This window comes from Anabrus simplex, chromosome 10 (genome assembly GCF_040414725.1).
Source record: "Anabrus simplex isolate iqAnaSimp1 chromosome 10, ASM4041472v1, whole genome shotgun sequence".
NCBI classification, from domain to species: Eukaryota; Metazoa; Arthropoda; class Insecta; order Orthoptera; family Tettigoniidae; genus Anabrus; species Anabrus simplex.
In genome coordinates this window covers 2,625,001-2,845,000 of record NC_090274.1, presented here as the reverse complement: position 1 = coordinate 2,845,000, position 220,000 = coordinate 2,625,001, and the positions used below count along the sequence as shown (strand labels likewise).

At 40.3% G+C, this 220,000-nt stretch overlaps 2 protein-coding genes across 3 annotated transcripts; one reads left to right on the top strand and one right to left on the bottom strand.

Annotated features, from left to right (window-relative positions):
- Positions 1–14,694: 14,694 nt before the first annotated feature.
- On the bottom strand, positions 14,695–183,491 carry Eip63F-1 (Ecdysone-induced protein 63F 1). Its single transcript, XM_067154637.2, has 7 exons — positions 183,337–183,491; positions 145,738–145,777; positions 130,165–130,210; positions 41,845–41,988; positions 31,230–31,390; positions 28,280–28,391; positions 14,695–14,860 (listed from the first exon to the last, which is right to left on the bottom strand). Exons 2-7 carry the CDS (start codon positions 145,765–145,767, stop codon positions 14,838–14,840), a joined length of 516 nt encoding a protein of 171 aa, XP_067010738.1. The 5' UTR covers positions 145,768–145,777; positions 183,337–183,491; the 3' UTR covers positions 14,695–14,837.
- A 9,175-nt stretch (positions 183,492–192,666) lies between these two features.
- On the top strand, positions 192,667–218,958 carry Lst8 (MTOR associated protein, LST8). 2 transcript variants are annotated; one of them, XM_067155084.2, is made up of 8 exons: positions 192,667–192,847; positions 193,416–193,552; positions 202,531–202,582; positions 202,762–202,924; positions 208,367–208,517; positions 208,598–208,800; positions 216,247–216,389; positions 218,503–218,958. In XM_067155084.2, exons 2-8 carry the CDS (start codon positions 193,421–193,423, stop codon positions 218,622–218,624), a joined length of 966 nt encoding a protein of 321 aa, XP_067011185.1. In that variant the 5' UTR covers positions 192,667–192,847; positions 193,416–193,420; the 3' UTR covers positions 218,625–218,958. The 2 variants fall into 2 exon arrangements, with proteins under 2 accessions (XP_067011185.1, XP_067011187.1); XM_067155086.2 differs by lacking the exon at positions 192,667–192,847 and adding an exon at positions 192,926–193,316.
- The last annotated feature ends 1,042 nt before the right edge of the window (positions 218,959–220,000 follow it).

Below are 220,000 nucleotides of genomic sequence, written 5' to 3'. Positions count from 1 at the left end.
TCCATTTTCATATTTTATGAAACCAGTATTAAAATTCAGAAATGCACACAACATATGTAGAACATTATACAAATATTTATACTCCATGAGATAACCAACATAATCCACAGACAGCTTAATGTTGCTGTTTTGCTACAAGAAGGAAAGAGATTGTGAATTTTCATTGGTTCAACATTGTTTGTAATACAATTTGGGCGAAGTGAAGACTGTTACATCTATTTTAGGGACTAAAAGTAATTTACTCCTAAATATAATTTCATCAAGGGAGGCCTGCACAGATGCTGGGTCCTGTTCATGTAGGCTTACGCAAGTTAATTGAAATACTGATAAATAAAATGGTCTGTGTCATGTGTAATTCTTCACTAAGCAAAATTGCTCAGCGAGAAAATATATAATTATATAAACATGATATTGCTCTAATAAGCTCAGTTGTGAACTTGCAGAATATTAGGGAGCTAACCACTCCCATAAAAAGTATTTTGAGTATTCAGCCAACTTCCTTTATGAAACTACAGATTATGTCCTGGTGATGAATTTTTAAACCATAAATCTCATGGATTTGAGGATATTACCTGGAAAGGGTCTCACCATATGTCAGTTTTGTACATGTTGTGAAATTTTAGGATTTTGAAATTGTGCTGCAGTCAAGGATAAGAAAAGTGAATGAAAATGGTTGCATCATACGACTAGAACAGGGCCTCTCAGGTGCATGCACTGTGCACGGTCCAAAAGACGACTTCACTTGGTTGCCCAGAGTGCAGACCCCCACTCCTCGATTTGGAGTAATAGCGCTCTCTCTCTCTTTCCCCAAGCCTGTTTTGCTCGCTCCCCCTGTCTCCCTCTTCCTCACTTGCTCCGTAGCGCTCCAAATCTGAGCCGAGCTTAGCCAAGTAGCCCAGAGACGAAGCGTTGGTCCGAGCCGAGTGGAACTGATGCACAGTGCACGGAGCTCTTGCACCTCGATTTGCACGCTTGAGATTTTGGGCGTTAGAGAGGCCCTGGGCTTGAAGCTCTTGCAATGCAACGTTAATGTGGTTTAGCAAGGTCCTTCCGGTGTGATTGTCTCTTCGTGAGCAAAGAGTAGTTGAGATATTTTTGACATTTCAGATTGGTTTTTCATTGTTCAGTGAATGCACCTGTAATATTTTAACATCTTCAAATAACTTCCACATATCATAAGCTTGATGTAATTGGCTTATTTTTGGTGGACCCATTCTTATTTTCTCATGGTCTCTTGCTGTGGATAGATTGTGGTTTTTATGAAATATTCTGTTCACTCAGTCATAATTTTTCTTTCATATATCCTGTGTGGAGTTTGCCTCATCTTGAACTTCAAAACTAGGCCTACTACTTACCTTTGCTGTCCTGTGTTGGGTGAGATGGTGTCTTGTTCCTTATTAGCTTGTATATTGACAAGCCAATAAATGTGAGCACTTACACAGAAGCTGATCTTTGACGGTCTTGGTATAATGCACAATATGGTTAACATTTATGAATCGATCAATCGATCAATACTGATCTACATTTAGGGCAGTCGCCCAGGTGGCAGGTTCCCTATCTGTTGTTTTCCTAAATGATTTCGAAGAAATTGGAAATTTATTGAACATCTCCCTTGGTAAGTTATTCCAGTCCCTAACTCCCCTTCCTATAAATGAATATTTGCCCCAGTTTGTCCTCTTGAATTCCAACTTTATCTTCATATTGTGATCTTTCCTACTTTTATAAACACCACTCAAACTTATTCGTCTACTAATGTCATTCCGCGCCATCTCTCCACTGACAGCTCGGAACATACCACTTACATGTTATGATTCTCATATTTTGGTCCATATTGAAATGTACAATAAAGTCAAATAAATATGGAACAAATAAACTTTCATATTTATTTGACTTTACATACCACTTAGTCGAGTAGCTCTTCTTCAACTTGTGAAAATTTAGATTTTATAATTCCACCTTTGCAATACTGTAATTGTCTTTATTAAAAAAACTACATTAAATTACACTCGTGAAACATGTTTCGTCCTCTTATAGGACATCTTCAGTCACAAATACAAAAACATAACATTAAAAATAAGGCGAGGACACATTAAAATATGTAAATGCAAAGTCTTTGTATCCTGTGATGCGGCGTGATAGCATCTTGTCAATCTTCAATGGTAAAATGGTGCGGTGTGAACATGATATGAAGCATGAAGTCCAATTAAAATCATATGTTAAAACTGTTGTTCAAAACAACGAATTGTCAATTATAAAACACCGCAAGTGGCTATGCGAATAAAATTATGTGCATATTGTACATAAAACAGTGTTGTGATGATGCCACATTATAATGGCTTTCTTGATTAGGAGGTGGAGTTATACTGATGCAAGTTGAACCTGATTGTGTGTTGACAATAGGGGCCTAAAAAGAAAAAGAAAATATGAATGAACTGAAGAATAAAATGTGAAATCAGGTGTTTACAAATTAAAGTGCCAGCAGTGTCCCGCCAGTTATATTGGACAGACAGGCCGCAATTTTATCATAAGGTATAATGAACATGTTAATGCGTCAAAGTACGGCAGATTCTTAGCATTTGGTTCTCATATGGACGATACCAGTCATACATTCACGGGCATACGAGACCTTCAAATTCTCCATTTATGTAAGAAAGGAAATCTATTGAATATTTTAGAAAACATCTTTATAAACATTGATCAAAAATGTAACCCGGTTTATAATCTTAATGAGATATCGGAGGATATCAATATACTTTTCGAGGAGTTAATAAATTCTTTTCACGAAGGCGCGTGAGTAATACGTCACCTCACGCCTCTCCCCTTACGTCAAACTCCTCTCAACCTCCCCTCACAGTTTTTGTTTTGAACAACAATTTTAACATATGATTTTAAATGGACTTCATGCTTCATATCATGTTCACGCTGCACCATTTTAACATTGAAGATTGACAAGACGCTATCACGCCGCATCACAGGATACAAAGACTTTGCATTCACTTATTTTAATGTGTCCTCGCCTTATTTTTAATGTTATGTATTTGTATTGGTGACTGAAGATGTCCTATAAGAGGACCAAACATGTTTCATGAGTGTAATTGAATGTAGTCTTTTTAATAAAGACAATTACAGTATTGTAAAGGTGGAATTATAAAATCTAAATTTTCACAAGTTGATACTTTGACAATACGGGCTCTAATATGAAATTTATAATGTGGAGCTCTTCTTCTTTCTCTCAATTCTTCCCAACCCAAACTTTGAAACGCTAAGAATAAACATGATCTTTAGGGAGGGTCCTGAGACTCTTATTGCTGCCTCAGTAATCGTTGATAGGGAACTCTTCTTTAATTGAAATTTCGTCCAAATATATCAGCCGTAAATGTTGGTTATTTTTCTCGCACCCACTAATGGTATAATGGTGATGTGTTTCATTCAGAAGGATTCTCTAGTTGTTCAGTAATCAGAAATGAAGCCAGTCAACTCTCAATGTTTATCATAAAGAACACTTGTTCGGTTTGGAATGTTACATTGTTCCTAGCAACCTTATCACTGCAGACTTGCCCAACATTGATATTGGAGTAAACCATGGGTAATTGTTTGTAAACAAGATAATACAACATAGTTTTATGGTCATGGTTTTCTGTGCCAACGTAAAGAAATACTGTTAATCTTCCTACTACAAAACAGAAAAAGTAACTCGGTTGTTTGGAGATCGGGAATGTTGAGATGCTACAGGTAATGAAGTCTTATTTTCCTTGAAAGAATGAAGAAGGCTATTAAAGCACACCACAACGTTTCAAGAACTTTTGTCGTTGGAATTGATGGTAAGCTTAGATTAGGAAAATAAACATTGCCAATAGGATGTTGTTTAAAAATGACCAAAATTTGCTTAGTTTGACAGAAATCCAATCTATACACATGGCCTGCACAACTGGTTGACATCACGCTGCCCAGGTCTATTTCATTCTTGCCATGCGGTTACGTCACTGCCTTCCTCATAGCAGTAGCAGCCCTCCGTCTGTGCAGACTGACAGACTGGCTGCTGAAACCTGCAGTAAGTTCGTCAGTGCATATCTGAGTGAACAGCTATTTTCTAGAATGAAATTAGGCGAAAGCCAGGTCTGCTCTTCCACGTCAGAAGTTCAGCCAGTATGCAGGACCTGATTGCAAACATGGCATAAAATTCACCTGACAAAAATATGTCTGACAACTCAAAGCCATGCCAGATAAGTGAAAAATTCATCAATATTGAATTTACATGTCGTTTGGCATTTTATTTATTCCTTTGGGTTGTTACAGATCCGTTACAAAATACTTTGTTATTTAAGGTAACGATTGTTACAGATCCATCAAATGTATATTTAAACATATGTTAATAATTTTTCATAATGTTCAGTGTATTGCTTAAATATTAATTACGTTTGTATTCGCATGAGTTCTACGCTGAGTTTAACAGGAATAAATTGTCATGGTCTTACAAGCCAGTATTGTAATTCATGGCTAATGTACCTCCTGGGAACAGCAAGGAGACGTTTGCTCGTGGCAGTTGGCGATCTCCTTTGTTTCTTCCGTGCCAGCTCTCATAGTGTGGTTCAGTTGTGCAGGCCTGACATACATAGTGTGGAGAGAGGGCGAGGAATGGCTCGAAAACCAAAAATGAGATTTTGATGCTAGAAGATGCTCCAAACCTTGGGGCAGATTATGCAACCATCTTCGAAGGACCTGGAGATACGTTACTTGTGGTTTTGAACATTTTCAGTGTTATGATACTCTTAAGCATAGGCCTATTATCTAGTAAAGTGCAACCACTGTAGGATGGAAAATGTTCGTTTAGGTATTGAGAAGTGATGAGACGATGCACTTAACTTCAGGGCCTTCTTTCAGTGTAAATTACTCATCTGGATTCTTTAGGTTGACAATATTGCATCTGTGTACAGGATGACCAAATTTTGAAGAAAGAAAACCAACATAACCAAACTAGTTCAGATACGCAATGTGTATTATATCATCATCCCACTCGATCCTCAAGTTTCAAATTGAATTTATACATTTCTTTTAGCATTATTAATGAAAATGTCTTTATAATCCTTTGAATATGTTCAGAATATTTGCGCGTCCCGAGGAAGCTTTTTGGGACACAAGGATTGTCCTGTTAAAATTACTCTGGTCATTCAATCTGTGTATGATACGTAACTTTATCAGTAGGTCAAAATTTCCAGGGTTCTTTGTTTTGTCAAACTAAGGGTTCCTGAAATATAACTAGTAGAGCTCGTATAAATTGGAACATGCACAGTTTTTCATTTAAAATAAACAGTACACTGCAGACTAAGTTGGTAGTGTTATGTAGGGAGCAGTAGTACCCAATCAAAATCTGTAGTGGAGTGCTGTATGTTTGTAGTTATGATTATTTTCACATTGCTGTTTACTGTCATTTCTGTGTGAGAAAATCTTGATATGCTCCAGGTATTGGAGACTGCTTTTAGACATGCAAATGATTTTTATGAAAAGGCCATTTTTATGCTCTCCTTTTAACATCCTTTGGAAATAATTTTTGGACTGGAGTACAGCGGAAAAGTAAGCTAGGGAATATCACAGTTGAGAAGTCTGCTTGTAAGATGTCTGAAGGCAAACAGTAGCTGTAAAATGGTGCAGATAGATGCAGTGCAAGTTAGAATAATTGAAGAATTGATTCCAGAATTCAGACAAGGCCAAAACTAGATTTGTAGTGGCTGTTGTAGTTTCTTCAATTAAGCAGACAGCTTGTGAGATATGTAGCAGTGAAATTGGGTGGTTTCTAAGCAATCAAGTCCTGTGCTTTTGCTCTAAGAACCAGAAAGCAAGGAAGTATTCTTTCCCATTTGACCTGAAGATAATCGCCCACAGTGATTTCTTTGGCATTGCAAATGTTGTGGAACCTTTGTTTCATAAACTCATAACTTCCTTTAAAACTGTGACAAGTAGATACACGAAATACTACAATTTAAACATGTGAAATAGTGACAGAGGAGAGTATGAAGACTGGATAGCCCGATTCGTGAAGACGAAGCGGAAATGGCAGGGGAGCGTATTTGGCTACAGCATCCAATAATTTGTCACGGAACATAATAAAATGCAATCTCTAGTGCAAGATAGTGAGGCTTTATTACTTTAAAAAAATATTTTAATTCTAACAAAGTTTGATTTACAGTAGGTACTAACTTCCCATATATACCTTGCACCCCAATTTTTAAGGTAGAATTTTCAGAAAAATATGGTATTTCTATGCTTGACACTAGAAGCTACGCTTCTTTCTGCAGTTCTAGAAAATTTACAGTTTTGTACTGCCTTGTTTTTGAAATCAGTCCTTCAATTCTTGCAAGAGATAGTCGTGAAAATATCAAGCATCTGCAGTTGCTGTCTTGGAAAGTTAAAAATTGCTCTGTCCATGAAGATTTGGATCAGTTTTTGAATAGCACTTCTCAGTTTAGTTTGAAATAATTGCACTAGACATATTTGTTCAATGCATGCAGTGGAAAATGTGTCATTGTTTTGTGAATTCCAGTGCAAATGTCTTTGTAAAAGGCACGTGTGAAGATCACAGAAGTGCATGTGCATGGTACTGACTACAATCTGTTTGTGAATTTTCACGTGCAGGTGCCCTTAAAAATCTATAATTTAAAATACTCCACATTTTTGGAAAAAAACGTGATTTCCTAGTGTGAAGTAGATTTACTGGAGGGCACCTGGATGTGGTTCATATCCAGACTTCACTCACGTTTTAACATCAATTGGGCAAAATATGTGGATAATATCATAGCAATGAATCACATGAAAAATTTACATTTCTGTTACATCGTAATGTACAATATTGCTTTATGAGTCTTAACTTTATTGTGTGCATTTAGTAATACTAGTACCTGCAGTAAAGACTTAAAGTAAATGGGCTGTCAGAAAGAAGATATTTTTCCCCTCGAATATTTGGAGGTGGTTTGTGCCATATTACTTATATTGTTTGGGGAAAATGTACTTTTTGTAAGTCTTCCGTGTAGCTTTTAGGCAATTAAAAAATGTACTAAGCTGTTATGGCTCCTGAGAAAAGTGTACTGAAGTGTAATGTTAGTTGACACGTTTGTGCAGTTTGAATTGAGAAAAATTTACTCTGTTTGTGACTTTTCACATACAGGTGCCCTTAAAAAACTATTATTAAAATACTCCACATTTTTGGAAAAAAACGTGATTTCCTAGTGTGAAGTAGATTTACTTTTGAAACATACTGTACTTGTTTCTTTCACAGAAAACTGAAGTGACGTCCCTTTGTTGGGAAGTATTAGCTTCATGTTATCTGTACGTCCTTACCTACCTTACTTGAAGATACGAGGGTCTTTTCATAACTCTGTGATATCTTCTAATGAAGCAGCAGTCTACTTTTCAGTGCTAACACCAAGTTGGGTCTGGATACAGGAGCTGGTGGCGAGGGGTAAATAGAAAGCATTGTTTTATTATGGACAGAACAAACTCAAGGCTTGTTGTCAAATTCAGTAACTGTCAACATAGAAATACGCGGCTGCCCTGTCCAGCTCCTGTCTTCTGTTGCGGTCAGTGGCTCTTATTCGAGTGGATCCGAGATGTCCACTCTGCCACAGTTTGACGGTTGCTACACGTCGGCAGTTTGATCGCCCAGCAATTCTCGTAGTTACGCTGCCAAAGAGTGCTGCAGTTTTGACACGTGTCCACTGTTCAGTCCTGGAGCACACCTGGTACCACAAGAACTGTTTCGTGCGTTGTTGTCGAGCCACCAAAACACGTCCGTTGGTGGCATCGAGTGGAGTTACACATATTTTCAAATATGTATACTGGATTTACTGTGTGCTAATTTGTTCAGAAGCTACAGTATAAATGGCTTATGAAGTGACCACTGTATTTGTTTAAAATGAAAATAAACCATTTATATGCTGTCTTAATAGTTTGGGCTCTCTAGTTTGGTATTTTCAAATGATGCTATTCGCGTTAAAATGTGGTTGTATGTCTCCCATTCGTAGATGTTGATTGTTCTGTAAAGCTGATCATCTCCTTAGGTGCAAACTTTTCCCCTACAACATTAATACCGGTACTAATCAACGTTGTACATTTCATTGATTGTACCTTTCATCATTCTATGCTTTTGTATTCACTCTCCACTTGACACCATGTGATGGTAGATGGTTATAAATTGACAGCTAGGCAGGTTCTTCAGCAGTGTGCTATAATGTTTCTTTTTAAAGTTGCATTAAAAGGACTATTTTATGAATACATCATCTGGTTAGATTGACACTTCATAAAAATTCTGTTATTGGCTGCATTGAATTCATAACATAAATGTAACTTCTTATAAAAAATTATTTTATTTCATGAACTTGGAAAAGGTAGTGATAATTTTTTTTCTTCCTGTAACAGTCATTCACCTTGAGCAAATCTATTTTATGTTATGATATATTTAATTAAAAACCAGTTTAAATCAATGGGTTTTTGATGCAGATTGTGTGCAAGTGCACTGCTAGTTAAATTAAGCACAGTCAACCGTTCTGTTTGTTGTTGAGCCTTGTGACGTTATTTCTTCTCTCTTTTAATATCCCATCCCTGACGAGGTGTGAGATAGAGACGTAGGCTGGTGATCTCCTTGCTCAAAATATGCGCAGGGAATTGAAGGTAGCTTTCAGTCACACGGGAAGATAGCCGTTAGTTATTTTCCCTGTCCATGCTACTTGTAATATCCTCCACCAATACCACATCTACAGCCTCGGTGATCAGAGCCTCACAGCCGTACTCAAGCCGGAATTACTCGGCCTAGTAGCGAGTGAGTGATTAGAGCGAGACAGCGGATAGAAACGCGCCCCAACTGCCCACTCACCTTCGTGCTTCACTCGGTCAATGTTATCAGTCAAGTCAGTTGTGTAGGACTGTTCTTGTGTTGTCGGCGCCCTTTGATTCCGTTTCTTCAGTAACCTGAAATTACTTTTGCTTAAATAGCAGCTCGCAAAACAGTGTCTGGTTTTTGAATTTTTGGAGTTATTGTTTCAAGCAAAAAATACACTCGTGTAACCCTAATCTCATAAAAGATCTTATTTATTCTTTGAGATCTTCAGTTTAAGATTCCCTTAAAACAGTGTTGCAGTTCCTCCTTTATTATCTTTTCTTAATAGCCAGGGTCTTGTCCATAATCGTTTTCTATTATTACTGATTTTATCTTCGATTTCCTCTATTGTGCCAGGCTGAGTGGCTCAGACAGTTAAGGCACTGGCCTTCCGACCCCAACTTGGCAGGTTCTATCCTGGTTCAGTCCAGTGGTATTGGACGTGCTCAAATACCTCAGCCTTGTGTCTGTAGATTTATTGGCAATTAAAGAAGTCCTGCAGGACAAAATTCCAGCACCTCGGCGTCTCTGAAAACAGTCAAAGTAGTTAGTGAGGTGTAGAAAAATAAAATGATTATCCTCTATTATGGCAGGTATGATCAAGTGCAGTAGTGTTTTAAAACTCTAACTTTTCTCATTTTCCTCCTTCACAGAATCTTGTTACTGTACCCTTAAAACATTTCAATTCACTGATTCGTCCACCATCTCTTCCTCATGTGATCACATCTGTTCCTCAGTAAATTACTCGGTCCATTACCGGTAGGTGTAATTTCGGGTTCAAAGATGGAATAGACTGGAGATTCCATCAGTTGATTCTTCATAGTTCTTGACAGATCTTAGCGAGTTTAACCTTGGCCACTCGATCCAGAACAATACGTCTGTTAATCTCCTTTCCACAGTCTCCTGTGTTGCTGATAATTAAACTCAAGTATACATTCTGTAAGTTGGATTTGTACTCATCGATCAGTTACCATTAGTTTCCTAATTGTGCAATTGATAGTAGTTGGAAAATGGTGAGATATGTCCGTTCGCACTACACACAGACTCTTGGAATCACTGAGATTGTTTGTTGACATTTAATTGCTGCTGTACTTTTCTGACTTGCCTCATTTCAATCAGTTTTCATGAACAACCTCACATTCCATATTCTGACAGGTAAATTACAAAAATATGATAATCCTAAAGGAGTATTAAAGAGAATTTGCATAATTTCCATTGTGCCAGAATTCAGATTCTTAATGAGAATAATAATTACCCGCTTTCTTTTAAGACATCACTGTATGCTGTAAGGAATGACGCCTGCAAAACAAAGAATGTTCAAGGGAAACTGTCATGTTCTCTCGTTACCAGAGATCAGTGTAAACACATCAGTGGCACCATCTTCTCCATGTGTGAAAACAAAACACAATCTTTATCCTTATATGAATTTATGATTTTAATGACTCCTGGAAGAGTATGTTTTAAAATGCAATTTTAATATGGTACCTCAGCAACGTTGAAAATTCCTGCATGCATAAAAAACTAGAGCATGTCCAGGAAAACCCAGACATCTGGTAACCGTACGGTAGATGGTATATTTAATTGACAATATTTTGTCTTAACTTTACTGCACAGTAGCTACTGAAAATGTTCACTATTCATGTCACAGCTCAGGAAGTTCTGGAAAACTCGCTGCCGTTCGTCTTGTCACATTGTGGATTACACTTGTGATTACTTGTGAGAGTGCGAGGATTGTTCTTGTACACTTTGTGTCTAAAGGTGCCCCAAGGATGATAACTGCAAGGCTGGAGCCTTTTTTGGACATGATTTCTTCATATGAGAAACAGATCCTATTTTTCACTACCTACTTCATAAACAACCACACCCAGATAGCCTTCAATTGGCGGGCAGTGACTTAAGTTCCTCTCGTTATCTCTCAGGATTAGATTATCAGATTATCTCTCTTGGCCTGGAGATCCCCAGCCACTGGCGAGTTCGTAGAAGGGGTAGTATTAAACACATCATGACTTACCAGTGGGCGCTGCAGCATTTTCTTGGCATTTAAAGAATCACTCTTAAGAAATCAACTTGGTCTTCACAAATATGTAAACTTTTTCGGGAACAATAACCCCATTGAAGAAGATTCCATCATCCTCTGTGTAAAGGACTCTCTTTCTGTTTTAAATCTGTTATGTTGACTTCTTTTAAGTCATCATTAATGTGTTTCTTTTGGTTTGAAATTACAAACCTACCTCTGTGATCAGTCCACAAATTGTATTTCTTTATTACAAATTCAGAAAGTTATTGCAAAAGAAAGAACAAAGAACTTACATGTTATTGTAGCAACCTACTTGGGATGTCTTGAATGTTATAGTTTGTAATAAATTCTATTTTATCATGTTTAGCTTTAAATTTTTTTTAAGGGGTGGGACCTAACTGAATTTTCTATCTTAATTAATTTTAGCCCAATTTGGTGAGACAATTAACCCTTTGAGTGTCAGTTGATCTTGCAGAGTCCCCAACATAAATTACCAAACTATTTTAACTTTGAATTATTAATTTTCACTGAATTGAAAAATGTACTTGCCCTTTTTTTTTTTAAGTTCAAGGTACAGGTTTATTTTACGAAAAGAGAGCACCCTTCAGAACATTTTAAAAGTAGCAGATTCAGTATTTTACTTCTAACTCATATTTGCCTACCAGGGAAAGCCATTGCATATTTGTTTGCTATGGATTGTGCTTCAGAGAATATTCACTTGTTTAATTCCATGGTCTACAAAACAACTCAAGAAAAGGTAGTCATGACACATTTACATCATCTGATTTGTAACAAGAAAATTAATGATCGATCAAATTGAATTTGACACTCTAAGGGTTAATATAGTCAAAATAAAGTAACATTCAAAGTTTAGTTTAATTGAGCAGTTAACTTCGGGATTGTGGCCCCTTTTAAAAACACTTTTCTTTGAATTGCTCCAGGTGCACCTTTTTCTTTGTTTTCTGGAATGATTTGTAGTATTTTATTTCTTGTACATGTATTTTTAACAACATTTTTGTTAATTAGTGGCTTCACTTCTTTAAAATAGTGGATATTTCTAAAAGATTTTTAGCAATTTTTAAGAAGTCCTACAAGATATGTAGTGCACGTATCTGTAGGTAGAAGCTAATCAGATTAAAATGGTTTCTCTGGAGCATTTTGAATATGAGAGAAAGCAAAGCTGGAATGAGCGTGTCCAGTGAAAGGATGCACAAATATGATTTAAATGACTGCAGGACCTGTAAAAATGGCTGCACATGAAGAAAATAGGAGGGTAGAATCAGGTGCCCTAAATGTGAAAACAAAATCACAAAATTTGATGTTATTTTGAATACAAAAGGAGTAACTGAGAAATTTCCTGAGAAATGAACACTCATAGCAGGGAATAGAGTTACTTTGTAACTTGTGCGCGTCAATCATCCTGTCCGTTGAGTGAGCTAGTTTTACCCATTTTAATTTATATATTGTGATTTGAACCATAATTCAATAGACTTCTTTGAACTGTCTTTAAGGAGAGTAACTCTGGCATTAAAAAAGTCGCAGAAATGATTATATTGTCCTATAATACTTTATATTATCATTACATTATTTAGAAGTGTCTTATGACAGTCGTAAACATATAAGAAAAGCACTAAAAATTGTAACATCTATACATAAAATTACACAATATAGAAATTACTTTTTCATTGAGTTGCTATTTACAGTGGTACGCCGTGAAACATGGAGGGGAAGTACAGTAGATTACCTCACAGCATTGCACATCAAATGTGGAAACTACCAACATCTTTAAACCATTCATCAAACTCCTTTCAGCAATAAAATGGGATTTGTTTAGCTTCAGAGAACATTGCAGTGTATGAATCAGCTCGTCATTACCTGAATAAGTAACGGCTATTTAGAGATGAGTAACCTCGTCACGCCCAGTTGAGAGGTTAAAAGACAGTACTGGTATTTAGGTAAGATAAGCTACTTACCAACTGGATTAGACTTCATTCATCACAGTAATACATTTAGCCTATACAAAAATCAAAATGATGCATCTTATTTTGGACTGAAAATCCTAACAATGATACATATAGGATTTCCATGTAAATAGGCTACTACAGGTAGCAACCTGAGGTCTTAAAAATGAGACAGAGAAGGAAAAGAACTTATACACTTTTAAAACAGACTTATTTTTGGGGCATTTATGACATTTAACATTTGTTACAATCACAGAAGATAATACCTTATTTTTCACCTCCTCTTTTTTAACATAAAAAGTCATATAAATGCTCCAATTTTTTTTTTAAAGTTTGCTAGTAAGATGAATCATCATTTACTAGGCTATAAAACAAGCAATAATTTGGATGAACCTTATTTACTTGTGATAAACTGGGCTGTATCTGCTTCTGGAAAGTTTTGACTGTCTCATATTTATGACCCTTTGCCCTCAATGTTTGGAGTGTCTCGTACCAAAATCTCTGTATGGTCCACCCTTAAACTGATTTCCTTTGTTTGTGTTCAGATCCTGTCAGTAATTTCTTGCATTTAGTTTTTTGTTTGAATGGAGGAGTTTTGAGCAATAACATGCTATATAGCATCTCTTTTATTCTCATGAAGCAATCTGCTTAACAGATGCACAGAAGATGTGCAGTTCTTTGTCTTATGCACTTAAGGGAACTTATGAATGATATTTTGGGAAATATGCCCAAAAATGTAGATTTTAGACTAAAGTAATAGCCTACTGTGATTTATTTCTGCTTTCAAATTTGTTGTGATTTCCTCCACAGTTCCATTTTGAAAGCTTCACCAGTAATTTAGAAAGGATTGTGTGATGTTAATTATACTTATTTATAGTGGTTTTTCTAATATAATGGAGAAGAATGTTTTTAGTACCTATAAGAGAAAATTGTAAGAAATGATAAAAAGTTCAAAAAGAAATATGTGGGTTGTGCATATTTTGCTTCAACTTTATCTGCTGTTATCTCATAATGTGTTTTTCAGTGATACACTACATGATTCAAAATGTTACAAGTTTTATTTAGTCCAAATGTGGTATGCAGCTCTATATATGATGAGAAATATAACTTACTCTGCATTTTACTGTCAGTGAAAACTGAAGGATCACTAGGTTCAAAAGTGTATGATCCTTATTTGTTCAGGCAGAATAATACTGTACCACTTCAGTTACTCTGTGGGAGAAAACCTAGGGTCATTTCTATTCATACATGTTTTTAGTTGCTGTTGATACATTTTAAATTTAATTATGTGCAAACTTCATTGTGGGAAGCATTTTTCATGACTTTACATTTCAAAGTATTTGAATAATTTAAATTCAAGAACTGTTACCTTTATTATATTGCAATTGTAAATATGCTGTAATTGTGCCTGAATCTATATACATGTAAAATTTGAAAATGATTCAAGGTTAAAAATTCACTCTAAGTCCCCTTAAAGTGCCAAAGTAATATTTGTTCAGATGTTTCAAAAAAACAAAGAAGGGAAAGTTATATTTTTATATTTATAAATGTACTTTTTTGATAGACAAATGAATAAATAATATATTCTTTATAGCATGTTATTGCCCCAAGTCTTCCTTTTTCTATCCCATGTATAGATCTGTTTAATAAAGTGTTATCAAAGTGAATATGTATAATAATGTGCTTCCTTAGGGACAAAGCGCAGGTGTTGTGTTGTATTGTTGTTAAATAAAGGTTCTTCTTCATTAAGAGCTTCTTTTATTTCTTACTGTACATTAAACTACCAATTCATTTTGTACAAAAGTCAATTATATAACAAAAGGTAAGGCTTGTTATTAACTGGGCTCGGATCGTACTCGCAACAACGTAGGAAAATATATTTACAATCGTGCAATAAAAATATACAAGTCTAATAAGAAATGAACCTTTGAACACAGGATATTGTTTAACATCTGTGATAACTATGATCATGGGCTGTGCATGTTCGCTGCCTCTACAACAGCAGTCTGGCAAACTCTGAAATCAGAACAGAAGGAATTATGTAGCTAGTGGTAGACCAGACACGTATGACAGAGGGAATATTTGATAGACAAGACACTTGTGGAACCACTTCTGAACATCCTTTTCAGAGTTACACAAGTTGTGTTAGTTTGAATAAAAAAGAATATATTTCTTAGTATTTTAACCCATTAGTGCATAAAGTTAATTTTTTGTGTTTTATTTCAATTTATCTACATATTTCTACTCTTAATAATAGCAGAAACATGTTCCAAAAATCAAAATGTTCATACACATGATAGTTTTATTTACACAGGCCGTCTGATATATCGGACGCTGTGCGCTGGGGTGAATACTACAACACTAGTTGCTCAGCATTATATTGGATCACCTTATCCAATTTACACTTTAAAGTAGATCTACAATTTCCACTAAAGACTTATAACAATACTGTGTACACTATTTGCTGTTATGTGTTTACTGATTATGGTATCAACAAAAGCATTTCAGGTGAAGTCCATACTGCTCAAGCTGATCCATTCTTCGGATGCCACTATAGGACTTGAACAGCTTTCATTGTGGTACAGACACTTTGCATATTTTTTTACGCTGGACCACCTTGATTCACTGCTTATCTCTACCTGCTTGTAGTTTGTACCAGCAGTGACAATACTGTTGTCATTCCAGTGCACCAGCAACGCACCACCAAAACTCCTGCACTCGTATGATCTCCTTTTTTTTCTGTCTGCCTTTCTTTGAAGGCACTTATCTGTCTGGTTTTCTTGAAATGTCCTTGTTGTGCCTATTCCATTTGAAGCCAGATGTCTTACCAATTTCAGGAATGTAAAGTAGTTGTCAAAGAATATTGTATGCCCCCTGTTTGATTCAGTTCCACCTGCATCAATAAGAGGCAGGGCTATTCTTTCAGCCCTATATTACTATCCACATTTGGAAAGGTGGAAAGGTATAGCCATTGGCAGAGAAAGAAGTCTAGCGGAATTTCACAATTTTGCGCATCATCTGATGGTGAGGAGTAGGAGACAGGAACACAACCAGTCACTAAATGAGTTGTAGATTGTGATCTTCTCCACTTTGGGATTACTTCTTTTGTGTTACAATTTAACTACTAATGCTTTTGAATTTTCTATCAGGGATATCAGAAACAGGGGTACTGGCCCAATCTTATGTATGACAGCTTCGTTTAGCACAATTTTCTGGTTTTTCAGCTCCATCTGTAGAATTTTCAGTAATATTTTAAGTGCCACAGGGCCTAGGCTTTCCTTTTTCATATCCTCTTGAAGCAGTTTGCCCTTCACATGTACTCAGAAATAGGTTTCTACCAAGGTAATTTAGATTACCCTCATACTCATATCATTATCATCAACTGTTTCACATCTGTCATCTGTCTCTCCAAATGTTGATTCTTCCACCAGAACTTCAAATATTTCACTCACTATTAAACTTGTAAGGGAATACAAATGTTTGAGGCAGTAGGACCTCCCTGTGCATAGCATTCGATTTTCAGAACAGCTACATATTTACAAACCTCTGCCACGTCAATAATAAGACAAAATTGACATCTTTGTGTGTTGGTAGATTCATAGGAGTGTCAACAATGTGGTTCATACCAAAGTTTACAATTATTGGAAATATTTGTTAATTCATAGATAAATATCTTGACTGTTGCACAAAACTTTGTACTGTCTTGCTGCCATGCTCGCAATAAATGTGATTCTACAATGAATGGTAAGAATGAAGATTGAAGAATGATGTATTCTTGATACTTGTTAGCTAAAGCCTTTAGTCTTTGTTGAATTCCTTCAGGCAGATAGTCTTTTTATGCTTTTCTAATGTATCACGGGCTTAAAACCATGTATAAATATCACACAGTTTTATTTTTTATGATGTCCGATTTTTCGAACGCTATGCACTAATGGGTTAAAGCTGGGAAAAATTACAACTTCTTTAATCTATAGCTTTGTAAAGTTAATTGAACCCCAGGAGCCAATATGTTTTTCTTTTCTTTCTATTACTTAGAAGGTAGTTTTAACATTACAAGTGAAATATTTGCACACACACCTGAAGAGAGGTGTCATTAATGTGTGTATTTTTAATACAGCATATTTGAGGAGCAACAAAATTGAGTTTGATGCAGTTTCAGGCAATATTTTTTGTGCTCTGTACGTTCCTGCATTCAGATTTTATCTATCTGTATTATAACATTAAAATAATATCTTGAAAATGAATGGCTGAAAGTCCACGCGGATGACTGAATCAGAACGTATTATGTCCACCTATGACATTTATTCATTTTATTTTCCTTTCATAAAATGCGTAAATAGTATATTATGCAACAAGCCTATAATGGCTTCGCTCGTGTTATAAACATACTTGTGTCTTTATTACGACTGTTTATGCTTGGCGATAATTATAACTTTATTTTTTAAATATTCATAAATTTCTCTCAAGATGTTGCTTGACAGTTAAGTTCACTGAACAGAGTGCATGTGCTGGGTTATTGATGACCTTGACAATGTCATATGATAGAAGGTTACAAATACAAATTGTTTATTGTACAGTTAGTGAAGTGTGGTTGTGGAATATTGGAAGTAGACATGTTTGATTTTGGAAACAAGTGCGAATCTAGTGTGTTGAGCTATCCTTACCTAATTGGTCTGAACTATAATGAGCCTCATTAAGATTCAGTTTCCTGGCATATAATATTTATATTTTGGCATCGTTGAGCATAAATGTAACAAATGTAGCTTATTATCCTGTCTATAACAAATTATTGTACTGAACCAGTTTTTACAAAGTAATTTTAGTCTCTGTTGAATTCCTTCAGGCAGATAGTCTTTTCTAAGTAGGTTCTGTAAATTTGAAGTGATTGAAAGTCTAATTTTGTAACTTATAATTTTAAGATATGAAAATTAATGTGAACGAATGATGCCAAGTCACCAAACATGTAATGTCTTATAACATAGATGGAAACGTATATTGTCTAAATGTAAATGAACTTTCTAACAGCTCGATCTTATGCAACATTGACATCTAATTCAGTATCCCAATAACTGTGAAAATTGCATTATATTTTATTGAATACTTTAGGAGTTACCAGTTTTTAGCTTCTCCTGAAAATAATGGACATTACACATTTTGATTGGTTGTTCTTCATACTGATGCTGTGTAATAAGTAGATCCCGGATTTCCATGCACTATCATATGGCAAAACATGCACAGTAAACTGGAAAATATGCACTATCAAAATTCAGTTCACCATTGTTATATTTTCACTTCCTTTTGAAACATTGTACAGCAACTAATTTCTCCACATTTTCTTCATTTAAGTTCATTCGTTTGTCTGACTGAACATTCTTGAACACAGAAAATGATCTTTCTACGTCACAAGAAGTGACAGGTTCATACTTAAATGAAGACGTTAAGGGCGAAGTATATTTGAAGTTATCTCTTTTCAAAAATTAACTTATAAATTCCTTTCCTCAGTCCATTTAGAATGAGGTTTTTTGTAGACTTTTAACAGGTGGCATGACACCAAAACTCCACAGCACAGTCCAACACTAAATTACAATTTGAAGCGTGTAAGCGTGCTGCTTTCGAACTCTCTTCTTTTCTCAATTATTTTGGCCTCAAGACGTGTGAACATTGAGAGTTTGGAGTTCGGGGTAAGAAATTCTAGCAAAACAAAACAGGATTCAGTGCAAAACCAAGGTTTGTAAGCTGCTATCTCAGTAACGTGGCGTCACAGTAGTGTGATTCAAGTTTTGATTTCTTCGTCTAACATAGATGGGAGGGGGAAAGGAATAGCATTTAACTTAGTAATGCAAAATTTAGGGTTCAGTTTTTACTGGGACACCTTATTTCTAAGGATTAGAGCGGTCGACATGGGGTCTTCCCGCTTATGTCAATGTTTACTCAAGTACCAGACAAGAAAGTGCTTGGCTAACTGGATTATAGCACCTCTATGCATGTAACTTTGGTTGTCAAGGAGTATGCTAGGAATACATTTTCTTTCTCTCTCAATAATAAACAAATAACGTGGATATAGGGTCCTGAATTCTGCAAACCCATGTTCAGAAAAGGAAATATCATGAAAGTTAACATAATGTATGCATCAAAGTCAGAAGAAAAGTCATATAATCCAATATAAATGTCCAATTATTCGCTATTAAATCCAAAATGTTCAAAATATGCATTATGCATGAATTTTCTCCCAAAAAGGCCAAAACATGCAAACATGCACAGATAAAGTTCGGTTATTTGGAACCGGTTAGTAATAAAACGAATATTTGCAAATTTTCAGAAGTGTAACTAGTTTATTTAGGAACATGCATTTGCATGGAAATCCGGGCTCTAGTAATAAGAATGTCCTTAAGTAATGAGTATTATAGCACTAGTGGCTCTAAACAAAGTGGGCACTGAGGACAATAATGAATCAAATCAGTTCGTAGCACAATTTACATCACTTTGCCAATTGTATTTACTTTTCATTTAGCTGAAAGGTGGTTTCATGACTTTGGTTTTATTGCTGGCATTATTGATGAAGAAAGGAGATGTAGAACAGTAGGCACACTGGTGCATTTACAACTGCAGATGCTGAATAACTGGTCCTCATGATCACTATCGCTAAATCTACCAGAGGCAAGGTCAGCTGCCTGGTGGCCTTGGTGCTGTGCCTGCCACCGGAGGAGTGAACAAGCCTTGGAAATTTTTGCATCACTGCTAGAAGATTGTGAATGTTGTCTTCACCTATCTAAGACAGGGTCGTTTGGAGTTTGAAGGATCAGAAGAATTATTATTGCTACTTTAATGTATTTTGACACCACGTTTGAAAGCAACAGGTCACGAACCTCAATCTGACTGCCATTACAGGAGAACAATGCCCAACCACCATGCTGACCAGTCGAATCGTAGGCAATGACAGCCAATGAGTTAACTATAAAATGAAAGTACTCTCACCAGAATGATGCTGCAGGAGACATCACTTTTAATGACTGGAGTATTCAAGTTCAGTCTTGTATCAACGTGTAGTCATCCATTTTAAAATTTCCTACCATCTAGTTTGACAGCACGGTGCTGCTACAAGGACTGGGGGAAAAATAGTGGCAACACACCTCTCCGGACCTTCAGTGTTGCACTCGTTGCCAGGTGTCTGGATAGCAGCAGCAGTGCCGCTTGAAGTTTGGAAACTCTTCCCTCAGAGTGGTTCCTTTAGTCTCAGACTCAAGTCCGATGAGTAGGGCACATCCATCGTGCCAACAATTTTTGCACAGGAGCACCACAGACAGCGAGCCATTCACTGTGCATTGCACAGGAAACCACCCACTCACCATTTTCCTGACAGATGTCTACAGAATTCCAACCTTAATTTTCTCATTGTGTTGTTTCAATGTAGAGGTCCTCATTTTTCCTTTCCTTTTTCTCTTGTTCTTGCAGCTGTCCTCTCGTATTCAGTATGAAAGACTTAGCTTGTTTTAGCACTATAGTATATTATCTGATTTTGGTCTTGTGAGATATTGCCCTGCGTTAGTCTGTAGATCGTTTCCAGTTTCCTTGTTGGTATCTTTATCCACTCATTTGGTTGGATCCATTCTCCAGTAATTTGACCTTCTCTGTTTGTTATTTTTCCATGCTTTGTCTCCATGTACCTCTCTGTCATGTATTTTGTCTTTCCTTAGTTGATTTTGTTCAGCAATTTCATATTGTTCTCTAGCATCTTCTGAGCAAGATTGTCAGTGAAAACTAAACAGGTCTTGGCCTTTCCTCAAAGGTGCCCACAATCAGGAGACGGTCAGTTTGGTTGCTTCCTTCCCAATCCTATCTCTGTCCTTCCTCTTCATCACCATAAGACATGCCGGGGTCAGGACGCCCTGTTCTGTTTACTCTACTACTCCAACCTTAATTTTCTCAATGTGTTTTTTCAATGTTTGAGTTGCAATTAATTTTGCGAATTAAACACCAAATGTGTTACCAGAGATCTTTTACATGCCGGCCGATATTGTACGACGTGGATTTTATCTAACTACCTGCAGCCTTGGGATCTGGAGGCTAGCAGAGGGAGGAATATTTAATAGCCTACTAAATGCCTATAATAATAATTTCGAGTGGCTATTTCTAGCCGCGTGCAGCCCTTCTAAGGCAGACCCTCTGATGAGCGTGGGCGGCATCTGCCATGTGTAGGTAACTGCGTGTTATTGTGGTGGAGGATAGTGTTGTGTGTGGTGTGCGAGTTGCAGGGATGTTGGGGACGGCACAAAGACCCAGCCCTCAAGCCACTGGAATTAACCAATGAAGATTAAAATCCCTGACCCGGCCAGGAATCGAACCCGGGCCCTCTGAACCGAAGGCCAGTATGCTGACCGTTCAGCCAACGAGTCGGACACTAAATGCCTATTGCATACATACTCTTGATTGTTGAGCGTTATTTTTGCCAACCAATTTTGCAAACAAAGAACTCGAGGCAGTGGAGCACTTGAAGTAGCTTGGGAGTGAACTAAAGGAAAATGCAAGACTGGACATGGAAATCAGAATACAACTCGGGTGTGTCTTTTATCACCAGGTATGGAAATGTACCAACGAATGTCTAATGAATGACGTATGCGACTTTGGTACAGAAGACAAGGAGCCATAGAGTGAGAAATAAATCGCATGGAGAGAAGTAAAGGAGCAATCGATAAATGAAAAACTGGAGCAAAGCAGACTGAAATTGTTTGGACATATCGAGTGGATGGATGAATGAGAAAAGAAGATTAAAATGGGCACTGGAAGGACAGTTGGCAGGGAAGATAGGGTGAAGTTCCTTCTACATCCTTCGCCATAAGACCTATCTCTGTCGGTGTGACGTAAAGCCCTAGCCTTCTACATCCAGTAAAGGCTGGCCTTTTAAAAACAGCCAGCTTCAAAATGAATTGTTTAACTCTCCTGCTTCTGGTGGGTGAATATTCAGTCACATCTGCACTGGTTGTCACATGATCTACCCACACTCTCACAACTTTACACATTGCATCTCCAATAAACAAGTCACTCCTTCACCCAGCAAATATGGGAGATTGAAACATGTTGTGGTACCTGTAGCTCCAGACACCCCTCTACAAGTCTTACGAATTAGTAACGAGAATTTCCAAGCACGTTCTATTATAAATATGTAAAAATAATTTTGATTCCCTCTTTCGCTAAATTAACAGTGGGAGAATGTAATGTTGCTGAATTGGCTGCAGTGAAACAGTGGTTATATGTGTTAACACAGAGTTATCAGCTGTGTTTATTATCTCCATGGAACATCAGTAAGATAACGTTTGGTGAACAAATCAATGCACCTCAGAGAATTGCTGAGTTATGTCCCTCAAGAAATAAATTCAGTTTCTCAAGGAGAACTACAAAGGTTAAGCGTATTCCGTATAGGATTTCATAATTGATCTACATGAATGTTTATTAGCATTCACAGTTACAATTAGAAAAGGAAATGACAAACCAGTGTTATTAAAAAGCGCTCCGAGAGGGAAGGCAATGATGATATTCGTCCTCAGCGTTGACAAGGAGAGAAGGTGCAGGAGAGTTGTAAGGGGGCGTGCACGAAGGAAAATTCAGATGTTTCGCACGGGATAGAAAGGGGGTCACAATTTGGTCAGTGGTTTAGCTGCTCGGTTGATCCGGGGTTGAGATTTTCATCTCCAGAATCATGTGGCGTCGAGAAGTGCATTTGGCCTTAAAACCCCGGCCTGGCTGCAGTGACTCCAGATAAAACTGAAGAAATTTAGCGCTTCTAATGCAAGTGCATCAAAGTGTGATGAAAATCTGTTAAACAAGTCTAAACCCGACCGTGAAATTGAATTTTTAAAATCTTTTAGTTGATTAAGCTACCAAGGAAGAAAAAGGAACTAATTTCTAATGGGTGACCTACACCATGGTTGCCCAATCTTGTTCATTTTTGTAAAACAGGCAGCAAAACAGTAAAACTTAGAAGAATAAACTGTTGTGTTGGCTGTAACTGACAACATATTTTGAACAATGAAGGTATGGAGAATTTAAATAATACAGGAAATGTTCTGCGTAAGCCTCATCAACAAAGGAACACATTTCTGCTTCAACTTCACTCCAAGAGTTTGAAGTCATATATTCATTTCAGTTTTTGGTTTACATCACAGGCCTATCCTATAGCAGGAGCCGCCACTGACAGGTGACAATGAAGTGTGGCAGTGCATGGTGTAAGTGAGTTCCAACTGCCTCTGTGTTGTACTGGTTACTGTGATTAGCTGCCACCCCTGGAGGACTGGCTTCGATTCCCAGCTCTTCCACGAAATTTGAAAAGTGGTACGAGAGCTGGAACGGGAGGTTAACTGAGTTAACTCGGCCATCCTCAAAGTGGTTTTCCGTGGTTTCCCCGCTTCTCCTCCAGGCAAATGCCGGGCCCTGGCTGCTTCCTTCTCTCTTCTTTATCTATACCTTCCAATCTTCCCATCCCCCTCACAAGGCCAAGGGGCCTTGGGCGAGATCCCCTGACTCAAAGTCTCACACTGCCCTTGAGGTAGTAGAGGTGGGATCCCTCGCTGCGTCTGAGGGAAAAACCAAACCTGGAAGATAAATGGATAAAGAAAGAAAGAAAGAAAGAAAGAAAGAAAGAAAGAGACAGACATTTAAAAAGTAACCTGCAGCAGTATATAATACAGAGGTGTGCAAATTATTAGACTCACCATTGTATTTTCACATTTTTTCTGTTTATCACGATTGATATCTTAATAAATAAGGAAGGAATGAGTGATTTCATTTCATTGAGCTCTGTTTATGTGTTGCTCATAGTATTGGGCCATGGTAAGTTTCTTTTTCTGGAGGTGGCAGCAATGGTTGATGTGTAATTTGCTATATCATTCTTGCTTTGTTGAGGAGTATGTGGTAATGTATGGTCAGAAGGGTTGTTTCTAGTAATTTACAAGGCTTCATTGTTTCAAAAAAGGCAGTATCTTTCTTGTATTTGATACTTCAGTACTGATTCTTATGTGAAGTTTCTGTGGTTGTGGGGAAGACAGCAGACTTACCACCAAGGAAAAAAGCCTTGGTTGCATGCCTCTTGAAAGAAAAGGTATATTCTCAACGCGATATTTCAAGAAAACTGGATGTTTCACAGAAATCAGTGAGCTGAATCAATGTGGCAATCAAGGCTTGTTACAAAACGAAAAGGCAACTGTGGTCGAAAGCTAAAAATGACTAGAAAACTTATACAGTTAGCTAAAGTGAACAGAAGGGCATCCAGTAAGGACATTTCAGACAATCTGAAATCGTATGGTGTGGAGATATCGCAGTCTGTTGTTTGGAGACGACTTTGTGCACACAGACCCCGTAAGAAGGCAAGAATCACGCCTGCAATGGCCACAAAAAGGCTGATTTGGGCCAAGGAAGTTCAGGAGAAATTTGGAAGCAACTGAAGTAGGGTAAGTAATATTATTTTTTTAAACCAGTAGCAGAAAAGAAGTTGCAGTTCATGAAGTGAATATATAACTCACAACAGGATACATATTTGTCTTGTTTTTAAAAGTTACTGTAGCATGATATTTATGGTTCCTTTAAATTCTTTCTTTAGGTCATCTTCTCTGATGAATCAATATTCTCTATAATCCAAGAAAGCGCTCAGTAAAAGGATGAGAAGTTTCATCCCCAGTGCATCGCAGAGGCAGGAAGCATCCAACATCTGTGATGGTATGGAGCTGGCAGGTTGTGTCTATGAGACAAGAACAGTACAAGAAACTTGACTATTTCCACAATTGAAAGAATGGTTTCCGGATGGAGATTTCATCTTCATGCAGGATGGAGCATCCTGTCATCAAGCCAAATCAGTGCTCAAATTCCTAGAAGAAAACAATGTAAATGTCCTTCCCTGGCCAGGTAACAGCCCGGACGCAAACCCTATCGAGAACTTGTGGGCAGTAGTTTTAAAAAAAAGCTGAAGAAGAAGACGATTAGAACAAGATTCAGCTTTTGGAGGAGATTGTGAAGATATGGCACAGGGACCAAGATATCAAGGCAAATTGTAAAACACTTATGAACAGATGCCAAACCGTATAAAAATTATTAGAGATAACAGGGGTTACCATTAAACATTATGTAGAGTGATTTAATAAACGTGTTTTGCAAAAGAAACTGGGTTGTATGTGGATTTTTTTGTTTGAGCCTAATAATTTGCACACCTCTGTAAATATTACTCTTTTTGATCAGCTCTGCTGTCATGAGTAGGAAGCACTGGGGGTCCAGCACTCAAGATAGTCTTCACACACTTTGAAATAGGACTGAAAACACATCATTACTGAATTCTGTAACAGATTTATTTACTTTGATTTTTAATGTTGCCAGTTCTTTAGGCACTCATTCAACCACTCTTTTGTGTAGTCCGATAGCCTCCATAGTCTCCCGTGCTTACCCTATCATATCACTTATTAGTGTATTGTAATGATACTTTAATATTTATTCTGTCCTGCAATAGTAATGTGTTACTCAGACTTCTATCTAGATGTCATTGGCCATATTGAAATATAGATTTGCGCTCTTCGTGTCGTACAGTGTAATGAGGGAAGCTTTACACACTCTCCTGACAACTGATGTTATTATAATATAAAGTCCTCAGTAAACATTTTTGTGTTGTAGTTTGCAGTAAAACTTCAACCTTAAAATTAGAAACTATATTTCGAGACTGATTCTTCTTCCGTTCCCCTTATCCAGGGAGCTCCTCGGTCAGGCTGTCTCCGTGGAGGGTGCTCTTTAGCTCCTTGTTCCGACGATGCGCTCGCCACAGTTAACTCGCAGGTTTCAGTGAGGCTGCTCCCAGCCTGGAGAACAGATGCTGCCTGCTGGGTTTCAGTGGCATTTTCCCCACTCAACTGAAGGAGCTTCTCTGCCAAAAGCCGCTAGCCCAATACTCGGCGTGGAGTCGCTGGCGGTACGATCTACTCCATCCACCTCAACAATCTTGTCCAAATAAAATACCTTTATGTTGTTTCAGTGAAATAGCAGGAATGGGGAGAACAGGCAGGCAGTGAGCTACATACATCACGAGGCAAGCATCTAATAACTGTTTTTTGAGTCATCATTCCATAGACTGGTTTGATGCAGCCCTTCATGCCACCCTCTCCTGTGCTAACCTTTTCATTTTTGTGGAACTACCACATCCTACACCTGCTCTAATCTGTTTGTCACATTCATACCTTAGTTTACCCCTCCCATTTTTTACTGTCTACACTTCCCTCAAAAACTAATGGAACAAGTCCTGAGTGTCCTATCTCTTCTTGTGGTCAAATTTAACCAAATCGATCTCCTCTCACCAATTTGTGATATCTCTACCCATCTCATCTTCAGTCTTTCTGAGCTAGTTATTTTCCATGTTTCACTTTCATACAATGATAAGAAACAAAGCCTGATAGAAAACCAACAAAATTAGATCTGTTTCCTTATCTTTTAATTTCATCAGGTAACGTTCTGAATACTGTTTCCAACTTTTCTGTGTACATTAATAATAATCATCGTATGGCCTCAGCTACCGTGTGCAGACATTTATAGGCATACAGAGATGTTGTTCTCTCTTCAACCTTATCTCCGTTTTATTCTTTCTTTTTTGCTTTACGTCGCACTGACACAGATAGGTCTTATGGCGACGATGGGATAGGAAAGGCCTAGGAGTTGGAAGGAAGCGGCTGTGGCCTTAATTAAGGTACAGCCCCAGCATTTGCCTGGTGTGAAAATGGGAAACCACAGAAACCCATCTTCAGGGCTGCCAACAGTGGGATTCGAACCCACATCCCCTGGATGCAAGCTCACAGCCGCGCGCCTCTAACCGCATGGCCAACTCGCCCGGCCTTTTTTTTAACCTGTCTTTTGTACCTCCATATTTTTAATTTGCATGATTTCTGAACTCATCATTTACTAGACCTCGTTTTTATTGCCAAGAAAACATGAGACTTCCATGTAAATATGGCGGCCCTTAATCACTGACGTATGGCCAAACTTGGTGTCGGCTATCAAGAGCACGATACATGGGCTGAGCAGAAACATTTGTCCCGATTGCCCTCCAAGACGTAAAAACATTTCTGTGGTATAAATGTAAGAGAGTTCTATGTTTGGAGTGTCCTATAAAGTGGCAAACAGCCCTGTCTGTATCCATTATATGTTAGAGTCTTTATCTTTTAAATTTATTTTAGAGCCAAATGTAATAAGGGTGCCAACCCTATGTAGCCTGGACTCCTGCTGTGCTGGGGATCTCCCACGCAGCATCTTCTTCCGTGTAGGTTTCAACAGCTGGTGATCTGCTTCTGTCCTTCTCTGATGTCCTCTTCTTTCCTGGCCAGGTTTCTGTTGGCATCCTTGATTGTTTTGATGGTTTTGACTGCATTCCTTTTATTTTTTACCAGTTTGGGCAACAGTTTCATATTGCCTCTCCCATCTTGCTCCACTTTTTGAGTACAGTTCTCCCAGTACTTCATCTTCTCCTTTTCTACAAATCTTTGAATTCTCAGTTTCTTCACATATTATAAGCATTTTTGTTGCTGTAGTTTGCAGTTAAACATCAACCGTAAAATTAGAAACTACATTTCGAGATTGATTCTTCTTCTTCTTCTATCACCCTTATGCAGAGAGCTGTCTCCGTTTGCTTCGAGGTCTCTGACCGTCCCTTACCTTCTATGGCTTGGATTTCTCTCTAGCTCATTTTTTTGTGCTATGTTCCCTTCGTGCATTGACCATCTTACTCTCTCATTCTTTTTCCTTTACTCTCGCACTTGTCTTCCTGCAAACCTCAATTCCTTCTTTCATCCAGGTGTTTTTAAATCTTGTCGAATTGTCTTGCCCCATCCCGTAGTTCTGGATCTCCTGAAACTGGGGAGTGAGCATGCTACTGCAGTTTAATCTGTTTGTTACTACATCCGAATGTATGGTAATAAATGTTTACACCCATTCTCCAAATTGTCACTAATTTTCTTTCCTATTTTTTTGCTAGATGTTAAAACAGTGTTATACATTCTAGGTAGAACAACACATATCCTAGCCTTCAATAGTGCTTACATCATATTCCCTTATTTTCTTTTGCCACATTTTAAAAATATACCATTTTATTAATTTTAATTAGTTACCTATGTACAATTTTTAGTAGGGTTAGGAACTTTAGAGTGAAGGCAGGAACATTTTGATTGCTCTCTAGAGACACTGTAAAAAATGAGCTGGCAACACTGCTTAGTTTTCGAATGTCTGCTTTGTTCAAGATTTAAGGAATAAACATGTTAAATTTTAAAAAAGTTGTTATTTCATTAACCGCTCCTTGAACTAGAGCTATTTGGGACCAATCATCAGTAAGAATCATCTGTGATGAACTTCAAGGTATTGTTAAATGCACACTACCAAACCAACCTAAGAAGGGAGTTGCTCATGCAAGGGGATGAGGTTTACCTTCGTAATTTATTCTGCCATCGCGGTCGATGTCTGCCATGGAAAGCATCTCGTTCAGATCACTCTCCGTCACTGGCTCGCCGATCATGTCCATGGCTGTCTTTAACTCATCCTACAAAGATGGAACAGACAGACATTTTTAAAGCAGCATTAAACAGATATAGTGACATTCACTACATTTCTTAAACAGATCCACAACAGACTGGCCAACTCAATCTGCCTCTGTTGTTCTCAATGAAAATTTTCAAAAGGATTCTCGACAAACGATTGCGTGACATTGTACGATTCCACCAAAGTTGGTGTTGCTTCATCAATGGATCTGGAACCACTGATGTGATCTTTGCAGCCCATTGACATTGCCCTCCTTGATGCTGAGAAAGCTTTAGATCGCATACCATACCGTCTTATCAGAATGCATTGCAAGATCATGGAGTTACAGAAAAATTAATTAATTGGGTTCAAATGCCAAACCAGTAGTAGAATACAATCCACTGCTAATATACGAGACAACTTTGCTATTAAAGTTGGTGTCTATCAGAATACCACTTCTCTTTGTTTTTTAATTTTGATATCTTCTTAATAATGCCTATATATTTGCTTGTATTTTCGATGTGTAACTTTGACCTCTTTGTAGTTTCATTACTACTAGTAGTACTGTGCCTTCACAAGGCTGAATGCTGATTGAATGTAATTACAGTTTTGTGTTCTTTGAAGCTCCTTGACTAGTTTTCTAAATCAATCTCTGGCTCTGTCTTGCTCTCCTAGAAGAATTCTAAGATTCTTTTCGTCAGTCTGTTTGTTCAACCACTCCTCCTGTTCGATCTGAGTCGCCACTGCCATCTTTTATCTTTGGGCCCAGCATTTTTCTGAGCTTCTTTCTTTCTGATGTCTACAAAGCCATCTTTCCCAATCATAACCAACATTCGTGCATGGGATCACCTCCAACAGCTAAATTTACCCACATAATTCGCATGGGATAGTACTAGCACCTCTTGTATTCTGTCAGCCATGTAGTATACGAGACTTGTAATCCAGTCTTCTTTGCTGTCATCTGCAGTTTTCTTCACAGTTGCAATATTGGTTGCAGTGAACGCCCATCATCATCTATATATTAAAAGAGTTTACTAAAAACAAGCTTTGGCAAATCCGTCCGTTCTACTTCTTTTCTCTTGTATTCTCTCCAGAATTAGCTGCTGGTGAATCATGAGACACAGCCAACTTTGAGTAATCATAAAATCAAATCATTAAATGATCACTCCAGTAATTGCAGGCGAAGGCTTACCCGCATTCTGTACTTGGCAGGTTGCTAATGCTCTGATTATGTGATGTTCATGATTAGTAATGTCATTGCATGCAGCCATGTTTGATTACTACCTGTGAAGTCCTCTAATGGGGGAAGAATACTATTCTCTGCTACATACTCTTTGATTCACTGACCTTCCCCAGCTTCTAAATATACTCAACAGATGGCAGAACGATCCTAATATGCTACTAAGAGAAAACAGACGGGAAGGTATCAAGTCGACTAGCCTTCTGTGTGACCATTAATAAAGCGCAGGGACAGACTCTTGAAAAAGTGGGTGTCTACAGACCCGAACACGTATTCAGCCACTGCCAATTGTATGTTACACTATCTCGAGCAAGATCCGGGTACGGCCGAGTGGTCAAAGCAAAGAGAAATATTGTATGGAAAAAAGTGTTATACACTACACTACCAGGAATGCTACGGAGCAGCACGGGTCCACGAGTTGTTATTATTATTACTATTATATAAAGAAGAAGAAGAAAGATCACATCATCGAACAAAGTAAACAAGATTAAGGCCACGGCCGTTTCTTTCCAACTCCTAGGCCTTTCCTATCCCATCGTCGCCATAAGACCTATCTGTGTCGGCGCGATGTAAAGCAACTTGCAACAAAAAAAAAGGAACTCTTTTTCAAATCTAATTTCCACCCCTTGTAGTTTGACCTGTTTTCTCTCCGTAATTGCTTACTATATCGAGGTTCTTCTTCTTTACCCTAAAAGCTACAATATAGCCTGTGAAGTTTTCAAGCAGGTCATCGCGACTCTCCTCGAGCTGTTTTACTAGCTCTTCAAGGGCTTCAACGAATCCTTGCTCATCCTCCGGTAAAGAATAGGATGTTGTGGGCTCAACACTGGCCTTAGACTGGCACACGATATCCAAGTTTTGATCGAGTTCATCAGTAGTATGTAACATATTTCGGCGTAGTGTTTCATAATCTTCCGGAGAACAGATGGAATTTCTTATCGCCTTGGAAGCATTGAGGCTAAGAAGCAATGATCTCGAAGCTGAGAAAGATAGCTTTCGATAATGTCTTGATTACTTCTGTCACCATTTATTTAGATCAGTGGCTTTAGGGAATACATGAAAGTGTATGTTTCGTTCCTTCGCGTGCCTGTTATGATCTGTGCAGCCTGCAATGGCATGACAAAGCATACTGAAAAGTGTACACTATTACTCCTTTTTACGTTTTATCACATAAAATAAACACACACGGTTTCTTATACACCACAGATATGTCACTATCGTGTATTATTAGCACCTAGCTTCTGCGTGCACAGCGATTCTTATTCGAACTACCTCATTCAACGCGAGGGTCCTGCGTGTCGTCACAGCTCTGCTTTGCTACTGCGCACTTCTCTCGTGTTCCCTACCTTGTATTCTACGTACCTTGAGTGGAACGTAAAACCATAATCATCATCACGTACACAGAATGGAGAGTTAGGTCTATAGCGTTTGTGCGGTAGAGGTGACTGAAGAAACGAATCCTAGTGATGGCTTAGCTGGAGAGTAACCTCAGAGCTCATGTCCAGACTCAGTCCGGTGGTATTCCAAGGTGTCCTGATCCCGTCCTACCGATACTCATTACGCTTTTAGAATATGGGCAGGGGTAACACAGCTCGTACATATTAAGGAAAGTGTTTTTACCTTAGTGATGAAGCCGTTGCAGTCTCGGTCAAAGACTCTGAAAGCTGCTATGAGATCCTTGGTGACATCGTCCTTGTCATCTGAAGATTCCGTCTCCTGGCAGAGCGCCTGGATGCGGGCTACCCATTGCAGGAATTCTGCTTCGTTGATCAGGCCGTCCTCTGAAATACGACAGTTAAAACAATTATAACTTAATTTAAATGCTGCTGTTTCATTTTAGGGAATCTGTCATCTTTAGATTGATGGTCTATTAACCTGTGTTTGTGTAGTGTCAGTACCAATACTTTCACGACAGAGAATGTAACGTTAAGCGACGGGGCAAAAACTTTAAAGCGCCTCCCTCCCGGATCATAACATTTCTTCTTACGCTGCCTTATTCGCACTAATTAGTGCGGCCAGTGGCGGCTCGTATAGGAGGGTCAACCATTCTTCTTTCTTTAGCGTGACAAATTTCTCGATTACTGACATTTTCTATGAAGAGCACAGCCAGTGAATTGCCATTGCATTTATCAGGAATCTATTTGTTCTTAATGCAGACAAATACCTTCCTCTTTCCATCATAGTAAATGGTAATGTTGTAATTATTGTCAACTACGAGACACATTCGGAATATACAGGTGTAGTTTTATTTGTTGTGTAATAGAGGGATGGGAAGGAAATGGAGGAATTGTAGAAGACAGGTGCTCTATGTTTTAAGGGGAAGGAGATTGCAGGCTAAGGGCTCTATTCAGGATCAGAAATCAGGACAGGTGTCGGTGAGAAATCGGTACGAGTCACTGCAGGTAGAACAACCGAGGGAAGATGAGGAACAGGGAACTGTTGCCGAGAAGTGTGGAAGTAAGAGAAAGGGAAGAGGTAGGAAAGGAAAATGTGGAGTAGTGGATAGGAAAAGACAGGTGGAACAGGGTCATGGGATGGAGGAAAGGGAGGAGGAAGTACCTTCTGCAGCTGTCAGGAAAGATAGGACTGACCAGGAGGGGAGGGGATCAAATGAGGTGGGTAGGGTTGAGGCTCTGGTCATGGGGGATTCTATCGTTAGACATATGGGGAATGTGTGTGGAGGAAAAGGTACCAGGGTAGAGTGCTATCCAGGAATTAGGTTAAGGCAGATGTTGAGGGAAGTAGAAGAGAAGGAGGAGGGAAAGGAGAAGGTGATAGTGTTTCACGTTGGTACTAATAACGCAAGACAAGCAGGTATAAGTACCAATATACATTAGTTGGGGATGTGTGGGTTATGGTAAATGCAGCACGGGTGACGTTTAAGGAAGCGGAGATTGTTATCAGTGGAATACTGTGTAGGAGGGATACTGACTGGAAGGTGATTGGGGATTTAAATGTGAGTATGGAGTGGGTATGTGGGAACTGGGAGTGAGATTTCTAGATCCTAATGGGTGGGTAGGAGACAGGGATCTGGGCTCAGATGGCCTTCACTTAAACCGCAGTGGTACGTATAAGTTAGGAAATTTGTTTAGAAGGGTTATAGGGAGGTACATTCAGGGAAACAGGGCGGCCTAGGGAGCGGTGATAAGGGTACAGGGAACTGGAAATCAAGTAGGGATGACATAAAAATGTTAGTGCTCAACTGTAGAGGTATTGTAAAGAAAGGAATATAATTAAGTAATTTAATAGATACATACTTACCAGATTTGTAATAGGAGTTAAATCATGGCTGAGAAATGATATAATAGATGCAGAAATTTTCTCACGGAACTCGAGGGTGTATCGTAGAGATATGATAGGAATGGTAGGAGGGGGAGTATTCAATCTCGTGAAAGAAGAATTTGTAAGCTACAAAAAAAGTTAAAGATGACAAACACGAAATTCTAGGGGTAAGGCTCATCTCTAAAGATAATACGCAACATGATGTCTTTGAAGTGTACAGACCAGGAAAGGGTAGCGCAGATGCTGATTCAGAATTATTTGATAAGATAATCAGCTATATGAGAAACGATAAGGAAAGGAACGTGATTGTAGCAGGTGATCTCAATTTACCATATGTCAATTGGGAAGGTAATGCGAACGACAGGAAGAATGACCAACAAATGGCAAATAAGTTAATATGGGAAGGGAACCTGATTCAGAAAGTGATGGAACTATAACTAGAGGGAAGAATATTCTGGATGTGGTGCTGGTAAAACCAGATGAGCTCTATAGAGAAACCGAAGTAATAGATGGTATTAGTAATCACGAAGCTGTTTTTGTGGTAATTAAAAACAAATGTGAAAGAAAGGAAGAGATTAAAATTAGGACTATTAGGCAGTACCATATGAATAATAAAACAGGCATGAGGGTGTTTTTAATAAGTAACTATGATCGGTGGAAAACGGTAAATAAAAATGTAAAAAGACTCTGGGATGGGTTTAAAGCAATTGTTGAGGAATGTGAAAATAGGTTTGTACTTTTAAAGGTGGCAAGAAATTGTAAAAATCCACTATATTATAATAGGGAAGTTATGAGACTAAGAAGGAGGTGCAGGTCGGAAAGAAGTGGAGTTAGACATAGGCGTGGAAGAAAGGAGAAATTGAAGGAACTTACTAGGAAATTGAATATAGCAAGTAAATCAGCTAAGGATAACATGGTGACAAGCATAATTGGTGGCCATACAAATTTTAGTGGAAAATGGAAGGGTATGTATAGGTACTTTAAGGCAGAAACAGGTTCCATGAAGGACATTCCAGGAATCAGTAATGAACAAGGGGAGTGTGTATGCGAGGATCTTCAAAAGGCAGAAGTATTCAGCCAGCAGTATGTAAAGATTGTTGGTTACAAGGATAATGTCCAGATAGAGGAGGTGACTAATAACAAAGAAGTATTAAAATTTACCTATGCCAGCAATGACATTTACAGTAAGATACCAAAGTAGAAAACTAGAAAAGCAGCTGGAATTGATAAGGTTTCGGGGGATATACTAAAGGCAATGGGTGGGGATATAGTACCATTTCTGAAGTACTTGTTTGATTATTGTTTGGTTGAAGGAGCTATACCAAATGAATGGAGAGTTGCTATAGTAGCCCCTGTGTATAAAGGAAAGGTGATAGACATAAAGCCGAAAATTACAGGCCAGTCAGTTTGACATGCATTGCATATAAGCTTTGGGAAGACATTCTTTCTGAATATATTAGACATGTTTGCGAAATTAATAACTGGTTTGATAGAAGGCAGTTGGGTTTAGGAAAGGTTATTCCGCAGAAGCCCAACTTGTAGGATTCCAGCAAGATATAGCAGATATCATGGATTCAGGAGGTCAATTGGGTTGTATCGCGATTGACCTGTCTAAGGCATTTGATAGGGTGGATCATGGAGACTACTGGCAAAAATGAGTGCAATTTGACTAGACAAAAGAGTGACTGAATGGGTTGCTATATTTCTAGAACATAGATCTCAGAGAATTAGAGTAGGTGATACCCTGTAATAATTAAGAGTAGAATTCCTCAAGGCATGTCCGCCTCTGTGGTGTAGTGGTTAGCGTGATTAGCTGCCTACCCCGGAGGCCCGGGTTCGATTCCCGGCTCTGCCACGAAATTTGAAAAGTGGTACGAGGGATGGAACGGGGTCCACTCAGCCTCGGGAGGTCAACTGAGTAGAGGTGGGTTCGATTCCCACCTCAGCCATCCTGGAAGTGGTTTTCCGTGGTTTCCCCACTTCTCCTCCAGGCGAATGCCGGGATGGTACCTAACTTAAGGCCAAGGCCGCTTCCTTCCCTCTTCCTTGCCTATCCTTTCCAATATTCCCATCCCTCCACAAGGCCCCTGTTCAGCATAGCAGGTGAGGCCGCCTGGGCGAGGTACTGGTCATACTCCCGAGTTGTATCCCCCGACCAAGAGTCTGAAGCTCCAGGACACTGCCCTTGAGCGGTGGAGGTGGGATCCCTCGCTAAGTCCGAGGGAAAAGCCGAACCTGGAGGGTAAACAGATGATGATGATGATGATGATGATTCCTCAAGGCAGTATGATTGGATCTTTATGTTTTCTTATATATATCAATGATATGTGTAAAGAAATGGAATCAGAGATTAGGTTTTTCGCAGATGATGTTATTCTGTACAGAGTAATAAATAACTTACAAGATTGTGAGGAACTGCAAAATGACCTCGATAATGTTGTGAGATGGACAGCAGACAATGGTATGATGATAAACGGGGTTAAAAGCCAGGTTGTGAGTTTCACAAATAGGAAAAGTCCTCTCAGTTTAAATTACTGCGTTGGTGGGGTGAAAGTTCTCTTTGGGGATCATTGTAAATACTTAGGTATTAATATAAGGAAATATCTTCATTGGGTAATCACATAAATGGAATTGTAAATAAAGGGTACATATCTCTGAACATGGTTATGATCGTGTTTTGGGATTGTTGTAAGGATGTAAAGAAGAGAGCATATATGTCTCTGGTGAGATCCCAACTAGGTATGGTTCCAGTGTATGGGACCCTCGCCAGGATTATTTGATTCAAGAGGTGGAAAATATCCAAAGAAATGCAACTCGATTTGTTCTGGGCGATTTCCGACAAAAGAGTGGCGTTACAAAAATGTTGCAAAATTTGGGCTGGAAAGACTTGGGAGAAAGGAGACAAGCTGCTCGACTAAGTGGTATGTTCCGAGCAGTCAGTAGAGAGATGACGTGGGAGGACATCAGTAGACGAATAAGTTTGGGTGGTGTCTTTAAAAGTGGGAAAGATCACAATATGAAGATAAAGTTGGAATTCAAGAGGACAAATTGGGGCAAATATTCGTTTATAGGAAGGGGAAATAGGGATTGGAATTGTCAAGGGAGATGTTCAATAAATTTCCAATTTCTTTGCAATCATTTAAGAAAAGGCTAGGAAAAGAACAGATAGGGAATCTGCCACGTGGGCGACTGCCCTACATGCAGATCAGTAGTGATTGATTGATTGATTGATTGATTGATTGATTGATTGATTGATTGATTGATTGATTGATTGATTCTGCATCTTATTTGTTTCTTTCTTAATCTGCTTGCCCTCCGGGGTTGGCTTTTCCCCCGGACTCAGCGAGGGATCCCACCATAACCGTCTCAAACGCAGTGTCATGGAGTGTGAGACTTTGGGATGGCGGGATACAGCAGGGGAGGAGGACCAGTACGCCCCAAGCGGCCTCGCCTGCTATGCTGAACAGTGGCCTGGTGGGTGGGGGGGATGAAAAGATTGGAAGTGATAGGCAAGGAAGAGGGAAGGAATCAGCCGTTAGGTACCATCCCAGCATTTGCCTGGAGAAGTGGGAAACCACGGAAAACAACTTCCAGGATGGCTGAGGGGGGGGGGGAATCGAACCCGCCTCTACTCACTTGACCTCCCGAGACTGAGTGGACCCCGTTCCACGCTTGTACCACTTTTCAAATTTCGTGGCAGAGCCGGAAATCGAAACCGGGGCTCCGAGGTGGCAGTACACCACAGATGCGGACAATAAATGAAATTCACGGTGCCTATACTTGAGTGCATGGCCTTTCTTAGCTCCGTTCTCTTTAGAACTTCATTACCCAGTTTCTCAATGGTACCGTCCGACAGCGATGTGTGGTCTAAGGGTAACGCGCGGTAGTGAGAATGGTGAGCGCTGGTGTTGGAATCCAGTACGGCCGACATTTTTTCTGTGTTGTAAATAACTGATACAGTACTTAAGTCAATACATTCATTACGTACATATTTTTACTACATTGCGCCTATTAAATCAAATTCGTGGCACTTAGGCTTGAGTAAATGGATCATTTTAGCTTTATTCTCTTTAAAACTTCATTACGCGGTATCTCAGTCACAACGTCCGACATTCATATAAGGTCTTGGGGTAGCGCACTGGAGAGTTGATGATGAGCAGTGGAATTCGAATCCCAGTAAGGCGGAGAATTTTTACTGAATACTAAATGAATATAACTTTCAGTGATAGGAATAGCAAGGAAGTGAGAGGTGCAGAGCAGACGATAGAAACAGCTGTGTAGAATGTGTCATGGCGGCGACATGGATGGCTGGAAGGAAATATCTGAAATATGGCGGATGATAAAATATGAACTAAGGAATTCTGAAAAACAACAATGTCCACGAAATAGTTCACAAGAAATTCGATATGAGTAAGGGAAGTTGTTCAAGGTTTGGATTGAAAATGGGGATAGCGCCTGTGAGGTAGGTAACCCGCACATCAGGGGCCAACGACCTACTTTTGAACAAACCGACATAAAGATCCCCTGTATTTAAGACAGCTGGGGTAATGGCTCCGGTTCCCCTCTGGGGTCGGCCGACCGCTGCCTTCGACGTGTTTCCAACCACTAGCCCACCCTTATACCTACATCAAACAACAGACCAAAAATCCCAAATTTGGTTCTGTTTACCGATTGGTTGTAAGCGATCACATGCTCACGCATGAGTACCAGAGTATATTGGGACTTGCTATTGTTCTTTAGAACCATCACAGTAATTTCCATTTTCAGTGATACCAACCCAGATGTACGTATTTTTTTCTCCCGTGGACAACTTCATTACATTCCTTGTTTGAGTTCCTGTATGTTAGTAGGGAAAAAAGGCCGGAGATGGCACAGGGGCTAATGTGCAAGATGGCGGCTATATACGGGCTTTTATCGCACTGACTCTGGGAAGCAGGCGCAAGGGCTACTGTGCAAGATTGCGGCTATACATAAGCTCTTATCGAGAAAGCTGACCCAGGGGAGACATAGGACTTAAGGAGACGGCCTAGGGACGATGTAGCAAGATGGCGGATATACATAGGCTCTTATGGAGAAAGCTGACTCAGGGTAGATATAGGACTTAAGGAGACGGCCTAGGGACGATGTCGCAAGATGGCGGCTATACATAGGCTCTTATGGAGAAAGCTGACCCAGGGGAGACATAGGACTTAAGGAGACGGCCTAGGGACGATGTCGCAAGATGGCGGATATACATAAGCTCTTATGGAGAAAGCTGACCCAGGAGAGACATATGACTTAAGCAGACGGCCTAGGGGCTATTGCGCAAGATGGCGACCATGTGCAACTTTCTATTGCTAGGGTCTCCGAGGCAAGATTGCGGCTATACGTAGGCTCTTATGGAGAAAGCTGACTCAGGGGAGATATAGGACTTAAGGAGACGGCCTAGGGAAGATTAATAATAATAATAATAATCATAATAATAATAATAATAATGTTAATTTCTTTACGTCCGTTCAGCCAACGAGTCGGACGTTGTCATTGAGATACTGCGTAATGAAGTTCTAAAGAGAAGGGGACTAAAAATATCCATTCACACAAGTGTTTGTACCTCCAATTTGATTTAGTAGACGCAATGTAGTAAAGATATATACGTAGTGGATGCATTGACTTAAAAGGAATGAGTTATTTACTTTTCAGAAAAATGTTCCGCCGCGCTGGGATTCGAACGCCAGCGTTCAGAATTCATAACTCAGTGCATTACCCCCAGACCACACATCACTGTCGACATTGGGTAAAGAAGTTCAGAAGAGAAGGGAACTAAAGAAATCCATTCGCGCTGATAAGTGGAAGTATAAGGGCGGGCTAGTTGTCGTCCGACCCCACGGGGAGGACTCGACGCCGTCGTTGAGTCCTACTGTGCGGGTTGCCTTCCTCACAGGCGCATGCTTCACTTTCAACCCAACCCTTGAACGCAGTCCTTTACTCACATCATATTTCATCTTAACCACTTCCAGGACTTCCCTTCTTTAGATTTGTTTCTTCGTGTTCTTGCATGCGACATATTTCAAACATGCGTTTCCAAGTTTCTCCAGTCCTGCATTTCGATGGTATGACATAATCTAGCTTCCTATTGACTGCTCTGCTCCACTCACTTCCTTGACACTCTCTTACTAAAGGCTATATCCACTTACTATTCAGTAAAAATTTTCCGCTCCGCTGCGATTCGTACTCCAGCATTTAGTACCCCGGCCCCTCCAGTGCGTTATCCCGAGACTATACATTTCTGCAGCGCAGCGGCATTGAGGCAAACGAGAATGGACCTAGTAAGAACCATTCACTGTTTTAATATGTTGAACTGAATAAGATCGAATTATTTCCAATATAGCAAAAATACTAGATTTTGCAAAAAAGTTCCAAAAGTAAATACCATAACAAAAAATTCCCGGTGTAATAGGCAGTCCATTAGATGCTAATTAAGAACTCTTGTATAGTCTACAACATAATTGTAATGCAAGGATAATAATAATAATAATAATAATAATAATAATAATAATAATAATAATAATAATAATAATAATAATAATAATAATAATAATAAGGGGACACTAGAAATAGAATACCTAGAAATAAAATACAGGGTGTAAGGCGTGGTGTGGCGGAAGATCAATGGACTGGCTAGCCAGCCGGACTCGCACCAATGACAGAGCAACATCTCGCATTCTACGCTAGAGTGGAGATAAAAGAGGACTTCATTAAGATATGTTCTAGATTTCAAGTTCCTAAGTATTTAAACAGAAATAAACAGCAATGTTTGAGTGTGATTTGATAGAATTTGATGATGTTCTTTCAAGACTGAAACATGTCATTGTGTGCATCCTAGTAACTTTGTGTGATGAAGGTGACTGATATCTTCCTGTCACACGGACAGGATTTCGTGAATTCTGTATGTGCTCTTAGTGTGAATAATGCGCCGTGACTGATATACCTCTCAATGCGAGTGAATGCACGTGTGTGCGTATCCATCTATTCCTTAGGTTTTGAATACATTTGTATTGGTATATAGGGTATAATCCTGAAGCACAAACTGTGTAAGTTACTGTTCCGGTCCCATTAAAGTTATAGGTTCGTGGTTGGCAGAATTGTTCATGCAAGTAATGTGTGGTCCGTCTCTGTGGTGTAGTGGTTAGTGTGACTACTTGCCACCCCCGGAGGCCCGGGTTCGATTCCCGGCTCTGTCACGACATTTTAAAAGTGGTACGAAGGCTGGAACGAGGTCTACTCAGCCTCGGGAGGTCAACTGAGTAGAGGTGGGTTCGATTCCCACCTCAGCCATCCTGGAAGTGGTTTTCCGTGGTCTCCCACTTCTCCTCCAGGCAAATGCCAGGATGGTACCTAACTTAAGGCCACGGCCGCTTCCTTCCCTCTTCCTTGTCTTTCCCTTCCAATCTTCCCACTTCCCCGCAAGGCCTCTGTTCAGCATAGCAGGTGAGGCCGCCTGGGCGAGGTACTGGTCATCCTCCCCAGTTGTATCCCCCGACCCAATGTCTCATGCTCCAAGACACTGCCCTTGAGGCGGTAGAGGTGGGATCCCTCACTGAGTTCGAGAGAAAAACAAAGTCTGGAGGGAAAGCAGATTAAGAAGAAGAAGAAGAAGAAGAAGAAGTTAAGTGTGACAATCTTGGTACATATAGGCAATTTAATCGTTATGAATTAATTACCAGGTAAAGTTTTTAGTAATTTGTATTCCACAACGCGGTTCAGAGCTTATATTCTACAGTCAGGTAGTGACATAGTGACATTTAATTGTTGTTCTATTTAATACACAGTTGTTTTCTAAGAATATTATACTATTTTATTGAAGACTAAGGGCTATGTGCATTATGAATTTGTTACGTCTATGATGAGTCAGCTATACAGTAGGTGTGTGTCATCTCAGAAATATTCAGTTGCTGCTTAAGCTTAGTTTCTTAAATATTCATTTTCAATGTTATCATTTAGTATGTGTTAAGGATCTATTAATTGATGCCCATAAATGTTCAATCCCTTTCGGATGTATCTGTAGAACAATGAGAGACTTTTGTATATTTGACCATGTAGATGTGCAACAACTGCTGATTTTTCATGCTTATGTAAATAAAAAAACATTTCAATATTCGTAAGACAATAAGTGAATGATGTACAAATATAATTCATGGAATGAACATACACTATGTGAGCACACGATTTTTAAAAAAAGCTTACTTTGGCATGTAGGGTAAGCGATTTATCTTGTACTGTAAGCCTGGGATCACCGGGCGAGTTGGCCGTGCGGTTAAGGGCGCGCAGCTGTGAGCTTGAATCCGGCAGATAGTGGCTTCGAACCCCATTGTCGACAGCCCTGAAGATGGTTTTCCATTTACTCCAGGCAAATGCTGGGGCTGTACCTTAATTAAGGCCACGGCCGCTTCCTGTCCACTCCTAGGCCTCTCCTATCCTATCATCGCGATAAGGCCTACATGTGTCGGTGCGACGTAAAACGAATTCTAAAAAAATGTCTGGGATCTCATCTCGCCTACCAGATGTTCCAAATGTGGTAAAATCTTTAGACATCATACAACTCTCATAATCCTTTCTAATTTGGATTTGTTCTGCTTTAAGTAGAAGACAAACTGTTCGCAACAGTGAGAGCCTGCGGTATTATGGAAGACAACAGCCGGTTTGTTCGATATTAGACTAATAACTAATACCTGTCAAATAAGAGGTATTCTATTGTGTAATTGACTGATTTATTTATATTTGGTTCCAGCAACCTTTTACGCAAAATTTAATCAGGTAGGGCCTAACTTCGTATTTCACTCCGGGTCGTGCGTTATAGTTTCTCTGAAACTTTCTCGAATTGACAGTACAAGATCATGCTAGTATATATTGCTAGTTGTCTTTATCAAAAGTGTTAATGCATGCTAGGGGAACATGGGGTCGTGACGTATCTTACCTGTCCGACTGGCCGCATGTAATAACTGTTGAACCAGTTCGTCCTTGACGTGGATACCCAAGTTCTGAAGCATAAACTGGAGCTCACTCGCTGTAACACGCCCATCACGGTTCCTGTCCAGTAGACCGAACGCTGTTCGCAGATCTGGGACCACAGACAAACATATTTATATTACAACCACAACAAATAGCAGAATGCCACTCTGCACTGGAAAGATTACAGCTCGAAATTTTAGATACTAATAGGTTGGAACACAAACTTTCTTATACTAGCCTGCACAACGATTATGCTATGAGATTTGCGTACACATTAGGGGTATGGTCCATCAGAACCCCTAGAATTTATGTTACTCTCGCTACATTACGGAAGAGCGAGTGGTGGTGCTGATGGTGATTATTGTTTTAAGGCCATCCTCTAATAACACTAATCAGAGAGTAAAATGGAAAGGATCCGGCACTTCGAAAAATGAAGGTTTCGGCCAAAGAAATATAAGGTCCACGAACGGCGTAAAAATGAAAGACTTCCCAGTCCTCGGAACCTAATACCGTCGGGGTCGGAAAGGAGCAAGAGTTGACCAAGTGAGGTGGATGACAGTGAGGACTCGGCTAAGAGCTCCATGGTCGCCAACCCACGCTCCCAAGTTAAGAGACCCTGGGACTCCGACGTCACTCACAGGAGAAGAACCGGCTAGACGACGCACGGCCTTACTTCTAAACGACCACGGTAAACAGCCCTTGTACCGTACTCACAAAAACTAATGAATATGGATTGAAAACAAATTCTCAAAATCTACACTTACTAACAACACCTGACACTAATAAGAGACTTTTATTAAGAATAAAAGAGAGTGTGGAAATAACACATCAGTCACCGCTACTGGCCACTGATCTCAGTCCCTGGTACCCTCCAACAATGAATCACTGTCAATATCACCAGCTCCCAAAGATATTATGAAACTTCCCATGGAGTTCTCCACCACATCTCAATTCTCCCACGCCTCACGTATTAATCGTTGTGTACTGTGCACAACTTTCCTCCAGTCATAGGCACTAACAGCTTCGGCTAACAGGTTTTTCCACCTTGGGTGCAGTAAGCAGCTTCACCCTTAATCTGAGCCCAAATTTTCTATTGCACTGAAATGGCAATCATAAAGTGCAAGTCGAATATCTTTATGTCCATGACGTCTTGCAATTTCGTCCACGACACACACTGGAAACTGTGGCTGGTTTTCTTTCACAAGTTCACCTTCTTCATGTCGTCCCGCACAGGAATGTTGTGCCTCCTTAACCACTCGGAGCTTTGTCCTGAATTACAGAATGGTAGGGGGCGTTGTCCATTATTATCGTTCAATTTTCAGACAGGTTATTCATTAAGGCGTATTCAAACCAGTTCTGAAAATTAACACTATCCAGTCTTCTTAGACCTCAGTACATTTAAACAAGTCCGTTTGCGGTACCGGCATGTAGCCCCCCTTACCTGTGGGCACTGCCATTGTACCTTCCACAGAGCCTTTTCCTACGGTATGGTTTGCATTGATCCAGGTTTCGTCTAACCACACAATCGAATCAAAATTGTCCTTCATAACGTCCCTTGAAAACTGGCAGCGCCACATCGCATTATCACTTCTCTCCGTTAATACTCGTCGGCCGTTTAATTTCTTGTAACTTTACCACAACATTCAGTGAAGTCTTGCTTCCCTTAAACAGTTCGCTTTCCCTCAGAGACTAGAGCGTAGTTTCGCAAGAGTAGGGTGGTCTTTTCTGCGGCAGTAGTCATAAATATGTCCACGAATGGCATCTTTATGGAAACTGTGTAAATTCGTCACTGGTTTGGTCCGATTCCTTTTCTTACCCGGCGTTTCAAGCTTAGAGGATCCAGGAGAGTGTTTCTCAGCGTGGTATTTCTCCTTTCCAACTGCCACTCCTGTGTATTTACTTACTTCGGTAGCGTCGGCAGTTCTCTGTACGGCCTGTGCTAAAGGAAGCAATGTAGCACCGTTCTCCTTTTCTTTCTCAAAGTACTCGCGCACGTTGGACACAATTTCACGGGCCTGGCTTCCCAAGGGCGTGCCTTGTCTCACACCTCTCAATTTCTTGCCACTTGTTTTTCCCGAACTAGACTGAGACATGGTAAACACGACGAACTAAGTACACTGATACACGGACGTAAATAAAACTACAGCTATTTTATACTCTGAATAAGTAAACCTACATTGTACTAACTTATGCTATGCTAAACTGTACTATACTAGAAAGATAAAGACTAATTTAAAAAAAAACACACTAATTACTGAAGGAAAATGCAAAAGATCGCAAACCGTAGTGAATGCCACCCACGCTGAACGAGATAGGTTAACCACGTGCTGAATGTAAACATTAGTGTTGGCAACTAGGTTTCGAGATATAGGTTTCTGCCGATATAGGCCTAAATCGGTATGAATGACAGCTTGGGATTGGTTGGATGTATATGCTTCAGACAGAGCCAAAATCTGCCAAAACGTCCACTGAGAAGTAGAGCCGTGCATTCTAGCCTACCACTGCATACAAATCTGGTAACTGATCATGACGCTCTTGTAGAATGGGTCGAAAAAGATTGTTTTTACAAGTTCGTAAGTAGAGTAATTGTCATTTGGTTGCAGCTATTGTTATCGTCGTCTCTCGTAACACGAGAGACACGCACTCTCAGAACGACCTGTGCCAACTTATTATATGAAAACTAATGAAAATTGGTGCCAAAATATACAGCGTGATTCAGTCGCCCTTTCCAATGTAGTTTTATGCAACCCACAATATCCATTCCGTCCTGAAAACACCCACCCTGCCGATACGATCAGACAACACAACCTTAAATTCCTGTCTGTTATCTAACGTAGCACTGCTGGGGCCCCGTAGAGAGCCGCTGCTGTCTACGTGTTGGCGTATCCTGTATTAAGTTCTGGTGACTCGTACGCGATACTGTTGGGTGTAGCGTCGGTGTATACACTTATCACCTGAGAGGGGTGTCCAATACTACGCACCGGAGCCAACGTTACTTGGTTGAAAACCATTCGAGACCAGTAGGCTTCTCTGGTAAGGATTTGGCGAACAGGGAAAAGGGGCCATGCCATGACGTAACATGGCCAAGACACATACCCTGCGATTTGTGGGAGATCGTCTGGTTATCTGGGTATCACATTCACATACTGAAGTATTCTGCGTTATACTTCATCCGTCAACTGCACTGTTTGAGGATTAGTGTCTATAATGGCTCCTAGAAACACAATACGAGTAGTAGGCACTAGCACTGACTTGCGCACGTTCACTGTTATCCCGAGTACCAGGTCCGGGTAGAGAAAAATGTCTTACACTGGAAGGTCTTGTCCGTAGATGAGCCAGTCGTCGAGGTAGCAAATAGCTGAAACGTTAAATTGCTCCTTGAGGATATCATTCACTACTAGACCCGTTGCAATCTGGCTTCTGGAAGGGCCACAGTACGACGACAGCACTTCTTCGGGTAACAGATGATATGAGGCTTGCTATGGATAAACGACAGGCGACGGTACTCACGCTCCTTGATTTTAGCAGCGCATTTGATACAAACAACATACAACTCCTCCTTTCAAAATTGCGCTCCCTTGGCGTCGACCGGTATGCGCTCACTTTCTTTATATCCTGCCTCACAAATCGTCGTCAGTGTGTCTCAGTAAACAATGTTACGTCCAAATGGGCTATCAGATTATCTGGCGTGCCTCAAGGATCTGTGCTGGGACCTTTATTATTCAGCCTGCATATGAATTATATTTCATCCCCACTTGTCCACTGTAAATACCACCTGTATGCTAATGACTTACAGGTATATTACCATACCAGTGTAGATAGTATATGCGAAGCGATCCAACATATGAATACAGGCCTACAACGACTCACAACGTACGCCAGAAACAATGCCTTACTCATCAACCCAAGAAAGACCCAAAGCACAATAATTGGACATAAAAAAATACTATGTGCTCTAAATAGTAAACACAATCCTCCTCCAATTACCATTGATGATACCGAAGTGCCATACTCCAAGATTGTTACAAACGTTGGGGTCACCGTAAATGAGACTCTGACCTGGAATGAGCACATAACTAATGTGTGCAGAAAAATACATGCATCCATTTATCCTTTTAAGCGTCATAAACATGTTCTCCCACTGGACCTTAAATTAAAACTCATACAAACACTTCTGTTTCCAATCTTTGACTACTGTGACGGTTTATTGACTGACCTAACCTGTGAACAAGCACCAACTCTACAAAGTGTACAGAACTCTTGCATTCGATATGCCGTCCAGCTCCGACATGATGCTCATATAAGACCATACTACAAAAAGTTGGGATGGCTACGTTTAAATGACCGTAGAAAAATCCACCAAATGACCCTCGTCTGTCAGTTGCTTTCTTCAAACAGCCCCACCTATCTATCGTCCAATTTTAGGCTTCTTTCTTCATTCCACAAAATTAACACTCGTTCCGGATCACTACTTGAAATAGCACCGCATCGAACAAATACCTACAGCCATTCATTCCTGGTATCTGCTTCGAGGTTATGGAATACGATCCCGGAAGATATTAACAAGTCTTGCTCGTCTAGGACATTTAAAACAGCCTACCATAAATTCTTCCAGAGTACATACTGTTGACTCGAGTGAATGTAAGAGTGAATGACGTGTGAATGAAACCAAAAATTACGCATTAGATTTAAGTTCTTAGGCTATCCCATTTACGTTCTTACTACTGTCATTTAAGGCTACAGACTGTTCCTAGAAATAGACTACATAGTAACATCGATTTTAGCATACTCAGATTGTAACATACTAATATTCAGTTAATTTATTTTAGCCTTATATTTGAATAAGTTTTCCTTTAAGCTAGTTGTAGATATATTCTTTAGGTTATAAGTTGATATATTTCTTTTTGTTATTATCCACTCTCTATTTATCCTATAATATTTCATCAGTAGTAATCTTAATTAATTGTATTATTGTAATTCCTTATCTGACTTACATGTTCCAATAACAGTAACAGATTACAATGATATTTTAGATGAATACTGTAAAAATAAAAATAAAAAATAAAAAAATTGTATGTGGTTAAGTGCAAGAGAGGGCCAAGAGCCCTAACTTCGCCACTTAATAAATAAATAAATAAATAAATAAATAAATAAATAAATAAATAAATAAATAAATAAATAAATAAATAAATAAATAAATAAATAAATAAATAAATAAATAAATAAATAAATAAATAAATAAATAAATCTGGTGAGGGCATATTGGCCCCCGTATAGTAGATTCCGTAAAACCTCTGGTGAGGTGTTTTAATTGGGAGTTGGTAGAAGCCAGACTTGAGATCAATCTTGATCATAGTGGAGCAAGGGGGAATTTTGGCTACTGCCCGTGCAGGGCCTGCCAGGGAAAACTTTGGTATAGTATAATATTGAGTCCATAGACTAAGGTCGTGGTTAAGTCTCGCCGAGTGTGCATGTGACACGGGTTGTTGGCGTATAATCGCTGATGATCGCAGATCTTGAAACACTTTCCATCAGCGGTAAGGCCGGTGTGGCTGCCGAGGGGTTTGGTAGATGAACACTGTCCTTGGCATACCGACCCAGTGGAGTGTCCTGCTATGGCACAGGGGCAATACGTGGTACTGCGATGGATCGGTCGCTTGTTGGACTGCTGGAATTCTGGCAAGTTATCAATAGCCGGGAACTGTGGGTCCGGTGGCAAGAGTGGTTGACGAAGCGGTCGATGAAAGCTATCGGCGTCGTCGACTGCATATGCGCTGGAGGGCTCAGTGGAGTCGTCGTCCTGTGATGGTGAGCCTGAAGTATGATCGGGCTGGAGTCCCGTGAGATATTCCCAGTCGTCTCGGATGATCGGTGATTCTCTGCTGAAGAGTTGTATTAATAGATTGATCGGGACAGCCGACGACCGTACCTCCCAGGTTGTGGGGCCGCCACCACTGTCCTTCTTCGCCGATGAGTTGTGACTGCAGGTCCCCTCCTTTCAAACCAAACTGACGCTTCTCTCCAGGGCGAGCTAGCTTTTATAGGTTCAACCGGCCCAATCGCGAATCGAACACGGTGCTCCATGAATCGAAGAACACGACGCTAGTCAAGGACTATAAATTTAATATCACTGCAATCATTAAAATGTAAAAGCCCCTATTTTAAAAAGTGTAAAGCTTCGTGTAATTACTACTCAACCAAACTTCTTTCTGTGAAGATATTAGACATTTTTATGGATTCCTTCACTATTAGGTGACGCGTATGATACGCAACCATTAAATGTACGGCAGTTTACTGAATTCCTCGTAGAATATCAACATTAACAGAACTCTGCCAAACACTACAAGACTTCACTGGCACCATTGCAACAAACTAAAAGAGATGTTTTACGTGTTTATGACTCTTGGGTCGTGCACACACAAACATATTGTACACATCAGTGGTGAAGTGCACAATTCAAGTATGTCGATTTCTATCCAAATTATAACATTATGATTAATTGAATATCATTTTAATAATGTAATTATAATATCATTATTAATTTCATATATTTATCTTCTTTCTTTCTTAATAATTTTACCCTCCAGGGTTGTTTTTTCCCTCGGACTCAGTAAGGGATCCCATCTCTACCACCTCAAGGGCAGTGTCCTGGAGAGTGAGACTTTGGGTCTGGGATACAACTGGAGATGAGGACTAGTACCTCGCCCAGGCGGCCTCACCTGATATGCTGAACAGGGTGCTGTTGGTGGATGAGAAGATCGGGAGGGATAGCCAAGGAAGAGGGAAGGAAGCGGCCGTAGCCTTAAGTTAGGCACCATCCCGGCATTAGCCTGGAGAAGAAGTGGGAAACCACGGAAAACCACTTCGAGGATGGCTGAGGAGGGAATGGAAGACCCTCTACTCAGTTGACCTCTCGAGGATGAGAGGACCCTGTTCCAATTCTCGTACCACTGTTCAAATTTCGTGGCAGAGAGGGGAATCGAATCAGGGCCTCCGGTGTTGGCAGCTAATCACACTAACTACTACATCACAGAGGCGGATATATATTTACCTAATATATAATTATTAATACAATTAAATAAGTACATTTAAAAAATTTTAAGGCATAATGCTCAAACTTATCAAAATGATTTATACGTGAAATTCAGCCACCACTCCGTTTTTCAGGGATTCTTCAATTACGGCACTAAAAAGGTTGCTGTCATCCATTATCGTAATACTACATAAAACTACTAAACGAACTGTCACACTTGACCCAGTAACCAACAAGGGCACTGCACCGCAAGGTTGTGAACAAGGTCTTGTGACAAGTGCGTGTTTCCCTACTTCCCTGACATGGTTTGTTCCTGATACTTATAATTAGCAAGGTGCCCAACGCTTTGAGACGAACTTCCGTGGCCAACTGTATGCAGCCCAAGTTACTCGACTTATGTATGCTTGCTTGAAGCCTAACCCGAAATTTATGGATAAAGTGAAGTAAAAAAAATATGTTAATCACAGAGGGTACGCTGAATGTTTCGCCACCAGGTCCAATCATTCTCAGGGGGGAACGTATTTCTAGATTCCAAGACGATTTATTTGAACAGCAAGGGTGAAACGGTCGTGCTTCTTTTCATTCATGCAATTTTTAGTACAAACTGAAATGCCCTCAGTCTGAGATGGCCATTTTTTGCTAGAAGCTTCCAGGAACAGTCAATGGAGAGCAAAATATTATTTTAGAGGGCCCTGACCAGGAGATATCTATTTGTTAACCTGGTGACGCGTGTGCAGTACTTCGGTAACAGCAACTAACATTGTGTTTGTTAAAATTTTCTATGGCTATCTCATCTTCTTTCGACGAAGATATTGTAGAAATGGTCAACATTGTAGAACGACTATATTATCGTCGGTCTGATGTTCTAATGAAGTATAGTGAAAATGAATTCAAAGGCAGATTGAGACTGAACAAATATACTGGCATAGGTTTGGTAGAGGTTACAGGCGACAATTTGCGTCCTGTGACAAATAATTTTCCATTGTACCCTGTTGATCGAGTATTAATTACGATACCCTTTAAGACTCATATTTATATCTGTGACTGCATTCGTGTCCATAAAAGCCCTGTTTCCAGTAACTGAGTATAACAGATAATTACACATTTATCCTAGTAGGCCTACTGCAGGCCTACTTGCATTGACAGTGAGTATATACCGGTACTTTTATCGTGGGATTGTTTTTAATTAACGATATTACAGTACAAGGTACTAACAGGTTATATAATTATGTTAATCACCCGATATATATCGTTAAACTGTGGTCAAACAATGTTCATATTTTGGAATAACAGCGAAGAGATACCGGTACGGTATACTTATAAGGCTCAGTGCAAACAGGATCGCGCGTGACACGTTCTACTGGTGTGCATATTTCATTAGATATCCTCAAACAATGTCAAATTCTTCTGACAGTCCTTAAACACTACGAAACTGTCACCAACGTCTGGAAGAACTAGTCGAATACCAATTTCTCGCTGCATGGCAAAGAGGGGATAGTTGGAGCTGCACAGAAGGCTCAAATACGATGCATTACTTGTGCGCATGCGCCTGGCAATCTAGGGAACAAATGCACAAAAACAAACAAGGTCTGTCTAGGGAGGTCTGGTCACGCTACCACAATCCTTTGCGGTGGCGGCCATATTGGGTCTCAAATATAGTTGTTACGTGGGCGTGCCCGATGTAATAATGTGAGTTATTACTTGTGTTTTGAAGGAAAACGGGATACTGCGCCGCACCAAATTGTCAAAATAAGACAACTGACGGAATTCGAGTGTTTCGCTTCCCGAGAGATAAGCAAAGGAGAGCTCAGTGGGTGCAAAACTGTAGGCGTGACAAATGGCAACCTACAGATATTTGCTTCTTGTGCGAGGTTAGTGAAATTATACATTCGTATTATTCCTGAATAACAGTATGTTTATATGAAAACGATGTTTTATATTTATAGGTCTTATTATGTGTATATACTTCTTTTTTTTTTTTTTTTTTTTTGCTAGTGGCTTTACGTCGCACCGACACAGATAGGTCTTATGGCGACGATGGGAAAGGAAAGGCCTAAGAGTTGGAAGGAAGCGGTCGTGGCCTTAATTAAAGTACAGCCCCAACATTTGCCTGGTGTGAAAATGGGAAACCACGGAAAACCATCTTCAGGGCTGCCGACAGTGGGGTTCGAACCCACTATCTCCCGGATGCAAGCTCACAGCCGCGTGCCTCTAACCGCATGGCCATCTCGCCCGGTGTATTTTCTTCTAGCATCATTTTGAGGAATCGCAATTTGAACTAAAGAGGGTAGATGGACGGAAACTACTCAAGTTGAATTCCATCCCAACAATTTTCAAAGTCCCTAATCCAGCGAAGTCTTTGACATATAATAGGAAACCTCCCAAAGAAAGGGAATTGTCTTTCAAAACAAGCAAGAAAAGTAACAGGAAATGTGTAATACTAGTATTGATGTTTATGAAAATTTCCTTTTCATGTGTCTGGCTCCATGGCCAAATGGTTAGTGGCCTTTAGTCACAGGGGCCCCAGGTTCGATTCTCGGGAGGTTCAGGAATTTTAACCATAATTGGTCAATTTCGCTGGCACGGGAGCTGGGTGTATGTGTGGTCTTCATCTTCATTTCATCCTCATCACGACGCGCAGGTCGCCTACGGGAGTCAGATCAAAAGACCTGCACCTGGCGAGCCGAACTTGTCCTCAGACGCTCCTGGCACTAAAAGCCAAACGCTATTTCATTCCATTCCTTTTCATGTAAACTAGAGACAGTATCATTCTAACCCTACGTGCAACGTAGAAATGTTTCACAGATATTTGAAATGCTTTTTCCTGTTCAGTTACCAATTATAATCACAACAAACAATAGGCCTATCACTTCAAACTAACAATTTATGTCCAGCTGGCCATCATTACAACGATTGTATTGATAATAAAAGACAAAGACACCTCCGTACAGGCCATGAACGCCCTTGGAGGAGTGGAAGGTAAAGGCTTCCACCATTGTTAACCGCGGCACGTGATGGGGTAGAGTGGTTAACTCTACGCCCGGCCGCCTTTGCCCCCAGGAATTAACCTGGTTCTCATTTTTGGTGTAGGCTGAGTGAACCTCAGGACCATATGCACCTCCGGAAGTGGAAATCTCGTTTCTTAAATTGTCGATTTCCTGACGGCGATTCGAACCCACGTCCTTCCGGGCGAACCGAGCACGCCTTTACTGCCTCGGCCAGGCAGCCCCTGTTGTATTGATAATAGCAGTCTTACTGTACTGCAGTTATTATTTACAGCTAAATTTCATTCATCTTGAATGCTCTATAGAGTACATTATATGGCTGGACAAATACTTAAAGATCACAACACTCGCTTCACTCGCACTAACCAACTACTGTAATTTAATGTATCGTAGCCTAACATAATATCCTAATGTAATCCCTAAAATAGCCTAACCTAGGTTAACGCAACTTAATAGTGATTGAATTCCTATTTCTTATGAAATCGTGTCTACCAATGGCTTTAAATTTCTTAACCATTATTATTATTATTATTATTATTATTATTATTATTATTATTATTATTATTATTATTATTATTATTATTATATGCACGAATATTAGGACTCAGCTAAGAGCCCCGTGGTGGCCAACTCACGCTCCCTGGTTAGGAGAGCCTGACGCCCCTTTCAGTCGCCTCTTATGACAGGCAGGGGATACCGTGGTTGTTGTTCTATTGCCCCCACCCACGGGGGAAATCTATTTTGGGTTGTGACTACGAGGCCCTTAGCTGAGTCTTGATATTTCTTTCACTATTCTAGCCCATCCGACCTCCCCTGGTCAACACTTGTTCTTTTCCGACCTCGACGGCATTAGCGCATTCAAGATCTAGGAAGTTTTTCATTTTCACGCACTTTGTGGCCTTTATCTTTCTTTTGCCGATACCTTCAATTTTCGAAGTTTTGGTCCCCTTCCATTTGTTTTATTCTGATTAGTGATTATAGAGGATGGTTGTCCAGTTGTACTTTCTCTTAAAACAATAATCACCATCACCACTTTGTACTATATAGCTGCATGTGTTATCAATAAACTAGTTAAGAGTAGCTAAGAACATCACTCCTGTTGTATACGTGCAGAATATTCTTGCCTTAGAACCGAAAGAAATACCACACGAATGGATAACAACAGTTACCATACATAATTTAATGCACTCAACTCAAGAGGCATTCAGTGTTTGTCAACATACTGGGGTAACCTTTTAGAAACGCAGTATCGGTAATTACTCTCTTAATAAAGAAAATGCTGAAGGTAATTTATTACAACCGTCGTTTAGTACTATACAGTACTTCAAGTTCAGTATTTCATGTACCGGTAATCATAATAACACAGGTACTGTATCTACAGATTTCTATGTTTCTGTCAGTAAGATTACGTATTTGACAGATGTTATTAATTAAAAAACACAGTAAGACAAAGTTGTAAGGAAGTAAAAGGGAAGAACATGAGCTTTTCTGTTGATTCTTGTTTCTCAAAAAAGAAAAAAAAATAGAATTTCAGGCTCTGTTAATTATCTTCCTATTGAAATAGCTGTGGATGTATTCATATCATTTAAGTGTTATACAGTCATATATACATGGCCAGGAGATGCCCAATTAAATTCTTTATCAAAATTGGTTGGTATTTTGTTTTTATTTCATTGTACGGTACCGAAATCCTCTAAATTCGAATACACTTACCTTTGGTTACGCTCGCTTAAAGACCCAATATGGCGGCTCCATAAGTAGCATTCGTGACTTGACCTCCCTAGACAGACCTTGAAACAAAGCAGTACGGGGGGTGGCATCTAGTGTGTATTTATGGAACTTGATCAATGGGCCAATAGTTGACAGTTCGATAAGTTAGCTCTTATTCCGATGTGCAACGCAGCGAAGATCTATCGAGTCGACAGCTGTAACAAAGCAATAGCTATCTGAAAGATATCTCACCATTCCAGAAACCGGGCATAAGACTAACATATTAAGTACATAAAGGGTGCAATGGTTCCTGGATCAGAGTTAAAGAGAACATTGGAAGTTTATGGTAATGTAAAATTAATGAAATCATACGTCCAAAAAATATCTCGCTCAGCTGAATAAATAACAGATAACGAATTGAAAGTCCCGGTGAAGTCGCAAGCTCAGAACCCCGTGGTATCTTATTAAGTTTCGGTCGGTAACTGAACGATGAAATAATATTGAGTAAATATTGTATTGTCTTCGGTGGAAGATCAACAAATATCAAGAGATGGTATGAAATATCAACGACGAAAATGTGTAGGGGAGGCCATGGAATGGGTTGGATCAAACGGGCTAAGTTCTGTTCACATACGGTGGCCATACATTGTCTATCTATTACGATATAATTCGAGAGTCGAGACCCATTATGCGATAGTCGATTGGTACGTCGAGCTATGAAGGTTGTTAAATGAGTTCCTTTGCCAAGATCAGTGATTTCGGGAGCGTTCTGTATCAAAGAGATTATGCGTTAAACGTCAAAATCATCTGGAAGGGAGATTACAGGCTACACAATTCGGAAGATTTATGAAATGCAAACCGTTATTGTATTTTAGAACTCGATTTTGTTTTGAGAGAACAATGTGGATGATAATTAAAAAATTCTGAAGACATTAGAAGCATCGCACACGGCTAGGAAAGAGCTGATTTCAACTGTATGAATATTGTACGAATAGTACGGGTAATTATTGTAAAGGGATAAAGATATATCTTATTCTCTCAAGCAATAAGGCGAGTGTTAACTCACTATTTATGTATATGACATTGTGCTAATTTCATATTACAAGATTCATCGTCGTCATAAGACATATCTGTGACCACTAGCAAAAAAATACAACTTTCACGTATTACGATGTCGCCACACATGAAGAAAATTTGTTATGAGATAATTAACAACCAGGTTATGATGAACTAAAATGGAAGATGGTCCTGAAGAACCTGGACACTATTGAGATGGATGCCAAATGATAAAATTAAGACCCGAGGGATGGGAGATGTCATCTTTCCGAAGCCATCAGTTCGATAAGTACCAAAAATAAATGTCTTTCGTCTATTCTGCTATGTAGTTGCTTAAGGTAGTGTAGAATTAATTTGTGGTGTCAGAATGTGACATGTATAGGTAAACAACTTGAATGATACCGTATGGTCGTCGATAATTATTTCATAATGGACAGGGAATTTTGTGATTTTCATCATGAATAATCCAGGAGAAATTATAATCTGTCGTGTGCAATATTTTGAATTTAAGCGATCAATAGTACATATTACGCAGGAGATTTTTAGACATGGTCGCTGCATTTTACTAAGATAATATCAGCGTAAATGAACTTCAGTGTGTGATTTATTGCACAGGTATATTTTATTTGAAGGTGACCATGAGATGATTAACATAAGTGTAAATTAGAGTAATCTAAGATAGTATTTTCACGTCATGTGTAGCTTTCGCGAATATAATGATAATATTATACGCGAGGATGAGGTGTTGTTGTTGGAGTCATCAGTCCATAGACTGGTTTGATGCAGCTCTCCATGCCACCCTATCCTGTGCTAACCTTTTCATTTCTACGTAACTATTGCATCCTACATCTGCTCTAATCTGTTTGTCATATTCATACCTTGGTCTACCCCTACCGTTCTTGCCACCTACACTTCCTTCAAAAACCAACTGAACAAGTCCTCGGTGTCTTAAGATGTGTCCTATCATTCTATCTCTTCTTCTCGTCAAATTTAGCCAAATCGATCTCCTCTCACCAATTCGATTCAGTATCTCTTCATTCGTGATTCGATCTATCCATCTCACCTTCAGCATTCTTCTGTAACACCACATTTCAAAAGCTTCTATTCTCTTTCTTTCTGAGCTAGTTATTGTCCATGTTTCACTTCCATACAATGCCACGCTCCACACAAAAGTCTTCAAAAACATCTTTCTAATTCCGATATCAATGTTTGAAGTGAGCAAATTTCTTTTCTTAAGAAAGCTCTTCCTTGCTTGTGCTAGTCTGCATTTTATGTCCTCCTTACTTCTGCCATCGTTGGTTATTTTACTACCCAAGTAACAATATTCATCTACTTCCTTTAAGACTTCGTTTCCTAATCTAATATTTCCTACATCACCTGCCTTCGTTCGACTGCACTCCATTACTTTTGTTTTGGACTTATTTATTTTCATCTTGTACTCCTTACCTAAGACTTCATCCATACCATTCAGCAACTTCTCGAGATCTTCTGCAGTCTCAGATAAAATAACAATATCATCCGCAAATCTCAAGGTTTTGATTTCCTCTCCTTGGACTGTGATTCCATTTCCAAATTTCTCTTTGATTTCCTTTACTGCCTGTTCTATGTAAACATTGAAAAGGAGAGGGGACAAACTGCAGCCTTGCCTCACTCCTTTCTGGATTGCTGCTTCTTTTTCAAAGCCCTCGATTCTTATCACTGCAGACTGATTTTTATACAGACTGTAGATAATTCTTCGTTCCCGGTATCTGATCCCTATCATCTTCAGAATCATAAATAGCCTGGTCCAATTAACATTATCGAATGCCTTTTCTAGATCTACAAATGCCATGTACGTGGGCTTGTCCTTCTTGATTCGATCCTCTAAGATCAGACGTAAAGTCAGGATTGCTTCACGTGTTCCTACATTTCTTCTGAAGCCAAATTGATCTTCCCCCAACTCAGCTTCAACTTGTTTTTCCATTCTTCTGTAAATAATACGTGTTAAAATTTTGCAGGCATGAGATACTAAACTAATAGTGCGGTAGTTTTCACACCTGTCAGCACCGGCTTTCTTGGGAATAGGTATAACAACATTCTGCCGAAAGGATGAGGTAGTCTTCGAGAAATAACGTGCTTGCGTATTTGTAAGATGAATTGAGAACTGATTGAGCATGACGCGCATGTGAAATGAGAGAGGTTTGGATTAGGATCGTCGAATAACGTGAATGATTAATGTTGTGTTGTTTGATGGAGAATAATTCATTGGGGTTATGAATTAAATGAGATGATGCAGTCTTCGAAAGTCCTGGTGATATGTTATTGAGGTAAGGATTGATGTTCGTCATGCGTATGAATTTAATGGTGGTAATGAGTGATGAGTACTTAGGCATGAATGTATTTTTTTGTGGTGATGTTTTCGAAGTTGCTTATGTGATAGTCGTCAAAGATGCCATAACCTAACATTAATTACGCGCAGATGTGAAGGGATGAAATAGAATCCTCGATAATAAATGACACCATGTAGATGTGATCCATGTCGCAGATGCGATGTGCAGATATTATTTGAGCAATGTGTAGCTTGATTTCCTGCTAAATGATATTCTTCTGGTAGATCACATAATTTAAAATTAGCATTGAATGCAGATTTTCAGGATTTTTCATGGAGAATACCAGACGTTGCAGAGTAATCGGAAGTTTTGAATTACTGTTATTGGTGATGACCTTATTTTCAGGAACTTGTTATTTAGATGCAGCTGTTGCAGAATTTCAAGGGAGGCTGATTTCCAATTTATTACGCAACCTTAGTAAGGATCATAACGTAGTCCTATGTTGGTATAAGCGACAACCTTGCGAACATGTCATTGGTACATCCAAGTTGTTTTATAGATTTTACTAAATTAAGTGATGATTTTAAAAGATAACGGAATACTGAAAGACATGAATTTTTGGGGTCAACGATTACGAGTGCCAAAGAACAAGATTTCTTTAATTTTACTTTATTGACCAGAAAATAAATGATGCGAATAATGGATTTGTAACGTAAATTAAGCTTTCATAAACTCGTATGTTGGTTTCTTTTATTTGTCGGAATTTGAGATTAATAGCGGAGCCAACATGTTTTAATTACACTATGAAAGTTTGCTGTTGTGATATTTTATAACCAACGAAGGTTAGGGACTTTGGGCATTTTCAATTAATCATTATAATAAATTTCAACTAGACATCCATTTATGTTGCTGCTCAATTAATTTGTAATGTATACGAGGGTCGAGTCATGAGTCATTGCAACTTTTTTTTTCGCGAACAGGAGACAACACGGAAAATCCGTGGTTTCCCGTTTTCACACCAGGCAAATGTTGGGGCTGTACCTTAATTAAGGCCACGGTCGCTTCCTTCCCAGTCCAGTCCTTGCCCTTTTCTGTCCCATCCATCGTCGCCACAAGACCTATCTGTGTCGGTGCGACGAAAAGCCAATAGCAATATATATATATATTAATGTTTATTGGGAGGGCACGTAGAGCAGTTCCGCTGTGCTCTTGTTGAGTAAACAGGAACAGAAGGAAGGGATGGTCACTTCCGCAGATTATGTGGAGGTGAGGTGTGGAAAGTTTCCCAACTATTGATCGCAGCGGAGCACTGCAAGAAGAAATCTCTGTTGGTAAGTCACGCGACCTTTCGAGGTTATCCAAGGTCACTACAGCATCACCTATCGTGTTCCCTAGCATAGCCGTAAAATAAATGAAATTCTTCAAAGTTTATGTTATAATGCAATAGAATTTCGAGCCAATCGGAGCAACAAACATCGGACTTTTATTAACACCACGCTCTTGGAAAGAGGTTTAGTAAAGAGAAATAAATTTACACCAATTTACATAGCATTTTCATGGTCGTTGGCACACTGCTGCTAAGTGCGGCGTATTAGCCGATGCCTAATCATTATTTACAACTAACATTTTGCAAGAGGAGAGGAGCTTCACTTTTGAACGAGTCATTAACCCTTCAATAATTAATCTTACTGTTCACCAACATGACCAGAAGCAATTACATTCATCCTATCATTCAATTCTGTTATTTTTGAAATCAGAAAATGACAATATGAATAATTAGAACCTTCCAATTCCAAAATAACGTCTGCAATAAACGTACAATTTCCGAAAACAAATGCTGCTTGGGATTTTACCAGGTTGCAAAATGTGGCATCTTCCATTTCTGCCAACCATTTTACCACGCAAACAGATTTTAGTTACAACTGTTTGAAAAATGACTGGATAATTATCTAAATTTGTACGTATGTAAGAGGCGGCTTTAAACCAGTTTCCCCATCTACTCAACATAGGCTCGGGATACAACGAAAGTGACATATCTGGGAAGTTCTCGTCGAGGTATGAACGGAAGTGTGCATGATTTTCCTTGACATTTGAAAACAGTTCCTTGTTTTCGATCCAATGGCATTAATTTCTTTCATATTATTTTGCAAAATATCACCGAACAAGCTTACTTTATGAGCCCAACAAGTAATGTGAATTAAATGTTCTCCCGTAATTCCCTTGAGCAGTTCGCAAATTGTAACTACGTTTTTCTCCCACTCGATACGAACATTAGGAAACTTAAGACAGTAAACGTATAAACATTGACTCGCAAACTCTTTAGCTCTGCTGTGCGCTGTGTGGCCTGCGCGCCGTGAAGACGACACATACCGTGCCAGGGGAATTAACCAATATCGTTAAAATTCCCAACCCTGCCGGGACCCCTGTGACCAAAGGCCAGCGCGCTAACCACTTAGCCATCAAGCCGGACGCTGTGCACCGTAACACTTGTCCATCGAGCCATCTTCACTACTGATTGACTTGTGGTCTCCATGCTTGGAGTCAAGTCGACAATATTCATATCTTAAGAGCAGGGGCGAACGTAGAAATTATTTTTGGGGAGGGGATATTAAATATTAAAATTTGAGGACTTCTATAAAATAATGGTGGTGGATATTGTGGAATTAAATTAAAATGTTCAAAATAACACAATTATTTAATTAAGACACAACACATCGGCAACAACTACGTCTTTCCGCAGAAACCGGCATCACTTCACAAGGCTGGTATCAAGTTCGGAATTCGTCACATGGCGGGTGCTCTTATGAGACGGCTTAAGAATGCTTCCGCAAGATGGCGGCTATACACGGCTCCTTATGAGACGCCTTAAGGGTGCTTGCGCAAGATGGCTGAGGCTCTTATCAAGAAAGCTAGCTTAGAGGTTAACGTGCCGTACTGGTTCTATTCATTTAATTTGGGGCTTAAATGAAACATTTTAAATATCTTGAAAACGGTGCGTCGTAGAGCAAAACGGCCATTTTTCCGCCTAATACGTAGGTTCGCATTATCAGGAACATGATAGCATAAGAAAAAAATAGTCTAATGATGAGATCAATGGTTCGGTTCCTATTTAGGCCCTTTGTCATTTGGTCTGTTTTAGCTTGTATTGAGCAAGTTTTTGTAACTTGATCAGGTAGTGCTATGGTAGAGAGTATAACGTACCGTGCTGGTTCGATTTATTAAATTTGGGTCTGAAATTCAAAATGTTAAATATCTCGAAAACGGTGTGTCGTAGAACAAAACGGACAACATTTTTCCGCCTAATACGTAGGTTTGCAGTATTAGGAACATGATAGCATAAGAAAAAGTAGTCTAATGATGAGATCAACGGTTCGGTTCCTACTTAGGCCTTTCGACATTGACAGCTATCTAATTTTACAAGATGGCGGCTATACATAGCTTCTTATGAAACTGCTTAAGGGTGCTTATGGCTGCTGCTTTCATGAGACTCCCTAAGGATGCTTGCGCAAGATGGCGGCTACAAGATGGCGGCTATACATAGGCTCTTATGAGACACCCTAGGGATGCTTGCGCAAGATGGCAGCGGCAAGATGGCGGCTATACACAGCTCCTTATGAGACGGCGTAGGGGTGCTCGCACAAGATGGTGGCTGCTCTTATGAAGAAAGCTAGCCTAGAGGCTACTGCACAAGATGGCAGCTGCTGTTATGCATGCGGTGGAGGGCAATTTGAAATTTCACGTGCTCTTGTTTGTAAAACTCCACGTGCTTTTTTGACAGCTCTCATCTTTAATCAACAGAGCATCGTACTGCTATCTTTACAGCACTAAACCTCATACCTTTGAAATGTGGTGGTGGGTAATTTGAAAAATTCTACGTGCTTTTTTGACAGCGGCCATCTTTAAACAATAGCGGCTATACATAGGCCTCCTCCGCCTCCTCCTCTGTCAAGGCATAGCTCTATCGAACCGGCATCACGAAGGCAAGAGTGTGCAGCGATAACATCATTATGCATGTTTAGACTTGCAGATGACGAACGAAGTGATTGAAACATAACAGGACTAGAATCAAACGCTGTATTCGATATAACATGCGTTCAGAATATTGTTTGATGTGTTCAGATCACTAAATAAGTGATCAAAACTAGAATCGAACACTGTACTCGACACAACATGTGTTCATAACATGTCAGTGGATACCTTTGTTCTAAGATCAGATTACAAAAGAAGTGATTGAAACATAACAAGGATAGAATCGAACACTGTACTCGATGTCGTTAACTTCAACATGTGATCAGAACATTGATTGATGTGTTCAGAATACTAAATAAGTAATCAAGACTAGAATAGAACACTGTACCCAATCAATCAATCAATCAATCAATCAATCAATCAATCAATCAATCAATCAATCAATCAATCAATCAATCAATCAATCAATCAATCAATCAATCAATCAATCAATCAATCAATCAATCAATCAATCAATCAATCAATACTGATCTGCATTTAGGGTAGTCGCCCAGGTGGCAGATTCCCTATCTGTTGCTTTCCTAGCCCTTTCCGAAATGATTTCAAAGAAATTGGAAATTTATTGAACATCACCCTTGGTAAGTTATTCCAATCCCTAACTCCCCTTCCTATAAATGAATATTTGCCCCAGTTTGTCCTCTTGAATTCCAACTTTATCTTCATATTGTGATCTTTCCTACTTTTATAAACGCCATTCAAACCTATTCGTCTACTAATGTCATTCCACGCCATCTCTCCGCTGACAGCTCGGAACATACCACTTAGTCGAGCAGCTCTTCTTCTTTCTCTCAATTCTTCCCAACCCAAACATTGCAACGTTTTTGTAACGCTACTCTTTTGTCGGAAATCACCCAGAATAAATCGAGCTGCTTTTCTTTGGATTTTTTCCAGTTCTTGAATCAGGTAATCCTGGTGAGGGTCCCATACACTGGAACCATACTCTAGTTGGGGTCTTACCAGAGACTTATATGCACTCTCCTTTACATCCTTACTACAACCCCTGAACACCCTCATAACCATGTGCAGAGATCGGTACCCTTTATTTACAATCCCATTTATGTGATTACCCCAGTGAAGATCTTTCCTTATATTAACACCTAGATACTTACAATGATCCCCAAAAGGAACTTTCACCCCATCAATGCAGTAATTAAAACTGATACAACCGATACAACATGTGTTTAGAACATGTCAGGGGATGCCTTTGTTCTAAGAAGATTAGATTACAAAATAAGTAATTAAGACTAGAATCGAACACTGTACTCGATGTCGTTAACTTCAACATGTGATTAGAACATTGATTGATGTGTTCAGAACACTAAATAAGTAATCAAGACTAGAATAGAAAACGATACACGATACAACATGTGTTCAGAATATGTTAGGGGATACCTTTGTTCTAAGAAGATGGATTCGAACAGAGAATCTATGTTTCTGAACAGCTTGTGCGAGATAGCGGCTGTTATAACGTCCTCCTCCTCTTCCCGCTCGGTTAAGGCATACCTCTATCGAACATACAACGCGATGTTATGCACAAGGCACTGCACATACTGCGTAGCCAACTCGCTCGGTAAACGATAGTATGAATACAACAAAAGTACAACTTACAGATGATTTTCCTTCTGTCATTTGTCTTGTGCGAAAATCAAAACCGACAAAAAACTATAGTGCGCACCCAACTCGCTCGGTAAACGATAATCTGATTTATTTACAATAGAAAAAACATAGATTCAAACCCTGTTCTATTATCGCAAACACGGAAAGTCAAATTAAACAGAACGATTGGTGCTATAAGAAATACATTGGTTACATTTAAGCCCCTAGCAGTCGAACAAGTTTTCGCATAAACATGTAACATGAAATATCAGTCAATCTGTTGGCATGGGTTACAAGCATGTAGCTCATGCGGAAAGCAAAATTAAACAGAACGCTAGTGCTATAAGAAATACACTGCTTACATTTAAGTCCCTAGCTGTTGAACATGTTATCGCATAAACACGTAACATGAAATATCGGTTCGGAAATATATTGTTACAATCTGTTGGCATGGGTTACAAGGATGTAGCTTGTGCAGGCGAGGGCTATTATGCAAAATGCTGAACCAAAAAAATAATCGTGCTACACACATGATAGGGAATGGAACCCAGGTGTTACGTCTTATCAGAAGGGCAAAAGGATGAAAGGACTTTTCCTCCTTACCGCATATTCCTGGTAGGGCTAAGGGGATAATAGGCTAAAGGGCTAATGGGTTAAAGGGCTAATGGGCTAAAGGGAAAAAGGGCTCCTCCACCGCCTCACCACGCCCTCCTCCTCCTCCTCCTTCTAGAAGGAGTTATCTGAAGTGGGTACATTTCTAACAGCAGCAACACCCTCATCGATTGTTATTAGCCATAACGCATCTACTTTGTCAAGTGTAGCAAATTAATCTTTATTGGTAAATGGTTTTGTGTTCAGAACCGAAGACATTCATGCCACACACAACAGGGAAAGGAACCCAGGGGTCACGCCTTATCAGAATTACCTAATAAAATCCCCAACCTATTAGTAGTGCAATGAGTTGCGTTTTTCTAACAGAAATCAGTATCAGCTTGATAGTTTTTAGTGTTTGGAACACTGAACTTTTCAAGAAGGCAGCAGTGAGGTTAGCAATGTTCTATTGTTGGATTTTAAATTCCGCGCTACGACATGCATAAGGTGGTAGCCTTGAGGCTTAGCGCCGTGAAGATGGCAATAGTGAGATTAGCGATGCTCTATTGTCTTTAAAAGTGAGGTTAGGGTCCGTCAAGGTGAAAGCTGTCAAAAACGCACGTGGCTTTGTTTACAAACAAGAGCACGTGGTCGTGACGTCACGGTCATGTCGTATGTTACGTCAGCATGCGAACTGCCTTCTATCGAACCAGTTATGAATTTTACAAATATGTTTAATATAATCCATAAAGAATGCCTTCCCAAAGCTTACGTACAACGCATGCCAATAAACAATAATCAAATAAGTACTTCAGATATGGTACTATATCCCAACCCATTGTCTTTAATATATCCCCAGAAATCTTATCAATTCCAACCGCTTTTTTAGTTTTCAACTTTTGTATCTTATTCTAAATGTCCTGTTATCATATGTAAATTTTAATAGCCTTAGTCTTCTCCTCTATCTGGACATTATGCTTGTAACCAACAATCATTACATACTGCTGACTGAATACTTCTGCCTTTTGAAAATCTTCACATACACACTCCCCTTGTTCGTTCATTATTCCTGGAATGTTCTTCTTGGAACCTGTTTCTGCCTTAAAATACCTATATATACCCTTCCATTTTTCACTAAAATTTGTATGGCCACCAATTATGCTTGCCATCATGTTATCCTTAGCTGCCTTCTTTGCTAGATTCAATTTTCTAGTAAGTTCCTTCAATTTCTCCTTACTTCCACAGCCATTTCTAACTCTATTTCTTTCCAGTCTGCACCTCCTTCTTATTCTCTTTATTTCTCTATTATAATAAGGTGGGTCTTTACCATTCCTTACCTCCCTTAAAGGTACAAACCTGTTTTCACATACGTCAACAATTTCTTTAAACCCATCCCAGAGTCTGTTTACATTTTTATTTACCGTTTTCCACCGAACATAGTTACTTTTTAGAAACTGCCTCATACCTGCTTTATCAGGCAGCGGTACTGCCTAATAGTTCTACTTTTAAGACTTTCCTTTCTATCACATTTATTTTTAACTACGACAAAAACAGCTTCGTGATCACTAATACCATCTATTACTTCAGTTTCTCTATAGAGTTCATCTGGTTTTATCAGCACCACATCCAGGATATTTTTCCCTCTGGTTGGTTCCATCACTTTCTGAATCAGGTGTCCTTCCCATATTAACTTATTTGCCATTTGTTCGTTATGCTTCCTACCGTTCGCACTTCCTTCCCAACTGACATCTGGTAAATTCAGATCTCCCGCTACAATCACATTCCTTTCAATGTCGTTTCCTACATAGCTGTTTATCTCATCAAATAATTCTGAATCCGTGCCAGTGCTACCCTTTCCCGATCTGTACACTCCAAATATATCAAGTTGCCTATTATCTTTAGAAATGAGCCATACACCTAGAATTTCATGTGTCTCAACTTTTTCGTAGCTTACAAATTCTTCTTCCACCAGATAGAATACTCCCCCTCCCACCTTTCCTATCCTATCTCTACGATACACACTCCAGTTCCGTGAGAACATTTCTGCATCCATTATATCATTTCTCAGCCATGATTCAACTCCTATTACAATATCTGGTAAATATATATATCTATTAAATTACTCAATTCTATTCCTTTCTTTACAATACTTCTACAGTTCAGCACTAACAATTTTATGTCATCCCTACTTGATTTCCAGCTCCCTGTTCCCTTATCACCGCTCCCTAGGCCATCCCGTTTCCCTGAATGTTCCTCCCTATTACCCTTCTAAATCTAGAAATCTAGAAATTTCACTCCCAGTTTCCCATATACCGACTCCATAGTCTCATTTAAATCCCCAACCACCCTCCAGTCAGTATCCCTCCTACACAGTATTGCACTAATAACAATCTCCGCTTTCTTAAACTTCACCCGTGCTGCATTTACCAGATCCCACACGTCTCCAACTATGTTTGTACTTATATCAGCTTGCCTTACGTTGTTTGTACCAACGTGAAACACTACCACCTTCTCCTTCCCTTCCTCCCTCTCTTCTACTTTCCTCAATATCTGTCCTAACCTAATTCCTGGATAACATTCTACCCTGGTTCCCTTTCCTCCACACACTTTCTCCACGTGTCTAACGATGGAATCATCCATGACCATAGCCTCAACCCTACCCACCTCATTTGATGCCCTCCCCTCCTCGTCAGCCCTATCTTTCCTGATAGTTGCAGAAGCTACTTCTTTATCCCTTTTCTCCTTCCCATGACCCTGTTCCACCTGTCTTTTCCTATCCTCTACTGTACATTTCCCTTTCCTACCTTTTCCCTTCCTCCTACTTCCACACATCTCAGCAACAGTTCCCTGTCCCTCATCTTCCCTCTGTTGTTCTACCTGGAGTGACTCGTACCGATTTCGCACAGACACCTGTCCTGAATTCTGATCCTGAATAGAGCCCTTAGCCTGCAATCTCCTTCCCCTTAGAACATTAGACCATCTGTCTTCTACAACTCCCCCCTTTCCTTCCCCTCCCTCTTGTACACCTACTGTAACCTGTACATTGTTTGAGAGAGTCCTATCTTCCTTCCTGTCTTCTGTGAGAATCCTAATTATCTCGCTCAAACTCTCCAACTCCTCCCTCATACCCCTCAGTGCCTCGCCACACCCACAGTACGTACACTCGCGCTCCTTAGCCATTCTTTACGGAAATAATGAAAATAAAATAACTAATTTGCAAAAAATAAATGAACGGAGGGATATATTGTCTGGGATAGTACTCAATAATCACACAACAATAAGGTAATTTATATACGACTACACTACAATACTATTTAGTCGTACTCTATTTTTATCCTACAACCCCGAACAGGATAAAAACTGCTGTTAATTACTGAATATCAAAAGGAATATACATTAATTACACAATTCCAAACTGCAATTAAGCCTATCCTAAGTACAAAAACAGAATATTAGTAAGGATTTCTACGGATACCTCTACTACACCAGTACTACACAAATATTTTGCAATAATAAAATAAGCACACTAAGTTCTTATAGGATATTACTCGTATACTACTGTACAGTACACTACAGTAATTTTTAAACTACTTTCAGACGTATCCTAATTACAAAACCGGTAACGTATATCACTACTAAGCACAAACAGAAATGAAATTTCAAGAACTACTGTACTCAAAGAATACCAACAAAGCTAAATGTTTAGACAAATTATTATTAGTACTACGCTCAAATAGATACACACGAAAGATGAATATAGCAGGCAAGATACGGCACTTTCTAAATATACTGTATCTACACTACAATTTTCAGCTGAAGTGTGGTTATATGAACTTTTACCGCTGGTGGATTAGTAATTTTTTTCCCTACTACGCGAGACGGAGAATAAAAGTGTCCTGAACCCTTTATAGGTTGCTGGTAAATATATTTACCACTTGGGTTTCCATAGAAACTGTTCAGATGGTAATACCCTAAGTGACCGTAACTGTCTGCTTTCTAGTCTAGTAACACACTCTGGTAAGAATATTTACCAGTTTTTCCGAAACTCGCGCTTCACGGCTATTTGAATCGTTCCGCTTCGGGAAGTGGTACATATGTTTACCAGAGAGCGTTACTTGAACTTCACTCGTGTAAGCATTGTGTTGACCGTAAAATACAGCTCATTTTAAGCAAGATACTAGGTTTCCCTGATTTAAATAAGACAACAATGTATATTTTTGAATATTTTGATTATTTTGTGAACATAGATTGCATATTTTGTGGTTAACTTTGAAAGATTTCGTCCAAATTATCATTGGTCTACACATAAAGTACCTACCAAGAAAGGCGAAATAGTGTGCTCGTTTTGCATATTAATAACTTACTCATTTTCAATGCAATTGGTAATATAAATATCGGAAAATAGACTTCAGAGCTTCTAGTTACATGTTTTACATATGCCCTTTCCTACACTATTCTGGCCAACATGTTATATTCATTAATATGAAAACATGCAGCAAGAATGTAAGGTAATTGACGTACGTTTTATCCGTCACAAGATATATTAGCTTCCCAAATTATTAAAACAAACAACACTTCAAGTGTATTTCGGAAAAACATAAATTTAGTCCATCTGTATTGTATTCAGTTCCTCTGAGTTCAGGGGCGTATATAGAAAATAATAATAATATACTTCAGGGTAATTATGGATGTAAAATAGACTGACATCAGGGCTTTACACAGGGGATGGGTTGACAAATCAGACATGTACTGGGGGGATATACCCCAAAATTCCACTCGCTCCCCTAGGTACTTGCCTGCCTCAATGAATATTTATGTTACTTTGTAAGATATTCTTATACGATCTTAGAAATTAATTTTAGACGATGGCTTGTTTTGAATCGTATAGTTTGTAAGGAGAACTATGTGCCTTAGTTCTATGTCTGTGATATTGTTCCAGCAATGTCTTTTACGAACAAAGGCTCTCATCAATTTCATCAAATACCCCATGACCCCATGTTTCTAGTGCAATTTTCAGAGCCAGTGTGACATTTAAAATTATATGTACTTCTTGTTCCATGCTTTCCATCTGCATTTTGCACCTATTATTTGCAAAACACAGTGGAAAGTAGTCATGTAAGCAAAGTGGTAAATATATTTACCAGTGCACACTCAGTGGGGGAAAAAAAACTAAATGCTCTCTGGTAAAAATACTTACCTCCCCATATCGCATAATCAAACAATGTATTGACTGAGATTTTGGTCAAAACCTAAACAGTAGACCCCAATGACATGGCGTTTGATCAAATAAGTAATATATTTTGTTCCCCAGGGTTTTGCCATATAAAGGGTTAAATGCTGAGAATAAGAGGTTGTCTACTATAATTTCTGTCAAAACCACGCCGGTGGCTTGAAGTACAATATTATTGGGATATAGGAATTTGATTATTAACTTTTACTCGATGAATAAACGAAGGTGGAAAGTACAAAGTACGCAGGGAACTAAGACTACAAATTATTGGAATAATGAATCAGCTGACTTTGTATTTATTTACACAACTATCGTGTGCTTGTAGCAACAATCGTCAACAATCCAAAAAACTGTTAAGTACCGTAATTATCCAGTAAAATTACTGTGAATTCTCTTTAAATCGACGTTTACAGGCTTATCGTGTTATTTAATGTAATAAATTATTACCTTCATGATAGTTTGAACGGATATCTGTACGAAATATCGGAAAAGTAGCGGTGGAAATTACGAGTTACAACTCCTTGTGATAATCTGCCTTTGTACGTATTATACCAACGAACCTACAGATATTTAAAAATAATGTTTTAAAAGTTAATATTATTACCTAAAGTATTTCCTAAACCTAAATTCGAAACGAAGTACACCTAGCTAGCCTACTTAACCTAGAAAACGTAATCTACTGAACACCAAATGAATTACTTGTTATAAAATTCAAATAAGTAACACTACTCCCAATTTCTACCAACAAGCACTAAACACCAACATATAAATAGCACTAAATGGAACACACACACAAAAAATTTCAATTATTTCAATAGGTTTTAACTACTTTTTCACTACAATAATGCAAGAACTCTCTCAACAGCCAACCGTTCACAAGTGCATCCAACAATGGACTCTCAACAAAGGTCAAAGGTACAAAGAACAAAGGTATCCCCTGACATGTTCTGAACACACGTTGTATCGAGTACAGTGTTCGATTCTAGTTTTGATCACTTATTTAGTGATCTGAACACACCAAACAATGTTCTGAACGCATGTTGTATCGAGTACAGCGTTTGATTCTAGTCTTGTTATGTTTCAATCACTTCTTTCGTCATCTGCAAGTCTAAACATGCATAATGATATTATCGCTGCACACTCTTGCCTTCGTGATGCCGGTTCGATAGAGCTATGCCTTGACATAGGAGGAGGCGGAGGAGGCGGAGGAGGCCTATGTATAGCCGCTATTGTTTAAAGATGGCCGCTGTCAAAAAAGCACGTAGAATTTTTCAAATTACCCACCACCACATTTCAAAGGTATGAGGTTTAGTGCTGTAAAGATAGCAGTACGATGCTCTGTTGATTAAAGGTGAGAGCTGTCAAGAAAGCACGTGGAATTTTACAAACAAGAGCACATGAAATTTCAAATTGCCCTCCACCGCATGCATAACAGCAGCCGCCATCTTGCGCAGTAGTCTCTAGGTTAGCTTTCTTCATAAGAGCAGCCACTATCTTGTGCGAGCACCCCTATGCCGTTCCATAAGGAGCTGTGTAAAGCCGCCATCTTGTCGCTGCCATCTTGCGCAAGCATCCCTAGGGGGTATCATAAGAGCCTATGTATAGCAGTCATATTGTGCAAGGCCCTTAAGCAGTCTCATAAGAAGCTATGTATAGCCGCCAACTTGTAGAGTTAGATAGCTGTCAATGCCAAAAGGCCTAAGTAGGAACCGAACCGTTGATCTCATCATTAGACTACTTTTGCTTATGTTATCATGTTCCTAAAACTGCCAACCTACGTATTAGGCAGAACAGTTTTGTCCGTTTTGCTCTACGACGCACCGTTTTCGAGATATTTAACATTTTGCATTTAAGCCCCAAATTTAATGAATCGAACCAACACGGCACGTTAACCTCTAAGCTAGCTCTCTTGATAAGAGCAGCAGCCATATTGCGCAAGCACCCTTAAGGCGTCTTATAAGGAGCCATGTATAGCCGCCATCTTGCGCAAGCATCCCAAGGGAGTCTCATAAGAGCCTATGTATAGCAGCCACCTTGCGGCCAGCATCTTGCGCAAGCACCCTTAAGGTGTCTCATAAGGAGTCATGTATAGCAACCATCTTGTGCAATTGGCGTCGAGAAGGGCATCCGGCCCTTAAGCCGTCTCATAAGGAGTCATGTATATACACCATCTTGTGCAATTGACACCGGGAAGGGCATCCGGCCGTAAAACTGAGGTTAGGCCCTTCCGTGAGGTTACGCATAAAAAGTTAGGTTAAGCCCCTCCAAGATGGCGGATGTGAGTTTAGGTTCGCTCTCTTAGGTGTCAGGAAGGGCAACCGGCTTTAAAACTGAGGTTAGGCCCTTCCATGAGGCTAGGCTAGCTCTCTTACGCATAAAAAGTTAGGTTAAGCCCATTCAAGATGGCGGATGTGAGGTTAGGGTCGCGCTCTTAGCTAGCGTGAGGAGGAGGCCTCTCTCGTGGGCGTGTGTAGGAGGTGGTGGAGGAGGCCTCTACGGAGGACCGATGGAGGTGGAGGCCGCCTAACCCGTGACTTATACTACTTATGTTTTATTCAATTTTACCGTACCGACTATGATAAGAGTGGTATTTCAGAGTCGGAATAAAACTAAATGTGAAGGCTCATAACATTGATCAACAATAACATTACATTGACCATTGTTTGTGGTGATGTTCATTGTCTCTTATGCTGCCGCTCAACTCCGATAGGTGGGATTACTGCTGTGTACCGAGTATAACAGCCTGACTGAATATTGGTGGGAAATAGCTGGGGAGTTAGAAAACTTTCTTCTTTAGCATGTCATTCCTCTGGTTCATACATTTTCTGATACCGGACTGCTGTTACGTAACTCAGTGGTTCATCATAGTATTCCAGCTATTCGATCCCTACTCTGACGCGCTGTTTTGAATGAACAGTGTGCACACTTAAGGCAGAGGCTCACTTAGTAGTAGTAGTAGTAGTAGTTGTATGACCTGGTATAGAATTACAATTTAGGCGTATTCCAAATTATAGCACCACAATTCACTAAATAACTCAAAATCAATCAATCGCTACTGATCTGCATTTTGGGCAGTCGCCCAGGTGGCAGATTCCCTATCTGTTTTTTCCTAGTCTTTTCTAAAATGATTGCAAAGAAGTTGGAAATGTATTGAACATCTCCCTTGGTAAGTTATTCCAAACCCTAACTCCCCTTCCTATAAACGAATATTTGCCCCACTTTGTCCTCTTGAATTCCAACTTTATCTTCATACTGTGATCTTTCCTACTTTTAAAACACCACTCAAACGTATTCGTCTACTGATGTCCTCCCACGTCATATCTCCACTGACAGCTCGGAACATACCACTTAGTCGAGCAGTTCGTCTCCTTGCTCCCAAGTCATCCCAGCCGAAACTTTGCAACATTTTTGTAACGCTACACTTTTGTCGGAAATCGCCCAGAACAAATCGAGCTGCTTTTCTTTGGATTTTTTTCCAGTTTTTGAATCAAGTAATCCTGGTGAGGGTCGCATACATTGGAACCATATTCTAGCTGGGGTCTTACCAGAGACTTATATGCCCTCTCCTTTACATCCTTACTACAACCCCTAAATACCCTCATAACCATGTGCAGAGATCTGTACCCTTTATTTACAATCATATTTATGTGATTACCCCAATGAAGATCTTTCCTTATATTAAGACCTAGGTATTGATCCCCAAAGGAAACTTTCACCCCATCAACACAGTAATTAAAACTGAGAGGATTTTTCCTATTTTGAAACTCACGACCTGACTTTTAACCTCGTTTACCATCATACCATTGCCTACTGTCCATCTCACAACATTATCAAGGTCATTTTGCAGTTGCTCAGTCTTGTAACTTATTTATTACTCTGTACAGAATAACATCATATGCAAAAAGCCTTATCTCTGATTCCACTTCTTTACACATATCATTGATATATATAAGAAAACATAAAGATCCAATAATACTGCCTTGAGGAATTCCCCTCTTAGTTATTACAGGAACAGATAAAGCTTCGCCTACTCTAATTCTCTGAGTTCTGTTTTCTAGAAACAGAGCCATCCATTCAGCCACTCTTTTGTCAAGTCCAACTGCACTCATTTTTGCCAGTAGTCTTCCATGATCTACCCTATCAAATGCTCTAGACAGGTCAATCGCGATACAGTCCAATTGACCTCCTGAATCCACGATATCTGCTATATCTTGCTGGAATCCTACAAGTTGAGCTTCAGTGGAATAACCTTTCCTAAACCCAAACCGGCTTCTGTCAAACCAGTTATTAATTTCGCAAAGATGTCTTATATAATCAGAAAGAATTCTTTCCCAAAGCTTACATGCAATGCATGTCAAACTGACTGGCCTGTAATTTTCAGCTTTATGTCTATCACTCTTTCCTTTATACACAGGGGCTACTATAGCAACTCTCCATTCATTTGGTATAGGTCCTTTATGGAAACAATAACCAAATAAGTAGTTCAGATACTCTATCCCAACCCATTGTCTTTAGTATGTCCCCCGAAGCCTAAAAAGAGCCGTTTCTTAAAAAGAGCCTCTTCATCTTCACTTTTATTGAATTCTACATTCATTTTATTCAAAATTAGCAGTGAAGAGGGGGATTCTCTTCTGGCTTTGAGAAAAAAATTGCCTCCAACTCAGATAGATTTTTCCGCCGCCAGTGTAGTGAATTGAGATTTTCCGACTCATCGGGTACTCCTAGGACACAGATTAGTAAATGGGCATATTTTTTGCCCTGGGACTCTCCACTATTCGACCCCCCCCCCGAAAAGGACTAAAATTGTTCCCGGATCATGGCTGTCTGGGGCCTGGTCTTTCCAGCTCTGGAACTTTCGACTCTTAGATCGGCAGCGTAGTACTGTTCGTTAAAAGTGAGAAAATGTGTGGTTTTTCATTTGATGAAGTATTTCACGTGAAATCATTGTTTGTACTCGCGCCATTCCTACTGACGTCATTGTAATGACCTATGTTCATTTCAGTTGGGAAACCCACTAAGACAGTCTTTCTGAGAATGTGAACAGGCAGGTGGAGAGTGAGTATCTGCCATTATAATGCAATTCCCCGACCTGTTTGTGACTGATGGTAGGCAAGCGGGCCTACCATTACAATGAAAATTTCCTAACGCAGTCTTCATATGAGAAAAGACGTTTGGTGACTTCTCTGTCGCGTTTCTAGGGTAACTTTAAGGGCTATGCAATTTAATACAGTCTTGCTCACAACGTGTGCACTACCTAACCTAGAATTCTGTATACAATGTAGAAGCACGGGTACATCAGCTAGCCTGGTGCGCGTCATACGCGCTCACTGCTTATGAGCATTGCGGAGAGGTTGCTTTTCGAACGCAATCTAGTGATTAGAAATTGTACACCACCACCTCTCTTACTCAACATTCTGATTATGAACCTGTTAATGACAGTGTCAGACGGTCACCACGTGTCGAACATTTTGGGGGCTTTGAAGTTTTTTTTTTTAAGGAGTCGAGCAAGTGGCTGCGCAGTTGTGAGCTTACATGGGTTCGAACCCCCACTGGCCTTCGTACTCCTAGCCCTTTCCTATGTCATCGTTGCCACGAGACCTATCCTTGTCGGTAAAGCCAATTGTAAAAATACTATTTTGTAGAAGTTCACTATTTGAAGAAGAAGAAGTTTCTGATGAGGCAGGGAGCCTACTCCTGTCGAACAACACCAAGGGGTCCCCATCTGACGGACGAATCTCCATCATCAGCATCATGGACACGGTTTAGGCACGCAACCCGCCGGCCAACGCTCTAATGGTGAAACCATTTTCAGCGGGACTCGGACCAGCTAACCAGGGTGTCTTACCAAAAAAAAAAAAAAAAAAACTTGACTCCTTAAAAGATCATAGCCACCAGGCGAGTTGTTCATTTTCTGAACTCAGGAAATGTACAGTATTTTAGAAATCCAGAAGTTTATAAATCTAATGATAAATCACTATCACATAGGGAGGAACTGTCGAATACATTGGCACCTCAGGCGTATTTAAGCGCTGAAAGAAAAGGGAGCTGGTGCGGATTTATGAACATACAAGACACTAAGAAAGGATGTGCGAGGATGAAAAATACTCGTATGAAGGAAAGCTTCTTAATACATTTTTCATTTTCAATTCTAGGTACTGTGCTTCCACAAGGGAAAGAGAGCGTGCATGCTGCTGTATGTTCAATTTCCTTTCAACCGATATCGGATTTCAGAGACGACAGAATTTTATCATGAAGAAGGCTCTCTGACATGTCTGTGCCATTTTAGCTCAGTTATCCTCATCATTCCTGTTTCTTCTTCCATGCGCTGTATATCGGTTGGTAAGATCTAACGATTACAAATTTTATTTCATGAAGTAAATTACGAATAAAATTCAGGTTTTATAAACACTTAAGATTACGGCTAAAAAGCAATCTTTACAAGTAGGCTAACTGGATTAATTTTACTCAATTCCCAACGCTGAACACATCAATATGAAATGAAATGAAATGGCATATGGCTTTTAGTGCCGGGAGTGTCCGAGGACAAGTTCGGCTCGCCAGGTGCAGGTCTTTTGATTTGACGCGGTAGGCGACCTGCGCGTCGTGATGAGGATGAAATGGTGATGAAGACGACACGTACATCCAGCCCCCGTGTCAGAGAAATTAACCAATTATGGTTAAAATTCCCGACTCCGCTGGGAATGGAACCCGGGACCCCTGTGACCAAAGGCCAGCACGATAACCATTTAGCCATGGAGCCATGTGGTGTACTGAAAGTTCATCTAGTCTACAGAAACGAGTTACGCCATGCATGTTCAGCCGCAGCTTTCTGTTAGTCACAGACAAGTTAAACAGCCATCGGGCTAACGGTTGAGAGTTGGAAAAATAATTATTTAAATACTTTTTCCGATGCAGACATCCATTACATGGTACTGATAACATTTACAGTCTGATGTTCGTAAAAAATGAACATGACAGATTTAGTGGGCATGGCCGCTCGCTTCGTTCCTACTGGCTACACTACCGCTTGTCTGTGGGATGATCGGGTCCGCTAAATAAGTATACATAGAGTATATATGCAAATTGCTTTACGTCGCACCAACGGAGATAGGATGGCTAGAAGTAGCAAGGAAGCGACGGTGGCCTTAATTAAGGTACAGATCCAGCATTTGCATGGTGAGAAAATCGAAAACCACGGAAAACCGTCTTTAGGGCTGCCGACAGTGGCGCAAGCTCACAGCTGCGCTCCCCCAACCACACGGCCAACTCGCACGGTATTTAAATAAATAAAAAAAACAAATCCCATGGCACTACAGCCCTTGAAGGGCCTTTGCCTACCAAGCAACCGCTGCTCAGCCCGAAGGATCTGCAGATTACGAGGTGTCATGTGGTCAGCACGACGAATCCTCTCGGCCGTTATTCTTGGCTTTGTAGATCGGGGCCGCCATCTCACCGTCAGATAGCTCCTGAATTCTAATCACGTAGGCGGAGTGGACCTCGAACCAACCCTCAGGTCCAGGTAAAATTCCCTGACCTGGCCGGGAATCGAACCCGGAACCACCGGGTAAGAGGCAGGCACGCTATCCCTACACCACGGGACCGGCACAAATAAATAAATAAATAAATAAATAAATAAATAAATAAATAAATAAATAAATAAATAAATAAATAAATAAATAAATAAATAAATAAATAAATAAATAAATAAATAAATAAATAAATATTATTGTGTGTGTTTAACATTCTCTCAGCTCCTATAGATTTTAAAAGAAACTGGAGTGTCGAAATTTTGCCGAGGTTCTTTAACACGCCAGTAAATCCAGTGGTAGGTCTACGGCTTTCTAGGATTTACAGACTACTTGCTCGAGATTTGATCCCGCAAACTTCATTCGCCCCCAGTGACAACCGCTCCCAGTCCATTAGCTGTTTACAACTCCCGGGAAATTCCCTTTCAGTCTAAAAATTGCACTTGCCTGCTAGCCTCGCTCCGAGTGACATAGTGTTCTGCTCATATTTATTTAGTGCATTCTAGTTGCGCTTGGTATGGAAGTTTCAACGAACAGTGACGGGGAGCCGTGCGCCCACTACCAACCTTACTCGTACAATGTTAAAAGGACAAAAGAAGATGAAACTGTAATTTGGTGTTTTACAAAGAAGATATCGGCACGTTGCCGAGGATCAATCAAGAGCCAACGTGTTGAAGTGCTGTGTTCAAGCGAGCATCAATGTGGACCTCCTGATGAAGCTAGCTGGGAAGTATCAGGCGAGGAAGAGAGCACGCGAGGAGGACACGCCAGTTTCTTAAATATACTGGGAACAAATGGGTAATCTCCACAACAAAGGCTATGATTTCGTAACCGAAATACCAGCACAGCAAGTTACGAAGAGAGCATTATATCGTCACAGAGCCAAATCAACGATAACCGGAATCGTCTGAAGAAGTCGTCCTGGAAATGGAATTGCTTACCATGACAGATGGGAGTAGTTTTATTTTGAAAGACGACAACACTGGCGAGCGACTTATTATTTTTAGTGGAACTTTAGGAAAAGAAGCTTTGAGAAGTAAGTAAGATTTTTATTTATTGATGGAACTTTTAAGAGTTGTGGTAAACAATTTTCGCAAATTTATACCATTCATGTAGACATTGGAAGCTCAAAAAAACGAAACAAATATATATCCAGTTGTATTTTCTCTCTTGCCAAACAAAAGAAAAGAAACATATATTCGGCTTTTTCGCCTTCTTATTGAGGCCATACCAGAGTGGAATCCAGCGATTGTGATTGTCAATTCTGAATCGGCAACAATTTCTGCCATTAAAGTTGTATTTCCAGCAGTAGAGGTAAAAGGATGCTATTTCCACATGAAAAAGTGCATCTGGAGAAAAGTTCAAGACTTGCGACTTGCTTGTGAGTATATGAAGAACGAAGAAGGGAGAATGATCATCCGCTTGTGTGCTTCTTTAGCGTTTCTTCAACCTGAGGATGTTTCTGATGGCTGGTTCGAAATACAATCCAGAGTACCTGACAATGAAAAACTTTAAAAGCGTTTTGGGACTATTTCGTAGAAAGGTGGATGAAGAATGAAGAAGTTCAAGTCGAGATTTGGAGTTGTTACCGCAGGCGTCATCGAACTACCAACTCCGTCGAGGGATGGCACAACAAAATTAACGCCGAACTTGGAAGATCAAATCCTCGAATCAAAGACCTCATCAAATGTTTAACGAAAGAAGCAGAGAGCTCTGTATGTGCGCTGATAAGGGCCCAGCTCAATATGGAAGGTAAACGAAGAAAGACCGCTTCTAGATGACAGACTGGAAGAAACAGTTAAAAATATGAAGAAAGTGGTGTTATTATCGCTTGTTTGAAAACAATTTCCCATTTCCAAAAACTTTGAAGAGTTGCTATGAAATCCAGAAGGTTCGCCGTTGATTGGCGAGAGTAAATATGTAAATAGTGTAAATGGAATCAGCGAGAAATGTAAATACAGTAAATGTCCATGCTTAAAACTGACGGAGCTTAATTTTATCACAAAGTAACTGACGAAGCCAATAGCTGATTTTAAACACGCCTATATACAAAAAATATTGTGTGTAGCCAGTCCAAAGCCTGGATAAAGTATGATGAGAGTCAGTTAGTCGTCCTAAACACGCACAGTCAGTGTAACATTTTGCCCGTACGTAGCTGGCCTCTCCCTGTGGGTGGGGGCGGTAGAATAACACCCACGTTAAGCCCTGCCTGTCGTAAGAGGCGACTAAAGGAGGCCCCAGGGGGTCTGAACTTGGAAGCGTGGTCAACTCTTGTTCTTTTCTGACCCGGAAGCTATTAGGTTGCGAGGGCTAGGGAGGCTTTCATTTTCACGCCGTTCGTGGCCCTTGTCTTTCCTTTTTCTCTCTGATTAGTGCCTAGTTGTACTTCCTTTTAAAACAATAATCACCATCCCCACCACCAACGTAGCTGGCCTAAAGAACACTTGTGGATTTAAATAGTAAAGAGAGGTGGTGGGGAAAACCGTCAGGAATACTCTTTAATGAAAACGGCCCCTTCTGGGGGCGATTTCTAAGGTGAACAGCTGGACCGGACTAGGAGCGATTGTCACACATTAAAAGTATGGAGGTTGTGCCCGTTCGCACGTCCACGACAGATTACAAAATGGCGCCGACCGAAGGTATGGGCCTTGTAATCTAAAACAAGCAAGGAATAGTCACCTGCTATGATGTCTCAGAGGGCCATATACTTCATGGTATGGTCATGTATTCGAGTAAAACGGACAGTGGACGGTCTACAGTATTGTTTTCAAAAAAATAGAAAAAACATTATTATTAAATAATCTTCATCTTGAATTTTCACGACATCGAGAGCGGACGCAATTACCGTCATCGGAATATTTCTTTTGGAGAAGCAAAGGATTGCATAAGAGAAAAGAAAGAATACAACGATTGAATAAGAATAAAATATAAGTCTTCGCCTGAATTCAAAATCAGTTGAGACGAAAATAAATGTACTGAAGTCGTTACGTAAGAAATTGCGGATACGACGAAGATACGAAGAAAAATAGAAATAAATTAAATTAAGGATAAACGACGTCGGAGAAGAATATTGAAATGGCAGTATATTGCAATATTATCTTCAACATTGTGACTGTCAAGAAGATGATCAAGATGATGTGCTAAATTCACATGATGGACCGACCTGGGAACAATTCATCTTACCATACGACCTGGAAATGACGAGGAAGGCGACGGGTAACCATCCGACCGAGCCATGACGAAGGAAGGCGACGGGTAACCAGATAGTACTACCAGAACGAAGGAGCGGATGACGTTCCAGATGTCTAACCCGTGACTGAACCGAAGACCCATCCACATCCAATGGGAATGGAACAGCTGGACCAGGGACAACCATGAGCGAGCTAAGTCATTCATAACATTTCATTGCATAATTTTTGGTTTGCTTACACATGTACCTTAGGTATGTGCTGATGGCAATTGTAGACCGATAATATAGCAATGCAAGTGATGATTACCAGCAAAATGTGAGATAATTAAGTTCGAAGTTACGATTTAGTAATATGGCAATAGTTTATGCTATATCGACCTGAACATTCGTAGGAAGCGTGAGGTTTGAAGAGAAATATGAAACAGCTGATTGAAATGACATACTGGGAGATTATAGAGATGTCATTGAAGTAATGCATGAAGTTGACGTCACGTATGGTTGTGCGCGGTGTTGAAAGAAACATGGAATTACGCATTTGTTTGGTTCATAGAGAGGGCATTGAACTTCGTATGTAAGTTATGATAATCTGCGACTTGTAAATTTTAATAAGAATCTGTGTGGTATTTTATCGTAGTCGTCAAGTTGGGAAACGCGATATATTTTTATGGAGGCTACGGTGTTTATATAAGATTGATGTTGTTATGAGAATATGAATATGGTAATTAGATGAAAGTTTCGAGTTATGTATAGTGATTTGAGAAGGTTTTACGCGATGCAGGACCATCATGTCCCTGCAATTCAAGTTATACCACACTACAAGTGAATTATATGATTTATTTGCGTAAGAGTGCCCACACCGCGGGAGCTACATAAGCCAAGGTACGAACTGGATTTATTAGTATAGATGTATGCTCGTGACGTAATTGTATTTCTGTATAGATGACTTATTATGAACATTAGAATACTACGACTTTGTATAGCTGTAGTTAACCAGAAGCATTACTACACCGATATATATGAGATTATGTTTTCCAAACCTCGCAGCTTAGCGCTTCCATGTTAATTGCAAGAGAGTAAAGTAGCTTGCATTGTGGTTGAATGTTATTGAAAGATAACTAATAAAAGGGACATTGAACCTATTAGGGCATGTGTGAGAGAACCAAAGATTAAGCTAAAGTTAGATAGATAGCTAGATTGGTTAATATTCTCCGTTTTGAACATGCATTTCTTTAACGAACTTCAGCTAGGGAAAGGCTAGAGTAGGAGCCGTATTTATCTGGCATTAGGAAAGAATGCCTTAGTTCGTAAGGAGTTTCAAGGCACAACGAGTTCGTTGCAACAAAATCATGTCTTCGGATTTTATCAAAACCTAACTTAATATATTCAGTTCTATTTTCAATTACCTATAATTTACTCAGAACTACTTAAACGTATTCCAATTAATTCATATTTAATTTATTAGTGTATTTGAGATGCATTGCGGCTGGATATTGTATCCAAGTGAGATGGTTTAAATAAGACTAAAGAAAGTGAACTTTCGGAACGAGTTAATTGTGTCGATGTTATACTTACATTTCAAGTACGAGGTGGATCTCAGATGTGTCCAGTGATCTGTTGTAAATGAGCAAATATTGAACTACAACTTCACAAAGGAACTGATCATTTTAAATAATTTAAATATTGGATATTATTTCATTTTATTATACGAGCCAGCGCTGACTCATTTTCATTACGTATTTTCAATTAATTTGAATAATGCGTTGCATTATATGAAATTAGTTATTTAATATTTTATTAATAAATATCTTGTTATTTTTCTAATTGCTGGTGTCATGAGTTCTTTAATTACTGTCTAGATTGTAAGTTAACTACTAGCTAAGTAAGGTACCGTATAATTAAGTGTTTATTTAACCATGGTAAGTTCTCTCGAGATCAATATTCTAATTAGGTTGTCGGCGATGATTATCATTATGTCATGAGTAACGATAGGTATCACCCGTGAGTTGGAATTCTCTTGGATTCACGTAAAGCGAATTCTACAGTAGGATTACATGTCCTACTTGCCATAAGCAAACCCTGAGGTATCCGCTGAGCGACTCCATTTCGTCAAACTAGGCTGCCCAACGACGAGTTAGAAAATGGAGGTATCGGGCAAAGAATGTTTAACCCAGAGCGGTTGCAAGGTTAAGGAATGGGGTGAGTCACATCATCTCCCAATTATTGTCAGAATAAGAGAGGGTAAGACACCAGCAAGCAATATGATAAAATACAAAGAAACGATAGTCACTAAATATAGGTGGAGAGAGGAGCTAAAAAACGAGTTTATGAATTATTATGATAGAGAAATAGGACAGATAGTAAAAGCTGGAATAGATTCAATGATCGAGATTAACCAAACGAGTACAGCAGTTAAAATAACTGAAAATTCTGTAAAGATGGCAGGGGAGAAGATGAGGATAAAGGAGGGGCAGAATATAATAGGAAAAGGCTGGTACAATGACGAATGCAGGCATAAAAAGTATGAAGTGATGAAAACATTGAAGGAGTTTAGAAAGCATGGGGGAGAAAACCATAGGATGGGATTCTGTAACTTGAGAAGAGAATATAGGGAATTACTGTATGTAACTAAGTCCGAATGGCAGGAGCAGAGAGTTGTCGAATTAAATAGCAATGCAAAACAGAATGATAGTAGAAAAGTATGGAGTACAATTAAGGGGGTTTGTGGAATGCGGAAGCTGCCGCGGCAGACGGTAATAAGTCAGGCTATCTGGGTGGAGCACTATAAGAAACTATTAGAGGCTGAAGATATGTGGAGACCGAGATTAAACGATACCGGTATATCGGTAGGGCTAGGGTGTACGGTGCCGGCATTAGACAAGGAAATATCGAAAGAAGAAATAAGGGAGGTACTAGGGAAAGCCAGGAAAGGCAAATCAGGAGCGATTTCGGGTATCACTAACGAATTTTGGAAGCAGCTGACGCAAAATAAGGATATCCTAGAAAGTATGGCGAAACTATTTAACAAAATATTTGAAGGAGGTGAGTTCCCAAAATCTTGGCAAGAGGGAGTGATCTGCCCAATCTATAAGAAGAAGGGAGATAAAAATAACCCTAACAACTACAGGGGTATAACGTTGCTAGATACATTAAGTAAAATATATACAGGTGTGTTAGCAAAAAGGATAATGAAGTGGGCAGAGGGGGAATTGATTCTGGAGAGGCTGCAAGCAGGTTTTAGAGAAAGGATGAGGACAACAGATAATATTTTTGTAGTGAAAACAATAATAGATAAGTATGTAAAAAAGAAAGGAGGAAAAGTATACATTACTACTATAAATTTGGAGGAAGCATTTGATTCTGTGAGCAGAGGGGCGGTCGTGGCCAAGATGAGAGGGATAGGGGTGTCCCAAAAGATGATAACAGCGGTTGAAAATATATATGCAGAAGTAAGGTGCGCAATAAAAACTAAGGAGGGCGTAGTATTTGGAGAAATATTCTCTAATGTAGGATTAAAACAGGGTTGTAAGTTGTCACCAGTACTGTTTCTACTCTTTATAAATTATATCTTTCAATCGAAAGGCTTCGAGGCAGGGGTTTACCCAAGTCTTGAGAACCGGGATATTTCGGGCCTCATTTTTGCTGACGACACCCTTCTGCTCACTTTGACACCCAATAGTATGCAGGGTAGTATAAATGTGGTGGTAAATTACTGTCAAGAATGGAATTTAAAAATCAATGTACAGAAAACCAAGGTAATGGTGTGCAAAAAAGGACATAAATTATCAAAGAATGAAAAATGGTGGATGGGCGAGACGAGGTTAGAAGTAGTCAAGAAAGTAGAATACTTGGGTATGATTTTAAGTGGAAATGGAAAATGGCCAGAGCAAATAAAAAGATCAAAACTAAAAGGTATGAGTGCATTGTCAGCCATTAGCATACTGGAGAAGAAGATGCCCAACACAGACTACAGTGTGTATAAAAATATGTTTAATGCAGTGGTTAAATCTAGAGTGTTGTACGGAGCGGAAATTTGGGGAGTTGAAGAAAGGGTTGATTCACTTGATACAATTACGAGTAGAGTTGGGAAAATAATTATGGGTCTACCCAGCTGTACAGCTAATTGTGGAGTGAGAATGATGTGCAGAGATATAAGTCTGCGAGTGGACATTATTAAAAGGATACGAGAAGGGGGTGAAGTTTTACAGATAGCGTACCAACACCAAATGAAACATCAGAACCAAGGATACTGGGTGGATGGGGTACGGAATATTTTAGGAACAATTGGAATGGGATGTTACTGGGAAAAAGAATGTATAGAGAAGTGGAAAATATGTAAAAAAAATAGTTCTAAGAATTAAGGATATTGAAAAACAAGACATTGATGCACAATGTAGAAGTAAGAGGTCATTAGAAGAATTTTGTAATATAAATGGGAGAATGAGAATAAATGTAGTGTTTATAACAAAAAAGAGAATGAGGGGTATAATGTGGTGGCCAATGGGGATACATAAAAATAAAGCATATAGAAGGAACAGGGATGAAAATAAATGTTTAATATGCTCTGAAGAGATGGGAGGGGCACACCTTATAAAAGGTTGCCCTATGACAAAGGAAATACGAGAAAAATTCATAGACGATGAGGATGTAAATAAAATTGAGAACGAAAATCAGTTGTATACAATTGTAAAGTTATTGAACAGAGAATGGATGCATCCGGATAGAATTGCAAAATTATTTAACATTATTAGGGGAAGGTGGAGCAGGAAACTGAAGGAAGGAAAGGATGTGATACATGTCAGCCAGGAACCGAATTGTGCCTAAAGTAACCTAGACAATATAACTCCGTTGAAGTCTAGAGCCATTAGGTACATAGGCTTAAGGGATAGCATGGAACTACCTCGTTACAGTAGTTCTACTAGTTTCATGTATTGTCGAGTAATAATTTCCGTTTTCTCTCTTTTCTTAACAGCCTGCAAAGGCAATATTATCTTTGATAATCTGAAAAGATATCACTATAAATAGATGTTTTGGTTTTTTCTGCCATAATGCTATATATGAATGGAACTCCAACATTCAGTTTATATTATTCTTTCTCTGTTCAATCTCTAAGCACCTGCTTTATATGAACATTCATCGCATGTACCAATTATTAACACAATTCACAACAGTTATTTAAGTTACTCCTTCTAATTTTGTATACGGCATGTATCACAAATTATGAAATTATGAAACGATTACAATAAATAATAACCTCTCCCTAATCTATGATTTTCGAGATTAAGGGAAACGGGTATCTTGAATCTTGAATCTTGAATCTTGATTGTCACACATTTTACGCTGGGAGCGATCGACACTGGGGGCGATTGACAGGACACCGAGTGAAGCTCCTATGTGATTTCGCTATTGAACCATACTGTTCATAATGAGAAAGGCGATAGTTAACGCAATTATTCTGTTGCGCAATAGGACGCCGTGATTATTGCCGCGAACCCAGATTGGACGCAGGAGCTTGGGTGCGGTCCTCTAGTACGGGCGTGGCATGGCATTGTGTGAGACAGAAGATGTGTCAGAGTAGGACAGGGATATGTGGATCTTGTTTGGGGAAGCAGCATGCCACCTTAACAAAACTTAAAGTGGCAAGAAACATGCTTGTCACTTCGCAGGAATCGAGTGATATCTACTCTCCCTGAAGGCTCTTAGAGGAGATAAAAAGATAACAATGATCCTCAGAATATTAGGAACATTATGATGTGTCTCATGCCATTAACATGCAACGAATTCGATAATTCTGCATTAGCGCACACCACTGTGGGAAACCGTCAAGTATCTGCATACCAATTGAAGTGTGTATCCCGGTAAGTCGTCTAGCGTGGCTTGGCTAGATGCTCCCTATAAGAACTGGCTGATTTGGAGGGAGGTATTCCATTATGCAGCAAGATTTACTCCAGTGCGTGTCGTGAGTACGTCCGTCTGTTTTAATAATTGCGCCATAAATTTTGCTTAGGACAAACACTGTGATTACTTTAGTGCGGTTGCGCTAATATTTATTCAGCGAATAAGTGATTCACAAACTTTTCAGCGACTGTTCAATCGAATGATCGTATTCAGACGCTTTACAGTGCGGTCGCGAGTGTCTAATTATCCGACCGGAGACAATGCCGTACGCATAGACGTCATCACAGAAGCGTTACGGACAACCGCGTAAATAGATAATAATGTGCGGAATAAGTGGAGACATATCCTAAAGCAATTTGTGTTATAATTGGGGACAAATCATGACGACCTCGCCTCACACCACTACTTTCCAGCGGCAGCTCGGTGTCTATTAGCGACTTATAGGATTTACTACCTCTACTGCAGCCAGAGTTGCCAAATCGGCTACTGCACTCTACACAATGAAAGGGTAAATACTACAGAGTGTGAGGAAGAAACTGGTTTGGCAGCCTCTCCAAAACAAACAAGGATCACTTAGAACTCGTTAACTCAGCAGGGTGCAGGGTGTGATTGACTACTAGCTTCCAGCTCGCTTCTAGGAACTGAGAACATCATGTTTTGTCCCCAACTATACTTACACTAGACTTACTTGTGTGAATCAGTTGAGCATGAGCTAATGACAATTTTGTTCGACAGATTAGGCTGCTGATTTCAGATCGCAGTTAAAGTCAGCCTATACACACGTTCGACGGAGAACAATGACTGTTAACTTTGAAGATCGCCAGTAACTGATTTATGCCTGTGAAATTGAATAGAAGTGCCGGTACTGCCGAGCTGTTAAATAATGAGGCATTTAATTCCAGTAAAGACCTGTACCGAGTTTGAAGAGCTAGTAAGCACGAGACCTTCCGACCGTAACCTCAAGAAGACAACCTCATGATGGAGCCATCCATGGAGACTGGACCAAGAGGATCGACCCAGGACGACAGCTTCCTCATGATGGGCTAAGAAGGAGTAGCCATGTCCCGAAGGCGGAAGCGGTGAGGTCATCAGCAATGAGCTAAGTGAACAAGTGTTTTTTCATGTGTTAGGGGTAGTAATGTTTTCACAGATAGCTGTTTGTTTAATTATGTAGATAAGATTTTAGTTAAGTCCTTTTGGCAATTGTGTAATATCGTCAAGATGCTAGTCAAGGCCGTCAGGCAGCTGTTTAATAATATAGTCATGATGTTAAGTAAGCCCATCAGGCAACCTGACGATATAATCATGAGATTGAGTAAGCCCTTATGGCGAGTAACTTCCACAGGACGATTGCATGGGGGAATTGTATAGTTAGTTATAATTTACGGGAAATGTGGGAGATAGGCGTAACATAGGATTGTCTCTAATAAAATATTCTAATTTTATTCCAGTTTATTCTTTATGCATGTCAACATAATCAGTTGTAACGTAAATGTCTTCAAAAGGAAAGCTCTGATACTCTAAGACGATGTAAGGGAAGATAGTAAAATGTTAGTTAAAATTATGCCAGGATCTGCATGATTTATTTGCATGAATTTCAGTGATTTGGTTTAGACTGTGTGTAAGCTGTTGCAACGTCGGAACAGTAAGATTATCTACATTTCCGACAGGGTTTTCCTCCACTATGCACTCGACTTGAACCTGGGACTAAAGGATGAGATGTTGCGGCGTATGAAAGATGCGCCATAGCGTTTATGATGAATTAGTACATGAGAGTACTCTTATTTAATGAAGTAGACCCGAAATGTGGTCAGGCGACTGAGCCTTTTGTATTTATGAAAGAGAATGATCCCTTGTGTATGCCAGGGAATGGCTGTGCTAGCCCATATGCCTGCTTTTGTAAGAGCGGTAGGTTAAGAGTCCTTGTTTTGTCGAGCCTGCATCAGCTGGATGGAAACTATTTGGAGAAGGCGTGTTTGTTTACAATGTTTTCTGCTCGAAGGGGAGAGCTCTTCACACCACTCCGCAGGTCAACGATACACCCAGTACCCAGCCAAGGAAGACCTTCCGTCTTAGACGTCTACATGTAAAATATTTCCTTTCTTTTTTCCTGATGTGCTTTTATTCGAGGTGACTGATTTGATGTCTGTTGTTGGCATCCTTGTGTATGTTTTGTCCATGTGTGTCATGTTGTCCTATGCTTGTCGTTTAGAAAGTGAAGTATCACGCAAGTTACTAAGGGTCGAGAGTTCATTACCTCTCTGTGTTTGTGGAACCGCGTCCACAGTAAGCTCTGTGTTTTGATGGGTGTAAATTAGTCCTGTGTTTATGTACAGTTGTATGTAAGGGAACTTTCTAGGGTTAATTATTGATCTGCGAAGCGTTACTATTCCTAACACTACAATTCATTTCTTTTATGCCATGGTGTTGTACACCAAGGGCTTGTTCACATCTAGTTTACATTTCAAATGATGAAGTAACATCTCAAAGACTCAATGTTTTGTTTATGTTACTGCCACTTCATGGCATTTACCGCGCTTGCTTTTAGTGGATTGTATTATATGTTATATTGGGATGTTTATATTTTGTTACTGTGCTTTCGTTCATTAAAGAGATTGAGTTTAAGTTGTACCTCATTTACGCAAATACAACGCAAATTCCTGTCCATTTAGGTCTTTAAGATCCCTTTAGTTATTTGTTGGAGGCCACCGGACCATCCACGCGGTCTCCGGCTGCTACATTCTGGACAGGAATAACAGGTAAGTTATCGAACTCTCCATATTTACTCGACTTAACCATTCACTTACGCCCTTATAGGGTGTACCATGCAGAGGGCGTACTATCTTTAAATAATTTTTTCGGACGTGTGCATTGTACCTTTCACTTCTGCTGTGGATTTATTAGACTGCATGCTAAATGACAACCCGTTTAAGAAACTTGCTATATACTATTATTTTTTCTCCTTCAGACACATTCAGTCTAAACTTATATTTCTATTATTAGAACCGTGTTCTGGAAGCCAGCCTGAGGAGCTGATGTTTTCGACTTTGTAGTTCCAATCACTCTGACAGTTTCACTTTAAGGTGACACTAACTTTTGGGGAAATCTATCAAAATTCACTGTATGCCATTAAGGCTGATTTTTATTTCTAATAATATAATTATAAAGGATACACTGACTTAAACGAAAGCTAGAGTAAAGTTTATGGGTGGATGAGTTTAAAATAAATACAGATGTATGTCAAGGTGATAACTGGTTAATTGTGCTGTTGAAAATGTTGTCAGAGAGTGGAGAAAAGCAGGTGCATCATGTTACCGACTAGAACCAGAAATTATACTAACGTAGACTGTCTAGCGTTTGCTGACGATATGGCACTAAGTGCGAAAGACATCTCTGACGCAGAGAAACAGACTGCTATACTGGAAGAGTAAGCAGCAAAAACAGGACTTACAATATCATACGAAAAATAAATTTATGACAAATATAAAAAAAACTCGACCTGAACTTACCATTGATATGAATGAAATTGCAAGAGTAAAGGAATTTTAGGATTTAGGTCAATGGATTACTGAAAATGGCAATGGAAGTAAATCAGTAGCTTCAAGAATTCAGAAAATGGAAATTGGTTTTCAACACACAAATAATGTTTATAACAAAAATGCCTGTCCTGGAACTTAACAGTGATCAAACCTGAAGCTATTTATGCTTCGGAAACGCTCAATTTACATCATAAAAACTTAAAGGAACGATTAGAGATTAAAAAAAGGAAAATCGGGAGAAAAATCTTAAGGCCAAGAATTAAAAAATATAATGAATTACCCCAAACCCAACTCGGAAATGACACAATGAAACTGCGACGAAGGAAAGGATGAATAACTCCAGACTTACTTATCGAATACAACATTTCTGAAGATCAAACAAATGGTATGAGCAAGTAGAGAAAGACTTCACCAAATCTGCAGGATAGAAATGCAAGCAAGAAAATTGTTCACACAATAGGATTTGCGGAAGACGAGAAGAAACTAACACGGCGTACTTGGTCCGAGGAACAGAACTTACAACAATCGATGCAAATGAACTATTGGACAAAGAAGAAACAAGAATAAGAAGAATTCACGTGGAAAACCAATAAACCTCTGTTAAAATTTTGCAGACTTTTTCGATGACTATTTCCCACAACTTGAATTTTTATAAGATTAAGGCAAATTACGTAGTATGTCCGGAAAATACGTATAAAAGTTGAATAATAACTTTATTTGACAATTATTCAGGTATTACAATATGATCTCCTTCAAAGTTCTCTCCCTGAGACAAGATGCACTTCTGCCAACGCCGTTTCACCTGTTGATAACATTGTTGAAAGTCTTCAGTTGTGATGCTGTTCAGTTGCCGTGTCGTTTCTCCCTTGATGGCTTCCACATCACCCAAGTGCCACCCCCGAAGCACCATTTTGCACTTCGGGAACAGGAAGAAGTCACAAAGGGCTAAATCGGGTGAATAAGGCAGGTGGTCTGTCACGGTGATTGAGCTTCGGGCCAAAAACTCACGCACAACGAGCGATGTGTGAGCGGGCGCATTGTCGTGATGAAGGATCCACCTGCCCCCTTGTGCCAAATCCGGTCGAACTCGGGCCACACGAGCTCTGAGACTTGATGTTGATGCGCTGTTCCTCAATCAGAGAGAGCTCCATACCGACGGCAGGGGAAAACGGGTAACTTTCAACAAGCAGCCGCACACTGCTACTGACACGCAGAGCTCTCCGACTCGAACTGAGCGTTGAGAAGATTGGCGACAACAGCAGTGTCACCTGGCGGCGCCTCCGCGATACGTGATACGTCACCCCGACGGATTTATACGTATTTTCCGGACACACTACGTATATCAAATCTACGGTATCAGACAGCTTGGAATTATTAAATTATATTTATATGATATTTTCAACTAATTTGATTAGCAATGATCTTTCTTTCTTTCTTAATCTGTTTTCCGTGCAGGGTCGGTTTTTCCCTCAGACGTAGCGAGGGATCCGACCTGTATCACCTCAAGGGCAGTGTCCTGGAGAGTGAGACTTTGGGCAGAGGATACAACTGGGAAGGATGACCAGTACCTCGCCCAGGCGGCCTTACCTGCTATGCTGAACAGGGGCCTTGCCGGGGGGATGGGAAGATTGGAAGGGACAGGGACAGGCAAGGAAGAGGGAAGGACGCAACCATGGCCTTAAGTTACGTACCATCCCGGCATTTGCCTGGAGGAGAAAGTGATAAATCACGGAAAACGACTTCGAGGATCGCTGAGGTGGGAATCGAACCCACCTCTACTTAGTTGACCTCCCGAGGCTGAGTGGACCCTGTTCCAGCCCTCACATTTTGTGGCAGAGCTGGGAATCGAACCCGGGCCTCCGGGGGTGGGAGCTATTCACGCTAACTACTACCGTACACCACAGAAGCCGACTATAAGATATAATAGTTGTACTGTATTATTCATAGCACTTTCTTCATTATGGCACTTTAAGGAGAAAAATGAAGGGAGACTAGACCAAGAATGTTTCGTTGAGTTGTTACACGTTTGTTATTTCCTGAGTGTGCCTAATTTGACGGTGGTGATATTGTTTTAAGAGGAAGTACAACTGGGCAACCATCCTCTATTAACACTAATCAGAGGGGAAAAACAGAAGAGGTCCGAAATTGGGAAAAATGAGGGTATCGTCCAAAGAAAGACAAGGATTACGAAGGGCGTGAAAATGAAAAACTTCCGAGGCCTCGAATGCTCTAATACCGCCGGGGTTGGAAAAGAACAAGAGTAGACCAAGGGAGGCGCGATAAGGTAGATGGAAGTGAGGAGCCTGGCACAAGTAAGTGGATGCAATACGAAAACTCAGCTAAGGTCCCCGTGGTCACCCACGCACGCTCCCAAGTTAAGAGCCCCTGGGTCCCCTGATAGTCGCCTCTTACGACAGGGAGGGGATACCGTGGGTGTTATTTTACCGCTCTTATGCACTGCACAGGGGGTGCCTACTTTAACAGTCAGCTCATAAATGTAGGCCTACGTTGTTCATTTGGGTAACAGTGGGAGTGAGCTCACTATATACACTTCATTTCCATTACAAATAAGCAGGAGCAATCTGATGTGTAGTGACGCTCCGATCTCGGCCAATCATATTGTTTACTATTAGGTAGACAAACTGTGCGTAGTGAATGGTAGAGCGACTCGAAGGTGTCCCATACTACGCACAGTTTATGTGACAAATAAAGGTGGACTTACGGGAAATAAAAGAGGGTCTACACCTAATATTTTCCATCTGCCAAGTCGGTGACGTTCGCTTGTAAATGGCGATCAAGGATTTTATACGACTGAATGATTCTCATCACTTGCGTGACTTTTGTCCGGCCAACAGAATTTCAAAAGCACAAGCGGCAGAGTAAAGTTTCCTCATACACGTAAGACAAACAGGACCGCAAATATCGCAACCCATCCCGATAAGAAAATCAGAAAATAAATGCAGAGCATGCACAAAAAATCCAGTATTGGAAGATGCACACGTTTCCAGTGTCTGTTCGCTCGTGGCTGGACTGCCAGAGGGCACCTGGTTCAATTCTCCGCCGGATTATTATTATTATTATTATTATTATTATTATTATTATTATTATTATTATTGCGTCTGATTAATTCCACTGACTCGGGGACTGAGCGTTTGTCACAACATACTCCTATTCACACACACACAAACACACAACGCTACCAACCCTTACAGAAACACGTAATAGTAAATATATCAAATCGTAAAACTGGGCCAAGCCCAAATCTTTACACAACCCCCAAACTTTTGAATAATAATAATAATAATACTAACAATAATAATAATAATAATAATAATAATAATAATAATAATAATAATAATAATGTCCGCCTCTGTGGTGTAGTAGTTAGCGTAATTAGCTGCCACCCCCGGAGACCCGGTTTCGATTCCTGGCTCCGCCACAAAATGTGACGGCTAGAACGGTGTCCACTCAGCCTCGGGACGTAAACTGAGTAGAGGTGGGTTCTATTCCCTCCTCAGCCATCCTCGAAATGGTTTTCCGTGGTTTCACACTTATCCTCCAGGCGACTGGCGGGATGGTACCTAACTTAAGGCCACGGCTGCTTCTTTCCCCCTTCCTTGTCTATCCCTTCCAATCTTCTCATCACCAGACAACATAGCAGGTGAGGCCGCCTGGACGAGGTATTGGTTCTCCTCCCAGTTGTATCCATGACCGAATGTCTCGCACTCAGGACACTGTCCTTGAGCGGTAGAGGTGGGAACCCTCACTGAGTCCGAGGGAAGAACCAACCCAGTAGGGTAAACGGATTAAGAAAGAAATAATAATAATAATAATAATAATAATAATAATAATAATAATAATAATAATAATAAGCTTCAATTGTGGGGATGGTAGGTTCAAACCGCGCTATCGGCAGCCCTGTGGCCTCCCACTTTCACACCACGTAAATGCTGGAGCCTGTACCTTAATTAAGGCCACGGTCACTTTTTAATCCCACCATCACCGAGAACCTGAATGCGTTAGTGCGACTTTAAATCCTTAGTATAATAATAACAGTCCGCCTCTGTGGTGTAGTGGTTGGTGTGATTAGCTGTGATTAGGCCCGGGTTCGATTCCCGATTCTGCCACGAAATTAGAAAAGCAGTACGAGGGCTGGAACGGTGTCCACTCAGCCTCGGAAGGTCAACTGAGTAGAGGCGGTTCGATTCTCACCTCAGCCATCCTCAAAGTGGTTTTCCACTTCTCCTCCAGGCAAATGCCGGGATGGTACCTAACTTAAGTCCACAGCCGCTTCCTTCCCTCTTCCTTGTCTATCCCTTACAATCTCCCCATCTTCCCACAAGGCTCCTGTTCAGCATAGTAGGCGAGGCAGCCGGGGCGAGGAACTCGTCCTCCTCCCCAGTTGTTTCCCCGACCCAATGTTTCCCAACCTTGAGGCGGTAGAGATGGGATCCCTCGCTGAGTCCGAGGGAAGAACCATCCCTGGAGGGTGAACAGATTAAGAAAGAAAGAACGTATAAATAATAATAATAATAATAATAATAATAATAATAATAATAATAATAATAATAATAATAATAATAATAATAATAATAATAATAATGTTCGTGATGCCGAAACAAAAATCCAGTGAAGTTGAAGGACCTATGGGGGAAGAAAAAAAGCAAACACATGAGCTAAGTACGTTTAATCGCGCTTTTCAGTTGTACATAACGATGTAAAGTTCTTATAATTGGACTAAAGACGGGTTTCGGAGACACTTTACTGGTTTGAAAGACAGATGAAAATGGGCCGTAATAAGAAATACGAATATTCAGAGCATTCTCTCCCAATACACCTGTTATGAGTAACATTAAATCCATTGTTGTTCAAGATTCCCCTCGACATCGCACCGAGACGAGTGACTGTGACGGAAGAGCGCTGGCCTTCTGAACGCGATCACGTCTTATTTTTTTGTGAAATTTGAAGGTGCTTATCTACGCCAACCTCGTTCGTAGATTTACTGGCATGAAAACGAACTCCTGCGGAAAAAATCTACAGCACCATGGCGACTCCGAAAATATTAAGTACAAGCCAAAATAGCATTATTATATGGACTCTTAACAGGTTTCAGAAAAGTTAAGTTAAGAGTTTGAACTCAAGTCAAAGTAGCCTTGAACGTGCCGCCCAACTGAAAGACAACATAAATTCACAGTACAGTGTATTTACTCGCAATGCGCTTGTTATGGGTTATTTTACATTTGTTTTTAGTCAAGATTAATTTTACATCCCTGTAGATAATCTATAAACACAGCCGATGTAACAACGGATTGAGTAGTGTTCGAATATACAAAAAATGTATTTAGATATCCGACTCACTGTTCAATTATTTACTGTACCTTCAAATAATATATTGAGTGGACAAATCATACGAAGCTGCGGACAACAATGCCACCCACTATCCGCGTGGTGTAAGTAAAGTATTTAGCAGACAGCTCTATTTCCATAAAACAGTGAATATGTTTTAGTCTAGAGTAAGAACGTAAACGATAGCTCCTACCTTCAGGCATCCTCCTGGAGTGACCGACCTGCTCGAGTCTTCTCCTCCAACTAAGTCAACTCCTCTAGGCCCGCCTGGTACAGATCAATAGCGGATTGGCGCCACTTAGCACGTGATCACCCACCGCGGGCTGTCACATATCATCTCAATTTTCGCTTTCGAATAAATTATTTATTTCGAAAAATGATAAACCCCGACAAGAGTCAACGAAAAAATATTATTCGACAACATTGAGGCTTTCCAACATCAACGACGTCTACAAAGGATACCGGAAATACAGAGCAGCGAAAAATGAATTTCAAAGTCCCAGAACGAGATGCTAAAATGTATACCTCAATAAGGTTATCCGGAACATTTGACAACAATCAGAACTGAACGTCGAGCATGTGTTCAAACTCTGATAACAATGCTGCAGACTGTCGAACATGTTGATGAGTGCAGTTTGTCCCAACACACACACACACACACACATCTTCTCTCGTAATTCGGGTGATCCGATCGGAAAACTGATCTTCCAGAATACTCGATATGTAGAGGAGTGAGATCCGGGGAGTGGGGAGGGTTCGGCATATGAAGCGATCTCCTAAGTGTTGCTGTAAAACGGTGTGGGCCTGTAGTTCCTTCTTGCTGTATCTTTTTTTTTTTTTTTTTTTTTTTTTTTTTTACAGCCGACACATATATGTCTTATGGCGACGATGGAATAGGAGAGGCCTAGGAGTGGGAATTATGGAGCCGTAACTATCATCAGGGCTGCCGACAGTGGGGTTCGAAGCCACTATATCGCGGATGCAAGCTGACAGCTGCGCGCCCCTAACCGCACGACCAACTCGCCCGATCTGTTATTGCATATTTCTTTCGTGCTCAACGTTTGTTTAAATTATTGATGTATGCTGCATGCCCCGTGAATGAATTTTATTTAATTCTTAAAATAAGTATTTTAGCCTGTTGTGTGAAGGAACGGATTCTTCAGTCTGGACAATATACTTTATTGCGTGTTATTGCTACAACTCGATTCATTCGTACGTAGGCCTACTTCTATTTTTTCGCATCCATCGTTCTTAATTAAAGTTGAAATGTAATGGAGGTGCGTCCCAACCTTGCTTACGTTGACTGTAGAAGCGGTACGTAACAAGCCAGCGCCTCTATAATGATGTCAGTTCTGGGAAGACTTTTGAATTTAATCCACCCACGCACCGTTCTTCGGATCTCATTCCTTCCATCCTCCATTCAATACTTTCAAATTAGATTTCAGAACTGGAAAGAAAGTATGCATGGTGTTTTTTTCTTCAGAAGAGTTAATGACTTTCTGATATTCTTAGATAAGTCTGGTCCAAGACGGCCCGCCACTAGGTTTGCGTAACATCGAACTAAAGGCAACGCAGGGATGGGAAAGGCCTTAATTAGGGTACAGCCCCAGCATTTGCCTAGTGTGAGAATGGGAAAAACCACCTTCAGGGTTGCAGGGCTGTACGCAACTCGCTAGGCACCACTACGTTTTATAAGCTTCTCAATATTCAGAGAGCCGAAAAGGCTGGCCAAATATGCTTAAAATTTGACCCAATTCCAATTCTATAATGAGAGAAGGAAAGCAGTGCGTAAAGTTCTCGGTAATGATGGACGATGTAGATTACATTCACTCCTGATCTGCATTTAGGTGGCAGAATCCCTATTTGTTGTTTTCCTAGCAATTTGGAAATGTATCGAACTCTTCCTTCCCTAAGTCCCCTTCCTATAAATGAATATTTGCTCAGTTTGTCCTCTTGAATTCCAGCGTTATCTTCATATTGTGATCTTTCCTACTTTTAAAGACGCCACTCAAACTAATGTCATTCGACGCCATCTCTCCACTGACAGCTCGGAACATACCACTTAGTCGAGCAGCTCGTCTCCTTTCTCCCAAATCTTCCTAGCCCAAACTTTGCAACATTTTTTTCTTTACGTTGCACCGACACAGATATGTCTTATGGCAACGATGGGATAGGAAAGGCCTAAAAAGTGGAAGGAAGCGGCCGTGGCCTAAATTAAGGTACAGCCCCGGCATTTGCCTGGCGTGAAAATGGGAAACCACGGAAAACCATCTTCAGGGCTGCCGACAGTGGGGCTCGAACCCACGATCTCCCGATTAGCAACATTTCTGAAACGCTACTCTTTTGTTGGAAATCACCCAGAACAAATCGAGCTGCTTTTCTCTGAGTATTTTCCAGTTCTCGAATCAAGTAATCCTGGTGAGGGTCCCATACACTGGAACCATACTCTAGTTGGGCTCTTACCAGAGACTTACATCCTTACAACAACCCCTAAATACTCTCATAACCATGTGCAGAGATCTGTACCCTTTATTTACAATCATATTTATGGGATTACCCCAATGAAGGCCTTTCCTTATATTAACACCTAGATACTTACAGTGATCCCCATAAGGAACTTTCACCCCATCAATGCAGAGGATTTGTGAAACTCACAACCTGACTTTTGCCTATTGTCCATCTCACAGCTGACACGATTTGCAGGTCTTCTGAGTTGACGCCGTACAGGCGTCTGTCATGACTCGAATTAACTAATAAACGTTAAAATCTCCGGAATCGAACCCGGGACTTCCTGGGCCACGGAGCCGGACGTTGTTCTGCATGGAACCTACCTCCCTAGAATGCCGTTCTAATTTACAAGTCAGTAGATGAAACTGGCGACTCGAACTGTATATGTTCATTGAACGGATCTTCGATCGCAGGCTGTGACACTCCATCACCAGCAATCTGCTAAGAGGGACAACACCGATAAACAGAAAAGCTTTCGGAAACGTTCCCCATACACACCTTGAGAGTTCTCCTGCTTCCACCACACTTGTTGAACTGATTATATTGCTACAGTAAAGCAATATGACGCAGATTGAAGTCACCCTTCTAAAACAAGGGTCATGGGTGGCTAATTAATTAATTCATGGATTAATTTGTGTCTTGCTAGAGACCACATTTTAAACGAGCAACCTAGTGATTATAAACTGTATAACACCCCCTCTCCTACCCTGCCGGCCAACATTCTGACGGTGAATTTTCTTCCATCATTGGGACTCGAACCGGCTAACGATCAAGACCACAGTCACCCCCGACTCAATGGACAAGCAAGTCTCTCATTCACCCACGCAAACTATTCTGCTCCATTCATTCCGGCAGCAGAGAAACTTAAAAAATTGTAACAGACAACCTGATACCGCCCAGATTCCTAGAAAGAAAATACCCAAACTTCCCGATGGGGCCGAGCTGAGAAGAACGAAATTGAGGCTCAGAGGAAAAACAAAGTAAGTACGCAAGCGTAAGCATTTCTTAAGCCAATGGAAAAAATACACGTCCTTAAGAACAAGACAATGAATTCATTTAATGCTTTCATTCTTTCTTAATCTGTTTACCCTCCAGGGTTGGTTTTTCCCTCGGAATCAGCGAGGGATCCCACCTCTACCGCCTCAAGGACAATGTCCTGAAGGGTGAGACGTTGGTTCGGGGATACAACTGGGAAGGAGGAGGATTACCTCGCCCAGGCGGCCTCACTGCTATTCTGAACAGGGGTCTTGCGGGGGATGGGAAGATTGGAAGGGATAGACAAGGAAGAGGGAAGGAAGCGGCCATGGACTTAAGTTAGATACCATACCAGCATTTACCTGGAGGAGAAGTGGAGGAACCACGGAAAACCACTTCGAGGATGGCCGAGAAGGGAATCGTATCCCGCTCTACTCAGTTAACCTCCCAAGGCTGAGTGGATCCCGTTGCAGCCCTTGTACCACTTTCCAAATTTCGTGGCAGAGCCGGGAATCGAACCCGGGCCTCCGGGGGTGGCAGCTAATCACACTAACCACTACACCACAGAGGCAGACTAATTTAATGCTATTGTTTTTCATTCGCACCAGCTACTATTGGCACTTCCGAAAAGTCGAAGTGTCGGAATTTAGTCCCGCAGGACTTTTTTATTCGTTGCTTTCCGTCACACGGACACAAATAGGTCTTAAAGTGACGATGGGATAGGAAACGGCTTTGAGTGGGAAGGAAGCGGCCGTGGTCTTAATTAAAGTACAGTCCCAGCATTTGCACGGGCTGCCGAAAGTGAGGTTCGAACCCACTATCCCCCCAATGCGCGCGACTAACCGCACGTCTAACATGCTCGGTGGAGGAAGTTTTACATTATGTGCGAGTAAATCTATGGACACGGTGAGCGTCTTCAAATACCACGGAAATGTGCGGGCAGGGCTGTACCGTCTCAGCTTAGAGTAAGGTAAGGGTTATTCTGCCCGAAGGCAGGTCCGAACCTCCGCAGAGGTGTTCCTGAGCCGGAGTTTACGTGCGGTAGGGTGGCCAGTTCCTTTCCGCTCCTCCATTCCCTTACCCCCCACCAACAGCGCGTGGCAACCCATCCAACTCCTGACCACGCCCAATGTTGCTTAACTTCGGAGATCTCACGGGATCCGGTGTTTGAACACGGCTACGGCCAGCTTAGAGTATCTGGCATTTAAACACTCTTCAGTACCAGCGACCACTCCGACCTCTCTTGTTCATTTCACGGTATTCGTTTTTCGAGCGCTAGGGAGTCCTTCGTGGTCCTTTTATTTCTTTGCCTGATATCTTCATTTATCGGAGTGTCGGTCGAACCTCTTCCAATTTTCCCTCCTGATTAGTGTTAATAGAGAATGGTTGTCCACCACCACCGCCACTGGCATGCTATCACGAACAATATGTCGGAGTTCACTACCATATTTGTGAAAGCTCAATAAATTTTCAAAAATATTGCATTAAGGCGTCCTAGAAAGACAGACTCATAAATCACATGTTGAAGATTTCTTCAGATTCTATTATTTGTTCTCTGGACATGACAGATGCTTTGCCTACGCACGAAAATGCATTTTCTCTTATCTCTCCCCATCCGCACAGCATGACAATGTTGTGTTGCACAAATTAAACAGCGTATGTGGCACCGCTCTATGTTGCCTGTACTGAAGTGTCAGGTGTGACTGGAATAAACTCCAGAAATTCTTGAATTAGATGAAACAGTGTACCGGAGCCACAGCTGACGACGAACGAGTTGAAGCGGTGTCCTCGCGGCAAGATGCACAACTTATCAGCGCTGAGAGTATAGAAAGTTGCTCGGGTTCGTGTACTATACAGACTAAGATTAATGAATTTCTTTTCGTAATTATACCATTAATACGTTTAACAAACATTCCCTTGTATAAAAAATTACGGACAGAAACAGAAAAAATCGATAGGATTAATGACAGGGGCTCAAGGGACTACTCTCGGATTCATAGCAAATTTTTTAAAGCATAGGAAAATTGTTAACTTTACGCCGTTCGATTTTGTTACTGAGAAATGACTGCTATCAGTATTTTAAAGACATAAGAATAATGTAATCGACTAATTAGTATTGTAAGCCGGAATCATAAAGTACATTGTTTCACTGTCTTTCGTCCATTGTGGCAACCTTCAATTGAGGAAAGCTTTCTTGGCACACTGTTCACGTAGCATATAATATTGTGTGTGCAATATATCAATAGAAATGCTTTAAAATGGAGCCTGTTTCCTGACTCTTATACTGTACCTATTTGGCTATTTCCCGCGTAATGCGTGGTCCCGGTTAATACGCGCCTTATGCGTGTTTTACCAGGGTTTTACTATATTTTATGTCATTTGTTGAGAGCTCTTTACAAATTACGCCGCTAGGTAGGAATAAGCTTGACTCGTGATAAAGGTGAGCACACCGTTTCTCCGCTGATGGAACGCTTCCTCTCCAGATCCCCATCTCCCCCGAGGTCAGAGTAACGAGGCCACTAGATAACGCCAAGAAGCCGCTATCGATTAAAGAAGCGCTCCGATAAATCCCTACTTGATATTCAGTTAGCGTGGGTGAGTAGCCCATCCACAATAGGTGCGCACGCAACAGCGGAGAGCGTAGAACTCTCTCCAGGTTTGAACTTTATCGTCCAGTCGACACGCAACCGTCTTGACAGCTACTGAAGAATGTTGTTTTGTTTACTATCAGTGGCGGAATTTCAATGTTCTTTATAGGAAGACTTCTCTTTCGTGAATACATAATAAAATGCATTTCTTTTCGTTTATATCCTTCCATTCTTGCCCCGTAGTTGCACGAGCCAAACACAAGTCTAATGGCCTTCGGTGTACAAGATCGGGATCACAACCAATATGAGAAAAAGGCTGTTGATATCGTACTTATACTAACAGCCAATTTGTTTATGTAGACCAAGAATATCAGTGAAATGCCATGTTTATTTCTGTTTTGAATAGATGATCATAATGGGTTTATTTAAATCGAGAGTAAAATTGTGTGACCATTATTAAACCAAAAATATATGTGTACATACACACGATTGCATTTAAACGTGTGGTCTTGTGTCAAGTATTCAGGTACAAAAGAATGCCTAGTATTCTGTCTCCGAAGTCTCAATACTTTGGGAGTACGCTTAAACGTGTCGTCTTGTGTTCAGATCCACGGCTGGCACCAAAAAACGTCGAGTACTCTGTCTGTCTGGTCCGAATATCTTTGTCGAGTTGCTCTTGTTTTAGCTTCAAACGATTATGCTCTTCTAATTAATCGCGACAACGCTTGGCGGGCAACGGAAGCCACAGAAGGATCGACATCAGTGCCTTCAAGAATAGGAAGAGAGGTTACATCATCGGCCCCACTGTCCGCTTTGAAAGCCATACGTCAGATGTCAACCTCCAAAAATTCCTTACTACAGGGAGAAATACCAGCTAGAGGAACCGATATAGTGGGTCTGATGATTGGAGGGATGGAAACAATTCCCTTTCTTACCGCCAATTTTTGGAAACGGATATCTCTGCCAGTTAAAACGTTAGGGGAGATTGCCATCATAGCCTTGCGGGGTTCAGTGATAATTCTAAGAAATCATCGTTACAATTAACAATGGTAACATCAACATTTCTCAAGTATATCTATTTCTCTTCTAAAAATGAATGTAAAAGTATACTTTATCGCAAGGCAGCCTCTGCATGAGAGGAAGTATTTCATAACATAACCTGGATCGTTGGCTAGTCCTGAACCAATAGCAGGAGTAATTAAATTTTGCCTATATAGTAATTAACAAATTATGGCTAGCCTTCCAGGAAGTCATGTCGAGAATCGATTAAGAAAACTAAAAGAAAAAAACTTTCTAAGATATAGACCCTCTACATCTTACAAACAAAAGACATAATAAAGCGCAGTGACCTACATTATAAAAGTCGTGTGCGATGTTCATATGTATACTAACAATGAATAATAATATTTATTAAGGATTACCAAATCTTATTCTTGAGTTATCATAAACCCATTATGATCTTTAAGACACAACTACGTAGGAACAAATTCTACTGATATTCTTGGTCTACTAACCATCAGTTTTATGTAGAATTCGATACATAGATAATAATATTATATTCTACCTGGCACTATTATGGGCACTTGTCGCTGTTTTACACTTAACACATAAGTACCGCACACGTGGAGCGGCCAAGCCATGCGGAGAGATGCTGCAGCCCATTGAAAGGCGTCTGGAAAAGATGGAATTGTAGCCAAAATATGGCAAGCAACAGAAGAAACATCATTTACAGTTTTAACTGTAATGTGTCAACAGATATGAAAGACATCAACTTGGCCCACAGATTGGAAACGATCCATTTTCTTCCACATACCCAAAAACGGAGATATGTATGTTAGGCTGCACCAATTATCGCACAGTAGCTCTGATACAACATGCCAGCAAGGTGATGCTGAAAATCATACAGCGAAGATTAGAACCATACGCTACTCAAGGTGGTTTTAGAAGAGGTAAAGAGACATACGATGGCTGATAGAAACAGCAAAGTAATACCAGAAAGTGCTGTACAGATTACAGCAAGGTCTTTCATAGCGTAAGTGATGGATCATTCAAAACATCAAACCAGATTTCATTACAAGATTACAGCTGTCATATTTTTGGACACATTGTCAGATGCTCTGATTCATTGGAAAACACTATTATGCTTGGGAAGGTGGAGGATTCTCGGAGACGACGGCGGACAGCAATGAGATGGATCGACTCCATCAAACCCAACATGAACATGTCACTGAAAGATGTGAAGTATATGGTTGAAGACCGAAACATCTGAAGACAGTCGCCAGTGCTTCAATCTGCCAAGGTGTGTCTGGAGTAGGTTCAACCGTATTAGATGCGGCTTGAGAAGAACCGCTTCTGTTCTTCATAAGTTGGATTGGACTGCGGCTGTGCTATAATTCCACAAACAATGGAACACACAGTGTTCGTGCCTTCCCTGTAAGTCTGGAGGATCTGAACTCAGCTACTCCTGAAGCTTTCAGTCGTTTGATACCATGCTTGTTGATGTACTTATAGATCTGTATTATTTTCTTTTTATGTTGTATTGGATCATACGTTACATCATCATCATCATTATTGCCAGACGATTATTTCTGTCTTGCGAAGCTAGGATGTTGGAAACTGCTGTTTACCGTTATCGGAATCTACCGCAGTCGAAGAACAGATGCCTAATGTTTTCAAGAATATTCTCGTCACATAAACAGAACGGAGAGTTCATTACATACAAGCTACCATGATTGAGTTGCATCCTGGGGCCTATTCTACAAAAGTATGGTCTTGTACATTACAAGGTACTAGTGTGGGTTCTTGTAATGTATGGAGTTGTACATTTCTGTTCCACAAAAGACTGATAGTCTCTTGTATATTACTAGTGAATTGTTACAAGTTTTACAAGTGACGACATATCAATAAACATACTACGTCATAGCATGAATCAGCTGTTTATCTTCATATTCCTTTCGTTGGATTAGGTTATGCTTGCCTAATTAAATCTTAATGTCGTATTTTAAGTTAAGTTATGTAGCAAAGATTCAAAGAACTCTAATATTTCTGTGAATTTCTCAATGCTACAATGTTATTTTTCAGTTTATTTCTTTGATGATAGGAAATTACTCTGTTATTATCACCCATTCTGTTCTTCCGTGGTCCTCACATATGTTCCACGATAGTCTGACATACCCACCTTGGTCTGTCATTTGGAATCGGATGCCGCTAATGACGACATTCAGCCGCCAAACTTAATTGTTACAAAATTGCACACTCTGCATGAATTGTTAAAATGGTGTCAAGGAAAGGAAGTTATTCATTTTGAAGGAAATAGAAAGAAGGAAAGATATTCATTTCGGTGCATTCAGCGAGAGTCTGAAAAAACAAGACAAAATAAAGGGTCGGATGGAAATATTTGATTTGGAAAAGCTCATGGAGCTTTTGAGGGGAAAAGTTGGATTAATGATTGGAATTACTTGGAATTAATGATTCCAGGAATGTCCTTCTTGGAACATGTTTGTTCAGTATTTTCAGGTCAAGGAACAATTTGAGGAAATTTTATATCATTTATTGCAGCTACCACAGAATGTATTGACCTACAGACCGAAGATTTTGCCATCCCATGCATATGTGCAATACCATGGTACTGACCACAATTTCCTAGCCAAAACAGTGTTGTTAGTAGGCCTAACTGTTGTTTAGCAGAGAGAGATTTATTTCTGTTCGTAGAATGTTTCAACCTATGATAAATATTCATCAAAAGTTCTTCCACTTGTATTGTGCTTAACCTGAAACTCTCATTGTATTCAAATAATGTTAAACTGGAAGTTTATTCTTTCCCTATACAGACGGTAGCTTTCATTTTCATTACCATCACTATCACTTCTGCTAGACCACATATTTATCAAAATGTATCTGAAATAAGTATAATTAAATAGCACTAGTACATTTATATATTATTGTCCTTTCACTGGTAGGGAATAGTTCCCAATTCACTAGTAAATTACAAGTACTAGTACTTTTGTGGAACATACCTATAAAAATTCCCTGGTAATTTGTAAGTATGGAGTAGTAAAGTACAACTGTAGAAAATTCTTTTGTGGAACAGAAACTCTGGTAGTTGTACTAGTTACTGGAGAATTTACTTGTAATGTACAAGACCATACTTTTGTGGAATAGGCCCCTGGTAACAGTTATGTATCTTCTGTTTTTATTCCATTTTAAGGATCTGGAGGGTATGGTTGTACTGTCGAGTAATTGTGGCCTCGAGTATTTCTTTATGCCACCCATTCTTGATTCCACTGCGCCTGTGTCAGTTCATGGAAGTAAATCGGGGAGATGCAGCGGCATGTTCTCCATTTGATCACGTTGCGCATAATTTTTCGCAAGTTTCATACTGGCTGAACCCAATGTTTCTTGCACCTCTTCATCCAAGATTACAGCTGTCATGGACTGTTTGCAATGGAACACTTAACTGCATGGAACTGAAGTGTCGGAAAGCGCCATCACGTCGTAAATCGGCCTTCAGCGATCATGGTCAGAGGGCAAGCAGCCAATGTCATGTCAGACGAGTTGATTTACTAAGCTCGTTACTGAAGAGGGAAGCATTCCAAATTCTTCAAAGGTATGGGGGAGCGGATGGGAAATGCAGTGAAATGAACAACAAAAACGAATAGCTTGCCAACTTAATTTTGTCGCGATGAAAGACAACAGCAGGTGCTAATGTGCAAGGAGTTGAAGAACAAAGTATTATTACAGGTAAATGGGAACAATGCCAATTTCCCTAAAGACGTTCGTAATTGAGAATTACACCTCAAAACATTTTAAAATCTTGACGTGCCGTTATGAAGTGGGATACTTTTTCAGTTGGTTCAACATTTGATTGGGCGAAACATGACATTCTGTGTTTAATAATGTCTTATGTCTAACTGACGGGTTACAACGATAGAGTTAGCAGCAGAGTGTCTGAAATCACGAATATCTCTGCTATTGCTCCACGTAGGTGAAAACGTACCGTACCAAACGTAAAAGATCGGAAATTATGCTTTGAACAACTTTTATTTTGTACAGTTTTCCGTCTCTTTTTCAGTTTTTAAATATCCTTTATATCTAAAATGACCAATGCCACTTCCATGTGAATATTTATGTAAAACTTGAATTTGTTTTATATGCTTTGTCTGTCAGGCAGTCTTTAAGTTACCGAAGTAGTGGGGGAAAGGAAAGATAAATTTGCTATTTCCTGTTTTGGTCCTCCTAATTCTAGGCATCGATCAACAGAGAGATCGTTCAGTACAAGCGAACAACAGCCGCACGATGGGCACTCTGAGAAGCAGGTCATTTACGCTCCAGTATCCAATTACATCATGGAGAAACACCACGTAAACTCTGTCACCGTTTATGGATTGTTAGTGGCTGTGTTTGGGTCCGCGCTCCTTTCAAGGAACCATTTGTACTCCTGTGTCTTATGCAAACCGTTGAAGATCACTTTCCTGAATAAAGGATTATATATATACCAATCAAACAATGCAGAACTCGGCTATCTCTGAACTTCAGTACCGTATTTTCAGAAATTCTGTTAAGTCGTTTCCGATGATGTCGACACAAACATACAAATAAAAAGATAAAGAAAAGGAAACAAAGAAAGAAAAAAGGCAAAAACAAACAAAAACACTCAAAAACGAACAAAACAAAAGATAAGCCTCAAAATCTGGGCAGAACCTTCTTTCGAAGTTTGTACATCTAATCAGAGAGAGAGACTGAGAAAGTGGTAAGCAAATATATGAAGAGCACAGGGAAAACCATAATTTTATTTCTATGAATACTGTATTCTGTTTGCACTATGAGCTGTGTTCGAGCGAATGGAGAAGTGTTGCTCACTGTCTCACTGATGTTTTTTTTTCTAGTTGCTTTACGTCGCACCGACACACAAAGGTCTTATGCGACGATGGGATATGAAAGGACTAGGAGTGGAAAGGAAGCGGCCGTGGCGTTAATTAAGGTACAGCATTTGCCTGGTGTGAAAATGGGAAACAAAGGGAAAGCATCTTGAGGGGTGACGTCAGTGGAGCTGGAAGCCACTATCTCCCGAATGCAAGCTCACAGTTGCATGCCAACTCGCTCAGTAGTCTCAGTGTTAACAAGTCGACTCTTAAGGAAGAATGTACAAGCGCCTCGACGGAGGCGGTTCGTGAAACTGCAGCAGGTGAACTCTTACAGCTCGATGATGGTGATTATCGCTTTAAGAAAGAGATCCGACACTTCGGAGAATGAAGATATCGGCAAAGGGAAGCCCTCGCAACCATCGGGGTCGGAAAAGAACAAGGCGAGGAACCTGAAGTGACCCTTGATCGCCACACGGTCTCCCTTGTAGTGGTAGTGGTTCGACAGGAAGAACATGCATGCTCTCGGCATATTATGAAAATGGGGTGCTACCCCCAGCAACACAAGTACTGTGCTAGCCCTAGTGGGTTAACAACAAGAACAAACGGAAACACACAAAAACTAACGAAACGCACGCAAACAAATGAAAACACACAAACACTTTCTGCGTATAATTAGCATCGCAACATGACCTTACTTTCAACAAGTGATAATGCACAACACATGTCCATCGTGAAACAGACTACTTCAACATCGGCTTAGACAAGTCCCATTTCGCCAACAACAACGCAAAGATGTCCACTGTAAATGTTTCGTGCGTCCATTTTTCTATTTGTTTTATTACAGCGTCTCAACCAGAGTTCCACGAAGTTGAAACTGTGGTAATAAACCAGACTAGCGATTCTTTAAACGTGGCAAGAACAAGGTCGAACAACATCCGTTTGTACACCTGCCAAATAACTCTATTCCACGAAACTCATGGAAAGGACGACACTTATGCTACTTTATATATTTCGCTGAATTTATGCACATAGGGAGAACTATTATCACACTTTCTGAACTAAGTCTTCACTTCACACATACGGTGTGTGATAATTACAGACCGGATATTTAGGCGGAAATATATCAGAATGCAAATGACTGAAGCAAGTAACACGTACACTCTGGCCTGTACAATGGTTATACTATGAGTTTTGCATAAACATTAGGCGTCGGCCCATCAGAACTCCTAGAATTTGTGTTACTCTCGCTACATTATGGAAGAACGGTATTGTAGATGGTTTTTTCACAAGCAAATGTCAGGCAGTCAGTCAGTCAGTCAGTCAGTCAGTCAGTCAGTCAGTCAGTCAGCCAGTGACCTAGGAATGTCGTCCAGCGGGCAGATTCTCTATCAATTGCTTACCCAATCTTTTCCTAAATGATGTCAAAGGATTTGGAAATTCAGCTTACTTCCCCACTTGACCCACATGACCGTTCTGCTTAGTTTAAAATAATCTGGCGGGCTTTTTCTGGATGATGGAGCGGGTGTCGATACCTTTCCAAGTGAAACGGCGATGGAGTTGCTAAAGTTACGACGCATGCGGCTTTGATGCTCCTTGTCGTATGACGCGCCAATGACAACTTCAGCAGACATTCTTTGACTCAAGCCGCACCAGAGAGAGAGAGAGAGAGAGAGAGAGAGAGACCTGTGGTATCCAATGGAAACCTGAAAATGCTGAATGACAGATTCTTGTCAACTCCGCGTGCAGTGACTATGCTAGTTCGCTTGAAAACTTGGGTTGTGTCAACAGTTATTATCACGTGGAGCTAATATTATTACCATGTGGAGATAATACTTCTCAACTTCCCAAACAGTTTGGCACAAAGTATACCGATGTAATTATAATTTAAATACCCAATCTGTAGTTACGTAAGATGAGAAAATTGGAAGCAACAGTTTAACGGGAAATGGATGTTTACACGAGACGTACATGCTGTGAGTATTTGAATAAATATGAAGTGAGCAGCGCAAACTTGAAACAAATAAACAGTGCACTTCAGAAAGAAAAATGACACCTCGCTTCCTCCCCTTCCCATTCCACTTACTTCTAGACAGGTGTCGGTTGTTAACCTGTAGAGAAAAACAATAATACCAAGGATTCCATCGACTGGGTGCTGAAAGCACTCAGAGGTTCTCTTCCGATCCTCAGACATCATTTTCATTCGCCAGACTGAGATCATGGACTTATCATTTATTTTTAACGGAACTGTTTTAGTATATCCTTTGTCTCAGACAGCCTCCAAGTGGAGGTAAACTTTGAAAAAAAAAGTGCTCCATACACGTCTATAATGTTGAGAAATGACCTGTTAGAAACGGACTAATTGAAACATCTGACTGCATCGTTTACAAATAAATTGCTCCAATTTTGTTAAAAGTAGTCAGCAGTGAAACTTGTCATTATCTGGTATTCCTTCCCGCACATAATTAGTTATACTGCACACTCTTATGTCAAATGATGGGAAACTTTGCTCAATAAACACCCGTCTAGCACGATTGTCCTGGCACATTTCCAGAGTTGTTTTTCCTCTTTTCGAGACTTTGTACCCATACCATTTTTTACAGAACACTCATTTTCTAATTAAAATAAGTGTTAAGTAGACGTTACGAACATACACCTCTTTATAAGGGAGATAAAGGTCAGTTGTCCTTCATGGCGCTCTTAATTTTCACAGCACTGGTGAACCCTTTACAGCCATATCGCGTTTCGGAAATATTCCCGGAGGTAGTTGTACGTGATTCACTCGTTACACCCAAGCCATCGCTTCTGGCACTTTAAGAATTAGATCGACAAGTGGAGTCTCTTAAAACATCTATACCAATTTTAAATTGATCGTAACTAATTCCTTGGAAAGGGAATTCCATATAAAGATAATACATTATTCTACTGTCAATTGTTAACATGACTGGAGTAATTTATATGAAAAAACAGATTTAGTCACATGTTTCATTTAATGTTTCCAGCCGGCCATTTCACAACACTACACACGTGTGTGGAATATTTGAAAGGAGTTGTGCGTGTGTAAGGGTTTCCATGACACTGTCTTAACGCCTCTTCGATTGGTACAAGATATTTTAAAAGACACCAGGTTGTCGACGTAGTTCTTACCATGCCAGAAGCCAATCGCTAGGTGTACTGTATAACGGCCGAATCATACGATAGTGAATATTTCTGAAATATGTAAGTGTGCACTGTTTTTACGGTTTGAAGAATTTGACTGCTGCTCACAAACGTAGACGATACTCACTGAGCCAGAAAGTGCTATTGCAGCGCGACTGTCATCACTCAGTAGCTTCCAACTGCCACAGTCATAAATGAGACTGGGACTTCAGCGGAAGCTACTTTTTGCTGTGGCCTGTGCCAACAGATGAAAAATGCTGTATGCATGAAGATAGTATGACATGAAACAAACAAACACACACACAAAGAAACCAGGCTGCTGAAGGGTGTCTCGTGTTGACTCCAGATCTCCTCAATTAGGACAGAATTCTTTCCGTACCAAAGCCCTCTTATTGATCTGTCCTATTTCGTAGTCGGTCGAGATACATATTCCATTCTTTTCAATTGTTTCACTTAACTCCCAGATGCCACTTGGCCGTTCGCCAGAAACCTGAACTGATCTCTCACCAGAAAAGTGGAACGAATTTACTGAAGATTTATGTATTTTCGTGTCCCTTACAACTGCGGTTCTCAGTGTCAAAAGAGGAAACGTGTGAGAAACGCCGCGGCGTATAACGACGTTACAAATGAATACAGGCTCCCTGTGTTCCGATGACAGATAAACTCTACATGCCGACATGGTACAATATAACACGTAGACAAAATTTACATTTTGTTTATAGAAACGTCACTCTACTTTGATTGATAATGTTCCTGTTATTTTAACAGTCTCCGACTGTCGCCTGCAAAAGACCGTGCCATTTTGTTGCCTCGCTTCGTTCATTTACGCCTTTATTACTCTTAATTTCTGCCGCAGAATAACTTGTTTGCGTAAACTTAAAGCGATGCTTACTAAAAATAAAACTTTCTATCAAATAAACACATTTGTGGAACACAACTGTTATCCTACAATGCACGAGGGACTACGGAATGGTTCTTACACTCTGCTCTGCACAATTATTCAAATGCCACTGCCCTAAAACCTTCCGCTCTGCAGACAAATATCTGAATTATACTAATTTAGGTCCAAATATGAGCGAGTGCAGCACAGCATGATAAAGAACTAAGTCGACCAGTGTAAACTAAGACGCCAAAACTTCAACCTCAGGCTGCTTATCAAATCCATCGACGAGTTACCTCAATGACTACGACTTCTCCGCTAAAAAGCAAGCTTGAGTTTCGAGGAAAGTTGTGAAATGCAATGCAATGGATCGTGACAATTGAGAGGCAAGCAGAATGAACAAACGGTCAATCACCGTTTAGGTTGGTTCGGTCACGAGGTTTATTTTCGATGTCGGACGCTCTTGAGCGGTGTGCCTCCTTTGTGCCAGATAATTGAAAGCGTGAATAAACAGCCCTACATGTGGAATGTGAAGCTATTTTTGAGTAGCGAATGCTCAGCTGAGGGCTGCCAACTTTAGAACAAAATCTGGCAATGTCATCATTGTTGTCGCATAACAACTGGCCCGCTGCACTGATTTAATTTGTGTTAGATAAATGCTAGGTCTCAAATTCAAAGAGGTTTTGTGTTACGCATCACACGCGCTTACCGTACAATATCGACAGACGCTGCCCTTATTATTTCTGGTATAGAACCTCTGCATCACACAGGACTCAGCATGTCAACTTCTGTCAACTGTAAGAAGAACAGAATACATCCGCGGGATTTGGAAGGAGTGGAACTTGAACTTCCTGCACGTCATACTGCCGCCGGACATCCAGCAGATTATATGAGCTCTGTATTTGACCAACCATGTACCAGAGATCACAGCCATTCAATATACACAGATGGTTCTCGCATTTCCAGCAGCGGAACACTAGTGGGCTGCACCTTCGTGGTGTATGAGGGTGAAGACGAAGTTCATTCTGAGAAAATAAAACTAAAGGAATACTGTTCCGTGTTTCAAGCCGAGCTGCTTGCAATACTGAAAGCAGTCGAGTGGTGCATAAACAAAAGTACGCGTGCGACTATACTCAGTGACTCACAAGCGGCGCTGAACTCCATAAAAGATAAATATAACTTACACAATTTGGCAGTACATGTAAGAGAGAATATATCAAAGTACAATAAACATATATGTTTCGCTTGGGTGCGAGGTCGTTCCGCCATAAAAGGGAACGAAAGAGCTGACCAATTGGCCAAAGAAGCTTGTAATTCTAACTCGTCAGAGAGTTATATTAAATGCCCAATTTCTTTTGTCAAAAGAACCGTAAAGGATGAAATTCTCTCTCGCTGGAATGAACTGTGGTTAGCAAGTAAAAATGGCTCAGTAACCAAAGACTTGTTTTTTCCAAATGTATATAGTAGGCTGGGATGTACATATATAGTGTGTAACGTACATTTAACTCAAGTGTTATCAGGTCATGGTAAATTCAATGCTTACTTCGAGCGATTCAAAATTCCAACACAAAATGGCTCACTGTGCTTCTGCACTGAAGATATTCAAACTGCAGAACACATTCTGTTCAACTGTCCTGCTTTTGAGAGAGCCCGTTTTGAAATTAAGATGCATTTGTTAATTTGCAGTTGCTATTTCGAAAAACCACTAAATTTCATATTTTATATATGCCGCACTTCTCAACTTTCAGAATTTATTGACTATGTATTTAAACATATATAATTTGATACTGTCTGCTTATTAGCTGTTTAACATATGTATTGTATATATTATGATTATACCACGGATTTTTAGGTGATAATAGGTTAGAATGCAAAGTATTTGGTTTGTATGAAGTGTGATGCAACCCGTTGTACCACAATGCAGGAAGAGTAGCATAAATTCAAGAAGTTCTATAGGCTGTACCCCTAATATCTATGCAAATCTCATAGCATAACCGTTGTACAGTGTAGGGTATACTTGTTACTGGCTTAAGTAAGTTTGCATTCTAACCTATCAGTACCTAATAATCCGGACTCTAATTATGATCTGGTATATTTAAATATTAGTACTCTAGTATTAAGGAATATATATATCATACTTTTTATCTTTTCATTTCTTTTCATGTCTATTTTGTTGTTTATGTATTTTGAATTTTATCAGAGAAATTGTATATTTTGTATAAACTACAACCCTAACATACTTTATGGTAAAATAGGGTTCACAGCACTTTGGAGATTAAATAAATAATAATAATAAATGCTAGGTGTCAACCTATCTCAGGCCTCGCACTACCTGCATGCTGCAATTCACATGTGTGCGAATCAAAATGTAAACTTTCTTCAGAACTTAAACGGTAAAATAATATATCATCTGGATAAAAACAACGAGTAGTCTCATTTGCAACACGAATGCAAAAATCAGAAAACTCTTACCTTGTCAGAGAAATGATCTACTAGTCGATATTTGAAGGTTTGGTAAAAAAAAGTCTCGCTACTTTTGTCACAAATGTCACCCATTCCATTTTCTTCCCTCTGATTAGTGTCAGTGTACTTCCTCTTAAAGAATAATCACCACCACCATTGGTGTTAATAGAAGATGGTTGTCCAGTTGTACTTCGTCTTAAAGTATAATCACCACCATAGAGGATGCCTGCCCAGTTGTACAATAATCACCACCATCACCTGAGGGAGACCGCACTGTGTAGTTCGCCAACCCGTTCAGCTCGGCTAAGTAGTTGATAAGTCCACTATAATGATGACTACTTGCACGCGGGAGGCGGTTTGCTACTTCCACCGTCGACTGTCCAGAGACAATGCCACCCTTCTCCGCCCCTGAAATCACCGCGTCACTCTCAAGGAGGGCCCACTCTAACCCTTTAGGGTATGGAAGAAAGCTTAAAAAATGATGATTACGTCATCTGTCCCTTCAGAGTGAGGAATAAAAGCATCCTTTGACTTGACTTGAAGAGCGGAGTGATTTCCACTTAACAGGTCTGCATTCGGGAGGTGGTGGGTTTAAAACCCAAGCGTTGCTTTTCCGTGGTTTCCCATTTATACGCTAAGGCCGATATATTCTCCTTATTCCGTCATTGCATCGTAAATCAACACAGATTTCCTTCCGAGAGAGAGGGCGTTTCCCGTACCCCTAGAGGGTATGGAATGAAGCAACACGAACTGCAAACCACCATTAAACAAATGGAATTAGCTATCGCCAGTGCAGATCAACAGCCTGCCCTCCAACGTCTACAATATTCGCCTAGCCTACATAAAGCATACCTCTGAACAAACGACCTCAACACCTTACGAGAACACCGCACAACTTTACGGCACGCTCGTTGTTTTATCAATGTTATTAAATGAAAATCCTGGAATACCAAATGCACAGAATTATCTAACACGACAGACTCTCGTAAATACCGGACTAAACTAAAACAACTTACTCAGACTAAAAATTTGCACCCTCACACCCCCATAATCGACAATAATACCGCACCAACAGATCATAAAAAACTGAACTTTATGCAGACCACTTTGGAACATTTTCATCTCTATCCACAGACCCTACTTCTGCCACACAAATCATGACGTCATAACTGAATACTCTGATATCACACAAGCCCTTCCTTCTAATCTCCTCCTGTTCTAGACTCACTACAACCCCTCAACAACTGAATCACAACCCGTGATATCTAAAACGAACACAACTCCGGTCTTGACGAAATTACCTACACTCAGGCAATAGAAGCTCCCCACAACTAATAAGTACAGTTTATACAATCATAGTTAGAACCGGGAGCCTCCGTGGCTCAGACGGCAGCGCGTCGGCCTCTCACCGCTGTATACCGTGGTTCAAATCCCGGTCACTCCATGTGAGATTTGTGCTGGACAAAGCGGAGGCAGGACAGGTTTTTCTCCGGGTACTCTGGTTTCCCTGTCATCTTTCATTCCAGAAACACTCTCCATTCTCATTTCATTGCATCTATCATTCATTAATAAATCACTTTGGGAGTGGCGACACCATCGTAGTAATAGCCTATATCTGCTTCATTCATTCCATCCCTGACCCGGTCAATGATTGGAAAACAGGTTGTAGGTTTTCATTTTCAGTTAGAACCGGCGCCTTTCCACATCATGCAGCACTAGTTCTCTTCCTCAAACCTCAAAAATTCTCATCCCAATTATTCACTTACCGCCCTATCAGCCTCTTCCCAGTTCTATCCAAAATACTCGAAACTATTCCTGTCCCCTGAATTTATACGTATCTGAAGTCTCTCCAACTCATCTCGCAATCTAAAAACAGATTCCGACCACATATGATCACATGTTCCATATTCTTCCCCAGACAAATCAAGCAGTCTTGCTGGTGAAACAGCATTTACTAAGTTTTGATCTCAGGTCTCATTTTCAAATGTCGCCATCTCACTCCCATATCGCTCAGATAACTATACGTAATACCCTATACCTTTCCCCTCAAACCTGGCATTCCCAAGGTGGTCTCCTATGTCTTCTACTGCACTGACATCCCTCAACCTTCCCCTCGCCCTCGAAACCACCAACCGATCCCTTCAGTCACTCCTCCAATCCCATATACAGTACATACGAGTTTCAACAATGGCTGAATCTCTTGAAAATCAAAATTAACGTGAATAAAACTCAATTTATAATTTTCAAAAACCGTAAACGCAGATACCGTGCTACCTCACACTAAACAATCAACCTCACGTTTCAGAATAGCCTAAGATGGATTGTACATTTGGACAACATTTATCAAAATTCATTCCGCAGGTTTCACCTCCTCCGTTGGTCGAACAATTCTGGGGTCTAGAAGAGTCGCAAATTACCAATCTACTGGGTGAGTTGGCGCGCAGCTGTGAACTTGCATCCGGGAGATAGTGACTTCAAACTCCACTGTCGGCAGCCCTGAAGAAGGTTTTCCGTGGTTTCCAATATTCACACCAGGCAAATGCTGGGGCTGTACCCTAATTAAGGCGACGGACACCCATATCCTTTCCTATCCGATCGTCGCCATAAGGCCTATCTGAGTCGGTACGACGTAAAGCAAATTGTAAGAAAAAACATACTTACAAAGCCTTTATCCGAAAGCTACTCGACCAAGCTCTGTTACGCCACCATCGCCATCAATTGTGAAACATGCACGGCAACCTGGCACTGATCACTCCAAAGTTATTTTAACGAATCTATGAAATACTGTTATTTAAAGGGCACCATTTACTGTACATTAATGACGACGAAGATTTTTGTTATCTTTTAATTTTTCCTCCTCCCTGCTTTGTGCTATGTCGATCGAGACCATCTGACAAACAGCGTGACGTCACTTCCGTCACACATCCCCAGCCTTACGACACATTCTCGCCTCTGTAGTGTGATTAGGTGCCACAACCCGGCTCTGCCACGAAAGTTCAAAAGTGGTACGAGGGCTGGAACGGTGCCTACTCAGCCTCGAGACGTCAAATGAGTAGAGCTGGCTTTGATTCTCACCTCGAAGTGGTTTTCCGTGCTTTCCCACTTCTCCTCCAGGCAAATGCCGGAATGGTACCTAACTTAAGGCGAAGGTCAATTCCTTCCCTCGTCCTTGTCTATCCCTTCCAATCTCCCCCCCCCCAACAAGGCACCTGTTCAGCATAGCAGGTGAGGGCCCCTGGGCAAGGCACTGATCCTCCTTCCCAGTTGTATCCCCGACCCAAAGTCTCACGATCCAGGACACTGCCCTTGAGGCGGTAGAGATGGGATCCCTCGCTGAATCCGAGGGAAAAACCAACCCTGGAGGGTAAACAGATTAAGAAAGAAAGAATGTTAATATTACCAATGCGTTGTTCCTAGCCAATAAAAAATAACAGCACGAAATACTCACCATGGTTAAATTATGAGCTCAAAAACTGTAAGAGAGACAAGATTTTTTAAACAGGAAGAAGAACACAGTTGATTTTGTAATGTTATATGCAATATCACGTATTAAGATACGAAATATTCATACTGAAAAATAAAAGGGGAATAGCGGGGGGAAACTGGAGTGGCTGTACTGGGAGACGCCTTCTTGTGAACAACTCGTACGCCAGACTCAAGAAAACAAATTTTAAAAACATGTATTAAAGCACATCACCTCATTAAGCCTCTACATAATGGTAGGAGAGCTCAGTTGTTGACCTGTAGGCCCATTCCCAGTCATGAGAGTACGAAAGAAATAATTATAAGGATAAGAATAAGGAGAAGTATCTGCCACCGATGAGTACAGTAGTATATTGCCGGGCTGAGTGGCAGGTTCGATCCTGGCTCAGTCCGGTGGTATTTGTAGGTGCTCAAATACGCCAGCCTCATGTCGGTAGGTTTATTGGCACGTAAAATAGGTCCTGCGGGAGTAAATTCCGGCACTTCGGCGTCTCCGAAAACCGTAAAAAGAGTAGTTAGTGGAACATAAAGCAAATAACATTGTTATTAGAGTAGCATCTTGACAAGGCGTGCCAGTCCAAATGACACAACCGGGGCGAAAGGTAATACACAAGCTGTTGCTGTTATTTCTTGATCGGTCAGGGTAGCTTTAACGCGTGTTTAACCTTCCTACAACTTTTGCCCTCAAAACAGGTTCTTTAACGTGTCAACTTTTTCTTTACCATCAGCTTTACGCCGCACCGTCTTATGGCAATGATGGGGTAGGAAAGGGCTAGGAGTGGAACGGAAGCGGCCGTGGCCTTAATTGAGGTACAGCGTGGTGTGAATATGGGAAATCACGGAAAACACACTTCAGGACTGCCGATATTGAGGTTCGAAGCCACTATCTCCCGTATGGAAGCAACGTTAACAAATTTACTAATACGGGCCACACATCTTAGGACTAATGTACTAAGAAACGAGCTTCAGAGGCGCCCTTCAACAGCTTGTCATTATTTGATCGGTGATTGTGGATATTTCAGTGGACTTGGACATACGGAAGCAGTGGGGAACCAAATAATTCCGCATTTCTCGCGAACGTCTCTTCAGTGATGGCAGCTCGCCGAGGAGCTTTTGAAGATCCAGACAGCCTTTGTGCTGAGGACATTACTTCTGTTGTGATGTTTTCAGTTTACTTGCTTGCCCTTGAAACAATCTCAGACTCAGCTGGACCCCGTGATCATGGAACTATGCCTTAAGGCAAGAGAAAGCCACCGAAAATTTCGCACCCTTCTCTAGGCCTCCCTCAAACAATGTACAGGATACAGTAGGTGTAAAAGAGGGATGGGAAGGAAAGGGGGGAATTGTAGAAGGCAGGTGGTCTGATGTTTTAAGGGGGAAGGAGATTGCAGGCTAAGGGCTCCATTCAGGAACAGAATTCAGGACAGGTGTCTGTGCGAAATCGGTACGAGTCACTGCAGGTAGAACAAGGGAAGATGAGCAACAGGGAACTGTTGCTGAGAAGTGTGGAAGTAGGAGATGGGGAAAAGGTAGGAAAGGACAAAAGTGGAGTAGTGGATAGGAAAAGACAGATGGAACTGGGTCATGGGATGGAGAAAAGGGAGGAGGAAGTAACTTCTGCAGCTGTCAGGAAAGGTACGACTGACCAGGAGGGGAGGGGATCAAATGAGGTGGATAGGGTTGAGGCTCCGGTCACGGGGGATTCCATAGTTAGACATGTGGGGAAAGTGTGTGGAGAAAGGGGAACCAGGGTAGAATGTTATCCAGGAATTAGGTTAAGGCAGATGTTGAGGAAAGTAGAAGAAAAGGAGGAGGGAAAGGAAAAGGTGGTAGTGTTTCACGTTGGTACTAACAACGTAAGACAAGTACGGTACCAACATAGTTGGGGATGTGTGGGGTCTGGTAAATGCAGCACGGGTGAAGTTGAAGGAAGCGGAGATTGTTATCAAGGCAATACTGTGTAGGAGAGATACTGACTGGAAGGTGATTGGGGATTAAATGAAACTATGGAGTCGGAATGTGGGAAACTGGGAGTGAGATTTCTAGATTCTAATGGGTTGGTAGGAGATAAGGACCCCAGCTCATATGGCCTTCACTTAGTTTAGTTTAGTTTAGTTTAGTAATGTTTTATTTTACCTGGCATCTAACCAGGAACTGAAATATACATATATTGCATTGTATTACTTACAATAACTAGATCTAATACAAATTAAATTAATAATAATACAAGAATGGTGAGATTACATTAAGATGAAATGAATTAAGATTAAATTAAGATTAAATAAATCAGATATAAAAGGGATAAATTCTTAAAACTAATACTCTACATGTAAAAAAAAAGCAGTACATAAAATTTGATTTTAAAGACAAATCGGATAAGAATTTTAGACTCTCTACCAGGACATCCATAACAATAGAATGGTTGTAAGTAGCAGCATCAAGTTTACAGATGATCCTTACTGGTGCATAAAATGTCTCCAAAGTGCTTCCTTGAAAGTGCGAATAGCGCTTAACCCCCTGATATTTTCGGGAAGGAGGTTCCACTCACGGCAGGCAATTACTGTGAATGATTTATCATAGATGGCAGTTCTATGGGTAGGTAAAGCAAGGATGGAATTATTAGTGGATCTGGTGTTAAGACTGTGATAAGAGGATAAGTATTTGAAATATGAAGTAAGGTAAAATGGTTGTGAAGAATGAAGGATTTTATGGAGATGGCATAGGGAATGCACAGTGCGACGGATTTCTAGTCGGAGCCAAGATAGATGGTTATATGAAGGAGTTACGTGGTCATAGTACCGTAGGTTACAGACGTATCTCACACAAGCATTTTGACCACGTTGTAATCTACTCAATAACTTGCCTCGAGCGCCTCTATAAATCGCGTCACAATAGTCGAAATGAGGGAAAACCAGACTTTCTACCAGCATTTTTTTTAGTTTTTCAGGAAATTAGTATTTATACCCGCGCAGCATGTGCAATGCAGAGAATATTTTCTGGTTGATATTCGTGATATGCGTTTTCCATGACATGTCATCATCGAAAGTAATGCCTAGGACTTTTACTGATGACATGAATGGTATGTTAGTATTACACAACCTTATAGATGGAATCTCCGGTCGATTGACCTTCGTGAGTAGTTTTGGGTATCCAAGGATGATGGCTTGCGTTTTTGCTGGGTTTAACCTAAGCCCACATCTCAAAGACCAAGAAGAAAACGATGTTAGATCCTGATTGATTTTGTCTATGGCCGAAACTATTAGATTTGGAGATGTATGGAGGTACATTTGTACATCATCAGCATAAATATGGTATTTGCAGTGCGTTAGGTTTTGGGAGACATCATTAATGTAAATAGAAAACCGCAGTGATACACGTAAGTTAGGAAATTTGTTTAGGAGGGTTATAGGGAGGTACATTCAGGGAAACGGGGTGGCCTAGGGAGTGGTGTTAAAGGAAACAGAGAACTGGAAATCAAGTAGGGATGACATAAAAATGTTAGTGCTCAACTGTAGAAGTATTGTAAAGAAAGGGATATAATTAAGTAATTTAGTAGATATATACATTCCAGATATTTTAATAGGAGTGGAATCATGTGGAAATTATATAATGGATGCAGAAATTTTCTCACGGAACTGGAGGGTGTAACGTAGAGAAAGGATAGGAATGGTAGGAGGGGTAGCATTCATTCTGGTGACAGAAGAATTTGTAAGCTACGAAAAAGTTAAAGATGGGAAACATGAACTTCTAGGTGTAAGGCTCATCTCTAAAGATAATAGGCAACTTGATGTCTTTGGAGTGTACAGACCGGAAAAGGGTAGCGCAGACGCTGATTCATAATTATTTGATAAGATAATCAGCTATGTGGTAAATGATAAGGTAAAGAACGTGATAGTAGCGGGTGATCTCAATTTACCAAATGTCAATTGGGAAGGTAATGCGAACGACAGGAAGCATGACCAACAAATGGAAAATAAGTTAACATGGGAAGACCTGATTCAGAAAGTGATGGAACCAACTAGAGGGAGGAATATTCTGGATATGGTGCTGGTAAAACCAGGTGAGTTCTATAGAGAAAACCGAAGTAATAAATGGTATTAGTGATCACGAAGCTGTTTTGTGGTAGTTAAAAATAAATGTGAAAGAAACGAAGATATTAAAAGTAGGACTATTAGGCAGTACCATATGGTTGATAACATGAGGTTTTTTTAATAAGTAACTTTGATCGGTGGAAAACAGTAAATAAAAATGTGAACAGACTCTGGGATGGGTTTAAAGCAATTGTTGAGGAATGTGAAAATAGGTTTGTACCTTTAAAGGTGGTAAGGAATGGTAAAGATCCGCTATATTATAACAGAGAAGCAAAGAGACTAAGAAGGAGGTGCAGGTTGGAAAGAAATAGAGCTAGAAATGGCTGTGGAAGTAAGGAGAAATTGAAAGAACTTACTAGGAAATTGAATCTAGCAAAGAAGAGTATGTATAGGTACTTTAAGGCAGAAACAGGTTTAAAGAAGGATATTCCAGGATTCATTAATGAACAAGGGGAGTGTGTATGCGAGGATCTTCAAATGGCAGAAGTATTCAGTCAGCAGTTTGTAAAGATTGTTGGTTACAAGGATAATGTCCAGATTAATGAGGTGACTAATACTCGTACTAAAGAATATTAAAATTTACCTATGACAACAATGACATTTACAGTAAGGTACAACAGTTGAGAAATAGAAAAGTAGCTGGAATTGATAAGGTTTCGGGGTATATACTAAAGACAATGGGTTGGGATATATCATATCTGAAGTACTTATTTGATTATTATTTGGTTGAAGGAGCTATACCAAATGAATGGAGAGTTGCTATAGTAGCCTCTGTGTATAAAGTAAAGGGTGATAGACATAAAGTTGAAAATTACAGGCCAGCCAGTTTGAAATGCATTGCATGTAACCTTTGGGAAAGCATTCTTCCTGATATATAAAACATGTTGGCGAAATTAATAACTGGTTTGATAGAAGGCAGTTTGGGTTTAGGAAAGGTTATTCCACTGAAGCTCAACTTGTAGGATTCCAGAAAGATATAGCAGATATCGTGGATTCAGGAGGTCAATTGGACTGTATCGCGATTGACCTATCCAAGGCATTTGATAGGGTAGATCATGGGAGACTACTGGCAAAAATAAGTGCAACTGGACTTGATAAAAGAGTGACTGAATGGGTGGCTCTGTTTCTAGAAAACAGAACTCAGAGAATTAGAGTTGGCGAAGCTTTATCTGTCGCTGTAATAATTACGAGGGGAATTCCTCAAGGCAGTATTATTGGACCTTTATGTTTCCTGCGATATGATATGTGTAAAGAAGTAGAATCATAGATAAGGCTTTTTGCAAAGGATGTTATTCTGTACAGATTAATAAATAAGTTACAAGATTGTGAGCAACTGCAACATGACCTCGATAATATTGTGAGATGGATAGTGGGCAATGGTATGTTGATAAACGGGGTTAAAAATCGTGTTGTGAGTTTCACAAATAGCGAAAGTCCTCTCAGTTTTAATTACTGCGTTAATAGGGTGAAAGTTCCTTTTGGGGATCATTGTAAATACCCTGGTCTTCATATACGGAAAGATCTTCATAGGGGTAATCACATAAATGGGATTGTAAATAAAGGTTACAGATCTCTGCACAAGGTTATGAGAGTATTTAGGGGTTGTAGTAAGGATGTAAAGGAGAGGGCATATAAGTCTCTGGTAAGACCCCAACAAGAGTATGGTTCCAATGTATGGGAACCTCACCAGGATTATTTGATTCAAGAATTGGAAAAAAATCAGGAGAAAAGCAGCTCGATTTGTTCTGGGGGATTTCCGACAAAAGAGTAGCGTTAAAAAATGTTGCAAAGTTTGGGCTGCGAAGACTTGGGAGAAAGGAGACGATCTGCTCGACTAAGTGGTATGTTCCGAACTGTCAGTGGGGAGGTGGCGTGGGAGAACATCAGTAGACGAATAAGTTTGGGTGGTGTCTTTAAAAGTAGGAAAGATCACAATATGAAGATAAAGTTGGAATTCTAGAGGATAATTTGGAGCAAATATTCGTTTATAGGAAGGGGAAATAGGTATTGCATTAACTTACCGAGGGAGATGTTCAATGAACTTGCAATTTCTTAGCAATCATTTAAGAAAAGGCTAGGAAAACAAGCGGTAGGGAATCCGCCACCTGGGCGACTGCCCTAAATGAAGATCAGTAGTGATTGATTGATTGATTGATTATTGATTGATTGATTGATTGATTGATTGATTGGATTGGATTGGTTTGGATTGAATTGGATTGGATTCGATTGGATTGGATTCGATTGGCTTGGATTGGATTAGATTGGATTGGAATGGATTGGATTGGATAGTCCAAAAGAATTTGAGGCAACATTTTTTACTCTAAATCTCCAAGTTGGTTTACAATATTTGTCACAGTTTATTTTTGTTGTGATTGACGGAGTTGGTAGAAGTGGTTCTTCTGTTTACGTTCGCAGATCGGACACCTGGAGAGTATGTTTATATTTGACCAACAGTGTAGGATATGTGTATGACGTAGTAAGCGTGAGGGAGTTCCTGAACAGGAATGTTGTTACTAACATCGCTCATACCTTAGTCACTTTCATTGGGCGAAGGTTAAGACAGTATGAGATTGAGAGAGGTCAGTGTTCTAGCCCATACCAGAAATTATAGAGCGCTGTAAACACTAGCAAAGGTACGATAATTTAACGGAGCAATTGATATTCTCTCTTTCTGTGCCAGTGTAAACTAAGTGACTTAGAGTACTCTCTTAGGCCAGGAGATATCTTACAAGTGTAATAACCCCAACACTATGCACTTGTTAGTGCAGGGACTTTCGGCGTGTTCAAATCCCAATTAATTGTTGTTTTCGTTCATTTATTTACTTTTGTACTTTGACGATTGATTTTGTTCAATGTATTTTGAAATATCGTTGTCCTTTATCGTCTAGTAATGTTCTGTCTTGTAAATGGCTTTTATAACATCAATTGTTCTACAGTAATTGCACATCGAAGGAACCAATTGCAAGCGCCAGGCTTTGGAAAAATGAACTGTTATGCCTGGTTTCATTGCCACTCTTCAGTAATGTAACAGAAGAGTAACATTGGCAATGTGGCGAAATGCCCGTGTTTCGAATGTTTTTATGATCGGTATCATCTAAGAGAACATTTCTCTGAAGCATTAACATAAGAATGAACTTTCAAATCATTGCAATCCCTGAAAAATCCATTTAAACAGTTCTTTCTTAATCTGTTCACCGTCCAGGGTAGGTTTTTCCCTCGGACTCAAGGGAAGTGTCCTGGAGCGTTGAGACTTTGGGTCGGGGAATACAACTAGGGAGTAGACCCAGTAGCTCGTCTAGGCGGCCTCACCTGTTATGCTGAATAGGGGGATGACAAGAGTGGCACGGATAGACAAGGAAGAGGGAAGCAAACGGCCGTGGCCGTAAGTTAGGTACCATACCGGTATTTTCCTGGAGGAGAAGAGGGAAACCACGGAAAACCACTTCGAGGATGGCTGAAGAGGGAATCGAACTCTCCTCGACTCAGTTAACCTCCAGAGGCTGCGTGGACCTCGTTCCAGCCCTCGTACTACTTTTGAAATTTCGTGGCAGAGCCGGGAATCGAACCCTGGCCTCTGGGGGTTGCAGCTATCACGCTAACCACTACACCACAGAGGCGGGCAATAATTTATTTTACATTTTATAGCCAATGTAGGACTAGCTTTTCTGTACATCCAATATTTGTTCCTCCTCTGAGATGGCGACAACACTCTACCTTTCGCCCTTGTACTCTCACATGTGAGCAGCTGAGAAAATTTTGTCTATTTTGTTCTTGAGAACATTTAGTGTTATTTATCATTCTTAATTTCTGCGATCCATTTAACCCTGGTATTGCTATTACATATTTTTTGTATTCTTCTTCTTCTAATTCTAGTTTTCGGTATTCTAACAGGATGTCCAAACATGAGATCCGCTTAACTCTAATTGTTCCGGAATTAAGTACGGCAGGAGTTCTTTTACGTGCCACAAGGCCGACGTGTCTGAGCACTTTCAAGCAGCAGCGGACTGAACCAGGATCGAACCAGCCCAGTTAGGTTCAGAAGGCCAGCTATTTAGCCCGGCGAAACTGCGAGAAAATGAAAGACATTTTAAACATAATACTAATCTCCCCAGCCCTGTAGCGTGCCTATCTGCGTTCACTTGATACGAGATGTGCACGCCACTGTTTGCCATGGTTAAACCTACAACCTGTTTTCCACGGAGGCGAGGATAGGAATTGTGCGTGTCGCACTCCTCTTTGCCATGACAGATGAAATGAGGAGAGTGTTGCTGGAATGAAAGATGACAGGGACAAAAACCAGCACAAATCTCACATGAACCGCGCTGCCGTCTGAGCCACGGAAACTCCCATGGTTACAATGATGACGGTAATTCCATACCCACGTTAAAATGGAGTTTGCCCTAAGAGGATGATATCAACAGCGATATGTCAGTCGCGTACAAGGAGGTCACTGTCGCCACGTCGTATTTCCTGTGCACTTCTACGAACCTTGAGGACGGTACAGGCCTCAGCTACAAATAACTAGGCTGGCTTCCTTCCAATCGCTCGCTATGATCATCGACCTGCCAAAAAATCTCTTCTTTGTTTTATGACACTTTGTATGTTTTACACACTCGTCTCATCGGGTGGTCCTGCTATTGCACCGCCACGCCTTTTACATCAACATGTCTTCAAATGTAAAGCTTACAATCTGCCACGTCTAGTCAACAGTAAAGTGCATGAATGACTTCTAAACCTATTTATCATAGAGGGAGTTGGGTAGTACACACGAGTGCTGTCAAGCTACAATAAGTGTATCGTCTCAGTCAACGTCTACACTGCTCAAAAAATAACAATTAGGCCACGTGTCTGGATATTTCTAACTACATTGTACGAACGCATAATGGGATGGGAGATTGAACTATGACGACAAGAACATAACAGTGGGCTATTTGGGAGGTGCCACGAGTGCCCCAATTCAAAGTGTTTACAACTCATGATAGCTGATCGTGCGGACCGAGGTAGACAACGGGAAAGGTAGTAGTCATCGAACAATTACGCTCCTTCAAGAACTCTCCTCGCAGATGGAGAGGGTGGTATCTGTGGAGGTGTAGCCAGGCTCCCTGGAACTGGCCGCGGAAGGAGGGCAGGATCGTTTTGTGCGTCTGTAGCGCAAAGTTACACCGGGAACACCACAGGTGGACTTACAGCAGTACAGGTAGTGATCAACAAAGACCTGCTCGAGTACCGTCATTGGACAGACGACACCGTGGGAGGAGACTGCAGTTTGCTGGAGATCATTTGCGCTGGCAACTAAGAAACTGGAGCCTTCGCTGTTCTCGCGTTATATAGTTCAGATGGATAAGACGTGAGGAGCGATTTCATGAGACAGCTGTACACACTCGTCACCCGGACGAAGTCAAAAGGCCGTTTGCTCACACTCTTCTTCTTCTTCTTCTTCTTCTTGTACATCCTAGCGTGGTCGCTGGTGCAATCTGCGTCGCACGTGTGGACTTGGTCCTATTTTACGGTCGGATGCCCTTCCTGACGCCAGTCCTATATGGAGGGATGTATTCATTGCATGTTTCTGTGGCGGCTGGTAGTGTGTTTTGTGTGTGTATGTACATATAAAGATGAGTGCTTTGGAACAAACAAACCCAGTCCCCAAATTGGAGGAATTAACAAGACGCAATTAAAATCTTGACTCGACCGGGAATCGAACCAGGGACCCTCTGAGCCGAAGGCCTCGATGCTGATCATTCGGCCAAGGAATCGGACGCAGTTTGCCCTTCTGTTCATGGGAAATACGTACTGTATGTTCAAGCGGTGGAGGTGGGGGGTAGTTCAGGGTGTGATTTATTCCAGTGAACCCGCGAGGCGGGTATTATACTCGTATAATTTCATTGGAGCCTCGATCTTAAATTTATGTTGGATGGGAAAGATTTGCGCCCTTCTGCTCATAATTTATTGAATGTGGCCTAATATTTTCAGCAACATTAATAGCTACCATTAATTTTCTGAAATCCCAGAAAATGAAGTGCAATGCACGATTTATTTCCAGTGCAATAGTTTCCAAAGTAAAAATACATCGCGCACGATTCGAGGGCCATATCAACATGTGCAACCCCACAAGGACGTGGGGAATGTAGTAGTAGTACTCCTCGCGTCGTTGGTTTTTATTACTAGGCTATAAATATACTCCGGAGGTATTTTAAAATGCAGTATTACTGGCGTCCACTCTGCAATACCAATTTTCTGGCGAAAACCCGTAGCAAGTCTGTGGAAATTTACTATATTTTTTCACAATTGGGTGGGAGACGTTGCGCAATGTTATTTTGAAAAAACATAAGAGCCTAGAAGGAAACCATAATTTAATTTTATCGCCGGGAAATGTTCAAGCTCGTTAGGCCTTACAAACGTGTCGCCCCAGATTACTTTTCCGACTTTGACCCACCCTCGACTTTTCACCACAGTCACTAGACGTAGGACCATTTTGATAAAACAGCTACAATCTTTCCAATTGCGCGCATATCTTGTTTTCGATTTCTGGAAACTTCGCTTTTTGTCCACGAAATGCTCGCCGATTACTCTCGTCCCGCTGCATGATTACCAATTTCTTCTGACTCTGCAAAAATGAACTTCTTTTTAGACATGAATGACCTATCACGAAAACTTACACCAGCCGTCCTTAACACGTACTACTACGGTATGCGCCAAAATATACAGTACTCATGTTCGCGCAGTGTGCACGCGCACGCCTGAACGTCTGCGTGTTGTTACATCGCCAGGATGAATTGTTAATTGTGCTCTGTGATTGGAAGTGACAATGGGTCTCGCGACGGAAGAAAAAGTGTTTATAAGTGGAGTATTATTTTCGCTCGTACTGAAACAGTTATCAAGGTGGGCCAAGTTTAAAGTTAGTGGCGGAACAATATCGTGAACATTTCAATAAGCCGGCACAGTTATGTACCTATTGTTAAAAAATTTCGTCGTGCGGGTAGTGTAATGTGTCAACGCAAGGGAAAGTCTGGGAGGCCAGTAACTGTGTCCACACATGAAAATCATGGACGTGTCCTCAGTCAGGTGTTGCAGTCTCCAAAGCGAAGTCTTCGGCGAACAGCCCTGAAATTAAACATCAGCCCTACGTCACTTTGACGATTGTTTAAAGACATAGGTGGATTTCCGTACCGAATACAGGTTGGGCAACGATTGACGGAGCACGATAGCCATGTCAGGCCATGGTGTACGAAGATGCAGATTTCTTGTTCAACGTGTGGTTCTCCGACGAAAGTCACATTCACTTGGACGGTTTTATCAATCGCCAAACAACTCGCTTTCTTGGTTTCGAGAGGCCAGACACCGCTACAGAGTATGATTTGGTGTGCAGTGTCAGGAAACGGTGTGCTAGGTCCGAATTTCATAGAGAATGATGATGGTGCACCTCTTACTGTTAACCAGGACCGCTATAGGAACATGGTGATCAGAAGAGTTTGTCGTGCCAGGAACATGCAGATGAATAGACAGTGGTTCCAACAAGGCGGAGCGACCTGCCACACCGCTCGACAGACTATGGCTATGCTGCAAGAAACCTTTCCAGGACGAGTAATTTCCCGCGGGGCTGACTTCCCCTACCCATCACATTCCCCCGATCTCACCACCTGATGCTTACGTGTGGGGAATATTAAAGGAGCAAATGTTCAATTGTCCAGATCCACCCAAAACTGTGCCTGCATTACGTCAGAAGATCGTCTCGTTCTTCGGGACTCTGTAGCAACCTATGTTCCAGAATGTGTTGGAAAATCTGCGTGATCGTTATGAACACTCCCTACAGCGCAATGGAGCACATTTTGAACATTTACACTATCATCTCGATAAGTAAGGCAATGACAATACGACTAACATAATTTCCAGTACTGTATATTTTGGCGCATACTGTACTTAAAATGACGCGATATGTACTTGGCGCGCTTCTCATTTGCGGTGGGAACAAAGTTCCCAACTGAATGGGCAGAAAAATACCAACTTGAAGATTTCTATACGTCAGGAGCACTGTACCGACCTTGACGTAAATAATACCCACTCCTCGAATTTTCACCACAAGATTTTGAAACAAATGCTGCTATTATTCGCATACATTACTTGTAGACGGGTGTTGTCTAGTAACTATTTTGAAATGGGTTAGGGAAGAGTTAGTGCAGTCCAACCTGACTCTTGGCTATGGAGGCGCGGGTGCCGTTTGGTGCTGATGATGATGTACTAATCCCACAAGGTGCCGGAACGCAGTCCCGCAGGAGTTCTTTCACATGCCAGTTAATCTACCGTCACGAGGCTGACATATTTGAGTAGCTGGACTGCCAAGCTTGGCTCAGAAGGCGAACGCCTCTCAGCCCGGCAAGATGATCATGGACATGCAGACGGAATGTTTTTAAACATATCGTACTAACGTATTTAGTGTGAAATCACGCATCGTATGCGCGCTGCAAATTCTTCCTCAAATTCATTATGAAAACTGTAGGCTTGTAAACACTTAGTCATGATTAGAATCATTGCATAAAATAATAATGCGAATGTATACCTTTCGCAGTCAATATAAATAAAAAAATCAGGTCGTTAAAATCCTATTTTTCACTGAATATAAATTAAGTTTAAATCTAAGTTAAAGAGAAGAACACATAAAATGAGCTTACAGAGATATAGCACACTGATTCTTGTCACGATAAAATCCAAATTCAATTGAGGAGTCCGTGAAACACTTCCAAGGTAGTGAACAACAGATGCTTTGTAAGAATGTTTAGAAGGAAGGATTTAAGATACATTCATAATGCGATCGTTTCCAGGAAGGTGTTCTAACTGGGAAATACCAATACCAGCTTTCCTCCATAACGCCTAGTACTCAACAGAAAGCAGGGATTATAATGTACAGAGTTGCCACAGTACACGGCGTTCTTGAACAAAAGACACAGCACCTGAGATAATATTCTGAGTACAGCTAAAATTAAGAGGTGAATCACAATTGCGGGAATATAAAAAATAAGATATAATCATTAAGTGTATGTAAATGTAAGATATGGTTAATGTTGTTGCGTTTGGAAGGCGCTAAAAGGAACGCGGCGTTGGACAGGCTTGCGCTAGACTTACGACCACTTGGATGAAAACGGCTCGAATCCGACGCTTCCATACCGGACGCTGTGATTCGTACACGCGCATTCAGAGTCGAGAGGTTTTATGTTCACTGCCGGTCTACAATTTCTCGATCGAGAAGAACTTCCCAGCCTTAACTTTAGCACTACTGAAGATCATTAAACTTCTCCTCGTCCATAATCAACATAGTACCTATGTTCCAAAAAGTTAACCCATCTGAATCTTTGTAATCATTGCGATACTTGAGATTAACTACCTGTAAATTATTTTCTATGTAATGAATCTACCTTTGTTCAGCTCAAAATATACTCACTCAAGTTTGCAATTATACTTCTAATTTAATTACATAAGCTGTTGTATTTGTGGGAAGTAAGCGGAGCGTAGATAATACAGCCCATAACAATCTACAACGTTCCTATGAACAGTTGTCCTATGGTCGATCATATACGAGTTATAAACATTCCAAAGTTGTACTCAAATTATCGGCATTGTTTGTCTACAGGAAGGGTTCAAAGTATGTCAAGTTTGAGGGCTTTTCGGCTAATGAACAGTGTTGTTGAGAATCGTGCATGATGTTATCAATGGCAGAATCTTACGTTATTTTATCCATTGAGCAGAAAAACATCATCGGGCTCATAACGATTAGATGGTAAGTTAAATTATGAGACCTTTAAAGTCAGAATTCTTGCCTTCAAAACGAATACAAAATATCTCGATCTATTCTAGCTTATAACATAAACAGACGTAACTCGTATGCAATCCATCATAGGACGTATGTTCATGGTGAATTTTTTGTGTTGTTTTCACGTGTAATATCCATGCCCCGATCTTCATACATTTCTGGGGATACTATCCATATTTAAAATGTTAGTTTAAAGTTCTGCTTCACTTTATTCTGAATTAATTCTAAATTGCATTCAAAGTAGACGCTGTAAAAAGGGCCTCATTATCCTCAGCGCTACATTTTAATCAATAACACTGGAACACTGATAGGTTTCGGTTGAAATGATCTATTCCAAGCCACGTTAACGAGGCAGGGCTTGGCAACACCTATTTCTCTATGTACAGTATGGGAGACGAAGCCAAAAGTTTGAACGCTTACCCTTCAGTTCCTCTTCTGAGAAGTCTCGTTTGGGCAGGGAATCTTGCTGCAACATACATACAGTACTTCCGTCAGAACATAATGAGACACACACACCATTACACAAACATGAAAAAAAGAGGGGCAGGGTAGGACGGGAGCAATTATTATTCATGCTACTAAATGAACACAGCACCGCCTGCTGATTGGAATGCGATCTGCGATACTGCTCAGGTCGATGAGGTTTTTGGCAACGATCTGACAGTCAATACAAAGGCGCATTTAAGCGCGCCAGCAAAGTCGGTTAAAAGAAGATCGAGTAAGAGATTGGTTGTCTGATTGACTCCTTCATTACTAGGTTCAACAAACACAGATTATTGGTATAATAGCTACAAAGCTGGATGAGTTCCTCTTAGTCGACAGAACCAGCCAGTCAACAAACTAACCAACCTGTAAGTTAACTAAAAATTGTTTTATTTCCTGTATTAACTTTTATGCCCAACTTTATCTTCTGCCTCCTTCCTTTTTGTGTGTTAATCTCGAATTATGTTTATCCTACACTTGTCATACTTACAAGAGGAGGGTCTGGTATGTGTTACACCGATTTTGATCATATTTTGCAGGGACAATCTATATTGAAAATAAGGAGACACATGTTTCGGCGTTCTGTTAGACGCTCCATAGTTTTTGGAAAATCGAGATCAAGGTTGATGGCGGAAAGTCATATTATCAATGCTATGGTGAATCTGATACTATTCTGACAATCAGAATAGTTTTATTTGCATTTTCTTCGAAGTAAAACACCGGGAGGTAATGCAATGCTTAATATTTTTGCGATATGCCTCTTGTGGAACACTTCATGAGATGATTTTATCGAAATTATACAATGCGTGTCTCATGAATATTGATACATCAGAAGTATAGTATGTCCGTATTCCATGAGGTTGAAGGTACTAAGGCATGTTTTTTAGACGATTGGTTAATATTTATAAAATAACGTAATACAAATGTAAAGAGTAATTTCTACATCATATTTTAACAAACACCTTTTTTAAGATGTATGGTATACTTTTTCATCTGGCTCTGTTGTTTATGCGCTTCACGAGAGAGAGAAAGAAGTGGGGGCATTAGCTAAAACCATATTTTCGGATGCTGTTAATGCATTATTCTATTAAAAAATAACACACACTGTTATGCACCTATCAAATAATACAGGGTCTCTCATATAAAATAAGACTGTCGAAGGCGCGTTTTTTCTCTGCGATGCGCGCGCAAGCAGCCTGCACGTGTTCGACCTGGCAAGCATCAGTCGCCAGTAAACATGGTGAGGCGGTTATCATTGCAACACCGTATTTTCGTACCTAAAAGTTCTGGTTTCATCTTAGTGGTCGTGTGAACTCTCGCTATTGGAGTGCAGAAAATCCTAATGTTGTTTACGAAGTCTCTCATTATGATTGGAAGATTGGTGTTTGGTGTGCTGTTAGTGCAAGACGAACAACTGGGCCTATATTCTTCGAGCCGACAGTAAATGCAGAGAGGACCAAGATGACATTCTGATGCCGTTCTTCCTTCGATTAACGGAAGAAGAAAAATCGCGTGGGTTGTTTCAGCAAGATTCAGCCCCGCCTCATACAGCACAAGATTCCCTTCTTACAATGTCGGAAGAGTTTGCAGACAGAGTGATCCATGCTGGTCTGTTTCCCCCCTCGTTCTCCAGATCTAACAATGTGTGATTTTTACTTGTGGGGTAAACCGAAACAAAAAGCGTATCGAACAAATTCTCACACATTGGAGGAACTGAAAGAAAACATTGCGAATGTAATCAGAAACAGAATTCACTCGCGTCAGCCAGAAGACACAATGCAAGAGCAATACTTCCAGCATCTTGCATAAGGTAAGACTTCATAGAAGATTGTATACACACTTAAAGCAAAGAGGCCGTAGCGGGCGTTCGGTCCTAGTTTATAAGAGAGACCCTGTGAAAGACAAACAAGAAATCCAGTACAAATCTAGGATGCATGCTCAAGTGTGCAATTGCATGTGAGTGGGATAGAGGACATTATTACAGACAAGAAAAATTGTGTATAAGATCTCCAGGAAAAGTGGTAGGCTGAAGTTTCACAATTAAAACGAAAAAAGTATCATTTCGAACTATTGTTCTTCAAATATTTTGCAGAAACTCGTAAGAACATCGACATTTCTTGAATTTTATGATGCGACATATTCAAATACATTGCCGAACTCCTTAGTAAAGTTAGTTAGAAAAAAATGGCTTCGTACAATAGTCAAAACACTAAGACATCCTATTGCACGCACCCCAGAGGTACAGAATTCTTAGCAATGTGCTTTACGCCGCACCGACACAGATAGGTCTTATGGCGACGATGGGACAGGAAGGGGCTAAGAGTGAAAAGAAAGCGGCCGTGGCCTTAATTAAAGTTGCCTGGTGTGAAAATGGGAAACCACGGAAAACCATCTTCAGGGCTGCTTACAGTGGGGTTCAAACCCACTCTCTCCCGAATGCAAGGCCACAGCTGCGCGCCCCTAACCACAAGGCCAACTCGCCTGGTTCCTGTAAAGTTAGTGAAATGTCACTCACGATAGTTTGCCTCTGACGTCTAGAATTAAGATGCAGCCCCACCAAAATATTGCTTGCGTGAAAATGAGAAACCAAAGAAAACCATATCCAGGGCTGCGAATGGGGTTCGAACCCAGTGAATGCAAGCTGACAGCTATTTGACTCAAACCGCGTAGCCACTCGCTCAGCTCACAGTAGAGCACGTTGTTTGTTATTAGGTGGAGCAAGAGTTGGTGGATGTGCTGTTAGAGAAGGCTAATAGAAGGATGAGGGCAGCAAGTGAGAATGTTCACGAGGGAGCAACAAAGTGCTCTGTGCGGAACTAGAGGGCGCTTATTTTGAAAATAAAATTATACTGTAAACTAAGGAAATTGCACTGTTTATGTACGTTTTTCGGAGGCTTTCTCCTTTGGAGTAGATAGTCCCGCTGAACGGATGAAGCAGCGAGGTTGCCGACCCTTCGGGAGTTTAGCCTGTACACCTTTCTACGAAGCGCTTCTTGCGATCCAACGCCGTGTACTATTATCTGCACGTTTGTAGAAAGTTGTGGCTAAAACAAATTGTCTCTTTTTTCGTAATTTTTGTGTTATGCATAATTAAATGCACTGTAGTTTCTTCTGGATTTGGATATCCTGGATTTAAGATTCGATAAAAGTAAGAATAGTTCGCTCTCATAAGCAGTCATGGTGCCGGAATGCTGTTCCAAGAGGTGATCACAAAGATTATCACTCGGTTGAGTTCTTACGCTTGGTATTATTATTATGGTTTGAGACATAAATATAAACAAAAATGACAGTGTTAAAGAGTAATGTCCAGATTTGAAAACCAAATTTGTGCATTTGATTGATACTGCGAAAAGTCTCCAAACCATATTCGAAAGCAGTTGGATACCATGTGTCTCATTGTTTGGATTATACAGTTTTCAGCATAAAACCACATCTCCTATGCCCTGTTCTAATCCGGTTTAGTGTAGCCTATTCGTTGCGAAGAAACTCAACTTTTCTCACAGGATCCTTGATAAGATGGGCATTATGAGATAGACGTTCTTTCCAACATTCTCTCTATTCAGTGTTGGCATTGAAAGTTTCCAATACGTTTAGATAAATCAATGACGGTGTACAAGATGTTAATCGGTTTTCTGCCCGATGCTTTGTGCATTTTTGTAGGACTCATGTCTTCTTGAAAAGAGGTGCCTTAGATGATTTCCTTCTGCTGTATATCTGAACGTTAAGCGCACAGGACGATGACGATACATGGCTCTTTTTTCCAAAAGCCTAATAAATATAATGTAGAAAAGAACGTCTTCAAACACGTTGGATACACATATATTGTATTACACCTGTCATTGTACATCAGTTTACTTTCTTCTGTTTTCCTTTCTTGCTAAAAGATCAAAGGCGTTGTCTGCAGGAAATCTATTTCTTTTTTTAAATATCGGAACTGATACAATGTTTAGACGTACATGATGTGGAAACTGCATGACGAACAGTTCAACAGTAACTGCAAGCAACGGCACGTCGATAGTGATTCGTCTGTCGGTTGAAAACGTTAGTCCCATAGGTGTTATTCGACGGGAGTAGGCTGCGTGCTGACGTCATCATCACATCGAAACGCGCAGGTTTCTCATGGGTATCAAGTGGAAAACCTGCAAAAGGAGCTCACGCGAAATCAATCAATCAATCAATCAATCAATCAATCAATCAATCAATCAATCAATCAATCAATCAATCAATCAATCAATCAATCAATCAGACAGTCAATGTGAAATCCGTTCGAAACGTAAGTTCAGGATTAACATTCTTGGACAAGCAGAAAATCTAATCTGCAGCTGTGCACGTTACAGAATGCCTAGAAATATGTTTTCCTCTCTCTCCCCTGGCGTGGTGAGCAAAAAGAGAGACCATTTTACCATCAACTTATTGTGTGTCATTTTGAGTAAAGTTTGCAGTTCTCAATGCAATGTCACTTTCTAACCAATCTTGTGCCTTTGATCAGTCGTCAGGGAGAATGCAGATAAACATGGGATCTCATCAGTAGACGGTAGTGAAATATACGCATACACTTTCCAACAGTTAGAAGGAAGAAACTGATCGCTGCCGGATATTACTTCACACATTCAGCATCTCAGAGATCAACATATATTGGCAAGTAGTACTTTCATACAGTACGGTACACGACTGAATGGTTCCATTCCTGGTCGTGTCCCGGATTTTAACTTTGTCTAATTAATTCCTCCACCGCCGGGTTTGTGTCTTCGTCTCATTACTGGAGCTAGGAATTTTAGATGCTGCTATTAAAATATTAAAATTGACTTGCCTTACAAGGAAAACATGAAATAAACCATCTTAACTCTGAGCTTCCTTTTAAAATCTGTTTTACGTCGCACCGACACAGATAGGTCTTACGGCGACGATGGGATAGGAAAGCCATAGGAGTGTGAAGGAAGCGACCGTGGCCTTAATTATGGTACAGCCCCAGCATTTTCCTGGTGTGAAAATGGGAAACTACGGAAAACCATCTTCAGGGTTGCCAACAGAGGGGCTCGAACCCACTATCTGCCGGATGCAAGCTCACAGCTGCGCGCCCATGACCGCATGGCTAACTCGCCCGGTGGTTGCACCTTTTAGCACCTTAACTCTATGCCAGCACTTTTTAGCACTCTCCCCCTCCCCCACTATCATGTTTCTGGCCCTTTGTCGCATAATAATTAAACAAACGAAATCGAACGTCTGCGGCTAAATCTACTTTTCAACCGTTGATTTTTTTAATACATTGACAAATCTTCTACTTTCTCTTTTTTTTTTAGAGTTTAGAGTCTTCAGAATGGTATTAAATTACTTTTGCTTCAGCACTGACGTGTCAGGCGAAAGCTTTTGAACAGTAAGAAAACGAGGAAGCTAAAGTCAAATTGACCAACTGGCAATCCTGTCAATCACTACTGAAGTGGGGAACGAATTTAAACTGTTCTAATTTTTCAATCTAAAGCACACTTTGCCTAGTACGTAGTGTCTTTGTTATTCTCCTTTGCTGCCAAAAAAAGAAAATGAACACCGGAGAAATGCATGATTCTGTTAAACAGTTTAGTACAAATGATATTCAAAGTGATGCGTCTGATCTGAGCTGTAATGTTTGTGATATTTCAATTTAAAAACACGAACGTAGCACATACAGGGCTCTCATATAAACTAAGTCGTCGAAGCGGCGTTTTTACTCTGCGCTACGGCAGCTGCAGTATAGGAGGCGCGTGCAAGGAGCCTGCATGTGTTCGACCTGGCAAGCATCAGTCGCCAGTCTGAATCTCAGCTATTAACATGGTGTGACAGCTGCAGTATGGGAGGCGCGCTCAAGCAGCCTGCATGTGTTCGACCTGCCAAGCATCAGTCGCCAGTCTGAATCTCAGCTGTTAACATGGTGTGACAGCTGCAGTATGGTAGACACGCGCAAGCAGCCTGCACGAGTTCGACCTGGTAAGCATCAGTCGTCAGTCTGAATCTCAGCTATTAACATGGTGTGACAGCTGCAGTATGGGAGGCGCGCTCAAGCAGCCTGCACGAGTTCGACCTGGTAAGCATCAGTCGTCAGTCTGAATCTCAGCTGTTAACATGGTGTGACAGCTGCAATATGGGAGGCGCGCGCAAGCAGCCAGCACGTGTTCGACCTGGCAACCATCAGTCGCCAGTCTGAATCTCAGCTATTAACATCGTGAGACATTTATCATTGCTACACTGTATTTTCGCTATTGGTGTGAAGTCCCTTATTATGATTGGAAGACTGGTGTTTGGTGCCTATATTCTTCGAGACGACAGTAAATGCAGGGTGATTACATTTTGACGCCGTTCTTCCATCTTTATTGGATGTAGCAGCAATTCCAAGTCTTTATCGATATTATTCACCTCTAACGCGCTTTCCCATCCATATTTCAGAAAGCGTACTTCTTCTTTTGCAGAATCACAGAATATCAACCACAAAATCTTTGCTTCAGGAAAGAGGCTGGAGAACTGGCACGGAACAACAAAGAAAACTGCGAAACACTAGCAAAACATTTCGAAGAACTCCTGAATTGTCCCAAACCCACAGAGAGATTCCCAAGGATATAACAGATCAAATGAAATGCGAAAACAGAAGCGCCAGATGAATTAGAGATCAAGACACAAATAATGAAAATGAACAACGGTAGAGCTGTATGAGAAGATGGAATCGTAGCCGAACTATTAAAGGAATTTGGACCGAAAACAATCAGTGAAACCACGAAGAAAATACAAAATATTTAGGAAACTGAAACACTGCCTGAAGACTGGAAGAGTGCAGTCATACACACTCTTCATAAGAAAAGTGATAGAACGAATGTAGATAACTAGAGAGGAGTATCCCTATTATCATCTGCATACAAGATTCTATCACAATGCCTGCTAGATAGAGTACAGTCGCAACTGGAACACACGATAGGAGAATACCAAGCAGGCTTCAAACCCGGAAGATCTTGTGCTGAACAGATACTCAATCTGAAAACAATTCTGAGATATCATGTAATGAGAAGCAAAGAGATCGTTTGTACTTTCGTAGACTTCAAGAAGGCTTACGATTCTGCAGGCAGACAATCGCTGATACAAGAACTAGAGGAGAGAGGCCTTGACGAGAAGACGACAAACCTCATCAAACAGACACTAACGGACACTAAGTCCAAAATCAAATTCATTTGGAATTAGAACGGGAGTAAGACAAGGTGATGGTCTATCACCTATTTTTTTCAACATTATATTGGACAAAGTGATAAGCGAATGGAAAAAGGAACTGATAGCACAGGAACTTCACAAACCCACCAGGTTAGGAAGAAAGAACAAGGGAATAGATGTCAGGTGTCTAGCATCTGCCGATGATTTAGCAATACTTGAAGATACCATAGAAACAGTAACAAAACAAATCTAAATTCTGAAAGAGATGGTTGGGAAAGAGGGACTACAGATTTCCGTCGAGAAAACACAATATCTGTCGAACCTAAAAGACGCACCGGAGGAAATTACTACAAAATACGGGAATATCAAGAGGGTTCACACATTCTAATACCTCGAAGAGATGATACAGGCCAATGGGATGGAGAAATCAGTTTACGAGTAGAGAAGACAAAAGATGACCACAGCATTCTGGAAGACTGGGAACATCTACAATAAATCATGTCTATCACGTAACACCAGAGTGAGACATTATAACACGATCATCAAACCTGAAACCCTGTACGCATCTGAAACATTGGTCTTGAATCGAAAAGGTGAACTAGAAAGCATCAAGAAACTAGAGAGAAGAATTGTCAGAAAAAATCTAGGACCCAAAAAGACACAAGAAGGATACCGGTTGCGAAGTAGACAGATGACTGAGCAGATATCCTACTGAAACTTCAACTGAAATTCCATGGTCACATCAAAAGAATGCCGGACAGCCAACTGACTAAACAGATCTTGGAATACACCGAAAACATAAAGAACATGAAGTGGATCGCCGAAGTTAGAGAAGACTTGAAGGATGCTGGCATCACAGACTCGGGCATACGTGAGAGGCGGATATTCAGACAAAAAGTACATAAGTGGAAAGTGGGCCGGGAGGTCAAGAAATTGAAGACAGGAACAATTTGGTCTGAAGAAAGGAAGAAAGCACACAGTGAGAAGATGAAAGAAGTGTGGCGCCTTAGGAAATCTCACATCAGGTAGACGCTTTACGTAGTCCATTAATGGCCTATACGAATAAATGAAATATAATAGTAATAATAATAATAATAATAATAATAATAATAATAATAATAATAATAACAAAAACAGTGCAGACAAAAGTGATCGGAAGAACGTAGACAAGCCTTCTCGGAAAGAATGAAAGTGTATTGGAACAAGAAGAAGAACCCACAGAAGAACTGATTCAGTTATTTTCTTAACGTCTTCCAATAGTGGGAGAATTCGCTACTTACTACTACTACTACTACTACTACATTTAATAATAATAATAATAATAATAATAATAATAATAATAATAATAATAATAATCAGAGCGTAAATATAAAGATCAAGGAAGATAACAAATAAAATAAATTTTATTTTATTTATGGGCGGATAAAGAAAAAAGAAAGCAATTTAGTGTTTTCGCACACCTTTCAAATGTCATATTATTTCCTACTTTACAAAATTTCCTAATACGTCCTCCTCTGGTCAACAAAAACAACTTCTCCACATTGTAGACCTACATTTCCTTGGCTGAATTCAGCCAACTGTGAGGGTGCACTGATTCTAATACTCATAACCAATTTTTCATTCAAAAATGTTTGTATCCGTGTTTATGGCCATAAAACGCAATTTAAAGTTAATCGATCAAACATACGATTATTTTTGCGGTTAACTGTTAATCGTTAGTAATCGATTAATGGTTAATCGTTTGATTGCAATGTTCATCATTAAATAAGATTGCTGATTCTACAAGTGGTTACACTTCGTGTTTTCAACACCCACGTTCGATTTTTCTTAACCATTACATGCGAAATGTATTATTTCTTTCAATGTTTTCATTCCAAAAGAAATCACCAGATTTTTTTAAAATACTAAACTGACCCTGTCGAAATTCGGCGATGCTTTTGTTCAAGCAATGTAGAAGTAAACAGCATACTTGTAATGACAGAAATAACTTCTGTAAATGGCGAGTAGCGGATCTCCTATTCATTGTATTTAATGCTCTTTTAATATCACATCTATATACACTGAGTGGCCAAAAGTCAAGGAAAGACACTGAATGTGATGTTAATAACGAGTTTCTCGTCCGCGAGCCCTCAAGACGGAAAACGGCGAGGCATCGACTCTACAAGGTGTTGGAATCGTTCTGGTGGGAAGTGAAGCCACGCATCTTGCACTGCTACCCACAATTGGTCTTGTGTAGTTGGTGCGGTGTTCATGGAGCGTACGCCAGCATCGACAGCATCCCATAAATGCTCGAATAGATTAACATTGGGGGATCTGGATGGCCAATCCATAGTCGTAATTTCATTGGAGTGCTCCTCCAACCACCTGCGTGCCACCACAGAGCGGTGACATGGCGTATTGCCCTACTGAAACATGGCATCTCCATCAAGGTACTCTAGGGCCAGAAAGAATGTCCACATAACGTGCACTTGTCAGCGCTCCCTGCAGCTGGACAATGGAGCCAGACCAGAACTGAGCCACCTCCCGCTTGGACACAATCTTGTTGACACTCACGGGGCAAACGCCACAGCTCGATACAACTGGAACTGGGATTCATCGGACCATACCACACGCCACCACTGTTCCATGATCTATGGCCGATGTTCGCGGGCTCTGTGTCGAGGTGTCAGCAAAGCGACACGAGTCGGTGGTCGCCTGGTGAAGCCTACGCGGTACAGTTGCCTCCTTACAGTTCTGGTAGAAATGGGTTCCTGTCTCCCAACATTCATCGGGCGGTGATCTGACTCACAGTGTAGTTCTGCGGAAGCGACGTGATGTCCGTTCGTTAAACACCTGTGGCGGTTTACGCGGGTGATAACATTCTCTCTGCGATATTGACAATGTTGACCTCGGAAACTCGAATTCGCGTGTAATCTCCGCAATGCTATGCGCCGTGCGCCGATGATCATCGCACGTTTAAAGTCGGTTAACTCGCAACGAGTCGCCATCTTCACGACACTGGTGTCTGTATCAGACTGCTCAGCTACGCCGCAGGGGTCATACATGGCACATTTTCTCGTGGGACACCCCTTCCCGTGACTTTTGGCCACTCAGTGTATACTACATTGAGGCCAGACCAACTCCAATACTCAGACCACAATGCAAAAAAAAACATGGCTGCCGTGCCGGGCCAACGCTGACATGGCGACGAATAACCTAATAGTCGTAAGAAATTTGTAGTACGAAAATGTTTATCCATGGTTATCAAACACGCAATATTTGAAACATAAATTAACAGTGGTATTTTAAACTGCGCTTTATCTATGAGAGTATTGTAACGGATCAAACACCCGATATAGATAATCAAAACAATTGCACGCTGGACGCCAGGCTTCGAAATTAAATGTAATTTGAAACCGAATTTAGATCTAAAAAAAATACTAAACTTAATTTAATGAGACTATCCCGGTCGTGAGGTATAAGGATACTAACCATTAAATACCATGTGGAAAAACATAGGGAACCTACAAAAAAGTCCATTATTTAACGATGTAAAAAGCAAAAAGTTTTATTCTAAAAAAGTATAAATTACGTAAAAACGAGTTTTTTAAATCAAAATTAAAACTTACTGACTGAGATTACAATTCAATACTATACTCGTGGACTTGCGATAACAGGGCTAACTCATGCTCACCGGAGTTGATCTTCTCGCAGTCTGCTTCCGTGGTTGATCGTTGTCGTCCCTCTTCCAACAGCATCATCCTCGTCATCTGCTTCATGGAATGTATTCCACCCTGAATCTATCACTCCCTATTTTGCTGAGTACCAAAAACATAGTACCAGCCTTACAATGTGAAATTCCACATCGGAATTAATTGAATAGAGATAACGGAAACATCCAGTCCTTCTATATTATATGAACTTGTCTTTCTACGTAATCTGAGTAAGTTTCACAGAGCCGATAAGAAATGTTGAGTATAAGCACATCGTAAGCGATGCACTCAGAAAGCAGAGTGACTCTAAAAGCCCGTGGACTACCTGAGAATGGAGACTCAAGAAAGCAGGATGCAGAGTGATCTTCACCACGCCGTGTAGATCTATATAAATCCTCTTCAGATTCCCACTTCCTCCCTTGGTGTCACATGACATCTCGTTCCAATGAGAGCCGATGTACGTCACTACCCTGTCGATATATAGATGAAGTGTCTGTCATTGACAGAAAAAGTCCTCCTGATAGGAGCACGTGATATGGGGTAATTCAGCGTCGTAACAACGAAATTATGTATCTTCCTCTTGCTGTTGCGTACGTTTCCAAGAACCATCCAGAATTAACCTTCCTGGACTATTGCGAGACACCAAGTAGGCTGTTAGCGCAAGACCTGTTTTGACATTAACACGGAATATTCTAATATATTACAATTAAAAATTATTTCTCGTTCTTACGTACAATTACATAAATGATGATGATGGACGTTAATAATAAATAAAAATGATACATGATACATATATGTATACAATTAATTCGGGTGGGCAATCAATTTATGTACATGTCGTGGCGACCACGATTATTACAGTATGTCACATAGAGCGGACTTTGAAAGCTTTACAACAAACAGTAGGTAGGTTATAAGTGCGACTTCATTTAAATGTAAACACATATTCAAGAAAATTACAGACTAGGCTAAGTAACACAACACCAACAAAAAAATCAGTTTTCCTTCTCTTAACACTAGCACAACATACCTACTAGGTCATTATTCACCCTTCACCAAAATATTGCAGTCGAACAAAACTAGTAGTGCACACATCCAACAAACAAATTACAGACTAAACAACATAATACCAAGCAAAGAAAAAATCAGTTTTCCTCCTAACTTAATAACACTAATACAACATACCCATTAGCTCGTTATTCACCCTTAACCAAAATATTACAGTCGAACAAAACTTGTAGTGCACACGTCCAACGTAAAATTAGGCCTACAGACTAAGCAACATAACATCAAGCAAAGAAAAAAAAATCAGTTTTCCTCCTAACTTAATAACACTAACACAACATACCCATGAGCTCATTAAACACCCTTCACCAAAATACTGCAGTCGAACAGAACTACCACTGTGCATATCCAACAAACAATTTTAAAGAAAGTTTCTACATCAAAAAATAAACATTAGTTAATGACTCAAAATTAATTAATTTATTACTTTAACTTTAATTACTTGCTGCTGAGTGCTGTTTCTACCTGAGAGTTGTTTCATCAGTCTCTACATTGGCACCCTGATTTTCAAGTTTCTTGGTATGGGAGATTTTCTTTTCATTTGATCTTTGTGTAATTGTTAATAAAAATATTGGCCATAATTTTCACACACTTCTTCATAATTCTGGTCAAAGGAACACCACACTTGCATATATCACTCGCATTATCAACACTACTTTCAAAGGCTTCAACTCCTAAAGCAACTATTGCATCCCTTTGTAATTTTGAAAATTCTGCTTCATAAGCACTAATTGAATATTTAACAACACATAGAAACCATGATTGGTGATGGGCATTTCAAGCCACCTCTGTTCAACTGCCTAAAATATGAGAGCATTTGGTCAACATCACAGAGTATCGCCATTTCTCCTTCGGACTGTAGCATCTCAACACAATCAGCACAGTTGTTATACTTCTTAAGCTTCTCAATAACCCATGCTAATCGAAAATATGTACATTACATTTTAAAACGACACTAATAATATTGACAAGAACACACGAACACAAAGATAAACAAATACATAACCTACACGTGACCACGTGTAAACAGGAGATAACCTATACTTAGTATATTAAACTTCCAGAAAAATAAAGGACGACTCCTATACTTCCTTGTCACTATTAAAAGCTATTAAACGCAGCAACAAAAGCAGACCCGAAAAACTTCAGTCGCAATGATTACTTTAAACTGGCATTCACGATCACACTGAATTCATTTATGGCCCGCGCTCACCGCCATCTTGCCAATAATCGAAACCTGCCTTGAGGCCTGAGTGGGCCTATTGGAGTTGGTCTTGATTGAGGGCAGTAGGTACCGACTGAACTAAAAATTATTGACGGAACACACTCGAGGCATTGCAACAAGTAACTGATATGAGTAAATACTGGATTAGATAGAGAAAATATTTGGCAATCCCAAGTCAAAATAGGGTGAGTTATGAATATTGTGCACATTTGTCTAATCAGCTACTAACACACTTCAGTCTTAGGGAACGTTTATGCTAATAAATGTTCTGAGATAACATTTTAGTGCTGATTTTACCTGCACTGTTTAAGTATATAAATGAAATGGCGTATGGCTTTTAGTGCTCGCTAGGTACAGGTCGTTTGATTTGATGCCCGTAGGCGACCTGAGCGTCGTGATGAGGATGAAATGATGATGAAGACGACACATACACCCAGCCCCCGTGCCAGAGAATTTAAAAATCCCGACCCTGCCGAGAATCGAACCCGAGACCCCTGTGACCAAAGGCCAGCACGCTAACCATTTAGCCGTGGAGCCGGACTTTAAGTGTGTAAACGTAGGGTTATGTTAACATAAAATATTTAAATATCGAAAAGAACGCTTACTACTAAACACAGACGCATATTTGATAATATACCATTTTTAAGCATATCGGATAACTTCAACTCTAAAATCGTATAGACAACAAAGATAATACAGGCCAGAGTATGAACAATATTGTTCATTAATGCTACACTAGCGACACCTAAGGTGATGTGGTAAATGCACTGGGCGAGTTGGCCGTGCGGTCGGGGGCACGCGGCTTTGAGGTTGCATTCGGGAGGTAGTGGGTTCGAATCCCACTGTCGGTAACCCTGAAGATGGTTTTCCGTCGTTTCCCGTTTTCACACCAGGAAAATTAAGGCCGCTTCCTTCCAACTCCTAGGCCTTTGCTATCTCATCGTCGCCATAAGACCTGGTCAAAGGAAAACCACACTTTCATATATCACTCGCATTATCAACACTACTTTCAAATTATTACCTCTCTACGTCCAATATTCCCTGAAGTATTGCCTCGTCAAATGTTAACGGACTTTTGGATCACCCTGTATTCTATCGCCCTCCCCATCCACAGGGAGTGTTTCAAGAATAATAAATCTAACTGAATTCTAATTCATGATTATTTGTACATTTAGAAACTATGAAGTTCATAAGGAGTGCTTTTAAAAACTAGTTCATAAAAATAAAAGGTCAAATCTTGTGAACAAACTTCCCGTTAACTTGTAAATTAACTCCGCACATTTCACGAATAGCGACCAATAACTTATTATAAACGTACAAACTTTCTAGGCGGGCTTGTAACTTTCTTCTGTTCTGACTGGAAGCGTTTTTGAACACCTTGAGGGCCAATTAGCTTTCATGTCCGCACAAATTATCTAACAAACGCGTGATCCCTAATTTTCTAAAAGTGAAAGAAAACACACTTTATTTTTCATTTTAATACGCCAGTAGAAACAATACAAATTAGTAACTGTCTTTACAAGGGCATGTTCTCAATACCAGAAGTTCACACCTGTATCCTCTAAGCCACTGCTATGCTTTTGTACGATGAAGTATGTTATATTGTGACACGCTGTCCACGTTCTGTTTTATTTAACAATTGGGCAATCGATGACTGGATTTTATTTGATTCTGTCAGGTAAACACCACATGTGTGAGCAGAGAACTTTTACACGAACGCGCCATTCTCGAATCCGGAGGTGGGCACTCACTGAACTCATTGGGACTGCCTAGCACTTGCGGTTCACCCGGGAGGACGTGAATTCGATTCCCTGCCAGGAAGAGGAGGAATTTAGAACGATGATGATCCTTGTTGGTTTAAAGAGACTAATATCGAAGTCATCGGTACCTAACATTTCTCAATGACTTCGCCTTTTGGAGAGGCGCTTGTGACTGGGGGTTCAGTCTCCCTACTGTCCTTTCAACATTGACATTAAGATCTGGGATGGCAAAAACAAAATTGACAATTTTCAATAAACAGTTCATGATCGTTAATTGTAATCCACATCCACCTTTGCGAATGCGAGAGACAAGATTGTTTTCGATTCTTTCATGCGAGATATCTAGTGGATGGATTGATATTTCAGTTATTATTTTCTGTGTTTAATCATTTAAACTTAAAGAATTTAAAAATAAACTGGAAAATCACGACAGTGTAATGTGAAAAGGAAACCGGCCGGACGCCCTTTTTACCAACGAAGAAGAGGGTATATCTGAGAGGACGTATGTGTACCATCACTCACATCATCTACATCGTATAGTAATATACTGGCATCGATCACTACATCCACTGCAATTTCGATTAACCATCATGGCACTTACCTTTACTAGGGAGCGCCTCCGTAGCGCCATGTCTCCTGACCTGCAAACACAAAATCCATTAGCACCTACTCATATCATATAATATCCCCACAGCTCCCCAACAAATAAAGACTCAAATATCTCGGTGAGATTGTGCACATCCGATCCAATGAAAGAGAGGATCAAAACAGCAGGCCGTAACGTTTCGCAGAACAAAGGAAAAGGCAATTTCAATGGAAGCTAAACTCAGATACACAACACGGTGATTAAACCCGAATGCCTCCGAGTTACAGGAAAGGCTGGTCTGAGAGAAGCTGAGAAGTTTGAGAGGAAGATCCTTCGAAAGATCGTGGCAGGACAACACACGCTGTGAGGAAACCGAACGACTGATGTAATCCATCAAGAAGCGACGGCTCAAGTTCTATAGACACAAGCGGTTGACTGAGAAAATGTTTACCTTACTCGATAGTAGATCCAGCACAGGTGATAAGTGGTTCTGGGAGTGTAAAACAAAAGCTAAAAGTTTCCACCTTTTTAGTACTATTTGTTGTAACCATTTAAAAAAGTTACATATGCAGTATTTGTTAAAACTAGTTTCAGTCTTACTAGAGACCATCATCAGTCAAAACCAAAGTTAAGGCAAGATATGAATATAGATAAAATATATGAAGCAAGCATGAAATTACATGCAAGATAAGTAAAGATTTGAAAAACACTCATCACAATAACATGTTCTGTGCAAGCTCTCTTTCAGACTTCCTCCAATTTGAAGAATGCACCTCAGAGAAGACCGGCTGAAAGACTTGAGGAATCTTCTAGAACTCAGCTCAGCTGAAACAAGTGTGATGGGAAAGTGTTCAGATGTTCACTTTTTCCAACATGAAAAAAACAGGTTTTTTGTTGCCTAAAGTGGGGCTGAGGGATGTGGAATGGTGGGTGATTGCTGGAGGGAAAGAAGGGGATTTCGAGTATTTAATTTCTTTTTACTGAAAATAGGAATTAATAGAGCAAATAAAGGGTTTGTTTTTCAGATATTTCATTATGGTTGAAATCGGTATTAAAGAACTGATCCACGTGAATGAAACAATTCTCAAAGATATTGGGGAGAGAGCCCTTATTAACTATTTTTAAGATTTTTAGATCTTGAATTTATGGTTTGAGTCTATCGTATGTTTCCCCATAACTGAAAATCTATTATATTTATATGAAGCTGCATGTTTAAGTACCTCGTGTCAAAGCTTCATGTCTTGCCCTAACTTTGATTTTGACTGATGATGGTCTCTAGTAAGACCGAAACTAGTTTCAACAAATATATGTAACTTTTTTAAAGGTTACTACACATAGTATTGAATAGGTGGAAACCTTTAGCTTTTGTTTTACATTATATTGTTCTTCAATATGGATTAATATGACATTTATTACCTATTATTATAGTTCTAGGAGGTCAGGAAGGATCTGAATCGTGAAGAATTATTAACAGAACCAAGTCCCGACACCAGGGCTTGAACAGCAGATAGGAGACGGGCTGCCAGAGAGATAATACAACGATACTGGGCTGGGCTTCTAGAAATGTTGTTTATTGTGGTCTCTAATGACCGCAAAAGTGTAAAAAAAAGTGTATGATGTATATAATAATAATAATAATAATAATAATAATAATAATAATATAATTTGTTATTGTATTTATATACATATCATGTAGCCTCAGCTATGAACATCTGGCAAGCAATATAGTGGACACAGTCTTAAAAAAAAAAAAATTTGCTGTACAGGATGGCGATGTTTTGAGTCCGACTCGTTGGCTGAATGGTTAGCGTACTGGCCTTCGGTTCAGAGGATCCCGGTTTCGATTCTCGGCCGGGTCGGTGATTTTAATCGCTTCTGATTAATTCTTCTGGCTCGGGGACTTGGTATTTGTGTCCATCCCAACACTCTCCTCTTCATATTCACACAGAACAGCTCACTACACTACCAACCACCACAGAAACACGCAATAGTGATTACATCCCTCCATATACGATTGGCGTCAGGAAGGGCATCCGGCCGCAAAACCGGGCCAAATCCACATGTGCGACGCAGTTCGCACCCGCGACCCCACAGCTGTGGTAAAAGCGATAGGAAAAGAAGAAGAAGACAGCATGACGATGTTTTGAAGAGAGCTTCAGTTGTTTTTGGAATAATGATTTACAAATGGGTCTTTCAGAGCTATGAATTGTATATTTTGCGAATCACACGACTACAAAACTAATACGAAATCATAAATAGTTCCATGATATTCCGATATTTTATAAAAACTTAGTATTTCTACTTGGCTCAGTTAACGTCTCTTATAAGGAGTATTTTACCCTCTAGAAATACATATTTACAAATTGTCTACTACTGATACCTATGTGTGTGAAGAATAACAAAGTTAATATTAAAGGGCTTTCTTGGAGGTAATGGGTAACGAACATTTACTTCAGAGTTTCAATCAATCAATCAATCAATCAATCAATCAATCAATCAATCAATCAATCAATCAATCAATCAATCAATCAATCAATCAATCAATGATCTTCATTTAGGGCTGTCACACAAATGACGGATCCCCTTCCAGTTGTTTATCTAGCTTTATCTTAAATGTTTTCAAAGAACTTGGAAATCATCGAACTGTGTCGCACATGTGGAATTGCCCATGTTTTACGGCTGGATGCCCGTTCTGTCGCCAACTCTATATGGAGGGATGTAATCACTATTGCGTGTTTCTGTGGTGGTTGGTAGTGTAGTGTGTTGCTTGAATATGAAAAGGAAAGTGATGGGACAAACACAAACACCCAATCTTCGGGCCAGGAGAATTAATCAGACGCAATTAAAATCCCCGACCTGGCCGGGAATCAAACCCGGGACCCTCTGAACCGAAGGCCTCGACGCTGACCATGCAGCCGATGAGTCGGACTCGTCCTATAAATGAATATTTGACCCAACTTGAGTTTGTTGTATAAAAATAGTTTTATCCGTACAATTGTAACTTGAGCACTGGATTTCGCTTTTTATTTTTAAATCTCAGATTAGAAGAGCAAAAGTCGAATATGTTTTCGGTTACACTTTGTCTGTTTGTTATCGGTATCACATAAACTGGCCGAACATAGTTTCACAAAATTCTGCGTTTACATTGAAGGAAAAGTAATGTAACTTAGGGTGTAAATTATTTGAATAATGTGGATCTGAGAGGCAGTTTATTCTAGTCATAGCTTTATCTCAGCCTTCCTTTAACATTCTTGCTCCTACATCCTTCCCACAGAACTAAGTGCGACGTCTCGAGGTCTATCCCATAACCTTACTCTTCCTTTCGCTAAATGACTGCCAGGTACTCGATTTAGTTTATCTTCACTCAGGATCTGATTTATCCATCTTACCTTCTAGACCACACTTAAAAGGTCTCTTTCTTCCAGCGCAATGAATTGTCACCAGCTTACTCCCCAACAACACTATTTCCGCGTTATATTCAAACTAGCATGTCTCAGGCAAAAAGGATCATAATTCTTTGGTAGACTTAAGCAGCTTTGACGACTGGTAACGTTAAGACATCACACACACATAAGATATACTGCTGTTAGCACGGTGAGCTGTAAACTTTGCCGTCCTAAATCTTCCCTGTAATCAACAAATCTCGTCTGGAGCATAGCTCCCTAAACTATAAAGATTGCATGAGCTCCAAGAGACTGGCGTGCTATTTTTACTTCCCATTCATTAAGAGCCTGAAAGAGAGAAAAAAGTACAGGCTGTCGAAACAAAAAATTACGACACACAAGCTGAAACAGAAACTCTACTACAATAGAATGGCATGTACTTCCAACCAAGTGGATATCTTCAAAACTCTCAAATCACATCAAATTAAAATAAACCTTTATACTGAAGTCTACTGGTCTGAAAATAAACCAAAACTTTAAATTTTGATGGAGGAAAAAGAAAAGAAAGGTAGGGAGTAAGAAAGGTGATATAACGTGTAGACTACATGGAAATCACTTTCACTTTTTTCGGTTTATAATAATAATAATAATAATAATAATAATAATAATAATAATAATATATAAACAACAAACAACAAGTCATGCTTGTGATCGCCAAACTTCTCCGAGAACATGTTACATGAAGAACTGCGTGCACATCTATCATGTTTCACAAATGGTTGCAGAACACAAGTGTTAACAATACTGGTACATATTTTAGACGGTCCCACTAAGTACATTTTTGACGGTTTTCTGAGAAGCCGAAGCGTTGAAATTTAGTCCAGCAAATCTACCGACACTAGGCTGACGTATTTGAGCCAGGATTGAACCTGCCAAGTTGGGGTCAGAAGACCAGCGCCACCCAGCCCACGGTGCATGAACCCATCGAGGCCTTGGCCTACAAGACGATTTCTCCCCAGGACATGGTGACTATATCCCCAGCCGTATCACTTGGCTTTCACGACCAGATCATACACAACAGTAATCAAACATCGTTAAACAGCGAATGCACCAGTATTGTTACACGTTAAAACCGTTTGTGAAACATGATAGTTCTTGTTCTCGCAGAGCGTTGGCCTGTTGTTTGTTCATAGCTCTTCTGAACCTTCGTCACCTCAAAACCTATCTCGCCCCAGACCACTTATTCCCTTCGAGTATTACTTGCAGAAAGTAGTATTTATTGTTCCGCATCATATGACCAAAGTATTCTAACTCACTTCTCTTGATGATAGTGAGAATTTCTGGTTCCTTGGTTCATACGGTGAAAAATTTGTATACCGGTCATTTTAGCTGTCCAAGATATCTTCAGCATCCTTCGGTACGTTCATATTTCGAAAGCTTCCAATATCTTGCACATGGTTTCAGTTATTGTCCATGCTCCACGCTATGTAGTAGGATGGTGAAAACGTAGCACGGGAGTAGTCGTGTCAGTAGTGTAACGGAAAGGTCACGGCTTGTGAAAACTTTTATAAGTTCCTGAAAAGAAGTTCTGACCTGCTCAATTCTGCATCGGATCTCATGAACAAGGTCTCAGTCATCATTAATGTGACATCCCAGGTAGTTAAATGTTGCCACTCTCACGGTACGGCCCTTTCCTGTTCTGAGATTACCCCGAATACCGTCTTCTTTTTTTACTTACAACCATCCACTTGCGCCTCAAGCCCATGGCTCCATTAAGTAGTTCCAGTAGATTCTGGAGATTGGTTTCAAGTAGATCAGTATCATCGGAATACCTGATGTTAGCCATGATGATTACGTTAAGCACAACTCCTTGATCCTTTCCGTAAAGAGCATCTCGAAAAATATTTTCTGAACACATGTTGAAAATCAGTCGTGAAAGAACATCCTTGGCGAACTCCTTTCATAATTGACCCTTCTTTCGAGACACTTATTTTATTACTATTTGGATGAAGGAGCAATATCAAATGAATGGAGAATTGCAATAGTAGCCGCAATGTACAAGGGAATGAATGACAAACATAACCATCAACTCTTTTGCCTGCACTGTGGTTCCAGTAGAGATAACCAATCATACGGATCTCCCGCCCATCAAACCCCAATTCTCGAAGAGTGTTCATGAATTCGTTATGGCAAATAGTATCGAAAGCTTTTTCGTAGTCGATAAAACAAACAAAAGCATCGACAATGATTTCCCGTTACCAGACTGACACAGTGCTTGACCACGGGAAATTTGAGCTCATCATAAACTACTTCAGAAACACCTTCCTAGACACCAAAAGAACGCAGGAACTAGCATGGTATCTTACCGGTCAAGTTCAAACCAAGATTCTAATGTGAACTGTAATCTGTTTTGTCATATTACAACGAGGTGAAATCAGTTTTAGTAACAAAATATAGACGGGAGGGTTGTGGACTTATCGAAACTTTCAGTTTAAGGCAATAATGGGTGCAACCGCCTGTAGTTAACTGAACTGAGATTGTCGGATGTATGCATCGTTCCTGAATATACTTAATAGTGCCCTGGGTGAGAACCAGCTATGCTTGCATCACGTTTTCACCACAACAAAATACCATGCCGTTGAGTGAGGTATATGTAACAAGTCGCATCTCCCTTGAGATGTTTTTATGTGCTTCATGCTGTGTTGTCTACGCTGCCAAGTTTATGTTCGCTGCTTCATGAGAAAAAAAGAAACTTCGGAATGACACAAACCTGTACATGGAGGTCTTTACAAAATATACGCCGTTCCTTAAATAGCCTCGTTCGAAGTTTGATTGCATACGATTGCAAGATAATAGAAAAGTTTGCGAAATTGCTCATAAATAGATCCCACTTTACGCAATTTCGTTATCCACGTTTTCGGTTACGGTATATTCGATTTCTATTTAAACGCCAATTTATATAAAATACGCAATTGCTTTTGAAAATCTCACGAGTACTATGAGAGGAATAAGAGTGACTTCAAATATCAGATTCATAGGAAGCAGATGAACCACATGTAAGGGACTTCATATTCTGCATTTTGTATTTTTACTGTAGTTGGAATTCTACACTATCCGGCTGCCCTTTGGATCAAGGAGCACTGGGTTTGAATATCGCCTGGGAACTGGGTCACAGACGCGCTAGTCGCCACTTAATACGATCGCTCTGTTCTAGACGGCAGTTAGGAATGTGATACCCTAAAATAAAATGTAAAACCTGCGAATAACTAGTCAACACTATTGTAACGTTTATTATGTTTTATTTGGCTGCCTCCGTAGTTTAACGGCTAAGCTGCTGAACCATTCACCACTTTGTTGTTCGTACTTGAAATTGGTTTCATTTTACAGTAACTACTGAAGTATTCTCTGTAACCGATGCCAAAGTCGCAGTTATAATAATTTTTTCGATTGCATCATAGAAAAAATACGAACAAAATCAAACAAAAAGTTGTTCTAATAAAGTTTGAAAAATATCAAACAGCAGAAGTGACAAGCCTTCACCCAGAGAGAGCTCGTTCAAAATTGAATTGACCGAGTGTTACTACACCAATTTCTTATTGGAATTATACGTTGTTGTCGAATAACTGCGCGATAAAGGTGAAATATTTAGCAAACCGTAAAAGTAGTTAGTGAGACGTGATACGATCTCAGATGCACGACACACGAAGAAACTACCATTTTCTAACTATTTTGGTATCAATTCTCCTTGCTGTGATAATTTGGTGCAGGTCTTTTGTGATGAACGTGCGAGAGACTGTAGAGTTCTAGATGCAACCAAACGGAAATTCATCTATTTGCAAATTCTGATTCTTCAAAACTGCCCTGACCAGTTGCATACAGAGTAACATTATTGAATTGCACGCCCCTGGCCACTCCATTGAATCCAAGCAAACAGTGGAGTGCACCTCTGCTTACTATTCAAGTAGCCTACTATTGGCGACTTCCGTACGAGAATAAAATTATTTCCTAAGTATTTTAGTCATTTAAGATATTCTGGAACTAACTTTCTTCTTCTTATTCGACGTTTCTGACAAGTCGTTCCTCGGTCCCAAATGACATTTTCTGTTAACTGCTCCTTGCCGCACGCAATATATGAATCTTCTTCAGGATCTACCTCTCTCCCCCCTATCTTTCATCTCCATGTCAAGCATTTTGCTTCCCACATAGGCATACCAGAACAATCGTCTTTTCTTTCCCGAACTAAGAGTACAATGCTGAAGAGCATCACCTAGTAGTATATTACTAAAGCAATTATATAGAATTTACTCTCATCTCGTGCATAGACTAAGCGTGGAGTACATCTGTTCAGTGAAATATACACAGCACAATACTGCAGTACACCAGCGGAAGGCATTTTAATGTGTTTATGGATTACTCAGATTATTATTATTATTATTATTATTATTATTATTATTATTATTATTATTATTATTATTATTATTATTATTATTATTATTTGCGTATGGACCCTGTTGGATCACGCAGTCCTGGTCTTCCACTTTTTCTCCGTGGACTCTTCACTTGGCTCTGGCTGTACTCCCACCTGGTTACTCTCTAATATTTCTGATGTATCTATCCGGCCTTTCTCCAGGTTCATTTTGACTCGTCGGATCCACGGCAGACCCTTCAATTTTCTGCTGTATGTCATGATCTTGTTGCTGGGAGTCTCTGAACGTCAATCTTCGCTTTCTGCTACCAGGTTCGACAGTTTCTTCGTTGCCTTACGGGATTTATCAGTCTTTAGCATTTTCTGGGCCAAGAATTTTCCTCATTATATTTTGTTCTTCCACAAAGTTCTCTAGATCCCCTTTCCTATTGAATACCGGTACTTAGATCACATACACGAACTCGATGAAGAAATGAACTGAAAAATGTAAAAGTGCTTACGGTGCGTGAAAGGCGATATCCGTGTATTTTCACGGAGATAGATTAATGTAAATTTCCGTCTTAAGAAATAATCGTTTACTTTCCTTCAGAATTCTACTTACAGATCCTTTACCAAAAATTCAGTGAGGAATTCAGCTCCGAGGGTTTCGTACCGGGACATAACGTTCACCGCAAAATTCGACTTCGTATTTCTTGCTAATGGTTTAACGTCGCAATAACACTTCGAGGATTTCCGGTGACACAAGAATAGGGAAGGGCTAAATAGGGGAGGTATAACCACAGTATTTGTCTCGTGTGAAAATGGAGAGCCACAGAAATCCTGCCGGCGGTGAGATTTGAACCCACGTCTCCTGAATACGTGACCTGAACGGGTCATGCTATTGGTTTTACGTCCCACCAACTACATTTTGACGGCTTACGGAGACGCCGAGGAGTTTCCGCAGGAGTTCTTTTACTTGCCAGTAGATCTACCGACACGAGGCTGGCGTAGGTGACCACCGGACTGAGCCAGGATCAGCAGCGGTCGTATGTTTACAGCAGTAATAATGTTAAAAGAAAGGTGCACAAATATGGCTGCAAATGGTGATGGATGTTCGGAAAATAAGACATTTTGTTGTTCGCAAGTTTTCCACTCACCGTGAGCGTAATCGATTGCATTATGTTGTGCCCTCCCGGTAACGACGTGACTACAGGAACATATACCAGACAGGGAAGGACTTGGCCACGGAGGGTAAGAGGGCGACCAAGACTCAGTTCTTAATTACGCTGTATGGGAAGTGAGGCGAACCCACAGAGCTAGTTGCAAATAGAAGATTCACAGAGGCGTGTATACTGAAGGCTGAAAGCAACAACAATCTCCAATGAAGACGTGCGTGTGTCCATTCATTCACAGGGACCTTGACCTTTGACAGAGGTCTCATTTTTGCGTCCTTAGTATTAGAGTGCGATGCTGCGATGTTCTAGAAGACTTGGGAACCGACGGCCAATAGGAAACAAAGATGAACATGGCACGAAGCAGTGCCAAGCTCAGCTTGGGGCCGTGTGGTAGCTAAATAACCCCGGGAGCGTGAAGGTATTTAGTTCCACTCTATTTAAAGAGTTTATGTAGCGGTAGAACCAGATGAACACTGGATCTAGATTCCCACTTCAGAAAACTAATGATTATTATCTAGGAGCAATTAGGCGCGTGTCCAGCAGTACAGCAAAAAAAAAAAAAAAAACCCTCATAAAATGAGATAATTTACTTAACGACCATTAAGAAGTCCTAAAAGAACTGCAAACAGTCTTAATAAATAACTGAAACAGCTACAATAATAACAATAAAATTAAAGTGCTATTGGGAGCATCCATCTCAATGAGCGATAAACACAATTCTTTGAAAATACCAATATAAATGGTCCGTTATTGGACATTATAAATTTTCCAGCTAGCTCATTCTTGGTTGCCAGCGTTTCGCCCTCGTGTGTTAGGGTGGGCTCGTCAGTTGGTACCTAGCACACCTACCAATACATCTATATCATACAATTCTTTGAGTCAGATTTGGCTGCGGTTCGGAAACATTTATGAAGTGGCTTCCTTTCTGTAATATACGACGTCTTGCGTCCTCTTCTCCGTACTCGTATTCGGGATATTTGGCTGCCCTGAAGATGGTTTTTCGCGGTTTTCCATTTGACCCCCAAATAAAACCACTGAAATTAACGTGTTTACAAGGAAACCGCAAAAGCCGACAGTGGCACAATAATATACACTGAAGCAACTATAGCCAAATATATGTAAATATGTAGATATATTACTTGTAACATACCATAAAATAGTTAGTACAGTAATATTTCAAGGGAATGAACAATGTTTAATAGAATAGTATAAAACCTAAAACTGATCGAAGTCATAGGCTTGCTAATCGCGAGTAGGGGCTCGATACCTCGAAAATTCGTTGAGTTCTGCTAGACATTCCACCTGCCAAAATACAGTATTTCATTATTAACATTGTACTGTCTGCCTCGAAATCGTCAATAAGTATTTTAAGATACCATCTTCGGTGATTTACTTTAACATTCAATAGAATTATTTATTTTCTCCATTACACAATATTGAGCATCGCAATGGCCAACGAAGCATACATGAAGCCATGGGTACAAAGAGTGGGCCTCTGAATATGGACCTTAAGAAGAGGTCAGTGAAGTGCTTTCTATGGAGCGTTGCTCTAGGAAAGGGTACTGACCTTAAGAAGAGGTCAGCGAAGTGCTTTCTATGGAGCGTTGCTCTAGGAAAGGGTACTGACCTTAAGAAGAGGTCAGCGAAGTGCTTTCTATGGAGCGTTGCTCTAGGAAAGGGTACTGATGAGTGGGCCACTGAACATGGACCTTAAGAAGAGGTCAGCGAAGTGCTTTATATGGAACGTTGCTCTAGGAAAGGGTACTGATGAATGGGCCACTGAATATGGACCTTAAGAAGAGGTCAGCGAAGTGCTTTCTATGGAGCGTTGCTCTAGGAAAGGGTACTGATGAGTGGGCCACTGAACATGGACCTTAAGAAGAGGTCAGCGAAGTGCTTTATATGGAACGTTGCTCTAGGAAAGGGTACTGATGAATGGGCCACTGAATATGGACCTTAAGAAGAGGTCAGCGAAGTGCTTTGTATGGAGCGTTGCTCTTTATGGGTCTGGAAACTGGACTTTGAGACGGGAGGAAGAATGAAGATGAAATCTTTTGAAATGTGGGTATGGAGAAGATCAACTGGCAAGACAAATTAAGAAATGTAGTAGTACTGGAAAGAGACAATAGTTGAAACCATTCAAAAGAGAAAGAAGAATTGGTTAGGTCACTGTTTACGAAGAAAATGTTTACTGAGACAGGCACTGGAAGGAAAAGTTGCAGACAGAAGGTTGACAGGAAGAAAGAGGTATCAGATGGTGGGCATTGTGAAAATTAATGGAAGATACTGGAAGACTAAAAGGATGGAAGAAGACAAATCGGCTTGGAAAATGCATGAGAAAACCTGCTGATAGAACCGATGATGACACGATATTAATTGGTATTAACTATATTTTGTCTGGTAGGCCACCTGTAAATCGAGGAAGTGTTACTATGTAAAAATTTACATTGATGGATAGTTGGACTTTCGTCTGTTATACTGTACATTGTTTAATGGCAATAAATTATATTCTCCATTCGTTTGCTACAGTCCTTCATGCAAATAGTATTCGAATCAGATTCGGCACTATATCCCAACATAGTGTCTTCAGTAAATCCCCAGATTGTATTTATTTATTTTTACAATTTGCTTTGCGTCGCACGTCTTATGGCGACGAAGGGATAGCAAAGAGCTGGGAGTGGGAAGGAAACGGCCGCGGCTTTAATTAAGGTACAGCCCCAGAATTTGACTGGTGTAAAAATGGGAAACCATGGAAAAACATCTTCAAGGCTACAATCCCAGTGGGATGATGGTAAACGAGGCGTAAGAGGGAGAGTTCTCTCAGTCTTAATTACTGTGCTGATGAGGTGTTATTAATCACAATAACGAGCTTGTAAATAAAGGTTACTGATCGTTTAATTTGGGCATGGAGTTTGGTACCACACCAGGGTTACTTGATACGAGAGCTGGAAATTAGCAACATTGGTTCTACGAAAGAGTAGTGTTACGAAAATGCGCAGGCTTTGGGCTCAGAAAACTTATGTTCCTCGTGGAATGACAGCTTGGATGGCGTTTTTTTAAACGTAGGAAGTATCACAATATGGAGATAAATAAATACCATTAACCGGAGATTACTACAAACAAACACCAAACACCAATATTTGTGGAACTAAATGTATCAGACACGCACAAAATTTGCTCAATTTCTACAACTATTAACTATTTTATCACTGAGATAATACAGAGCTCTTGGAACAGCCAACCACTCGCTAGCGACATAGCAAATATCCTGGATTCAGGGGGTCAATTGGACTGTATCGCGACTGACCTATCTAAGGCATTTGATAGGGTAGATCATGGGATACTAATGGCAAAAATGAGTGCAATTGGACTTGACAAGAGTGACTGAATGGGTCAGAGAATTAGAGCAGGTGAAGCTTTATCTGACCCTGTAATAATTAAGAGGGGAATTCCTCAAGGCAGTATTATTGGACCTTTATGTTTTCTTATATATATATCAATGAAATGAAATAAAATGAAATGTCGTATGGCTCGCCAGGTGCAGGTCTTTCTATTTGACGCCCGTAGGCGACCAACGCGCCGTGATGAGGAAGAAATGATGATAAAGACAACACATACACCCAGCCCCCGTGCCATTGGAATTAACCAATTAAGGTTAAAATCCCCCGACCCGGCCGGGAATCGAACACGGGACCGTCTGAACCGAAGGCCAGTACGCTGACCGGTCAGCCAACGAGTCGGACATATATATGAATGACATGTGTAAAGAAGTGGAATCTATTTGCTTTACGTCGCACCGACACAGATAGGTCTTATGGCGACGATGTGATAAGAAAGGCCTAGGAAGTGGAAGGAAGCGGCCGTGGCCTTAATTAAGGTACAGCCCCGGCATTTGCCTGGTGTGAAAATGGGAAACCACGGAAAACCATCTTCAGGGCTGCCGACAGTGGTGCTCGAACCCACTATCTCCCGATTACTGGATACTGGCCGCACTTACGCGACTGCAGCTATCGAGCTATGTTGAGAAGTGGAATCAGAGATAAGCCTTTTTGCAGATGATGTTATTCTATACAGAGTAATAAATAAGTTACAAGATTGTGAGCAACTGCAAAATGACCTCGATAATGTTGTGAGATGGACAGTAGGCAATGGTATGATGGTAAACGGGGTTAAAAGTCAGGTTGTGAGTTTCACAAATACGTAGGAATAGTCCTCTCAGTTTTAATTACTGCGTTGATGGGGTGAAAATTCCCTTTGGGGATCATTGTAAGTACTTAGGTCTTAATATAGGGAAAGATTTCATTGGGGTAATCACATAAATATGATTGTAAATAAAGGGTACAGATCTCTGCACATGGTTATGAGAGTATTTAGGGGTTGTAGTAAGGATGTAAAGCAGAGGGTATACAAGTGTCTGGTAAGACCCCAACTAGAGTATGGTTCCAGTGTATGGGACCCTCACCAGGATTACTTGATTCAAGAACTGGAAAAAATCCAAAGAAAAGCAGCTCGATTTGTTCTGGGTGATTTCGGACAAAAGAGTAGCGTTACAAAAATGTTGCAAAGTTTGGGCTGGGAATACCTGGGACAAAGGAGACGACCTGCTCGACTAAGTGGTATGTTGCGAGCTGTCAGTAGAGAGATGGCGTGGAATGACATTAGTAGACGAATAAGTTTGAGTGCTGTCTTTAAAGGTAAAAAAGATCACAATATGAAGATAAAGTTGAAATTCAAGAGGACAAATTGGGGCAAATATTCATTTATAGGAAGGGGAGTTAGGGATTGGAATAACTTACCAACAGAGATGTTCAAGAAATTTCCAATTTCTTTGTAATAATTTAAGAACAGGCTAGGAAAACAACAGATAGGGAATCTGCCACCTGAGTGAGTGCCCTAAACGCAGATCAGTATTGATTGATTGATTGATTGATTGATTGATTGATTGATTGATTGATTGATTGATTGATTGATTGATTGATTGATTGATTGATTGATTGATTGATAAAGCTGGAATTCAGGAGCAAAAATTAGGGCAAATATTAGGAAGGGGAATTAGGGATTTTAATAAATTACTAATGTAAAATTCGTCTCCTCATCTCGAGCCGATGCAACTCTTTTCAGGTACAGCCCCAATCCTATTTAACAGCATACCACCAATCTTACATTTCTTGCTGTATCGGGAATCGAACCCGGCCCGTCGAGGACGGCAGCTAACAACGCCGACTGTTACAATACGTTTTTTTTCTATTTGTTTTACGTCACACCGACACAGATAGGTCTTATGGCGACGATGAGTTAGGAAAGGGCTAGGAAGTGGAAGGAAGCGGCCGTGGCCTTAATTATGGTACAGTCCCGGCATTTGCCTGGTGTGAAAATGGGAAACCACGGAAAACCATCTTCAGGGCTGCCGACGGTGGGGCTCGAACCCACTATCTCCCGATTACTGGATACTGGCCGCACTTAAGCGACTGCAGCTATCGAGCTCGGTGTGACAATACGGAGGTGGAGATGTTCGATAATAAATTTCCAACTTCTTTGAAATAATTTAACACAGGACTACGTAAACCATTGAACCGGAAGTTCGTGGGTTTGGATCCCATTGGCGTCCGGTTGACGTACTGTATGTACTGAACACGATGATGAAAGCTTATTTTGAGAACGGATAGGGAGTCTGCCACCTGGCTTACAGCCCTGAACGCAGATCAGTAGTGAGTGACTGGAACTCTACCAGTGATGAGGGAATATGGAGGAGAAATGATCCCAGGAAATATATTGTCACTGTGAAAAAATACCTCACACTTTTCGGGAAAGACGATTGTAATGATCAGAATGAACAGTAACAGACTAACTAAAAAGCATCCTCATCTTGGCCCTTTCATCTAAAACCAAGAACAAATGGCTTCGTGAAATCAAAACAGATCTCCAGGAAATCAACATCTCGTAAGACAGTGTACAGAACAGATGTAAGTTGAGAAGCAGTTTGAAGACAGAGCCACTAGCTCAGCGAGGCTGCTCCGCCTGTCTTCCCGCCCTTCACAAGCGTTATATGGTATGCCGACGTCATCATTGGTAAACATATTTCCATATATTCGCTTTTTAATCCTGCAGATCTTGAATTAAAGCTTGGTCTAGTGTGTCAGAAGGCAATGAATGATATTTTAATTGCAATTCTTCTATACAGAACGGTTGGTGGTGATTATTGTTTTAAGAGGAAGTACAACTAGGCAACCATCCTCTATATAACACTAATCAGAGATACATGGCCTTCACTCTTTCTAGGGTACCTAGGTTGCCCTTCGATAGGTGTTCCCAAGTACTGATGGGGTCTGTTTGTACGTAGACTTTTTCCTCTAAGCAGCATGTCATTTTTTAGGAACGCTTTGCCATCTGATGCTGGAAAATTTTAGAGAATCAAACAGTCTCTAGCAGGGAATAGTATTCTTCCGAGGAAGTGCATATTGCCCTGCTTGACAGATCAAATATCGCTGCATGCAATAACATTACTAATCACATATTATATCACAATATTAATGAAAGTGCTAATCGCTTAGCAACCTCCTACGTACAGAATGTATTGCGGGTTAGGGTGAGTCTTCGCCTGCAATTACTGAACTGATCATTTAATGGATTTGATTTTATGATTACTCAAAGCTGGTTGAACTTAGAGACCTATCAATGTGCCATGATTCACCGGCAGCTAATTCCGGAGAGAATAAAACAAAAATAAAGCAAATCGGCCCATTAGAACGGACTGACCGATTTGCCGAAGCTGCTTTTCCTAAACTCTTATAAAAATAATCGCGTCACAGTACCCTCAAAAGAAAAAGTTTCCTTGACAGCTATCGAGGCAATACAATCCGTTCAGCTGAGTTTCCGCAGCGCAATGGGAAAAATGAAACAAAGTGTGGCAGTATTAGAGAGACCACGTTAGGGGTAGTAGTGGTGATGGTTATTGTTCCAAGGGGTTAAAAAGTACGTGGTTATAGCTCCTGTGAATATATTTCTGCCGAGACCTAGTGTTTACAATGCACTATGGGCTAGAACATTGACCTGTCACAGTCTTATCCTTGACTTTGACAATATGACAGTGACTGAGCCATACGCGATACTAGTAATGCCATTCCAGACCCTGCTATGAATGGTATGAAAATGTTGGTTATAGGGTCGGTTGGTGACGACATTTCTGTCAGCTTGGCAGACTGGGATGCAATAACAACTTCTGGCTCGGAGAGGAAACTACCTCACACCGAATTTCCGTAGTACGCCTTTCCAGCAATGCCTTGGCCATCTATGACAGCTAATGGTGAATATATCCGATGGAAATAATCTGAAACTGATCATTAAATTTAGAAAAAGATTTCACTTGTAATACGATACTAAAACAGAAATTATCGCATCAGACGGGAAATATTTTCACTTGAACCATATGAATTTATCACGAGCAGTGAGCTGGCATTCGGGAGATAGTAGGTTCGAATCTCATCGTCAGCAGCCCTGTAGATGGTTTTGCGCGGCTTCGCATTTTCACAGCAGGGAAATGTCCGCTACCTTCCCAATCCTAGCCGTTTCCCGTCGTTTCGACGCCGAAAACCTTCGATATGTTAGTGCGAGGAGTCAGTGAGGATGAACAATTTAGTTGCGCGAGAACTCACGTATTTTCCGCTTTCTCAGGGACGTGACTAATGCAATATGTGCCTGCCTGCCAATATAAACATTCGGGCGCCCTCAAATAAAATGGAAAACCTATTAATAACGAATATATATTAATTAAATTACTTTAATTAAATGAAATTGAATTACAACAGGTAAAAGTAATATATTGTCAAGTTATATAAAGAAAGCGATTATTCGTTATCTTAAGATGATCAGAAAATAAAATTTAGTATGTTTTACTTGACTTCCTCCGTGATTTAACGGCTAAGTTGCTTAACCCTAGAAAGCTAACGTGCTATACAAGGAACGTTAAAGCTAACGCGTAGTCATTTTGACGAACAAATTTATTGCTATGTAAAAATGACTTATTGGTACGTATTTTACATGATATATTTCTTTGATAGAGTCTTGTCAGCATACACAAACATTCCGATTACATTCATCGTCCATTGTTGCATTCCAAACAGCATCTTGATTGATGTTCCCCGCATACAGCAATACACTTTTGTCATCCTCCGTTTCTTGCTTGGGCAAAAGGCACATATCTTGTGTATTCCTGATTCAGGACATTCTGCTTCATCTATAGGCATATTCACGTGAAGTGTTTCTGCCATAGATGAGCGCAGTTGCGATGTGTCACCCATGGCTTCATAAGTTCATACTGCAGCTCTTTTGCAAATTGCCTCCTAGTCAAAGGCGTTTCTTTATTGTTGAATTTATTGTGAACATAAGTCACATAAGATTTCACTAGAATAATATTCAGCATACTAAAGAAGACACAAAGTGGCCATCTTCTTGTCTTTCTACAACAATTCATTTGATTACAGGAAATTCAGATGAAAATATCAAAAAGGTGTGTGATTCAATACCTAAACAGAGAGCAGGAAAGATTCTTCTTAACTAGGTTCAAATAAAACAGCAAACATAATTCAGCAACTTCAGTCGAATAGCGAATTATACTTACAGCAAAGCTAAGGCTTCGTCAGAAAGACTACGCACAGTACATAACATTCTAACGAGACGCGACCGATGTATCATCTCATCATCCACAGCTCAAGGACAAATGAAAGTACTGAAGGAGCCAGGCGGCTGAAGTTGCGAGAAGGGGTGGGGGAGAGAAATTTTATCATGGCCGTCGTCATTTTGATGAAGCGTTAGCTCTCTAGGGTTAACTGCCGACCACGAACCACTTCGATGTTCATACTTTAATTGGTTTCGTTTTATAATGATTACAGAACTATTGTCTGTAATCGATACCCAAGTCCCGGTTACAATACTGAATTCGATTACAAAAATAAAGAACAAAATTTAATCAAAGACTGTTCAAATAAAGTTTGAAAAATATCGAAGTGCACAACTGATAAGCAAAGAGAGCTTGTTCGAAACTGAGTCCACTGACTGCTGGTAGTGGCATTATACACATGTTCGGCAAAACTTGTGCATAAAACGACATCAGGTGCACTACGCTTCAACAAAGTATCATTTTCTAACTAATTTTCATTGTTGTAATTATTTTTCAATAATCTGGTGCAGGTTTTAGTGACCACAGCTGTGCTGCGTTACACCCAGTAGGAATAATCTGCTGCTAGATTCAATGAAGTGGCAATTCCTTTACGTAGACACAAATAGTAAAAAATCCTATTTGAAGTGATTGTTGAAAACCCCCCTGATCAGTTCCGTGCAGAGTGACGTGAGTTTACGGGCCCGCCTCCATTGCACGCCCTGCCGCTGATATTCTTCATTCGCGAGAAGTAAGGAATTTGTGAACGTGCTATTTCGTGTATTAATGTCTCCGTGCGTACGACGAAAACCGCAGTAACTTACCGGGGTCTTCATTTTTAATATTGTATGAATACATAAACACGAAGTATACCTACTAAAATAGACATGCGCAACATCAAAATAGCTCAACAGCACTTTGAGATCCGCTGGCCCTCCTGTGTATTGTGAAGACAAAGCTCAAGCGAGTGTCCTTTTGATGGCATCCTGTTATTGTAACGCTTATCTTGTTTACACGGATGTGCACCTCCGCAGCATTGCCAGGATACGAGGCTGAAGGTGGGTAGCACGTGGGACTCTCAACCAATAACCTAAAGAACGGCAGTCCTGCAAAATATGCCAGTCACTCGGAAGCCCTCAAGATCGTTTCCGTGGTTTCCCATTTTTACACCAGGTAAATACTGGGGCCGTAACTTCTAACCTACTCTTAGCTCTTCCCTGCCCTATAGTCGCCATAAGACCTATCTGTGTCGAATATGCCTGTCCAGTTTGGTAACAACAACAACAATCAATGTTGCTCTCCTTCTCTTGCCGTCGGCGGCGGAGATTTTCATTATTGCTGCATCTAACGATGAAAGAACTGTCTTCAAGAAGATGTCAGGAAGTATTATACAGGATAAAAGGGGCAATACAAAAAAAGACAAAAAGAAAGGAAATAAAACTCAAATGGCTTTGGAAGAGAGGAAGAGACAGTATACACACCTTGCATTACTGGAGATACACTGGAGTTAATGGAAGTACGTAAAGCAAGAGGAAACCAAGAAGAAAATATGCAAGACCGCGGAACAAACGATAAACAGCGATGCAAGGAGAAGAGTACGAAAAGAAGTGCAAAGACATACACGAACATATGATGAAAAATAATTGGAAGAGAGCATACACCGATATACGAAAACATTTAGAGATGCTTTACTTCTCACCGACACAGATAGATCTTACGGCGACGATGGATAGGAAAGAGCTATGGGTGGGAAGGAAGCGGCCGTGGCAACCCCAGCATTTGCCTAGCGTAAAAATCGGAAAGCACAGGAAACCATGCTCAGGGCTGCCGACAGTAGGGTAGAACAAGAACGAAAGTGTTGAACATCATACGGAGTAAGAATGGCAGAGCGCTAATTGACGAAAATAAAGTAGCACTACGTTGGAAGGAGTCGACAGAAGAACTCTACCAAGGAATTCTGGATACAGATGTCCTGGCAAGTGAGGACCAAATGGAAGTTGATAAGAAAGGACCACAGATATTCAGACAAGAATTTGGTAAGTTTCTGAAGGGGTTAAGACAGAGAGAGGCTTCAGGACCAGATGAAATACTTGCAGAGATCTGTACTAGCTAAGGAATGAAATGTACTTTACAGGAGGAATCCCAAAAGATTTTGAACAAACTATCCTTATTCCTATCCCAGAAAAAGGAAAGAATACAGATGTGTGAAGGTCATAGAACGTTGAGGCTCTTCTCACATTCCTCTAAAATCAAGACCGGAGGGAGAGGAAAATAGAAGATAATATTTCATAAGAACAGTTTGGATTTAGGAAGGGAAGAGACCACGGGAAGACACCCAAATCATTATCGAAAAATCCCTAGAAACAGACAGACCAATGACAATTGTGTTCATTGATATAGAGAAAGCCTTCGATAACGTAAACTGGAATGTGCGGTTTGAAATCCTACGAAAGCTGAAAATAGACTAGAGGGACAGAAGAATACTGAACCATCTTTACAAGAACGAGACAGCATTAATCGGCAAACAAAGAGAGGAAGCATAAATTGGAAAGGGCGTAAGGCAAGGATGCGGACTATCACCGCAGAAGAAGCCATAAACGAATTTTTCGCTATCAACAATTATAGCATACAAACTAGTGCCGAACTGCACAGTGCCATACGATTTGCGCTGAGAACCAAGAATAAATAGGATATGGAAAAAGGCACTAAATTACTTGACCGCGTTGCTAAAAGGGAGGTGCGGGGGGGGGGGATCATCACCAAATTGCCAATGTGTTGATGTGAGGAGAATAACTAGATCAAGGAAAGGAATTCAAACATCTAAGTCTGATCACATTTGCTGAAACAATGCAGGAGAGAAATAAGCGCACGAACTGCACAGTTTTCTTAAAAAAGTGTCAAGAACATGCCAACAGCGGAAGTATTGAGATGTGGTGCTAGCAGACACAAACGAAAACGTTTCCAAAAGATCGAATGACACAAACAGGAGACACCCTGTTACGACAGTGTACGGTGTTGCCTCTGTTATTCTTTTAATATTTATTTTGGCTTTTGGCCCTCGGCGACCTTCGGATATCACGCGGTGTGTCGCCGGTCCCGTTCAAGTTAGTGCTGCGACGCGAGATTTCTCGCAGTACCGCAGCGTGGCCGCAGCCTGCAGATGCCAGTCTACGCTGTATACAGAATGTGTAGTCCGGCTCCATGGCTAAATGGTTAGCGTGCTGGCCTTTGGCCACAGGGGTCCCGGGTTCGATTCCCGGCAGGGAATCCGTAATTGGTTAATTTCACTGGCACGGGACCTGGGTTTATGTGCCGTCTTCATCATCATTTCATCTACACCACGACGCGCAGGTCGCCTACGGGAATCTAATCAAAAGACCTGCACCTGGCGAGCCGAACTTGTCCTCGGACACTCCCGGCACTAAAAGCCATACGCCATTTCATTGCATTACACAATGTGTGGCGCAAATTGAAACAGCTGTAAGTACACGATATTGGGTCCGCCGTTTACGAGATAATGGTAGTCAGCCACCACTGACTTGATTGTGTGTGAACGTCATCCTACCAATACAACATTAAGGGAAGTTATTAGGTACATACTTTGGTACCAAAGACATGTTCACCAAGAAGTAGTTCCAACTCGACTGAAGCATGTCCATTCTGATGAATGGAAGAAAGCACTCTTAGCGGGCCTGGCCGATACCTTTATTTTACGAAGTGTCGGGTCCCTTCCATATTTTCCCCTCTGAATAGTGTTATATGTACACTGACTGAGCAAATGTCATGGGATAGCGGAGCACTGATGCACTGGTGTGTTGTATGGGCACCACACGACCCCTGTGCCAGCGGCAGTTGTATAGGAGACCTTGTGAGCAGTGGCTGCGCATGTGAGCTGACACCGTTCGAACGGGGTATGGTGGTCGGTGCCCGACGGATGAGAAGTGCGATTTCGGAAGTGGTGCGGGAATTCGGCTTCACACGATCAACCGTGTCCAGGATGTATCGTGAATGGTTGAATGCGAGTGTCACCGTCCACAACAGACGAACGACCGGCCGTCCAGTCACCCTCGATGACCGTGACCGGCGATATCTGAGACGGATTGTCAATAGTGACAGACGAGCAACCGTGCAACAAATCGCAGCTCAATTCAACACAGGCCGTGCTAGACATGTCTCCCAGTGGACAATCCGTAAGAACATGGGTTCTATGGGGTATGGGAGCCGGCACCGCACACGGGTGCCACTGTTAACCCAACGTCATCGGGCACAACGACGCGCATTTGTCGCCAGTCACCAGGGATGGACACTGTAACGTGATATGGTCGGACGAATCACGATTTCAACTGCACCATGTCGATGGGAGGCACCGTGTAGGGTGCAGACCACATGAAGCGATGGATCCCGCCTGCCTCGAAGGTGTGGTCCAGGGCGCTGGTGTCTCTGTTATTGTCTCGGGTGCATTTTGCTGGTATGAAATTGGCCCCCTAGTTGTTCTGGAAGAGACTTTGAATGGTACGCGGTATGTTGAGCTGCTCGAAGACCATCTCCACCCATTTTTTGCCTTTCAGCGCCCAGACGGTTCTGCGGTGTTTCAAGATGATAACGCGCCGCCACATCGCTCCCACGTCAACCGGGAATGGTTCCAAGAACGTACAGCGGAGGTCCAACGACTGCCATGGCCACCCAGGAGCCCCGATATGAACCCTATCGAGCATATCTGGGATGTTCTGGAACGCTGGGTCCGTGCAATGGATCCTGCACCTACGAACAGACCAGCATTGGCGGACACTCCGCAAACGATTTGGTGTCAGCTGCGTCCAGGGACTTGTCGACTCACTTTCACGGCGTCTCACTGCAGTTCGCAGAGCCAGAGGAGGCTCCACACGCTATTAGGTGACTATCCCATGACATTTGCTAAGTCAGTGTACATTAAATGTGTTATATCTCGGAAACCGTTCCGAATAGGGCATATTGTATAAGAATAATGCAAAAATGTAAAGAATATCTGTAATTTATCAAATTGGCATAGTTATGAAAAAGAGTATAGTTAAAATGCATCGCTTAACATGTTTTGTGTGTGCCACAGCGGGTTGAGTGACAAGGCCAAAGCAAGCAAGACAGAATAGAATGTCGATACAGCAGAACTTTCTTTGCACATTTCATAGCGATACCAGAATCCGGTTTTAAGATATTGATGCTAGTTACTTAAATTTAAAATTATTTTCTGACAAGAATAACTTTGGAAGCATCAAATGTCGCTGTGTTCTCGGGAGAAACACATGCGGTTAGAGTTCTAAACTGAAATATTATGACATAAGGGTTTTTCTAGGCGAGTTTTACCCAACCTGTGCCCTACCTAGAGGTGGTGGTGGTAGAGAAACCATCCTATATTGACACTAAAAGAGGTACAACACTTTGAAAAATGAAGAAAAAGAGAGGGAAGTACCAAGAAGGGCGACGACTCCCTAGGCCTAGCATTGGGGTCGGAAGAGAACAAGAGTTTATGGGACAGTAGCGAGAAGCAATGCCCGAGTCAGTTAGAGGAATCGTGGTCGCTAACCCACGTTCCTCAGTTGAGAGCCCCCGGTCCCCCTTTTGGATGATATTGTACCCACAGGGTCCCCGAGTCCCCGGGATCCCCTGGACAGTGGGGCCGTACATAACAGCAGTGAAATGCGGTACTCAGTAAACAGAAAGTCGTCGAGAAGACTGGAGTCCTCAGAGTTCAGGTAAACGAAATCCTCATAATCAGAAAGCGAGAGCGGAGACTGATTATGCTTGTTTTAATATACTGGATCTAACTTGAAACTAGAAAAAGAAGAGATACTCCACTATGGCACTATTTATTTGGAAATTCTCCCTTCCTTTGTGAAAGATGCATTCGGAGAGGCTACTCTACCGTATTTTCTTTGTTGTTATTCCAAGTTTTCAGTGTGTTTATAAAAGCCTGTTGCTGCGCAATCACATAAAACTGATGCTCCAAGGAAATATGACGCAATAACTCCAAAATATTGACTTAATTTTCTGATCGTGAAAGCTTGTATTATATGCACATATAGATGGGCGAAGTCTGACATTTGAGCGGAGAAAGCAGTAACTACGAAGTACGCTGCGTTGTCATCAACGAGCTAGAATAACATAGAGAGGCGGAAGCGCTGCCTGGGTGAAGCTAATAGAACGAAAGTCCGCCATGTTTCCTGTCGTCACACAAGCAAGTGGGCGTGGCCCTTGAATGACGAAAAGTGTAGAAAATACGCATTTTAGAATCACTGGGGGAGAATTAAAGACCGTTGCCGAAAGCATTAAAAATCACAGACAGACTGCGAATACAGCCACTTCATCATATTGCGGCACGAGGGCCAACATCACGGTCAGTTGATTGTAAGGTATTTCGAAATCATCGCACAGTGATATACGAATAGGCTTATCTGTTGTGGTTAAGCGTAAATTACAATAAAAACCGTGGACATAAATATTTATGACATAAAGTCTTAAAATGATAGAGACCTACAATAGGTTACAACATTGTTCTGGTCATATTTTTTTTTTTTTTTAAAAGTATTGCATCCCCATGACCGGGCGAGTTGGCCGTGCGCGTAGAGGCGCGCGGCTGTGAGCTTGCATCCGGGAGATAGTAGGTTCGAATCCCACTATCGGCAGCCCTGAAGATGGTTTTCCGTGGTTTCCCATTTTCACACCAGGCAAATGCTGGGGCTGTACCTTACTTAAGGCCACGGCCGCTTCCTTCCAACTCCTTGGCCTTTCCCATCCCATCGTCGCCATAAGACCTATCTGTGTCGGTGCGACGTAAAGCCCCTAGCAAAAAAAAAAGCATCCCCATGATTACTTTCTTTCTTAATCTGTTCACCCTCCAGGGTTCGCTTCTCCCACGGACTCAGCGAGGGATCCCACCTCTCCCACCTCAAGGGCAGTGCTCTGGAGCGTGAGACCTTGGCTTGGGGGATACAACCGGGAAGGAGGGTCAGTACCTCGCTCAGGCGGATGCACCTGCTATGCTGAACAGGGGTCGTGTGGGGGAATTGGAAGATTGGAACGGATAGACAAGGAAGAGGGAAGGAGCGGCCGTGGCCTTAAATTAGGTACCATCCCGGCATTTGCCTAGAGGAGAAGTGAGAAACCACGGAAAACCACTTCGAGGATGGCTGAGGTGGGAGTCGAACCCACCTCTACTCAGCTGACTTCACGAGGCTGAGTGGACCCTGTTCCAGCCCTCGTACCCCTTTTCAAATTTCGTGACAGAGCCGGGAATCGAACCCGGACTTCCGGGGGTGGCAGCTACTCACGTTAACCACTACACCACAGAGGTTGCCCATGAGTACTTTTTTGCTTTACGTCGCACCAACACAGATAGGTCTTACGGCGACGATGGGATAGGAAAGTGGGAAAGAAGCGACCGTAGCCTTAATTAAGGTACAGTCCCAGCATTTGCCTGGTGTGAAAATTGGAAACCACGGAAAGCCATTTTCAGGGCTGCCGACAGTGGGGATTCGAACCCATTACCTCCCGAATACTGGATACTGGCCGCACTTAAACGACTGCAGCTATCGAGCTCGGTATTATGAAGTGTAGCCTAGTTTTGAATACCAATACAACTGTCATCTACAATAAAGGCTGCATAAATTTCACAAATAGCAGTAAAATACTGTATTCACCATATTTGGTGTACGTTTGACCGAAATACTTTACGTGGTTACGTTTCCTTGGTGGTAGGCGCTCCATTTTCTTTGCTTGTAAAATTGAATGAAAATTAAAGAGGGTTTTTGGAACGGCATTTGCAGTAATCGCCGTTGGTCATTTGTTTCATACATGCACTTATCTTCGAAATGTACAGAGCATAAACGACTGTATTGAGTGGGATACCATTTATCTCTTTTCGTCCTCACAACGCATTATTCCGTTAATTTCTTGTTCTTTAAGGGAAATCTGAAACATAATCCGCCAAATAACTACCGTGGCTATCCTGTATAAACAATAAAATGGGTTTAATTACAACCAGAGATTACAATGAGGAATCTCGGCTATCATTCAGTAAATGAAATGAAATGGCGTATGCTTTTAGTGCCGGGAGTGTCCGAGGACATGTTCGGCTCGCCAGATGCAGGTCTTTTGATCTGACACCCGTAGGTGACCTGCGCGTCGTGATGAGGATGAAATGATGATGAAGACGACACATACACCCAGCCCCCGTGCCAGCGAAATTAACCAATTAAGGTTAAAATTCCCGACCCTACCGGGAATCGAACCCGGGACCCCTGTGACCAAAGGCCAGCACGCTAACCATTTAGCCATGGAGCCGGACAACATTCAGTAATACATACTCATAAATACGATATATCCTTGGTTTTATTACTCCGATTAGTACAACCGTACGCTGAGCATGCGGCTGGCATTCTTGAATGCGAGAATCTATCTTTTCACTTCTTAAAACTTACGAAGATGTAGGAAATTAAATTGACATGCACGATCTCCCTGTCACCTCAACGTATGTTCTCGCGCCAATTCGCTTTGTTCTGACAACCGTTAACATGGCTGCCCCTTATCAACTTGCTTCCGCAGGGAGCGCTGATGTCAGGCATACAGCCTCTCTATGTTATTCTAGCTCGTTGGTTGTCATAGTTACCTCAATCCGCGGCATATCACCCTTTCATACAGGCTGATTATTCAATCAACTACACTGCTGTTTGTAGAAAGTGAAACATTAAGAAGCAATGGTCTAAAACACGCCACAAGCAGATGACGTGTAGAACAGTGAAACCATAATAAGTGATTTAAATTGCAGAGAGATGGCGAGCACGTTGCCCCAGCAGTGCCCTTCTGTGTGTGACTGGCGAGGGCGGTGTTAGGCAACGCTCAGTCAGTGCGGAGCCGTCATACGGAGTGGAAACGTGTACTTCAGTGCCACTATGCCTCGCCGACGTCACAGGAGGGAATATCAGCATGTGAGTGCGTTCGAACGGGGCTCCAGGAGATGGGTCTGTCGTTCCGTGATATTGTGGCTCGTACAGGGTACGCTGCTTCAATAGTGAGGCGTATGTGGAACCAGTGGAGAGAAGAGGGCCGTACACTGCGCCGACAGTGTGACCACAGCCCGAGATGACCGCCATCTTGTCCGCTTAGCTGCAACGGACAGAACAGCTTCGTCCACGGTGTTGGCTCGACGTTGGAGCACTGCAACGGCTGTGGGGATGTCTGCATCGACGGTTCGACACCGTCTTCTGAGGGCTGGACTGGTGGCACGCATGCCATTGCGCCGGCTTCCATTGACCAGCAACCACCAACGCCGTAGGCTGCAATGGGCACTTGAACACCGACACTGGCGTGCTGAGTGGCAAAATGTAGTGTTTTCGGACGAGTCCCGCTTCAACTTGTCCTACAGTGATGGACGCATACGCGTTAGACGCCGCCGTGGTGAACGCCATCGGGCAGACTGTATTTTTGAGTGGCATAGCGGTCAAACGCCAAGTGTGATGGTTTGGGCGCAATTGCCTATAATATGCGATCTCACCACCTACGTCTTGAGGCCAATATGAACAGCTATCGCTACATCAGGGAGGGTGTACAGTCCGAGGCACTGCCCCTCCTGCAGACCGTTCCAGACGCCATATTCCAGCAAGACAATGCCCGGCCGAATGTGGCGGGGAATGTGCAAGCCTTCTTCGAAGAACGACGAATACTACTGCTTCCCCGGCCTGCCCGTTCGCCGGATATGTAATCCATTGAACATGTCTGGGATATGGTCGGTCGGCACCTTGTCCGTTCACGTCCTTCTGCAGCCACTGTTGATGATTTATGGACGCGCCTACAAACCGCGTGGCAGAGAAATCCCCAGCAGCATATTCAGGAGCTCTTTGATTCCATGCCACGACGTCTAGTGGCTCTGATTGCAGCCTGTGGATGGAGCTACGCTGTACTGAATTTCCACGGTCACCTTGCATGTACAGTTCTGTAATTGTAAATATTTGTGTCTTGTCATGTCCCTAATATGTGGAATAAATTGCAGTGTCATCACAGCTCTCGGTCTTCGTGTTTCACTTTCAACAAACAGCAGTGTATGCTGATTAATGCAATCCAATAAACTTTGACCCGTTCCTGAGCTCGTGCTAATAATTCCGGCATTTGAGTCGGAACACGCCATTGCTGATAAATATGAGACGTCATAATCACTAAGCTGACAAATGCGCATGTTAAATAGAGAATAGAGCTGTACAACTAGCCACTGATAAACTTACAAAAAACTAACAACGAAAATAATATTCGGGAAACAAACACTTAAATTATTACGTACATAAAGCAGCAACTACTGACACAGCTAACACGGTACTACTCCGAATAATATCACAAAAGCGACTGAGAGCAAGCCAACCCACGTGGCGATAGCTTCCTTAAATGTGACATATCTGTTATCGTTGCCATAGCAACAGACCATTTTCGAGCAGTATTATTCAACTTTTTCTCGTCAATGGCGCTAAACGTCCGACTTCAACTACGTGGGCCCAACTAAGAGTTAAAGTTTATAATGCGATTAAACCGTGCGTGTGTCAAGTGTTTCGCTACGCAGTATTTCATAAGATTTCTCCTTTATAAATAGCCCCAATAAGCTGGTGGCAAAATGTTTACACTAAGTAAGAAATGGGTGAGAGCGTATCACTACGTTAAATGGAAGGGCGGTAACGCTATGTCCTCTAGGTGTACAGAACAAAGAGCAACCGGTCCAACAAGGAATATTTACGACTTCTGATAAAGAAATCGTCTTCCTTGCATTTTTCCACTCATGTAGGGTCAACACCAACGAGCTAGAATAACATAGAGACTAGAGAGGCGGAAGCGCTGCCTGGGTGAAGCTAATAAAACGAACGTCCGCCATGTTTCCTGTGGTCACACAAGCAAGGGGGCGTGGCCCTTAAATGACGAAAAGTGTAGAAAATACGCATTTTAGAATCACTAGGGGAGAATTAAAGACCTTTGCCGAAAGCTTGAAGTATTAAAAATCAGAGACTGAGAATACCACCACTTCACATTGCGGCACGAGGCCAACATCACGATCAGTTGATTGTAGGGTAGTTCGAAATCATCGCACAGTGACATACAAAGAGGCCTCGAAATCGAAACAAGAGCGTTACCCTTCTTGGCTGATGTGATTAAGCGTAAATTACAATAAAAATGGCGGACATAAATATTTATGACAGAAAGCCGCAAAATTATAGGGACCTACAATAGGTTCATATTAAAAAAACTATTGCATCCTCATGAGTACTGTCTTTCTTAATCGGTTTACCCTCCAGGGTTGGTTTTTCCCACGGACTCAGCGAGGGATCCCGACTCTACCAAGGGCAGTGTTCTGGAGCGTGAGACTTTGGGTCGGGGGATAGAACTGAGAAGGGGGGTCAGTACCTCGCGCAGGCGGCCGCACCTGCTATGCTGAACAGGAGCCGTTTGGGGGATGGGAAGATAGACAAGGAATAGGGAAGGAAGCGACGTGGCCTTAAGTTAGGTACCATCTCGGCATTTGCCTGGAGGAGAAGTGGGAAAACTCGAAAAATCCTTCGAGGATGGCTGAGGTGGGAGTCGAACCCATCTCTACTCAGTTGACCTCCCGAGGCTGAGTGAATCCCGTTCCACCCCTCGTACCCCTTTTCAAATTTCGTGGCAGAGCCGGGAATCGAACCCGGTCTTTCGGGGGGTGGCAGCTACTCACGCTAACCACTACACCACAGAGGCAACCCATGAGTACTGTACCACTAAAATTGTTTCATGTCATTATTTATTATAATATAGGGAGCATATCACGTTTTTCCCATTACCATACCATACTGAGATTACTAGCTGAAAGGTAACCTTGAAAGTTGTGCATTATGAAGTGTAGCCTAGTTTTAAATACCAAGGCAACTGTCATCTACAATAAAGGCTGCATACATTTCACAAATAGCTGTAAAATACTGTATTTGCCATACTTGGTGTACGTTTGACTGAAATAGGTGACTTTTCGTGATTACGTTTCCGTGGTGGGCGCTCCAATGTCTTTGTTTGTAAATGTGAATGAAAATTAAATAGGATTGGAACGGCATTTGCCAGTAATCGCTGTTGGCCTTTGGTTCCATACATGCACTTATCTTCGAAATGTATAGAGCATAAGCGACTGAATTGAGTGGGATACCATTTACCTCTTTTCGTACTCACAACGCATTGTTCCGTTAATTCCTTGTTTTTTAAAGGAAATCTGAAACATAATCCGACAAATAATTAGCGTGGCTATCCGTACTTTCGCTGTGTAAACAATAAAATGGATTTTAATTACAAAAAGGAATCTCGGCTATAATTCAGTAATATTTACTTAAAATACAATATATCCTTGGTTTTATCACTCCGATTAGTACAACCATACGCTGAGCTTACGGCTGGCATTCTTGAAAGCGAGAATCTATTTTTTTCACTCCTTAAAACTAGGAAATTAAATTGGTATGCACGATCTATCTGTCACCTCAACATATGCTCTCGCGCCAATTAGCTTTGTTTTGACAACCGTTAACATGGCTGCCCCTTATCAACTTGCTTCCGCAGGGAGCGCTGATGTCAGGCATACAGTCTCTCTATGTTATTTTAGCTCGTTGGTCAACACTCTTGTATAATTATATGCACTTCAGACAATCCATAAAATCCTGAGGGTTGAGTTTTGCGAGGCGCATCTCGTTTCTACACAGTGCTGCGAACTACGTACCCATACCATTGCAGGCGTGATTGGGGTAACCGTGATTTTTTATTTCTTTATTAAAGGATTCCATTGCTTACCCTGACGGGGTACGCGTTCTATCCCGCCGCAAAATGCAACCCGCTATTGCCAAATGTGTGGTGATTTGAGGAGAGGTGTTCCTCGAATGGACTAGACGACTCACGCCAATGGAACATCGCAGCATATTCATGTTTTAATGTTGTAGGCCTGCATTCAGTTCCACAAAAAGCCACCAGTCTGACCAGACTTTAGATGCAATGCACTCCAGGAATCCATGTGGCACTGGCCCGTGTCTTGACGTCGACAATAGTAGTGAAGTCAGATGTGATCCATGAATGCAGATATTTGAATTAGGTGAATCCGGCCGCACACAGCAACTGTACCATTTGTTTGGACACCGCACTGCAGTAATCCGTCTTCTTCAAATTGAATTTCATCTGAAATTTTTCGAGTCGTAATCCCTACCCTTGAACGATCTGTTCGAGACCCTCACGTGGTTCATTTGCTAAATAAAAAGGACCACACGTACACTGATGAATGAATGAATGAATGAATGAATGATTGAATGAATGAATGAATGAAAATGGTCTGTGCAATTAAGAGTTGAGGTAGTAGTAGTAGCAGCAGTAGTACAGTTCCACCTACTGCTGCCGTTCATTTTGTGAGCCACGTGGGTAAGAATCAAATTGTTTCCTTGATTGGTTGAAGCAAGATACCATTTATAGTAATCCTATATTGGTTGAACCACGATCGAATGCTTCACGTGCTTTAACCAATCTACATCATGATCAAAATTAACCCGCAGAGAAGCGGCCGTGGTTCGAATTCCAACCCATGCAAATGAGTTTTCCAAATTAAAATCACGTCCTTGTGGTTGGGATTCCACCTAACACTGGAGATCCCATAACTATGATCACGATATCAACAGTCACGTAAATCTTCATTTATTATTATTATTATTATTATTATTATTATTATTATTATTATTATTATTATTATTTCATCAATTTTGGCCAGCTGTGGACCACGTAAATAACTCCTCATGATTTAAATTCTCTTTGGCGCCAGTCCTCCTTCATCCTCCTGCTTGCTGCTTCTTTCCTTTCAGCCATCTATTGTTGTTTCTTCTTGGTCGCTGTTTCTGGCTCTAAGAAACCCTTAAATGTGTGTAACTTTTTTCTGAAGGTGGATGTCTTGATGTGTGATGTTCATATCTTGCAAATCCTTCTTCGTGTTAATAAACCATTTTTCATAAGAGCTGCCTTTCCTATTGGGTTTATTGAAGTGGTTAAAGATTTTCTTAGCAAGTCTGTCATCAGGCATTCTTGAAATATGTCCATAAATGTAACTCTTCGCTTTCGAATGGCATCTGAAATCCTACTGCATGTTTTATATATTTCTTTGTTACTGCGTGGTCGATACGAGTCAGTACATTTCTTTGGACCGAGGATTTTTCTTAAAATCTTTCTTTCCTTCTTCTCAATTTCTTCAATGTCTTTCCTGGTTGTTAATCCCAGGCATTCTGAAGCATACAACCACTCTGGTTGAATTACTGCCTGATAGTGGCGTAGTTTTGTCCTAATAGAGATCGCTTTCTTGTTGTATGTGTTTTTGTAAGGTGCCTTTCTGGCTCTCTCGCGGTTTGCTTCTTTATCAAGCCCATTAGGTTGTATTATCTCACCAAGTTATTTGAATTTAACAACTTTATTTCTCTTATCATTGTTTGTTGTTACTATGTATCTTGGGGCTTCTTAAATGTTGGTCATGAAATGGGTCTTTTCAAATGATACCTGCAGGCCGGTTTTCATTGCTACCTCCTTCAAAATGTTAACATATACATGTATTATCGCCGATTCAATATTTTCTGATAACAATACAAGATCGTCAGCAAATGCTAAGCAGTTGGTAGTGATGTTCTCTTTCTTGTATCCCATCCTTATTTGGTCATTAATGCCTTTTTCTGCTAGTTCTGCTAGTTCGCCCGGTTATGTGTTTTTTTAAGGTCTCCTTTATTAGCTGTAACGTCTTGTTATCTGTATCTATTTCTCTAAGGATGTTAAACAATATGCTCCTATCAACTGAATCATATGCTTTTCGAAAGTCAACAAAAACTGCTACATACTTCTTGCCCCTGGCAACTCTGTCCTTCAGTATTGTCTTAAGGTTCCAAATTTGTTCCACACACGATCGCCCCTTCCGAAAGCCTCCCTGGTATTCGCCGATTTTGTGTTCAACTTGTTTTAATCTTGATAGCAGTGCCATAGATAGTATCTTGTATGTCTCTTGAAGGAGTGAGATGCTTCTGTAGTAATTGCTAACATTTGTTCTATCCTCTTTCTTGTATAGTGGGTGTATTAAGGCTAATTTCCAATCATCGGGAATCTTACAAGTGTTCCAGATTTCTTACATTAACTGGCATAGGTTCTTGATCATTTAGGGGCTCACATGTTTCCATAATTCACTCGTTATGAAGTCTTCACCAGCTGCTTTTGTTGTTCTTAAGCTTCTTGATTACATTTGTGATTTCTGTTTCATCTGGGTTCTGTGGCGAGCTTCTCCTCTGGCACTGGGCAGTTAAGTAGCTGTTTAAAGTATTCTGCTAACAGTTGGCAGTTTTCTTCATTGTTTGTTGCGATGGTGTCATCCTCTTTCTTAAAACACAAGCTGGGTGATTGGTATTTAGAAAGGCTCCTCTTAAATGTCTTGTAAAAGTCCCTCGTGTTATTCTTTTGGAAGTTTTGTTTTGTTCTATTGCAGCCAGTTGTTCTTTCTCGAATTTCTTTTTTTCTCCTTTTATGATTTTTGCTGTTAATTTTCTTTGTTCTTTGAAGCTGTTGCAATCTTCCTCTTTCTTTGATGAGTACCATTTCTTCCATCTTTGTAGTCTGAGTGATATTGTCCGTTCACATCTTTCATTCCACCATGGACATTTTCGTGATTTTATTATTATTATTATTATTATTATTATTATTACATTGTTATGCCCAACTGAGGAGCACGCTTCAACATTTTTAGCTGGTGATTTTGCTTTCTTCTCTTTCCAAAATGTCTTCATCCTCTCACTGAAATTCTTCTGTCTAGGTTTTATTACTTATAGCGTCTGGCTCCGCGAAACAATGATTATTAATCAATGTTCTGAAAGCAGATCGATTCTTCACAGTTTCCTGGTTGATGTTGATTTCCTGAAGATCTGATTCTATTTCATTTAGCCAGTTGTTCTTGACTTTCAGTGTGAGGGCAAGATTTAGAATTATTTTGGTCAGTCTATCATTGTTCTTTCTGAGAATGTGACCATAGAATTTCAATCTCCTTTTTCTGATAGTGTCACTGGGCCGAAAATATTCCGTAATTTTTTTTCTTGCTTTTCTCTATCTATGAGCGATCTACCGCCAATGATTAAGGTTTCCGGTGCGTATAATACTTCATCTTTTATTACTGTATTATAATGTCTAATTTTCTTTTCCGAGATAATGATTTTTTTGTTATATGTGTTACAAGTGATTCGATATGCTTTCTGTAATGTAGTAATTCTCCTCTTATTTGCTTCACGATTTAATCCATAAGGTTGAATGATTTCTCCAAGGTATTTGAATTTATTTGCTTAGGAAATGTGTCCAAATTCAGTCATCATAGCTTGCCCATCTAGAAACCGAGAGGCTCCTTCCATGTACTAGTTTTTTTCATATGATATTTGAAGTCCTGTTTTGGCTGCAATTTCATGTAGGTTTTCGAGGGAGTGGATTGCTTCTTGTCTATTATTAGAAATAATTGCCAGGTCGTCTGCAAAAGATAGACATCGCACGTGAATTCTGTTTTTCAGTTGTCTACCAAGAGTTATTCCTTTAAAATATTTTCCCCAGGTTCCGGTTACTTTTTCTAGAAAAAGAATGAACAAGAGAGGTGACGGTCCATCTCCTTGTCGAACCCCTGTGTTGACATCAAAAGACTCAGGTATTTCTCATAAGAATTTAACGTACTGGGCGAGTTGGCCGTGCGGTTAGGAGCGCACAGCTGTGAGCTCGCATCCGGGAGATAGTGGGTTCGAACCCCATTGTCAGCAGCCCTGAAGATGGTTTTCCGTGGTTTCCCATTTTCACACCAGGCAAATTCTGGGGCTGTACCTTAATTAAGGCCACGGCCGCTTCCTTCCCACTCCCAGGCCTTTGCTGTCCCATCGTCGCCATAAGACCTATCTGTGTCGGTGCGACGTAAAGCAAAAAAACTATGGAAGTAGTGTCAGTTAATGTTTGTTTGATCAATTGTCTTGTTTTTCTGCCTACTTTAAATTATTCGAATACTCTGAGTCATATGTTTTTCTAAAATCTATGAAAGTGATCAATGTTTTGAGATTGAGTATTTGTTCTGTGCATTATCTGCCCTTTCTGAAACGTGCCTGGTATTCTCCAACATGAATTCTGAAACAAACACCCACAGGAATTAACTAATGAAAGTTGAAATCACCGTCCCCGCCGGGAATCGAACCCGGGACCAGCATGTTAACCATTTAGCCATGGAGCCGGACATTACCGAGATTCTTCTAACCTACAATGGTTCAATGTCGCACGAATAGAAACAGGATTACGAGGGTACTGTGATAGAAAAGGGCTAATCCAGGAAGTAGTGGTCGTGACCACCATTAATAGCCCAATCTGGAAAGCAACAAATCCTTCAACCTAATGCATGAATGTTCATTAAATTTTCAAGAAATGCCGTTAAATAATATGAAAGGTATTCCCAAAACCTATGGCACTATCATTTTAAATAGGTAGTCTAGGAAATAAAGAAATCCGTTTTGAAAATTTCAAATCCATGTTTTAAGAAAAACGTAGAATTGAGTTAATTCTAATATTAATGTGACCGGGCTGAGTGGCTCAGACGGTTGAGGCGCTGGCCTTCTGACCCCAACTTGGCAGGTTCGATCCTGTTCAGTCCGGTGGTATTTGAAGGTGCTCAAATACGTCAGCCTCGTGTCGGTAGATTTACTGGCACGTAAAAGAACTCCTGCGGGACTAAATTCCGGAACCTTGGTCGTCTCCGAAAATCGTAAAAGAGTAGTTAGTGGGACGTAAAGCAATTATTATTATTATTATTATTATTATTATTATTATTATTATTATTATTATTATTATTATTATTATTATTGTGAAGTGGGTGGCGGGTTTGGACATTCACATTTAGTGACATGTACATCACTCGCACTCAGTGTGTATATATGAACTGTCAGAGTTGATAGGTGGATAGCGATGTAAATATATTGTGTTTTCTTCTTGTACTTTCAAAATTTGTAAATTGCTTTCTTTGACTGTATAGATATGATAATTTGTATTTACTTTGTACTCATCTTTCACTGGTTGTGTAAATAGTTTATGGGTTGTCATTATTCATCATACGCTAAATAAATAATAAATTATTATTATTATTATTATTATTATTATTATTATTATTATTATTATTATTATTATTATTATTATTAATGTGAAATTAAAATGACATTGGCATAGAGTTAACAGTGAAATAAAAATGTATAAAGTATAATAAAGCTTTACTGTACATGCATTTTAAATTGATCTGGCTAAAGCATAGCATAGATTGTTTGTCCAACCCTTGTCCCGTTTCCCTACGGGGTCGGGTATGAGGTGAGATGAATTTGTCGTGGCGGATTTTTTATGACCGGATGCCCTTCCTGACGTCAACCTCATCAGAGGAGTTAATGGGAGATGAAATGAATGACGTGATATATGATAGTAGGGAGAGGGTGAAACCCGGTGCCGGCACATAGCCTACTCCTGTCGAATAGCACCAAGGGGTCTGCTCAAGGCTTAACGTCTCCATCCGACGGACGAATCACCATCAACAGCCCTCACTCCATATGAGCACTGCGGAGAGGTTTGGAATTTAATCCAGGCTTTTGGCACGCAATCTAGTGATTAGAAATTGTATACCACCACCTCCCCTACCCTGCCGGCCAACATTCTGATGGTGAAAATTTTTTCGACCAACGGGACTCGAACCGGCTAACCTCGGTGTTAGACCGTTTTAGACTTCAGCGCCTTAACGATCATGGCCACCAGGCGGGCTAAAGCATAGCATAGATGATAAACCAAATTTATACTGATGCAAAATCAGAAAAAAAGAACAGTAAGATTAAAATATATTAAGTCTGCTACCACCCCCGGAAGTTCTCAGCCATCCTCGAAGTCGTTTCCCACGGCATTATTCCCCGGCAAATGTCGGGATGGCCGATGACTTAACGCCACCGGGCGAGTTGGTCGCAGCTGTGAGTTTGCATGCGAGAGATAGTGGGTTCGAACCCCACTGTCGGCAAGCCTGAAGATTGTTTTCCGTGGTTTCCCATTTTCACACCAGGCAAATTCTGAGGATGTACCCTAATTAAGGCTACGGCCGATTCCTTCCCACTCGTACCCCTTTCCTATCCCATCGTCGCCATAAGACCTATCTGTGTCGGTGCGACGTAAAGCCAATTGTAAAAAAACAAAAGAACTTAACGCTACGGCCGTTTCCTTGTCTAACCCTTCCAATCTCTCCATCACTCGACAAGGTCCCTGTTCAGCATAGCAGGTGAGGCCGCCTGGGCGAGGTACAGTTCCGCCTCCCCAGTTGTATCCCATGACCCAAAGTCTCGTGCTCCAGGACACTGCCCTTGAGCCGATAGAGCTGGGATCCCTCGGTGAGTTCGAGGGAAGAAACACCCCTGGGGGGTGGGGGGGAGGGTAAACGGATTAAGAAAGAACGTAAGTCAGGCTAATGAATCAACACACTGTTGAAGTAAATCATAGAACATTTCGTTCTGTCACCCGTGTTCTATCATTTATAATGAAACGGTTTGTTGAAAGAGTTGTTTCCATATTCCAGAACGGTTGTCTGCAGCATAGTATTCCTCGGTTTAAATTCCCAGGAGGAAAAGAAAGAAGAAAAAAAGGTTTTAGTTGAAAAAGTAGTCTGTTTCCAAACTATATCCCATTTAATAGACCGTACATTTAGCACTTTAAAAAGTGATGCACAGGTCGTAAAATTGAAACTACAGAAGTACAATGTTTATAAAGATTTCGCCTAACATCCCTCTTGCAAAAATCACCACCCTGAATACACCTTTGCACTCCAAACATGTAAACATAAACTCACCTTATATGGCACTGCTGTGGTAATGCGCAAAAGATTTTACGAACAATAACGAGGTGTTTCGGTTATTCCCACTTAAATGCATGTTACTTTAAAGTATGCTTACTTACTGTGTTACGCCCCTTTGTGTTAGTTTCCTCTAAACGAGTAGAGACGTAGTTCCACCCATCCACTCCAGTAGCGTGACACTATTCACACAACACACGTAACTCATGGGACTATCCTCAGTTCACGACGAGTAGAGAGGCACTGTCAGCTGTGCGCCTTGGCGCTGGTCTACTAATAGCTCGGCCCACTCCCTTCAGAGCCAAACCGGGAATTATTTACTATTACCCTGGGAGATAAAGATGCACCGCACATTATTCGCTACAAAAAAAAAATAATAAGGGGGTTTCCAAGTACAATAAAACTTGTCCAAAGGCATTTAAAATAGGGGGACAATAATTTTTAGAACTACACGGTAAAGCTCTTGAAAGTTACGGCGTAAAAACCAGATTAACCTACATATCTATGCCCACAGAAAGAAACAACCTTGAATTGTTATTTCACTGGTACAATATGAAGTTTGGCCAAGATGTGATTTTTGGCAAAATATTAAAGTCCGTACCAAGCGAGCTGGCCGTGCGGGTAGGGGCACGCAGTTAGGCGTTCGGGAGATATTGGGCTCGAACCCCACTGTCGACAGCCCTGAAGATGGATTTCCGTCGTGCTGTACCTTAATTAAGGCCACGGCCACTTCCTCCCAACCCCTAAACCCTTTCCTATCCCACCGTCACCAAGTTACGGCGCAAGTCGAAGTGTAGCGATAAATAAAGGTAGGTATAAGAATGAAAATATACACTACACATGAATTAATGAGGCACTTCCCGAGTTCCTAGACTCTTAAACGTCTTCATCAGACAACCTGATACCTCCAAGATCGCTAGAACAATCGCTGTACGAACTGAGCTTCTCAAGTCCGACCTAAAAGAAACCCAGATCGCTTTTGAAGTAGATTATGTGCCTTATTATTCATTGCAGTAGAGTAGGCAGGATAACCGATAGGGGTAGGTTATAGTTACAAAATGATGATAGAACATAATGCGTGGGTACTGCGCGCACGCATGAGTGTCTATAAATTATGTTGATATTCAGATTGCAATATCGGTCCATCAAATACACAACAAGAACAGTATAATAAAGGTGAATAGTTGTACAGCGAATGGTATTTTCAATCAATTAATCAATCACTACTGATTTGCATTTAGGGCAGTCGCCCAGGTGGCAGATTCCCTATCTGTTGTTTAAAGCGGAGATTGTTATCAGTGAAATACTGTGTAGGAGGGATACTGACTGGAATGTGATTGGGGATTTAAATGAGACTATGGAGTGGGTATGTAGGAAACTCGGAGTGAAATTTCTAGATCCTAATGAGTGGGTAGGAGATAGGGATCTGCGCTCAGATGGTATTCACTTAAACTTTTAACTTTTCAGATTACAATCTAAAATCCAACTTTTGAGACTTCTTAGAAAATACATTCGTGAGGTCTGTTGGCTATGTCTCTGTGAATGTTCAGAAGAGCCGGAGTCGACATTCACTTGTTTATTGTCAGTTTCTGCTTATTTTCGTTTGTAAAAACTCCATTGGGAGGGGGGGGGGGTCCACTGAGAATTCTGTGCTTTTATTACCGTGTCGTAGACCCTCCAATGAGGGTGGGTAGTAAAGTGCGTGTCAGATTTCTAATGATCGCTTTACTTAATTTATCTGAACACTCGTCAGCCGACACCTTGTATCAACAGATTCGTAAACTTGTGTGTATCCAGGGAGGTCCGAAGCCTCCTACAGTTTAGTTTTATGCAACACTTCGTTTATGGCGAACCTAACACAACTTCTATGCAGGATTAGCACAACGATTCTTTTGGGATTAAGTTCGAGAATACAGAGGAAATCATTAGCGCCAATATTCAAAGATACAAAACTCGAACGAATGCGAAGTAGAGGACAGTTACCTTACATTAGCACAGGAAGTGTGCATCAAGACTATGGACAGATCCCGTATAGACTGCGAACTTTCCTGACCTACATTATGAGAAAAACAGGCTGACCAACACAGGTTCGAATCTCAAACAGTTATATTACATTTTTAAGCGCCTATTCTATGAATACGGTTCCGGAACGTTTGGGCTTTCGGTTGTCCTCTGTCAGGAAATCTCTTGTAAAACAGGCGTTGAGGCTGCAATAAGTTTTGTCATGTTTCTCTATAGGTGAGTAACATATCCACATAGGTACTCGTCATCGGAATACGTCGTGAGTTTAGACTAGTAATAACAATGATGTTCGCTTCCACTACACGAGTGGATGAATCGCATTGTGACCTTCATTCATAGTTTTGGAGTTAAGGTACAATACATACTTAACATCGTGTTATAGAGGTACTCTCCGTCGCACATGCGTTCAATGAAGCTATGCATATCTACAAACTAATATACCCAGATCCAGTTTGAGATCTCTAAGATGCAAGACGGCCAGTCACGAAAACAACACAGGAAGAGCACTGCTACATGCTCCTTCCACCTCGACATTTAATTTCCCACTCATGGTTTACAGACTACTTCACAAGCTATTAACTTGATTGTATTAACCGGCACATGTGCTCCAAGAGCAAGCAATAAGTAGCCTGCCTCTGAAGTGGACCAGTCTGTGTGACTCACTATACGTTTTACGAAGGCCCTTGTTCATTTCTCCTCGTGCAATATTTAAATCATTCCTGCGCTTTCACTAAAACGATGATAACATGCAAATTAAATATTGTAAAGGATTATTTTTATCTTAGTGAGGTTGATGAAGTGAATATTTTGATAAATATTACATGATTAATCTCAAAAGATCGTTTCAATTTCTAAGATTACTATTATTAATACTAATAATATTATTAGTATTACACAATGTTGTGCCCAACTAAGAAGCGTGATACAACTTATGTAGCGGATGATTTTGCTTTCTTCTCTTGCCAGAATTTCTTCATACTCTCGCTATGTTCTTTCTTCGGTTCATACAGTGGTGGTCCTCACCTTGGGTTTTTCAGCAAAATGGTGTGTGTTCACCAACGTTCTAAAGCTAGGCCTGTCCCATATAAACTTCACCTGTTATCCCAATTTCTTGAAGGTCGTTTTTTCAATTTCCATTATCCAATTATTCTTGACTTTTAATGAGGAGACGTAATTAAATATCTTTTTAGTAAGTCTTTCACTGTCCATTCTTTGAATAAGCCTTCTGAATGCCGAAACGGAAGATGTATGCAGTATTTATAGCACTCCCTACAAACAGGGAGAAGAAAGATGAAAAGAGGTAATAACATACGAAAGGAAAGAAAGAAGAAAGAAAAAAGGAAATCTTAATTTTGTCGTACGAGTAGTTCTTAACCCTAGAGCAATATCAAGGTATTTTTGTCCCAGCATTACCAACGGTGGGAAGGGGTGGGGGCTTTATTCTCAATCACAAACAACGTATATGGATATTTTATTAATTAGATCGGATTCATCGAAAACTTCATAAAAGGTGATTGATTCCAGAAGTAATTAAATTGCTAAAGATCGCTTTAACCATAGACCCACCCGTTTTTACATGTACGGTACATCGGAACGTTCTTTTTCCGCCCTGAGAAGATTACAAACTTACCTCCGCACTACCACGATGCAAGAAAAAACTGAAAGCCAAGCAATCGTGCGTATCCATGATCAAAAAACAAAGAGTAAATTGCACCTCGAAACTGTGACGAACAGTTTCGTCAAATCGACTGTTCTTAGGAACAGTGAGTGAGAACTAGAAATTCTGCAAAGGTTTTAAATTTTATGTTAATGATTTAAAAATTTCAGTCTCTCTTTTATTACACCAATAATAACCGCCAAATTTGAGGCTTTACTTTCCTAAACTCAATTCGGTATCATTTTGCGAGAACTCTAGGCTATTATGTTTTTTTTACCGTAAGAGTTTAGAGAGACAATTTGTATTTCGATAGCCTCCATTCTTTTAATTCACATATATTTAAAATATCTTACTTTCCCATGATTAAAACACACCTTTACCTTTTATGTGGATTTTATATCGATTGTATGTAGATTTATGTGCACTTTTGTTTGTACTCATTCATTATTGTTGAAAAAGCGTCTAATGGAACACTAGTTTATGGTTTCCATCAAGTGTTGCTCATTCAAAAAAATAAACATAAAACTGCTTTTTCATAAGGGTTTAATTTTGATATTTTCCGGAGCCTTTTCCCAATTTTCGACTTAGGTTAGAGCACCCCCCTGCCTTAGAGACATATCAGAGAACTATGGCAGTGTACGCGATAATTTCGGTTTGGAATCCTACATTACAAACTGTAGGAGTACTCCAAGGGGGGTTCATCAGTCCATTGTTGTTTAATGAAGCAACACATGATGTAGTTCAACAGGCCTTCATCTCAGATCAAGTCAAGGGTACCCCATACGATCGACTTGCTCTTATTATCACAATATCATGACAAATTACAGGAATCCTTGGATCGATCGATCGATCGATTGATTTATTGGTTGATTGGTTGAATGATTGGATGATTGATTGATTTCTGTCATCTAAATAGTCACTTAATATACACTGAAGAAAATGGAAATTTCAACACCCAGAAGAAATGGTGCTACATTGCTGCAATTGAACATGCAGGACGAGTGTTCGGTTGTGCTTCGATTATTACACTTTTAGGTCCCTCTGACCGCAAGTTTGGACAACAATCAATACAGGATGTGCCCACCACGAGCTGCAATACATTGATGAATTCGTCGGGGCAAGGAGTCAATAAGACCCTTGATCGCTTCCTGAGGATTGTGGCCCATGCTTGCTGCACTGCACGGGTCAGTTGTTCCAGAGTTGTGGGTGACTGAGGATGGTTGGGCAGTTGTCGACCCATTATGTCCCACACATGCTCAATAGGACTGAGGCTCGGGGATCTGGCGGGCCATTCTAAGGTTGTGATGTCGTGGAGAGCTTCTCTGGAGATGCGTGCAGTGTGAACCCGGGCATTGTCCTGCTGAAACATCCCATTAGCAATGTTTGCCATCATAAGGACAACCACTGGATTGAGTACCCTATCAACGTACTGTCGAGTAGTCATAGTGCCCTCAACAAGCACTAATTGTGATTTCACATTAAAGCCAATAGCTCCCCAGACCATAATGCTTGGTGTTGGCCCTGTGTGCCTGTCGACAATAAGATCTGGGCGGACCCTCTCCCCGGCACGTCGGCGCACACGATTCCGGCGATTACTGCGGGCAAAACAGAAGCGCGATTCATCACTAAAGACGACCCTATGCCATTCGTCGACCCACGTCGATCTTTCTCCACACCACTGCTGCCATACACGTTGTACCGTAGATGCCTGTCGGCCAACACGTGCAGCGACAGTCCTTAGCGATAATCCAGCCTCACACAGCCCAATTATCCGAGCCCTCTCAAACGGCGACAGTTGTTGATAGTGTGCTCTTCTCTGTCGTCGAGGCATGTTTGACGGAGAACACTTCACTGCACAGACTGCAAGTCAACTACGCTACACCAGAGTCCGTACACTGGAGTTAATTCCTCCGCGACCAACCACGTGGGGAGACCTGTAGCAATAATCCAATGGGTCTGAAACTTTGATCGTTTACATACCTACACGGCATCGTTCCACATCTTGAAAATCAACACAAACGACCAATGCCTTCATGGTGTTGCAATTTCCATTTTCTTAAGTCTAGTTTGCCTTTAGCTATCACTTACACATGAGAAATAATAGCAGTGTTATGGGTGATAATTCCTCACTACAATCATTCTGAGCATGGATCAAATTTGTATGGCAATGTCTAAGTACGGGGACATTTTAGTTACTGCACATACGCTGTTACAGTCGATATGAATGTCCTAGACAGAGCGTTGCAATAATACAGAGAATATGTGACAGGCCTTCATGTCCTTTATTCATGTCCGAAATTGAAGGAAATTTCGGCAAACTTATTTTATTGATCTTATGAAAATCTGGCAGAAGACAAGGAGAGACAAAATACGGAATGCGAATATCTGGGAACAACTCGGATTAGAGAGGAGTCTCTTGGAAATCTCAGAAATAAGCAGATTACAATGGAATGGACGTATGAGAAGGATAGCTCGAAATGGGATCCTAAACAAAAGGAGTGTTGTTGATAAGAGGTCTTGATGGTTGCGAAAAGCAAATTTTCAAAGACCTTCCAAAACATGACGTAAATTGAAGTAGAACATCATCTGTAGACAGACAGGACGAACTAGAGGAGCTCGTAAATAACCCCAGCCGGGTTGCTAGAGCGCAGAATTGATTATGTTAATTTTATTTATTTACTAGCTGTTGTACCCGTGCTTCGCTACGGAATTCTAGGTTGGATAGTGTACACGTTGTGAGTAAGATTGTATTAAATTGCATACCGGTAGCCCTAAGGTTACGCTAGAAGCGCGACGGGGAAGTCACCAAACGTCTTTTTTTAAATTTTTATGTGAAGACTGGATTAGGGAATTTCACAACTGAAATGAACATACGTTATTACAACGACGTCAGTAGGAATTCCCGTCGGCCTCGAATGGCGCTAGTAAAAGCAATACTTTCACATGAAATACTCGATCAAATGAAAAAACCACACATTATCTCACTCTTAACGAACAGTACTACGCTGCGGATCTAACAGTCCAAAGTTCCAGAGCTGGAATTACCAAGCCGCAGACAGCCGTGATCCGTGAACACACTTCGTCTTTTTTTGACGAGGGGAGGGAAGGGGGTCCGAATAGTGGAGAGTCCCAGGGCAAAAACTATGCCCTTTTACTAATCTGTTTCTTATGAATACCTGATCAGTCAGAAAAACTCAATTCATTACACTGGTGGCGGAAAAATATATCTGACTTGGAGGCAAATTTTTCCTCCAAGACAGCGGAGAAGCCCCCTCTTCACTGCTAATTTGGAATAAAAATTGAATAAAAGTGAAGAGGAAGAAGCTTTTCTTAAGAAACGGCTCTTTTCAGGGTTGAATTTTGAGTTATTTAGTGAATTGTGGTGCTATAATTTGGAATAGGCCTAAATTGTAATTCTAGACCAGGTCATACTACTGCTACTACTATTACTACTACTACTACTACTACTACTACTACTACTACTACCGTAGTATACTACTAAGTGAGCCTCTGCCTTAAGTGTGCACACTGCTCATTCAAAACAGCGCATCACAGTAAGGATCGAATAGCTGGAATACTATACTCATGCTCAGAAATTAAGGATAATGCTGATACGTGGTGAAACAACGCTATGGTGGGCGGTTTGCGGTTTTAAATCATCTCGGGGTATGACCATGTGGTGCATTTGACCTGCGGTCGTCGCACGGTGGTTCCGGCAGCAGTCCATATACGCAGAGGTCTGTTGGTGCATGTCAGAGTACGGTGCAGCGAGTAAGTGTGCAGATGTTTTCAGACGTGCTAATGATGACTGTGTGGTGAAAATGGCTCAACGAATACATATGAATGACGTTATGAGGGGTAGAATAATAGGGCGACTGGAGGCTGGTCAAACACAACAAGACGTAGCACGGGCCGTCTGTGTTCCACAAAGTGTGATCTCAAGATTATGGCAACGATTTCAGCAGACAGGCAACGTGTCCTGGCGCTACAGTACGGGACGTCCGCAGTGTACAACACCACAAGAAGACCGATATCTCACCATCAGTGGCCGCAGACGGCCATGGAGTAGTGCAGGTAGCTTTGCTCGGGACATTGCCACAGCCACTGGAACACTTGTCTCCAGACACACATGCTACAGACGACTGAACAGCCATGGTTTATTCGCCCGGAGACCTGCAAGGTGCATTCCACTGACCCCTGTCCACAGGAGAGCCCGTAAATCCTGGTGTCAAGAACACAGTACATGGTCATTGGAACAGTGGTCCCAGATTATGTTCACGGACGAGTCCAGGTATATCCTGAACAGTGATTCTTCGCCGGGTTCTCATCTGGCGTGAACCAGGAATCAGAATCCAATCCCGCAATGTCCTTGAAAGGGACCTGTATGGAGGTAGTGATTTGATGGTGTGGGGTGGGATTATGATTGGTGCACGTACACCCCTGCATGTCTTTGACAGAGGAACTGTAACAGGTCAGGTGTATCGGGACATCATTTTGCACCAGTATATGTCCGCCTTTTCAGGGGTGCAGTGGGTCTCACCTTCCTCCTGATGGATGATAACGCACGGCCCCACCGAGCTGCCATCGTGGAGGAATACCGTGCAACAGAAGATATCCGGCGAATGGAGTGGCCTGCCTGTTCTCCAGACCTAAACCCCATCGATCACGTATGGGATGCTCTCGGTCGACGTATCGTTGCACGTGTTCAAACCCCTAGGACACTTCAGGAGCTCCGACAGGCACTGGTGCAAGAATGGGAGGCTATAGCCCAGCAGCTGCTCGACCACCTGGTCCAGAGTATGCCAACCCGTTGTGCGGCCTGTGTATGTGTGCATGGTGATCATATTCCATATTGATGTCGGGGTACATGCGCAGGAAACAGTGGCGTTTTGTAGCACGTGTGTTTTGGGACGGTTTTCTCAACTTATCACCAATACTGTGGACTTACAGATATGTTTCGTTGTGTGGCACCACAATATGCAATTATCCTTAATTTATGAGCATGAGTGTATGATGAACCAGTGTGTTACCAAATACAGTACGGTAAGTATCTAGTAATCGAGAAAGAACAAGAGTTGACCAAGGGAGGTCGAATAGAATAGATGAAAGTGGAAGTGGAAGCAAAGCCACGACTCACCTAAGGGCCCCAGCGTCACCAACCCACGATCCACAGTTAACCGTCAAACACACGCGTATGGGGTGGAATCCACCCCAGGTCATTTTATTTCCTAGTGAAATGTACAAATAACTTTCCTGTGCTCTCCCCGCTCTTATATCTTTCTGGCTGGATCCCCGCAGAAAGAGCCATTCTTACATAATATATCTTAAAATCTCCAATTAATACAGTAATTCATATTTTACAATGCAATGATATGTGGGGTGGAAAGCACCCCAACGCGTGTGTCTGCGTTCTAAGATTTGGCGCGTGTGCTTGAGGGTTAACAGCCCTTGGAGTCCCTTTTAGCCGTCTCTTACGACAGATAGGGGGTACCGTGGTTGTTATTCTACGGCCCCCACCCACAGAATGCTAGCCACTGAATTTTATAAAAGGTGTACGATTGAGAAACACCAGCTTACGTATGATTCGGGGATGCATAATACACTAGCCTGGAATGAATTAGAAAATTTCCCGATGAAGCCACTGTTCTCTTTGTACTGTCCTGGTACTGTCCGTTTTCTGTTATCTCCTAACTCTATAGCTATCTCCATGGTTAGCGTACAGTTTCAGTCTGACAAACATCTGAATATTGAATATATATGTAGGTACCTTTGATATGTACCATGTATTTGCGTGCAACAGTGGCGGTGTCAAATTACAATACTCATTTTTGTCAGTAGTAAAATTATCAGGCAAAAATGCATTTTTCGTGGGGTGCTGCGAACAGTTCTAAATAATTCCCCCGCCGTTTCATATTTGCTCCATTGACTGTTTGACGGTAAGAGGTTTTTATTTTACAAGGTTAGGTTATGTTATGTTAATACAGATTGCGTTTTACGTATCTTTTAACGTAGCTGGTCGGTAAACTGGCGTAATATTTTGAATTCATTAGAATATGTATATAAAGTATTATATATATATATATATTTAATTTGATTGAATATACAACGAGATACGTTGGAATGATCGTCCTGTTAACTTGTTAGGATATAGGTTATAAAGAAGTTGTCAATGACAGTACATAAAAATGCTTTTAAATTTGGTTCATTTCAATCCAGTTGACACCACAATTAGGCTACACTACTAGTTTTTTCTGCTTTTGTTGAAAATAACGTTACCAATACTTTTCGTCACTTTTGCATTTTCTTTACCATTCTCTCCTGAATTTAAATGTATTTGATAACTGGTTTTATTTTACTATATTACTCCGTGTTATCCGCTATCTAAATGACTGGATAAATTTGTAGGTATGCATAACAGTTTTCTTCATGTCAGTTAAATGCTGTAGAGAATACAAGTTAGTGGGCAAGATCCTTGTTTCACTCTCTCTTCTTGGCTTGTTCCAGTACCAATGGTCGTGATGGCAGGTGACGGGCAGGGTGGTGAGCAGGTGATCCTCGCCACCGGAGGTTATGATCACACCATCAAACTGTGGCAGGCCCACACAGGTGTATGCCAGAGGACAGCACAGCACACCGACTCTGTATCCTTGCAATATGTTGTAGGCTTAAGAGTACATGACTGGCTTCATAACTGAAACCCAATCTTGTTAATGGCAGAAATGTGTGGATTTTGTTGCATTATAATGGGAATGGGACATAATATTCCTAATTTGCATGTAAGATAATACTCATTCAGAGTTGTGAGGCATTTTTACTAAACAAAATCAATACTTTTAAAAAACAATTATAATAAGAATTTATTGTAGCCCAAATGGCCATTAAATGTACATAATTTGTACAAAATCTAAGCCATAAATATTGATTGTCAGTCATTTTTTTGCAGAAGTTTATCACTGATATCTTCCGATTTGTACAAGTTAAGATACGGTATCTTTTGCAGATGTTTTCACAGAAGATACACACACAGTTGTTGTCTTGTTCATGGAAATATGGATTTTTGCATAGCTTATGAACCGCCAGCAGTGTTATAATGTAGCAGAGCTCCTGGTTTGTGCCTGTCCAGGTCTGGTCCATCATTGTCTCCGTCATGCAAAAATCTTCTCAGGTGTCTTTTCTTTATTCCCTTTTCTATTGCCCTGTTTCCTTTTGGAATTATAAAGCAGACTAAGTTTCATTTTGAGATCTGCCAAGAAGGTCTTTTGGGCAAGCATGTAGGCCTACACCAGCATGGAGAGAGAGTGTTTAGACAATCCTATTGTAACCTTCAAAGAGCAAGTCTTGTAGCTCTCTTAGAGTATGGAAGTCTCTCATACACAGTTTGTCCCAGGTTAGCTCTAGTCCATACGTGAGAATGGGGACAATCTTTGTGTTGAAGATTGCTATTGCATTTTTGAGGGATAAGTTAGTGTGTGGCTTTTGTATCTGCTGTTGCTCTTTGCTTGGTGCGTATCCTGAAAGAATTTGTTGTGGTCTGTAGCGTCAAACTAAAATATTTGCTGTTGGATGTTCTGTTTTTAATTTCATTTTCATCCTCATGAGATTAAGGATTGCAACATTCACTGTTAAGGTTAATTTACAAGTTTTGCCTCTTTGGCACGAGTACTTTATTGGTATTAATTGGTATTGAAAATACCCATTAGGCCAGTATTGGGTCCGTATTGACTTAATCGCAGTAAATAGAGAGATGGATGATCTGCCTAGCCAATGTGTGAAATTTTAAAAAAAAATATATTTACATTTCACATTTACATTATATCTAGTACATGTTTCGAGAATGTGCACATTCTCTTCTTCAGCTAATTAGTTTAAAATTAGTGTATTAAAATAAGACCTAACGAAAATGGGGGCCCCCTGGAAAGCTAAAACTATGACAGTACAATGTAACATCCAATATTCCCTTATTTAATACTCCTGTATTCAATACTCCCTTATAAAATTCAAGTAGAATGATATTAAGAATAATATAAAATGATGTAAAACCGAGTTGTCAAGCCTCAGTTAATAGGCGTTTATGCAGCCAGGTGAATATGAACTTTATATGGTCTGTAAAATAGTAGGCAAAATAAGATGATTAGGTTTATGGTTGAGGTTTGTTGATGATACGTTCATTATCATTAACGAACTGGAGCTCAAACCAAATGAGCTGTTAGACCAGTTGAATAACTTAAACATACAATGTTCACAATCGAATCAGAGGATAATAAAAGTCTGAACTATCTAGACGTTACTGTAACTAGAGATAATAAAAACCTGGTTTACCAAGTATTCAGAAAGCCTACACATACAGATGTTGTAATCATGAAAGACTCGAAACCACCCGGGAGAACACATGAAAGTGTCATTTTATAGCATGATCAATAGAGCAGTAAATATACCACTAGATTAAAATGAATTTAATAAAGAGATAAACATCATCCACGATATTGCCAGAAGATGTGGTTACCCTAAGAGCTGTGTCAATAGGATGAAGAGTAAGGTCATGAATAAACCAAACACTTTACTTGTCGATAGAAAAGAAGAACTTTGCTACATTCACTTATATTAATAAACAATCATACGGCTTGGCTAAACTCTTAGGAAACACAATCTCCACGTATCCTTTAGAACAGATAATAATAATAATAATAATAATAATAATAATAATAATAATAATACGTAGGTTGAGTCATAAGTTATGGCAACTATTTTTTTTCTCTTGAACAGGAGACAACACGGAAAATCTAAGATATGCATTTGGAAACGTACGGTATGTACTTGCGTATGATGCCACTAAATGGTATAGGTGGGTCGAAGCATGCCCCCAAGTTCAGTGTGTGAGTGAGAGCGAATATTAGTTGATAGTGTTGTGACTTTGTGCATGACAGAATGTGGTGTCGTGTCTTTGTGCCTATCAGAGTGTGAAACTGACCTCCAATATTCATAAACATTGTACATGTTTTTACGGCTGATGATGACCTGGACTAAGGTCGAAACCAGTCCCATTTAAATAGGAATGTGATTTATGCATTTCTTTCTTTTAAGTATTGAATAGGTTGAACCTCCTTTTCAATTATTTAATTTTTAACATCAATAATTTCAATACGGAACAATGAAATTTTTATCTTTAAATCAACAAGCAGGAGCAACGATTGTATATTAAAATAGCAGTCCTCCACAGCAGAAATGCACACCAATGCCATGCAGAGCTGCGGCAAGCATTAGGTGTGGATGCCATGTCCTATAGAACAGTGGTGAGGTGGGTGGAGACGTTCAACATCGTAACAGCATTTTGGAGAGAGGTGCCGCATGTTAGTGATACACATGCAGCGAATGGTATTCATCGCCTGCCCTACCGCTGGCAACGCACATTGGGTGATTATTTCGAAAGTCTGTAAGCAGTGGAGACCTATCCTTTGTACATAGTCTTGTGTATTTGCTGTCTGTACCATAATAAACCAATGTTTACCAATGGCCTGTGTTCTGTCACTTTCCTACGAGAATCCCCTGAAGTCAGAATTTGTCTTCAGGCACTATGCATGAGTACATGCCCTATATTTCCAAATGCATATCTTAGATTTTCTGTGTTGTCTCCTGTTCGCGAGAAAAAAAAAAATAGTTGCCGTGAATTATGACTCGACCCTCGTACTAAAATTTTATTCAATTCGAATGGCGTAAACACCAATAGTATTTTCAGTAAGTCGGGAGTATACAAACTGTCATGTCAAGACTGCGAAAAAATGTATGTAGGACAGTTGGGAAGAAGTGTGTTGGTACGTTATAAAGAGCATGTGAATGCAAGAAGATATTCCAGATACTCTGCGCCTGTGCGAACATATGTATGAAATCAATCTTCATTTCATTAATATTGAATGGGACATGGTTTTATTACACCCGTTAAATAAAGGTAAACAAATGAATGCCCTTGAGAAGTTAGAAATTTACAAGTTACAAAAATATGATAGTGAAAATGGCAGAGGATAATCAGTTGTTTAAATTGGTAACCCAATATTCTAGAAAGAGGGCAAAAGAGAATGAGGGAAAGCGTGTAAGGGGGGAAACATGACGATAACAACACGTAGACAGTACTTTCCACTCCTCCTTCCATCCGCCGTACCTCCCATTGCAACTCCGCAAGCAGTCGTTGAAACAACTTCAGTTGCTTTTATATCTCTTTGACAGTCGCATGACAGCTTTGTGCACCACTTGCATTATAACATCGGTAAGTGTTAATAATTTTTTACACGTTGTATTATCATTTTGTTTATGTTACACTCTTGCACTACAGTTTCTATTTTACCTCTCCTTTTTACAGACCATAGAAAGTTCCTATTAACCTGGCTGCATAAACAGCTAATAACTGATGGCATTGGCTTGACAACTTGGTTTTACATCATTTTATACTATTCTTAATATCATCCTACTTGAATTTTATAAGGGAGTATTGGATCACCACATCACAACAGTGCTCAGTGCTCAACATTTTATCCATATAGACATCAACCTACTGTGTTTGTATTGAAATGGCAATGCCACTATCCATCAATTATTAATGTTACTATCATTGATGGTTATGAATTTCATGTTTTTGGTCCGTATTGAACTGAGAATAATATATAAGTAATAATAATAACAACGTAAAGTTTCCACCTTTTCAATACTACAATATATTCACAAAATTACAAATTACACGGTACTAGTTTCGACCCATCTAGGGGTCATCATCAGCCGTATTGGAGCAAAGATCATTTGTGGCGAAATCCTAAGAAAATGTTATTTTAAAGAATAACAAGTGAAATGAGATGTTATGGTAATAGTTAATAATACAAGGAATATACATACTAAGAGGTTTTTAACAAAGAATAAAGTATAAATGGGGTGTTGTAAAATTATAATCATGGAAATCAGTAAGTTCTTGTATTGAAATGAAATATGGCTTAGGAAGAGGGCTTAAGGTGGGGCTGAAGGGTGCGGGAGAAAGTGTAACTGTCTTGGAAAAGTACCTTTGATTAAATTTAGGATTGAGTTTAGGTTGGCTGCATTATTGTTTCTATTTATCTATTTATCACTTTCCTCAGAAACAATAATGCAGCCAACCTAAACTCAATCCTAAATTTAATCAAAGGTACTTTTCCAAGACAGTTACACTTTCTCCCGCACCCTTCAGCCCCACCTTAAGCCCTCTTCCTAAGCCATATTTCATTTCAATACAAGAACTTACTGATTTCCATGATTATAATTTTTACAACACCCCATTTATACTTTATTCTTTGTTAAAAACCTCTTAGTATGTATATTCCTTGTATTATTAACTATTACCATAACATCTCATTTCACTTGTTATTCTTTAAAATAACATTTTCTTAGGATTTCGCCACAAATGATCTTTGCTCCAATACGGCTGATGATGACCCCTAGATGGGTCGAAACTAGTACCGTGTAATTTGTAATTTTGTGAATATATTGTAGTATTGAAAAGGTGGAAACGTTTACGTTGTTATTATTATTACTTATATATTATGTTACTATCAGTCACTACTGATCTGCATTTAGGGCAGTCGCCCAGGTGGCAGATTCCCTATCTGTTGTTTTCCTAGCCTTTTCTTAAATGATCGCAAAGAAATTGGAAAATTATTGAACCTTTCCCTTGGTAAGTTATTCCAATCCCTAACTCCCCTTCCTATAAACGAATATTTGCCCCAGTTTGTCCTCTTGAATTCCAACTTTACCTTCATATTGTGATCCTTCCTACTTTTAAAGACACCACTCAAACTTATTCGTCTAATGATGTCCTCCCATACCATCTCTCCACTGACAGCTTGGAACATACCACTTAATCAAGCAGCTCGTCTCCTTTCTCCCAAATTTTCCCAGCCCAAACTTTGCAACATTTTTTGTAACGCTACTCTTTTGTCGGAAATCACCCAGAACAAATCGAGCTGCTTTTCTTTGGATTTTTTCCAGTTCTTGAATGAAGTAATCCTGGTGAGGGTCCCATACACTGCAACCATACTCTAGTTGGGGCCTTACCAGAGACTTATATGCCCTCTCCTTTACATCCTTACTACAACCCCTAAATACCCTCATAACCATGTGCAGAGATCTGTACCCTTTATTTACAATCATATTTATGTGATTACCCCAATGCAGGTCTTTTCTTATATTAACACCTAGGTACTTCAATGATCCCCAAAAGGAACTTTCACCCCATCAACGCAGTAATTAAAACTGAGAGGACTTTTCCTATTTGTGAAACTCACAACCTGACTTTTAACCCCGTTTATCATCATACCATTGCCCACCGTCCATCTCACAACACTATCGAGGTCACTCTGCAGCCGCTCACAGTCTTGTAACTTATTTATTACTCTGTGCAGAATAACATCATCTGCACACAGTCTTACCTTTGATTCCACTTCTTTACACATATCATTGATATATATAAGAAAACATAAAGGTCCAATAATACTGCCGTGAGGAATTCCCCTCTTAATTATTACAGGCTCAGATAAAGCTTCGCCTACTCTAATTCTCTGAGTTCTATTTTCTAGAAATATAGCCACCCATTCAGTCACTCTTTTGTCTAGTCCAATTGCACTCATTTTTGCCAATAGTCTTCCATGATCTACCCTATCAAATGCCTTAGATAGGTCAATCGCAATACAGTCCATTTGGCCTCCTGAATCCAGGATATCTGCTATAGCTTTTTGGAATCCTACAAGTTCACCTTCAGACCTTTCCTAAACCCAAACTGCCTTCTGTCAAACCAGTTATTAATTTCGCAAACATGTCTAATATAATCCAGAAAGAATGCTTTCCCAAAGCTTACATACAATGCATGTCAAACTGACTGGCCTGTAATTTTCAGCTTTATGTCTATCACCCTTTCCTTTATACACAGGGGATACTATTAGCAACTCTCCATTCATTTGGTATAGCTCCTTCAACCAAACAATAATCAAATAAGTGTTTCAGATATGGTACTATATCCCAAACCTTTGCCTTTAGTATATCCCCAGAAATCTTATCAATTCCAGCTGCTTTTCTAGTTTTCAAATTTTGTATCTTACTGTAAATGTCATTGTTATCATAGTTAAATTTTAATACTTCTTTAGTATTACTCACATTACTTACATTGTACTTAACATAGTTTTAGCTTTCATAAAGGGGGCCCCCATTTTCATTAGGTCTTATTGTATTACACAAATTTTAACCTAATTAGCTGAAGAAGAAAATGTACATATTCTCAAAACATGTACTAGATATCATGTAAATGTGAAATGTAAATATATATTTTAAAAATTACACATAGTATTGACTAGGCGGGTCAACAATAACATAAAAATACACAAAATTGGTAAATGAATGTACAGACTTGTAAGCAAAGAAATACCGGATGTGTTCTGACAAAAATTAAGTAATAATTATGTTATTGGTTTTGTGTTCTAGTAATTATTTTTATGGTTTTGGAGACGCCAAGTTGGTGGAATTTGGTCCTCTATTAGTTCTTCTGGATGTTAGTAAATCCACAGACTCAAAGCAGGCATATTTGAGTACCTTGAAATACTGTGTATCTTGTGGATTGAAAAAAAAAAAAAAAAAAAAACCAAGAATGCCATAGAGATAGAAAGGTTGAATGAAACAACCGTAATCCTCCTTTCCCTCCTAGTTGTAGGGCTGTTTTCATTACTGAAGTATCGCCACTACAAATGATACGACCATACCGCTGGAGTTGAGCCTCTCTCATCTTCTCTGTGATTGAGGTCACAACACCGGGACTTCATTGCACATCTCTGTCCTGGAATCACTGACAAGCTTGCTAAGGAAGTTTTCATCTTGTAATTCCTTCAGGGATGGTCTTTGGTCTCTTAGTCTGCTTCAGCTGGCCCATTGAGATATCCAGCACCAGTAAATGGTGTTAGGAATTGATGCTGTCAGAGGAAATCACTTTGGTGTCTGTTACAACTTTAGATCTTGTCTTTGAACTAACCAATGGCTGATCTGAGTAGTATGATTGCGAGTAGTGTAGGTGGCTAGATATGATGGTCTTTTCTTGAAAGTATTGGTACAGCCAGATCTTGCACCTCTTCTAAGTGTACAACGTATGACTCCCATTGACAAAAACAACAAAAAACAAAAATCCACACGCACGCACACAAACACACATATCATTCAGTCACCTTCGACGATAACCTAGATTAACATCTAGATTGTTCCAGAGTTAATCTTCCTTGTTTTCCAGGCTTCCAGCGTAATGAGAAATGATATGGGTAGTCCCTGATTGTGATTTACTCTTGATGAATGCAAGCTGACCTGATGCTCTGGTGATGTTTGTGATGATTTTGGAAAACTGTTGACTACACACAACTGCTACAGCATTCCTGGCTGTGCTTATGCCATAATAATAATAATAATAATAATAATAATTTTGTGTGGCTATTTCTAGCCAAGTGCAGCAGACCCTCCAATGAGGGTGGGTGGCATCTGCCATGTGTAGGTAACTGTGTGTTTTTGTAGTGGAGGATGGTGTTGTGTGTGGTGTGTGAGTTGCAGGGATGTTGGGGACAGCACAAACACCCAGCCCCTGAGCCATTGGAATTAACCAGTGAAGGTTAAAATCCCTGACCCGGCTGGGAATCGAAGGTCGGACCCTCTGAACCGAAGGCCAGTACGCTGGGCATTCAGCCAATGAGTCGGACTGCTAATGCCGTGATAGATAGTCACCCCCAATTACCTTTCCCATTTAGTCTCTCCACTTTGTTTCCTGGATGCAAGCAATATCCACCCTTCTGTTCTTCAGAGTTTCAGCTAACTCTTGATGGCAACCGATTATTGTTCCAATGTTGATTGTAGCAAATCTCAAAGGGACTAAATTCTTTGGCCTGTCCCATGCATGATTGGTAGCCCTTGAAAAATTTTCACGCCCTCGGGCGAACACAACAGACATCAGTTCAGAATGCCAGGATGAACACTTTGGTAGAAGATGCCAACTCAAGACGAAAAATAAAAATTACCATTGGACAGAGCCGGGATCATACCTGCCATCTTGGGCTTAGAAGGCCAGCCTTCTACTGTCTGAATCATTCAACTGCATACCGGTATAATATATGATGAATGCGAGCTGCCTGAACCACAATGAGAAATAAACACTATACAATAGAACTCAAACGTGCTTCTCTTTCGAAGCAGTGACCAGTAAGTATGAGACAGGTGAACTTGCTATGTACATGGCACGGCAAATTTTTCATATCACTGTCAGTTGAGTACGTTTACAGTGTTGCCTTTAATTTGAGTGAGTCTACTTATTGACCATCATTAAATAGAGACCTAAGTACATACCAATTATTTTAAATATTGTCTATTTTTAAGAATATTGGGAATTTCTTTTACCACTTTGATTGGCTTTAATTGAGAGTCAGATTTTATATAATAAAATTAAGAGAATCTAACTGAAAACTGGGTGTTGGTAACCTTATTATCATTCCTAACTGAATAGTTAAAGGTCTGTTGCAACCTTGTCTATGCTTGCCCAAGTCACTACAGTCGATTATGATGATACTTTTCTCCTTAGCAAACAACACAGCAAGTGAATGCTCTTGACATTACCCCAGACAAGCAGCTCATTGCTGCAGCTGGTGAGTACACATCAGCCTAACAGTGATATGGATTAATTATTATGGAAATATTTTAATTAGAAAATCTACACTGAAGTAATAGGAGCATTTTCCCTTTATAGGCCATCGGAATTAACGAATATACCAAATGACCAGGAAAAAAATAAATCTTTCATTTCTTTTCTGTTGTATTATTATAGGCTATCAACACATTCGTATGTATGATCTTACTTCAACCAATCCAAATCCAGTCATCAATTACGAAGGTGTGTCAAAAAATATAACTGGTGTTGGTTTCCAAGAGGAGGGCAAATGGATGTACACAGGTGGAGAGGACTGCAGTGCTAGGATATGGGACTTACGGTAAGTTCGCCAAATTCTGATGAACTCTGAATCACTTTCTTTTACGAAGTCTTCCCTCACTTCTTTGTGGGATTGACATTTGCTTTCTGTATGCTTATCTGCCTTGTTCAGCGCTTGCTCTTTTAACCAGCCTCTTCCTCTCAGATCTGCTATTTTATCTGCCTACTTTAGCTTGAGTTTCCCAATCCTTCTTCCTCCTGGTACCTCCAGCCCCTGAACTGGGGGCCATACCAATACTTTTACGGTTCGTTCCTTTTTGTGTCCAATCTTGAAACGGCACTCAACCATCTTAGTATTTGCATTCAGGTACCCTGATGCCTGTTGCTCATGGTAAAATTTTCCTTCAAATTTATTGTTCAGTAATTTAATTTGATAAAATTTCTGTTGCTCACGGTCCAATTCAAGTTTTATAAAACCTTGGATAAAAGTTTTTGTAAAATAGGACATGTTCTATTCCATAAAATTAATTTTAGTGAAGCGAACCAATTAGCGAAACTGACATGACGATGATGCTGGCGCTACAACATGAGAAGGTTGTGAAGCTTGTTTGTAAACATAAACAAACACTTCTAAATTGGCAGGATCCGGATGGACTAAGGAAGCTGTTAGTGTTTGTTCGAGGTTAAAACGCCAATGGATCACAACAGAAATGCAAGAAGGGAGGCAGAAAACTCAATCACTGAATTTGTGTCATGAGTTAGGCCGAATACGTGCCAGGCTGATGTGAAGGTGAAGACAAACGGGCTTCAAACTCAATACTTGGCAGCACGTACACATCTTGGTTCAAACTTTAGTTCATAGATGGCTATCCTGATGCTTCCATGGACATAGTGTGAAACAAAAGCTAAAGGTTTCCACCTATTCAATACTGTTTGTTGTAACCTTTGACTGATGATGGTCTCTGGTAAGACTGAAACTAGTTTCAACAAATATATGTAACTTTTTTAAGGTTACAACAAACAGTTTTGAATAGGTGGAAACCTTTAGCTTTTGTTTTACACTATATTGCTCTTCAATACGGATTAATATGAAATTACCTATGCTTCCACGGATTGTATAAAACAATTTTACCGTGAACAACACAACTTGTTTCTGTCATATTTTTATAAAATTATTTGTACAACGAATTTTACAAAACGTTTTACCGTGAGCAACGGGCATAAGTTTCCTTTCCTGAGCCTTAGTAATTGCTCGTCACAGCACTGCTCATTACTGCTTGTCTTGCCAGTCTTGTAGAGACAAAACAAACAATACGAAACACACCTTTGCTTCTTTTAGTATATGTTTTTCAATTGGGTTGTCACACATGTTATCCCAACCTTCTTCGAATAATGTCACCCACTTAAAACTTTGCCGTCGCTCATAGCACCACTCGTGTACACTTCTGAGATCTGGGTATGAATCTGTGTCTGTCAGATTTCTTGCTGATGCAATAACTGACCTTATTTCATATGCAGCTGGCCACTCTTATTATCTTAACATTTTAGCCACACAGTAGTAAGCAGACACTCTTTATATGTGGGTGCAGATTGTGTTACTGTGCAAGGGATAGCAAGAGTCAATGTGCATCTGCAAAATTACAGATGTGCAGACTTTCAAAATATATTGACAAATGGTCCTTAAACGGATCTCTGTTGGGTGACATGGCTGATATTTTAATAACTTTATTGGGTAAGTGCCAAAAGTGTCATGAGATATCTTCTACTTACCAACACCGTATTACATGGAGTACTGAATGTACTAATTTCAGTCCTTCAAAAATCCTACTACATTTGCTGGGTTTGAAACTACAGTCTTAGGATCCGGAAGCCAGAGCTCTTCCCCTCATCAGTAAAGAGTGTCCTTTCAATGGGATCATTATCCAGCCCTCATCATAACATGCATTACCATAATAAAGTTATCATACAGCTTTGGTGCAAATACCGTACTCCACTATATACTGTAGTTACAAAGAACCTACATCGACAGCACGTACAGCCCCTATGTTAAGAATGATGGCCACCATACATGATTCTTATTTAAGAAAGTATTATAAAAGGGATGGGTATGTCAGTATTCTTTCTGATTATTCCAGAATTGTGTTTGGTGATTCTTCAATATTTCCTCTCCATCTATAACCCTTTCAGACCGTGTATAAGAAATTCCTCTCTTAATTATACACAATGAGAAGATCATATTAAGTATAGGATCTGTTTCGTAAATTTTACACATTGATAATTCTGGAGACTACCAGCGGAAACATGTCTCATTAGTTCACAAAGTAAATATAATTCCATGTCAGTTGGGCAATATAAATACAATTATTATTCTCGTTTAGAGCCATTAGAGACCATGTCAAGTAACTATAAGGCATTTGTGGAAGCCTTTTTGGCAGCCCGAAAACACTGCATTCATTGCCTGGCTGCCTCTGTTCTCGCTGTTCTCTCGTGAAAGCTCTTAAAGTTGTTGATCACTGATCTGTATTTTGATGGGTTAGAGACGTTCCCCAGATTCAGTCCCATGCTCCTCAGGTCCTTCCTTACTTCCCTGAACCATTTATCAGAGAAATAATAATAATAATAATAATAACAGAGATAGGACGGATAGAAAGGGTCAAGAAGTTCAAGTACCTTGGTGAGACGATACAGGAGAATGGACTAGAAAAAGCTGCAGTAGAAGATCAGATCTCAAAAATGGAGAGAGCGTATGGCTTGACAAAAAACATCTACAATAAGAAGTGCTTATCTTGGAATTCCAAATTAAAACATTACAACACCGTGGTCAAAACAGAATGCCTGTATGCCAGTGAATGCCTGTCCATGAACTACAAGCTGGAGAAGCTAGAGGTCCTGGAAAGAAGAATCCTCAGAAAAATTATGGGAGCTGTCCAAACTGAAAGCGGATGGAAACTTCAGAGTAACAAAGAAGTTTACCAGAAGGTGGAAAGAATCTCAGAGCCCATTAAGAAAAGGAGGCTGGCGTTTCTTGGACATCTATACAGAATGAATGCAAACAGATTTGCCAAATAGATATTTGATTACTTCTGGAGAAAAAAGACCACTACAGCATGGATTAAGGAAACGAAGAAGGATATGGAAAGGTTAAACATCTTGGAAGACCAGCTGTTAGAAAGGAATACGTTTAGGAACACACTGAAGAATTTGGAAGGTGTTCAAGCCGCAGGAAGAACTAGGAAGACCGGAAGAGCCTGGACAGATGAACAACGGAAGCAGGCCAGCGAACGCATGAAGGAGTATTGGACACAGAGAAAACTCCACACGAAGAGAAAGAAATGAAGTTGTAGCGTGATCCTTAGTGGTCCATTCGCTTGTAAAAAAAATAAAAATAAAATAATAACAACAACAACCTGGAACTTCTACAATAAGAAATCAATATCACAAAAGCCAAACTCCGACACTACCACACTGTTGTGCTCCCTGAGGCACTCTACGCAACTGAGACATCAGCACTTACCATTAACATCAAGGACATTGAGAAAATTGAACGACAGGTACTGAGGAAGATATTCGGGCCCAAGTTTCAAGAGGGTATATGGATGAAAAAAAGCTCGGAAGAACTCTATGCATTAACTGAGCAATTCACTTCAGTCGCACGCAAACGGTGTATGAAATTTTATGGACATTTAGCACGAATGGATGACTCACGACTGACTAAGAAAATATTTCTTATTATCAATGGAAACCGACAAACAAAAGTTCACTGGCTAGTGGATGCACAAAAGGACCTCGCAGAAGTCGACGTTGATCCAATGGCAACCACAAGGAATACATACAGACAAAAGATCAACAGCCATAAATTTGCACCCAAGAATCCGCCTGAGAAAAGCTTGAAACTCAAAAACTCATGGACATGAGAAAGACAGCAGGACCATAGTGAAAGGATGAGGAAGTTTTGGAAAGATAAGAAGAACAAGAAGATAAAGAATACCAGTGCTGTTTAATGGTTCCGTGTGCTCCTTAAGGGGCTAAATGAATGTATATATAATAATAATAATAATAATAATAATAATAATAATAATAATAAAATAATATTATTGGTTGGTTTTATGTCCCACTAACTACTTTTACAGTTTTTGGAGATGTCAAGGTGCTGAGATTTTGTCCCGCAGGACTTCTTTAACATGCCAGTAAATCTACCAAGATGAAGCTGACGTATTTGAGCACCTGCAAATACCACTGAACTGAGCCAGGATCAAATCAATAAAATGGATGATCATGTTCAGCGTGATGTATGAGGCTGTAATCAGTGAACTCTGTGATGGTAGTGGTGGTGATTACTTAACTCATTGAACGCTAAACCCGTATATATACGTTATTGAACTCCGTGCCTTGTCCGCCAAACCTGTATATATTCAAGTTTAAAAACTTCATATTAAATCCGCATTGAACCGGGAATCTAATGGACAAAAAAAATGGGGTCCACCTATTCAATACAATACAATGTTATAAAATGAATTAGAACATTTTATTATTCATTTTGTAACATTGTATTGTATTGAATAAATGGATCCCACTTTTTTGTTCCCATTAAACCTGTATATATACGTTTTGGTACAGTGTGTACTTCACCGATCTCATATATGAATGAAATATAGTGTCATGCTTTGAAATTCCGTGGAAATGCTCGAAGTTCTGTACGGCAGATATACCACTCCATTTCACTTGTTTTGAAAGCGATCTGATGTTATTTCAGCTTTGTTGGAGTGGAACATCTTTCCTGCTAACGTGTAGCCATCATGGTGTCTTGAAGTATACATTCAACTTTTGTTGACAAAAAAATGGAATGTTTCTCATAAATAGTGATTCTGGAGAGCTATATTTTGATAGTGAAGATAGAGAATATAAAGGGGGCGATATTGAACTACAAGAAAGTGTGAGGCAAAGTAATAATGATGAATCTTATGTGGAATTGTCACCCCCTCATATAAATTCTTTCTTCCCCAAATGTTAATACCAGTTCTTGGACCAACAATTTTGTATTATATTTCAATAATAGTATCACTGAGCGGAGTAGCTGTGCATTTGGCAGGCGGGTGGGTTTGAACCTGACCCTCAGTTGTTTGTTTTGTGATTTCCGTTTTGCACTCCCAAGCAAATGCCGGGACAGTTCCTGTTCACAAGCCACAGCCCACAGCCGCTTTGTTCTACTTCAGTACCCCATTTCATTCACCATCATTCATTTCAAATTCATTATCTTCTCAGCTTCAGGAAGGGTATCTGGCCGTAAAAACATGCTGTAAAATATGTCACTTTATCCCAGACCCCGTATTGGGCTGTGGGGCTAAGGGGACGATATGCATTTATCTGTAAAAGTGCTTCTTCCTTAAAAATACCTGGCCCAGAGGGTTTGCTTGGTCTGCGGTTAAAGGGGAAAAACAACATTTACCAGCCTCAAACTGACTATTTTTCATTGTACTGACACCATCTGGGTCACGGTTTACAGGTCTCGTAATTTGCAGTGCCAGCGTATCTTCCAGGTGTCCGCGCCTGTTAACTGTGTTTGTCTGCATCCAAATCAGGCTGAGTTGATGGTAGGAGACCAGAGTGGAGTCATACATTTGTGGGATCTCAAGACAGATCACAATGAACAGCTGGTGAGTCTTCACTGCTAAATTGTTGAAGCTAATTTCACTCTATAATATGCAGACTGCAAACCTGCTGTAATATCTTTCAGATTCCAGAAGCAGAAGCCTCAATTCAGGACATTGCGATCGATCCTGAGGGTTCATACATGGCAGCTGTCAATAATCGTGGTCACTGTTATATCTGGAGCTTGACAGGAGGTGTTGCTGAAGAGCCTACCAAACTAAACCCCAAGCACAAAATAGAGGCTCACAAGAGATATGCTCTTAAGTGCAGCTTCAGTCCAGATTCAACGTAAGTAATGTGTGGTTCAAGTCACCTCTCAGCGACTTTATGGTTATTGTTGAGACCTTGTCAGGATGAGTCCCTACATATTTGGTGTACTAGTTTCAGAATGCTGTGAAATTTTCAGTGCTTATATCATTAACTGGCTAGACCATCTCAAAAATTGAAACTGATAACTAATATGGCCAGGATTTCAAAACTTGAGTTTTAGAAATATTTGCAAGAAACCCTCACTTGAATTACGTTTCACTGATCCATGTAGCTGCTGTACTGATTCTATAATGATAGATGACCTTCAGTATTCACACTCTACAGAGCTCTTCAACTAGGTACAATGGTTGTTGGGGACATACTTCACCCTTGCTTTATAACTTAACCATGGTATGTTGGAAAGTGACAAAGATAAGGAGGGAGGACAAGAAGAAAAATACTGTTCCATACCACTTGCATGACAAACTTGCTTTTGACTTACCGTTCCTCACACGATCAATACTTTTGAGTATTATTACTCACAGAATATGCTTTCCTTTTCTGCATGATCATGCACGTGCAGTGAACTTGGAATTCTGTGTTGTAATGTTTCTTGTTGGCTGGAGCCTTGAAAGGGTGAAAGAATTGCTGAACCACAGCATTAGTGTGATCATCGTGAAATGACAAGACACCAAATAATTATACTGACCACCAAAGCTCAGGGCATTAATGTGTTCTCCAGAACTACTGAATGCATAGCTGTTCTCAGGAGAAAGTGTATTCTAACCCCGGATTGGTCATCTTGAAAATGTTATTCCGTGGTTTCCCATTTTTAAGCAGACTAATTTACTGACTTTTGAAAATAAGAATTTCACTTTTAAGTAACTGTATATTTTTTGGTGGACATACTCTTTACCACCACGAGCCTCCTTGGTTCAGGCGGCAGTGTACCGGTCTCTCTCATTGCTGAGTAACATGGTACAGATCCTGGTAATTCCATGTGAGATTTGTGCTGGACAAAGAGGAGGCAGGACAGGTTTTCCCCTGGTACTCCGCTTTTCCCTGTCATCTTTTATTCCAGCAACACTGCAGTATCATTTCATTTCACCGAGCTCGATAGCTGCTTAAGTGTGGCCAGTGTCCAGTATTCGGGAGATAGTAGGTTTGAACCCCACTGTCGGCAGCCTTAAAGATGGTTTTCCGTGGTTTCCCATTTTCACACCAGGCAAATGCTGCGGCTGTACCTTTCTGCGGCTGGCCACTTTCTTCCCACTTCTAGCCCCTTCCTGTCCCATCGTCACCATAAGACCTATCTGTGTCAGTGCGACATAAAGCAACTTGCATTTCATTTTATCTGTCAGTCATTAATCATTGTCCCAGAGGAGTGTGACAGGCTTCAGCAGCCGGCATGGTTCCTACCCTCGGCGCTAGATGGGAGCTTCGTTCATTCCATTCCTGACCCTGTCAAATGATGATTGTGTCTTATGTCGCAAACATGTTTCACACAAAGTCTGCCCAGAAATGGGCAACAGCAATTCCCTCTTCAGTGGCTTGAGTCAAGTCTTGAAGTGTACAACGAACAGGGCAGGACTAACACTCATAAAGGTGTTGGGTAGTACCTGTGGCTTTGAAAGTTTTCAGAATTATAATATAATAAATAATGGGGAGGAATAGCCATAAGATCAGCCGATATAGTTGGGATGGACAGTATGGAACTCTCATCGATTTTATAATAACAGACCGAGAATGGGGAAGATACGTAATGAATACGAAGATAATCCCTAATGAAAGTATGGAAGGTGATCATAGATTATTAATTGTGGAATTAAAACAAGTAAAAATCCCTAAAATTGTACTGAAGAAGAAACCAAAGATCAAGATTTGGGAATTGGAGGAGGAGGATAAAAGAATGGCATTCCAAGATTGTATAAAAAGGAAGTTGCCTAACACAGAAATCCGAAGTGGAGAAGAAGAGTGGGACAATTTAAGACAGACATTTGTGGAAGCAGCAATTGAGGTTTGCGGGAAAACAAAAGCAAAGGTTAAGGGAAAGGAGACACGGTGGTGGACAGACAAAAGAAAAAATAAAAAAAAGAAAGGAACAAGGTGAAGAAAGAAATGGATAAGGAAAAGCAAAAAACGCATCAAAGGGATGAGAATAAGATCAAAAGTTTATTACATGTGGAATACAAAAGATTGAAACTACACGTAAAGAGGAGTATCAAGGAAGAAAAGAGAAATGTTGGGGAGAGTTTACCAACAAAATTGAGCAAGATAGTCGAGGAAATCAGTAACTATTATACAGAGTAATGAAATCGAAAATAAAAAATCAAGGCATTAGATAGAGAAGATAGATTGCAAGTAATCAGCTTCATTTTCCGTAGCAAATTCTAATCACAGAGACTTACAGTAATTGAAAATCTTCCACCTTTTTGACACTTTTTATTTGCTTTTTAGCAAATTAATTAATTAATTATAAACAGTTCATGTTCTTTCTCACTTGAGAACATCTTCAGCTGTTGTTAAGCTTAGGTGAATCGCTAAGTTTCTAAGTACATTATTTTCAGGTACATTGTTTCTCTTAAAAACTATTTGAATACAAATTAAATTAAAATTATATTAAAACAAAGTGGGGGTTAATGGGTTGATGAAATGAGACAGGATGAATACATAGATAGCCTACTTAAAAAACTATTTCTATTCATTGGAATAGTTGTTAAAAGTTTCAACTCTGTTGCACTAAAAATATTTAACAATTTAAAAAAAAATGATTGACTTCTTGACACTGTTCTAATTATAGTTGAATGTTCATTTCTTTCACTCCTTCCAGGTTGGCTGTTATTTATTATGAGCTTGCTTAATGTGCCCTAAATTGAGTCTAATGCGGAACTATGAAGCTGATTGCCGTTCACGTTTTGAGAAGGGAGCTTCGTCTCAATTTCTGAAATGAAATGAGGAAAATAGGGATTTGTTTTTATAATGAAAAAGCTTAACAACAGCTGAAGATGTTCTCAAGTGAGAACGAAACATGTACTGTTTATAATTAATTAATTTGCTAAAAAGCAAATAAAAAGTATCAAAAAGGTGGAATTTTCTATTACTGTAAGTCTCTGTGAGAGAAGATAGGTCCATAGTACATGACGAAAAGGGTCTTCAGAAGGTGATGGCAAAATATTTTTTAAAACTTTATAATGAGGATGACTGCTCAGAGGAAGATGGAGGTAAGAAAATGGAAATAATAGATGGAGAAAAAGAAGAGAATCCGATAACATGGTTGGAACTTGAAAGGGCAGTGAAAGCAATAACCAAAGGTAAAGCAAGTGGAAAAGACGAATTCAGTGCTGATATGATTAAGGCAGCAGGAAGCAGTGGACTACAGTAGCTATACAGAGCCCTCAATGCCATATGGAAGGATGAAAGGATACCTGAAGATTGGCTACAAGGAAGCATTGTACCATTGCTCAAAAAAGGAAATAGGAAGAAATGTGAAAATTATAGAGGTATAACCCTATTATCACATGGGCTAAAAATAGTGGAGAAAGTCATAGACAAAAGACTGAGGAATATAATAAAAATATAGAGGAAGAACTATATGGCTTTAGACCGAATAGATCAACAATAGACTTGATATTTCCAGTGCAAATGACAGTGGAAAAACATCTGGAAAGGAACAAGGAAATCATATTCGTATTTTTGGATTTGGAAAAAGCTTATGATATAGTTAAGACAAAACATGTATGGGAATGCCTACCAAAAGGAATGTACCAAAATCATTAATTAACAAGGTAAAAATGTATCATGAGAGTAAAAGCAGTGTATAAGTAGGGAGTGGTGACTGAAACATTTTATATATACTGGGCGAGTTGGCCATGCGGTTAGGGGAGCACAACTGTGAGCTCGCATCCAGGAGATAGTGGGTTCGAGTCCCACTGTCGGCAGCCCTGAAGATGGTTTTTTCCCATTTTCACACCAGGCAAATGCTGGGGCTGTACCCTAATTAAGGCCACGGATGCTTCCTTCCCATTCCTAGGCTTTTCCTATCCCATCGTCACCACAAGACCTATTTGTGTCGGTGCGGCATAAAGCAAAAAAAACAAAGCATTTTATACAAAAAAAAAAGTCCAAAGCAAGGAAGTGCACTGTCACCATTATTGTTTATTATATTGATGGATAAAATCATAAAACGTGTTAAACAGAGTATCAGTGGTGATGAAGTGAATACTTAGGTATTTGCAGATGATGTGATTTGGGGAAAAGGAGAAAAGGAAGTACAAAGGAGACAGGACACTTGGAATGAAAATCTGAAGGAGTTTGGAATGGTAATTAGTAAAAAGAAAACTATTAGTCATGCACTGTGGAAAAGAAAAAAAGAGAAGCCAAGTGAACATAGATGGAGATCGGTTAGAGAATGTAAAACAGTTTAATACCTGGGTAGCATTATTAATGGAAGTAATGAAATCAGCCCTGAAATTAATAACAGACACAAAGGAACGACATTTTATCATCAAGTCAGAGAGCTTTTATGGGATGACAAAGTACTTGAGAGAACGAAATCAACATTATATAAACAGTATTTCATACCAATTGTAGCATACGGACTAGAAACGCTGGTAACTAATAAGAGACAAGACAGTAAAATCCCAAGAGTAGCAATTAAATTTTTAAGAACTTCGGTTAAAAAGGCAAGAAGAGATAGAATTCAGAATATTTTAATCAGAGAAGAGCTAAATATAGAACCGTTAATAGCAAAACTGAGATGGTTCGGACATGTAAAAAGAATGGGAAGAGAACGGGTAGCAAGAAGGGAATTAGAAAGAGAAGTGCAGGGAAAGAGACCAGTTGGAAGACCGAGAAAAAGGTGGATGGATCAGATTTGGAAGGACATTAGAGAAGCTGGATTGTATGTGGCGGAAGTAATGGAGCAGGAAAAGTGGAAGGAGTGAAAAGAGTAGAGGAGGCTTGTTAACCACATCCAGGCGACTGGAGTGGAACATTGATGATGATGATGATGATGATGATGAGTGTAATGTAAGTAAAATGTATTCTAGCCATAATCACTGGGGAATTTATAGCGCAGGGAGAAAAAACCAAAATAAGGGATATGCTCTCTTTGATGTTATGAACGATGAGGTGTGGCACCTAACGTCAGTAATCTTAATTCTGAATCAGAAATTCATGTTAATGTAGGGTCTTCTTTCAGTGTAAATTACTCAAAAGTACATTTTTATTGAATTCAAAATGATCCCAGTGCAACAGTTTTAATTTTATTACTTACGAGTTTTGCACACACGTGCTCTATAATATGAAGGTGGTTTGAAAAGTCCGTGTAAAGTCCGAGAGATGGCACCACCGGCACATATCGAGGTCATGTTTAGTTAGTAGCATCTCTTGAATGAACGCACATCAAGTTTCAGCCATATTGGTCTATTTCTTTGTGTTTGGCATTTTTGTGAATCAAGGAAGTCGAGTGATTTTCAAGAAATGGACGAAAAAGAATTTTGTGTGGTGATTAAACATTACTTTATGAAAGGCAAAACGCCCCAGGAGACTAAAGAGAACCTTGATAAACATTATGGTGACTCTGCATCTTCGATTAGAACAGTTTATAAGTGGTTTCAAAATTTTCGGACTGGTCATATGGGCACAAGTGACGCTGAACGTTCTGGACGGCCTGTGGAGGTTACGTCTCCAGAAATCATTGATCAAATCCATGATATGGTGATGGATGACAGAAGAGTTAAGGTGCGTGAGATTGCTAGTGCTGTGGGCATCTCGACTGAATGGGTACATAACATTTTGCATAAACATTTGGACATGAGAAAGCTATCCGCAAGATGGGTGCCACGATTGCTCATGCTTGACCAAAAACGGAATTGTGTGAAGTGTTGCAAGGCTGGTTTGCAGCTGTTCCAGAAGAATCTGGAGGACTTTAAGCGTCGTTCCGTCACTGTGGATGAAACATGGATACATTACTATACTGCTGAGACCAAACAACAATCTAAACAATGGGTTACCAAGGGGGAATCTGCACCAAAAAAGGTGAAGACCGTTCCTTCGGCGGAAAGTTTGTTCCCCGATTTGAAGAAATGGCTGACGGGACAAAGATTTTATTCAAACGAGGAGGTGATTGCAAACACTAATGGATATTTTGCAGACTTGGACAAATCCTATTATTCGGAAGGGTTCAACAAACTAGAACATCATTGGATGAAATGTATAGGTAAGTCTAAAAGGAGACTATGTCGAAAGTAGTTTTTATTTTTGCATGGACTTTTCAAACGCTCCTCGTACTTTTCATAATTTGTAATATCCATTTAAACAATAGTTGTCAACTTTCAAAATTATTTTGTATTCAGATATTAACAAAAAGAAATAAAATGTTTATGATGTAGTGTCACATTAATAAACCCATTGTTAAAAATATAAGAATTGCGGTAAAAGTAGAATTACCATACTTACTCACCTATAAAACCACCTGACCTATAACAATCCCCCTTAATTTTCAACTGTTACCAAGGTAAAAAACTAATCAACAAAATCACAGAAGTTAAAGAAAACAGGAATTTCTTCTGATCTGCATGGAACCCGTGAGGGGGGAGTGAAAATGAAGATTCAGAGCAGCCATGTGACTAGGAAAGCAGTCAATCAATCAATGAATCAATCACAATAATGACAATCCCATAATGATCTGAAGCACACTTGCACAAAAGAATTGAATTTTCAATAGTTACATTAAAATATTTTATAAAAGTCTGACTGTATTAAAACCAAATATTTTGTATTTCAGACAATTGCCACACAGCGACATTGCAGTGTTGCACATTCTTGAACTTTGTAACACTTCGTCATGTGACCCGCTGGCTGTGGTAATTCAGGAGGGGGCGGATACAGAACTATTTACACAAGCTAATATCACTTTTTGTGCAAATAAAGTATAGATTCAAATAACTATTTTGTGAGTTGATTCAAACATGTTAGATGTTCCTTTCTTTGCTTTTAAACCCTGCCAACCTAACCTATAATGTGTGAAATGTTCACATATTATAACCTCCCCTATATTTGAAGATGAAAATTAGGAAGAAAAACGAGTGTTATAGGAAAGTGAATGTGGTAATGCTAGAATATTTATTCCTTTGGCTTCTCTAGCCTACATTAAAGTTTTTAAAAATCAACGATGTTTGCACCTGGGATAGTTTGATAATAAACCAATTTTTCTAAATACCATAATTTTGGAAATATTTGCTCTATTTTGACAAAAAAAATATGAGCCATATTAATCAACTCTCAAAATTTTGTCTAAATTGGGCAGAAATTTTAGAAAACATTAATTTCAACTGCATATAGAGTTTCAGTTTTCCAACCCAAAATTGCTGAGGCTTGTACTCTAACTATTCCTCTTGACCTTCTGTATTGCATCAATGCCACTAGATTTTCTGCCTGTCGTGAATAACCTCTCATTAATAGACCAGTGTTTCTGTTGTGAAGCTTGCTGGTGACTACCTCTGCTGACCAGACGGCTCACATCTGGAAAACAACCGACTTCAGCCTTGTCCAGGAACTGAAGCACGAGGAGCAGCGGTGGGTATGGGATGCAGCATTCAGTGCAGACTCTCAGTACGTCCTTACAGGTAAGTTCATTGTTATAGAGAGCTGGAAATCTACTGCCCACTTCAAAGGGAAGCAGTTGTTTTTATGAAATAAAGTGGGAAGATTTCAGTTGCTGAGGATTTATACTGTTGCAGCTGAAGACAGCTGCTGCTTTTTGGAAGCAAAATTTAAATTTAGCAGACAGTAAGTGAACAACTGCAGGAGTTGGGTTGAAAATATGATGATGATGATTATTATTATTATTATTATTATTATTATTATTATTATTATTATTATTATTATTATTATTATTATTATTATTATTATTATTATTATTATTCTCCAAAACCACACCTGGGCGACTGGAGTGGGACATCGATGATGATGATTATTATTCTCCAAGGAACATAGCCTTATTTTACCTATAAGTACCGCACATTAGGGCTATCATAACGATACATTAGTTGAGCAAAATACTGCATAAGAATATTACAAAGAGTTAAAAATATTATCTAAGAAACGGATAAAAGCTGAAGTGCAACGCCTTTTCACAAATATATCAGAAACTGGTGGGGAAAAATTTACATCACAGTAACTGAGGTGTCCTAACAAATTGTTTCTTCTGATGGTGTGTAATGGCTAATAGAAAATTAAATGAGCTACTGTTTATTCTGATTGGCACTTACAAAGGTATCATCCTGGTGGTAGTATTATAAGCCATTGAAAATAACTTCTAAATTTATCATGTCCAGTCATAAACTATGCTAGTATAAAAGTGGATTCGAAGAATTTTGTGACTGAATGTAGATGAATGGTTGGAAAGAACAACTCCTGCTGACATGTCTCTTCATGCTATTTGTCCATACAGAGTTCCAACTCTCTTCCATTTCACTTCTAAATATCTTCTTCACACGAGATATGGGATACTTGGAGAAGCTGAAATCTATATCCCATTGAGCCGAGCATCTTGCTAACATGTCCACACTCTCATTCCAACAGTTCCAGCAGGACCTTTTATCCAACTAAAACAGATTTGCAAGTTGCTGGTTAAGATATATATTATTTGGTGTTATTTTCGTTAGCATTATGTTGTTCTTCTCTTTCAAGACTCTAATCTAGGAAAATTTCAGTTCAAGCCGAGCCCAGAGGGAATATTGCCTTAGACACACTCCTGCTATAGGATTAAGAAATCTTGCATCCTACTACAATAAACTCTTGGTTATTTGGGCTAATGAAGGAGAGAACATGTATGATAAATCTGGAAATGCAGATTATCCAGTTCAGTAAGAGAGGAGTATAACTTCCTCCTCAGACCCCTAGGTATTTTCCTTGTAGTCAAAATTTCTTGTGGACTCATATCATCAAAGACTGTGCCACAACACTGGAACCTGTTGCTGTAGCCACAGCACAGTCGCTATTGCCATCGTCTTTTCTGTCCTCATCTGATTCTTTTCTCCGACTGGATTGTTTGTGGCCGTGTGTATGATGATTTCGATGTTCGTGTTGGAAGCCATACTGCCCTCATGAACATTTCCAAATTCTCCCTTAATGGAGGCCACATCCATTATGTCCGTCTTGCTCATAATCAATCTCAGAAATAATTTTCTACATCTAACCATATTTTTCACCATAATTTCACAAATGTTTGTGTTTTGACGTGCTGCCAAGGCACTTGACAGAATGGCACCATGTTGTCATCCTCTTCCATGAGCATTCTCAGAAGAATTGTTCACTATAGTTGTTTATAGGACTTGGTCACATTACGGAAGTCATATTTGTGGACAAAACTTTTTTTAGGTTCTAGATGACATTGAACATCTGGCATAAATTTCTTATGAGACCAGTCTGTGTGAAGGTTGCTCAATCCTTCCACGGTCCTTTATTATAATCTATCTTCAGTACATTTTTGGTGTGTTTAGATGCGTGATTAACCCACATATCAATAATAATTATTACTGTTATCATTGTTACTGTAACTGCATTGTAGAATCTGAAGGAAATTAGGTTATAGGAAATATTTACGGGTCTGGATATCCCAAACTTCTTCCTCAAATACTTCTTTATGGCCATTTGCCTCTTTAGAAGGTAATCTCAATAATTCTAGTCAACCAATATGTAGCACGAGTTGCTGACAAGTTCCCTTTCTGGTTTCAGCCTCATCAGATGGAGTTGCACGATTGTGGAACGTTGAGACAGGCAAGGTGGAGAAAGATTACAATGGTCACCAGAAAGCAATCACTGCTCTTGCATTCCGAGACTATGTCATCCGAGAATGAAATTGTTTCTGTCTTCTTCACAGCAAGTTTTGCGTACAACTAATTCATTAGTTGATTAATTCAATTAAAATGTATTTCAGAATTTCATACACACTACCTAGTCATTCCAGCCTTCAACATTCATCAATATATTCAAGCGATTGCTCTCTCTCTCTCTCTTTTTTTTTTTTTTTTTTTTTTTTTTTTTTTTTTTTTTTTTTTTTTTCACAGTCACTTCAGAGCAGCAAATGGTAGAATGAAGAACACTTGATATTTCATACCAGTATGTAATATCGAAGAGATGTAAATGTGTACTATAACTGAAATAAAAATAAATTTAGTTATTTCTTTTTTATATACTGCAGTTTTCATTTGTGTTATGTTCAGAAGCAAAGACGAAAGGAAATGTTTCAACTATAAATAACCACCATAACTGTTGATGGATTAGTTGTTATCATTTCATCAGAAACCCATCTAGTGGAGACGGGTGGCAGCAGAAGGCACAACTGTTGGTCAGTGGAATATTATTAAGTTTTAGGGGCTTTAGAAATTATTGCTATCACATGTTTTCCAGTGATACTTGAGCATTCAAGGCCAAGGATTTCAGACCCCTGCCCTCTCTACGATTACTTTTCCCCTCTCCCTCTTTCTTCCATTCATCCGTTATGTACTACTTCTCCTTTTGTTAGTCTTTTCTTCCTGATCAATAGGGACTAATGACCACATGGTTTTGCAGCTTATAAAAACAATCATAACTGTAACCACTACCATTGTTAGTTGGGTCATCTCCATAATGACTGAAGAAAATGTTCACATTAGTGATAGTTCACCTTTGATAGACTTTGTAATGGCTGTAACTTTTTAATAACTGCCTGTAGATGTTTGAGATCCCTCCTGCACCACTAGTGTAAGTTTTTTTAAATAAGGATGCTACTCAACAGTCTGATTAGGGTTCTAGACCACCATCTCATTCCACAGCAAGCAGGGAAGAGTGCTGCAGTACAGGTTCTCAGTCTTGCCCAATACATTGAGCAGCCTTATTGATTTGAGCACAGTTAATGATCAAACACTGCAACACTGGATCTAAACTGTCACCAAGGATCTTAACTTACCAAGGATCTTAACTTCACAAGGATCATTTCCACCCAGCTGCAGAGTGCATGTTTTTTTGTTGAATTCCAAGGCTAATGGAGCAAACTCAGAAAAGTGGACTGCGACAAAGAAGTATCCTTGCCCAAACTCTTTTTATTGTCTACATAAATGACCAACCCCTTCCTCACAACACAAGATTCTTATTTATGATGACCACATCTTGGCCGTCGAGAATGCAATCTTTGACAATGTGGAAATGGACCTTAACAGTACACAGGAAGAACTCTTTAAGTATATTATATGGA

Excerpts from the sequence above, each read along its gene's own strand:
- Eip63F-1 (XM_067154637.2), bottom strand. The coding sequence starts at position 145,767 with ATGGCGCTACGGAGGCGCTCCCTAGTAAAG. Across the intron at positions 31,391-41,844 it reads ACATGCGGCCAGTCGGACAG|AGGACGGCCTGATCAACGAA; the intron begins GTAAGATACGTC and ends GTCGTATTTCAG. Across the intron at positions 28,392-31,229 it reads GCAACGGCTTCATCACTAAG|GATGAGTTAAAGACAGCCAT; the intron begins GTAAAAACACTT and ends CCATCTTTGTAG.
- Lst8 (XM_067155084.2), top strand. The coding sequence starts at position 193,421 with ATGGTCGTGATGGCAGGTGACGGGCAGGGTGGTGAGCAGGTGATCCTC. Across the intron at positions 202,583-202,761 it reads GCAGCTCATTGCTGCAGCTG|GCTATCAACACATTCGTATG; the intron begins GTGAGTACACAT and ends GTATTATTATAG. Across the intron at positions 208,518-208,597 it reads CAGATCACAATGAACAGCTG|ATTCCAGAAGCAGAAGCCTC; the intron begins GTGAGTCTTCAC and ends AATATCTTTCAG.